This window comes from Podarcis erhardii (genome assembly GCF_964252035.2).
Source record: "Podarcis erhardii genome assembly, chromosome: 3".
NCBI lineage: Eukaryota > Metazoa > Chordata > Lepidosauria > Squamata > Lacertidae > Podarcis > Podarcis erhardii.
In genome coordinates, this window is record NC_138507.1 from 17,022,210 (window position 1) to 17,310,567 (window position 288,358).

The 288,358-nt window shown below is 43.2% G+C and overlaps 3 protein-coding genes across 3 annotated transcripts; 2 read left to right on the top strand and 1 right to left on the bottom strand.

The window, feature by feature from the left end:
* The first annotated feature begins 36,501 nt into the window (after positions 1-36,501).
* Positions 36,502-161,452, top strand: PCSK2 (proprotein convertase subtilisin/kexin type 2). The gene is made up of 12 exons (XM_081857078.1): positions 36,502-36,987; positions 68,508-68,612; positions 108,539-108,652; positions 109,605-109,713; positions 113,182-113,219; positions 132,282-132,358; positions 136,553-136,641; positions 140,218-140,393; positions 151,241-151,456; positions 154,291-154,391; positions 156,261-156,488; positions 160,775-161,452. The coding sequence occupies exons 1-12, from the start codon at positions 36,805-36,807 to the stop codon at positions 161,259-161,261; spliced, it is 1,923 nt and encodes a 640-aa protein (XP_081713204.1). The 5' UTR covers positions 36,502-36,804; the 3' UTR covers positions 161,262-161,452.
* A 12,415-nt stretch (positions 161,453-173,867) lies between these two features.
* On the bottom strand, positions 173,868-199,633 carry BFSP1 (beaded filament structural protein 1). Its single transcript, XM_081857055.1, has 8 exons — positions 199,114-199,633; positions 197,087-197,147; positions 188,657-188,752; positions 187,998-188,090; positions 185,707-185,814; positions 180,535-180,755; positions 179,003-179,088; positions 173,868-175,960 (listed from the first exon to the last, which is right to left on the bottom strand). Exons 1-8 carry the CDS (start codon positions 199,482-199,484, stop codon positions 174,999-175,001), a joined length of 1,998 nt encoding a protein of 665 aa, XP_081713181.1. The 5' UTR covers positions 199,485-199,633; the 3' UTR covers positions 173,868-174,998.
* Positions 199,634-261,298: 61,665 nt separating this feature from the next.
* Positions 261,299-275,029, top strand: LOC309339211 (prokineticin receptor 2-like). Its single transcript, XM_081857299.1, has 3 exons — positions 261,299-261,690; positions 265,327-265,969; positions 272,776-275,029. Exons 2-3 carry the CDS (start codon positions 265,476-265,478, stop codon positions 273,467-273,469), a joined length of 1,188 nt encoding a protein of 395 aa, XP_081713425.1. The 5' UTR covers positions 261,299-261,690; positions 265,327-265,475; the 3' UTR covers positions 273,470-275,029.
* Positions 275,030-288,358: the final 13,329 nt, after the last annotated feature.

Consider the following 288,358-nt stretch of genomic DNA (forward strand, 5'->3'; position numbering starts at 1 on the left):
CATAGAAGTGATGAATGAGGAAGTGGGAGAGACGAAGTGGTGGTGGAGGAGATTCACTCAGGACAACTCCATTATCCAAGAAGCTGGGTTCTCTATAGCCTCCCTCTGTGAGGATTGAAATAAAAAAGGACGGCAAGAAACTTTCCCTTGTCTTCATACTTTCCTGGGCAACCAGCTGGGAGCTGCTGACAGCATCCTGACAATAGCATAAACACTCCCAGGAAAATTGCATATAGTCTTCTTGTGGGGCACACCAGCTATGTCAACATTTCTTGGATACTTTCAATGCACATAGGAAAGCATTTTATATAGATCGAGTTGGGCTATTGGGCCTTCAAGTTCAGTATTGTCTCTACTGAGTTGCAGTGATTGTTCAGGATTTCAGAGTGGGTTCCCTCTCAACCCTATCTTGAGATGCTAGAATTTCTACCTGGGACCTGCACACATTTATCAGTTGTGTGTGTGTGTGTGTGTGTGTGTGTGTGTCTGCAGATAAGTTTAGATGATTTGTCTGCAAAGCTTCCTTGAAAGAATTATCTGTGCTAACCGTTCTTTCATCATTGTGGTGTATAGCTGGAGTTTACAATGCTTTTCAAGCTCCATAGTATTTTGGATTGTTTCCTTGGTTACAGGACCCTAATCACCTTCTTAATTGCTAGAACGAAAGGCCATGGGCCAAAGGAGCAGAGATGCCCCTCAGGCTAAAACCATACAGGCAGCTTAGGTTGTTAAAGTAACAGTGACAAGTAAAAGGTATGTGGGATTACACTGAAAGCTGTAGCACCGCACATTTCCCCATAGTAAACTCCATGAGATAGTCAAAGGGCACATCTAAATCGGCAAAGGATTAATGCCTAGCAGATGTTTACGAGTGCCTCATGGACACAATACAAAAAGAGATTAAGATGAATTGCACCAGAAAAGTAAAGCTTCTTCAGGGTGGATCCGTTTGCATCTTAGAATATGATGCTGGACACCCTGAAAGTTGTGCTGAACCTTTGGAAACAGCACTTTCAGTAAACTAGGTAAAGGTAAAGGGACCCCTGAACATTAGGTCCAGTCGTAGCTGACTCTGGGGTTGCAGCGCTCATCTTGCTTTATTGGCCGAGGGAGCCGGCGTACGGCTTCCAAGTCATGTGGCCAGCATGACTAAGCCACTTCTGGCGAAGCAGAGCAACACACGGAAACGCCGTTTACCTTCCCGCCAGAGTGGTACCTATTTATCTATTTGCACTCTGATGTGCTTTCGAACTGCTAGGTTGGCAGGAGCAGGGACCGAGTAATGGGAGCTCACCCTGTGGCGGGGATTCGAACCGCCGACCTTCTGATCAGCAAGTCCTAGGCTCTGTGGTTTAACCCACAGAGCCACCCGCGTCCTCAGAAAACTAAGGAACATTCAAATTCATTTCAAATTGCAGTGCAAGATGATTAACAGAGAGTGCTCCTGTTCAGGGTTCCAGCTATTCCATTAACTAATCTAATGGATCCATTGATTTCCACATTGTAGTTTCTAATCATTATAGTTGCCCTCTCTGCCTCCAAGGAGCACCACACTTAAAAAGAAAAAAAAAAGGGGGAGAGGAAATCACAGTTTTTGGCTTAACAGCTTCAAGATTCCCTCTCCAGTCTAACATAGCCTGGCGTGTGAATGCATTAACAATAGCAAAGAGCCAACATAGGTAGCAAATTCCATGTTAGCTGTGAAATGTGCCACCCAAAGATGTGCCAATGCAGCACGCAATTAATAAAGTTTTAAAGGGGAACTAGGCAAATTCATGTTCGTCTTGATGACAATATATTGCCTTTAGTATCTTTAGCCTTTAGTCGCTTGGAGATCGTAATGGGAGAGAGTGCTGTTGTGCTCAGTTCCTGCTTGAGGGCTTCTCAAAGGCATCAGACCATTCATTGTGTTGTTGTTGTTTTTTTTTAAAATAATTTTTATTAATTTTACAACATAAACAAAAAACAAACAAACATAACACGACTTCCCCAAACCGCCCCTTCACTGCATCCTTATTTTAAATTTTTTTTAGCAATCCTTCATCCCTTTTTATATTTAATTCTCTTTAAAGCTTTTTTTTTTTTCTAAATTTCAATTTTTACAGCTGTAATTCTTTATATCCAATCCCTTGACATCTTAACATTCCAAAATTTTGCAACAATTTTTAAGATAGATTTTGAATTTTTTCCAGTCTTCTTCCACTGTCTCTCTCTTCTGGTCACGGATTCTGCCGGTCATCTCTGCCAGTCCCATGAATTCAGTCACCTTGGTCTGCCATTCTTCCAGAGTAGGTACTTCTTTAGTCTTCCAATACTTCGCCAAAAGAATTCTTGCTGCTGTTGTTGCGTACATAAAGAATGTTCTATCTTTCTTTGGAACCGTTTGGCCCACCATGCCCAAGAGAAAAGCCTCTGGTTTCTTTATAAATGTCCACTTAAGGATTTTCTTAATTTCATTATAGATCATTTCCCAGTAGGCCTTAATCTTCGGGCAGGTCCACCAAAGATGATAAAAAGTTCCTTCGCATTCATTACACTTCCAGCAATTGTTATTGGGCAGATGATATATCTTTGCAAGCTTGACTGGGGTCATGTACCACCTATAGATCATTTTCATTATATTCTCTTTCAAGGCACTGCATGCCGTAAATTTAATACCTGTGGTCCATAACTGCTCCCAGTCAGCAAACATAATATCATGACCAACATCTTGTGCCCACTTAATCATAGCTGATTTAACCGTTTCATCCTGTGTGTTCCATTTTAGCAGCAAATTATACATTATAGACAAATTCTTAGTATTGGGTTCTAGCAATTCTGTTTCTAACTTTGACCTCTCCTTCTGAAATCCTAGTTTCCTGTCCTGCTTAAAGGTTTCATTAATCTGGTAATAATGTAACCAGTCTCGGACTTTAGGTTTCAATTTCTCAAAACTCTGTAGTTTCAGGTTTTCACCATCATATTCTATAATTTCACAATATTTTGGCCAATCTGAGTCCATGTTCAGTCTTTTTACCGCCTTGGCTTCCATTGGTGACAACCACCTGGGGGTTTTACTCTCTAACAAATCTTTGTATCTATTCCATACATTATACAGTGCTTTCCTGACAATATGGTTTTTAAAGTTTCTATGTACCTTTACCTTGTCATACCATAGATATGCATGCCAACCAAAGTTGTTATCATAACTTTCCAGATCCAGAATATCTGTATTCTCAAGAAGTAGCCATGGTTTCAGCCAGCAGAAAGCTGCTGCTTCATAATAAAGTTTTAAGTCCGGCAGGGCAAAGCCCCCTCTATCCTTTGCATCGGTCAGAATCTTAAATTTTATTCTGGGTTTTTTGCCCTGCCAGACAAATTTAGATATATCTTTCTGCCACTTCTTGAAACAATCCATCTCAGACCATTCATTGTGAAAGGGTGTTGGACCAGGTCTGATGTACAACACCCCCCCCCAAAAAAAACTACATTTTAAAAGGGCATAGGATGTCAATCAAATCAATGTTATTTGAAATTGTCTGTCTGTCTGTATGGAGTTATTTGCAATGACAAACCTAGACAGCATCTTAAAAGCAGAGACATCACCTTGCCAACAAAGGTCCGTATAGTTAAAGCTATGGTTTTCCCAGTAGTGATGTATGGAAGTGAGAGCTGGACGATAAAGAAGGCTGATTGCCGAAGAATTGCTGCTTTTGAATTATGGTGCTGGAGGAGACTCTTGAGAATCCCATGGACTGCAAGAAGATCAAACCTATCCATTCTGAAGGAAATCAGCCCTGAGTGCTCACTGGAAGGACAGATCCTGAAGCTGAGACTCCAATACTTTGGCCACCTCATGAGAAGAGAAGACTCCCTGGAAAAGACCCTGATGTTGGGAAACATGGAGGGCACAAGGAGAAGGGGACGACAGAGGACGAAATGGTTGGATAGTGTTCTCGAAGCTACCAGCATGAGTTTGACCAAACTGCGGGAGGCAGTGGAAGACAGGAGTGCCTGGCGTGCTCTGGCGCATGGGGTCACAAAGAGTCGGACATGACTAAATGACTTAACAACAACAATGGAGTTATTTGTATACAGTATATGGAATGGTTTTGACTAATGTTTTTACTATGGAATCAATTTGAGATATTTATGGGAAGCGCTAAGTAAGTAAGCAAGCAAGCAAGCAAGCAAATACAGTACAGTGGTACCTTGGGTTACAGACACTTCAGGTTACAGACGCTTCAGGTTTCAGACTCCGCTAACCCAGAAATAGTACCTCGGGTTAAGAACTTTGCTTCAGATGAGAAGAACTTTGCTTCAGATGCTTCAGCAGCAGCAGCAGCAGCAGCAAACCCCATTAACTTAAAGTGGTACCTCAGGTTAAGAACAGTTTCAGGTTAAGGACGGACCTCCAGAATGAATAAAGTTCTTAACCCGAGGTACCACAGTAGTACCTTGGTTCCTGAACAGAATGCATTCCAGGAGTCCGTTTGACTCCTGGAACCATTCAAAACCCAATGTGCGGCTTCTGATTGGCTGCAGCAGCTTCCTGCAGCCAATTGGAAGCTGCAGAAGCTGCACCGGACATTTGGCTTCCAAAAATCGTTCAAAAACTGGAAAACTCACTTTTGGTTTCTGATCATTCAGGAACAGAAATGTATGAGTTCCAAGGCGTTTGGCAACCAAGGTATGACTGTAAAAAGTTTGTGGAATGTGAAAGCATTTATAGATTTTGGGACATATTGTCCCCAGTAACTATGATGTAAAAGTTGTCATCTAAGTACAGTGGCGTAGCGTGGGGGGTGCCAGGGGTGCCGGCCGCACCGGGCGCAACTTGGGCGGGGGCGCACTCGCACTAGCAGCTCTCTGCCCCTACTAAAATCCACGGGTTAGGGAGCCCGCGCTCGCTCGGCTTGGCGAGGAGGTCGCAGAAGGGGGAGAGCAAAGCCTTCTGCCGCTGGCAAAAAAAGGAGAGGAAGCCGGGCTGGCTGGCTGGCTGGCTGGCTGGCGGGGGTCTGGCTGCGCCTGCTGCTGCTGTTGCCGCTGCTGCCGGGCTTTGACAGCTTGGCGAAGCGGAGGGAGAGGAGCTTTATGGTAATTGCGGCTCTCTCTCCACTGGCCTGCCTTCTGGGTAGCGAGCCGAGCCAAGCAGGGAGTCTGGCAAGGGGGCGGGAAGAGACTTTCCCCCCTTTTTTCCACCTCGCCTGGTCAAAAAGGAGAGCGGAGTCTCCTCAGGGCGCCCTCAGGCAGGGCAGGGCAGGGCAAGGCAAGCAGAGCGAGGAGGAGAGAGAGGGGAAGGGGGGGGGAAGCAGCCAGGAAACGCTGTGGTGTGGAGGGGGAATCATTTAAGGAGAGAAAGCGAAAAGCCTTGGAGAAAGGGAAAAAAGGAAACAAAAGAGGCAGCTCCGGGAGAGCGCGGGGGAAAGAGAAGCCTCACTGCTGCTGCTTGGGAGAGTAAATTACTGTACTTGCCTTGCCCCGGGTTAGGGGGCGCAAATTACTTGCCTTGCCCCGGGTTAGGGGGCGCAAATTACTAGCCTTGCCCCGGGTGCTGATAACCCACGCTACGCCGCTGTCTAAGTAATGGGAACCAAACAATTTTAACCATCCTTTGGCAACAGAAACTACTTCCAGTGTATCATATTTGGGGTATTCATAGGAGATTATGACTGTGTCGCCTAAATAGCTGATTATTTTTCACATATTTTCTTCCAGCTAAAATGACGACTTCTAATTAGCTGCTTTTTGAATTAGGCTGGGATAATAGTCTTCCTGAAGCTCATGAGGCAGAGATGAATCTATTTTACTTGAACTCTGGTTATTTTTCTTCTTAATGAGATGCTTTTCTATAGCACCAATTTGTAAGTGCTTTAATTCATCCTGATTGGTTTGTCACAGAATCACGCTATGCTTATAAACCTAGACAAAATGGAAAGCAAGTTTTACCCTGTCACATTATCTTGTACTGAATTTCAATGTGCATTTTATTTTTGGATCCCTAGTATCTTTGCGTAGTAAAATAGCCAGCAGTTTTAGGTGGTGGCTGGGGAAAGTGTTTTTCACTGCCCAGAGAGCAAACAAAGCGATATAGACATGTAACTAATAAATGTAAAATAGGCTGCTCTACATTAATTCACTGGTAAATAATGACTGTAGTTGTTTCATAGAATTGAGACCTCATGGGTCATCTAGTCGAGGCATAGGCAAACTCTGGCCCTCCAGATGTTTGGGACTACAATTCCCATTATCCCTAGCTAACAGGACCAGTGGTCAGGGATGATGGGAATTGTAGTCCCAAACATCTGTACAGCCAGAGTTTGCCTATTCCTGGTCCAGTCCAATCCTCTACCAGGGACCCTTCGTATGATAACCACTAAACTACAGAAACCAGCATCTGATGAAAATAGGTACATTTATCACCCCCACAACTGACCCTCCTTGAACCCCCCAATTTTTGTCATCCCCCTGCAGAGCATTTTCCTTCAGAAAAAGGATGAGTGCCGCCACCAGTGCACCAATGGGACACAGCACACATGTCCTCCGCTGTCCCGAGAAAACTCTTAAATCCCGATTTTATTTGATTTTTTTGGTAGATTTACAGAAAGGAAAACACACACCAGTAAATAAATTTTAGAAAGGGGCAAGGTTAGACACAGACACGCAAAGCATTTATTGAAAAAAATCAAGACCCCTTTCACTCCACTCGGCTCCTTCTTTCTTTCTTTTCTTTTTACATTTTATTTATGCCTTTCATGTTTCTACATTTCACTAATTTTACAATCATTTTAACATTTCAAAACTTGACTTCCTTCCCCTTCTTTCTGAGGTTTCTTAAATTTATTTTTAATATTTTCTGCATGTCCAAATTAACTTAATTTACTCATTTATTCATCTACTTTAAATATATACTCTTATGAAACTGCAGGTTATTACAATAATCCTGCCAATGTTCTTATCTGTTTACATTTTATCTGTAAATATTCCATAAATCATTTCTATTATTTTATAAAAAGACTTGCTTTTCTGGTAAGTCTCGCCATTTCTGCATATTCCATAAGTTTTTGTATCCATTCTTCCTTTGCTGGGACTTCTGCTTCTTTCCATTTTGGAAAATAGGGACACTTGGAAGAAATGGAGGTACTAGAAGCATCTCACTTGTTGCAAGTTGCTTATGTCCCGTGGTTCTTAATCATTTCTTAGTAGCCTGATTAGTAGCCTTGATTCTCTTCTCTTCTGGTTGTCTTCTGAAAACAAGTCAGGGAGAAGTCGCTATTTGGTTTGTCAGGGGTCAGCAAACTTTTTCAGCAGGAGGCTGGTCCACTGTCCTTCAGACCTTGTGCGAGGCCAGACTATTTAAAAATAAATAAATGAATGAATTCCTTTCCCCCACAAATAACCCAGAGATGCATTTTTTTAAAAAAGCACAAATTCTACTCATATAAAAACACTAGGCAGGCCCCACAAATAACCTAGAGATGCATTTTAAATAAAAGGATACATTCTACTCATGTAAAAACATGCTGATTCCTGGACCATCCACGGGCCGGAATGAGAAGGCGATTGGGCCGGATCCAGCCCTGGGCCTTAGTTTGCCTACCCATGGGTTAGGGTAATGCTTGGATAGGGGTTAGTTGAATTGGAAAAATAAAAACGCGTCTCCCTTCTATGATTAGACTGAAGACTTATACAAACTTTGCAACCTATGAACAACTTGCATATAAATGCAGACTTCCCATGGGCAAATTCAATGATATGTGGAATCCATTCTTACAAATACTGTAATAGGTTAAGATCTGGTGAAGTACAACAACAACTTTGTAAAGTATAGAGTTTTGTTTTCCCCCTCTCCCCTTTAGTTTCCCTCCTACACAGGTGCTGTTTCTCTTTCTCTTTTTCTCTCTTTTATTTACATCTCACCATGTTTGGTGCACATGTAATTATGTACTTTTTAACTTTCAATAAAGATGTCTGGGAAAAAGAAAAGAAAATGTATGTACACAAATGCCTTTTGGGACATTTTACTATTCTACCCCCAAGACACATTCCAACAGATCTCAGGGATTTAAAATCTCCCCAAACAAACCCAGGAAACTAAAATTGAGAGGGAATGACTTGCCATGACCAGTCACTTAAGGTTACCAGATTTTTTTTCAATGAATCCGGGGACACTTTTCAACTTCAATGGATTTTGTATGGGGACTGATGTGTCAATCTGGGGACGTCTGGTAACCTTACACTTACTAACTGGGGCCACAGCATATATTTAAAGAACTTGGCTTCCCCCAAAGAATTTTGGATACTGTAGTTCATCCCTCACAGCACTCTTAATAAGCTACAGTTCACAGGACTCTTTGCATAGTGTGGATGCAAACGGTGCTAGGATTTCTCAGGTTCAAAATCCTCTATCTACCCACGCACAAAAGCTCTCTTCTTGCGAACTTCTGTGACAAAATTTATTCATGTTGGTAATAATATTTATGCTTCTTTTTAGCTATAGCAAATCCTAAAGTTCTTCGATTTAACTTCTTTCACCCAAGCTTCACTGGCCCAGTAATCTGTTTCATCTTCTGGTCAAACTTAATGCACTATTTCCTGGGTGAGCAATGAGCTATTAAGTCTAATCAAACACCTGTGTAATTAACAGCTATTTTAATTTTCCAGTAGGAACAAAACAAACATCTTGCATAGTGCCAGTGTGGACTCCAGGGAAAGTATGGGGTGATTGGCTCTAAGTCGCAAGGGGTTCATTATCTCAGTCAGCTCAATTTGCTGGGTAGCAATTGACTGTGAAGCTGGATCTCAGAACTGCTGGTCCCTAGAAGATAGTCAGTTTTCGTTTCGGCTGAGAATAAGAAACCAGGTCTATCAATTCCATGCTGTGTTCTTGATTGCTGGGGTCAAGAAGAGGCTTTGCTTTCTACCCAAGACTAAAAAGTGAACTTGTAACTCTTCTCCAACTGTTACAAAAGACTGGTATCATGTTCCTGACAATTTTGCAACTGAATTTTTGCAAGGTTTATTTTTTGTTGTAAAAAAGGCCATTATTGGAGAGAGGGGACAAAAAGGTTCGGGGGTGAAAATCAAGCCTTGTCCATTTGTAGTAATTGTTCCCCTGATTTCATGCATTCATTTTTTAATTTTATTTTTTTGAATGGGCTTCCTGAGGGACTAATCCCATCAATCAGGAACCACACAGAAGTTGTGATGTTTATTATGGCCAATCAGTCAACCAATAACATAAAATATAATGATAGAGCCTCAATGAAACCAATTATAACTGAATGGCAAACAGAGACCTAGCTGTCCTAGCAAACTATTTCTAGAGGACTCAGGCTCTAGGACTATTGAGTCATCAAAGAGGTACACAGGTCCATAACTAAGATTAAGAAACAAAATGCTGTATGTAGCCACCCAACAGCTAAGCAAAACATTTTTATAATAAAGCATGAGGGAAGCACTATTAATTCGAACATTTTCAGCGCTAGTTTCTCTTAAGTTCACAAGGGAAAATTCCTAGGACACAATGGATGCACAATGGATAAGAAATAATTACAGTAAGGTTGCCCAACCTCTCCGACAAATGTGCTAAAAGTGACGGAAGACATGGGTGATATATATTACAAGGGGAGGAATGTAATTCTTGATAAAGAAACACAAAATTCCTCCCTGCATGCCTCCATATATGCATACTACAAATATTGCAGAAATTGAAGCATGCTGCAGAAATAGCTTAAAGCAATATTCCAGATCAAAGGGAATAGCACTCATTTTTCTTTCTTTGACATTTAATCTTGTTGATGTTAAAACAAGACTTGTCTATGTTTCTTTTCTTTTCTTTTTTAATAAAAAATGCTTCTGGTCACATTGACTGCATTTTCATTTCATTGCCCAGAAGGAACTCATGTTTGTAAAATAATGGTCGTATTGGGAAGCCATCATTAACATAAGCTTGAAAGTGCTATCCCATAATTTTGGATACTATTTGTGGAGGAATGGTCTCTTCCCCACCCCATCAGCCAGGGCTTTACCAGCCAGGGGTTCATTTTTAGAGATGCAATACTTAATAGCAATGGTAGGACTTGTATCGAAAATGGCTATACTGTGGCCCTCCAGAAGTTATTAGACTGCGAATCCCATCAGTCCCACACAGCGTGGCCAATGGTCTGGGATGATGGGAGTTGTAGGGTCGTAAGTCCCTCATTCCTAACTTGATCTTCAGTCATTGTGCTTGCACATAAGCCTGCACCTACACAAGCAGTTTTAAACATGCTGGTCTGGGAGAGCAGTTTGTACCCTGTTAATATTATAGCACAGTTTGGCCTCAAGCCTACGGAGAGCAATGTATGTGTTAAAGGCGCTTTGCAGTTAGGAAGAAACATCTTGGGATTCCGAGACTGTCTATTGCATGTCTCCTTCTCCCCTCAAACCATATTTTCCATATTCGACCATATTCTACAAACTATGCCCCTTTCCAACTGTTTATCTTAAAGTCCCTCATACGTGTTAATATTACCCCTCCCCCCATTACAGGATTTTGAGCTTCTGGTGTACTGCCTGTGGCATGAGTTAGTGGGGTAGTTTGCTAGAAGGCTACCACCCATTGCCATGTTGTGGTGATAGAGGAAGAAAGCCCACATCCCCCTGTTGAGGTGCTCGGAGGAGTGTGTGCTGCAGCCAATGCCATGCAAGGGCACAGTGGATGAATCAAGTTGATGGATGAGTTGATTTCAGTAGTCTATGCCTGCACTTGGGCAACTACTCACCCAAGTCCCCACTTCCACCCCCTCCCACTGTGTGGTAACAATAAGAAGGCCCTTCCCTGTCTATTGCCTCACCATCATGACAGTCCATGTTGTCTAGTGAACTGTCTCACGGCCGCCATTGATCTCACCCATTCCACCTAGGTTGGCATTTGACTGATTAGAATATGCTCTTCTCATCTGGTTTTTGAAGTCTTTTACAGTTTTTTTAAATAAATCCTATCACAGTTTGTTTATAGCAGGGGAGGTGAACCTCAGACACGGGGGTCAAAAGTCGCTCTTCAGGCTTCTGTATCTCACCTTCAGGCGTCTTCCCGGGCCGCACACAGCCTGGCCTTCTGTTGCCACCTGAATATTTTTGCCTGGCTGCAATGTGCCTTTAATTCCAATCATACTTCTTGCTTGTCTGGAGAGAGGCTAGGGTGGGATGGGTTTGTCTGTAGAAAGTTGCCTACTGCACAAAGGCAAACCTGGCATTTGCTGCTCTGCACACTTCTTTCTCTGGCACTGCCTACCATTGGCATGTAGCCTTCAGAAAGGAATGTGGCCCTCAGTCTAAAATAGGTCTCTCACCGCTGCTTTTTTAGTGTGGAGATGAGGCTACTCCTGTACACTGCAGTATCACATTTAGTGGATGATTGTAAGGCACGGCTAACCTGGCTCCCAGCCCAAATGGTTTATCCTGTTATTTGATTTTATTAATATATATATATATTTGATAGTGGTGGTGAAATAATAATAACAACAACAACAACAACAACAACAACAATAATAATAATAATAATATTTTTTAAAAGGTGAACGTAAAGGACCCCTGGACAGTTCAGTCAAAGGTGACTATAGGGTGTCACACTCATTTCACTTTTCAGGCTGAGGGAGCCGGCGTTTGTCCACAGACAGCTTTCTGGGTCATGTGGCCAGCATGACTAAACTGCTTCTGGCATAACAGGAATAACAGGACACCGTGATGGAAACCAGAGTGCACAGAAACGCCATTTACCTTCCTAACACAGTGGTACCTATTTATCTACTTGCATTGGTGTGCTTTACTGGGTTGCCCTAGCCACTCTGGGTGGCTACCAACAAATTAAAACACAGTAAGACATCAAACATTAAAACTTTCTGAAATTGAAAATTATGCTGCATTATTATTATATTATACTGCAAACTGGACTGCAGTGAGCAGTGCAGTGAGCAGCATCCCTGTTTCTCTTCCTTAGCATGGTAAAGACTGGTTTTGTTTTTCTCTAGCTGTGCCCTAGCTACTTCAGCACATAGGACTTTCAGTACTTTCAGTAATTGAATTTCTGAACTGTGTTACTTTCAGGGATGCCAATATTATGAAGAATGCCATCTACTCAAACACATTCTTATGGAACATTTGGCTTCTGTGTGAGTTTTGTCAACAATGTGCATATCAGACAATTTTTTTGGGAGGGTCACTGAGGTATTATCAGTTGGAGAACACATTATTACTATGGGAACACTATGAAAGTAATAAACTCAGTGTGCCTATTTTCTGTGGAATGAAAAAAAACTCTGTGGAAGAAAATAGCATTCAGCTGGAGGTGGGGCTATTGCTCTGTCCCTTCACTCAAACATGGAGCTAGGTGCAACCTTCTCATGAGTAAGACTCTAAATGTTCCCACCAGACAAAGCAGGCAATTTCTATCCATTCCTCCCTCCCCCTCTGCCCTGTGAAAAGTTACTCTGGAGGCGAAGAGGTGTGGAGTAAAAGCTAGAGGCCTGGTGTTCCCAGATCTCTCTATGGCTTTTACCACCATTGATGGTGGCGTCTTTTTGGAACAACTCTGGGGGTGCAGATGGGAGTTGGATGCAGTGCATTACAGAGTGACCCCGCTTCTACCTGTAGGGTCGCTATCAGAAAATAGAACTAAGGGACAGTAGCACCACAGCTTTAGGGCTCTGTTTTGTAGAGTTCTATTCTGTCCCCCAAGGGAAGTGGGTGGCGCTGTGGGTTAAACCACAGAGCCTAGGACTTGCCGATCAGAAGGTTGGCGGTTCGAATCCCTGCAACGGGATGAGCTCCCGTTGCTCGGTCCCTGCTCCTGCCAACCTAGCAGTTTGAAAGCACGAAGTGCAAGTAGATAAATAGGTACCACTCCGGCGGGAAGGTAAATAGCGTTTCTGTACGCTGCTCTGGTTCGCTAGAAGTGGCTTAGTCATGCTGGCCACATGACCCGGAAGCTGTACGCCGGCTCCCTCAGCCAATAAAGCGAGATGAGCGCCACAACCCCAGAGTCGGTCATGAATGGACCTAATGGTCAGGGGTCCCTTTACCTTTACTTATTCTGTCTCCCAAGCTACTTAACAATTACATGAAACTATTGTAGGTTTACTTACTTATTTAACAACACTGCTTGATTGGAATAAAACCTGTAAGCGGTTTTTTAAAAAAATGTTGTCATCCAGGCATTTGGAGCACAGTGTAATTTGGCCTGCAACGATGGGACTAACAAGTTTTTACTCAGGACAGAGATCCACAGGCATGGGGCTGCCACAGAAACAAGGGTCTGCCATTGCTCCCTTTAGACCATGTCACTGTTTGACAAGAGGCCTTGTGAAGCTTCTGGTCCCCTCAAGGATTCTGGGCTCTGTGGACTTAACCATTAATAGAGGACCTTTGAGAAAGCAAAGGAAGACATGGCTGATTGAGGGGGATTTAGAAAATAGCAATGGTTACCAGCCTGGATAGCTTTAAGAGAGGATTAGACAAATACAAGGAGGATACTGCTTTCCATGGCTATTTGCCACAATAGTTACATTTTACCTCCACTGTTGAATGCAGTGTGCTTCTGAATCACAGTTGCTGGGAATCACAAATGGGGAGAAGGCTGTTGCTCTCAAGTTCTGCATGTAGGCTTCCCTAAGGTATCTGGTTGGCCAATGTGAGCTCACGATGCTAGACTACATGGGCCTTTGGGCCTGATCCAGCAGGGCTCTTCTTATGTCCTTGGGTTCACTGAGTTTCTGTTTGATACGAAAAGGTTGTCATGTTACTCTGTTACAGCAAAAATAAAATTAATATTTAAAAAAATTGCCGGTCTTGTGGAACCTCAAAGGCTCACAATGTTATTGTACTTACATCATCAGATGCATCGAGTGTCTTTATCATTTGGCGATGCACACACAGTATCCTACAGTAAGCTCTGGGAAGAAAGGTGGGGTTCAATTGTAATAAACAATAACTGGATATATTTACATGCTCGCTGGGGCTGATGGCAGGTGGAGTCCATAACCTCAGGATGTCAGGGACGGGGCAGAGGAGGAATGGTGGAGACCACATCCCCAGCCTGACCCTTCCAGAGAAGAAGAAGACAGTTCAGAATTACAACAGGGGTTTGAGGGAGATCACAGCTCAGAGGCAGATGAGAGGGAAAGCTGGGAAATAATGGGAGAGGAGGAGGAAGAAGCCCCAGAGGGGGAACAGCTGATGTACACAGTGTCTTCAGAAAGCATTCAAGGCCCCTCTCTCCCAGAACCCGACAGGCATTGAAAGTAGGAGAGCAGAGAGCTCAGAGGCAGAGGGCACATCTCAGCACCCATAGTGATGATGTATAATGGGAGAGAGGGAGGGGGTGGAGACTCACTTGGAGCAACAGCATTACTCCAAGAGGCTGCATTTCTAAACCTCTCTCTGTGAATATTGAATAAAAAGCCTTGGCAATAACTTTCCCTGTCTTATCCATTCCTGGCAATCTACCGTGAGGGGTTGGATACTCTGATGCCTGACACAGGAGGGCAGTAGATTGGAGAAGGCTGGTGCACAGCCCTCTGCTACGTTAGAGGATTTCCACATCAGGGCTGTTGTTTTAACCCACAACGGGTAATATCTAACACTGCCATATTCAGAAGAGGCTTGTTGATTTCCATGGGCCTTTCATGAGTAGGTCTAAGGTTGGATATTACTCTCAGTTTTTAAATGCAATAATAGTAAAGGTAAAGGGACCCCTGACCATTAGATCCAGTCGTGACTGACTCTGGGGTTGCGGCGCTCATCTCGCTTTATTGGCCGAGGGAGCCGGCGTACAGCTTCCGGGTCACGCGGCCAGCATGACTAAGCCGCTTCTGGCGAACCAGAGCAGTGCACAGAAACGCCATTTACCTTCCCGCCAGAGTGGTACCTATTTATCTACTTGCAGTTTGACGTACTTTCGAACTGCTAGGTTGGCAGGAGCAGGGACCGAGCAATGGGCGCTCACCCCGTCGTGGGGATTCGAACTGCCGACCTTCCGATTGGCAAGCCCTAGGCGCTGTGGTTTAACCCACAGCACCACCCACGTCCCTAAATGCAATAATACAAACACAATAGATGCATTTCCCCCAACTCCCAACAGCTTTCATATTTTCAGATTTTTCATCTCTGATCCTTGCGCAGTTCACTTCTCACTGTTCAGGTGCTGGTGGTTCTTTTCTGAGATAGCCTTTTTAAAAACAAAAAACTGGCAGCTAGACAAAGCCCACACTCTTTCATGTTTCCCTTCTACCAGCTGCCGAGAGCCAAATTGAATAGTTGATGTCTCACTGAGGTGGGAAATATTTCTAGGCATCTGAAAGAAAATCAGATTGGCCATTAAGTTCACCGGAAAAACAAAGCCAAACAATGCTGCTTTTGCTTCGGCTGACCTTTAGTGAATCACCCAGGTATGAGTTGTAGTTCAGATAGCACAACAAATTAATATTTCATGTACAGCTTTCCTGTCACAGTGGCACATTGTCTCAAAGCTGTTCTGTGCACCCGAGGAGAAGTAGTCGTATTCTTGCTTACAAGATGTGTTGTGCTGAAATTAGCCCTTCGGTTTCTCAAGTTTTCTTTCTCTGCAAAAGAGGCTTCCCTTTTTTTGCCTCCTTCAGGGCACTTCAGAATTTCTCTGCAAGCTCTTTCACACCTCAGCTCCATAAGAGGAGTGACCTCATGATTTCTTCCCATGGCTGCGGAGTGCAGACCACTGGGGATTTGTAGAAGGAAAGACAGGGCACTCGCAAACATCTCCTGGCCACTTTGTTGGGTTTGTCGAATGTGAATTTCGCCGAAATGAGATGTTTGAAAATGCAGGAACATAGCATGTGGTTGTGAATAAGTACATAGGCCCTGCCTCCAATGTCCTTAGGGTAGAGAAGAGCCTCCTCTTTAGACCTTTGAGTGAAGGTTTCCACAGTGGTACCTCGGGTTAAGAACTTAATTCGTTCTGAAGGTCTGTTCTTAACCTGAAACTGTTCTTAACCTGAGGTACCACTTTAGCTAATGGGGCCTTCCGCTGCCGCCATGCGATTTCTGTTCTCATCCTGAAGCAAAGTTCTTAACCCGAGGTAAGATTTCTGGGTTAGCGGAGTCTGTAACTTGAAGCGTCTGTAACCTGAAGTGTCTGTAACCTGAGGTACCGCTGTATTAGTGGAAACTCTGCCTTACCAGGGTTCCCTCGCTGAGAGGTTCTGAGCATGCCCTCTAAATGCACAAAGGTTTAAAAAGGAACTTGAGCACCTAGGGACATTGGGGGGGGGGTAGGGGCTGTGTGTTCACCCCTGCCTCCCACCCACATTGTGTTCTAGTGTATTCAAGTGAATGGTTGAACATGGTTACACCTGGAACCTGTTCAAAGAAATATTATTTACTTGTTTGCTTCATGAAATTCATACACCGCTTGATTGTAAAAAACAAAACAAAACCTCCAAGTGGTTTACAAAAGATAAAACAGTAAAATGAAGAAAAAACTACAACCCAACTTTAAAACATACAAAAGTTAGAATACTAAAACTGATTTAAAAAAATTCCTCAGCTTTCTAAGCACCTGGGTAGGCTTGTCTAAACAGGGTATTATTTTATTTTGTACAATTTATACACGACTGGAGTGTATAAATCCATACTGCTTGACATAAAAAAACATATCCATCATTATCAGTAATCCACCCCCCCACACACATTTGTTAATGTCAGTTTCAGTTTATTTGGTCTATATACAATAAAGGTGAAATACATTACAGGGTTATCAAGAGAACTATAGCAAAGAAAAACAACCACCACAATCTACCTGCACACAAACTGGGTCTTTTAAAATGAGTGTATAACATGCTTTAATGACTACAGTGAGGATTTGTATTACGGATTATGTTTTAAATGAAAAGAAATGAAACTCTTTTCTGTAATCCTAGCGTTGGAGTCTGCCATTAAAATTGAAACATATAATTCCTCTAGCATAGAGAAAGTATTGGGGAGAACATATTGAGATATTGTATATCCCTGTAGAAAGAAATTACGTGTCTTAACTGAGCTACATTTGCAACAACATACTCTTTCAAGTGCCCAGCCAGCCTGGCTAAATCAACCTTCCATAAGTGTTGGCAGTGAAGCGTGGAGCTTAGCCATTGAAAATGCTCTCCTGTTTCAAGTAACATTTACTATTGCTGAATACCAATCACAGATACAGAACCATCAGCTGATTCCTCTTTGAATTTCATATTCATGTAGAATTCTCTTTCTAAAATGAAAACCGTGTCACTTTTCTCGGAACATCTCTGTATTGCTTTTTCTACAATTTCACCACCAACAATCCCTGCCTCCCTTTCCGTGGACCTGGAGAGATAAGTGAAAATATAAAAACACAACTGTGTCTCATGGCAGCAATTTTGACAAAGTACTGTAAGTCAGAAATAACATGTTTCCCATTATTTCTGCAAACATTGTAGATAGTGTCAAGATTTCTAATCCCTTCTGAGAGATACTGCTCTGTGTTTTATTTAAGCTCTTCCATGTCACAAATTGGAAAACAAACCCTATTGTGAGATAATGTTCCCTGGAAAAGGCTAACAGCAACTGTATCACTTCAGGTTAACCTGTGCCGAGAAAGGGCAGTTTCCCTAATATGAACATAATTCCGGCTTCTTCTAATCCATTTCAGACAGATACATGGACCTTTGACACTTTGCATTTGATAAGTGCATGCTCCAACAGAAAGTCAACATACAGCTGCTTTGGTAGTATTTATTATGCTTTACTTTGAAGGTGAGCAGGCAGAAAATGATAGAATTTTCTGTTTGGATTTTTTTTTATTAAAAAACACACACATAAAAAGAGCCCAGCTGGATCAGACCAATTTTTTCTCCATGAGCACATTGACTCTGTTGGATACAACCCCCTTTCTTGCAGGTGATCTCTGTGTGCCTGGCTTCTTATGGAAATCGGCTCCATAATCCTGCTTTGAATTAGTAACAAAAACAAATGAATATGTGAAAGGGAACAAAGGAGAATAGGTTTGTAGCTATGATTGGAGTCAATACCTATGGGCTGGGTGTACATAATCAGTGGGAACTTGTACCCCAGATTTACACACCCTATGCTCAAATTCACTACTGTACTTTTTTGTTGCTTGTTGCACGTCAAGGTCCCCAAGACAAATTCACTACTGTACTTTTTTGTTGCTTGTTGCACGTCGAGGTCCCCAAGACAGCCCCCAAATAAAGCACAATGACGCTTAATTTTTGTTTAAGGTTTTTGGCATAATTTTGGCCACAACTTTATTAAAATTACAGCAATGTGAGTGGTTGCTTAGGCATTGGTTGCGACTAACTGACCCCGCACGGGGACAGTCTGACATTCGCACCCCCCACAAAGTCAGAAAGGGTAAGTCACCTGGGGAGAGAGACGGGACTGGGAACCATGCCTCACCTCTCCCCAAATGCTCCCAGAGGCTCTTGCGTGGCCCTAGCCCCTTACCAGGGGTTCGGACAAAAGCATGGCAAGCCCCTGGGTTGCTTTAACGGAAAACCCTTGCAGCAGCAGCATTTTGGAGGGGCAGGCACAGCCAAATCCATACCCCTCCACCAACCAATTCCCAAACCAATGCCTAACCTTACAAGTTGTGACGATTTGCTACGCAGTAGGCAAAAAGAAAAATGGCACCAGCCAAACAGCCAAATGGACAAAATTCCTACTGGGCCCCTGCCCCAGAAGCAGACGACCCCATGACAGGCATAGCAAGGTCAAGCAAACAGCCTAAAATTAGGGAAGGGAGGGCGGGTGATCCGATGCCAGCAGCGAAAGAGGAAGGTCGTCGCTGCGTGCAGAGTATTTAATAACTAAGGCTGTCAGTCAATAAATGGTAACATATAAATCTACCTAGTAACAGCCAGCCCCTGGTTAACGATGGCCAAACTCTTTTTCACCCAGCAACAGTGAGGTGTCTTACCAGCCCCCACCGCAACACATGCTCTCCATGAGGGAGAACACGCTTTATCCCAGCTTCCACCTCTCCTTCCTGCCTTTTGGCAACTTAAGGTGGGAACTGCAGACAAATGGCTGCAGCCATTACCTTGCAATAGCAAGCCCATGCTTTCTAGAGTCCAAAAGCAATAAAAGGGCTATTTATTTATTTGTTTTTTGTTTATTCCCTGCACTTAATCCCAAGGTCCCAGGGCAGGTCACAGCATTAAAAACAATATTTTAAAAAAATTAAATCAACAGCGACATTCTTCTATAAAATATAAAGCAAAATGTCCATGAAAACATTACAGTCAGTGGCTTGAAATAGCTACTTTCCAAAAGGTTCCCACCTCATGTGTCCTTTTTTCAGTAATCCTTGATAAACTCGGTTCATTACTTGACCACAGTGTGTTTTTAATAACTACTGACGCCCAGGCATCAGATTCAAAATGAGAGCAGCTTGCTGTTGATTATATATGGGATGCTAATCTCTTTTATTGAAATTTTAATAAAAGTGTCGGCCGTGGTCTAAGCCCTGGTTTAAAATCAACACCCACATGTGCTAATCCCTGGAAATGAAAGCTTCCTAAAGCTCCCGTCATGTGCTGGAACTGAACACCACCAAAACCAGAAGCTGTTGTGAAGGCCTTGCTTTCTCCTAGGGGGTGCGCTGAGAATCTCTTTGCATTTTTTCTCAGGGGTTGTTGTTTTTTGTTTGAGTGAGTGGTTTAGCCTTCTCTGCTGCTCATCTGCTTTTAGCTGTCTTTATTTGCGGGTACTATATATAAATTTTTTTGCTTAAATGCTCTTTTTTATTAACTCCTGGTATTGGCACCGGTGAAGTAAATCTTTCAAAATAAATTTACACAACAATGGTAAATCAGAAGGTCTGTTTCATGGGCCTGATAACACCCCCCCCTGCCTTTTAAGAGAAAAACGTTGGTAAGAGTTTTATTCCTCTAAGACTTCTTCACCTTAATTTTATCAGAACAGGCATGTAAATCTTTCAGCAAACACATCTGGCAGTCGGCTGTTTGACAGCTGCAGGCCACAGACAGCTACCAATATAAGGAAGGGATAATGCATGAGATCTCGGCAGAAGCCCTTCCATTTTGAAGGATTGTGTCTTTTAAAATATTGGCTGCCAACTCAGGGATTTACTTAGCCTACGGAACCGATTGCCTTAACAGAAGCTGAGGCATCCTAATTTACACTATTGCTGTCATGTCCTTCCTGTTAAGAAAAATCGTACTTTTATTCCACCGCTTACTTGTGGTGAAACATTTTCACAGCAATAAAACAAAAATGTTGCTGTTAAACAAACTGTTGAAAGATGGATGAGGCTGGGCTGTCCTGAATTTAGTGGGGAAAATAACAGTGGTACCCTGGTTTACAACCATAATCTGTTCCGGAGATCCGTTTGTAAACCAAAACAGGTTGTAACCCAAGGCGCGCTTTCGCCAATGGGGCCTCCAAAAAACATTTGTTCATAATCCAAAAAAATGGGTTGTAATCCAAAAAAAGGTTGCAAACCAGGACACGCAGTTCCAGGTTTGACGTGTTTGTAATCCAAAACGTATGCAAACCAAGGTACCACTGTACATAGATCACAGCAGATGTATAATTAGGCACAATTTTTCAAAGGGAAAATGGCTTAATTTATATTTCCCACGGGAAATTTGCCATGCCACAGATGGAAGTAGTTGTTGTCCTGGAACCAGTGGTTTTTTGTGTGATGGTACTCACCAGTACTGAGTACTCTCGCCTCTTTTTCTTTGGATACCGATGGGAGCAATTTTCTGTTGGTATTTGTGACACTTTTATCAAGATATGAGTACCGGAACCTTGTATTTTACCCCCCCCCTCCAAAAAACACACCAAAAAACAAACAAAAACAAAAACAAAAACAACAAAAACCACTGCCTAGGACCCACATTTCCAAATGAGAGAAGCATCACACTGAGCTGAGTTGTTGGTAGCCACAAACAGCTGGTAGGTTATCCACCATCAGACCCAACATGAGAAAGACATCATGAATTTGGTTGTGATAAGCTCTTATGAGCTAATAATAGGGGACAGCAGGGGGTGGGACCTAGCAAATTCAGCTTCTCCGGAGTAAGTGTAAATTAAGGAAAAATTGGACATGATGCCTCCACTATTTCAGTGTGGAGAGAACTAGGCACATGTGTAACATTTCCTTGGTTGTTAATCCTTATGCACAACAGGAGACATGCATATTTCTAGAGAAACTCATATTTTAAATGTTTACTTAATGTACGTATCTGAAGAAGTGTGCATGCACACGAAAGCTCATACCAAGAACTGACTTAGTTGGTCTTTAAGGTGCTACTGGAAGGAATTTGTTTTGTTTTCACTTGTGTTGTGTTCTCTAGTTGTGCACCCAGTGGGAGAAGGCAGGTGAGTGGGTTGTGGTGACAGTGGTAAGGAGGAAGTGGGTCCCCTAAGAGAGGAGACCCCACTGAGGGCAACTTCCACAAGCCTCGCTCCCAAATCTGGAATCAGAACTGATCACAGAGGGTTGCAATCAATGTTAGTCCTGCTCAGGGTAGACACATTGCAACTGATAGAGATGGCTATCTGGGTCAATTAATTTAAATGGGGTTGCTCTGTGTGTGGTTAGCAAGTCTTGGAGACATCCTTGCATACAGTACAGAGAGTAAAGTACTCACATGGATACGAGGACACAGTGACTATCTTTCCCCTGTCATTTATGGATCAATTTCCAGTCAGATTACTGTCATTCTTTCTAGGCAGGCTTCTCTTAAGAGAAATTCAGTGGCTGTCATGATGCTGTCAGAGTTTCCTGGCTGATTGCCCAGGAAAGCATAAAGTCAAGGAAAAGTTTCCCACAGTCCTTTTTTATTTCAAACTTTACAGAGAGGGGTTATAGAACCCAGCCTCTTGGATAATAGCATTGTCCCGAGTGGATCTCCACTCTCCACCTCTCCCACTTCCTCATTCGTCATCATCATCTCCTCTATGAGTGCTGCTACGTGCCCTCTGTCTTTGAGCTCTTTGCTCTCCTACTTTTAAGGCTTACCGGGTTCTGGAAGATGGAGGGTCTAGAATGCTTTCTAATGATGATGTGTCAGCCAGCTTTCCCATGATTTTCCAACTTTCCCCCTCATCTGCCTCTGAGTTGTGACCTCCCTCAAACCCCTGTTGCAAATCTATACTCAAAACAAAAAATTCCTTCCAGTAGCACCTTAAAGACCAACTAAGTTAGTTCTAGGTATGAGCTTTCGTGTGCATGCACACTTCTTCAGATACACTGAAACTTTCGTGTGCATGCACACGAAAGCTCATACCTAGAACTAACTTAGTTGGTCTTTAAGGTGCTACTGGAAGGAATTTTTTTGTTTTGACTATGGCAGACCAACACGGCTACCTATCTGTAACTAAATCTATACTGTCTTCCTCTTCCTCCCTGGAAGCATCAGGATGGTGAGGCCGTCTCCACCACTTCTCCTCTGCCCAGTCCCTGACAGTGACAAATGACTGAAGACAGAAGTCCATTTACTGTGCAGTAGTTGCTTGCAGTGCGGTCACCTGCCTTCTATCTACCGTAATTCAAATTGTCACCTGCTGGAGCATGTAAAGCCTTAAACAGGATATGGGTCAGTAAACCCCCTGAATAACGCAACTTTTACTCTCTGCCAGCTGAGATAATGACCTCACAATTGAATGCGTTTATCAGCTGGATGAATCTTCCTTCTACAGGCCCTACGGTTGAAATTACCGTATTTTTCGCCCTATAGGACGCACTTTCCCCCCTCCAAAAATGAAGGGGAAATGTGTGTGCGTCCTATGGGGCGAATGCAGGCTTTCACTGAAGCCTGGAGAGTGAGAGGGGTCGGTGCGCACTGACCCCTCTCACTTTCCAGGCTTCAGGAAGCTATCCGCAAGCCTGGGGAGCCCGCGGGAGTTCCCGCAGGGCTCCCTAGGCTTGTGGATAGCAGCCTGCTGCCCAAAGCCTGACGCACGCTGAAGCAAATCCCTGGGTGAACAGGAAGGTTGAAAAGTCCCTCCTGAATGTTAATCATGAGGGAGACATATGCCTCTCATGAGGGAGGGTATTCTATCAATGCAGAACCACCACCAAGAAGGCCCTGCTATGTGGCAGTGCTAAATAAGCAACACTTGGTAGCAAGCTTTAAATACCTGAAGGAGCGTCTCCACCCCTGTTGTTCTGCCCGGACACTGAGGTCCAGCTCTGAAGGACTTCTGGCGGTTCCCTCACTGCGAGAAGTGAAGCTACAGGGAACCAGGCAGAGGGCCTTCTCAGTAGTGGCACCTGCCCTGTGGAATGCAAGATGTCAAGGAAATGAACAACTATCTGACTTTTAGAAGACATCTGAAAGCAGCCCTGTTTAGGGAAGTTTTTAATGTTTGATGTTTTTATTATTTTTATTATTATTATTATTATTATTATTATTATTATTATTATTATTATTATTTCTGTTGGGAGCTGCCCAGAGTGGCTAGGGAAACCTGGCCAGATGGACAGGGTATGTATGTATAAATGAATAAATTATTATTATTATTATTATTATTGATGACATCATATCCCAAATATCTTAATGACTGTTCCCACTGGCTCTGTATAGATGTTAAATAGCTTTGAGGGTAAAACAGTGCCCCACAGCCAGGGCTGTCTTGAGCATATGCAGCACCGGGGTGCAAAGATCCACCTGGCACTCCCCCCCCCCAGGTTGCCCAGTCCCAGGCACGCAGGAGGGCGGAGCCAGCCAGTCACCTCAGTGTCTCGCTGGCTAGGTTGCCCACGAACTGACGGCGCAGAGCCGCCCACAGCAGAAGAGCCCACTGCGGTGCTCTGACTGACAGACGGGTTCTTCCCCAGACTAAAATCTCAGGCCCCGGTCTCTCGGCCTGGCGCACCTGAGAGCCCAGTGCCCAGGTAGCCCACAGCCCTAGCGCTTGTGGGTAAGACGGCCCTGCCCACAGCACAACTGTCCGTGACCAGACACAATCTCCCAATGCTTTTGAGACAACGGCATTTCTATATCCACCCTGACCAATATATGTTGAATTTATATGATGATTTCATAACTAGTAGGACCAAGACTTCAAATCTCGTATGTCTTAGGCTCATGTCTACGTTCTTCCCTGCGAAAACCTTATCCTCACCCTAGCGACTAGCTGTATAGGCAAGAGTGACAGGTACAAATGTGCTCGCAACCAAATTATAGCTGTGGGTAGACTGCAGACTCAAAAATAGAACAGGCAATGCTAACAGAGAAAACACAGTTCCCCTTGCTTTATAATAGAGTGAAATTTATATCTGAATTACTGCTTTTAGTGTACCGCAAGATGGATGGCAGAGCTGCATGAAGAAGGCAAAAATCTTCCCCTTATTTTAAGACACCTTTTGATTCAGAGTGTTTTGGAGCCCACTAAAACCAGCGGGCCAGCACTTTAAGTTACAGTTTAGAAATAATTATGCAAAGGCTCATACCCCGTGTAAGAAAAGTTTGCTTTTTAAAACCATCAGCAATGCACAATATTCTTGCATTGCCTTGTATGCAGTGCTATTTTTCTAGAAAAAGAGGTGCCAGAGGTGAGCGCCAGTGAGCTCTGGCTGAAAAAAGACCTGTTCATATCCACTGGTGAGGCATTGGCGATGCCGTAAGATATAAAGCAATCTTTCCCAACTGGGCTCCCAGATGTTGTTGGACTACAACTCCCATCAGCCCCAGCCAGCATGGCCAATGGGCATGGTTGATGGGAATTGTAGTCTGCTCACAGGTTTCCATCTCTGCTGTCTGTCAGGAGTGCGTGCAGGAGCCAGGCCCTGTGACTGGTAGGGCCTCGCAGGACTGGGGCCTTCCTGAGTTTGGACCGGAAGGACAAGGTGTGGCCGCACAGGTGAGGCTTGACAGAAGACTTGTAGCACCTGGTGGCAAGGGCCAGGAGGGGTATACAGTGGTACCTTGAGTTAAGTACTTAACTTCGTTCCGGAGGTCCATTCTTAACCTGAAACTGTTCTTAACCTGAAGCACCACTTTAGCTAATGGGGCCTCCTGCTGCTGCTGCGCCGACAGAGCACAATTTCTGTTCTCATCCTGAAGCAAAGTTCTTAACCTGAAGCTCTATTTCTGGGTTAGCGGAGTGTGTAGCCTGAAGCGTATGTAACCTGAAGTGTGTGCAACCCGAGGTACCACTGTATAAGACTAGCATTTCCCTCTGGCTCTTTGCCACAGCAACACGCTACCCACCTAGCTGTGCTTTAGCTTCCTGACTCCTGGTTTCTAGACTCTTGGACTCTTGGCTTCCTGACTCCTGGTTTCCTGATTTGTGGACTCTTGGCTTCCTGACCCCTGGACCGCTGATTCCTGCTTCCTGTCCTCTACCCCAGTCGCAATGTACCAAGCTGGGACTCTGACTGCCTATAACCTGGACCGTGACAATGTTGGACAAGGAGGCATGGAATCATAGAGTTGGAAGAGACCCTGAGGATCATCTAGTCCAACCCCCTGCAATGCAGGAATAGGCAGCTGTCCTACAGGGGAACTGAACCTGCAACCTTGGCATCATCCAACTTACCTGAAAGGAAGGGCCAAAATTCAGTGGTAGAGCATCAGTTTTGCAGGCAGGAGCTCCCAGCTCCAATCCCAGATATCTCCAGGTGGGACAGGGAACCTTCACTGCTTGAAACCCTGGAGAACTGCTACCAGAAACTGTAGGCAATTGTTGAGCTAGATGGACCAAATGGTCAGACTTGGTACAAGGCAGCAATCTATGTCCCTATGTCCCTATCCAAGGTTTTAAGGGTAGTCATGATGGCGAAATGGAAGAATTCTATGCATGCCATCCTGAGTTCTTTGGAGAAAGAGTGGAATATTTAATGATAAATAAATAAATCGGAGTACCAGGTAGTTTGTTCTACAACACAGTGGTATATAATATCCTATAGTTTTATCTGTGCTGTTTTATTCATGGCTCTCTCTCTCTGTGTGTATGTAGCACAAAATATGAACAAATATCCAGAAACCTTTGTTTTCTTCCCTCTCACAGGTCATGGCAGCTTTTCTCACTGCCTCTGTGGAAACTACTATCTCACAACATGAAAGGCAATATGCCCCATTATTATTAACGAAGACCCTTGCAAATAACATGGCTCCGATAAATTATTCCAAAGCTGTATGGAGGTTTGAGCAGGAGGGTGGCATCTGTGCTCTGAAGGGGCAAAGATGCGAGTTTCTTAAGCTGCTAATGATCTAGACCTACAAAGGTCTGTGACTTTAGTCTTTGTTAAGGGTTCCTGAGTTTGCTTTGCTTTTTCCTCCCCAGCTTTCTGTGGTTTCATTACACACTCAAACCAATTAATCTGAAATAGGCTTGCTGAATATAGGATATTCTTTGCACTTTGGGAAATCCATCTGTCATTTTCCTGGACAGGATGGATGAATATTAACATAATTATTAATATTGATTGCATAATTGCAATGCTTCTCAGATAGGCTGCATAGTAATGGGGGAATTAGTTGCTATGCAAAGAAAAAAGGACAAACAACCACTGACTCCACAAACAGATGACACATTACTCATATAATTCGCGAACACTAAAGTCAGATGCTTTGCCATAGATGGAAGTGGCTGGTGCCATGCATTATGAGCCTGCAAACGGGCTTGGTGGACTGCTTGAAATTTGAGCAACAGCAAATCTCTGGCCTATAGAACAATGTATAATGTTAGACTTTTCTCAAGTTTGCCAATGCCTCCACTGCCACAAAGCCAGAATCCATGCAGCTTTGTTTCTGATGAGCATCAACATGGCATTGCTAAAGAGAGGGCTGAAATTTAAATCAGTTTTGTATGAGTCACTCGCAGAAGAGTAAAAGTGGGTGGGCACCGTTCCAAGGAAAGCCCAAACTGTCATCAAGAAGCTCTCATGCGTTGCGTTCTTTTCTCTCAGAGCTCTCAGACGAAGAGATTTAAATTGCTTAAGCACTTAATAGCACTGGTAAGCATGGGAGAAGGTGCTTTCTGAAAAGCCGGGGACAGGGATGTTGAAATAATCCAATTTTGTGCCTATGAAAAGTGAATAAAGCCATCCTTTGAAACAAGGATGGCTTCTCCTTGGCCCAGCTACCCTTTCCCCTTCTCTGAATGTCCTACTGAGTTGATTTCACAAGAGATTGACATGGTGTTGAAGGAGGAACCAGAGCATGTCTTGCTGTTGCTTTCCTCCATCTTCGGCCATACCTCACCCCCACCCTTCTTGTATCACCAGTCACAAGCTCATTCCTCACCCCCCCATCCCCACCTTCATCATAGCACTGTGATCAATTCCCACCTGGAAACCTATGTCCCCAATGTGGAAGGACATGCGGATCCAGAATTGGCCTCCACAGTCACTTATGAACTCACTGTTAAGACCCTGTTCATGGAAGACAATCTTACTCAGCTACAAGTGATCACAGAAGAAGAAGAAGAAGAAGAAGAAGAAGAAGAAGAAGAAGAAGAAGAAGATTGCCACAGATCACTACTGAGGCGAATGGGCAGAGCCAGCCCACCCATGAGACACGGTGAGAAGACTGCCTAAGGTGGCAGCATCCAGAGGGGCAGCAGATCTGGCCTCCAAGGAATGCATCACCCTCTGCTGCTGCTGCTGCCACCACCACATGATCCTTTGGAGGCCAGATCTGCTCAGCAGGTCCCCATCGATGGAACCTCTGTAGCTTCATCTCAGCAAATAAAAGTCGTCGCTGGTCTCTTCTCATCCTTAGAGAAGAAAAGGTGGGGGCTGCCCTCTGGAGTATCTTGGGGTCTGACCTGCCTGGTGTAATTCAGTGGACCCCTCCCCCCACACCATGACGGCCTGTGATTCCCCCTTCAACCATCAAATAAGGTCGATTCCTCTCCCTTGTTCCTGATGTAGATCTTCCCTCACCCCCTTGTTCCCAATGTATATCTTTATTCCTCGCTTGTTCCCGCTGTATACCTACACTTCCCTCTTGTTCCTGGGGTAAATATTCAGTCACCCTTTCTTACCTAATGGGATGGGAGAGACACCATTTTTTGTTTTGCCTTAGTGACCAAAATGTCTTAGGCTGGTCCTGGGAATGGGTGTACAGTGGTACCTTGGTTTACAACCATAATCCGTTCTGGAGGTCCGTTTGTAAACCAAAACAGGTTGTAACCCAAGGCACGCTTTCGCCAATGGGGCTTCCAAATTTTTTTTGTTCATAAACCAAACCCCTCCCCCAAAAAAGGTTGTAATCCAAAAAAAGGTTGCAAACCAGGACACACACTTCTGGGTTTGATGTGTTTGTAATCCAAAGCGTATGCAAACCAAGACGTATGCTAACCAAGGTACCGCTGTAATTTCTTTTCCTCAGCCCAGTTCCCGTATTCTAGTCATTGTACCATTAGCAAGGAAAAAGTCAGCGTGTGACTTGAAATACCCAGCTCCAAAGAAACGATAAAAAAAGAAAGTTTCACTGAATCACAACAGAAAAATTAAGCTCTGGGGCATGTATGGGGAACCTGTAGCCGTCCGGGTTTTGCTGTACTACATTGTGACCAAGTACAGTAAGGAGAGCCATTTTAGAGGTTTATAAACTTGGATTACAGTGTGCCAGAGCTGGAAAAGGTTTATAAAAAGGCAGGCAAAATTATCAAGGGGCTGGAGCAACTACCCTATGAGAAAAGGTCACAAAATTTGGGATGTGTTACTTTAGAAAAAAGTTGGCTAAGGCTACATCTACACTAGGCATTTAAAGCACTATGATGCCACTTTAGCAGTCAAAAAGCATTTTGAAAACCAGAGCAACATGGTTGATATAGGGTTGATTCAGGGCTAGACATGTGATGATGTGATTGCATTCTTTCAAACAAGACATTTGATAGCCATGAACTCTTTTCAAGTGGTAAACAAAAATGACCATGAAGTATTGGAATAAATCAGTCAGTGCTTTGCTTCATTCCACAGTTTTTGTTTTCTCTCTGTTGCTTTTGTTTTGTTTCTGTATCAAGCATTGTAGGGGAAATTAAGCAGCTCACTCTTCCTTTAATCCACATTGCTTTTGCTTGGTTTTCTGCAGAGTGGATTAAAACCTCTACCCCATTTTAAAAATGGATTATGGAAAATCTGGCAGGGTTTTTTGTTTTGTTTTTGCTTTGTACTTTGCAGCTGTTTTTCCCCAGATTTTAAAATGTTTGTTGGGAAATAGTACAAAATGTACTCTATAAAACCTAAATAAGTCCATTTCTATCAAAAAGTAAGCAGATATGTTGAGAAAGCCTCTCCTGCCTTAGTAGGAATCATTATTCAGAGAGGTAGGAATCCAGCAAAACAATTATGGGATGACTGGGTAGATTCCTCAGTGCATTTGATTCTGTTTGCGTGATTTGAGAATGTTGAGGGGCTTTATCGGGAAAATATAAGATGCACAAACCAGCAAAAAATTGTCATGACTGATTGCCATGGAATTGGACTTAGGCCTCACTCGGATGCATATTTATTTCTGAGTAACAACCATTGTAATCAGTGGGACTTACTTCTGGTTGGGGTGAGCAAATCTGTCAGTTTTCTTTACTCTCAGTTTTTCATTTTTCCAATCTTAAGTTCATTACCCCATCAGTTTGTGAATTATTTTTTTTAAGTCCCAATGAAAATTCATCCACACAAAATTCTCCAATCTCACCAAATATAATCTATACTATTTTCATGAATATATTTCATGAATATATGCATTTTAATGCAAACTTTGCCCTGTTACATGCATTTTTGGACACATTACTTGGCTGGAGAATGGCACTGCAAAATTTGAAGAAATGTGAATTTCAAGATGGGTTTTGTTTTGGTCCACATATTATTTTAGAAAGTGCAAATTGGGTAGATTCACCTTTAAATGTGAACTGAATCAAATTTCTCCCACATCCCTAGTCTTGGGTAAGCAAATGGAATTGTTTCAATTCCAATTTCCAATTTTCCGTAGGACATGCAACCCAATCTTCTTTTTTTAACGCAGAAAAAAACCAAACAAGTGTTCAGTGTGGCTTCTCCCCAGGTAAATAAGTGTAGGTGGTAAATGTGGCCTTTAACCATAGTTAATTTTTTGCTAGATTATGTTCATGCTTCTTTTTATTAATCTACAATCCTGACAAGCTTTTAACTGCCACTGTATTTAACTGCCCTGGATTTGCTTGACTTAAAAATAATACTATGATCTGCCTTTGTTGTTCTCTGGATTGTTGTAAAATTCTGCTATTCGAAGAGAAGCTGCATAGCAGCCTTTTGAATACCACTTCACAGGAACACTGAGTGCATAGCGGTCTCTGGTTTTTCTATCCTAGAACTGATTTTGCTCCTCGCTGCATTCTTACAAGCTCCTAGCTTTCTCTTTCCAAGTGACAGTCCAATCTACATGTCCCCTACTCCTTTCCTTCTGGGAGATTATTCTAAAAACAACTACTTCCAAGGCCATGCATTGCCTCAGGTTCTAGCCAACATCTGGATATTATGTGTTCCTAATACATGGTCAGAGAGGACTCCTTAAACGCTTTCCCAGTTTCCATTCCTGTACTTCCAAGACTATCTTGTCAACCATTGACCATGCTGGTAGGGATGATGGAAGCTGTAGTCCAGTAATATCTGGATGGCAACCCCTTTGACTATTCCTGCTATAAGATCTATCTTGCCATTTCTTTTACGGCTGGAGATGGTGCTGAGCCAGAGAAACAATAAGAACTGTTCAATAGTAACTAGCTCTTGCTTCTTTGCCTCCTCCAATAGGTTTGGATAATGCCCTTGAGCTTTGTAGGCTAGTAACTTGCACGTGAGGAAAATTTCAAGTCAGTCTTTCCCTTGAGAACCCAGTTATGCTGCAAACATTGGTGCTTTAGAGATAATGTTGAATTAATCCTATTGAAGGTGAATTTGGAGTATTGTTCATGCAAAATATCTGTAGGGGTTTTGAGGAAGCCAATTTTTAAAAAATAGCTGATGTTTTCCCCAGTGGTTTCTGCTCCCATCTTTTGCAACGATCCAATCTGCTCTAAATGTCTGCTAAAGCTAAAGCTCAGTTTTGCTTGAAATGTATTACTCAAATCCCAACTTGGACATAGGGACCCTATGGATTGGATTGATGTTTGGTGTGCTGCACTGGCATATATTCTTAACTTCCTCATTTAACCTCTGTATAATCCCATCTGAATTCAAAATTGTCTTTTCCCTGCGTGCATATTGTGAACAACAACAACAATGACTTGAAGTAAGTATATATTGATTTCCTTGTAGCCAGTATGTTCCTGATTATGTAACTCACTTACAACAGAGTCCTGTCTGTCTACTCCAAAGCGATCTCAGAAGGAAGATATATTTCTCAATTCCTCTTGAGTGTTACATTTCCATTAACAGGACAACAAAGGTTATATAACTTTAAATAGTTATTCTCTGTTATAAAACTTCTTTTGCACTCACCTAAGAGATGTAAACCAAAAGAAATCAATTTGTTTGACGGTTGAGCTAGTTCCCTTAAGACATCTTGCCTCCCCCCCTTCAACTGGGATTGGATACAACCCAGTAACAGTCAGTCGTGAATAATTTCCAGTGAAATAAATAGGAATCAAACATCTAACTATACTAACGAATCCCACTCATTTCAGTAAGGATTAGCCTTGACTATCTTTGCTGGAGTCCATCCTTTCTCTATCAAAGGTGAGCTTGATAAGGCTGTTTTTTTGTCATAAGTCTGGTCAACGGACATAATAACTTTTCAACTGGAGCTGTCCAAACACAAATGGTGCTGGGACTTCCGGGATAGCGCGAACGGGTAATGGCGGATTCCCTCCGAGCTCTGGAGGGAATCGGCTCCGCTAAGGACGGGTCTTGCCGTGCCGGCGACACGGGGACCCTCAGAAACCGCAGGCGCTGAAGCCTGCGGACATGGAGACTCGGCGGGCTCCTTAAGCGCCCTCCCCGACCCGCGAAGAGCCTTTTTAAAGGCTACGGAGGGGACCGGAGAGTGGCGTGGAGCTGAGAGTTGATCGCTGCCTTGGCGGAGCGAAGCCGCGAGCCATGACCGGAGAGCGCTATCTTTCTTCCTGAAATTCGGACTGAAAAAACAACTCGTGAGTAGAAGGAAATTTTGGCACTAAAAGTTTTATCATTGAATTTGAGTACGAGCGGGGGATGTGTTAAAAAGGAAGTCCACACTCCCCCCCCCACCAAAAGACTTAAAGCAAGGAGAGGAGCACTAAGTCGGAAAGACTCTGGTGTTGAAAGGAGAAAGAACACTTTCATAAATTGGTTGAAAAAGTTACTTGTGCTGGAGTGAAGAGAGGGGAATCCCAGAGGTTTTGCTTTTGGCGGACCCCCCCCCCGAACCCGGGTAGTGCCCTGCTTGGGAACCCGAGAGAAAAAACAAGGTGTTTGACAGCTGTCAAAAGAGCTGTCAAACGGACGTCAGCTTGGAAATTGAGTTAAAACTGTGTTATAACTATATTGTTGGGACTAAAAATGTTACATTAAATTGACTGGAAATAAACTAATTCTGAATAACAAAGTAACGAACTGTTGGAAAAGAACTATGATGGAAATCCCCCTGGAGGGAACTAAAGACATTGCAATGGCTGCGGAAGGAAAACTACTGGCAGAGATAAAAAAAATGTTTTCCCTGGTGGGAGCTCTGCAAGAGCAGAGCTTAGCCATGAGAGAACAACTGATGACCTTCAATCTTAAACTAAACATCTCTGTTGGTGGAGCTAACCGGATGGAAAAAGAATCTGCAGCTGCAGAAAAAGAGACAACTTCAGAACTGGGGGAAAAAGAAGAAAAAGAAGAAGGAGTTCAGGAGGAAGAGAGCAATCAAATATTTGTAACTTTTGGGAGGAAAAGAAGTGAAAAAGACAACCAATGGATCACAAATCTGCAAAGAGAGAGAAAGATGGAAGTCCCTGGAACAACTGAAACATTAAGTTACGAAAGAACGAATAAGTATGATGGAGACTTCTTCTTTAAGCTGCAACATGGGAGATTTGTTGATCCTGGACAAAGACTGTTTTTGTTTGAAAAATATGAGGAACTGGTGACAGAATTCCTTCGAGAAGAGAAGATCAATAAAAAGGACTATAAACAAAACTGCTGGAGAGTGATTAACGGGGGCCTAAGGGCCTCTGACGTGAGAAATCCGGGTTAAATCTGTTTTTTTTTTTTTCTTTTGGATATTAATGTGGGAAGGGGCAAACACCGGGACAGAGGGGGAGGGGAGTGTAGAGTGGTAAAAGTCTGGGGTTTAGAATAGAAATATTATTGTTTTTTGATTTAATATAAAGAGCAAGGAATTTATGGGAGAGAAATTAGGCCGACCTTAGAGAAACAACTTAATATGTATAATGGGATTTAAAGTAAAAATGGACAAAGGATAAATTATAAGAAAAGATATGAATAATATTTAAGAGATTTGAACAAATAACTTGCTGAGATATTTAATGAAATGGGAAGGTGGCTGGGGGGGTGGGGGGAAGTCACTGAAAGAGGGTAATGATTGTAAGGGTATGAAACTACAGATATTCTGTTTTGTGTTTTGTGTTTATGATATATGTTTGTGTTTGTTTAAAAAATTTTTGAAAATCCAATAAAAATATTTAAAAAAAAAAAAACAAACACAAATGGTGCTGAAAAGAAGGCAGCCTGGAAGTGAGTTTGCTGCTCACACGTTAAAGTTAACATTACATCTGAACAGTACCATTATGATTTTAAATATTTTTAGGCTGGGGATCTTCTAACAATAATCTACTTGCACCCATGAGTCTTAAGTTTGATTTTTGTACTACTGCACATCATACCTTGTTGGGTGCCTGGGAGAATTAAGGAAAGAAGAGAGTGTCTAATTAATTGAACCAGTTCCCACTGCTGGAAAATGGCCAAATAAATTCATTCAGTTGTTTGCTTGGCTGAAATATTAAAACAAATCAGTCAATGTCAGCAGTGATCTATTGAAGTGTCTTCTCTGTGGCAAGAGAAGATATTTTTTAAAGTCCTGTGTTCCTACTCCTCATTGAGATCCATTTCTACATTGCTGGAAATGGCACACCATCCAGCAAACCCTCTCAGCTTCAGTTATACACATATAAAATCTGAATAACAGTAACTTGCCTAGAGTTATAGGGATGGGAGGGACCATCTTTCAGAAAAGCCAGCCTGATTGATGCTGCAGCTGCCATATCATCAGTTTATTAACTGCTACATGATGGGCTCTGCCACTAGAAGGAACAACTGCACTCATAACGGTCCTTGCAGAGCAAATGAATTGAGATTGCTCAGCCAAGTGAGTCAAGCCACAAATACAAAGGAAGAAATACTGCATCTACAGTGGTACCTCAGGTTAAGTACTTAATTCGTTCCAGAGGTCTGTTCTTAACCTGAACCACTTGACACGCTCATTGAAGACCAGTGGACTAAACCACGGTTCCCAGTCCTTGCACATAGTACAGCTTAGAGAGGAGGAGTGCGAAGTTCTAGCCTCGTTGTAGCTTGTGCCCAAGTCCTAGTACAGGTGTGGGGAATCTTTTGCCCTTTTGCTGAACTACAACTCCCATCAGTCCTTGCAAGAATGGCCATTGGCCAGGGACTATAGGAGTTGTAGTTCAGCAACATCTGGAAGGCCAAAGGTTCCCCACACTTGCTCTCATTCAAACAAACCACAATTAAACCTTGGTTTGATCTCCTTAACTAGAGTTAGACTGGTTCGCATGACACAGTAAGCCAAAAGACAGTGGTACCTCGGGTTAAGTATTTAATTCATTTCGGAGGTCCGTTCTTAACCTGAAACTGTTCTTAACCTGAAGCACCACTTTAGCTAATGGGGCCTCCTGCTGCTGCTGCGCCGCCGGAGCACGATTTCTGTTCTCATCCTGAAGCAAATTTCTTAACCTGAAGCACTATTTCTTTATTAGCGCAGTGTGTAACCTGAAGCATATGTAGCCTGAAGCGTATGTAACCCGAGGTACCACTGTACTCTGACCTCTGATACCATCTCCTGCCCATGTTCACATTTTTGAGATTTGTAAGAGCAGGATGAAACAATGTTAAACGCTTTGAAAATGCTGTAGATATAGCAGTGTTCTCCCTCTAAATATCAGTTTGCTGGGTATGAAGTGGGGAGAGTGCTGTTGCACTAAAGTTCTACTCATGAGCAACTGGTCGACTGTTGTGAGAAGAGGTTGCTGGGCTAGGTTGCCTCTTGGCCAGCCCAGAGATGGAAAGAAGAAAAAGTCCCTACCAGAGAGGAATGGCAAACCAAGCTGTTGGATTACACCGAAATGGCAAAACTGACTGGAAAGCTCAGGAACCAAGAAGACAAAAACTTCAATAAAGTATGGGGAAAAATTATAACGTATTTAGGAGGAGACCACTGTAAGCAGATGAAAACATTAGCAGGATTCTAATAACACTTGTAACAAATATTATGGACAATATGGAGAGATATAAAATATGGATTATGAAATAATATGCAGTTGAAAATGTTGACAATAGGACCCATGGAGGGGAGGGTGGGAAGCCTGGAGATTCAGAGAAAACTCTAAATATGGATATGTATTTGGTACTGTTATAACTTTACACTTGTAGAATCAAATTTTAAAAAATAGTTTTATTATGATTTGAAAGATTGCCTCTTGGCCTGATCCAGCAGGTTCTTGTCATGTTCTTCCATAGTATTCCTCTTGACTAACAGGAAGCCTCTGGCCTCCCACGTGCACTTCATTCAAAATCTGAAAGCGGGGTATTGATTTATAAATGCTTTCCCTTGATCTGCCTATCAGTTTCACCCTTTGGCCAGATAACGGGATCTTCAAATTACATAGGCGACGAATCAATCAACGAGTGTTTTGAGCTGCAACACTTTCATCTCGCTGGTGATGTGGGAAAGCGACCCACACCCCGTGATCCGCCAGTTGTCAGAGAGATCTCCTACCCCAGCCAAGATCAGCTGAGGATTCTGGAAAGGTCCCTGTCCCTCCGAATCAAAGCTCAGCAACCCTGCAATAGAAGAACGGGCAAAGGCCATTTAGTCGGGGGAAGCCCTTTGGAGAGAGAGAGAGAGCTTCCCTTGTTGGAACGGGAAGGGAGGAGTCCCCCATCGCGCAGGAATGTAACGTTAGCCTGGGATCAAGTCGGAGAGGTTCTGGACGGGAAGGGGGCTGTTGTTTCAGCATCGCCTCCCTCAGAGGCAAAACAGTGACAGCACGGATGCTAATTGGAGGGCTTATCTATCTCCCTCTCCTTTGGCTTCTCCTTCCCCTGCTTAGGCTTTTCCTTCCTCGCGCGCAGGGCTTGGAGAAATGGAGGAATTCTCCAAGGTGCTGAATCAGGCAAGTCGCCGCCGCTAGGAAGGTTTGCCTGTCCTGGGTGCCAGCCCTCCAGCCAGCGCGTTCAGCTGGGAGGCAGAGGAGGGAGGAGCGCACACCCTCTTGCCTGGCCGCGATTGGCAGCCCCGCAGCCCCACCTCGCTCGGGTTGGTGCTTTCTTTTAGCCGCCTCGCTGTGTTAGAGATGAGGAGGAGCTGAAAAATGCAGATCTGGCATCGCGAGCACACATACATACACACACACACACACACCACACATCAGCATAATTTCACGAGCTGCCAGCCCATCGGATTTCCCCTCTTCTCCAGGCACAGACATGCTAAGCCACAGCACCGGTTGATCTGCTGCCTTCAGCTCGCCCCTTGATCAGCCTCCCCCACCCCAAAGTCGACATTATATTATTTATATCCTCTTCCTTTTGCTTACCGTTATTTTCAGTTCTCATACTCAGCCACCATTCCCTTGCACTCCCTGTCCGAAAGAGCCATGAAGGCAGACGCTGCTCTACACTGGAAGACAGCCGGGCTCTTTTTCATAGGGCTGCTTCGTTTTGCCTCTGCCTCCGAAAGACCCATCTACACGAATCATTTCTGGGTTGAGTTTCACAAAGGGGGAGAAGCAGAAGCCAAGCAACTTGCTGCAGAATATGGCTTTAATGGGGTCAGAAAGGTAAGGTCCTCTCTCTCGTGCTTATTTGTTTGTTTATTTATTTATTACAAAATACACCCACCCTCTTAAAAAAACACAATTGTGCATGATGCTGATAGAATCACCTTGCAAAGTTGGAGAGATCTGTACATGCATTTTACAGGAGCAAAAGGGGTATTATTTTTTTAGACAGAGTTATTTGAAACTCTTATCAGTGGATGGCTGTTCTGAAACCAAATGCTCTACCTAGATTTTCATTTTTCAGTTTTTGCAGACTTTTGAATGATGGGTGCACATTATGTTCTTGTAGCCACTAGCAGCCAAATGCACGCACTTCTGTGATTATGTTCTCCAAGTTAGAAGGGGAGGCAGAGGAAATCCTCATGGCTAATTTTTCTGCTTCTTCAGTTTCTTAGATGCAGCAGGTTCAGATAGTGACTGCTCAAAGACCCCACTGCCAGCTAAGCATGGCACTGTAGGGTTTAAGACCAGTGCCAATTGGTGCTTGCTTCACCTGGTGAGTTTGGTAACCTGTTATAATTGCTGGCAAAACACAGCCGCCCTCTGGTTTCACTCTCCTGCTGAAATGCCTGCAGGAGGCATTTTTTTCTGGGTAACCAGAATGCTAATCATAACTGAGGAACTCACTTGTGCATGCAAATCCAGAGAAGAAGCTGCCTTTAGCAGTGGGACCTGCTTTAAAAACATTTCTGTCAAGAACAGCTGGACACAAAGAGTTTGCACCTGGGATTAAAATTTAAATTTCATGCAATTGCAGTGTGAATGTGATAAAATGAAATGAAATGCTAGGCTGTAGCAAACAAGCTGAAAGCTAAGGTTAGAAATGTGGTGTCTAAGAAGAGGAGCAAGGGACCGTAAGGCAAGAAAACCTTCTTGATGAATATATGCATGCTACTAATTTATGGCTTCAAAGAGCCTTTCAAACATCTCCTTTCTGCTTCTCCTGAAGTTGAAACCAAGCTCTCACTCTCTTTATGTAAACCAGGAGACTGCTGTGCATTTGATTAATCTAGACTGCTAAACACCCAGCATTTGGTCTTATGAAACATTCCTGGTCAGAGCAGCTCCTGTGAAGTCCCTAGAAAAAAATAGAGCAATAAATATGTGCATAGAAGCAGGCAGCCCATTGCTGCTTTCCCCTCCACCACCCTGCTGGCAGTTATGCAAGAAAGACCTGATCTAACTTCCATTGTGGTTAATGGGTGTTACCCTGTTCCCTGGGAATTGTATCAGGCTCTTGAAAGTGTGTGCATCGAGCGGGGGGAGGTTGAGAGGGAAATCACATCAAAGTAGCATAATAAGTCAGCCTAACTTGTGGCACGCAGACCAGAGGTGCCTCAGCTCAACAGAGGAATCATTAGGAGAAGGAAGGCAAAATGCATGGGGACCTCAACTTAATTCCATTGCTGTCCGATAGATAAGGTGGTATTTAGCATTGCCAAAGTTTCTCTTCTATTAAATAGTGATGTGGTTCAGTTGCTAGAGCTTTGGGGGAAGAGAGCCTCTGCATAAGCCCCTGTTTTTAAAAAGCCAAGTTTCTTTGGGTCAGACTCCGTAGATATGCTTCTCTGCCAAATGCATATTTCGGATTCTTTCCAGATTGCCCTTCCCTTACTTTCATTTCACATCCTGTTTCAGAGATGCAGCTCCTTGCACAGCTAGTTTGTGAGACTCTTTTTCTTCATGGAAGTCCCCGGTAAATGAAATGGACACCAGATGCAGGAGATTTCTAAACTATTAGGCGAAATAAGCGGAGGCAAGCTAGATGTTGAGAATACTCTGGGAAGGGGTATAAAAAAAATAAAAAAATATAATAGGTTATCCTCCAGATGTGTACCTGGATCCACAAAGTTATTCTGCCCATTGGAAGGGTGTAACTCCAAGTGAATGTCAGCATTTTTCTGTTTGCCTTCGCACAAGGAGCTGGGAGTGCAAATTCATTTCCTTCCATTGTGAGCAGCAATATCTTATCAGAGCACCATTTCCTCTTTGCAGAACGAACGGTGGCCATGGAATTAGTTTCTTTTTCTTTAAATGTTGGGCAGAAACTTTGTGCCCACTTCCCTGGGAGTGAGCTCCACTGAAGCCAATGGGGCTTATTTTTGATGTGGATGTGTATAGGGTTTTGCTGGTGACGTTCTTGAGTTAAAAGCTACAGCAACCACCAACAGAGATATGTGTGGCATGCTCTGTAAAGCTTATTGCACTTGGTCCCATCAAGCTTAGTGGCACTTTCTCCCCAGTCGGTGAGTTTAGAATTGAAGATTGCCCCCCCCCCAAATATGAGACCCAACTACAAAGCAATCGCTAGGAAGCAGCACATCTCTTCCTTATGCATCCTTTCTTCCCATCCCCACACACCCTGTTTGAAGGACAAAAAGGAAATCGCCATGCATTATTTACAAGATGTGCACTTGCTTTCTACTGTAGGAGAATAAATTCAGCAGTAAGTCCTTGGTTTCTCCTCTCTGTGGGGGAATAAGGAGCTTAGATGGTTTTGCAGGGTTGGCTTCACTGCCTATGGAAATTCCTACTCCTTTATCTTCTAGTTCTGATTGAGAAACATGTTTCTGCAAGGATCTCCCAGCAGGCTCAGTTGTTTCCCCCACAAGTATGGCTTGGAGATTTGAAAGCTTAAGTTGTCCACTGCCTTCACATTCTCAGAATTGCCAGTGGTGGGCTGGGATGCACTCCAGAAGGGAAAGAGACCATCTAAAAGCCCTTTTCTTTGTGATTCATAAATGCTGTTTTGCCATTGTATGTTGAGCTGATTTTAATAGGAGTAAACTGAGAAAAGATATACTGTATGTGAGATAAAAACAAACAAGCCTTCCACTGGAAAAGGGAATTGTTTTGCCTACATTTAAGTATATATTTAACTTCAGCTGCAGTTGGGCAAGCTCAGTAATTTTCAGATTTTATTTCATTTCTGTGAAATTTATGCTTAATAATAAAGCACCTTTTTAAGGTTAACCTGTGGGCTTATACTGTAAAGCTTTGGGCACTTTGTTTTACACAAATAAAGGACCAAGATCTACATCCATTTATTTTTGACATCCTAAAGTCTAGACTCTGGGACTTTACTACCGCATGAACATTCCCGAAGTTTATAAAACACTTCAGCTAGCATTCCCCCCCCCCCCATCCTACAGTAATATTGGCAGTTTTCTCTTGGGGATTGTTTCAGAGAAATGCTTCCTTAGAAGTGCCACTGTGTGCAAACTTTATCACCTGAGAATAAGTAGGCCCACAGTATACTTCATAATTAATGGTGTGTGGTCTCTCTGTCTGAATTTTGGACCAACTCATCTCAAGGACTTAAGGTGGATGGCAGGAATTATTCACAAACCTTGTCCATATTAAAAGAGGGAAAAATCATTTCCTGATTTATCAAGACACTATCTGGATTCTATATAACAAAATATCTGTAAAATCCCAACTGCTGTATGTTTTGCTTTGAGAGGTACCCAGATAACTCCTGTCATAGTGCAGCTATATAAATGCTGTTTATATTTAAATCAATGCCAAGTACTCCTTCCCAAATAGCTCATCCTATAATTTCTGAACAATCTATCCAACTGTCCTCACCTTTTCCAAGGACATGAGCTTCCTCTTATTGTGTAGACCATGTTAAATATAGCTGTAGCTACCCAATGCACAACTTTTCACAGGCACAAACATTATAGAGGCACACATACAAATGAGTGTATGTGTGGAGATGTTTCCTGGTGCAATATACTTGACTTGCTGATCACATTGCATCTCATTTGTTGATTTGTTGCCCGTTTGGAGAGATCCTTCTTGAGCAACTTCGGCTACCATTCTGTTTGTTCCTGTAACTCCAGATAATGTATGAATAAGGTTGCAATCCTAAGCACACAATGATACTTAACTTCTGAATAAACATGTAGGGGATTGCACCGTACGTTAAATCGCACATCTCCAATACAGATCCTTGGGGGATCTCACTGCTTAATTCCCTCCATTTTGAAAGAGACTCCTTTGAACAGCTAGATAAGGAAGAAGGGCTTGGTGGAAGAAGGAGGACACCTTAAAAAAAAGCACCTCTCAATTATGCCTTTCCAGTGGAAACACAAAAAGTTGCTGTTGCTTCTCAAATATGAAGGGTGTGATTTTGCACAAGTGTCATTGGACATAGATGGTTTCACAGCCATCCAATGGCTTAAGGCAACCTATCAAGCTTGATAACTTGATGCTTCTCAAAGGTAGCCAAAGGCAGCCTTCAGACATTGTGGATTACAGCCGCCATCATTCTTGACCACTGGCCATGTTATGATGGGCCTGTTGTAGTCCAAAACACCTGTAGGGCACCATACTGACTGCTCCTAGAATAGTGGTTTCCTGGGAGGTGGTCTTGTCAAGTCCTTCAACTCAGCATCAGTTCTAGAAGCAAGTTCTCAACCAAGGCTGAGCTGGACCATGAACAAGAACAGCTTTGGTGGGGAAGAGTCTATCACTTTTGATCTGCTGCCATCTTAGCCTCTTTGCTTTCATGATTGCTATTTATGTTTTGTTGTTTTTATTCTCACAAGCCACATTATGAGTCCATGGACAAAAAACCTTGGGTCAAAATAACAAATCATATCATATCAAAATATATCTTAAAGGTAAAGGACCCCTGACAGTTAAGTCCAGCCATGAACGATTCTGGGGTTGCGGCGCTCATCTCGCTTTACTGGCTGAGGGAGCTGACATTTGTCCACAGACAGTTTGTGTGGCCAGCATGACTAAGCCGCTTCTGGCAAAACCAGAGCAGTGCACGGAAACGGCGTTTACCTTCCCACCGGAGTGGTACCTATTTATCTACTTGCACTTTGACATGCTTCCAAACTGCTGGGTTGGGACCCAACAACAGGAGCTCACCCCGACCTGGGGATTCAAACTGCTAACCTCCCGAATGGCAAGTCCAGTGGCTCAGTGGTTTACACCACAGTGCCACCCACATCCTAAATATATCTTAGAGTGCATTAATTTTGTTTTGCTTAAATGGTAGATTACATGCTCTCTTAATTTTTCCAGGGCCTTCATGAATGGCTGGGCTGCATGCAACTAAATCAGTGAATTGGTTACTTTGTATATTGTATACCTAAGTCTTGAGAGACATTGAAGCAGTTTCACAGGGAAGAGCAGCACTTTCTAATGATGCACGTTCAGTCAAAGAAACAATGTTGGCAGCCTCCCACTTGGGTGATGTCTGTTCCTGCATGGTTCTCTTTTTGTGTGTGTGTTCTAGTAAGCCAGTCGTCCATTCTTCTGTTCCGTTTCTGTCCCCTCCTGGTTTTCCATTCCCCCCTCTAACGTTCAGCTAGAATCCCATGGCCATTGAGTCTGCTTCATCCTGTCTTTGGGACATTTCAGAATTATTATTTTTTAAATCTCTGCAGGCCTTAGGTTTCTTCCCCCTAAGTCCCCAACCTACTTTTGCAAACCTTGGCTTTCATGCCAGCATGCTGATATCTCCCTCTTTATTCTCATTAGTCCCATTTCAGCTATAAAGCTACCATAACTAAACACCTGAAGATACTATTAATAGTTATGCCAATCCTTCCTTTTTACTTTTTCTTTTGGGATGGGGTGTGTGTGTGTGTGTGTGTGTGTGTATGGTTTTCAGATTTAAATTTTACAGTCACATATCCAACATAAATCATAGAAACAAGATTCCATAGACTCTCCTGGACTTCCTTCCTCCCCTTTGTGGGTCCTATTGTCAATCATTTCCTCCTGCATCTTTAGTGATAATCCAAATCTTTGACCTCTCCACTGTGTCCCAAAATTCACCATTAAACCACAAGTGTTATTCCAATCCTACTAATCATTTTAACTGTTTACAATGGTTTTTAAGATAGGTTATAGATTTTCGCCATTCCTTATTAACATTTTGGTCTTCCTGATTTCTGATTCTTCTGATCATCTTAGCCATTTTGGCATAATCCATCAACTTGATCTGCCATTCTTCTCTGGTGGGGACTTTATCTTTGGGCCAGTGACATCCGCATAGCCAGTTATGCCAATCCTTCCTAATCTGGAGTCCTTCAAACATTTTGGCTGACCACTCCCATCATCCATTGGCCATGCTGATCAAGGCTGAAGGGACTTGTAGCTTAAAATATCTGTAGTATTCTCAAATTGGGTGGAGGTACTTCAGACTAATGTGATATTCACATGCAATGTCTCCATCTTCCAGAGAGAGAGAGAGAGAAAGAAAGGCTCTTTATTTTTTTCTCTATACAGTGGTACCTCGGGTTACATACGCTTCAGGTTACAGACGCTTCAGGTTACAGACTCTGCTAACCCAGAAATAGGGCTTCAGGTTAAGAACTTTGCTTCAGGATGAGAACAGAAATCATGTTTCAGTGGCGCGGCAGAAGCAGGAGGCCCCATTAGCTAAAGTGGTGCTTCAGATTAAGAACAGTTTCAGGTTAAGAACGGATCTCCAGAACGAATTAAGTACTTAAACTGAGGTACCACTGTACACCTCTCCCAGATGGATGTGAATGCTAAGCTGGCTTTTCAAAGTAGAGCGCTTGTGCCCCAACTTTCCTTCTGCTATCGCAATGTTCAACACAGTTATCACATTGCAAACACAAACAGATGCGGAAAGGGTCCAGCGGTTCCAGCAAGAGCCTCTCTATTCACTTCGCCAATTATTAATGTCCATTCACATCCCTAGGGAGACAGACGTCACGTTTTGAGAACAATAGGCCAAGCAGTAATGTAATTGGCAATGGTGTTTTTAATTTCCGTATCAGTTTCATTTGTCGTTATACTTTATGACCTTTATTCCTATTTCAGCTTCGTGGATGTTGTCTTGGTGAATAGAAACAGCTGCCTTGGGGCTGGTCAGACTGTTTGCTCTGTACTGTGTGCTTTGACTAGCAGAGGCTCTCTCATTCCTCCTCCTCCTTCTAACTGGAGGTGTCAGGGACCAAGACTGAGGCCTCCCAAAGGCAAAGGATGTCCCCTACTGTTCAGCTGTGCCCCCCCCACCTGAATTGTTAAGGAAATAGAGGGAGAAAGTTTGATGCAAAGCTCCCTATCTTTAGTCACTCCAGAATATAAAGCTTTTGTTGTTGTTGTTTAGTCGTTTAGTCGTGTCTGACTCTTCATGACCCCATGGACCAGAGCACGCCAGGCACTTTTGTCTTCCACTGCCTCCCGCAGTTTGGTCAAACTCATGCTGGTAGCTTCGAGAACACTGTCCAACCATCTCGTCCTCTGTCGTCCCCTTCTCCTTGTGCCCTCCATCTTTCCCAACATCAGGGTCTTTTCCAGGGAGTCTTCTCTTCTCATGAGGTGGCCAAAGTATTGGAGCCTCAGCTTCAGGATCTGTCCTTCCAGTGAGCACTCAGGGCTGATTTCCTTCAGAATGGATAGGTGAGCCTATCACTTCCTGTACATCAGGGGTGGGGTGGGGGACCTTTTGCAGCCCAGGGGCCACATTGCCCCAAAGACAACTTTCAGAGAGCCGCATATCAGCGATGGGAGGGGCCCGATGCAAATGTGGACAGAGCCAGGAATGCAACTCTAACCTTTATACAACTCTAACTCTAAAAAATGGAAATCAAGGGCACCAGAGTGGTCCACAGACTTCTCCACCATGGGCAGATGTCTTCGGTTTCTATTTAGATTACAATTACTAGTACTTAATTTGCAGCTATGCACATAAATTTGAATAATCAAGTGTTGAAATTCTACCTGCCTGCAGACAGCCTCCCCAGAGTTGTTCATGCTTTAGTTATCTCTCACTTGGACTACTACAATGTGGTCTACGTGGGGCTACCTTCGAAGGTGACCCAGAAACTACAACTAATCCAGAATGCGGCAGCGAGACTGGTGACTGGGAGCAGCCACCGAGACCATATAACACCAGTCCTGAAAGACCTACATTGGCTCCCAGTATGTTTCTGAGCACAATTCAAAGTGTTGGTGCTGACCATAAAGGCTTAAACAGCCTCAGTTCAGTACACCTGTCTCCACCCCCATAGTTCAACCCTGACACTGAGGTCCAGCTCCGAGGGCCTTCTGGCAGCTCCCTCCTTGTGAGAAGTGAGGTTACAGGGAACCAGGCAGAGGGCCTTCTTGGTAGTGGCACCTGCCCTGTGGAATGCTGTTCCATCAGATGTCAAGGAAATGAACAACTATCTGACTTTTAGAAGACATCTGAAGGCAGTCCTGTTTAGGGAAGTTTTAAATGTTTGATGTTTTATCATATTTTTTATAGTCTGTTGGGAGCCATCCAGAGTGGCTGGGGAAACCCAGCCAGATGGGCAGGGTATAAATAATAAATTATTGTTATTTTATTATTATTTATGCAAATCTGTACCTTCATTCCCCCCTCCCTTTCCTCCCTCCCTTCTTTTGGTGATATTTGTGCAGTCAAACTATTGGTCCATCTAGCTGAAGGCTGTCTGACTGGCACTTGTTTTCCAGTTTTCAGACAGGAGTCCCTCTGAGCCCCACTTGGAGAGGCCCTTGCCCTTAGTCACAGCCACCCCTGTTGGTGACTACTATAAACACAATGGAACTGCTCTACACTGCTTCTCTTTCAGGCCCTTTCCTTTCATATGTACCACCGCGAATATTCCAAGCACATAGCTGGTCTGGGAAATGTGCTAGAACCAATGTGAGATGCGTAAGTCGCTTGCAAGCATCAGAACATCTCCTTCTAACCTACATCCTCAGAGAAAAGAGACATGTTTCTAAAGCCCATTCTTTGGGCTTTTGTCAGTTGGTATACGGAACAAAAGAGGTATTTTTCACAAGACGTCTTTTGTTTGGGGGAATCAAAGGCTGTGATTCTCAGCATATCATTATGTGCAAATCAATTCCACCCAAAGCGATGCAATTTATTTCCAGCTGAGTGTGGTTAGACCTACCCAGGATGTGATTGTGTAGCACTGGGGTGGGGAATCTGTGCCCCTCCAGGTGTTTCTGGACTGCAGGTCACATCAGACCTAGCCAGCATGACCTATGGTCAGGGGTGATGGAACTTGCTGCCTGGCAACCTCTATAACAGAATGCTCCAACATGTAGCCTGGGGGCACATTCAGCTCTTGTGGCCATTTTTGGTGGCCCTCAACAACACTCAGGACTTCTTAAAGCAGCTTGAGTAGCCAGCTTTTTGTTGTTGCTGTGAGGCATACATGAAAACAAACAGCAAAGGCCACTTGTGTCTTCCTCAGACCCTGTGAGGTGAAACGGACCAGCTCTCCTTCTTCTCTTCCTCTAACCTGACTCAGAGCTGCTCTATGTATATATAAGCAACAACAAAATAATGAAAGCAATAATAATGTGTCAATGCAAAAGAGGTATTTTCCCCACAGTGATATTGGACAACTGGATACCTCCCTGAATATATTTAAGACTGTACCCATGTACAGTATGCATTTACCTGGGAGTAAGTCTCAATGAAGTTAACAATGTTTGCTTATGAGTAAGCACAAGAGGGATGCGGGTGGCGCTGTGGTCTAAACCACTGAGCCTGGGGCTTGCCGATCGGAAGGTTGTGGTTCGAATCCCCGTGACGGGGTGAGCTCCCGTTGCTCGGTCCCTGCTCCTGCCAACCTAGCAGTTCAAAAGCACCTCAAAGTGCAAGTAGATAAATAGATCCCGCTCTGGCGGGAAGGTAAACGGCATTTCCGTGCTCTGCTCTGGTTTTGCCAGAAGCGGCTTAGTCATGCTGGCCAAATGATCTGGAAAAACTGTCTGCGGACAAATGTCGGCTCCCTCAGCCAATAAAGCAAGATGAGTGCCACAACCCAGAGTCATTTGTGACTGGACCTAATGGTCAGGGGTCCTTTACCTTTACCTTTAGGCACAAGTAAGGCTTGCCCTGCATTTTGACCTGAGCAGGGCTTCATCTCAGGTCAGTGCACATGGAGTTGCAATCCTGTTGTACGGATCTCAGCCTGGAAACCTGATTCAGTGTATACTTATTCAGGAGTAGGTCCCATTATGTTTAGGAGTGCTTACCCTTAAATATATTAATTGTTTATATTAAACAATATTTTATATATATAATGTTTGATATTTTATTGTGTTTTTAATATTCTGTTGGGAGGCACCCAGAGTGACTGGGGGAACCCAGTCTGATGGGCGGGGTATAAATAAATTGTTGTTGTTGTTGTTGTTGTTGTTGTTGTTGTTGTTGTTGTTGTTATTATTATTATTAAACCTGGAACCTTCTGCTTGCAAGACAAATGCTCTGCCACTGAGCTATGACCCTTCCCAACTGTAATGCTGTACACAGCTTCCTGGGTGTAAGCCCCATTGAACTCAATGGGGTTTACTTTTGAGTAGACAAATATGGGATTTCTCTGTGGGAGCCACCAGATCCCCATTAATCTGGAGGAAAGTGACCTTTAATGTGAATTGTTTCATTCCATTCACAACAAGCCATTAAACTGCGTCTTCTTTTGTTCAGTTCTTAAATCATGTATTTCACAACTACCAATGGTAGAAATTTATCAAGTTTCATTCTCTCTCTCTCTCTCTCTCTCTCTCTCATTCGAACCCATTTTCACACTGGTACAGGCACTGCACAACTAATTTGGTTTTGGGGTAAAATATTTTGGCTTCTTAATGTCAAAAAGAAGAAAAAATAACACATTTGAGATAATTGGAGCTTACTCACAAACACAAAGCCAATAATATAAGAAGCAAATTATTTTGCATGATTCACTCCATTCTAATTAAAAAAGAGAGAGAAAAATATCACTCTTAAGGAGGGAGCGGGGGAAACCACTTGTGTACATCCTAACTGCAAAATAATGCTTTGCTAATTGCTAAAAGAATCTCAGTTGTTAAAACAGATTGCGATGTGTTAATATGCATATGCTTTCCTTCTACCCCTATAGAGCTGCCAATAACTGGCATTTCTTTGTGTGTATCCTTGGTTGTGACAAATAATAGTAATATAAATCTCTTTGGTGTGGAGCTTTCTGAGTGCCAATCAAGCAGCTGTGCCCTCATGGGAAACCTTCTGAGTAGGCGGGGCCAGAGGCAAAAGGGGGCGGAGCAATGGATAGTTCACTTATCTATGTACAAGAGGCATTTCAGCCATGCGAATATCTGAAGTTTCTATACATACACAGTCCACACTGCTTTTCATCCGGGCAAGCAAAAGACACTGCCTCTGTTGTGCACTTAAGGAGGGAGTAGAGCAGGCCTGGTGAAGGTGTGTGGTTTGTGTATGCCATAGCTGTCAACCGTCCCTTATTTGGCGGGAAAGTCCCTTATCCCAGCGCCGTGTCCCGCTACTGTCCCTTACTGATGATGTCCTTTAAATTTCCCAGGTTTCAAAGGAAGCAGCTCCTCTCGCTCCCTGCCGGCCAGGGAGGAGGGAGGCTCCAACAGTGTTGCTTTCTTACCGTTCATTTACTTATTTTCCTGACTTCCTCACACCTCCCTTTTTTGTGTTCCATTTAAAAATTGGTTCAGCAAATTCATACCCTCTTAATTTACCCTTAATTATTTATCCTCACGTATTATAGCTTCAAATTTTCGTCTAATATCAATCCATTCTTGCAAAATCTTATTTTACCTTATTACTAAAACCACTTCATTTCATTTCATTATCATTAACATTCAAAAATTTTACAATTCAATTTACCATTAATTTCTTTAACCTTATCTTACCTTCAAAGCAATAAAATTTCAAAATTTAAACCATATTTAAACTTAACTCATTCAAACCTTTCTGCTAAAGCCAATTAATTCCTTTCCAGCACATTCTAGTATTTCATTAGTATTACACTAATTCCAAAAATAAAAAGATATATAAAAAGAAATTCTCATTCTAGTTTTATCCAACGTCCCTTCTTCCTGGTTTCGGGTAGTGTCAGTCCTTTCACCATTATATCCTGTCCATCAATCTGGTGTTCTAATATCTGAGGCTCTCAGGTCCCTTCTATGCCCCCTCTGCAGGTTTTCTTGTTCCTGTTTGTACTTGCACACATCCTTGTCCCTTGTTGGGTTCTTACGTAGTTTCTTCCCTTTCTCCTTGAGGAGTGAGTCTCCGGGGAATTCCATACAGTAGTATTCTCCATTTTCTTTCATCAGATTGTCTCATTCCCCACTAATCCACTCCCCTATGTTTAATTTATAATCCGAAAAGTAGTTGTTCCAGAAATAATCATCAACTTGTTTCACAGTCCCACCAGAGCTAAGAATTTCCTTAACTCCAGAGTCTTGCAAATATTCTCCAGGTTCAATCTTCCAATGTTGCAGCTTTTGGTCGTGCGGGATTTTGAGTCTCTGTAACTTTTGAGGTGCAATCGCCACCTCTTCCATCTTCGTCTGCCCTTGGACTTGCCTTATTAAACCAGTTTCCTGAATTGGTTGTTGTAAGATTTCTTTAACTTTGTTTCCTGTTAGTTCATATTTGCTAGCTGCAGCAGATATAAAATCCAACTTTTCATTCATCGAAGTCACTTTCTCATCCAACTGCTGCAGCAAAGCATTTATTTTGCCAAGGGCAGAAAGTAAAACTTCCTCCCTGTTCATTTCTGTTCAGGGTCAAATAGCTGGTCCCACTGTCAAGTTTTCACAGCTGTTATATCTTCCCTGTAAATTACAGCAAACACACTGACAAGCTCCCTCTAGGGGACACAGTTTCTATTTAACGTCCATCTTTAAAATGTATCCAACAAAGGGAAATTTACTTTCGATTTTCAGGTACTTTGTTTCCTTACAATACAATACAAACAAGCAGAAAGCAGCATTAGAATTATTTTGTTTCTCTTTTATTTCTATCTGTCAAAAGTGTTCCGTTTTCAATTAATGGACATCTCCAACGATTTCTGTTCTGACATCCCGTCCCCAGGTTTGGGACGATGGAGGCTTATATTCTTTCACTCTCTCTGCAGGATTAAGAGGTCAAAATTTCTTCCCCCCTTTTCTCCTGCTGTCAAGGGGGGTTTTGATGGTTATAAATGCAGGAAATTTCAATCTTGGAATCAATTTTCCAGGCTATTTAGCTTGCAAGATCTGTGCTTCAGTCTATTTACAAAAAGCGGAAGGCGGACTTCCTGTTTACACCTTCCCGCTTCAGTGCCAAATTCAAGTTTGTTCTTTTGATCAAAGGAGCGATTCCTTTGATCTCCCGATCTTTCAATTGTCCTACTCACGGGTTGTTGTTTAAAAGTCGAATTGTCACAGGAAAGAGGACAGCGCTCTCTGGCATCAGCTGTGCAGCTTCGCTCCGCAGAAGTAGCGATTGACTCTTAGCACCGCGCCAAACACCCCGTCCCGCTCCGGAGCCCTTTGCAGGGTTCCTTTGCCGATCGCGGGGGGGGGCGCAAAAGGTGCCCGCCGAGTCCCACGGTCGCAGGCTTCACCCGCCTGTGGTTTTCAAAAGGGTCCCCGCTTCGCTGTAGTGGTAGGACCCGATTTCTGCTGGGCTTTCTCCCTCTAAGTTAGAGGGAATCTGCCATTGTCGGTGGCGCCGCCTCCGGAAGTCCCGCCTTTGCTCAGCGCTTCCCAGCAGAGAGGTGACGTGGTTTTCCTTGCTGCATCCCCTTTGCTGGGTTGCTGCGCTGTGGGAACCACCGCTTGAGGCTTCGTTTGGCTGCTGGCTGGGCTTTCTGCCTTTGGCTCGGAGGGGCTCAGAAGTTGAACATACCTGTGTTTGGAAAATCCCTTATTCTGGCTGCTGATCCCTTATTTTCGAGGCTGCTGGTCCCTTATTTTCAAATCTGTAAGTTGACAGCTATGTATGCATAGAGGCATTTGTCCCACCCAGGCCTGAGTCCCCCCCCTCCTGGATGCTATGGCAGAGGTACATAACCTCTGGCTTGCCAGATGCTGCTAAACATGAACCACAACTCCCTCCATCCCTGGCCAGCATAGCCAAAGGTGGCAAGTGGAACTCAGATTGAGACATAGCCGTGAGACGGAGCCCGACACAGGCAGAAGCTGCAGTTCCACTCCAGCCTTTTGTATGCTTCCCTCTGCCTTTGTCTCTCTCACACTGCTGCTTCTCCAAGAGTCGTGGAAGCTAAGGGAGCTGGGCTGCTGCTCTCTACTCTCTCCTAGGGATGTGGGTGATGCTGTGGTCTAAACCACTGAGCCTCTTGGGCTTGCTGATCAGAAGGTCAGTGGTTCGAATCCGTGCAATGGGGTGAGCTCCCATTGCTCTGTCCTAGCTCCTGCAAACCTAGCAGCTTGAAAGCACGCCAGTGCAAGTAGATAAATAGCAACCACTGCAGCAGGAAGGTAAACAGCATTTCCATGCGCTCTGGTTTCCATCATGGTGTTCTTTTGAGCCTGAAGCAGTTTAGTCATGCTGGCCACATGACCCAGAAAGCTGTCTGTGGACAAACGCTGGTTCCCTTGGCCTGAAAAGCAAGATGAGCGCCGCAACCCAATAGTAACCTTTGACTGGACTTAACCATCCAGGGGTCCTTTACCTTTTTCTTTTTTTTTAACCTCACTCTATCCTCCTTGCCACAATCCCTGGTTTTTTTTTTAAACATTGGGGTGTGCTTGGGCACATATGCATGCCTATGATTCAGGATCAGGTGGAAAATTCTTCTAGTCCAGCTTCCTCTTTCCAGGAATATCCAGTCAGATGCTTCTGGGGAGCCCATGAACAGAGTGAAAGTGTCAAACCTCAGCCATTGTTTGCTACTCAAACTGGTATTCAGAAGTACCAAACCTCTGATCATGGAAGTTCCATTTAGCCAGGAGGCCTAAGAGCTGTCAAAAGCCTTTATGAGCCAAGGCACTGAGCCCTGCAGTTTCCTATTGTTTAATGAACACACAGACATGAGTATTTAGCTTCATGGGCTAAAACAGGCCACAACTTTATTGGTTACAGATGTGAACAGTTTGGCTTAGGCATTGGGTGGAGTCAAGATATAGCTCATCTGCATGGAGTCGAACTAAGGGTAAACCACCAACAGGGGGAGCCCTATATCAAATAGGGGCAGGATCTACACCCCCAGATTCCTTTAACAGGATACCCTTATCGAGGAGGGGCAGGCAGCTAAGAGCTGTCAAAAGCCTTTATCTAACCCCACTTTCATAATAATAATAATTTTATTATTTATACCCCAGCCATTCTGGGCGGCTTCCAACAGAATATTAAAACACGGTAAAACATCAAACATTAAAAACTTCCCTGAACAGGGCTGCCTTCAAGGCATGTAAGCCACCAGCTATCAGCACGCTTTGCAGCAGTTAGTTCCAGAAGTTAACTATTGGTTGTGTGAAGAAATGGTTTCATTTTTTGTGTCCTAAATCTGTAAATAGGCTTTTGTTATGTCTGCATAGATTTTGGCTACATTCAGATGTACTGATAGACCATGGTTTGGTAGTTACATGAAGGTAAAGAGGTTAGAAATGAGTAAAGAATCTTTTCTTTCTTTAACATTACCATTCTTCTGAAGTGAATATTCCAATTTTTGACATGATTGTTCCCAAATGAATTGCACAGCATCTCAGTAGACAAAGCACAATGCAAAAACTAGTGCTTAGGAAACTCATTAAAATGATGTGTTTATTTTACTTGACTGATGTAATAAAGGTACAATGATTTATCAGCACACTAAAGATTAATTCTAATATAGCTAGCCAAGAAGCAGCTGCCATTCATTGATTGGCATTAACTACAAACAAAAGCCTTTATTTGGCAAAGGCATGATTGCTCAATGCAAGTATGAGCTCCATCCATGATGAATTCTGACCTCTCCACAAACCTGTGACCCTCCATTTCCTGTTGGGCTCTGGCTCCCTTCAGCCCTAGCCAATGACCACGGCTACAAATTTCCCATAATAGCTTGAAATGTGTCTCCAAAAATATTTGTTGCAGGAAGTGGAGGCTCCAAATCATTGGTCTGCTCACTCATACTTCGCTGCAGCTCTTTTGCTCTGAAATAGAGGCAAAATATTCTCAAATCTTCTTTAAAAAACCAAAGACACTTTCTGCTACTGCTGAATAAGGAACTGTGTTACAAGGAGAAGCAAAATACATCCCTTGAAGCACTGTGCTTCACAGCAGAATGCTGGTTCGTTTTTTCTTTCAGCCTCTATTCATCTGGCTTTCCTTATGCAGATTAAAAAAACAAACCAAAAGTGTGCCGTTTTAACTGACAATATAAAACTTTTTGGCTTTGTGTTGTTGTGGAATTGCCTATTTCTTTTTGCCTGCTTTTTTTTTGCTTTGCTTTACAGTGGAATTTCTGAATTTCTGAATTTCTGGCGGTTTGAATCCTTTAACGGGGTGAGCTCCCGTTGCTCTGTCATAGCTCCTGCCAACCTAGCAGTTCAAAAGCACACCAGTGCAAATAGATAAATAGGTACCACTGGGGCGGTACCTGAAACACGTTTGGCTCCCAAACGATCGAAAACCAGAAGTGAGTATTCAGGTTTTCGAATGATTTTTGTAAGCCGCACATCCTGTGTGGCTTCCAAGGCTTTTGATTGGCTGCAGGAGCTTCCTGCAGCCAATCAGAAGCCATGCCTTGGTTCTCAAACTGTTCTGGGAGTCGAACGGACTCCTGGAATGGATTAAATTTGAGAACCAAGCTAAGACTGTATTTCCTTCTCCTAGTTGGGCTACCTTCCCAGGTTGACAAGCCCCATCTGCCCCAGAGAAGATTTTACTACAGCAACCTTGCTTGTTTGGAGTCTTGAGACTATTTTCTCAAATAACGGCCCCCTCCGAAAAGTTATAGCATAGAAATATCATGGATAAAAGGTAAAAGGTAAAGGGACCCCTGACCATTAGGTCCAGTCATGGCCGACTCTGGGGTTGCGGCGCTCATCTCGCTTTATCGGCCGAGGGAGCCGGCATACAGCTTCTGGGTCATGTGGCCAGCATGACTAAGCCGCTTCTGGCAAACCACAGCAGCACACGGAAACGCCATTTACCTTCCTGCTGGAGTGGTACCTATTTATCTACTTGCACTTGACATGCTTTTGAACTGCTAGGTTGGCGGGAGCTGGGACTGAGCCACGGGAGCTCACCCCATTGCGGGGATTCAAACCGCCGACCTTCTGATCGGCAAGTCCTAGGCTCTGTGGTTTAACCCACAGCGCCACCCGCGTCATGGATGAAGCAACGCAAATGCTGCTTCCCCCCCCATAACTTTGGTAGATTTAAAGAGAACTGTGCATGGTTGCAGTACCAAGAAGCAAGCACTGTGCTTAACTCCACCCAAGCTCTGTATTGAGCTTCAATCTCTCAAAATGCTTTTTGCTCTTTAGCCAAAACAGCACCCAGTGTGGCTGCTTAATAAAAAGTAGGCTTAGATTTTTAAAGACGGGACACAAAATGAAGGAGGAAGGAAGTGGTGAAAGTGAGCTTGGCCAGCAGTTATTAAACTGCTCTACAGCTCTTATAGCAAACAGCTGGAACTGAGACAATTCAGATAGCTTGCTGGAGTGGCGACTGACTTCTGAGGTGGAGGCAAAGGTCAGTGGTCTGTCAGCAAAGTCAGCGGAGCAATCTGCTTCTCCCCTTTCCCTCTGCTTTGCAGCCAGATGGAATGGCTTCAGCTTGGTAAGAGTTGACAAAGAGCCCAGAGCAGTTGTCTCTCAGTGGATCAGCAGCCGAAGGCACAGGGAGGCATGTTTTTAAATGGCTTGTGCAGATGTGTCGATGTCTGGCCCTTACTTTATTTAAAAAGATGGTTAGCTGAAGACCTGCAAGGCGCAGCAACCTCTGAGCCTAAGTGATATGCTCCAGATTCAGCCCTCTTTTCTGAGCAAATATTTAAGGTCTTTGGCTGTAACTGTAAAAACAGGGAACGGAAACGTCAACGTTTGGCAATTTGCTTTGAGAATGTGCTGTTGTTTTGTTATGTATGCTAGTCATCCACATTAAGATCCATAATGCTAAACTTGCCGAATTTCCATTGAGACTGATGTGACTGAAACAAAGGAGATGGGAAACCTCCAATGTATTATTCAAGCCTGTTTCAATTATTTATTGAGTGCTCACTGGTAGGAAAGCTGCTTGGGTGCTACTCTGTGAAGAATAATGAATAACGATCCATTCGTAGCATTTGGCCTTTGCTCCATTGTATATGCTTTAGTTTCAAAACAAGAGTGTTAATGGATTAACCAACACATGCAAATAGAAATCATTAAGGATGCTGACAAAAAAAAATAAATTAAAAATCCTGACTTGATTTTCTTTCCAGGTATGGGGATTAACTGATCTTGTGGTCAAGTAATCTTTACAAGGCATAGTCACACTGGAGCCCAAAGGAATCATTGTGCGATCACACAAAAGCAGCAAGATTCCCTTTGCATTGTGATCAAATCAGTGACAAGATATGCATGAGCTGTATTGATTGAATCAAAGTCAGAGCAAGTAGGAATTGCCTGATGCAATATGTGTATGCACTTTTGCTCATTGTCTGAAGGGGGGAAGACGCAAATTGGAAATGGCAGCAAGCTGTACATGTAGCCATTCTGAAATTAATTATAGGAAATCTCCAAGATGTACAGGGAGGCAAACAAAGTAGATGGTGAGTCAGAGCCGGCGTATGGAACAATCACAGAATAGGGTGGCATGAGGACATCTAACCAGCCTGAGCAATTGTCTTCTGTGTTGCATTGGAGACTGGGGGCTGGGGTCTTGCTTGAATAAGTTACATAGCATCTCTGGTACCAGAACAATTGTGTGGCCATCAAAGGAGCTGGGATCCTCACCCACCAACATCATTTTATTGTACTGTATTCAGCAGAGAATTGTGTGCCTTTGTTTTGCTCACCCCCACCCTTTGCAAACAGAATTTTATTTCTGTGGAGGAGGAAAGCACGTTTCCTTTGAAGAATAGGTATGATGATAAACACGATAATGAAGTCTATGCAGAGGACTGGATAAACTACTTGGAGGTGTTAAAAATACACTGTAAAGTAGAGCTATCACAGTTCAGTTGAGTGAGGGTCTTTCCTTAATGGAGAAATTGGGGATGTAACAACAACAAGATTCTGATAGTGTAGGATTCAGGCTATTGGACAGGCACCCAATCTTAAGAGAAGGATTGCCACATTTTAAGAAAGACAAGATTTTAGTTCCTTCAATAGTAGCATGGATAATAATCATTATGGCAACCCTTCTATCACAGTGATGGAAGGATGGAAATACTAATAATATATTCTCCTGCTTCAGAACCATTAAATGAACAGAAGTCTTGACCTGCGTGAAATATGTTTTCTCTGAGTCTGGTGCCATCTTTGTGAGGATCAAGAGCAGGCCTTTAGATTCTACAGGAATAAAATATTAACGGTGTACATTTGAAGTATTGCTGTTGTGCAGTGCTTTGCTTTTCCTCTGTCTTGGTTATTCCTTCAGAACTACAAAGAAACCACAACTTACTTGAACTTCCTTTCTTTCTTTCATCTTAAGTTTGGATAATGCATACACATTCATCACACAGTGACTTGTAACTAAATGTCTTATACATAGGGCTGCCTCTGAAGATGGTTCAGAAACTTCAGCTAGTGTAGAATTCAGCCGCCAGGTTGCTCACCAGAGCAAGACGGTTTAAGCATATTGCACCAATTCTGGTCCGACTGCACTGGCTACCAGTTAGTTCCCAGGCCCAATTCAAAGTGCTGGTTTTGTTCAACTTGTTCTTGTTCTTGTTGTTGTTCTCCTGGGCATGGTCGGCCAATTGGTGCCAAAGAAGGACAGAACTTTCTTTATGTACGCAACAACAGCAGCAAGAACACTCATAGCAAAGTACTGGAAGACACAAGATTTACCCACCCGGGAAGAATGGCAGATGAAGTTGATGGACTATATGGAACTGGCGGAAATGACTGGCAGAATCCGAGACCAGGGAGAAGAGTTGGTGGAAGAAGATTGGGAAAAATTTAAAGATTATTTACAGAAATACTGTAAAATTAATGAATGTTAGAAAATGATGGAATGATGTTATATGGCTTTAGCAGAAATGTGATAAGGAACTAGGTCCAGATAGATTGTTAATGTATTAAAGGGAAAAAATAAGGTTAGAACATGCTAATATAAATTACAGGACAGGAAACAGAGGAAGATGGAAAGAAATTGCTGAAACAGTTATTTGAAGTGGAATACAAAAATGGGAGGAGGGAGGAGGTCACTGAAACAAGGGAATGAAAGAATGATTATGAAATTACCGGAGGTTTTTTTTAAAATTGTTGTGTTTGTTTTGTTAATTTAATCTTCTGTGTAGTGTTTTTGTCTTTGTGATGTATTGTATTTTAATGCTCAATTTTTTCTTTCTTTTTTGTACTTTTTTTTATTTCTTTCTTTATGTAATCTTCACATTTTAACAGGCCTTCTCTGCAGTGGCTCCCTGTCTGTGGAATGCTCTCCCCAGGAAAGTTCTCCTGGCGCCTTCATTGTACGGTGGTACCTCGGGTTAAATACTTAATTCGTTCCAGAGGTCCGTTCTTAACCTGAAAGTGTTCTTAACCTGAAGCACCACTTTAGCTAATGGGGCCTCCTGCTGCCGCCGCGCCGCCGGAGCACCATTTCTGTTCTCACCCTGAAGCAAAGTTCTTAACCTGAAGCACTATTTCTGGGTTAGTGGAGTCTGTAACCTGAAGCGTATGTAACCTGAGGTACCACTGTACACCTTTAGGCACCGGGAAAAACGTTCCTTTTTAACCAGACCTTTGGTCAATCTGATTGACATCTAATGTCCATTTAAAATGTGTTGGGGGGGGGTTATTGGGTTGTTTTTGTTTTTATTATGTATTTTGTATTTTTATATTTTGATCCTATCCTGTGAACTGCCCGGAAACCTGTGGGTATAGGGCGGTATACAAATTTAATTAATAACAACAACAATAATAATTTTTGATGGTTGTAACTTGCCCTGGGACCTGCTAGTGAAGGAGGGTAATAAAATTAATAAACACGCAAGGGGTGATTTCTGGTTTTCCACTGTTCAGCAATATAGGATGGCACTGAAAAGAAGGAGAGGGCCCCTGTTGAGCTGCAATGAATCACTTTGTGAATTGTCGAAGACACGGGGCCCTTTCCATAGCCTTTTGGTGTGTGGCAGTTGCACCAGAGAGGAAGAGAGGTAGATTAGATAGCTAATGCTCAGTAGGTGCAGGAACAATGGAAGCTTGAATATAAAGGAATAAATTTCATTTTACATACTTGTAAAAAGCGGAACATGGATTAAAAGCCATATAAGCAAACTTGGTTGTGTCAGTTGAGAGTAGTGTCAGTTGAGTGCTGGTGGTTGCTAGGTTGCGGAGGTCCTTGTGACACGCCCTTCATTGTGACACCTCCCTCTGCTGGCTCCTTGGTCCCTAGGGCTCTAGAGGTATAGCGATCTCCTTTGGTTTGATCATTCAGCGAGTGAGAGAGTAAGAGAGAAAGTGGAAGGAGATGTAAGAAGACTTTCTCATCAGCATCTGCATTCTGTGCTGGTAATGCTCCATGGCATTCTTAGGGAACATTTAAAAGATTAAGACTGGGAATAATTTAAATGCTTCAGCCAGCCCTTCTGGGCATCTTTATGACTCCACCCACTGTTTTGTAGCAGTGAAGGGAAGTGACTGTAGGTTCTCACCATGGGAGCATTAAGCATGTCCTCTGGAGAGGGTAATATATTGCATTGTCTTCTTCCCCTTCCTGCCTCCCAGGGCCCATCTTTCAAAGGACAGTCAAGGTACAAAACCCTTCAGCATGCTGATGTTTCTTCTATAGTAATATTAGTATTTGGTATTTGATGTTTCTCTTTTAAACATCCCTTCTCCGCACTAAGCAAACCCATCTCTTTCAATGAAATGATGAGAATTGTCTTATAATTTCCAGAGGGTGCTATTCTGGCTACAGTATTCAAGCACTCTCTTCACAGGATACCCATTATGATATGCCTAGGAAAGTGAATTCATCTTGAGCTTTGAGTTGTGAATACCCAAATCAGTTTAGAGATGTAGATCAGGAGAGTACTGTGAGTCCCATTTCTCAAATTTTAACAGGCCTTCTCTGCAATGACTCTCCATCTGCGGAATGCTCTCCCCAGGGAAGTTTGCCTGGCACCTTCATTGGACACCTTTAGGTGGCAGGCAAAAACATTCCTTTTTAACCAGGGCTTTGGTTGACCTGATGGATATCCTAAACTCTTTTAAAATGTGACTCTTTTTGGGTGTGTGTGTGTGTGTTATTATTGTTCTGATTTTGATTTTATAGATTGTGATTTTATTCTGTGAAGCGCCCTGAGACCTCTAGGTATAGGATGGTATATAAATTCAATAAATAAATAAATAAATAAATAAAGAACAACTTTAAGGGCTGGTGTCACATGATCATGTGTCTGCTGAGGGCCCACATGTGAGCAGGAGAGCCACTGGCAGCAGCCTCCTGGACCATGCTCCTTCTCTTCCCATTGCCCATGTTTGCTTACTCTCTTGCCTCTTGCTCTGGCTTAGGTAACTGTGGTGGTGGGGAGTACAGATAGTAGGAGTGGATGTTGCTTGCTTGCTGGTGTCAGGCTTTGGGGAATCGGCTTCCTCCCCCATGGCAGTAAATAAGAAGAGACCAAATGAAAGGAACGTCTTACCAGTTAGATTCTTTAATAATCATAGTGAGAGACAAAGAACCCGTCTACCTAGAATGACAGTGCTCCCAATTAAGGCTTACACCCCCCCTGTCCCTATTAATCTACGTCACTCCTATGTCTTGTAATCTGAGTTTGAAGCCTCTGCGCTTTCTGTTCCGAGCTCTTCTCAATCTTGGGGAGGGCGCTGGAAGAATGCTTTCCCAAGACTGTGAATCTGTTAACCCTCTCTCTTCCAGTGTTTCTTCTCCTAACTGTTCCCCATCAAGTATTTCCCAGCTTCTGCCTTCTGAACTATGCCCCTCTGCAAACCACTGTTCCAAATCTATACTGTCCTCCTGCTCTTGGGAAGATTCAGGAACAGGATCAGGATCAGGGGGGGGGGGGCTTCCACCATTCTTCCTCAGTGCAGCTTTCCTCATCATGGTCCCTGACAGCTGGTTGGCTATCTGCCTCACAAGTGGGAGCAGTGACAAGGAAGGCAAGGAGTAGCTGGGGAAAATGGGTGGGTTTCTGTCTTGTCCAAGAGTCCTCCAAAACCTGGAGTTGACACAAGCTACTTCTATTGAGGATCAGGCTGGAAAAGTGTGTATGCCATGTGGCATTTGTGCTGTATGATGTTTTTTTCCTATATGCAGAAGCCATCAGCTCATCACTGAGTGAGAAACATCATGCGTGAAGTCATCCAGAGCCTTTCTTATCTCACTGCTGGGTGCTTTGGAAGGAGGATGCATAAGACCAATAAAAAATATCAGTCTCATTTGGGGGAACAGTGAGGATGTCATCTGCTGCTGGAATTATATTTACTTTAGTTATCTAAATAATTAAGCATGTTCCTTGTGCAGCAGCACTGTTGGTAGGGAGCCACTCGGCAGAGGGAATGTGACGGGTGGCATTTCGTTTTTCTCAGTAACCATATGCTGCTGGTGCTAAAAATGGCTCCTTCATATGCTCACACATCTTTCCTCTTCTTATGGCTGGTTACTTTCGCTCTCAGGCATGCGTCACACAAATCTCTAAAACGGGCTAGGGGATGTTTTGCAGCTCGAGGGTAATAATCCTTTGTGTGCAAATTTCAGGGGGCTGCAGGGTCACGATGTGAATGAGAGGCGAAAACTTGGTTGGACCAGATGACGTTGTGGCTGGAGCAATGGTGGTGGCTGTTATCTTTGTACAGTAGCCAGGGTTGTCATATTTCAAACAGTGAAAATCCAGGCAAAAGTTGGCAAAGTTGCTGAGTTCTTTTTTTGGGGGGGGGGGGGGAGTGAAGTTTCTAGTTTGGCACAAAATTGCCATTTTGGAGCTATTTTTATGGGAAATCGGCAAAAATGACACTACCGACATGGGCATCTGGATTTTCCCAGACATTTTCATTGATTTTCACCCAGACTGCAGTATTCCGTATATCTCTAGAAAATTCAGGACCATTTCTGGGAGGAACTTAGGGTGGCATACAAGATCCTTTTCTTCTCTCCCCCCCCCCAAGCTGTTATGCTTATAAAAATCCTGTGAGTTTAGGCTAAGATGCAGTAAGGTGTCCAAGGTCGAGTGAATGTCAGGTCTGAATGGGAATTTGAACCTGGGTCTCTCTAGTGCTAGTCCAACACTCTAACCAAAGCACTGTCCTGTCTCTCACTGCAACGGTTGCTCTTCTGGAGAAATGTGACTAGGTAAGCACTGTGGTCTAAACTACAGAGCCTAGGGTTTGCCCATCAGAAGGTCGGCGGTTCGAATCCCTGTGATGGGGTGAGCTCCTGTTGTTTGGTTCCAGCTCCTGCCCACCTAGCAGGTCAAAAGCATGTCAAAGTGCAAGTAGATACATAGGTACCACTCCAGCGGGAAGGCAAACAGCGTTTCCGTGCGCTGCTCTGGTTCACCAGAAGCGGCTTAGTCATGCTGGCCACATGACCTGGAAGCTGTCTGCGGACAAACTCTGGCTCCCTCGGCCAGTAAAGCGAGATGAGCACCGCAACCCCAGGGTCGTCCGTGACTAGACCTAATGGTTGGGGTACCTTTACCTTTACCTCACAACAGCCTGGCTTTGTTAAATGTCCCCCAAAACAACATACCTAATAACCCTAAATATGTTATTCTTCCTCTGCCATTACCAATTTTTGCTTGTATAATGGATGATGTTGATAATATCAGAATGTATGACTTTTGCAAAGCACCAGCAGCCATCTGTTCTTGCTGCCACCACTGCCTAACATTTTTCACAGTGCTAGCCGAGTGCCAGGCACAAATCTTTCTTCACAGGGGTGAGCAACTTGTTCTGTCCATGAAAAACATCTGCGGTACACAAGGATGATGAAATGTAAAGCATTTTCAAGTCCACATTGTTCGTGCCTAAAAATATTTCTCTTCTTCTGCAAAATCCTTGACGTGCTTTAGATGCTGTGACCTTTCTTTCGTGGGCGAATAACAGAACCCACAAAGCTTTGTTCAGCGTGAGCTTTAAGTTGCTTCCCGATGTTCTGAGGGATAAATAGCCTGGCAGTTAGGCCTTAAAACCTAACATATGAAGCAAATGCTATTCGTTTGATTGGCAGGATTAATTAAGCCATTAACCACTGATCATAAAAAGTGTGGATTTCAATTAGAGCTTAATTGTTGCCATCCTTAGGAAAGAGTAATCAATGCAGCTGAAACTGGGGGAGTCACTCTCAGACGATGTGTATGAATCTTCAGTCTTCTGGTTTGAGGCACCGAAGGAAGCTTTTCAACCTATAAATTATTTGTGTTTAGTTCAAAGAAGAACAAAATATCCTTACAGCAATCAGGCAAGGAGGTTTAAGCATGCAGAAGCTGAGGGAGGTGTGTGAGAAATGAAGGCTGGGCATGCATCTCTCCAACAGTCTAGCTGCCAGGGCTGCCACCAGTCAAGAAACTGACAATGGTACAAATAAAAGTCTATGAAGATTTGGATCAGACCAAATCTGTTGGATCAGACAAAAGATCCACTGAATCCAGCTTCCCATCACCCAGAGTGGTCAGACAAATACTTTCAGTCAGCTGTGGTGCAGGCAATAGCCTTTCCTGCTGCTGCTACCGAAATGATTGACATTGAGTGACATTTTGTCTCTGAAACTTAGTGATTACGGTTAATAATAATTTTAAAAATCCACACTTTTGTCTGTTGGCAATAGGCCTTTTGAAGCCACGTAAGCTGATCAGCTGTTTAGCAGAGGGTGCTGAGTTTTGTTTTCTCTGCTTCCATCACCCACTGAGAAGCTGATTTGTGACATCACTGATGGTCTGACAGAGGCTATACGAATGCCTTCCTGGCAGCTGCAGAAAAGTCCCATTCACATCATGCATTATACCAATTTAACAGACACGGCTTCCGGCTTCCTCTAAGGAATCCTGGGAGCTATAGTTTGCTGCAAAGTTACAGTTCCCAGCACCCTTGGCAAACTGCAGTTCCCAGGATGCCATGACTGTTGAAGTGGCCAAAGATGTAATGTGTGATAAAGCTGAATCAAGACTTCTGTTTCGTGTTATTTTTAAGGATTTCTCATTGTGTTGGGCCTTAGCTCTTGTGGGACCTTTGGCCTTCCAGATGTTGCTGAACTACAACTCCCATCAGCCCCATCAAGCATGGACAATGGCCAGGGATGATGTGAATTGTAGTTTAGTCACATCTGGAGGCCTAAAGTTCCCCCACACCTGCTGTAAGGCCATTTGTTTTTAAGAAAATATACAAATATGTTGTTGTTGTTTAGTTGTTTAGTCGTGTCCGACTCTTTGTGACCCCATGGACCAGAGCACGCCAGGCACTCCTGTCTTCCACTGCCTCCCACAATTTGGTCTAACTCATGCTGATAGCTTCGAGAACACTGTCCAATCATCTCGTCCTCTGTCGTCCCCTTCTCCTTGTGCCCTCCATCTTTCCCAACATCAGGGTCTTTTCCAGGAAGTCTTCTCTTCTCAAAGTATTGGAGCCTCAGCTTTAGGATCTGTCCTTCCAGTGAGCACTCAGGGCTGATTTCCTTCAGAATGGATAGGATTGATCTTCTTGCAGTCCATGGGACTCTCAAGAGTCTCCTCCAGCACCAGAATTCAAAAGCATCAATTCTTCAGCGATCAGTCTTCTTTATGGTCCCGCTCTCACTTCCATACATCACTACTGGGAAAACCATAGCTTTAACTATACGGGCCTTTGTATAGAGTACTAATATAGAAATGACTAATTAGTACCAATTAACTCATTAGTACCGTTGCCTATCCCTTTCTGAGTATTGCAAGTTGCTACTTTTTGATTATTCAACAGGTTTATTGAAATCAAGCATGTGTGAATTACTAACTGAAACTTGTCTTTAGAAATGTTGTTGTTGTTGTTGTTTAGTCATTTAGTCGTGTCTGACTCTTCGTGACCCCATGGACCAGAGCACGCCAGGCACTCCTGTCTAATATTACATAAGGCCAAAGAGGAATTTGTAAGTTGCAATAGCATTTATTTTAGGATTATACCTAGAAGAACAAGACCTTTAAAGAGGAGGATTTCTGTTTTCAAAAAAAATTAGGTGGTCAGTGAAATAGACAGAAATGCTAACTAAAATGGCTTCTGTGGCTTTTCAGACATGCCAGAAAGGTGTGACAATGCATCGTTCAAGGTTAATCGTTTTGTACAATCACAGGCAATCATGTTACACCCTGTCTTCCACTTTTCTCATTGTGCGGAAAAGATCAGAAGTGTTCTGTTAGGAACTAGCCAAATAGGTCACAGTCCTTTTTTATTGTTGTAATTTGAAAGAGGGTAGCACGATAACACCGATAAAAATGGGGTTGAAAATGCAGATGAGTCGCTAACCAGACGGTTATGAATTATTCTGAGCAAGAAATAGCATGGAGACGTGCAGTGCAATTGAAAATGTTCCATAAGAGCAGTCTCAGTGAGGAGGAATATATGTGCCATTTATCTCAGTCTTAACAGTCTGGCTGAATTGCAGGGTCCCTCGGTAGACAGGGTATTTTTTCAGCAGCCATTTAAATAGCTGAAAAGCCAAGAGAAACTGGCTTAGAGTGGGTTCGTGCAACTGTTTTTCCTAGTACAAGTTGAGAAAGATAGATCCTGTAAATGCAGAGCAGCATTCCTCAACCTGATGCCATCCAGATGTTTTGGGAGCCAGTGGGTTGTAGTGGTTAAGAGTGGTAGTCTCGTAATCTGGGGAACCGGGTTCACGTCTCCGCTCCTCCACATGCAGCTGCTGGGTGACCTTGGGCTAGTCACACTTCTCTGAAGTCTCTCAGCCCCACTCACCTCACAGAGTGTTTGTTGTGGGGGAGGAAGGGAAAGGAGCATGTTAGCCGCTTTGAGACTCCCTAGGGTAGTGATAAAGCGGGATATCAAATTCCAAACTCTTCTTCTTCTTCCCATCATCCCTGAAGATTAGTCAAGCTTTCTGGGACTGATGGGAACCGAAGCCCAAAACATCTGGAGGTCACAAGGTTGGGGAAGGCTGTCATAGAGCAAAAGAACCTCTCTTTTTACAGATAGCTAGTTTCTTTGTTTGTGGGGTGGGGGTGGGGGGTACTAATAGGCTACTATTTCCCCAGTTACATTGTTTAGTGCCAATCTCCACTGCCATGGACCACTTAAAAGTCACTGAGGGTCTTGGCAGACCGCTTAATGATTTTACTGCCTGTTGCAGCAGTTGTGATGTGCTGTTTGGTTTTCGATTGCTTCTTTTGTTTCTTACGCTGTATCTGATTGTATCACAATTTGAATCCCATAGAATTAAAACAAAAATATTATTGTTACTATGGTTTTTGTTGTAGATGTCTTTTGCGGTTGTTGTTTGTATCGAAAAAATGATTAAATAAATTAAAACAAAACAAAACAAAAATACAATATAAGAAGTAAAAGAAGGAATGAAAATATAATTAACGGTCAGTATTAATATTTAGTGTAGACACACTGTGGACCACTTATATGAAGCACATGGATGGCTGGTAGTCTTCAGACCACAGTTGGGGAATCCCCTGGATTCTTGGTAGTGGTGCCTGCCCTGTGGAACGCCCTCCCAAGTTGTAAATTGTGCTTTTAAATCTGTTGGGAGCTGCCCAGAGTGGCTGAGGAAACACAGCCAGATGGGCGGGGTATAAATAAATTATTATTATTATTATTATTATTATTATTATTATTATTATTATTACATAATCATAAAAATCCAAAGGCAGTACCCAGCTGTCAGGTTATCAGCGTTGAAGTAAGTTTCAGCTGCCAGGCTGGCTAATTTCTGTACATACAATGGGGAGAATGGCATCTTGCCCAATGCTTCAGGCTGTAAAATATATTGGGCTGGCCCTGTTCACTAAGAAGAAGATAGTAAAGATTTATTGCATTTCTTATGACATTTGACTGGATGCTTATGACATCTGACTTTGTTTACAAATATGGACACTGAGCATAGGTGGAAGCACACAGCTTAATTGCTTCCTCACCTCGGAGAGACAGAGAGATTGAGAGATTCTGCATTCCTAGATGCCTTTTTTTTTGAGTTCACATAACTCAAAACTCAACTCTGTCTGTGCCTCTTCCCAGCTGAAGGCAACCCTGTATCGGGAAATTTTTTATGTCTAATGTTTTGCCATTTTTTACGTGTTGTAAGTTGCCCAGAGTGGCTGGGGAACCCAGCCAGATGGGGAGGGTACAAATAATAAAAGTATTTTAAAAAATATTATTATTATTATCTCAAACTATTTATTTTTTGTCATTCCTTTCCACAAACACAGACTGTCATTGCATCATATTTAATTGTGGGCAGCGAGTGGGTGGGAGAGATGGTAATCCAACTACTCTGAGTGGATTTCCTGGATCCTCTATAATAATTTCCTGTAATTCCCCTAACAATAGATATAGCTGGCATATTTTGCCATGTGACTATAGAGGAACTCCAAGCTCTGAAGGGGGCACACGGAACAGCAGTTTTAATTCCACATCTTTCGCGCGAAAATTGGACAGCGCATCTAAGCAACAGCCACCTTTTGTGTGGACTTTTTCCTCGGTCAAACGAATGTTCTCATTCCTGCATGCTAGTCTTGCATGGAAGCAGGGAGAATGCATGACCTTATCACCTCCATCAGTCCCAACTTGGGCTTTAAAAATTGCAATGGGGTGGTGAGGCATTTTCCCAGTCTCTCATTATGAAAAGGTAAAAGCCTTGTCAACACTTCTTTCCATCTGAGGAAATTGTTGAGAGCCACACTGAATGTCCAGTTTTCACAGGCATCTAGCTGTGTTTTGTGAGCGGAACGAAAAAGTTTTCAGATTTATGTTCAGTGCTGGGCAGACCTGGCTCCCAATGATCTGTAACATTCAAGGTGTCCTGTGGGATCCATGTACTAATATTTTTTTTATGACAAACAGAGGAGGATTTCATTTCCTTTGGTGGAAAATCAAAACAGCCCATGCCATGCAAGATTTACTCTATTTTTCCGTCTATAAGACACCCCCATGTATAAGACGCCCCCTATTTTTGGAGACTCAGATTTAAGAAAATGGGGGTAGGTGGCCCCCTAATTTTTGACATTATTTTTTAGGAAGAAAACCTAGCCTTACACACGGGAAAATACAGTATATGTCGCCATATTTCTAGCATAGTCAGGAACTAGGCATTCGTATAAAAGCAAAATTCTAACTGATTTAGACTTTTATGAGCTTTCTTTAATTTTTAATTTTAGATTGTAAGCTCCTCAAGGCAGGGGCGTAACATTTTCTTCTGCATTTGTGAAGCAAAATGTACATGGATGGTACTATATCCATAACCATAATTTGCTGTGGAGATGTAGAAGCAGGCTGCTGTTTATGTTGCCACAGCTACACATGCACAAGTGTGATATTCTTGGCCGAAGACTCAATTTGGTCTTAATGATATTAGTTTTATTGCTTCCCCCTCTGGGTTATAATATGCAGGACTCTTTGAGGGATTGAATGCTCTGCTACGGAGGTAGAGAATGCTTCTCAACCACAAAGCTTTATTCCCTTTGGGGCAGCCCCTACACAACCCAGGGGCAGACTTTTGTAATATAGCACCCTGTGCAAGGCAAAAAATTGGTGCCCCCAAATGGATCTTCTCAATTATGGGTCATCTCAATTTTCTACCCCCTTGGCACAGTGCCCTGTGTGTGGAAAGCTCCAATACCATCCTAAATCTGGTGCTGTGCAACCGCATGCCATTTGTGGGTGGGGCCAGAGACAAAAGTGGTAGAACAACAAATTTTAGCTTTGCCTTTGTGCATTAGGCTAGCTTCTGCACATACAGTGGTACCTTGGCTCTCGAATAGCTAAGTTGCCAAGCAAATTGGCTCCTGAATGCTGCAAACCCGGAAGTAAGTGTTCTGGTTCATAGCTGTCAACCTTCCGTTTTTTTGTGGGAAATTCCCTTATTCCAGCGCTGTTTCCCGCTGCTTCCCACTGCTATCCCGGATTGTTAGATATCCCGTAGACTGTCCCTGGGACAGGTGAGGCTGCTGATCCCTTATTTTTGAGGCTGCTGATACCTTATTTTCAAATCTGAAAGTTGACAGCTATGCTCTGGTTTGCAAATGTTTTTCAGAAGCCGAACGTCTGACGCAGCTTCTGCTTGAGTGCAGGAAGCTCCTGCAGCCAATCGGAAGTTGTTCCTTGGTTTTTGAACAGTTTTGGGAGTCGAATGAACTCCCAGAACGGATTACATTCAAGAACCAAGGTACCACTGTAATCATAAATTCCCCTTTATTCTCCTCCACCCAGACAACTGGGCAAGAGGAATGATCAGAATTCAAGGTCAATGTTCCATCCAGGCAAAAACACCCAAGGAGGGTTCAAAGCAGGGTCATGGCCTTTGGGGAAGTGTGAGGAGCATCTCAAGAACTGATCCTACAGGTCTAAGGTTGCCCAGCCCCATTCAACCCATTGTTTATAGAGATTGTATTGTAGATTATCATGATGGTCAGTACGAGCATGTTATCTAATACTTAACTGTTCAAAATCTTCCCCAGCTACCCTTTGTAGAGGATGGGTACCATTTTTTCCACAACGGGATGTCCAAGGGTCGAAGGCGGCGCAGCCTTCAGCACCAGCTTCGCTTAGAAAAAGACCCCAGGGTAAGTTGTCTCTTAATGGTTTTCCATCTTATATCAAATCAAATCCGTTTATTGTGAGGACCATGCCTGTGCACAAAAATCAACACTAAAATCAATAGTTAAAAATATTAAAATTCATTACATACTATGCCAACAAAACCTTCTTCCCACAAAGTAGAAAAGGAGAGAAAACGAGCAGCGAGTTAAACAGACGATGAAGGGGTCTTTACATTGTCGTTCATAAATCTTTCCCTGGCTTTCATGGCCTTCATCACAAAGACCACTACCACATGGGTAATGCGTGGGTTTGCATCAACTAACAAAATTTTTACTCTATCTTCAGGACTGGTTATAGAGATGGGTATAATTTGCAGCAATGCGTCTCTAAAGCCCGAGTAAATGGGGCAATAGAGGAAATAATGTGTAAGATCCTCTTTAATTTTCATAGAGCAAGGACATAAACGATGTTCAACTGGGGTTTTTGTGTATCTACCGGTCAGATAAGCAAAACCGGTCAGTTTTCCATCTTATAGCTACAATTCGAAATCAAATGTTTGACATGTGCTATAAGGCAGTGAAAGACTGTCCAAAGCCTTGACAAGCCACTGCCAATTTGAATGGATGGGTTAGAGTTAGGCAATTGGCCCATCAATATAAGGCAGCTTTACATGAAAAATCTGGCATCACTTCCACGTGGAATATCACCCTACATGTCAAATTCATGAATTATAGGGACAGAACTACCTAAATTGTATAGAAATTTATTTATGTATGCTACTGCAGCAGCAAGAATGTTCCTTGCCCAAAAGTGGAAAGAAGCAGAAGTCCCAGTAAAGGAAGAATGGATACAAAAACTTATGCAATATGCAGAAATGGTGAAACTTACCAGAAGAATAAGAAATCAAGATAACGATCTTTTTATAAAAGAATGGAAATGGTTTAATGAATATTTACAGATAAATTGTAAACAGATAAGAACATTAGCAGGATCAGTGTAATAACCTGCAGTTTATAAGAGTACATATTTAGATTAGATAATTAAACGAGCAAATTAAATGAAGTTGGATATGCAGAAGACATTAAAAAATAAATTTAGAAAACCGCAGAAAGGGGGAAGGAAGTCAAATTTTGGAATGTCAAATTGATTGTAAAACTAATGAAATGTATAAATTTGAAAAGTATAAATAACAAACTAAAAAATAATAAGTCAGGAAATCTGCTCCATGATCCACAACAACTTCATCTATGTAAATATCCTCTTTCGTTTATGACATTGATATCCTTCCTTTCCCTCCAAGGAGCTCAAGGCAACTTTCACGGTTATCTTTTCCTCCATTTTAACCTCACGAGAAGCTTGCGAGGATGGTTCTGTTGAGAGATGGCCAGGCGTCATCCAATGAGCTTCATGGCTGAGTGGGGCATTGAACTTGCATCTCTCCAGCCTAACACTGCAACCACTGCACCACATTGGCTCAGATTGTCTTGGTCTAAGAAAGCTGCTCTTTAATTGTGGTCATCTTGACAGTCTTAAGTAATTATTTCTACAAAGGTTCAAGCTGCCTAATGCTACGCAATAACAAGATGATACTCCCTGGTATGTCCATTGTCAGAATGGGTCACTCATAGACAGAATGGTCATTAATGGGTTTGAAATCATTAATAGGATAGTTCAGAGGGTCATCGGTAAGCCAATTCCTACTCCAATTAAACACTTTCCTGTGTATGAATTGTTCCATGAGTCCACCTCATGGATTCAAAATGTGATTCGTGGCAGAATGCTCATGGGTGTGGAAGATCATTGCGTGGACAGGCGGAGTCCCCCAGATCCCGGGCTGCCCCCCTCGTCATGTGGAATAACGACTCAAGACAATGTGCTATGGGATTAAATTGGCACCAACTTTATTATATTTCAGATGTGGGTAGACCTTGGCTCAGGCATTGGGCGTTATCACTCCCTAGTCCCCAGCCGGGGACCTAGGGAGCATCAGGGTTATCCAGTGTGTGTGGGGGGGGCGGCTCTGGAGAACATATGTTCAAGCAGAGATGATTGCCCCCGTTACGCCGTCGCAGAGGAGAGCAATGACAACCTCTTGGTGTACGGTCAAAGCCTCCCTTCAGAAACCTCTTTAACGGGTTTACCCCTGGTATTGCTGCTGCAAAGAGGAAGATAAACTAAAGGATTCCGCCCAAGGCCTGATACCGCCAAAGTTGTGACATTTTGCTATGGGAAAGGCAAAATCTGCCAATGCAGGGGAATTCCTTTCTGGCCCTTTAACAGCGACCTTGATGTAGTAGTGTCCGCATACCTGTGAAGAAAAGTTAACCTGTAAATAAGACTTAACTGAGGGTGGTTAGGGTGGGAGAAACTCTGGAGCCAAGTGAGGATTCCCAGGTAAGATTGTGTGGGCAGGTAGTCCCTCTCCTACCTGGCCTGGTCTCCTTGGCAACACTTCCCCCAGGCGGGATTGGACAACTGACTGAGGTAGGCGGGGACCTCCAGGTATCCCACCTGAGGGAAGGCAAAGCCAAGCCTGTGTTGACGGAGCCGCTCCAGATCCAGGGGCTGCGTGCGTCCACGCAAAGGCCGCCCCCCGTTTTATGTGGGGAGCGGTCACTATTGTCAAGAGAACTGGGTTTATACTAAAATAGCTTCCATAGAGTACAGTGATACCTCGGGTTACAGACGCTTCAGGTTACAGATGCTTCAGGTTACAGACTCCACTAACCCAGAAATAGTAACTCAGGTTAAGAACTTTGCTTCAGGATGAGAACAGAAATCTTGCGGTGGCAGCGGGAGGCTCCATTAGCTAAAGTGGTACCTCGGGTTAAGAACAGTTTCAGGTTAAGAACAGACCTCCAGAATGAATTAAGTTCTTAACGCGAGGTACCACTGTAGATCTGAAGACTCACTTCTCTCTCTCCCTGGGAATGAACATGTGTAAAAGAATTGAGAGTGAATGGTGAAGGGTAGCTCAGCATAGCATTTGTCCCTTAAAGAATCTCCCAAACAGGAGTCACTGATTCTATTTTCACATACCCGTTTTTCTTTCGTAACAATTTACTATTTCATTATCACTTGGTCATCTGTTTAAAAATTTGATTGGAGAACAATTAATTTAATTAATTCCAGAAAAAGGGGAGCCACTAGAAAAACAAAAATATTCTCACATATGGTTATTTATGTTAGGTCATTCAAGATCTAGAGCTGATCTTTATTAGATAGGTTATGATGTCTGCAGATTGGTCTGCATATATTCGCACAGATTAGTTAGCTCCTTTGAATTGTATAATTTGAACAATCATAAAATTGTAGAGTTCGAAGGGACCACAAGGATAATCTAATCAGCCCCCTGCAATGGCAGAATCTTTTGCCCAACAGGGAGCTTGAATCCACAACCAGGAGATTTTTAATCTCCTCTAACCAACAGCTCTACCAGCCTAAGCCCCTGGCAGTCAATTAAATTCATTAATTCCAGAAAAAGGAAAGCCACAGATAAATTGGCTTAAATGCAGGTATGCTTGATAGCAACAGGGTATGTTTTAATGAAGCCTGCATCCTTTCCCAAGAACATATGCAATTTCAAGATTGAAAAGTAAATATAAAATTGTACCAGGTTGTTTTTTCTACCCCTCTTCAGAAACAGACTGAAATATCTCTGAGGAGGTCAGGGATATAATAGCTGGAATGGTGACTTTGTCAGATCTCTGTGAGTTTGAGACTTAGAAATTTTTCTCTTGCATTTCTTCCAACACAATTACGTGGAGAAGAAGAAAGCATAAAATAAATGATGCGTACAGAGAAAAGGTCCGTAGGGCCATGATGGAACTGGATTAATAATTTACACATGGTACTTCCATGGGAAGAAAAAGAAAAAGAAACGAATAATCAGTGCCGAAGCTGAAACAGGGAATAAATGAAGGCTAGAAAGTTACACTACTGCACTTCTTCAGCAGCGAGGCACAATGCATAGCCTGCATAGCACTGATTTATACAGCTTTAATATTGGACTAGACAGGAGAAGATAATTCTATTCCTTTTACAATAACCAAAAGCCATTATTGGAGGCGAAGAGTTAAATATCACCTGGCGTTTCTATTCCTGTGAGGAGTTAGAGAAAATGAAAATACAACAAAATACACAAAGAACCACCAGCTTCCGTAGAGGATTCTCAACAAGAGTGGTTTTCTCCTGCTCCAGGCCATTTGATCCTGTATGCTACAAGATCAATTGTTCATTTTCTTCCTGGGCTTGTCCATTACTGGTGTGCCTCCTCCTGCGCCTTTTCTCCAAATTTCTTTTCCAGGAAACCCACAAAGACCCGGCTGCTCTGCCTGAAAATGTAACATAACTAAAAAGATACAGTTCCAAAGACCTCCCCTTGCCCAATGGAACTTGATGGACCTGTGGGCCCAGAGTGCATCTAATGTCTCTAGGGCTGGGGTAGAAATAATAATAATAATAAATTTTATTTATACCCCGCCCTCCCCAGCCAAAGCCGGGCTCAGAGAGGCTAACAACAGTAAAATGATAAAACATTCTAAAATCATTTCATTCTAAAATTAATTCAAATCAGATTAATGGCAACCACTGGGCTAGAGTTCTGTGACGATTGCCAAAGGAGGGAGTCAGGCTGTGCCCTGGCCAAAGGCCTGATGGAACAGCTCTGTCTTTCAGGCCCTGCGGAAAGATGTCAAGTCCCGCAGGGCCCTAGTCTCTTGTGACAGAGCGTTCCACCAGATCGGAGCCACAGCTGAAAAAGCCCTGGCTCTGGTTGAGGCCAGCCTAACCTCTCTGTGGCCTGGGACCTCCAAGATGTTTCTGTTTGAAGACCATAAGTTCCTCTGTGGGACATACCAGGAGAGGCAGATTGCATTGGGAGGTGAACCTACCAGGCTCTCACATTCGGAAACAATGCAAAAACTGAAACAAAGTCAATCCTTTGAAATTAGGACTTCGAACGAATTTTGCAATGCAGTTCTCCAGCCAGGTTGTGTGTCCAAAACCACAGAAACTGGGGCGAGGTGCAGCACTGGGTTTAGGGCAGTGTGAGTGCAAAATTTAGAAGACCCACACTTGAGAAGATCCATTTGGGGGTGCCAAATTTGGCCTTGCACAGGGCACCATATGACAAAGGTTTACCAAAGTCTGCTGCTGAAGCTGTGCATTAAAAAAAATGCATACACTCATGAAAATTACAAACAAAGATGAATAGTAGGGGAAGTTGTCAAAATGTGTGTATTAGGCCAAAGTTGCATACAGGTGTTTATATTAGGGGAAATTTGCAGTAAAATGCTGGTGAATATTCACAGGAACTTTTTTTTAAACAAAACAAGACAAAAACAAATTTCCAACTAAGGTGGGAATGCGGAGAACCAAATTTAAGACTCAAAGGACGAGTAACTGAAATAAAGCAAAATTGACAGGTTCACCCATTGCTACTTGCTGTACACTACTGCTAGCACAGAACAGGCAGATCCCTGTATTTGTCTAGATCTTGCGCAGTGATGCTGGCATGTGATGGCCATGGGTCCAGCTCATCCTCAAAGTCCCATGTTTCTGAGCTTTCTGCTGCCATTAAAGATTCCACCTGTGGCACTTTGGCTCACCTGTTCAGCAGGCAGCTGCTGGCAGCTGGTGGAGGGCTGGTGATGGGACACCCCTGCCATAACCACTCGCACCCCAGCAGAAGGAGGATTTGGAGTGGATTCTCTTCCCTAAGGAGAGTTTCCCTCTCATTAGCTGCTTCCACAGAGCCCTCAAGCTGTTTTTAAAACTGGGTTTTAAAACTGGTGTGGGTTAGGGCATCAATCATGTATGCATCCTTACCTGGGGAAAAGTTTCACTGAATTCAGTAGAACTCATTTTGTAGTGGCCCTGTATAGGATTGTGCTATCCCTGAGTCAAGGCAAAAGATAGTCAAATTTAGCAATCTTTTGGGTGCTAGCAATCTGTTGGAGCTAACAGATTGTCACAGTTTAACTAGAGGTCAACAGCTAAACACACAGTAGATTTCATTTTGCTTCTGCCTATTGTGCTCCAAAATTATTCTATATTTATTTGCTTATTTACTGAATTGATATCCTGCTCTGCATCCTGAAGGAGTCCAGGGCAATGGACGTTCATGAAGCATATCCCTGTGAAGAACATGATGCTTACATTAGTAGAATTCTAAAGCAAAATTTATGCAGTTATGTTAGGTCATTCAAGATCCCGAGTTGATTTTTATTGCATAAATTCTGACGCCTGCAGCTTCGTCTGCATACGTCCTCACAGATTAGTTCTCTCCTTCGAATTGCATAATTTGAACAATTGCAGATTTGGAAGGGGCCACAATCTTTTGCCCCACATGGGGCTTGAACTTAGGACCTTAAGATTAAGAGTCCCGTGTTCTACCAACTGAGCTATTCCAGCCTAAGCCCCTGGCGGTCTCTGTGTTAAAAATATAGCAATCATCCACTTAAAGTTGTTTCATGCATGGCACAAGGTCTGCTTGCACAATGGGGCATCTTCCCCCATTCCACACTCCCTAAATCTTCTCAGGATGGTTGAGGGAAACCCCACAACAGAGGAGGGAAAGTTCTGTTATGCAAATAGATCTTATTCTTAGGCACTTACTCCATTTAGGACTACACTGAATTCCATCCTTCGGTTTTCCTTGTGAGTAGCATGTTAGGAGGACCAGTAAGAGTGACATTTGTGTGTGTGTGTGAATTCAGAATCTGTCTTCTGCTAAATGAATTGGAACATAATTCAAATAGTTGTCGAAACAATAGTTAGCAGGCTGATCTTGCATGTGTATGAAACATCCATAGGGGAATAACCAGGATATACAAATAGCCAAGGAAGTTTGGATTATTAAGCTAAAGATTGCCTTCTTGTCATTTTCTTATTTTTCAGTGCTTTGAGATGTTTAAAGTGACTCAGCATAAACTCCCTCCAATAGGAAAGGAGCTACAATTTGATTGCATAGAAATGCTTTTGCCCAAATAACCCTCCACTCGTCCTTAAGTGTAAAATGGAAAAAACCCTGTTTTTTAATACACACTCTTTGAGCTAGGACAGCTCGGATACAGTCTCCTGCTGAGGTACACTCTGTTTTGTATTGTTACATGATTACAGTGCGTACACAAAAGTTAACAATGTGCAAATGTGTTTAAAATTGCTTTTTTATGATGTTGTGGTGTGTGTGGATGGAAAACACAATTTCCCCGGAAATAGCTGAGAAGTGAATATCAATTTGAAAGACCTTCGGAACCTAGGAGTCTGCCTTGTGCCAAGTTCAGACCATTCATTATCGGCACAATGGCTGGCAGTGGTTTTTCAGGGCTTCAGAACCTATCTGGAGATGCTGAGGACTGAACCAGAGATCTTCTGCACGCAAAGGAGACGCTCTGCCACTAAACTATGGTCCTTCTTTGTGCCTCACAGAAGGTCATTCTCTTTTTAGTAAGCTGAAGTCAATTTTTTCATAAACAGCTTTCCCATTCCTCCTAGCCATAGGCAAAGAAAGAGCCTTATGCCAACATTCCGCATGTGTGTGCAGATGAAAGCCTGCATTTGTGCGCATGTGTTGGGATTGTGTCTGTCGACTTCCACATTGGAAATTCACCAGTTCAGGAGATGATCCATGCAAAACATCCCAATACCATAGCTGTCAACTTTTCCATTTTCTTGTGAGGAATCCTATTCAGAATAAGGGAATTTCCCTTAAAAAAGGGGGAAAGTTGACAGCTATGCCCAGTATTGGATGCGGGTGGCGCTGTGGGCTAAACCTAGGACTTGCCAATCAGAAGGTTGGCGGTTCGAATCCCCGCGACGGGCTGAGCTCCCATTGCTCGGTCCCTGCTCCTGCCAACCTACCAGTTCGAAAGCACGTCAAAGTGCAAGTAGATAAATAGGTACCGCTCCGGCGGGAAGGTAAACGGCGTTTTCATGCGCTGCTCTGGTTTGCCAGAAGCAGCTTAGTCATGCTGGCCACATGACCCGGAAGCTGTACGCCGGCTCTCTCGGCCAGTAAAGCGAGATGAGTGCCGCAACTCCAGAGTCGGCCACGACTGGACCTAATGGTCAGGGTCCCCTTTACCTTTACTATGCCTAATATGCATTGGCTCAGTACATGCAATCTGCAACGTTGACTTTTCTGCTTTTCAGTTCACATGAATCTATATGCATTTTGGGAGGTATATGTCTAGTTCCGGCATGGACTGATCAATCTACTGACAACTTATGTGCATCAATCTGCAAAGGTAAAAGGTAAAGGACCCTTAGACATTTAAGTCCAGTCAAAGGCGACTATGGGGTTGCGGTGCTCATCTTGCTTTCAGCCTGAGAGAGCTTGCGTTTGTCCACAGACAGCTTTCTGTGTCACGTAGCCAGCATTATTAAACCGCTTCTGGTGCAATGGGAGACCGTAACGGAAACCAGAGCGCATGGAAACACTGTTTACCTTCCTGTAGCAGTGGTACCTATTTATCTGCTTGTACTGGTGTGCTTTCAGACTGCTAGGTTGGCAGGAGCTGGGACAGAGCAACAGGAGCTCACTCAGTCATGGGGATTTGAATCGCCAACCTTCTGATTGGCAAGCCCAAGAGGCTTAGTGGTTTAGACCACAGCGCCACCCGCATCTCCCCCCCAAAAAACACAGATGAAAATTCACGCTATATTTAATGCTAAAATATGCATTTATGCATGAATTTTACCATGAAAGATTTCTACCCATTTTATCCTAAAATGCACAGGTTTGTACATCCATATTGGTGGCTTCTGATGAAAATACAGTCATACTTAGCAAACAATTGCTGCTTCCCTGGAGCATTAGTTTTATTTATCCCTCCCGCCCCGCCCCATGTCACAGTCTTGTTTCATTTTTGTATTTTAAATGGTACATTTTGGGAATCAGGTCTGAACTATAACCAAAGACAGATCTCGCTAGGATGGCTCAACTCACAGTGATCACAGGCAAGCGTGACTTGGAGCTCATTTCTACCTAGTGCTGAATAGCGGCACAAACTGTACACTGGGGCAATCCTAAAAAGAGAGTATTAAGCTGTAAAGTAATTGAAATCAATATTGAATAAGGGTGTGGGAGCCAAGCTATGTGCAGAACAGTCTTGCTTGCCTATAGATCAGAAAGCCAAGCCTTGTTCTGTGGTATAATGTTTACTGCTAGCCCACTGATCAAATCAAAACTTGTTTCGTTGTCATATTTGTTATGTCGACAGTGCACAATGTGTTCAGTGGGAAAGGTGTGTCACTTTGCTGCCACTGGAGTGCAGTGTATCTGAGCCTCCATTTCTGTGGTGTTTTGCTTATTTCCCCCTTTTATCTTAGGTACCTTTTCTGTTAGCAACATGTTCCATTTGTAGTCTTAAAGAACTGTGGTTCGAGCCCTTATCACCCAATTTCCCTCTGCAATTAGCATTTATTTTTCCCACAGAGCTTATGGAGATGGTGGCCTGCCTGTGATGTTTTTGGAAAGTCGGGTTCTTGACGTGTAGAAAGTGGAGATTCCTCTACAGTTGCAATGCATTGGGTCTGTTATGAAATGTACTTGTCAGAAAGGAAAGGGACATGAGCTCCGGGGGCACACCTTGGTAATATAGTGCCCTGTGCAAAGCCAAAATTTGACCCCCCCCAGCCCGTGAAGTGCCCCCCCAAGCTGGGTAAGAGAGGCATGGGCTTTGGGAAGGAAATGTGAGGTTCTGGCAAGGTCCATCCTCTAGAGCAGCAGTTCTCAAGCTGTGGGTCCCCAGATATTGTTGGACTACAACTCGCATCATCACTGACCACTGGTCATGCTGGCTAGGAATGATGGGAGTTGTAGTCCAACAACATCTGGGGACCCACAGCTTGAGAAACGTTGCTCTATAGCATGGGTGGGCAAACTAAGGCCCGGGGGCCGGATCCGACCCAATTGCCTTCTAAATCTGTCCTGCAGATGGCCCGGAAATCAGCATGTTTTTACATGAGTATAATGTGTCCTTTTATTTAAAATGCATCTCTGGGTTATTTGTGGAGTTTTCCTGGTGCTTTTACAAGAGTAGAATGTGTGCTTTTATTTAAAATGCACCCCTGGGTTATTTGTGGGGCATAGGAATCCATTCTTTTTTCTTTTTTTTTGAAATATAGTCCGGCCCCCCACAAGGTCTGAGGGACAGTGGACTGGCCCCTTGCTGAAAACATTTGCTGACCCCTGCCCTAGAGCTTGCATAAGAGCTGTTGCTTCAGCTGGAGGCTCCACCCCTTCCTGGCTCTCAATTAGACCCTATCTGAGCAGCTGTTACCAGGTGCTTCTCTTTTTTCCTGAATAGTCCCACAAGCAGCTAGCTGGGCATTTTGGCAGTTGTTCTAAAGTTCCTGCCTGGTTCATCATCTCCTCTGCTCCTGCGGCCCTGAAGGAGGCGAGGGGTGTCTGAAAGCTGGCCAAGAACCCAGACAGTTTGTGTGGGGACCCCGCCACCCAGTCCCAGACCAGGAGAGGCCAAGGACTCAGCTTGTTGTTGTTTAGTCATTTAGCCATGTCCGACTCTTCGTGAACCCTTGGACCAGAGCACGCCAGGCACTCCTGTCTTCCACTGCCTCCCGCAGTTTGGTCAAACTCATGCTGGTAGATTCGAGAACACTATCCAACCATCTCGTCATCTGTTGTCCCATTCTCCTTGTGCCCTCAATCTTTCTCTGCTTTTTAAGATGCTGTCTAGGTTTGTCTAGGATTCAGCTATACAGCTGCAAATCAAACATTGTACGTTTTAAGTGCAATGTATGATGTGACACTAAGGGACGCGGGTGGCGCTGTGGGTTAAACCACAGAGCCTAGGACTTGCTGATCAGAAGGTCGGCGGTTCGAATCCCCCCAACGGGGTAAGCTCCCGTTGCTCGGTCCCTGCTCCTGCCAACCTACCAGTTTGAAAGCACGCCAGTGCAAGTAGATAAATGGGTACCACTCTGGGGGGAAGGTAAACGGCGTTTCCGTGTGCTGCTCTGGTTAGCCAGAAGCAGCTTAGTCATGCTGGCCACATGACCCGGAAGTTGTACGCCGGCTCCCTTGGCCAATAAAGCGAGATGAGCGCCGCAACCCCAGAGTTGGTCACGACTGGACCTAATGGTCAAGGGTCCCTTTACCTTACGATGTGACACTAGATGGCGATGGTGAGCCTTATGGAAAATTCAATGAATTTTTAAATACGCTTTTTTTAAAAAAAAAAAAAACACACACACAACATTTTCAGAACATATTTTATATGTGTATATATTCCACCCAAGTCTGGTGGCTTCTCAGGATAATTGGCAGGAGGGAGATCTGCTGGAGGGTCTTGCTTCACCAGCTCCTTGACTGAAGAAACATCAGGTTCAAGGTCTGGGAGGGTGAGCTCTGACACCATCGCTAGTAGTGATCTGGGATTGCTTCAAAGCTTTCACTGGTATAGAAGAGCTAAGTTTGGCTCAACAGACTCTGTGCTGCCCCTGCAGGCCTCAAGCAGCTTTTGACAATATGTGGTGATAAGTATTTCACATTTGATCATATCTGGAGCCGGCATGGTTAAGGGGAAAGAATACATTTAGTATATGGTTACAGTTGCTGTACATATGCCCTGATTTCATTTCAGTCTCAGGCCCTAAAATAGTCAGGAATTCAAACTAAACCACAATTAAGCCCTAGATCGAGTAATTATTGCTAGGGACCCCTGACCATTAGGTCCAGTCGTGGCCGACTCTGGGGTTGTGGCGCTCATCTCGTTTTATTGGCCGAGGCTTCCAGGTCATGTGGCCAGCATGACTAAGCCGCTTCTGGAGAACCAGAGCAGTGCACATAAACACTGTTTACCTTCCCACCAGAGTGGTACCTATTTATCTACTTGTACTTTTGACGTGCTTTCGAACTGCTAGGTTGGCAGGAGCAGGGACCGTGCAACAAGAGCTCACCCCGCTGCAGGGATTCGAACCGCCAACCTTCTGATTGGCAAGTCCAAGGCCCTGTGGTTTAACCCACAGCGCCACCCTTGTCCCTAATTATTGCTAGTAAGCATCATAGAGATTATTTTGTTGTCAGGTGCACTGACTAGTGTGTGAAAGCTTGACAGCACAGTCTTAACTTCACACCATACAATCAGCATGCAAAGTGTTTTTGTTTGTGCTGCTCCGAATCTCAATATTTAACGTTTACCTTCCTTTTGCATGGAACGGGGAGCGCATTAGTCAGCGTGTGACTTATTTCTGATTAGCATTGTCATGAAGCTGATGGGAGAACAAGAGAGAGAAACAAAACCCCTCAAACTGCAGCCACAATCTGAATTTGAAATGTTGCGGACTTGACCTAAATACTCAGTCTCTGTGCATTTTAATCACACTACTTTTCTGCAACGACAAGAAAGGGATGTGCAGACGATATCAAACCTGAAATCGCTTGGGGATTGAGTATCCCCAGGTATAATTATATCTGGATGCTACATGTTTTGTCACAAAATAAGGCAGCTGATGAGTATTTGGCTGGGGTGTTATATAACACTGCAGTGTTCTGCTGAAGAGTCGCTTTTGAGCAGAGGGATAACTCTTTATTTCCTCCCTTGTTCTTCTACAACCAACATGAGTGAACATAGTGACCCGGTGATTTGCCCTACCAGAAAATAAGGGCTCTGGTCTGGATGTAACATACCTAATGCTTTGACAGATGAAACTCACAATGATGATTCTGCTGTGTTTTTGCAGGAATTATTTTAAAAGGAAAAACCCTCATTGCAGGCAGATGTACCAAGACAAGTGTTAATAACTGTGGCATTGGGGACTGTTTTCATAGATTTCCACACGCTTTGATTAAAAATTTACAGGAGATGAAACAGGGACTCTCTGCCTAGGAGATGAAGTATCTGAAGAGGGTAAGCGACAGAGCAGAGCTATGAGCCAGCAAGCCCTCTAGCTTAAAGCCATAACTTCTGCCATGATTCATTAGGGAGCCTTAGGCAAGCCATGATTCTTTGAAGTCTACCCACACCTATATTATGGGAAGGGAGGATATACTGTGGATAGGATTGCTAAGAAAATGTTCTGTGTAGCAGTTATGGGGAAAGGCTGAAGCTCCACGGCTGAGCATCTGGCTTGCAGGCAGAAGGTCCCATAGTCCAGAGAGGGACGTAAGTATGAAAAGAAATATTATTTAAAAAACACTACCTAAACATAAAAATATAAATATTACTATTATGAAATGAATGCCTTAAAAATATGTATTTTACTTTCTGCATATTTTCATTCCCGGTTCCTGCCCCAGTTATCACTCATTCATTTTACTTTGATTTTTTTTTTAAAGAAAAGGGACCGATATACACCAGACATTTCTTACAGAGGAAATTGAAGCAGGTTATTTTTTAAACACCAAAAAGTAACTGTAAGAAATCATAATTTCTGTTGTGCAGGAAGCTGATTCATCACAATTTGATAACATTCCTTTACTTCAGAATGATATTTTAAATTATTTTCTTTCCACTTCTAAAATTGTCTACTTGCATAAAAACAAGAAAGCAAGAAAAAGACAAAGATGGTAGTCTTTTTCTTGCCATGTTAGAGAAATTGTTACAAGACACTGGTGTCAAAAAAATGCAACTCATTTTTTTTAAAAAAAAGGGTTTTCCTCCCCCCCCCCAAAAAAAAGAAGGAAAAAAAGAAGGTCCCATATTCGACCCCCGACATATCCAGGGAGGCCTTCCTAAAACCCTGCCAGCCAGTGTAGACAATACTGGCATAGAAGGACCCAATGGTTGCCTGACTTGGGAGAAGGCAGTTTCCTATCTTCTTCTTCTTTTAATTTGTTTGTTTGGTTTTCAGATCAATCACATATCCAATATACAACAGAAAAACAAGATTCCAAAGAATCTCCTGGACTTCCCTCCTCCCCTTTGTGGGTCCTTTTGTTAATCATTTCCTCCTGCATCTTTTATGATAATCCAAATCTTTTACATCTCCATTATGTCCAAAATTTACCATTAGCCTACAAGTGTTATTCCAGTCCTACTAACAGTTTTAATTGTCTACAGTGTTTTATAAGAAAAATTAAAGAAAATTCCCCATTCCTTATTAAAATTCTGGTCTTCCTGATTTCTGATCCTTTTGGTCATTTTTGCCAATTTGGCATAGTCCATCAACTTAATCTGCCATTCTCCTCTGGTAGGGACTTTATCTTCTTTCCATCTCTGGGCCAATAATGTCAGCGAAGCTGTGGTCACATACATAGATTGTCTTCCCTGCTCCCTTGGGATTTCGGCACCTAGAATTCCTAAAAGAAAAGCTTTGGTGGTTTTAGAAAAAAGTTATTTTAGACATTGTTTTCAACTCATTATAGTGGTACCTCAGGTTAAGTACTTAATTCGTTCTGGAGGTATGTTCTTAACCTGAAACTGTTCTTAATCTGAAGCACCACTTTAGCTAACGGGACCTCCTGCTGCTGCTGCACCGCTGGAGCCCGATTTCTGTTCTCATCCTGAAGCAAAGTTCTTAACCTGAAGCACTATTTCTGGGTTAGCGGAGTCTGTAACCGGAAGTGTATGTAACCTGAAGCGTATGTAACCCGAGGTACCACTGTATAAATCATTTCCCAAAATTCTTTTACTACCTTACATTTCCATCACATGTGATAAAAGGTGCCTTCTTTTTCCTTACATTTCCAACATACATTTGACTCTGTTCTTCCTATCTTTTTAACACTGGGAAGTGCTTCGCAAACGGTTCTTGTTCTTTGCCCAGGTTAGTGCCTGACCTCTGAAATTATATAGAATGCCTCCCACCTCCACATACAAATGATATTCTACTTCTGCTTCACCCAGCACCCCTCCCCTAATCTTCGAATAAACAAAGCACAATGCAACTTCAGCTCAGCTCTTGTCATGTGTGTGTGTGTGTGTGTGTGTGTGTGTGTGTGTGTGTAAGTGTTCTGGAACTAAAGCTAATTTAGTTTTGGCCCTCGCGCATATGCAGAAACGCTACATTGTGCTTTGCTCATGCACAGAAGCACTGAATCGTGACCCGTGCGTGCGCAGATGCGGTGCTGTGGGTTGCGAATGCTGCGCGTTGTGAACGTGCCTCCCGCATGGATCACGTTCGCAACCCAAGTGTCCACTGTATATGTTTAGGGACGCTTTTAATGTTTAACAGACTATTGTATTTTTATATTTTGTTGGAAGCTGCCCAGAGTGGCTGGGGAAACCCAGCCAGATGGGTAGGGTATAAATAATAAATTATTATTATTACTATTATTTTGGAAGGATGAAATAATCCAAGGGGGGGGTTTTCTATGGGCCAAATTGCAGTGAACAATGAGAATGATGGGGATCTTCCCTAATCTGATCAAAAGTGGGCAGTAGAGGTGCAGCCAGTGCTTCTGAATTGTTTTTCCACCTGCTGCCTTGTCATGCAAGTTCAAAGCCGGGGATTTCTCTGCTAGCTGGGCTCACTTTTGGGAAAAGAGAGTTTGTGGGTTAAGAACCATGAATGAGCATAGCTGTCAGTATCTCCATTTTTGTGTCCCGTTGGGGCTTTAATTTGTACACATAGCCACACCCCCCCCCACACTATTAAAAGCTATTGGAGCAAAGCAATGTTCCCTATGGGAGTCTGCTGATTCTCAGTTGTAACAGAATGTGTGATTTGCTCTGAGGGAGAATCTGCAAGTATTTCCTTAACTAAAGTTTGGGTTTCTTTGAAGCATTTGAAGCAGTTAAAACAAAATAAAACACAACCACTACTGGTCAATATTGTTTTTTCTTTGTAGCCATATATATATATGTAGCCATATATATATTTGTAGCCATATATATATATGAAGATGACGAGTGAGACCTCGTCGAAACGTCGCCTAGACACCCCAACTTTTACACGGGAAGACACCCGAGGACACCAAAACCTGCATTCCTGTACCCGTGAAAATCTACGAAAGCAAATATATATATATATATATATATATGTGTGTGTGTGTGTGTGTGTGTGTGTGTGTAATGAAAAACTCAGGAGTAAAAAGGTAAAGGTAAAGGGACCCCTGACCATTAGGTCCAGTTGTGACCGACTCTGGGGTTGCGGCGCTCATCTCGCTTTATTGGCTGAGGGAGCCGGTGTACAGCTTCCGGGGTCATGTGGCCAGCATGACTAAGCCGCTTCTGGCGAACCAGAGCAGCGCACAGAAACGCCGTTTACCTTCCTGCCAGAGCAGTACCTACTTGACTTTGACGTGCTTTCGAACTGCTAGGTTGGCAGGAGCTGGGACCGAGCAACGGCAGCTCACCCCGTCGCAGGGATTTGAACCACCGACCTTCTGATCAGCAAGCCCTAGTCTTAGCACATAGCCACATATGTATATAATGAAAAACTCAGGAGTAAACCCTATACAAATCCATAGTGGAGTCCCTTAAATGATTGGATAGCGCCTTGAATGCCTCATTTTGGCAGCTCCTGCAGTCAAGCTGGTGCCAGACATATTGCTCTGCTTTCCTGGGGACCACATCAGTGAGGCTGAAGGGGGGTCCTGTCATCTGGGCAACCCTGCACCTCCACAGATGCTGCCCAGGCTTGTGTCCCAGGGAGGTCACTTCGGTGCTGCTAACACAGTGGTTTGGCTTCACCCCCAGAGGCACACTCCTTTGTCTCTTGAGACAGATGCAAACAACAGATAGATATGTACTGTAGATATGTAGAAAGGGAGGGAGGGAGGGAGGGAGGAAGAAAAGAAGAAAGGAAGGAAGGAAGGAAGGAAGAAATGGACCACTGCAATCTCTGCCAAGCAGTTAACAAGAGATACCAGAGGTCTTGGCACTTAACCAGGGTTTGTGTTTCTTTTGGGAAGATGAGGCATATTCCATAATATAACTTATGGAATATGTAGAAATGGCAAAACATACTGGAAGAATAAGAAATCAAGATAACAATTTTTTTTTAATAAAAGAATGGAAATGGTTTATTGAATATTTACATATAAGTTATAAAAAGATAAAAACATTGGAAGGATTATTGTAATCACTTGCAGTTTCATAAGAGTATATATTTAAAGTTGATGAATAAATGAGCAAATTAAGATAATTTGGATATGCAAAAGATATTAAAAACAAATTTAAGGAACCGCAGAAAGAGGGGGAAGGAAGTAAAGTTTTGAAATGTCAGAATGGTTGGAAAATTAGTGAAATGTATAAAAGTAGTGAAATGTATAAACTCGAAAAGTTTTTTTTTAATTATTATAATAATGAGGCACAGTGGAGACTTCAGTGTCTTAGAAATATGTTTTATCCACACACATTTGCAGCTGAGTTGATAGAGAGAGAGAGAGAGTTCACAGCATTTACAGCCCAAGAGGGGCTTGTCGTTCTTAGCAGTGATTTAAGAGGCAACCTAAGTTCCACCCTCTTGTCTGCTGCCCCCTTCAGTCTCTTCATGGAGTTCTGCCCACTTTCTGCCCCTTCTCCCCAGAAACCCCTGCTCCTAAAACACCTGTTGTAAAAAGGACATCTCCTTTTTCCTGCAGTGACAACACGTCCCCCCTGTTACCCTGGCGACCTCCCTCTGTGCCTGACAGAGCCTTCTGCCTGGTAGATGACTTCCATGGAGGGGTTCATGGATGGCCGTGGGCACCATTGTTTCTTCAACAACCCGCCATTCACCAGGCTGGCCTCATGAGGAAGTTGTTGTTGTTGTTTAGTCGTGTCCGACTCTTCGTGAACCCTTGGACCAGAGCACGCCAGGCACTCCTGTCTTCCACTGCCTCCCGCAGTTTGGTCAAACTCATGCTGGTAGCTTTGAGAACACTGTCCAACCATCTCATCCTCTGTCGTCCCCTTCTCCTTGTGCCTTCCATCTTTCCCAACATCAGGGTCTTTTCCAGGGAGTCTTCTCTTCTCATGAGGTGGCCAAAGTATTGGAGCCTCAGCTTCACGTTCTGTCCTTCCAATGAGCACTCAGGGCTGATTTTCTTCAGAATGGATAGATTTGATCTTCTTGCAGTCCATGGGACTCTCAAGAGTTTCCTCCAGCACCATAATTCAAAAGCATCAATTCTTTGGCGATCAGCCTTCTTTATGGTCCCGCTCTCACTTCCATACATCACTTCTGGGAAAACCATAGCTTTAACTATATGGACCTTTGTTGGCAAGGTGATGTCTCTGCTTTTTAAGATACGTCTAGGTTTGTCATTGCTTTCCTCCCAAGAAGCAGGCGTCTCTTAATTTCGTAGCTGCTGTCACCATCTGGAGTGATCATGGAGCCCAAGAAAGTAAAATCTCTCACTGCCTCCATTTCTTCCCTTTCTATTTGCCAGGAGGTGATGGGACCAGTGGCCATGATCTTTGTTTTTTTGATGTTGAGCTTCAGACCATATTTTGCACTCTCCTCTTTCACCCTCATTAAAAGGTTCTTTAATTCCTCCTCACTTTCTGCCATCAAGGTTGTGTCATCTGCATATCTGAGGAAGTTAGCCCTTGCCAAGTTCAGGAATCCCTGAGTTTGCTCAGACTCTGACTCTTCGCTGAATGTAAAGATTACGGGGAACCTGCCCCCACAATTCATAACAATATATATTACAGGCAACGAACACTTGCAATCTGAGTGGGTTTGGAGAAATTGAACTTGTAAGCAGTGACATGATTGAACACAACTGTTTAATCTCAGACCACTAACCTGCTCTGTGGGATCTGCCTTCTGGCAGCAACCACTATTTCTATCTGCTTGGACTTGAATTTTTCATAACATGAATTCTCCTGAAGTACTCTCTCTCTCTCGCTCTCTCTTTGTCCATGACTCACAAAACTACTGAAGCGAAATAAAAAAGAAGGCAAGGCAAGGTTTGATGATACACTTGGACAAAGTTCTGTATTCCTTACAGAATCTTTTTTTTAAAAAAAATAATCTTTATTAATTTAAATTACACACATATGCAAAAAATTTACAATCTCATCCTACAAAAAGAAAATTAAAGAAAAAACAATTAAGAAAAAAGAAATGAAGAAAATACAGAAGAAAGAAGAAAAAGCAGATTTACGTGCATTAAAAAAAACTTAATCACACAACAAATACCGTTCGTGGAATAGACGGGAACAATATTAAAGAATATAAAACTGTGCGGAAAAAATGACAGTATAAACAGTACAATGAGAATGATTGGAAGACTCATTTTGTCAGAAATCTTTTTTATTTAAGTGTTTATTTAAGTATTAATTAATTAATTAATTAATTAAATATTAAGTTTTTTTTATTCCTTACAGAATCTATAGTATCATCCAATAAAGAAGTATGAGGAGGAATCAGATATGGGATGTAGTCTTCATTCTTTGGAACACTACCTTAGATTTTGTTCTGGACTCACATTCAGTCTTTCAGTAGGAACAGAAAAGAAATTTGGTTTAGTTCACATTCTAACACGTACTTACCTAATTCAGATTTCCCAATACAATGCACAAGACAAAAGGCAACTATCTTTTGAATTTTGCACTTCACCAATTTTTGCAGTGCTGTTCTCTAAATATGTGAGCAAAATGTATATATTAGGGGAAAGCTTGCATAAAATTGCCTATATTGGTGAAAATACAGACTTGCATTATACTGGAGGTAATTTCTGTAGGCAAAATTGCATACGAAACTGTGTGTATATTTGAAAGAAATGCAGACCACCATGATGAGAATTTTTCGTGGTGACTCTTTTTCCAAAAGACAATTCACAAACTGATACTGAAATGTGCTGAACTGAATTTAAAATTAGAAAAGTGAGACAGAACCTGACATTGACAGGTTCTGTAATCCCTACCTGTTACCCAGTCACATTGCTCAAGAGGAGGAGGCGATGTAATGAGAGCTAAGGCTTAGAATCTTAGCTGATGGATGGGAGACTCAGGTTCAAATCTCCACTCAGCCATGAAACTCACTAGGTGACCTTGGGCCTGACACTATCTCGTAACCTAACCTACCTCAGTGTTTTGTGAAAAAAAAAGTGAGGGCAGGGAACCACAATGCTATGTAAACTGTCTTTAGCTCCTTGGAGAACAGTTGGGATACAATTAATAAAATATAAATAAATTAGTTAAAGTGTTGATTCTCTCTGGTAGGAGTTGTGTAAGGAAACAGCTTATCTGCAAGACTTCTCTTATTTTGCCTTTGTGCCACTGTGAAGCTCTAATTAAGACAGCAATCTTTCGACATACTCAAAATAAAATAAAAGAGTCAGATCGGATAGTTTAACCATTATTACTAATTACTGCCATTCATTTGTCACCTGTTACACACATATTTACTTCTTCTTTTTACCAAAATTATCAGGGGAAGTAGAAATATGATTTGTTTGCACACATTATCCTCATTGCTGCAAATAATTCAGCTTTCTGCGTGGAGGGGCCTTTATGCTAGTTTGACTGAAAGTTTTCCCCTCGGCTTTTGTTAAGGGCAGGTATCGAAACATCCCTAGAAATGATAGACATTGAGGATGTTATTTGAACATGCTGGACACTGTAGAGCATATTTTCTACTGTCCACTGTACAACCAGCTACATAAATGTGGGTTATCTCCCTTTTGTGTAGTTTAAGATCATGGCACAATGAAAATATCAGATTCTACCTGTCTGATATTAACCTGGGGATAACTGCATGGGTGTCTGAGTTTCTGTCAATAGTATCTCTTAGAGTGGTGAATGGCACTATTTAGTGGGAAGACACTCAAATGAAAATTTCTGTTACTATATATCGTATATGACTTTCTTTGAATATATTTGAAAAATTTCGTATATGGATGTTTTAAGATGGCCTAATAAAGGATTTTAGGGATGCAGGTGGCGCTGTGGGTTAAACCACAGAACCTAGGACTTGCCGATCAGAAGGTCGGCATCCCCGTGATGGGGTGAGCTCCCGTTGCTCGGTCCTTGCTCCTGCCAACCTAGCAGTTCGAAAGCACGTCAAAGTGCAAGTAGATAAATAGGTACCGCTCCGGCGGGAAGGTAAATGGTGTTTCCGTGCGCTGCTCTGGTTCGCCAGAAGCGGCTTAGTCATGCTGGCCACATGACCCGGAAGCTGTACGCCGGCTCCCTCGGCCAATAAAGCGAAATGAGTGCCGCAACCCCAGAGTCGGCCACGACTGGACCTAATGGTCAGGGGTCCCTTTACCTTAATAAAGGTTTGGAGAAGGAAGGAAGGAAGGAAGGAAGGAAGGAAGGAAGGAAGGAAGGAAAGAGAATAATCTTTCTCCTGGACAGACTTCTGAAAATCAAGACTGTCCCAGCTAAATGAAGGCAATTGGAAGACAAGGAATTTTGAGTCTACTAAAATCCAAGGGCAAATGGAGCCCAACTCTATTTATGGGTAGATTCCTTTCAGTAGTACAGAAGCCAACCAGGCTGCTGGGAAATGAAGTGTGGGCTTTTAAGCCTAAAACAATCAGGATGAATTGGAAATGAGCTCCACCACAACAATTTACTTCTATTGTGATGTTTTATGTTAGCTGCATGGAAGCATTTGTTGCTTTTTATGAGGAGCTGTTTCCAAAAGGTATGCACATTTTAAAACACCCATTATGTTTCAGTCAATTATAGCAGAACCAGAAAAACCTCAGGAAAGGGCTATTATCTGTAGATTCCTAATGAAAGAGATAGTGCTGCAGGGTCCAGCAGCGTTTCATACTGATGTTCAGTGGGCACCATGCTATTATTCATAGTATGTTTCAAGAGGAATTATGGTCTATTAAAGCGAAGTGGAGAAGAATTATGTACAGAGTGAAATGGGAAGAATGAGAGCACCACAAGGGACTGGAAGCCAAGGATAGGGTGCTTGAGATATTTGTTTTGCTTCATGGTCCATTTTTAGGACTGCCATGCCTCAGTTACCCTTCCCTGCTCAATGCAGTAGCAGAGATGCAGAAAGAGAAATCCAAGGCATGAGTAAAACAGGGATGCTCTTTGAGTTATTGCCTGCCTGAGTAGCACACCAAGGTTTGCCCTCTTTGAGTGACAGATGGCTCTTGGATGGTGCGGGATGGACTACAAACAAAGAAGGGGGCGGTTATGAGTCAGACAGGAAAACAAACAAGAGTCATTCCGATGAGACTGAGAGAGGATTGAATGATGTTTGGCGGTGCTTGGTGTGCTTTTGAAGTGTTGTGCATCTGTGTGTGAGAGAGTAGCTTTTGGCAAACGGCCTTTACCAGTAGCAGCAGGAGGGTCTTCTGAAGAGCATCAGCAAAGGCTTATTTGGCCTCTACCTTTGGTCTTCTGAAACAGAGAATTAACTCTGACCAAAGCCACAAACGCAACAAAAACCTTTGTTTTGAACTACGGGAGCCTCGCTGAGGTTGACACGGCCAACTGATTGATATCCTTTGTGCACGCAAAAATCTGTCAGGAAAATGAGTCACACCTACATCCTGAATTTTTTCTGTGTATGTGAGGAATACCTGTTTCTGGTTGGAGTTGGCAGACAGAGCTAAAATTCATGACATAAATGTTTTGCCTAATATTTTATCCTGCAGTGTTGCTTCTTTGGCACTCTGTCATCTCTGGTCAAGCTGATTTGACAGGCTTTCCAAAACAAACACCATAAACTAAAGGAAACCAAAACTGCAACAGCTTCCTTGGCAGTGGTGATTGTGTCCCAATAGGTAAATAAAGAGGCAAACACATAATCTGGGCCACTTTTATTTAAACCTCAAATTAAAATCAGCAGAGGGTGATGACTATGGGGTGGGAACTAACTTCACTGTATAACTATAACCATTGGGTGACCCACCGTTGCCTAAGGAATTAGGGCATGGCTTCCTAGCCTGCCCCAATTCCCAGGTAACATGCTGAAGGTGAGAAGGGAGGACTTACCTTGTCACCCCCCCCCCCAGGACCACAGAACCCCAGGTGGATGAAGGAGTTTGGCCTCAGAGAAGGCCCCTATCTCATCCTCTGAATCACGGAATCCGAAAAGTGAGCCTTGGGGCTGACCCCGAGCTGCCTAAAGGTCGTCACCAGGCGAAGCCAAACTATTTCTTTTCCCGCCCAAAGTGACCAAATCCAGAAGATTAACCTATTTAAACAACACTGCAGTCCATCTAGCGCTCTGTCCTGCTATTCAGTGTGAAGTAGGCAAAACAACAACAACCAATTTGCAATCCAAAATGCGGATTGGAAAAAAATCCTCCATGGCCCCCTAGTGGTGACCCCGACTGGGAAGACAGAGAGGGACAGCGGGTGCTGCTGCAAACAGAGAGGCTGGAGCAGTGGTTCTCAACCCGTGGGTCCCCAGATGTTGTTGGACAACAACTCCCATCACCCCTGAGCTCTGGCCTTACTAGCTAGGGGTGATGGGAGTTGTAGTTCAACAACATCTGGGGTCCCACAGGTTGAGAAAGGCTGGGCTGGAGGGAAGTCAGCTTGTTCCTTAAATAGGGATCAAGCTCTGCCCCTTTCCTAAAACTGCCTTAGGAATGCACCAATCGTTTATTGAAAATACGGGGGGAAATTGTGTACACCTGAAAATGTTGGCAGCATTAAGATAAATTCAACAGTGTACAGTGGTACCTCGGGTTAAGTACTTAATTCGTTCCGGAGGTCCGTACTTAACCTGAAACTGTTCTTAACCTGAAGCACCACTTTAGCTAATGGGGCCTCCTGCTGTTGCTGCCGCGCCACTGGAGCACAATTTCTGTTCTCATCCTGAAGCAAAGTTCTTAACCTGAAGCACTATTTCTGGGTTAGCGGAGTCTGTAACTTGAAGCGTATGTAACCCGAGGTACCACTGTAAATAATTTTTGATGGATGCAGTAATGGAATACTGAATGGTTTAGTTTCTGTAAAATATACAGGGATTTATGATATGCAAAATGAATAATGGAAAGAGATGAAGGGTAGTCATTGATATTTTAAGGATGTTTAAATGAGTATTTTAAATTTTAAAGCAGAAAATTTAATTAATTATAAATATAGGAATACACCAATCGGTGCCAAGGATTTTCCCGCTCTGCCTCTCTTGCCCAACACACAAGCACCATTTAGGCCTTTTGGCTGAATGTTCCTGTGGGATGCTTTTCTCATTCCACCTTCAACACTCCTCCCCAAAACACATCAACTGTTGCCAGCCCCTGTTGCAGTTTCTACAGATGAGCCATTGTTTTCCCATTATAATAGATTTGCATGGTTAAATGGGGGCTGAGGGCGGGGGGATATTTTAAAAATTAGGATCAGAAAATAATAGTGATGGTTGAGTTGGAGAAATTTCTTAAGAGATATGGAACCCGAACATATAGAACATGGAAAAATATAGAACATGGAAAAAGGTTTCAACAAAAGAGATCAATTTTTATCATTTGATATACTGTACTCCAATATTTTTTGTCACTTACTCTTAATAACAATTCCACCAGTTTTAAGATCTGCAGGTTCATCATTTTGCATGCTGCTCTCTCTATTTTTTAAAAATGTATACACTCACCACAAAACGCAGGAAGAAAACTTGCACATACTGTAATAAAGACTGCGCCAGAACCTTTCTCCCTGACTGGTTTGCTTTCTCCTTGTAGGGTTGTTGTTGTTGTTGGGTTTTTTACTTACTATTTCTACTATATTTTGTTTTTAATTGATAGATTCACAAAATCAACCATAACAACAAAGAGACAAACTAAAACAAAAACACAAAGGCTAACAGAAGTTTGGGAGGAAGGGTCTGTGTCAAATACAAAATACCTTTGCATTCATCTTTCCATAGGGTTTGTTTATTATTTATGTGTACTTATCGGTAGTCCTTCACCAAGTAATCCCAGGGCAGATTACAATATATCACAATAAAAAATAATCGATGTTCACATAAAAGAAGAATCAATGGTACAATAACAAAACAATACAGTGTAGAGTTCTGGGTAGGCCTGACGTCTAGCTATGCAAAAATCTGATTCTTGTAATCTTCACTAAGTACCTAGTACCTAGTCTGGGATCATGCAATACTGTGGTCTGGACAGTCCAATTCATTGCTGCATTCTGCTAAATTTGGGTTTCCTAATGGCCTGATGAGAATGCAGTTACACTTTAGAATAAAATTGATCAAAAGCCATACTTTGAGCTTGAAAGGAAAGGAGCGTCTCCCTCTTCATATATATATATATATAACTGGATCATTTCTGCAGATCTAATGTAGAAATTCAGGCTAATCAACCAAATGCCATGCCTTTCCCTTGTTTCTTTCTGTTTTTTGGCACTCTTGCAGCCTCCTGCTGCTTTCAGATTGATTTTGAGAGCAGCATGGGGTAGGAATGTGATGGGAGAATTGATAGGCTTATGAATTCTATCAATTTCTGAGGTACTTAGAAATTGGGTTTTACCCAGGATTTTGCAGATATAAAAAAAGGCACACCAATCACCCAGTCTCTGAGCAATTTCAAATGTGGATTTGTGCTGCTGCTCAGATTCTACCACAGAAATCAACCAAAATGCCAATTCTGTGACAATTTATTTGGAAATATCAGTGCTGGAAACAAAGTTCAGAACTCGAGAATGCTTGACATTTTCACATTAATTCCCAAAAATATTGAAAGTCACAACTCAATAACAAACTCTGACCTTTCCACTATTCAAGATTGCCTTTCACTTTTGGAAGAGGTTCCCCCTATCTCTGACTTCCAGCTGTTATGACCCCAGAGTCCAGCAGAGACCAGGACACAAAGTCTGAGACATTATAGTGGTACCTCGGGTTACAGATGCTTCAGGTTACAGACTCTTCAGGTTACAGACTCCTCTAACCCAGAAATAGTACCTCGGGCTAAGAACTTTGCTTCAGGATGAGAACAGGAATCGTGTGGCGGCAGTGGAAGCTAAAGTGGTACCTCAGGTTAAGAACAGTTCCAGGTTAAGAACGGACCTCCAGAATGTTATTAACCCGAGGTGCCACTGTACGATCATTGACTAAAGAAGCAGGCCACGATCCTGGCTCCTGAGCCTGATGCTGGTAAACAGGGGTCCACTGAACCAAATGCAACAGCACAAAGGCCCCTAGAACTGGGCCTGAGCAACTGAGTGCCTCCCAAGCATCTCTCATGTTCAACGTCCCCAAGAATCACATCTGGTGAGAGACCATGAAATGCTGGAAAGTTGGTGTCTTCAGGCAAAGGGATGGTCCCTTAAAAGACTCCAGAACTCCAAAAGGGGCTGAGCTTAGCAGAGGTGTGCTGGAGACAGATGCTCAAAAAGGCTATGTTCATTTCCATCCCTTGGTCCTAGCAAGTTTCTTCTTTGGAGCTCTCCATGGTGCTGCTGACAACTGACCTGCCTTGCAGCTGTCTTGCTCTGTGGGCTCCTCCATAGAACCAAGAAAGGAATCCTTACTTTTGGCTTTCAGATTCTCTTGGAGACTTTTTTTTATGCCCTAGGCCTTTGAAGCTGATTCCTTGTATTGTTTTTAATGGTGTTTTATGTTTTATTGGTTTTTCCCCCTTCCCTGTCTGGTGTTGTGTGATATGGTGACATGGAAGTACTTTTATAAATAAAGTAGAATAAATCTTTGGGAGGAGTTATTGGACAATGCAGTTATTGGACAAGCCACTTGTTTTCTGGGCCCTCATTTTAATGAAATTGTCTACTTTCTTTATCATATGAAAGAGAAAACATATTTTTGTGTGCATCAGGAATGTGAGGGCCTAGTGGGGAAAACCACTCTTTTTCAGGCACTCTGAAGGTTCCAGCATAACCAGTTCTTTTGAATTTGAAAGATATGATTAGGTTCATGCTACTGATGTTTAGTTGAACAGAATGAAAACTCCTCTCAGCAGCATAGTTCACATTGATTCCTTGTATCTATGCTCAACACAGTGAGAGGCTAACTAAATGGAGAAAAATATCGATTTCTTCCCCTAGCTTTTGTTTTCTTTTTCTAAGAAAGCTCCTCTAATTTACCAGGCAGCAATAAAGTCTCGGGGAAGTCACAAGGAGAGGTTACAGAAAGGGTTAGGAGGCAACACTGTTTAAATATGAACTGGTTACATGTTAAACTACCTCAGTTTATATGATTGACATTGCTGAGAAAGGCATGAGGAAAAATCCTTTAGAAACCGATAAAGTGCACTTCTCTTGAATGAACAGTATAATCATAAAATTATACTGCATGTAGGTTCACATCCAGAGGCATGTTGTAAAAGTGAGGTTCAGATGTTATAGCACTGACCTGCAGACAGAAGAAACGGAAGGGAGGCCCTGAAGCGCAATAGGCAAAATTGCCACCATTTTCCCAGTTTGGTTCTTCAGCGGATGGAGGTAGAGGATGGCCAGTATATCTGAAGGAGCGTCTCCACCTCCATCATTCAGCCCAGACACTGAGGTCCAGCTCCGAGGGCTTTCTGGCGGTTCCCTTACTGCGAGAAGTGAGGTTACAGGGAACCAGGCAGAGGGCCTTCTCGGTAGTGGTGTCCACCCTGTGGAACGCCCTCCCATCAGATGCCAAGGAAATAAGCAACTATCTGATTTTTAGAAGACATTTGAAGGCAACTCTGTTTAGGGAAGTTTTTAATGTTTGATGTTTTATCGTGGAGTCACCCAGAGTGACTGGGGAAACCCAGCCAGATGGGTGGGGTATTATTATTATTATTATTATTATTATTAATAATAATAATAATAATATTAATATTATTAATATCCCAAAGAGCTCCAGGATTTGTAGCCCATAGGCCTTTTTTTCTGGGACACAACAGTCAATTGTATCCAACACTGCCATTCCACTTGTGCAACAGACTTCCTCTTGTGCAACTTTTCTCCCCTAGAACAGCCTTAGACTGTCAGAACAGCCTCTAAGAAGAAAAAAGCAGAGAGGGAGCGAGAGAAACAACCTTTTCATAACAAGGAACTGCATGTAAAATAATGGGGAAAGTGTCATTCCTTCACATAAAAATCATTCAGGTCTTCTCTCTAGTTTGTTTCCATTAGCTGATTAAAATAATAATAATTGCATTTCTATTATGGAACGTTTTTCCCCCTACTGTCTAATTGATGAGCACTATCTACAGTGTTTTTAATGATGTCATGGAATTTTGTAACATCTTGGCTCAGATAACATTTTGGCTCTGATTCCAAACTTCAGCAACTCCTGATGCACTCCTTCAATATGAAAGTGAGAACTGTGGCACCTACCTTGGCCTCTATTATTCTCTGGCTGAGTTTTTAATTTGAGTCACAAAAGAACTCACAATTCCCAGCAGTAGCTATGTCAAGGAGACAGATAGGTAGGTCTCTGCCTGACTGGCCGGCCTCTTTTCTTCTTATGATATGCCAAAGCAGAAACCCTGTTTATGGGTTATATTTTTATTGCATGTCTCATTGGTGTATTTTAGGTCAGAATGAATAGGGTTTCCAATCCTGCAAACATGTTATGTCCCCCTCTCCCACTTTATTCCTCTAAACCAGAAAGATGCCCACAATTGGAGATGGGATTTTGTGTGGCGCTGTGGGTTAAACAACAGAGCCTAGGACTTGCTGATCAGAAGGTTGGTGGTTCGAATCCCCGCGACGGGGTGAGCTCCCATTGCTCGGTCCCTGCTCCTGCCAACCTAGCAGTTTGAAAGCACCTCAAAGTGCAAGTAGATAAATAGGTACCACAGCTGCGGGAAGGTAAACGGTGTTTCCATGCGCTGCTCTGGTTTGCCAGAAGCGGCTTAGTCATGCTGGCCACATGATCCAGAAGCTGTACGCCAGCTCCCTCGGCCAATAAAGCGAGATGAGCGCCGCAACCCCAGAGTCGGCCACGACTGGACCTAATGGTCAGGGGTCCCTTTACCTTTTTATTTTTGCCAGGCTTTCAAATGTTGTGCCCTAACAGGTCACAGGTGATCACGAGCCATGTGGTTATATTTTCATGTTCTTCTAGCATTCCCAGTTCTTGATAGCCAGCCTCTGCGGTTGGGATGTTAATTATGTTGTGTGTGGTTATGTGTGTGTGTGGATGAGCACTTTTTGTACATTTATTTTGTTGTACATTGCATATTCTCGCTGTAAATTGCCTTGGGAGTCATTTTTCGTGGAAGGATACATAAATTGAATAAATCTATTTCTGACCCCCAAGCAAGTGGTCAAAAGAGGAAGTCTATTGAGCTTTCTGGAGGGCTGCCTTATATTGCTGAAGGTGAGCTGTGTTTCCCTTGGTGGGACATGGGTGGCACTGTGGTCTAAACCACTGAACCTCTTGGGCTTGCCGATCAGAAGGTTGGCGGTTCGAATCCTCGCGACGGGGTGAGCTCCTATCGCTCTGTCCCAGCTCCTGCCAACCTAGTAGTTCGAAAGCACTCCAGTGCAAGTAGATAAATAGGTATCACTGCGGCGGGAAGTTAAATGGTGTTTCCATGTGCTCTGGTTTCTGTCACTGTGTTCCGTTGTGCTAGAAGCGGTTTAGTCATGCTGGCCACATGACCCGGAAAGCTGTCTATGGAGAAATGCTGGCTCCCTTGGCCTGAAAGCGAGATGAGCGCCACAACCCCATAGTCTCCTTTGACTGGACTTAATCATCCAGGGGTCCTTTACCTTTCTTTCTTTCTTTTTTTTAAGCCTTTGGTGGGTCACGCTTCCTGCAGGTCTGCTTTAGAAGAATAGAAGCAAATCAACAGCTTTTTGGGTCAGACTTTTGAACGCTGATATTGTGCTTGCAAAGCAATATGGCATCCTTTTTTTGTCACATCACTAAACTCCCCCAGCCCCCTGGACACTAAATTGTCTATATTTATGGTTCACCATAGTCTGGTTCAGGTTGCATGCAGTGTGGTTGTGTGTGGGGGGGGGATGTTTGCGAACACATCCTTTTTCTGGGTGTCAAATACAGCAGCTTAACAGTGACTGCCTGCTACCTTACTTTTTGCTCCTCCAATGTATTCCCGTCTGTGATATGTATTGATTTTCGCAGACTCGCTGGCTGCACAGCCTTTCAAAGAGCACCGCAACCGATTGAACCAATAAACTGCAGAAAATTAAGATTGAGGGTCTAACAAGGCTTTTAACAAAGTAAAAATTGATCAGGGAGGAGGATGGGTTTATAAAAGCGATTAGTTCTTTAATACTCCTTTAAAGTCTCTGTATATGCTTGTGGTATTGCGGAGCTTTTTACCCTTCTCAGAAATGGATTGGTGGTGATGTTGAGCCCAGAGAATCACGCGGTCTTCCCATGCAGCAGAAATGAGGGATAAGAATCTTGCAGTGGGAGGATAGAATGCATGGGCGATTTTATTTTTGTCTTTTTGAGTGCAGAGACAGCAGGGAAAGGGCTGGAAAAACACTGCTCTCTCTTTTATGTTTTAGTTTTCTGTTTCCATGAGGAGCACTGAAAAGTGGCCTCTTCCACCCATAGTCACATTCCATTCTGCTACGCCATCTGCTGCATGTTTAGGCCAGGCTATTTCAGCACAGAGAGACTTCAAAGATGGAGGGGAGCAGCATTCCCCTGGACATTGTTTGGAGGGAATGGGGAACAGTGGAAGAAGCAAATGGAAATGGAGGGACAGGAATATTAGCCAAGTTTTAAGCCAGTGAGATTTCATTATTGAGCCAACCCTATCTTTTTTCTTAGATAGCTTGGTGTCTGCTTCTTCCATTCCAGACTTTCTGCTTTGCTTACCTAGTCTCCTGAGGTGTTGCGAAACAGCTATTCCCCGGAGCCATTTCCCCCCTGTTATATAAAAAAAATCCACTTATGTTTATGCATTAAATGTAAGTTGCTCAGAGACATTTTGGGTAGCAATCAACTAATAAGTTTAATGAATAGCTTGGGGATATTTCTGGATCCTTTGCTGTCTCTCAAGGCTCAGGTGGCCTCAGTGGCCCGGAGTGCCTTCCATCAGCTTGGGCTGGTGGCCCAGCTACAAGCCTATCTGGACGGGGACAGCCTAACTACTGTTGCTCTGGTAACTTCAAGGTTAGATTACTGCAATGTGTTATATGTAGGGCTGCCTCTGAAGATGGCTCAGAAACTTCAGCTGGTGTAGAATTAAATGGCCAGGCTGCTCACTGGAGCAGGAGGGTTTGAGCACATCACACCAATCCTGGTCTGACCGCACTGGCTACCAATTAGTTTCCGGGCCCAATGCAAAGTGCAGGTTTTGACCTATAAAGCCTTAAATGGCTCAGGACTGCAATACCTCAAGGACCGCCTCTTTCCATATGAACCTACCCACACCCTGAGCTCATCTTCTGAGGCCCTTCTTTGTGTGCCTCCTCCTTGAGAAGTCAGTAGGGTGGCAGCACGAGAGCAGGCCTTTTCTGCAGTGGCTCCCCCTCTGTGGAAGGCTATGCCCAGGGAAGTTTGCCTGGCGCCTTCATTACCGTATTTTTCGCTCTATAACACGCACCTGACCATAACACGCACATAGTTTTTAGAGGAGGAAAACAAGAAAAAAAAATCTGAATGAAACAGTGGATGTATCATTTTTGTGCTTCATGCTGTGGCCACAGCCATGTGATTTGACAGTGAGTTTGGGGTAGCCCAATGCAAAAATCCTGAGAATCCATGTGGATCTGTGCTTTGTAACCACGTTTTTGCACCATTGTGGCCCCAGGCAACAGTGGGTGCGTGATTTTTTTGGTGCAGGGTGTAGCCATGGACATGCTATGTGATCTGATGGTGAATTTGGGGTGACCCAATGCAAAGATCCTGAGGATCCATGTGGATCTGTGCTTTGTAACCACGTTTTAAGTGGGGAGGGAAGGAAAAACGCAGAAGGGACAAGGAGCATGAGAGGCGTGTGCGGAGAAGCAGCTGGCTAACAATGCAGGAGAGGGGTTTAACGGGAGGGAGGAAAGGAAGGCAAAAGTTTCCCCCCACCCACCCACGCCAGCCCTCCCTCTCTCTCTCTCTCTCTCTCTCTCTCTCTCTCTCTCTCTCTCCCACCCACCTGCATGTTTTCCGGCTGCCTGCGAGTCCCTAGAATGCTGGACGCAGCAGCAGCAGCACCAGCACCGGAGTACGGAGAGGAGGAGGTGGTGGCTTGTCGGCTGTGCTCCTAGCCGACGGAACCTGAGCCGGGTGGGCTGGAGCCTGCGTGCAGTGTGACTAGGAAGGAATTAGAAGGAAGGACGTGATCCTTTCCTTTCCCCTCTGCTTGCCAGGAGGGCAGGTGATTTCCCTGCTCTTTGTTGCGTTAGAGCAAGCACAGCAACCGAAAACAGAAGAGGGTGGCCAGTAAGACCCTGAGGCAGAATGCAGGAAAGCAGCAGCCTCCTCTATGCAGCCTTCCCTCCTCCGTGACGCGCCATCTGATTTTTGCCCCTGCACTTGGGCCAGTCGGCTCCAGGGACCACACATTCGCTCAATAACATGCACAGACATTTCCCCTTACTTTTTAGGAGAAAAAATGTGCGTGTTATAGCGTGAAAATTACGGTATATACCTTTAGGATCCAGGCAAAAAGGCTCCTTTTTAACCAGGCCTTTGGTTGATCTGGTTGACATCCAATGCCCTTTTAAAATGTGTTGGGGCTGAACATGGATTAAAAGCCATATAAGCAAACTTAGTAGTGTCAGTTAGTGTCAGTTGAGTGCTGGTGGTTGGTAGGTTGCGGAGGTCCTTGTGACACGCCCTTCATTGTGACACCTCCCTCCGCTGGCTCCTTGGTCACTAGGGCTCTAGAGGCAGAGCGATCTCCTTTGGTTTGATCATTCAGGGAGTGACAGAGAAAGTGGATGGAGACGTAAGTAGACTCTCTCATCAGCATCTGCATTCTGTGCTGGCATTGCTGCTTGACAGTCTTAGGGAACGTTTAAAAGATTAAGATTGGGAATAATTTAAAGGCTTCAGCCAGCCCTTTGGGGCATCTTTATGACTCCACCCACTGTTTTGTAACAGTGAAGGGAAGTGACTATGGATTCTGCTTACACTTTAGGAAAAGGAAAACTAATAAGATGTCACAACTTGGAAAAGTGTGTTCTTTTTAGGCTAGTGACACAAGAGTCACTTGATAACTCGCCATGGGAGCATTAAGCATGCCCTCTGGAAAGGGTAATATATCTTCCTTCCCTTCCTGCCTCCCAGGGCCCATCTTTCAAAGGACAGCCAAGGTACAAAACCCTTCAGCATGCTGATGTTTCTTCTATAGTAATATTAGTATTTGGTATTTGATGTTTCTCTTTTAAACATCCCTTCTCCACACTAAACAAACCCACCTCTTTCAATGAAATGATAATTGTCTTATAATATCCAGAGGGTGCTATTCTGGCTACAGTATTCAAGCACTCTCTTCACAGGATACCCATTATGATATGCCTAGGAAAGTGAATTCATCTTGAGCTTTGAGTCGTGAATGCCCAAACCAGTTTAGGGATGTAGATCAGGAGAGTACTTTGAGTCCCATTTTTCACATTTGAACAGCCCTTCTCTGCAGTGGCTCCCTGTCTGTGGAATACTCTCCCCAGGGAAGTTCGCCTGGTGCCTTCATTGTACACCTTTAGGCACCAGGCAAAAACATTCCTTTTTAATCAGGTCTTTTACGCCCTTTTAAAACGTGTCTCTTTTTTTTAGGGGGGGTGTTATTGGGTTGTATTTATTTTTATTATGTATTTTGTGGTTTTATATCTTGATTTTATTCTGTGAACCACCCTGAGACCTCTGGGTATAAGGCAGTAAAACAAACAAACAAACAAACAAACAAACAAACAAACAAACAAATAAATAAATTTGTCTCTGTTATGGCCAAAAAAAGAAAGAAAGAGAAAAAAAGTCTGCAAATGCAAATATGTTGTACAAGCAAGCTCACACACACACCCCAGGCAACAGTTCCAATGGGGATCTCTCTCTATTTTTTCGTCATGTGCTATAAAAGAGTGGGATTTGGATTTGGAGCTTAGGTGAAGATAGCCAGGGGAATAATGTTGGGGTGGGGACAGAGGGGTGGGGAAGGAATCACCCTTCCTAGTGCAGCACATTGAAGGCAGCAAGGATGATGCTCTTAGCCAATCCTGCTCACGTTGCTGCATTAAGATGCAGAGGCTATTTTCTTGCCATTCCTTGGCGCGCACAGCATGCTTTCAGTTTACAATGTTATGATGCTTGCACTCCCCCCGGAGTAGTCATGAAGTCGATAGATGAATTTGTTAATTTGTTCTGCCTCACTGTCCTGCTGGTTTATTAGCATCCCGGTTATTTTATGCACCATGCCTAAGTGGAAGTATATTAAAACTCAATACTTAGGTGTCATTTTTTTCCTTGTTGGTATTTTATAATCACGAGGCTATCTTCCGAAGTATGTGGAGCCTTTTCTCTAATGGAGTCACAGCAAGGCGTTTGTTAATGATCTAGGCATGGGTGAGAGGGAGAGCTCTAAATAGGGGGACTGCAATTGGGAATTAGATTACATTATTAAACAGAAATGGCATAGGAATAGGCATACATCTATGATATTTTAAGTGTAGACCTGAAACACAAGTATGCAATGTCCATTGTTAAACATCTTGAATTTTACGACTGTGTTAAAAAAGTAGTATTGTTTGCTGTTGCCTTAAGGATCCCCCCCCCCCATTCTTGCAAATCACTTTGCTATTTCTCATTGTCTGTGTACCATACAAGTGTACTCTTCTTAATGAAGCTGTGTCAATTAGCTAGGAAGTGTACTGGCTTTGATCAGACCTCACATTCAAACTCTGCTAATCTGAAGTCAGCTGCTATGTTGTAAAACAACTTACCTGACAGGGTTGATGTGAGAATAAAGAGTTAATAAGCACACTAGAGTCCATTCTCCTGCTTAACAAACATTCCTCTACTCCAACCCCCTGTTTGATGCTGGAAATCCATCCCTTGTGCATTCTTTCCTTGGAGATCTCCCATAAGTGAGAGCCCATCACCTCTCTAAGAATCAGGTTCTATTGTGGAACTGCTCTTAACCATCAAGGTGTTCGCTAAGGCTATTAGTTTTTCTATTAGTTTGCTTGTTTTGTTTTGTTTTGTATTTTGTATTGTTTTCATTTTGCATTTTAATGCCATAAACCTTTCCCTTTGATCTTTGGATGAAGGGAGAGAGGGAGATAATTATTTTTTATTTGCTTTTACATATACAAAATTATACAGGACGTGGGTGGCGCTGTGGGTTAAACCACAGAGCCTAGGATTTGCCAATCAGAAGGTTGGTGGTTCGAATCCCCGTGATGGGGTGAGCTCCTGTTGCTCGGTCCCTGCTCCTGCCAACCTAGCAGTTCAAAAGCACATCAAAAGTACAAGTAGATAAATAGGTACCACTCTGGTGGGAAGGTAAACAGCGTTTCCATGTGCTGCTCTGGTTCGCCAGAAGCGGCTTAGTCATGCTGGCCACATGACCCGGAAGCTGTATGCCGGCTTCCTCAGCCAATAAAGTGAGTTGAGCTCTGCAACCCCAGAGTTGGTTACGACTGGACCTAATGGTCAGAGGTCCCTTTACCTTTACCTATACAAAATTATAACAATACAACCATACAAATCAAAAGTTAAGAGATTCCTCTGAATCTCTGGACTTTCCCCCTTCCCACCCCCCATGGGTACCATTATCAAACCTTTCCTGCTTCATCTTTTTCAATAGTCCATGTTTTATATAACTCCATTGTCTCCATAGTTCCTGCTATGCTATAAGTGTTATCACAATCCTGCTAGCGTTTTCATCTTGCTTAAAATGGTCTCCAACATAATTTATAAATTTCCCCCATTTTTTGTTGAAGTTTTGGTCTTCTTGGTTCCTTGGGAAGTATATAAATTTAAATAAAACAAACAAACAAACAATCCTGAATTGTGTCCCAAAGAGAGCAAGTAAATCTGGAGATGCTTTAACCAACCCACAACTCTTGCTTTCCCCTGTTTGGTTCTCTTTAAATTCATATTGTAAACTAAACCCGTGCTGTTTCTCAGCCCACTCCTACCAATTGTCACTTTCTCCAGGATCATAGCGGGTTTCACAGCCCAAAAGCTAGAGGAGATTCCCAGCTATCAAGAAAACATCTCCTGTCTTTTGATGAAATATCCATTTATCACCCTGGACTATCAGAAAATACTGAGTCTAATGAAAGATATTCTCCCAGGAGCTATGTTGTTGTTGTTTAGTTATTTAGTTGTGTCCGACTCTTCATGACCCCATGGACCAGAGTATGCCAGGCACTCCTGTCTTCCACTGCCTCCTGCAGTTTGGTCAAACTTATGCTGGTAGCTTCGAGTACACTGTCCAACCATCTCGTCCTCTGTCATCCCCTTCTCCTTGTGTCCTCAATCTTTCCCAACATCAGGGTCTTTTCCAGGGAGTCTTCTCTTCTCACGAGGTGGCCAAAATATTGGAGCCTCAGCTTCAGGATCTGTCCTTCCAGTGAGCTGATTTCCTTCAGAATGGAGAGGTTTGATCTTCTTGCAGTCCATGGGACTCTCAAGAGTCTCCTCCAGCACCATAGGAGACTCTTGAGAGTCCAATGGACTGCAACAAGTCCATGGAGTCCCAGGAGCTATAGCAGTACTTAATGATTAATGTAACCAATGCTTTGTTGAGAATTCTCCAAGGGCAGAGGCATGTGTTTTGGGTGATAGACGGCTCTCACTTACTTAGTAATGCATTCCCAGTTTCATTTTTCTGATCTGCAAACCATAAACATCAAATGAAGTATAGGGTTAGCAAGACAACCAAAGCAGAAAAAAGACAATTTACAACCATGCAAATCTTGCCCTAAGCTCTGCATTGTTAGTGGGATTTTGCAAGTGTACAACCACTTGAAGGTCAACACAACCCCATAATTCCTTTGAAGTATGCTTTTGAGTTCTGTTCTGTTGATTTATTTGTTCACAGTAATTCATGCCTTGTAAATATGAAACAATACATACAGGTGGAATCTACACACATATAAAAATGCTATGAAAATGCTTTTTCAAAAAACGTTTTGAAAAAATATATTGAATTTCCCATAGCTCACCATTGCCATCTAGTGTCACATTTGTATATTACACTTTACAACACATTTAAAATGTTTTATTTGCAGCTGTTTAGCTGAGTCCACAGAGACAGAGCTAGTTCCTAGTGGAGCCAATACCTTAAGAGATCCTTCCACTGGCTGCATCCCTAAGGCATTTTTCTCCTCACTAGCCCAGCAGCCATGTGTACAGTATATGACTTCCCCAGCCCCCGACACTGTAAGGATTCAACTCAAATTACAGAGCCAATCTCATTGCATAATTTTTATTTATTTATTTATTTATTTATTTATTTATTTATTTATGGATGCATCCTGCCATCTGGCTAACAATATTTAAAGCAGCAGCAGCAGCAACAATAATAAAACATAATTGGAAAAGAAGAACAAAAATGCAAGCGGTAAGGCAAGTGTCTGAAAAACAATAAAACCAATTCCCAGATATTAAACCAGCTCTGCTGCTATCCTTGAAAGCCTGCCAGGGAATTGGATGGCCTCGTTGTTTCAAAGATTTCCCACTTAATAGGATGGTAGCCTTCCCCAAGTACTACAACTCTCATCAACCACACCCAACGTGGCTAGTCAGGGCTGATGGGAGTTGTACTGCTCAAAAATCTGGAGGGCATCAGATAAATGGATGGATCTCAGCAGACACAAATCTTATTGGGAATTTGTGGCCCACCGGACATTCCATTGTGTGTGGGGTGGGGGGAACAATTCTGAACTATCAGAGATAAAGCTCAACTCGAGTTTTGTCAACTGTACATTGCCATGAGAGCCAGTGTGGTTTAGTGGTGGTTAAGAGCGATAGACTCATAATCTGGGGAACCGGGTTCGCGTCTCCGCTCCTCCACATGCAGCTGCTGGGTGACCTTGGGCTAGTCACACTTCTCTGAAGTCTCTCAGCCCCACTCACCTCACAGAGTGTTTGTTGTCGGGGAGGAAGGGAAAGGAGATTGTTAGCCACTTTGAGACTCCTTAGGGTAGTGATAAAGCGGGATATCAAATCCAAACTCTTCTTCTAAACAAAACAAAACAAAACAAAACAAAACAAAACAAAACAAAACAAAACAAAACAAAACAAAACAAAACAAAACAAAACAAAACAAGACAAAACAACAAAACTGTACATTGCCATGGCTTATGCACTGTTAAAGACGTTCCCTTTTTTGTGCATTAACTCCTTGGGGGCAGGATGAGAAAGAAATCAGAATAAATACACTATGGACACAAAAGTCATGAGCATTAACTTCATCGCTTACCTTAGGAAGCTGATACAGTTTTAAAACTATCCACAGTTGGCTTCTGCCCAACCTGGCAGCTGCACTTTCATTCTCTCTATACCTTGTTCACCATAGTCATAAAAGCCTCATTCACATTAAGCTTTAATCCTTTTTCCGAATCCTTCTTAGCGCTCCACCTCAATAAAGCCTTGTGACATAGTAATGTTCCGCTGGTTAATTAGGTGCTCTGAAAATACCGTGTTCTCTTTTGCCAGCTGTAGGTTTTCCAGTTTTAATTCAATTGGGTACCCCTTTTTCAAAGAGCGCAAACAGGGGCTTGTAGATGAATCACCTCTTAATGATTCGGTGCTCCATTTATGTATGCCACCCCACTTCTGCTGCCTATTAACGCTCGAAGCTTGAGAGCACTTAATATGGAAATCCCAAAGCACAACAAGGATGGCCGTTGCTGTTCTATGGAACTGCTTCCTTTCTACCCAGAATTGCTCCCACTTGCTCCCTGTGTTTGAACACAAGGATTGATGAGCTGATGGTGGCCCACCTGTGCTTCAAACACAGAGGAAGGGCAAAAGCGTGTGCGTGCAGAAGCTAAGTATTTAACGGTGTAACTGGTATAATATGTGTGAATCTGACTTCCTGAAGGGGGTATTGGGAATGGATGGATGTAGATCAGTAGCAGAATGGAACTGGATACCAATACTCATTGAGATAACTCCAGAATAGAAAATGGGAAGACCTGACTGCCCTGATTTTACTGGGACATTTTGGATTCAGAGAAGCATTCCTGGCTTCTTTTTGGATCTGAGATTGTCCTGCTTCCCCTCTCCAGAACCGCTGCTGAGCTCTGGGAGGACAATGAGCTGGCCGAGCCTCTTCATGGTTGCCACTGCTGGCTCCACTCTTTTGCAGCTTGTAGCGGCTGCTGGACAGTGGGCAGGAGAGGAGAGGCTGCCACTGCTGCAGTGTGGCGATCACACAGGGTCCCCGGATGTTTGATGGTCTATTGATCCCTGTGCCACCACTGTGATTGCCTCTTCGCTGCCACCAACCCGTTTCCCTCGGGTACACACGGAGTCCAGACAGTTGTTAACATTAACAAATAATCAAGTTTATTTTTATAAGCATGAACAAGTTTAAGGTTTCAGTTAATTTTTCTTGTCAGTTTCTTAATCTTAGTTTCTTTACTGACCTATTTGTTCCTAACAACTTCATCGTTGATTATCCCAACTATCTATCTGACTCCACCTAACAGTTCCTCTCACTCTCTCACAACACAACTCGGCCAACCCACAGACTTATCCTCCCTCTTTCTTCTCCAACTCCCAACTCTCAACTGACTTCCAAACAACACCAACTCTAACTCTAACTCCTCCCCTGGGGTTCCCACTGGCCAATCACTTCACACTCATTTAACCCTTTCCTTATGACCCACCTAGGAGGCAAACGCCACATGCAGCGCAGCCCCAGTGATGTGCCCAAGCCAGCAACACTGGTCCACCATCTGCAGGAGCCACTGGCATAGCCAGCAGTGTGAGGAGGAAATCCCCGCAGGAGCTGTCATTGCCTATCTTGCATGCTGGAGCCCAGCAGAGGAGAGGCACGGCAATGCTGCTGCCACAGTTCCTCCACTCTGCTGCTTCTGCCCCCAGGTTAGGCCTGATCCATGAATGTAGCTGCGCCCTGGTGGAATTGGGTCAGTGCTGAGGAACATCTCCTGGGTGCCTTCTCCATCTCTGCTCATTTGTTTAGGTCCCTCCTTGAATTAAAAAAACGTACAATATGGTAAGCAACAAGGCAATACTCTTCTTGTTTCACAAATACCAATGATATGGTAATAACCTTTTAATACAATTACTGTTGCAGGTGAAGAAGGCTGTGCAGCAAGAAGGCTTTGGGAGGAGGAAGAGAGGATACAGAGATATCAATGAAATAGACATCAACATGAATGATCCTTTATTTACAAAGCAGTGGTACTTGGTAAGCTACCGTGAACTTCCATCCCTCTCCATCAGGAAAGCAATTTCAGATTTCTGCAGTCCTCAAGCATGTCTTGGTATGGAAGAATATAGCAAACACACCCTATTATTTCCAATTATTTTTTGACACGATGAGGCTAAAGTTAAGTTCTTTTGAATGGATGATTTGCCAACGACAGACCTGCCTGGACAGAGATAGCCCTGCAGAGCTGCTGTCAGTTAATGTAGACATTACTGAGATGCGGGTGGTGCTGTGGTCTAAACCACTGAGCTTCTTGGGCTTGCTGATCGGAAGGTCAGTGGTTCAAATCTCCACAACAGGGTGAGCCCCCGTTGCTCTGTCTCAGCTCCTGCCAACCTAGCAGTTCGAAAGCACACCAGTGCAAGTAGATAAATAGGTACTGCTCCGGCGGGAAGGTAAACAGTGTTTCTGTGAACTCTGGCCTCCATCACGGTGCTTTGTTGTGCTAGAAGCAGTTTAGTCATGCTGGCCACATGACCTGGAAAGCTGTCTGTAGACAAACGCCGGCTCCCTTGTCCTGAAAGCAAAGATGAGTGCCACAACCCCATAGTCACCTTTGACTGGACTTAACCATCCAGGGGTCCCTTACTGAGTTAAATAGGTCAATGGTTAACCTTCAACATGTTCAGAGGCATAATCATTTTCATTATTGCACAGGCTGTGATCTGTCACTCAAGCCAGATTTTAGAGCAAACCTCTGGTTCTGACTGAGCAATGAAATGCATCAGTCCCATTGCATCCAAATCTTTTTAAAAACCTTCTCTTATTTTATTGCCAGCATTCCTGGATTTAGTGCCTCCTTCCCAAGCAAACGAAGGCTAGCCTGTGGCAGATGGATCAAGTAGACTCTCAGTGGATGTAAACAGTCTGTTTTGTGCCAAGCAAATAATTCTCTTGTGCTTTCTTTTTTGATTTTTTTTTTATGCATTAGATCAACACTGGGCAAGCAGATGGGACTCCTGGACTTGATCTGAATGTAGCTGAAGCGTGGGAGCTGGGTTACACAGGGAAAGGTGTAACTATAGGAATTATGGATGATGGTAAGTGAACTAAAATATCATGACTCTCAGTGTGTATCACACAAGAAATCTGATTTTAAAATAAAGCATAACTTCTAAACATGGATATTTTAATGAGAACTTTGTAAGAGATTCACTTCAGCCAAGGGAACATCTACAGAAAGCCCTCCTGGGTTACAATTCATGGATAATTATGATTCTCAAAAATGTGCCATGGGTAGCGCTATTTTAGTTCAGGTACAACAGCTGTCAGCTTATTTTGTTTTGCCCAGCAGAACTGAAATGGAAGTTGAGTTTCAAAGAGGAAATTGTGTCATTAAATCTGCTCTGCAGTTTTAGGGCAACTTAGAAAAGAATTACACATGCTACCATTTATATTGCAACATGTGAGATATATCAATGCCTGCCTTACTGTACATTACAGGGCATTTCAAATTTGTGCTGTAAGTGTTCTATCATTCTGCTAAAAATAAGTAACCATGTAACTGTGCTGGAACAGATCCACAGGGACCTATAATTGTTAATAGAGATACACCACAGGGGAAATGATGCTCCTTTTGTCTGCCCATCAAGTAGACAAAAGTAGACATCCATTTGCCTTGTACCTCCCTGGCTTATTTTACTTGGGCCCACAGAGTGACTTGTCCCGTTTCACAGTGACTGAGCACAGAAGTGGTACGTATGTGACCTGGCTAACTGGAGGGAGCAAGCAGAATCTGAAATAGGAGTAGTATTTCATGCAATCTAATAATCAAACCATAGATTTAAAGCAATTTCACTGATGCAAGAAAATCCTGGGCATGGCTCTAGCAAGCTTTTAAATTCTGTTTGCTTCAGATATGAAACATGATTTCTGTAGTACATTGCTGATAGAAACTCCCCCTCCCCCAAAACAACAACAACAACAACAACAAAAACAACTTCTTCTTCTTCTTCTTCTTCTTCTTCTTCTTCTTCTTCTTCTTCTTCTTCTTCTTCTTCTTCTCTTCTTCTTCTTCTTCTTCTTCTTCTTCTTCTTCTTCTTCTTCTTCTTCCTCATGCCCCACTCATCTGGCTGGGTTTTCCCACCCACCCTGGGCAGCTCCCAACAGAATATTAAAAACACGATAAAAACATCAAACATTAAAAACTTCCCTAAACAGGGTTGCCTTCAAATGTCTTCTAAAAGTCATATAGTTGTTTATTTCCTTGACATCTGATAGGAGGGCGTTCCACAGGGTGGACACCACTACCAAGAAGGCCCTCTGCCTGGTTCCCTATAACCTCACTTCTCACAGTGAGGGAACCGCCAGAAGGCCATCAGAGCCGGACCTCAGTATCCGGGCTGAATGATGGGGGTGGAGGCTCTCCTTCAGGTATATTGGGCCGAGGTCATTTAGGGCTTTAAAAGTAGGAACACTTGAGGAATTCAATTTTGGTAATTCCTATATGGTGTGGCGGCAGTGCACAGCTTAACACCTGATCACTGGATTACTGCTGTGTACCAGGAAGGATAGGGGAAGGGGTGAGGTGGTAGGGAGGTCTGTGCAGTGCAAACACACTGGCAAGAACACGGGATTGGGTCTGCTGGTGCATTTACACTATGTCACCTAGTCCCTCTCCCTTCTGGTAGGAAGCAATTCAACTGTTGGGAGGTAAGGTGAGTTTTTCCACCCTACCATGCCATCTGTTACGGCTGAGAGGTGCATGGCATAATTTTTTTTAGTTTGGTTTGCATTGTAATGAAAAACTATCTAATTCATGCTTACCAAAGCAATATAGGAAGCAAAACATAGCTATCCTTCAAAATGCACACTTCTCTGATTTTTTTTTTTTTTTGATGCTCTTCTGCAGCCAAATAATGTGCACAAAAATGAGATTATTAAATGAAAGCTTGCATAAAAATACATATATTAGCAGCAAAAGAACCTAAAAATGCTTTATCTTAGGGGAACAGCTTGCAAATATAAGCTTCTTGGGAGAAATATGCGTGAAAATTCTGACCAATTATTTTTTATAAATTCATCAATTGATGCAGAAATGTGGGGAATTATGATTATTATTCATTGTAATAAGCACTCGCTTATACAATAGAGTCTCAAAGCGACTTGAGAATGTAAAATGCAACGCATGTAAGAAATATAAAACCAGAAAAAAATAAAACCGTGAACAATGCAACCTAAAATGCTCACCCAGAAACATTAATAAAGGCAACCTCCACCCACCCCACTAAATGATGGGCATCATCAAACGAGACATCATTAATGAACCAAAGGCTTCCAACACATATAAAATAAAACATCAAACATTCCACATGTAAGTTCAATGGAGCACGAGTTGTAGATAAATCTCATTGTGCATGCATGAGGAATGTTGGAAGATATGAGATGAAGGAATAAGAAAGGGTGAAATGGATGTGGGTACCGGAGAGACAATGGTTCTGGAAAAGCAACAGGGGCAATTAATGGCAATAGTGTGGCTGCTGTAATCAAGTTGTGGCCATGGGAGTATCTTTTGTGGCTCTCAGATACGTGATGACTTTAGTGTGAAGCTTTCAAATCTAGGCTTTTTGCAAACTCATCTACTATATATTCTATAACCCATGGTGGCTTCTTCTTCTTCTTCTTCTTCTTCTTGATTTTCAGTTTTATACATTTCAATAATTTTACAATCATTTTAACATTTCAAAACTCGACTTCCTTCCCCCTCTTTCTGCTGTTCCTTATATATATATAATATATGGAATATTCTGCATATTCCAAATTAACTTAATCTACTCACTTATTCATCTACTTTAAATATATACTCTTATAAAACTCCAGGCTACTTCAATAATCCTGCCAATGTTCTTATCTGTTTACAGTTTATTTGTAAATATTTAATAAACCATTTCCATTCTTTCATAAAAAGTTTGTTATCTTGATTTCTTATTTTTCCAGTAAGTTTTGCCATTTCTGCATATTCCATAAGTTTTTGTATCCATCCTTCTTTTGCTGGGACTTCTGCTTCTTTCCATTTTGGGGCAAGTAACATTCTTGCCGCTGTAGTAGCATAAATGAATAAATTTCTATACAGTTTGGGTAGTTCTGTCCCTAAAATTCCCAAAAGGAAAGCTTCTGGGTTTTGTTTTGTTTTTCAAACGTTATTTTAAACATCTTTTTCAATTCATTATATTACCCACAGCTTTGGTGGAATTGTTTGTGGCTTGTCAACATGTCCCTTTGAGAGGTTGTTACGGCCATTGGTAAATCTAATCTGTAGCTCTTACAGCCCTAACCTCTGTCTCAGATCCCAAAGGTATTTCTGAATTCGTGCAACCACACGTGTAACATTTAATAGTAGTCTAAATAACAAAGAATTAAAAGTATGCACTTATCTTATTCCTTGCAGCATGCTTATATGCAGAGCAATTTAATTCTGTGGCTATCCAAAACTCTCTTTTTTTGCTATTTTCATTTGTAATGTGCTGATTGTGTTTTATCTGCCATCTTTTATTTATCTATTTGGCAGGCATTGATTACCTTCATCCAGATCTGGCTTCAAACTACGTGAGTACACAATGTTCTATGTTGTTCTGGGCATTCTTTTTAGAGGAGATATTTACCCACTGGCCGCGTTTGCCACATAAATATGCTGTTGATGTAGGGGATGAATAAGACTGGGACATAAAGCAAGTAAAAGTCCATGGTGGGTATGGAAAAATTCACCTCTGTGACCTTCTGATGCATGGAACAAAACAGTGACATATGTAGGCAGGGGAAATTACATTGTTGCCAAGCTCTAAACAAGCTTTCATTCTCGATATTAGAAATTGTGTCATCCACAACTATTTCCTAATTCAGCTTTCATGATGTGGTTGCAAGGTGATAGTCCCCCACAATGTGTGATATGAATGGGAAGAAATAAGGCAAGTGGAAGAAGACTGGAAAGCTTTGGTAGAAGAATAATTTGAAAATGTGAGGAATCTGAAAGAAACTTGGAAAATTGATGAGGGTCTCCCTCCTGGGGAGCCAAAGACATGTGTCCTCAATGGACCTGCAGTGATGGTAAAAGCTCATGAAAATAAAGAACATGGAAATAATTGATCATGTCCCAATTTGGAAAATAATATATAATAGTCTTCCTGTTACATGGGTTTATTATTATTTATTTATTCCTCAAGATTTATATACCACTTGGCTGTAACCAAACCTCAAAGCAGTTTTAGGAATCACTTTGGGTGAATGAATCTATTAACATAAAGACTTACAGCAGGCTTCCTCAACCTCGGCCCTGCAGATGTTTTAGGACTACAACTCCCATGATCCCTAGCTAGCAGGCCCAGTGGTCAGGGATGATGGGAACTGTAGTCTCAAAACATCTGGAGGGGCAAGGTTGAGGAAGCCTGACTTACAGCATAAGATCACAACCATTTCTGGATAAGAGGACAAGCAAGTTCTCAGTGGTACACTGAGATTACAACTCTCCATGCAAGAGCAAGATACATTTACGTCTCTAGATAACACTGCCATTGTTACAAGAGAAGGAAGGAGGATTCAGAGCCTTCTTTGCCTAGGAGGCTTCCTCCTGTCGTGGGTGACGCTGTGGTCTAAACCACTGAGCCTCTTGGGCTTGCTGATCAGAAGGTTGGCGGTTTGAATCCCCATGACGGGGTGAGCTCCTGTTGCTCTGTCCCAGCTCCTGCCAACCCAGCAGTTCAAAAGCATACCAGTGCAAGTAGATAAATAGGTACATCTGCGGCAGGAAGGTAAATGGCGTTTCCATGAGCTCTTGTTTCCGTCACAGTGTCCCATTGTGCCAGAAGCGGTTTAGTCATGCTGGCCACATGAACCGGAAAGCTGTCTGTGGACAAACACTGGCTCCCTCGGCCTGAAAGTGAGATGAGCACCGCAACCCCATAGTCACCTTTGACTGGACTTAACCGTCCAGAGGTTCTTTACCTATTTTACTCTATTCCCATAATTGGTGGGTCTTTTCCTGTCCTCTTAACTGGGGCTCAAATTTGTCACCATACTGAATACACTTTTTAATAGCTTTTGTTATAAATGGAGCCTCAAGCTGCTGAACTGTAAGGAATTCAGCATCTCGTTGGTTTTGCCAGTTTATGAGAAGCAGCTCCCCCCTCAAAAGAAACAAAAGAAACCACAAGTAGTACAGCTAAAAAAAAAAAATGCATTCTGAAAATTATTGTCCTTCATTTTCAAGGCGACATAAGGCACTCATTTCCATAAAAAGAGCTGAGAAAAAGAGGGGTGGAATTAGGTAAACAGATTATTTTGGATGTGGTTATTTCTGGATTGCAGGGGGTTATACTAGGTAACCAGCAGTGCCCCTTCTAGCTCTGAAATTCTATGCTCTGTGCTTTAAAACTCTATGATTACTACATGGAATTACATCTATATAATTTTCTGAGCTATCACTATCAGTTTCTGCTTCTTCATATTTGCCATCATTAGGCCTATGTGAGACGCAGCAGAGATACCCTTTCTGTTGAAACAAGTTTACAGTATGCAACAATTCCACCATCATTTTTTTTTTAGTGTCGGGGGAGGTCGTGTCTTTTAGATTGCAAGCCTGCCTGTGCACACAGATTGGTTATTGATCTAATATGGGGGTGGGGAGCTTGTGATCCTCCAGATATTTTTAGGACTCCAGTTCCCACCAGTCTCAGCCAGCGTGGACTATGGTGAGGGATGATGGGAGCTGTAGTCCAACAACATTTGGGTGGCCACAAGCCTTTCCCCATCTGCTCTGGAAGCCTTTTTGGTGGAAGAAGGTATTAATGAATCCATGGCATGATTTGGCACAAAATAGCTGCAGATATAATCTCAGAAAGTGAATGAAATTGTGCAGCAAAAAAAGGAATATGGGTAGGGTTGCCAACAGATGCTAAGTCTACAGATGTTACAAGTAATCATGCTCTCATACACGAAAAGTTGATTTCCTCAAATTAAGCTTCTGTTAAAAACATAAGAGCACCCCAGACCAACACCTTCTTGTCAGTTGGCAATCTTCTGGCAATAAATAAATAAATAAATATTAAAATGGCATATAGATATTTATTGCGGGGGGGGGGGAGGGATTCAAATGTACTTACGATACAGGACAGTCCATTTTTCATTCTCCTAAATCATTAGCTGAGATGCAACAGGACCATTTCTTCTTGCATAAAATATCAAGCAAGACCTTCTTGGCTCGATAGGTTTTACAGTGTGAATGCCCTGATAACATTGGTAACAAGACTGAGGCACATAACAACCCGTTCCAAAGCCTTTTGAGCTAAAAGGGAGGGGGGAGCAAAGCAAAAAGGAGTCATTCTGTGTCATTCTGCTTGCATTGCTAGGCTTCAGACCAAGCACACAATGAACGAGGAGTCTAGAGAGGGATTCATCCCAGAGGGATGCAGGGCTTTTGTTTACTTCGGGAAATTAAGGCATACGGACATCACAAAAGAGTCCTTCAAAACAGTGTTGGAGTCTGAGTAATTGCAGGCAAGAGCAGAGGTATACTGAGCGAAGTCTGATTGCTTTAGATTGATGCCAGGGAAGAGATTGGAGGACCAGAGTAGTATATAGGCTTTGAAGAGGGTGATTGTTTTGATTTTAGATGTGGAGTCATATGTGGACTGGAATACAGCAGAGAACTATGCCAACTTGCAACAGTTCATTGCATACATACTTGCAGAATAATCACCTGTTGCACAGGAGCAATTTCAAGATGTTTTCACGTTAGGGAAGGAAATATTATACCGTGGGCTGGGCTTGAGGAGATTGGAGGTTGTGTTTAACTTTATCTGAAGAAGTAAAATGTAAGCCAAGGGTAAATGGGATAGGTAAAAAGGTAAAGGACCCCTGGGTGGTTAAGTCCAGTCAAAGGCGACTATGGGGTTATGCCACTCATTTCGCTTTCAGGCTGAGGGAGCCAGCGTTTGTCCACAGACAGTTTCCGGGTCATGTGGCCAGCATGACTAAAACTGCTTCTGGCGCAATGGAAGCCGTGATGGAAGCCAGAGCGCACGGAAACGCTGTTTACCTTCCCACCACAGTGGTACCTATTTCTCTACTTGCACTGGTGTGCTTTTGAACTGTTAGGTTGGCAGGAGCTGGGACAGAGCAACAGGAGCTTGCTCCATTGCAGGAATTCAAACCGCCAACCTTCTGATCGGCAAGCGATCAAAATATATAGAATAGATAAGAAACGTACCTAGAAAAGGGAGATGGTCTGTCATGATTAGGTTACAATAGATGGTCCAGCAGTTTGCAAAGTTTATTAATTCCCATATATAAGCCTCCCAAACTTGATGTCAGCTGCACAGTAGGGCTCTCTGCTGCAATGAGTCAGGCTGAGGATAGATGGAGTCATGCTTGCCATGATTTAACACAGCTCCGAAGTCGCCCCATGAGAAACCTTCTGTTGAGTGGGAAGAAAAGGCACACACAGCCAAGAGAAGAAAATTGGAAATAGAGCTGGTGAAATATTGTGCAGGATGGGTGACATTTAGAATTGCCCTTTTGAATTCCCTCTAGCAACACCGGAGGTGTGACGAGATGTATAATAGGTTGTTCTAAATAAAGATGACAGGAGAATGTAGTAACATAAAGATGGCTTTTAATTATACTTGGGAGATGCATAGAATGGAGTTCTTACAACAGGTACCAGTGGCTGAGAGCATTCAGTAGCCACTGGGGTATATTCTATGTCTAGAAAAGCATAGCTCAGTGGTCGAAGGCATATTTTCCATGCTGAAAGTTCTGGCTCAAGTCCCTGAGATGTCTGGTCAAAATATCTCAGACAGTTGGGAAGGACCCCTATATGAGGCAATGTTACTGTCATGAAACTAGACATTATGGAGCTAGATGGACCTAAAGCCTGGCTTGGTGAAGGCAAGTGTTGTCAGTGTGGTGATCTACAATGTGGTGTAAGGCAGGGATTGCTCTATGGAGTGGTGTCCTCCCGCCAGCCCCAGTCAGCATGGCAAATGGCCAGGAATGGATTTGACAACACATGGAGAGCATATGTTGGTATCAGGAGCAGATCAGAATGAACTCGCAAGGTGTCAGTGAAACTGACTCTATTCAAAGAAACAAAACAGCTTAGGCCTAGTGAGCACAGCAACTCTTCCCAGTAGATCTTGCCCCAGTGAGACAGTTGTGAGGACTGAAGTCCTCCACCTTCCCACAGCTCTGTAAGTCTTCTCCTTCCCCAGTTCCTTTCCAAGCAATATGAGGCTCCTTCATCTTGCCTGCGTTTGCTCTGCCCTCTCCATACCTCTGCAGTTTCTGGGAGACTGGGGGGTGGGGGAGCTGGTCACAGCAGAACAGGGAAACCCCCTGGCTTCTTCAGCAGCCTGCCTCATCTCTGCCTCTTTACCCCACCCCAAACCTCCATTTCTGCCTCTAATTCTGGACTTCCTCTGCCTCAGACTAAACCCTGTTAGCTCTTCAGCTTCTGACACCTGCTCCTCCCAGTTGGCTTCTTCTTCTCCTCCCTCTGACCACACATAGTTATCCCACCACCAATCCCCTAACTCTTAGCTTTCTTCCATGACAGTTGGCTACCCTTCATATAAGGCAACAACAACCACACATGGATGCAGCTGCTGTTGCGCAACCACCATTCCAGAGCTGAAGGAGAGCAGAAGTTCTTTTGTTCTCTTTCTTTGGCATTTTTCGTCCAGCAAGGACGAAGCTGTTGGGAAAGACTTTTGGCTTTCCATTTATTGGGTGGCAATAGATGCATCTCAACTCGGATGTCAAAGGGCTTATCACTGTTGCTTGTATAAAGTGGAGATAGTCCAGGGAGGATGGACGGATTGGGAGGAAAGGAGAGGAAGAGGTGTCTGAAGTCCAGGGATATGAAATCACAGAAAGTGTGACAAAGTCTAGAATCATAGAATCATAGAGTTGGAAGAGACCACAAGGGCCATCGAGTCCAACCCCCTGCCAAGCAGGTGCTCGGTCCCTGCTCCTGCCAACCTAGCAGTTCGAAAGCACGTCAAAGTGCAAGTAGATAAATAGGTACCACTCTGGCGGGAAGGTAAACGGCGTTTTTGTGTGCTGCTCTGGTTCGCCAGAAGTGGCTTAGTCATGCTGGCCACATGACCTGGAAGCTGTACGCCGGCTCCCTCAGCCAGTAAAGCGAGATGAGCGCTGCAATCCCAGAGTCGTCCAAAACTGGACCTAAAGGTCAGAGGTCCCTTTACCTTTACCTTTACACATTTTAACAGGCTGTTTAGTCTGTTGTAGACAAGCTGCAAGCTGGGCTGTTATTTACACGATACTATTTTATTCAAACAAGGAAGCTTTCTCCCAAGGTTCTCAGCATACAGCTCCTAGATAGCAAAGGAAACTAAGAAATCAGAAGTGGTTGAAGATCTCAGGAACTTCTCCACCGACTCTCAGTGCCTGATGACCACAGGGTGAATGTGTAATAACCATTCAAACTTCTGAAGTGCTCAAAGTTTCTTGCTCAGCTCAGAGACAGGAACCTCTGAAACCTGAAGGTCTTTGATGCCACCTCCATATTCCATGAGAACCATTTCACAGTGCCTGAGAATGAACTAAGAGGCAATTCAGGACCAGAATAGCAGCTGGCTGAATTTGGGTTACCCTAAATAGCAAGTCTCCATGCATCCTACCCAGTGAATAAGGACTCTAAGAGATGAATCTGTTGGTTCCCTGATGCTGAGGATACTCTGGCTATCACAGAGGTTTCATTTCTGAAGCAGATATTGTACCCCCCATTAGTGCAATTATACCAAGCCAACCATCTGTTCATGTCTATCCAACTTACATACTTTTCCCCAAGTATGTATGGGTGGGGGTGGAAATGTATAAAACCGGAATCCAAACCTGTATAATAACTTCATTGAAACCTCGTTGTGACTTATAGAGTTGTAACCTGCTGCCTTAGACAGATGGCTTCTGTTCTGTCCTCTTACGTTTTTGAAGAACGTAACAAAATGACCAGCACAATGCCTCAGAGGTTGGTAAAGAAATTGATCTTTTGCAGTGGCATCTGGATCATTAATATTTAAATCAAGCCATTAACTTGTCACTTGGCTGTTAAGTTTAAATGCCAGTGTCCATTTTCTGCTGGAAAGGAATACTGCTGCCCCTGTATGGGTGGTTTTTAAGGTCTGGTATGCTTACGTTAGCATCATCATAATAGTTACTCTCCTTGTAGTACAGTGGTACCTCGGGTTACATATGCTTCAGGTTACATATGTTTCAGGTTACATACGCTTCAGGTTACAGACATCGCTAACCCAGAAATAGTACCTCAGGTTAAGAATTTTGCTTCAGGATGAGAACAGAAATCGTGCTCCAGTGGCACGGCGGCAGTTAGAGGCCCCATTAGCTAAAGTGGTGCTTCAGGTTAAGAACAGTTTCAGGTTAAGAACAGACCTCCGGAACAAATTAAGTGCTTAACCTGAGGTACCACTGTATTACATTTTTCATGTTCATAAAGAAAGCCTCATGGTTTTGAGTTATAACTCTTGTTTTCTAATAGGATTCCCAGGACCATGGTTAGAGGGTAAGTCCCCAAGATGTTTGTACTGGGCCCCAGAACTTCTGCCCCTTCTCCTCCTTACTATGTTTTTTAAAACTTCACTTGCAAGGTTGCTGGGCATGCTGAAAAGTACGCACCACCTTAATTTGCTCAAAGATCTAAAGTTCTCCTTTCTACAAAGTAAGAGATCTATTGATTGATTGGATAGATTTATATCCTACATTTCCTCCAAGATGGAGCAGAGGGATGGCTTTGTTTGACATAAGAAGTAATGTTCTTCTTCGAGACTAAAACTCTACGGAGCTTTGACTTTCAAAGAATTATTATTATTTTTCCCCATCAAGAGGATCGTTCATTCTGAGCTGATAATTAAAATACGAAGCATAATGTATTCCACAGTTTGCTACACAGCTCAGACTACACACACAAAGCCGGTAATTTTGCCAGGCAAAACTTCTCCAGGATAAAAGACCTTCTGGAAGGAATAATAAAGCTATACCACAATGTGAGAGAAAAGTGTCTATTGAAAAGATGAATATGAGGAGAACAGCTGTGGATTTCGTGTTTACAAATTGTGGAAGGGGAAAAAAACATGTAAGAGAGAGGGAGAAGTATTTGGGAGAGGACAATGATTGGAATCATGCTGATTAGTCTTTATCCCCATAGTTCTGCTTCACATAGTGACTGGACCAGGAGCCTTCAACCAGTAAATTAAACTAGTAACTGAGTAACTAAGTCCAGAGTTTAGCTGGAGTATACTCTACTCTGAGTGGGGGTTTTGTTTTGTTTTGCATGTTTTAGCATAAGTCATACCTCGGGTTGAAGACGCTTCGAGTTGTGCTTTGCGGCAATCCGGAAGTAACATTACTTCCGGGTTTTGCCGCTTGCGCATGCGCAGACGCTCAAAATGACATCACGTGCATGCGCAGAAGTGATGAAAAGCGACTCACGCATGCACAGACGTTCCGTCGCTAGTTACGTTTATCTCTAGATGCGAAGGGGCTCCAGAATGGATCCAGAAGTACCACTGTATTCCAAGGAGATATTTCTGGCTGCCATTTTACTGTCATTGAGATTCTACTCAATATTGATCCAGAGCAGATTCCAACGTATAGTTAGCAGAGTAAAAACTTAAGCACATTGCAGGATTCCCAAAAAATAGACCAGAGGCAATTAATATTTCATCCAGCAGAACTTTACTGCTACTGAAGGCAAATGAGCTTAATGGTGACAAATCCAATATGTTCAGGATTGGCACTGTCCATAAGAAATCTAGTTGTAGCAGACTTAACTTAAACTTACAATAAGTTATAACACTATAGCATACTATGTACAGAACACCACACCAGAAGGAAAAGAGATAGAAAGTGGAAGTGAAACCCAGACTCCTTCTGGCCTATTTTTATAGTCAGCATGACCTTGACAGAAGAGATAAGAGAACCAGTTTAAGTCAGCTGTACTCAGCTTCTCTGAAGGAATAACCCAAATATCATGAACCTTCTGCTTGTTTCTTCCACACAGAGAAGCTTCCAGAAGCTTCCAGAACCCTCTTGAATTAAGTAGAATAGGAGAGATCTCTACACATCAGATCAATACTTTCTGCACTAAGAAATGTGAACTGACATTTGCATGGCACACAATAAACTTTCTTATTTTATGTTCATGAGTACTTATACCAGTAGTGGAGAACCTATGATCCTCTAGATCAGTGTTTCCCAACCTTGTGCCTCCAGCTGTTTTTGAACTACAACTCCCATCATCCCTGACTAGCAAGACCAGTGGCAAGGGATGATGGGAATTGTAGTCCAAAAACAGCTGGAGGCACAAGGTTGGGAAACACTGCTCTAGATGTTTTTAGGACTTCAGCTCTTGACAGCCTCAACCAGCATGACCAATAGTCAGGAATAATGGGAGTTTTAGTCCAGCAACTTCTGGAGGGTCACAGACACAGGTTCCCCATCCATGACACATACCATTAAACAGAGAGATTGGACTTCCCACTGGATGGTGGGTTTTATCTTGGAAGAGCACTAGTAGGCTCTTATAATAGAATTTACCATGAACTGACAGTTTGACTTGTACATTTGCAAGGGGGACGTGGACAAGAACAAACTTCTAGCAATGCTTCAGGTTTACAAAAAATTACAATATATTTTTAAAAAACCAATAGCTTGTAAAGTAGGATATAGGCAATATTTTACCCCTTCTCGAGAGGAATGCCTGACACTTACTCATGGTTGTTGTGATGTTAACATATGAAAGTGCTGGAGGTGAAATAGTTAAACAAGTTACCCAATCAGAACCCAGGGGGTGGAGTCAGAGGGACTATAAAACCAGCTCTGGGAGGGGTGAAGGAGGAGTTTGTTGGGAGTTGGGTGGTTGGTTGGAGTGGGAGTGAATTGGGATGGAGTCTGTGGGTAGGTTGAGTTAGTGTAGCGAAATAAGCTGAGTCAGGAACAGTTAGGGGCTAGGAAGACAAGTAAATATCTGAGAGTTGGTTTAGTGAGTGAGAGCAGGTAGCGGAAGTTATAGATCTGGATAGGCACCCCATGATTGTAATTGACCGATACAGTTTATGAAACCACAAGCTTGTTAAACTGCAATAAAAAAACAGAAGTTTATGTTCCAATTTAACCCTGACTGGACTCAGTATAGTACCAGGTAGGGCCTGGGTGGTGGCAGTGAGAACTAAAGTGGTGGCACAGGGATCAATAGACGGTGAAACGTCCGGGGACCCTGTGTGATCGCCACAGTTGTGTACACCAGTGATGAGGAAACTCCCACAGCTTCATATGAAAAGCATCTGACACAAATGCAGGCAAAATAGCACATGCATTCAAGCACTTTAAAATCAGGGGAGGGGGGCACAGAAAGGGTCAGTGGTGGACCTGCACTTTTGGGGGCCTGAAGCTTGAACTGTAATGGTAACCACTGTTATCTTTTTCAGTGGGGTTGTTCCATGACAGATCAACACTTTAAAACAAAACAACAACTACTGCCCCTCAGTTTTTGGTTAAAATTGCTGCACTGGATTATCTCACATGTCAAAGTGTGCATAAAAATTTCCTATGCTTTATAGTTTTCGAGTTGTGCAACTCAAATTGAGTCTACTAGACCCATTTTTTAAAAAAAGAAATGTGGATATAGTCACTTCTGGGGCTCCTCTGGGATCGGGGGCCCTGAAATTTAAGCTTCATTCGTTTCTCTGTAGATCCTGGAAGGGGAAAAGCGAAAAGTATATTTCTAGGTGGGCATTCTGTGCCCTGCATGTTAAGATTTGTGAAAGAAAAATAATGGTATATTTTATGCTAAAACTGCCATCATAAACATTTTTTTTCTGAAAAAAGTCATATATTTATTTTTTTTCTGAAAAAAGTCATATATTTATTTATGGGGTGTGTGTGTGTGTGTGCGTGGGTGGGTGGGTGTACACTAACCAAATTCAAATGACAGTAAGGAAAAAGGCTTTCAAACTAGGTACAGTGGTACATTGGTTTTCAAACTTAATCCATTCCGGAAGACCGTTCCAAAACCAAGGGGTTCCAAAACCAAGGCACACCTTCCCATAGAAAGTAATGCAAAACGGATTAATCCGTTCTAGACTTTTAAAAATAACCCCTAAAACAGCAATTTAACATGAATTTTACTATCTAACGAGACCATTGAGCCATAAAATGAAAGCAATAAACAATGTACTGTACTATAAAATAAATAAGACAATTTTGTAGATGATAAAAATAAAATTATTATTTTTTCTTACCTGCACTGATGATAGTCATTGTTTGGATGAGGGGCTTTTAACCATTTCTGCAGTCACACAATCAATCAGTAGCTGAACTGGATTTCACCCAGTCTCAAAAACAAATTAACCGAAAAAGCCTCAAAAACAAAAATGCAAAATAAAAAGCAAAAACAAAAGCGCCAAACTTAATCCATTCCAGAAGTCTGTTTGACTTCCGAAATGTTCAAAAACCAAGGTGCAGCTTCTGATAGGTGCAGGCACCCCAGAAATAATAGCCGACAACCACATCAGACATTTGGCTTCTGAAAAACATTAGAAAACACTTACTTATGAGTTTTTGGTGTTTGGGAACCAAGGTGTTGGAGAACCAAGGTACCACTGTAGAGTTACAAACATTTCCTTGACATACAAATCAGACTATCAAAACAAGTGATTCAGGAAGCAGCACAGGCAGGACCAGGAATGTAGACTCTCAGCACAAGGAAAGTATCGTATTTTTCCATGTATAAGACTAGGGTTTTTTTTTACCAAAAAAATTGGTTTAGAATCGGGGCACATCTTATACATGGGTAGTCCTAAGGGGTGTTTTCTTAATTTGGAGTCCCCCAAAATAGGAGGCGTCTTATACATGGGGGTGTCTTATATACAGAAAAATACGGTAAGAGCAACCTGAGATACTTGGGGCCTGTGCATGTTTTGTATCTGAATAGCCATCTCTGGCAGAACAGATTGTCACTCGCTGAGAGGGAATGGAGACATTTGTAGATCTAAAGAAGCTGAATGCACCACTCTTTATGCACTTTTGCAAAATGATTGACAAAGGTCTCAAGGTCGAGGGCTTTTAATAGTTCCTTTTCAATTACCAGTACTGTATAGAAATGTTACTTAGGGCTTCATCACTCCTCCTCAAGCAGGTCTTAATTTGCCAGCTGCAGACATGAAAATGCTCATTCCTTCCCAGCATTTGACGGAGGTGTTGGGATAGCCAAATTTATATTTGAGGAACTCTAAATACACCACAACATATAGGTGTGAAGCAAATAACCAGCCTTTGGCAATCTTTATAAAATAATAATAATAATAATAATAATAATAATAATAATAATAATTTATTAATACCCCACCCACTCTGGGCGGCTCCCAACAGAATATTAAAAACACAATAAAACATCAAACATTAAAAACTTCCCTAAACAGATGTCTTCTAAAAATCAGATAGTTGTTTATTGCCTTGACATCTGATGGGAGGGCGTTCCACAGGGCTGGCGCCACTACCGAGAAGGCCCTCTGCCTGGTTCCCTGTAACTTCACTTCTGGCAGTGAGGGAGCTGGACCTCAGTGTCTGGGCTCAATGATGGGGGTTTTCTGTTGGCAGACAGAAAAACACACACATCTGTGCACATCAATACAAAATAGACGCAGCATATGCTAAAATAAAAGGGACAATCATCAGTGGGTACCATACAGTCTGGCCTCAGCCTACATGTGCCACTTTGATAGGGTTTTTGCTGCTGCTGCAGTATCTGCACATTTCTTATCCATATTGTCAGGGAACTGCCATCGGAGAGACAGGTGGTGGACAGGCTCCAGGAGAATAGGAGAGAATCTGCAGCAGAAGAGGGAACCAGCAGGGGGAGTGCAGGAGTCACAGCGGAGGGGAGGCTCTGGGATGCTTCCAGTGAGAGTAGTGGAGAGGTAACGGGACCCCCGTTGGGAACTCCCACCCTTCGCCGGAAACTGTCACGCAGAGAGTCACGAAGGCGCATGTCCGTCAAACAGCTTTTATGTTGGCGTAAATTCCGTAGACGCCCACTGTCAGATTCTACCAGCGACTGACGGAGTCATGCTTTGGGGGCTCCGTTAGTGCATCGGTTTGGATGACCAGCCAAACCCCAGAGGGATCAAGTTTTTACGCACAAGCAGCTCATTATCCCATCACACATATGATGGATGAGTTTTCTTAACTTTTCCCCAGAAGAGGAGCTGAACGATGCTCGATTCAGTTGCAGAAACCACTGTATCTGATTAACGTAATTCTGGAGCTCTTATTGAGTCAGCTAATGATAGCAGGGATTCCATCAATTTACACATTCAGTAAATTGCTGGTAAAATGTTGGCCGCAGTCTTGCCGACAGCATCTCGTCGAAGAAATAGAAATGATAATGTAGCAAGGAAACAATGCTAAATGAATGTCCGTTCTGGACCATGCTGCTGCTCGCCTTTGAATTTCTTACTTTGTTCTTACATCTGTATCAGATGTGGGGAACATTTGGTCTGGATGTTGCTGAAATCAGCGGCGTAGCGTGGGTTGTCAACACCCGGGGCAAGGCAAGTAATTTGCGCCCCTAACCCCTAACCTGCCGCCGCTGCCAGCTTCTTCTTGCTGCTGCCTGGGCTGGGGTATTTATGGTAAGGTAGCCACGGCGGCGGCGGCGGGTCCGTGTCAGGTGATCTGAGGCGAGTTGCCGCTGGCGCTGCCGCCCAAACGACGCCACTTGCCCGGAGGAGGAGGGCAGAGAGGCGAAGAAAATGCAACATGGCCCAGCAGCTGCAGCAGCAGCGGCGGTGGCGGGGCTGTGAGGAGCGGCTGCCTGGCACGCCCTCCATGGCCCTGACGAGCGGGGACCGCGGCGAGCGCTGAGAGCCACTGCCTGCTGGACGTCTTCAGCCCGGACGCATGCACAGCTTGTTGGTTCCGCGAGACATGGGGCTCTGCTACAGCCTGCGCCCGAGGCTCTTCGGCGACTCCGGAGGCGGCGAGCGCCCCCCCCAGATGTTGCGCCCGGTGCGGCCGGCCCCCCTTGCACCCCCCACGCTACACCACTGGCTGAAATACAAGTCCCATTTGCCCTACCAAGGATGGCCAGTGGTCAGGAATGATGGGAGTCAGAGTTCACCAACCTCTGTAAGGGCCCAATGTTTCCCACGCCTGATTTATATCCTGCCTTTCTTCCATCACTGAATCTATCTTAGGCAGTGAGCATGTGATTTTCAGACAGTCACTCATCCAAGGAACTGACCAGACCTCCAGCTAGCAAAGCAGTGGACTCATGTACCTTCAGGTCATACCTTTTGTGGGGAGGTGGTTTTGGTGGTGGTGAGGCAGTTCCAGGGATGGATAAGGACCCAGGGTTTTGTTTTTTTGTAAGGGCAGTTGAAAAACTGGAGGGATCTGCTCTGAGCTTTCAGGAAACAGCAGGTATGCACTGCAGCAGCCTAAGTAAATGCATTTTGTATTTGATTGGCAGCCCTGAACCAGCTGCATAACTGAACCAGCTTGCAAAGAAATTGGCATGGAGAACATTCTGCAATTAGAATGAATAAGTGGAGATCTCACAGAGAGTACTTAACAACAGACCCCTTCATTTTTACCCTCAGTCCTCCTTTCTGTTCTGAAAAGTCATGTTTCCAGATTAGTCAGGGTCACATTAAAAATCAGAGCTTGGCAGTCGGCTTTTGTCTTTTAGTTTATTTTGAGTTTTGTGAAAAACAAGCAACGAGGGTTGCAAATCTTGTTAACTTCAGGAAGATTCTGAAAATGTTGGTGATGAATGAGTATGCCGTTAAGTTCTCAAGCAGTTGTTGTTGATGATGCCTTTCCAACTCCACAATTTCCCCCTCACCTCCCACAGTTACCGCTCCAATATTTTTATACTGTTGGTGTTTAATGCAAAATGCCAATTGGAATCAATTAACTTTTGAGGCTGGTGGGCACATGTGGAATTCTAAAAAAGTGGTGTAGGAGCCAGTCACAAAGTGGCTGCCACAGGACATGGAAAAGGAAGAATGCAGAAATCAGAGGAGAAGTCACTATGATGCCACACAGTGGTTGTTGTTGTTTAGTCGTTTAGTCGTGTCCGACTCTTTGTGACCCCATGGACCAGAGCACGGCAGGCACTCCTGTCTTCCATTGCCTCCCACAGTTTGGTCAGACTCATGTTTGTAGCTTCGAGAACACTGTCTAACCATCTCGTCCTCTGTCGTCCCCTTCTCCTTGTGCCCTCCATCTTTCCCAACATCAGGGTCTTTTCCAGGGAGTCTTCTCTTCTCATGAGGTGGCCAAAGTATTGGAGCCTCAGCTTCACGATCTGTCCTTCCAGTGAGCACTCAGGGCTAATTTCCTTAAGAATGGATGTGTTTGATCTTCTTGCAGTCCATGGGACTCTCAAGAGTCTCCTCCAGCACCATAATTCAAAAGCATCAATTCTTCGACGATCAGCCTTCTTTATGGTCCAACCACACAGTGGTACTTCATATCATATACATGGAAACAAGACTATTTGAACCACAAAAGGAAATTTCAAAATCATGATTTGTAACCATACTTATATTTACATCCCCTAAAATAATCCATGCAACCCACTCAGCACCTCAGTTGTTTTGGAATTGTTATTGTTAACTGTTTCGTTCGAGGTGTGCAATGTAAACTAAGTACAGTGGTACCTTGGTTCTCAAACTTAATTCATTCTGGAAGTCCTTTCCAAAACCAAAGCGTTCAAAACCATGACACACTTTCCCATAGAAAGTAATGCAAAATGGATTAATCCATTCCAGACTTTTACAAACAACCCCTAAAACAGCAATTTAACATTTTTACTATCTAACGAGACCATTGCTCCATAAAATGAAAGCAATCAACAATGTACTGCAGTCACTCAATCAATCAATCAATCAATCAATCAATCAATCAATCAGTAGCTGAACTGGGTTCCACACAGTCACACACAAAAAAGAGCAGCAGAAACAAAAATGCAAAATAAATGGCAAAAACTGACAGACCTCAGTGAAGGACTCAAAACGGAAGTGTAACACTCAAAATGGAACACATTCAACTTCTTAAAAATGTTCGCAAACTGGAACACTTACCTCCAGGTTTGCAGTGTTTGGGTTCCAAATTGTTTGAGTACCAAGGCATTTGAGAACCAAGGTGCCACTGTAAATATGTTAAAACTAAAACTAAAATAGAATATGTATCTTCTTGTACCATTTGCATGATTTTTACATGACATTCTCCCAAGCCACCATCAAATTGCAGATCACATCTGTCTCCGTGGAGTGGCCTATAAAAATTACAGATCCATTATTGCCAGTGACACAAAATATGAACTTGGAATGAATCCAAGTGCCATGGTGACCATGGCAAGCGAGTAATAGGCAGTCTCTACTTTGCAATCCATGAAAGCTAATCTCAGCTTTTATTTAATCGTGGCTTGGGAGTCATGCCTTGTCAAACATGATGAGGATCCAAGCCTTGGACCCATGTTTTTGTGTTATGGTGGCACTGCCGTCCTTTGTGCCCCCAAAAGGCACTGCCACTTTCACACATCTCCTTTTCCCACCTTTCTAGTCCTAATCAGCACATCCATTCCAGCTCATTGTCTCCTTTTCTCCACCTAGAATTAAGCAGTGAAGGTACAGCAGCCTATCAGAAGTGTAGGGGTTGTGTCTAAATTTTGTGAGGAGGTCAGAGAGTGAGGAGAAACTGCTCTGGGCATGGAGAATATGTTTGTTTGTTTGTTTGTTTGTTTGTTTGTGTGGCCTGCATATATCCATTTGTTGTTGTTGTTTCATTGGGTTCACAATCTCTTGTGGGGCCCATGGAAGGCCTTGGTGGGCTGTTGGTACCATGTTGCAGTACCCCAGGAATCTTCTTCTTTGGCGATCACTCGTAGCCATGAACATGGTTATAACAGTGAGAAGCTCTGGAGCCAACTGAGATTCCCAGGTGAGATCCTCCCCCTATTGTGTGGGCAGGTGGTCCCTCCCCCTACCTGGCCTGCTCACCTTGGCAACGCTTCCCCAGGAGGGATTAGGCAACTGGCTGAGGTAGGCAGAGACCTCCAGGTATCCCACCTGGGGAAGGCGAAGCCAAACCTGTGCTAATGGTGCTGCATAGGGTCCAGGGGCTGTGCGCGACCACGCAAAGGATGCCCCCCATTTAATGTGGGGAGTGGTCATTATGCAATAATGCAGCAAATGCAGAGGAATCCTTGGAAGGCTTATTTACACTCAGAAGTCCCAAGTTGAGCATGCAGTTTTAAGCAAATCTCAAAGGCTTAACATAGAGTATGGGTAGGGAACCTGTGGCCCTCCATAACAGTGACTGATGTGGTGGGAAATGCCAAAACATTGTCCTCTTGACATTGGGGTCACTGGGGCTTACCTATACAGTGGAAGGGGGGGGCGGTCACTCGTGAAGACACACACATGAAGCCAGTCTGATATTCCTGCCAGTGTAGTCACATAACCCTGCCCTTGCTCCTGCTCTGCCCTACGCGTGCCCCATTCCAGATCCTCCAGATGTTGGCTCATCACCTCAGACCATTGGACATGATGTCTGGGAGTGATGGGAGTTGAGGTCCAACAACATCTGGGGTAGCCACAGGTTTTCCACCACTGCAATAGGTCTCATCAAATGTGGATGGTGATGCAAAGGGACCTCAACAGAAAGAATGGGTGCAATACATCTTGGAAGAGGTACAGCTGAAGGTGATGTGTTAGGCAAGGAGTCTGGCATTTTGTGAAAATCTGTTATTTATTAAGAGAATGAGATTTCGGTAAATTAGAGGCTGGATTTAATTTCCTCTCAAATCTGCTCAAATCCTTCCTATGAATAATACATGGGGTTCTTTTAATTCTTCATTCAGAAACACTTCTCCCGCTGGAGAAAGCAAATGTATAAATTTAATTATCCACATTTGGTCATTTGTTTTGTCCATGTCATTACTGCCACAGTGGAGAAGCATCTGGGCTTACTGGTCACACCATGGCACAATATTTTCATAAAAGGGTAGGGGAAGCTCTGATCTTCTTTTGGCAAGGTTGCTTCTCAAGAGCAGTGCAAAAGGAGGAGGCAAAGATTGGCATCCTTCCCTGCCCCAGGCAAAAGAAGGCAGCAGGTCTAAAAGACAGCTACTTCAGACATATTTAAACAGCAGAAGGATATTCTTTCTGTCTAATCTTTTCGGTCTAATTGGAAGCTGCCTTAAAGCAGATCAGACTGCTTGTCCATTGAGATTAGTATTGTCTGCTCTGACTAGCAGTAACCGTCCAGGATCTCAGATAGAGATGGCGGAGATTGATCCCTGGACCTACTACTACTACTGCTGCTACTACTACTACTAATTTATTTATACCCTGCCCATCTGGCTGGGTTTCCCCAGCCACTCTGGGTGGCTCCCAACAAATATTAAAAACACAATAAAACATCAAACTTTAAAAACTTCCCTAAACAGGGCTGCCTTCAGATGTCTTCTAAAAGTCAGTTGTTTATTTCCTTGACATCCGATGGGAGGGTGTTCCACAGGGCGGGTGCCACCACCGAGAAGGCCCTCTGCCTGGTTCCCTTCTCGCAGTGAGGGAACCACCAGAAGGCCCTCGGAGCTGGACCTCAGCGTCTGGGCTGAACAATGGGGGTGGAGATGCTCCTTCAGGTATACTGGACCAAGGCCGTTTAGGGCTTTAAAGGTCAGCACCAACACTTTGAATTGTGCTTGGAAACATACCAGAAGCCAATGTAGGTCTTTCAGGACTGGTGTTATATGGTCTCGGCAGTCGCTCCCAGTCACCAGTCTAGCTGCCGCAGTCTGGATTAGTTGTAGTTTTCGGGTCACCTTCTAAGGTACATCCAGTCATAATGTTGTTCTTGTTTAGTCATTTAGTCGTGTCCGACTCTTCGTGACCCCATGGACCAGAGCACGCCAGGCACTTCTGTCTTCCACTGCCTCCCTCAATTTGGTCAAACTCATGCTGGTAGCTTCGAGAACACTATCCAACCATCTCGTCCTCTGTCATCCCCTTCTCCTTGTGCCCTCCATCTTTCCCAACATCAGGGTCTTTAATAATAATCCTTCCAGTCATAATAATCCTTCCAGCCATAATAATCCATCCAGTCATAATAATAATCCTTTATACAAAAACTGCAATATCAGTAACTTCTATTCATGTCGACACATTAAAGCTATAAGTGAGGAACTCAAACTATATCTTTGTTCTTCCTGTGTGTGGCAATTATTCTGTCTTATTCTGTCTGTGGTGTTTTTTCCTGTCCTTGTAAGATGTTATGTCTTTCTTTCCCCCAGTTGTTGCTGTTATCCATCATGCCTTGTACAGAGCTGATATCCCATTGTTGTTCCAGAAATTTCTGTTTCAAATATGTTTTTAATTTTTTATTTTAAAAACACATTAATTGTATCTTCCCCTGACATATGTATTTGGCACTCTGGCCTTTTTTGTGTGAAGGAAGTGTGGGATATAAATTTAAAGTAAGGGATAATAAATGAATAAACATGGCTGATGTGCATTAATTTTTCTATATGTCTATTAACGCTTATTTGTCCAACTTTTTGTTTTCCAGAATGCTCAAGCCAGCTATGATTTCAGCAGCAATGACCCCTATCCGTACCCCCGCTATACAGATGATTGGTTTAACAGGTGAGAAGCTCATCTCACCCTTTTCCTTGTTGGGAATTTACAAACTTTCCTCGTAGCATCTCTGATCCAATTCAATCTTCTGCCAGTTTGCTTGGTCCACATCTTCAAATGAAACAACCTGATTTTCACTCCCTGTTGTAATAAGCTGATCAGAATGTAATTATTATTTGGTTTGTGCAAGTCACCAAATTTTGCTGTATCGTTCTTGGTTTTTTATTTTTTAAAAAATGTATCTAAAAGTACATATTTTGGATAGCATGCGTATTTTATGGAAAATACATTTTAAAATAATGCACTTTTTGGAGCATTTTCTTTCTTTCAAGATTGCAGTTGCTGTGGCAACTGGACTTAAACGAATGCAGATTCAAAATGGTGATGAAGGTGTTCCAAGCAAATTCCCAGTTCTCACGAGTCTTCCCTTCCAAAAAGAAAAGGAGGATGCGGAAGATCAAGAGCATGAAATGGTTGCACAATTGGGCACCCATGTGGAGAGCGGATGTCTAATGTGACATTATTGGCATGATGAAAGTTCTTCTGCACAATGACCTTTGCTGTCTTAGAGAACGAGTGAAGAACCAGGCTTCTCTCAGCCAAAGTTAAGCACTGTTCAGGCACATAGGCACATTAATTTCTGGCCAAAAGATTTGTGCAAATGATCAACTCTCTCAGTGGAATTATTTTTAATGCTTTGCTTTGGCTGGATTGTGTCCAAAGTAAGGAAAGGGAAATTGTGGTTCTGCTCACATTTTGATGCAAACGGACCTCCTTCATAAACCGAAATGCAACTATCCTTCAGAATTGCCATTTCCCCAAATTTCATGATCTTAGGGAGATGTTTGTGACACAGTTCATTCCCAGGGTGACACATTGCAATTCCATGTACATAGGTACATTCACAGCTTCCTGCAGTTGCTCTTGAGAATGACTGATGTGTCGGCACATTCTCGTTAGTACTTGTGCCATTTCTGCCAGAAGCATAGGATAACATGGAAGTTTTCATATATTTGCAGATGAGATGACACCTGACATTTAGCTAATGTGCTGTAATTAATTAGTGAAGAGTTGCACAACTCTGGGACTTCAAAGATCCTTGGGCTTTTGCATTTCTATTATATGCCCTAATTCAGCAAATTAGATGTCTAGGAGAGACGTCTGCAACAGCACATGTAAGAAAAACACTTATGCTTAGTTACTGATTACTGTTTTAGTTCAGAAGCTCATATTCATCTAGCAATGAGACAGATTTCGGCTTGGACTAGATTTCTGCATGCCACTGCTGAGTAGAGGCTCATCAAGGCTTGCATTTGTCCTTTGCATAGAAAGCATGGGTCCAAGTAGTTTTTCCCCTTGTTCCACACTTTCTAGGCACGGGTGTGAGTGGTTTCCCCCAGGAAAACCTGCTCTTTAGTGATGAATCAGAGCACACGTCAATCTGCAAAAAAACCCTGATTGTCATTTGCTCCAATTCAGCAGTAAAAATCAGGTTTTCACAAGGAAAACAGAGGGCAAAGACAAACCTGGATGAGCCCTGGATTGATCCAGCACATGATTTATATATAAATATATATATATAAATTTTTATTAATGCTTTGTTTAAACAAAACAAGAAATGAAAGCATACAGAAGAATTATCCATAAAGACAAAAAGTGAAAAAATAAATAGGTAAGACTTATTACATTACATTATGATACATTCTTCTTGGATATCTATTGACTTCCTGTCACCCCACCATGTGTCCAGCCCATGATTATAACAGCAGATTCCTCACGTCACATGACAATCTGTTTTGATCATTTCAAAATACAGCAGACATGTGGCATGTTTGCAGGAGCAGCTCACCTGCTGGGGCATCACTGCCACTTACAGGGGGGATGGCAAGGTGGCAGCAAGGCTGGGCATGGTGCAGGTGCGCCAGTGGGAGATTGGCTCTGCTGGTGTGCTGGCACAGTCCCAAATTTGTCACCATCTCGCTCCTCCTGTTAAAGTCAGTGATGCCACTGCTGGCTGGCTGTTGTTGTGGTTCCATGCCGCCAGGCAAGCTACCTCAGGCTGTTTGAGAAACACAGGTTAAAGGGCCCTTTGGGCATACGGAATGATTTGCATGGTCCTTTAGCTCTTAGCCTTTGTTTACAGCCTGCCTTATCTGTACAAAGCACAGAATTGCTCATATGGAGCTCCTAACAAATTTCTGTTCAGGTACTGAGCCAGTCCTTGCCCACTTGGGTAGGTGGAATCAGAAAGGTGTGGGAAAGGATGGGCAAGCATCTCACCAGTCTAACTTGTTCTGCACCTGACCCCCTTGTGGGACACAGGTGGCACTGTGGTCTAAACCACTGAGCCTCTTGGGCTTGCTGATCGGAAGGTCAGTGGTTTGAATCTGTGCGACGGGGTGAGATCCCATTGCTCTGTCCCAGTTCCTGCCAACCTAGCAGTTCGAAAGCACACCAGTGCATGTAAATAAATAGGTACTGCTTTGGTGGGAAGGAAAACAGTGTTTCCGTGCACTCTGGCACTCGTTGTGCCAGAAGTGCCAGAAGCAGTTTAGTAATGCTGGCCATATTATTATTATTATTATTATTATTATTATTATTATTATTATTTCAACTTCTACACAGCCTTATACCTGGAGGTCTCAGGGTGGTTCACAACAAGGCCACAACATATAAAATCAAACCAAAAGCAGTAACCCAATAACCCCCTCCCCAACAAACCCCCACCACATTCTAAAAGGGTGTTGGATATCCATAAGATCAGCCAAAGGCCTGGTTAAAAATGAAAGTTTTTGCCTGGAGCCTTAGGGTGTATAATGAAGGCACCAGGCAAACTTCCCAGAGGAGAGCATTCCACAGATGGGGAGCCACTGCAGAGAAGGCCTAGTCTCATGTTGCCACCTTCGGGATCTCTCAAGGAGGAGGCACACAAGGAGGGCCTCAGAAGATGATCTCAGGGTCCAGGGAGGTTCATATGGAAAGAGGTGGTCCTTGAGGTCCTTGACCCGGAAAGCTGTCTGTGGACAAACACCAGCTCCCTCGGCCTGAAAGTGAGATGAGCGCCACAACCCCATAGTCGCCTTTGACTAGACTTAACTGCCCAGTTGTCCTTTACCTTTTTACCTATCCCATTTACCCTTGGCTTACATTTAATTTCTTCAGATAAAGTTAGACACAACCTCCAGTCTCCTCAAGCCCAGCCCATGTCAAGGAAATAAACAACTATCTGACTTTTAGAAGACATCTGAAGGCAACCCTGTAGTGAAGAATTTTTAATGTCCATCGTTTTACCATTTTTATGTGCTGTAAGCCACCCAGAGTGGCTGGGGAAACCCAGCCAGATGGGTGAGATATAAATAATAATAATAATAATAATAATAATAATAATAATAATAATAATGATAATAATAGTTTATTTAGGAAAGTAATGGGGAAGTGTACTGAAAAATGTGGGATGAAGGAATGATTAACAAGAAGACATGCAAACACCCCACAAGAAAATCAGCATGAACTCTCATTGTCATACAACTGCCCTGTAAACCTATCAGAATTAATGTTTGATTAAGACTGGATGTAGCCTAACCTTGCCGTAAATTTTGTGCATACTGAATAGATGGCTCGTCTGGGGGAGACGAAGATCATCTGAGACGTCAGCAGTCTTCCTGCCCTAGGATCTATAGAAGATGACAGGCAATAGTATAACCTGTGTTATGCATAACAGGCAGTGCACAGATGCTAGACTGCAGATGCCTAGCAACATAGAAGCCTCTCCAACAGTTCTTTAATAGAGTTACCATAAAGCCCGGAGCTGTCAGGCGAAATTTCTCCTGCAAAACAAAATAGGAAAAAGCTGGTTTGGCCTTTGCCCTGTTGCTTCGTTGGAAGGTGAAAAAAGCACATACATTTTCTAGAAGCCAAAGCAGAGTAAAACAAAGCAAGCAGCCAGAATCAGACAAGTGTACTTTGCCGTAGCAAAGTTTTCATTATATAATGGATGAAATGCAGTGGGGTCATTTTGCAAGTGCCCTCACTGTTCTCAGTCCAAATGTGCATCATGATCTCTGGGCTCCAGGAAACACAACCAAAAAGTCATTTTCTTGATTGTTGTTTGATTTAAAAATCTTTACCCAGTGCCTTTGCAAGCTTTTGTGGATTCTGATGCTAATATGAAGCCTTGACTGGAATCTCTGTCTTTCTCCACAGTCATGGAACCAGATGTGCTGGGGAAGTATCTGCTGCAGCAAACAACAACATCTGTGGTGTTGGAGTGGCATATAATTCAAAAGTGGCAGGTATGGGATAAATCAGGGAACACACAATTGAGGTTGCTCTCAGAGGCAAAACTGCCATTTTATCTAAAAACGGGGCAAGGAGCAGATATGTGACTCTTCTGAGGTGTGGAGATCAAACCAAGGGCATGAAAGGAACTACAGGATGGGAGGTGATGGTGTCTTCAGAATTGGGTGGAAAGTGAGAAAAGTGCTTAGCACTCACAATATGTGAGAGGAGGAGGAAGGTGCAAGAGGGTACCATTGGGGGCGGCTTGTGTGTACAAAAAGGAGCGGGAGGGGGGCATGGATGTGAAAGTGAAAACAGGGCTGCAAAGCAGAACTAAACAATAGAAAAGAGAACTGTTTTCAGAAACATAGTTGGGAAGGTGAAAAACGAGGTGTGGTTTGGGAAAGGGAAACTAGGGTGTTCATGCCAGGGGGAATCGCGGAGGGTTGGTGAATGGAGCAGGGGTGTGTGTGTGTGTACACAACATAGCTAGTTGTTTCAGTCTTCATGTCAGTTTTTCCATCCTGCACTTCCTTCCTCCCAAGATACATGCAGGGCCGTCTTATCCATAGGTGATAGGGGTGCTGGGCACCTGGGCGCTGGGCTCTCAGGGGCGCCAGGCTGAGAGTCCAGGGCCCGAGAGTTGAGTCCGGGGAAGAGCCCATCTGTCGGTCTGAGTGCCATGGCAGGCTGGCCAGGCCTGCCCTCCTGCGCGCCTGGGACTGGGCAACCTGGGGGGGGGGCACATGCTGGGCGGATCTTTGCACCCAAGCGCCGCATATGCTTAAAACAGGCCTGAATACGTGAAAACCATATGTCTTGCTCTCTTATTGCACATAATTGCTCAAAGTGACCGACGTCTTTCATTGTTACTTGAAAGATGCAGCCTGATTAATACCTTGCAAAGTTTCTCTAGAAGCCTCACCTTGCCTGCCCCAGCCAGCTAGGACCATAGTAAGGGATGATGGGAGTTATTGTCCAACAATTTCTGGGAGGTTGCAAGTTTCTCTGCTGTAAACCAGGTTTCTCCATCTCGCCAGTAGCAGTTTGTGGAACCGAGTGGTGGCATTGTCTCTCACTGTGGAGTCGAGTTGTGTGGCACACCTACCTCAAACGTAGGCCCTCACTGCTTTAAAATGTATCCAAAACAAATAGCTTTGGGATTCAATTATTGGCAGGCATCTTTCACCAAGAATGGTAGAGAATTTGCTTTGAACCCTGGCATCTCCAGGTAGGGCCCTTGGCTGTAACCCTGGAAAACTGCTGCCAGTAAATGCAGGCAGCTGTTTCCTATTTTATTTATAAAGTACAGCTCCATTTGCCCCTTTGATGGAGCGATAATGTGTCAGGCGGAAATGACTGCAGCCACATACAAGCTCACCATTTAGCAAGCCAGGTTATTGTTGAGGACTACAGCACCATCAAGTGGCCAGCTAAAATCGGAAAAAGAAAGATTTTTCCAAGTCAGTTTTGGGATGGTAGCAAATGATTCGCCCTCTTTCCAGTCAGACCTGTACCAGTAATGGTAAAAGCTTCCAGTGAGCTATTGAAGGAAGCTGGAAAGGCTCATTTCAAAGGGAAGAGGGCGGCAAAAGAGCTGGAACCCCTTTAGGAAGTGAGCACATCAGAGGGACAGTTTGAGTGGAACCTTCTTTCTCATGTGCTGCTACATGCGAGTAGGTTTCTAGGTAAGAGAACCTCCACTTATTGAGTCTGAAATGGTATACATAGCTGTTATGTACTGAGTTGAATAGGATCCAAAATGCAGCAGTCTGATTAGTCCTAGAACAATAGGATTCAGAATGCAGCAGTTTGATTGGTCCTAGAACAATGCAGCAGTCTGATTTGTTCGCAGGAGCCACCCAATCCAGCTCCAGGTGGAAGTGAATCCACAACCTGATTGGCCTACAGGAGAATCCTGGAATTAGCCAATCAGGTGCAGCTCATTGTGTAAATAATGTATATAAAGCAGATATTTTGGGGGAACTTTCATTCCTCCTCACCACTATGAGCTGAATAAAGAGCATGAAATCCACTCTCGACTCCGAGTATATTTCAATAGCCCAGAATCCTGTCACCATGGTGCATTGACTGCTTCTACATCCATCAGTTCAATGAGTTAAAAGCATGGCAGTAGACAGCTAGGAAGCTGGGCTCTTTCCAATTCCATCCTCAAGTTGAATGGGCTTCCCTGCATTTCAGATCATATACTCAGTCTAAGAATTCCATCAGAGACCATCTCCTTTCCAACTTTACACATTTCTACATGATGCTGATCTACTGTTACTGCTGTAATTGATCTGAAGTAAAATACGTGCATCAAAATAGTTATTTTTTTAAAAAATACAGAACATTCTAGGCAGAGCAATCCAAACATCCCATCTGCCATGCTAGGGGGTGGATGAGGTGCCTGGATCTGCCAGCCTCTGCCAGCAGGGGACCAGCAAGGGAGCCCTCCCTGTGAGGAACTCCCCAATTTGTCCACCCAAGGGCAGGCAGAAGCTGCCTCCAGCAATATCTGTACCAGCAGCCAGAGTAGCCAGTGGGAAACAAATGGGTGTGTGTGGTTTCTCCCTCCCTCCCTCTCTCTCTCTCTCTCTCTCTCTCTCTCTCTCTGTGTGTGTGTGTGTAACTAGCACAAAGATCCAATGGATCTTGAGCTAACTCTGCTTCAGACATTTGACAGCAATAAGTCCAATCTGATCCTTTTTATTTCTCCTATTATGTTTTATTGTAATTTTACTGGTGTCAGCTGCCCTGAGCCCAGCTCTGGCCGGGGAAGGCGGGGTATAAATGAAATTATTATTATTATTATTATTATTATTATTATTATTATTATTATCCTCTTTCCTACACCAGCCTAGGATCTTCCATAGCAAAGAAGCATTTTCCCCTCCCCACATTGCACCCCACACCAACTGCCTAAATAGTGCAGTGATGGGCCTGTGAATGGAGCCATGGCTATACTGCTCCATTAAGGACACGGGTGGCGCTGTGGTCTAAACCACTGAGCCTAGGGCTTGCCGATCGGAAGGCTGGCGGTTTGAATCCCTGTGACGGAGTGAGCTCCCGTTGCTCTGTCCCAGCTCCTGCCAACCTAGCAGTTCAAAAGCACACCAGTGCAAGTAGATAAATAGGTACCACTGTGGCAGGAAGGTAAACGGTGTTTCCGTGCGCTCTGGTTTCCGTCACGGTGTTCTATTGCACCAGAAGCAGTTTAGTCATGCTGGCGACATGACCCGGAAAGCTGTCTGTGGACAAACACCAGCTCCCTTAGCCTGAAGTGAGATGAGCACTGCACCCCATAGTTGCCTTTGACTGGACTTAACTGTCCAGGGATCCTTTACATTTACCTTACCTTCCATTAAGGCACAGCCAGGCTTTTGGATTACCTTTTTTTAATTGCCAAGCTTTGCATTCAGAAAATTGAGAACTAAATCCTGCCAATGTTGTGTATGAGATCATGTTTTGTGAATGACAACGCAGATCCAAGTTTGGTGTTCAGGGTTTACACGTGTCAAAAGACCTTAGTGACCTTGAGACCTGTTTCCTCCACTCATTGTCCACATTTACGTTGCTTAAATCCACAGGCATCCGAATGCTGGATCAGCCGTTCATGACCGACATCATAGAAGCTTCCTCGATCAGCCACATGCCTCAAATAATAGATATTTACAGTGCCAGCTGGGGCCCCACTGATAATGGTAAGACTGTGGATGGACCAAGAGAGCTCACCTTACAAGCCATGGCAGATGGTGTGAATAAGGTAATGTGTCTCGTTTAAAACAGTTTTATCATGTCCCTGTGATGTCTGCCCTTTTGTGATCAAAAGAGCTCAAACGGGACAAAGCATCAGCAGGGAAGGTCCTTATAATCAATTCACTAACAGAGAAGATCAAACCTGGAACTGTGTTTGATCTTATATAATCACTAAATTGGCTGAAGGATCTTCCCTACTTAATTCTTTATTCCATTTAAGTCTATGCCACTGAGAGAGAGGGAGAGGGAGAGAGATTGCCGTTGCTGCTCCAAATAAACCCAACCCTCAGAATTACTGAGAATTTTTGCTCCACTGATTTGGTTAGTGATTTTTCTATTTTCCCTTTCACCCATCCCTCTTCACTGCAATTGCCATCACAAGGGTAACCAAAATGACGTTAGATTGATTAACTTGCTTGCTTAGTGTTAAAACAAGTGCTACGTTAATAGCACAGTTAGCAATTACATCTGTTTTACATCAAAATATTAAAATACCAGGAACAGGAGGACCCCTAATTTGTATTAAGATTGCAACACACAGGGAGGGGAAGTTTAACCCTTCACACCACCACCATGAATGACAGCACTGGGAGAAAAGCTCCCGTGGGCACATATGAGGGGGAAAGCTCCCATAGGTGCAAATGGGAACTTTTTTGTAATTCTAATTTCCACACAAGAGGATCTTTGCCTGCTTTATGTGCTCCTAATGAAAACTGGGTGGGGCAGGGACTGTGCCTGGCATGATGATGATGATGATGATGATGAGGAGATATGGTTGCTAATCATGGTATTCTGGTTTGGTCCTTAGGATGCTGTTAAGAGTAGCTTCTCTCCCTACAATCGTCACAGTGATAGTATATCAACTTATTTAGGCTGCACAGTAAATCTAGGAAGATCTAGCAGAACTGTTGTACAATTGCTAATTTTCCACCCAAATAATTTCTTTCTATTGTCTGTGATGATTTCTTACTAAAAACCTTTTCACATCTATTCCAGTGAACTTAACCTGCTAATAATATCCAAGCATGGCAGAAATATATTTAATAGCTCGGCCCTAATGAGTCGTAAATCTTAGCCCATTCCATGCTCCTTGCTGATCTCATAGAATCATAGAATCATAGAGTTGGAAGAGACCACAAGGGCCATCGAGTCCAACCCCCTGCCAAGCAGGAAACACCATCAGAGCACTCCTGACATATGGTTGTCAAGCCTCTGCTTAAAGACCTCCAAAGAAGGAGACTCCACCACACTCCTTGGCAGCAAATTCCACTGTTGAACAGCTCTTACTGTCAGGAAGTTCTTCCTAATGTTTAGGTGGAATCTTCTTTCTTGTAGTTTGGATCCATTGCTCCATGTCCGCTTCTCTGGAGCAGCAGAAAACAACCTTTCTCCCTCCTCTATATGACATCCTTTTATATATTTGAACATGACTATCATATCACCCCTTAACCTCCTCTTCTCCAGGCTAAACATGCCCAGCTCCCTTAGCCGTTCCTCATAAGGCATCGTTTCCAGGCCTTTGACCATTTTGGTTGCCCTCCTCTGGACACGTTCCAGTTTGTCAGTGTCCTTCTTGAACTGTGGTGCCCAGAACTGGACACAGTACTCCAGGTGAGGTCTGACCAGAGCAGAATACAGTGGCACTATTACTTCCCTTGATCTAGATGCTATACTCCTATTGATGCAGCCCAGAATTGCATTGGCTTTTTTAGCTGCCGCGTCACACTGTTGGCTCATGTCAAGTTTGTGGTCAAGCAAGACTCCTAGATCCTTTTCACATGTACTGCTCTCAAGCCAGTGTTTTGTACTGGCACAGCCTACAATGGCATGAGGAGGACAAAGGAGGTGTCAGGGATGAAACATGGGGAACTTCCACAGTGTGAACTTCCCCAATTTGTTGCAAATTGTATTAAAAGGCAAGCTAATCTAAACCTTTCTGGATTCCAGTCCATTCTGAAAGAGCTTTACTCAGCAACTTTTGGATTACAAAGATTGTGTGCAGGATTCCATAGAAATGACTATTTCAATCCTCTCGTCTTGTCCTCCCATTTTGTGGAGCATACAGGCAACTGTTTGAGTAGGGCTCGACATTGTCTGGAATACAAACTAGTCAACTGAAATCCGTTATGATTTTTGTGACCTGCTCTGGCATCCAAATCAAACACGAGAAGGTGTTTATAAAGTATTTATATATAGTATATAAAGAGCAGCACCTAGCTCTCCCTTTACCCTGGGGGATGGGTTGGTGGTTGGGTCATGGGTCATGTTTGTTGTTGTTATCTTTAGTGTAAAAGGAGTTTTTGTTTTGTTATTAAAACCTTGTTAAAGTTATTTTTGAGTTCCTTGTTATGCATGGTCTCCCCAGCAAGCTCTCTGCAGCGCTACTAAACTGCAAATAGCCAACACATCCAGCTGTCTTAAGGACTCCACTCTGGATTTGTGTAGGATTTACTCCTAAGCATTTTCTTCTTAAAAAAGGGAACTATGACTATATATATTTTCCCCTGGATGCTCTTCGCTTCTGTTTTGTTGTATTTTCTGCCTTTCGCTTATGCACAGAAACATCCAAGCCTTTCTTTTCTTTGGAAAGCTCTCAGTGGTTGCTGCTAAAGTCAGATAATTAGCACCCCTGCTACGATGTTCCATTTCAAAGCTTCAGCAGTACTAACCTGGCAAAAAAAGGGGGGGTATTAAAGACAGAAAGCACAACCTGCAAAATATTCTCAGTTTTATAGCAGTCTCATAGATGGAGATCATAATCCTTTATCTCAAAATAATCATGTATCTGGAAAAGTCAGCTATCAAGTTAATGACATCTCAATAATACCTGCAGTTGCCTGTCAGGTTTTAAATGTTGGCTGAGATGTGGTGGTCTTGTAGTAAGGTTAAAGTTTACTGGGAAATGATATACAATGAATTGAAAAGGATGTTCAAAATAACTTCTATTTAAAAAACAACAGAAGCTTTTCTTTGGGGAATTATAGGGACAGAACTACCTAAATTGTATAGAAATTTATTTACATAAGCTAGCTACTACAGAACCAAGAATGCTATTTGCCCCAAAGTGGAAAGAAGCAGAAGTCTCAGTAAAGGAAGAATGGATAAAAAAACTTATGGAATATGCAGAAATGGCAAAACTTACCGGAAGAATAAGAAATCTAGATAACAAACTTTTTATAAAAGAATGGAAATGGCTTATTGAATATTTACAGATAAATTGTAAACATATAAGAACATTGGCAGGATTATTGTAATAACCTGCAGTTTCATACGAGTATATATTTAAAGATGGATAAATGAGCAAATTAAGTTAATTTGAATATGCAGAAGATATTGAAAATAAATTTAAGAAACCGCAGAAAGAGGGGGAAGGAGGTCAAGTTTTGAAATGTGAAAATGATTGTAAAATCAATGAAATGTATAAATATGAAAAGTATAAATGAAAAGTTTACAAAAAGAAAAGAAAGAAATGTTGGCTGAGGAAGGGGTGTTCAGATATTAGTTTTGAAGTTTTCTACCCCTTCAGAATAGTTTTTGGACTAGATAACAACCATCCAGCCCCAGTCCAAAATGGATCAAAAAAGTATGATTTTTAAATTTTATTTTCTTCTTACATTCATCTCTCACCTTTCCTCCAAGGAGCTCAAGCTGTCATGCATGTTTCTCAACCTCCCCATATCCTCACAATATCCTTTGTAAGCTATGTTAGGCTGGGAGGCTCTGACTGTCTTAGTGAGCTTCATGGCTCAAACTCCCAGGTCCAAGTCAGTTTACTGCCCATTCACTCACTTTTTAGAGGCCCCATTGGAACTCTTCACAATCTCTCATTGTGATTTCTTTGTGACTCTGAACAATTTAGTATTCTCAGCAAACCTGCCCACCTCACTGGGCAAATTCCAGTCCTTGAGGGGCTTCACTTTCTTCATCTCTCCATTTGGATAACTCTCCATTTATTCCTCCCCTCTGCTCCCTGCTGCTTAACTAATTCCTCTCCTCTTCCTCCATTCCTGTTAAGCTTACTCAGGAGTCGTTGGTGAGGTACCTTGTTGAAAGTCTGAGTACACTATGTCAACTGCATCACTTCCCTCTGCATGCTTGTTTATGCTCTCAGAGAACAGGAGGGAACGGGAAACCTAGAGAACTCTATATGTAAATGTCAGATGGCTGTTGTGGTTGCTCGAGAGTAACTAGGCAGGTCTCCGACCTGTCTTTTACTTTGGTGCAAACTATTTACAGTGAGGGATGTGGGTGGCGCTGTGGGTTAAACCACAGAGCCTAGGACTTGCCGATCAGAAGGTCGGCAGTTCGAATCTCTGCGACGGGTGAGCTCCCGTTGCTCGGTCCCTGCTCCTGCCAACCTAGCAGTACGAAAGCACGTCAAAGTGCAAGTAGATAAATAGGTACCACTCTGGTGGGAAGGTAAACGGTGTTTCTGTGCGCTGCTCTGGTTCGCCAGGAGTGGCTTAGTCATGCTGGCCACATGACCCGGAAGCTGTATGCCGGCTCCCTCGGCCAATAAAGTGAGATGAGCACCGCAACCCCAGAGTCGGTCACGACTGGACCTAATGGTCAGGGGTCCCTTTACCTTTATTTACAGTGAAGAGCATCATAAGTTTATGCCTGGCTCAATCGCTAGCAGAATCCGGGAGTGGTCTGTTTTTGTACCTCCCCCAGCATAAAAGTTTCGTCACCCCCAGCCTTTTCCGCTCCTCCCTGTGCCTCAAACTACTGCGCATGATGGGCGAGGGCAGGGGTGTGCTTCCCTCCTCTCCGGCTTGCTCAGGTGCGATGTTAAGGCTCTTACTAGCATCCTCTGGTCCTTGCACCTCTTCTCCACTGGAGGTGGGGCTTACCTCCTCACCGGAAGAGGAACTGCTTCACAAGATTTTTGGAGGCTCCCTGTAACACAACTCCCCCTCTATCTCTCTCCTTTGAGCTGATGGTAGTTCCCTGACAGTAAAGGATACAGTAGGCTGATAAATAACAGCTGCTGGGGGGGGGGAGGCAGGACGGAGGACAAATGCCATCCGTTTGGGATTCCCTAAATCATCTGGTTGGCCTCATTTGGGAGTAGATTGCTGGACTAGGTAGACCTTTGGATAATCCCACAACTTCTTAGATCTATACCTTACCATCTATGTATGATGTTGAATATGTTTGTCTGCATAGGATAAAAAAACAGTCCATTCTTTTTTTGGAATCTAGCTTTGGTGAGTTCACTTAGCATCCTTGGAGAAGAAAAATAATTGAAAACAAGTCTTTTTTGCACACTTTAGAAGTAGCGTATTTTTATGAAGTTTGTTTATTATTATTTTAAGAACCGTATCCCTTCACATTCTAATTTTATGGATCCCCCCCCTTTCTTTCTCCCTCTCTGCATAGTTGAGATCTCTGTTACATGCGTAATATAAATCCAATTAGGACTATTTTCAGAATAGGAAAGTAATTATTCTACAGAAATGCCATGGATCTTTAATATAACTCCTAGGTGAATAAACATTGAGGACTCTTCCTTTGCCAACCAGAGCTGGAATTTAATATACAAATTTGATTACTCGTGAATAAATAATGAGAACTGAAATGTTGGCTGAGCAAGAGAGGCACATCGGGAATGTTAATGCACTGCTAAACTGAAAATGATACATCTCAGTATTCGAGAAGGGGCTCAGAAGAAGCCAAGGTTCAGCCAAGTTGTGCTCCTGATATTTTGGACAGCTCCCATCATTCCTGGGTGTTGTGATCTAAAACAGGCATAGGCAAACTCGGCCCTCCAGATGTCTGAGACTACAATTCCCACCATCCCTGACCACTGGTCCTGTTAGCTAGGGATGATGGGAGTTGTAGTCCCAAAACATCTGGAGGGCCGAGTTTGCCTATGCCTGATCTAAAACATCTATAGGACACCAAGTTAGAGGAGGATGCTCTGCAAGAATGTAGATAATCATGCCTTGTAAGCATGATGATTCTTCAACTTTGTTTCCATTTTTACGTTACACCCAAGATCTTTGAACTTACTTATATTGTCTTGGTTTATATATTTATATATTTATATATTTGTGGCTTCATAAACAGTGTTTATCCATTTTCAACTTATCCTTGTTTAAAGGAGAAAAGTTCTCAACCAGCCAATTGCTGTGTGTGTGTGTGGTTGGCTTTTTATATCAGCAGGAAAAAGATCAAACTTTTTTTTACTAAGGCTGTGGTCTGAACTTCATCACAATTTGCATTATGTCATCTGTACCTTCCTTCCTGCATTGCCAGTGAATGTTATATTGCCTCAGTAAGATGGCTGTGCCTAAGGCACAAAAAATTCTGCAAAGGTGGAAATTGCCTGGAGGGAAGTATTAAGAATTTATGTTCTAATCAAGGCATTGTAATTGGGTTCTCCAGTGGAAGGAAAAACCCAGGTGTTAAAAAATAAATGGCTGTTCTCATTTTCCTTTAGCCACAGTTATGAGCAATTGGATTTGTCATTGTTAAAGGTGAACAAAAATGCAGTTGGGAAATACAAGTAGCAATGTCATAGAACTATGCAAGTCACTGAATAAGTCACTGAGAAGCTAAGATTAAAATGAATTCAGACAGCAATTCTAAACCCACTCACCTGGGAGTAAGTGTCGTTGAACTCAGTGCAGCTTCTCTGCATGTCAACCCAAGATTATTCATATATGTTTCAAGTCCAGCGGCAGCCTAATGCAAGGTGTGACCAGAAAGTCTGGTGAATGGTCACAGAAATCGGACAGCGAGAAATATTTGAACATACATGCTTTACAGCAGGGGTCAGGAAACTTTTTCAGCAGGGGGCCGGCCCACTGTCCCTCAGACCTTGTGGGGGGCCGGACTATATTTTGAAGGGAAAAAAATGAACGAATTCTTATGGCCCACAAATAACCCAGAGATGCATTTTAAATAAAAGCACACATTCTACTCATGTAAAAACATGTAGATTCCTAGACCGTCCGCAGGCTGGATTTAGAAGGCGACTGGGACAGATCCAGCCCCTGGGCCTTAGTTTGCATACCCATGCTTTACAGGCCTCCTCTGATACAATGCACGGTTGACAACGTTTGTAGAACTGTTGGAAACTTCTGGAGAAGTCCTCTTTTTGTACTGCTTTTGGTTCCCTCATCACAGCAGCTTGGACGTGTGAAATGTTGGAAAAGTCATGCCCTTTCAGTGCAGATTTCAGTTTTGGAAAAAGAAAGAAAACCAGTGGGGCCAAATTGGGAGAATATGGAGGGTGGGACAACTTAGTAACCTCAGTGACGATTTCACGCAGAATATGCAATTCTTCCGCATCAATAACTCATGAACTTTGTCGACATTTGCCGCCGTTCTGCTCGTTGATGGTCTGCTCTGCCAGACCCAGAGTCATCTTCGATGGTTTGCCATCCCTCACAGAAATGCTTAAACCACTCATACACTGTCTTTCGAATTACAGCTTCATCTCCTTCCCCAATTGTGAGCATTTTGTTGGTTTCCGATGCTGATGGTATGTTCAAATAATTCTTGCTGTCCGATTTCTGTGACCATTCACCGAGCTTTCCAGTCACACCTTGTATTTCTCTCCCATTTTAGGATCCTTCATTTACCTTATTGGTGATTGTTGACATCCCAGGTGTGCTGTTACAGCTGGAATTGTGATTGCATTGCCATTTATATCTCATATATCTATATCTTTACTCTTTGATCAGACCTTCTTATAAGTGTTACCTCAGTGTCTTCAGTGAGTGAAGGGCAGCTTCTTTGTGAATGCTGGCCATTATTGATTGGATGGCAACAGGTCTTAGAACCCCTGCCTTTGCAAAGTTTATGCTCTTATGGACTAGCACAGGCACGTCCAACAGGTAGATCGTGATCTACCTGTAGATCACTGGACGTCTGTGATAGATCACCGGTAGATCACTGACTCCCCCTAAAGAAGCTACAACTTTGACCTGAACCCTCCAGTTTTTAACTCTATGAGTAGATCACAGTCTCTTGGGAGTTGGCCACTCCTGGACTAGCACATCTCTCAATTTGGAAGTTTTCACCTTGCATCTTTACATACAGTTCCTGTTCCAGAAGATCTGTTAAATTAGGTTGTTTTGCATTTCTCCTCTCCATTTTCACCTTACTTGTGCTATTGGCAAGTGTTAATACAGATCAAATGCTGGCAAGTCTGGGCCACCAATTGCTCTTGTTTCTGCCATCCAGCTCTTAAATCTGACCCAATGAATCTGTATCAGTTGGTTTTGATACACAATACATAAGATGGAATGTTCCTGGGTCCAACAAGAGGCACCAAGAATGAGGAGTACGTAGTTTCATATATATATATATATATATATATATATATAGGCTTTATTCATACATATATAGGCTTTATTCAGAGGAGCCTCAACAAATTAGAAGCTCTTATCATTGTATAAGCAGTGTGCTCTATTTCTTCATACACTCGGATCACATCCCTACAATTGTATAAAAATGATCCAGATGCTTTATGTTGCCATTATAAAGAAAAAACAGCAGGAGCTTTTTATCTTCCATTTGCAATTTCAAATCAGAATTAGGTTTTGATTCCCTTTTGCACAGCTTCTTAGTTAAAATCCAGAGGAGCTCTTGCAAGGGGCCTATTATAATATTGGCTTATTGCCCACCCACCAAAAACCTATGAAGTTGAGAAACACACACACACACACACACACACACACACACGTATACATTCCAGGCATGATTGTATGTCGATGAACTTTTCTTATTTTTCCAGAGTTTTTGACCATACCTGATCTAAGATTTTTAAAAAATGAGTATGTGCTTTTTCATTCGATATATGTTCAGACATACATTAAGTTAGGCCACTTCGGGAGCAGTTGGTGGTACATGGGAATGTATATTTGATCAATTTGAATGCTTCCATCATCCTCCAGGCTGTGGTATTGAACCGGAATCTATTATTTTATTATTATTATTATTATTAAATTTAAATAGTCTGAAATATTTGATGGTTTATTTGGGTCGTAACAATTGCTGATTGTGTGAATGGGCATCTTGTCTCATTAGACCCTCAGTCTATGATGGTGACCTGCTCAAAGCAGCCTTTGATAGGACACAGAAATTATTTCTGGCTAGGTGATCCTACTGCTCTTCTTAGCTCTCTCTGTCCTACCCATCCCTGTTTAAAGAGCCCCATCATTTTTGTCTATTGCAACACTGGGGAACTTCTGGCTGCAGGCTTAGTTACAGCTGATCATCAGTGCTTGCAGAGAGCTGTCAGTTGGGCTGTGAAGCCTTGATGATCAGCTGATTGTCACGGCTTCAAAGCGTCACTCACCCAACATAGTTGAATTTCAAGGTACAGATGAAAATGGGCCATCAAACATCAGCGTGATGTCAGATTGCTGATAGGTGGGCAGCCAGATCCAGTTCCCCACTCCTGGTCTATTGTAGAGTTGCATTATCATATCTCTTTTCTTTGTCAAAACAGACACATGTGTGTCAAAGCTACTCAGCCTTCTTAACAAACCAGGGAAGCTTTCGAGCATAAACTCTCCAATTGCGCCTGACTGCCAGATAACCAAAGGGCAGAGCAGGTTAAGTGGACTTGTGTCCGTCACAACAAAACACTGGCTCTGTTCCCATTATCCCTGGAATTGATTCTCTCTCATGTCTTACTAACTGCTGGGAAATTCTTTTATGTACTGAGAAAATAGAGATTTAAAGGGGAACATCCTGAGCACAAAATAATTGCCCCAAAGAAAGGTGTGTAGGACTCAATACATTTGTCACTTTGGGTAGCTGTGAATTTATCTGCATTTCCCCATGTTAATAATGAGAAAGCCACTTCCGACATAAGGAGGAGGTGGGGTTGCGGGCTTCACGCCCCCAATCTCGCACGCGGAGGCTGTTTCCAGCCCCTGCGTGATCAGGGGAATCCTCGGGCCGCGTCATCCCCTGAGTCAGCCAATCGGCTGGCTCGGGGTGTGTGGCTTGCCTCACTTAAGGCAAGCGCAGCCCCGGGATCTCCCTCTTTTGCCTGCGCAGCTGCTGTTGTTTCCCACCCACCCACCCACCCTTTAAGGTTTCTCTTTGACCTTGCTATGGACCTCGGTTAGTCGCCGTTAAGGGGCCTGGTAGGAATTTTTTCCACTTGGCAAATTGGCACCAGCCATTTGGTTTTTCGCCTACCTCATAGCAAATCGTCACAACTCCTTTGGTTTTGGTGGTTAGGCATTGGTAGGGGTATTGTTATGCAGATGTGGTGGTGGTGGGGAGCGCTATCACCTCCCCATTTACTGAAGGGTAGTCCGGTAAAGGATTCCGGGAGGGGGGGTGTTGCCTCATCCGAAGCCTATGGAGGTCAGGGCCTAAAGCACGCCCCTGAGTGGTGACCCTGGGGGAGTATCTAGTTGATGTGCATCAACAGGGCTCCCCCTGCTGGTGTTAACCCTTCCCGGTCTTCATGCAAACAGGCTGAAGCTGGATAGTTGGATAGGACCAATGCCTAAGCCAATACCGCTCTTACCTGTAACCAATAAAGTTATGGCCAATTTTAGCCCATTAACCTAATCCAATGTTGTCACATGTCTTTATTTCCATTGGGGGGAGGTGGGAACTTGCCACGCAACTGAAATGGGCTGAGCAAGAGACACATCAGGAATGTTAATGCACTGCTGAACTGAAAGTGATAGGAGCTGGGGCAGAGCAATGGAAGCTCATTGTGGGGATTCAAACTGCCAACCTTCTGATCGGCAAGCCCAAGAGGGTCAGTAGTTTAGACCACAGCGCCACCTGTGTCCACAATATTGCTCCACAATAACATGAGCCTATGTATATAGCCTGAACCTGACAAGTCTGAGTTCCCCTTTCCCACAGGGCCGAGGCGGCAAGGGAAGCATCTATGTGTGGGCCTCTGGAGATGGAGGAAGCTACGATGACTGCAACTGTGACGGCTATGCATCAAGCATGTGGACCATCTCCATCAATTCAGCTATTAACGACGGCCGGACGGCTTTGTATGATGAAAGCTGCTCCTCAACCTTGGCTTCTACTTTTAGCAATGGGAGGAAGAGAAATCCCGAAGCTGGCGTGGTGAGTAGAGAAATCACAAATTGTAGTGTTGTCTTTTCACAACATTAAGCGGTCTTCCTTTCTAAGAAGAAACACCCCTCTACATCTTTTGACCGGCTGAGCCTTGCTAAATCTTCCCAGCAAGCATCTAATGACTAGAGCAGATATTTAACGCTTGGAGGAACTGGAGAGAAAAGTGGTTTTGAAACAGCTGTGTAGGTCTGCCCTAAGATAGACAAACTTCTTGGTATATTTTGTCTCAAGTTATACCCTGGTCTTGTTCAGTTTACCATTATTCAGACTTCACCATGTAGCAGCAAACCATATTTTCAAAAGGACCCAGTGAATTCTGATTTGGAAGCACCTTAAAAGCAAAACAGAAAACACAATGAGTTCGAGTTCATTATCCGGTGAAACCAACTTTCAATCTTTTTGCCCAGCCACCAAAAAAATCTTCATTGGGATCAGTCTTCAGTGATAATCCCATGGTAACTGGTGTACCTAAAAATGTTTTCATTGACATGGTCCTAAGAAGACTGGGCCTATGTTGCTTTTATGATCATTGCAAAACTGACTCATTATAGGAAAACTGGCCAGGAAAGGTATGCATGTTTAGCCTTTTAAACTGTGGGAGCAGGGAGTTATTGTTTTTTGTTTGTTACTATGGTATGTATTTTTGTGTTTTATATTGAAAACCACCCTGTAATCCTTGGATGAAGGGTGGTATAGAAATCCAATCAATCAATCAATCAATCAATCAATCAATCAATCAATCAATAATTAAAATCATAGAAACCATAGCTTAGCATGACATGAAGAAGCTGCAGCAAGCCTCCTGCCTTCCTGTGCAGCTGCAAGGAGTTTGAAATGTTTCGCTTCCATTATTCCTGAAATACAGCTTGAGGTGGCATCCAGACCATCAAATTGGCGGTTGGAGGATGGATGGTGGCTAACAGGTTGAGGTTGAATCCTGACAAGACAGAAATACTGTTTTGGGGGGACAAGTGGTGGGCTGGTGTGGAGGACTCCCTGGTCCTAAATGGGGTAACTGTGCCCCTGAAGGACCAGGTGTGCAGCCTGGGAGTCATTTTGGACTCACAGCTATACATGGAGGTGCAGGTACGTTCTGTGTCCAGGGCAGCTGTCTACCAGCTCCATCTGGTACGCAGGCTGAGACCCTACCTGCCCGCAGACTGTCTTGCTAGAGTGGTGCATGCTGTAGTTATCTCTTGCTGGGACTACTGCAATGCGCTCTATGTGGGGCTACCTTTGAAGGTGACCTGGAAACTGCAACTAATTCAGAATGCAGCAGCTAACTTGCCAAAATATACCATTCGTCTGATAATAAATGTTGGAAATGTAAAGAAAATGAAGGAACATTCTTTCACCTCTGGTGGACATGCCCTAAGGTGAAGGCCTTCTGGGAAATGATATATAATGAGCTGAAAAAGGTATTTAAGTATACCTTCACCAAGAAACCAGAGGCCTTCCTTCTGGGTATTGTCGGCCAGAAGGTGCTAAAGAAGGACCGAACATTCTTTATGTATGCAACAACGGCAGCAAGGATACTCATCGCAAAAAACTGGAAAACTCAAGATCTACCCACACTGGAAGAGTGGCAGATGCAGCTGATGGACTATATGCAACTGGCCGAGATGACTGGCAGAATCCGAGACCTGGGAGAAGAGAAGATTGAGGAAGACTGGAAGAAATTTAAGATGTATCTACAAAAACATTGTAATTTGGTTGAATGTTAAGAAGGATGCTAGATTATAAAAAATTGGCCACCACTAAATTAGATTTATTTGAGGATAAGTGAGACTAAAGAAAATATAAATTTTTTGGGAAGAATTGCTAGATTATATTTGAATGAGTGGACACGAGATTGTAAACAAGTTGATAATTTGTTTGGAAAAACCTTTTAACGATGTAAATGGGAGCGGGAGATGCGAGGGAGTCCAAAGAAGTGATGAAACTATGTTTGTGACAGAAGTAAGATTGTTTATTATTTGTGCATTCATATTCAAAAACTTTAATAAATATTTATTAAAAAAAAAAACAAAACAGAATGCAGCAGCTAGACTGGTGACTGGGAGTGGCTGCTGGGACCACATAACACCAGTCCTGAAAGACCTACATTGGCTCCCAGTATGCCCTCCCATCAGATGTCAAGGAAATAAACAATTATCTGACTTTTAGAAGTGATCTGAAGGCAGCCCTGTTTAGGGAAGTTTTTAATGTTTGAAGTTTTATTCTGTGTCATATTTTGTTGGGATCTGCCCAGAGTGGCTAGGGAAACCCAGCCAGATGGGCAGGGTATACGTAATAAATTGTTGTTGTTGTTGTTGTTGATTGTGGCTTACAGTCAACCTTTAGTGACTGTGTTACACAAAGCTTCTCAGCCTTCTACGACGGTGAGCCAATAGAAATTGATAGCCCTAGGTTGGCTCCTGATGGGTTGGATCCAGAGATCATATTGCGTTGGGGGACCCTCTGGAACTGTCTTCATGGGAAAAGGGAAATGAGCAAACATGGCCTCCCCTCCCTCTAGTCTCCTAGTGGGAGCCTCTGTGTCTCTGTTATTAAACAAATAATCTAACTGAATTTTGAATAACTGGTGAATGAATCTGAAACGAAGTTAGTATTTACTGGTTAATTACATTTTCCTATTATTATTATTTTTAAATACTTTAACTGTCTGCTGCTGTTCAGTAAATGAAAAGAACTGAAGTATATTAAAATAACCCCCCTTTTAAGCAAAAATATTTCATACCATTTTCAGCTGCCTATCCAGCTTGTAGGAGAATGGAATGTTCTCCCTCCCCCAGGTTAATTTTTCTATATTCTTGTTTCAGGCTACGACAGATTTATATGGCAACTGTACACTGCGCCACTCTGGAACATCTGCAGCTGCACCAGAGGCTGCGGGAGTGTTTGCACTGGCACTGGAGGCAAAGTGAGTGAAAACAGCCATCAATTATACTGTTACAAATTTAAATTACTCCTATTTATGGCTATAAACAAACCTCTTAAGCTTGCATGAGCCAAAACGCAAAATTCCATGTTACATTAAATGATTTATTCTTGAATAGGTAATTTTACTAATGTAAATGCGCTCAGCATCTCCTTAACCATCTTCTGTTGCTCTTTTTTCCCTGGCCATTTATGCATCATCAAAACAGACAACACAGATTTGCATGAAATTTGCATATGTTGATGATGCATATAAATAAATGCAAATTTCCATTAGGAAAGCTGAAATGCTTGTCCTGATGGAATGTGTATCATAGCATGATGTGCAGGGATGCGGATGGTACTGCGGTCTAAACCGTTGAGCCTCTTGGGCTTTCCGATCGGAAGGTCAGCAGTTCAAATTTGCACGGCTCCTGTTGCTCTGTCCCAGCTCCTGCCAACCTAGCAATTCGAAAGCACACCAGTGCAAGTAGATAAATAGGTACTGCTGCGGCAGGAAGGGAAACAGGATTTCCGTGCATTCTGGTTTCCGTCATGGTGTCCCGTTGCGCCAGAAGCAGTTTAGTCATGCTGGCCACATGACCTGTCTATAGACAAACGCCAGCTCCCTCAGCCTGAAAGCAAGATGAGCGCCGCAACCCCATAGTCACCTTTGACTGGACTTAACCATCCAGGGGTCCTTTACCATTTTTTTAAAACAATAAATCATAGCATGATGTTGAATTCAATGTCGCAGAATGTTGATTGTTCCGTCAAGGCATGAAATTCAGCTTACCAGATGGAATGATCATCCCTTTCTCATCACCAACTCATTGCTTTTGGTACAACCTCAGGGGCCTGACCTAGCCCCTGCTTGAACCTAATCACATCCAAGTAAAGCTCAGCCATGTCCATGTTGGGAGGGTGACTCATCAGCTGGTAATAATGGAACAGTGCTATGCTTGGTGCAAAAAGGACCTTAGGTTGCAGCAAGGTATTCTGGGATGCAAAAGCAAATGGCTGCTGTCCTTCTGGAAATATGAGAGCCAGCAGATATTCAGAGGCAGATCTGATGATATCCAAAGCTTGCTCACCTCTCTGTGATGCTCATAAACATATAACATATTACCCCTCTGATTCTCATAGACATAACATATTACTTTTGGGTTTCTCCAGACAGCTCTCTGGAAGTTTTTCAGTGGTTAAGAGAGCTAAAAAGCCCTTCCTAGAGACAGAGGCGTAGGAAGGTCAGGTGTGGAAAATTTCTTGCCCCCCCCCCATTGATTATAGTTTTTTGCCTGCAAAAATTGTTTTATGTTATTTCATATTTTCTTACACAGGAATAATTATTAATAATAATAATAATAAACTTTTATTTATATCCCCCCCCCCCGGTTGAAGTCAGGCTCAGGGTGGCTAACATCAGATACATAACATTGGCATAAAATCAAACAATAATTAAATTACCTCCTAAAAACATGTCAAAATAAAATTAAAGTCTAATTAGATGGCTTTCCGCAGGCTTAGGGTTGGGAACAGTAAGTGCTCCACTGAATTGAAATTTCAGCCTTCACGACATAGGAAAACGGCCAAGTAAACAGCTATTTTCATGGAGGAGGGTCAAGATATTAACTGATATGCATGAAATTTCATATATAACTATATAATCCCTAGTGTAGTAAGATATAATCCCTAGTGTAGTAAGATAAGACCTTTGGAGCAGGCATTTTTTATGAACCGCCCTAGTAGGGCAGTAATTGTTCCTTGATAATTTGTCACCCCCCTCCATGATGGTACCTGGGGCGGACCTCCCCCCCCCCTTCCTAAGCTGCTGCCTAGAGATATCATCTCTTACCATATTGCTCTCTTGCAGCCTGGATCTGACATGGAGAGACATGCAGCATTTGACAGTGCTCACCTCTAAAAGGAATCAACTTCATGATGAGGTTCACCAGTGGCGAAGAAACGGTGTCGGCCTAGAATTCAACCACCTGTTTGGCTATGGCGTCCTTGATGCTGGGGCAATGGTTAAGATGGCTAAAGACTGGAAGACGGTTCCAGAAAGATTTCACTGTGTCGGTGGGTCGATACAAGAGCCTCAGTAAGTGATAACAAACATAAGGGGTTCAGTTCAGGGGTAGTCTCATTATAATCAGCGGGATTGTGTCACTTACAGGTATAAGATTACCTGCCATATTGTCTCAGAGAAAGAAAATATTGTCCAAAGTGGTTCAGAAGACACCTTTAGCTGTTCTGAAGGGAGTGGATATTGCAGCGAGGTTTTGAGTTACATAACAGTTTTCTTCAGGTATGAAACCAGGGTTGTCAGGTGGTACACAAAACTTAAGACAGTTTCCTTCTTGAAGAAGAGTTGTGTGTTGCATTTTAGTGAAGGAACTTGCCTTTGCAATAGCAGCAACAAATCTGGGCAACACTAGAATTAATTAGTTTCTCCTGTTGTTGGCTCTGACTCCACCTACCGCTGGCTTCCTTGCCGTCTGTTGGAGTTGCTGCATTGGAAGTCCTTATTTGGACCTTATGCGAGTAGAAATGAATGCTCTCCACCACAAGAATGAGTTCCAAGGCTTTACTGGAAACAGTTTTAAAATAGTTACATATAAACATTTGAAATATACAAAGCAACACATTGTTCTTAAACAAAGTAGTAGTGTAGTCTTCTTTTTAGTCCTTAATGCAGTTCAAAAACTTTCCTCTCTCTGATACCTAAGTAACTTGCTTGTTCTGCAGATTTGCAGTTCGGGCTTCTGGGTTGAAACAGAACCATCCAACCTTTTCTTCCGCATTCACCAGAGTGAAACCTCCCATGCCTAACGCAAACCTCTCTTTGCAATGTGTTTTCAAACACGATGCATACAAATATTACATTTTATGCACATCATACTTTTATGTCTTTAATACTTTCGGCCATATCAGTTTCAAAGGGCAGCTTTTAAATTGATGGTGACAGTGGCTGTAGCAGCAGAAGCAGAAGCAACAACTGGGAAGCCTTTCTGTGGAGCCTTCCTCTCCTCTGAAATTGCAGTGCCCCAAGGACATGTTTTCCAGGACACTTTAGCACTCAGTAAAAGCAACAGGTGCCTTGGAAACGACATGCCCATTTGTTATGCCCATCTTATGCCTGAAGATTTTGTCAAGAACCTGATCTCCCTATGGAGTGCTGAGGCAACATGGAAAACTACATGACTCAGAGCTCATTGCTCACAGCACATGCCCAGAAGCTCAGTTTGCTTTCTGAGCTGGACAAGAACATACTGAGCTAACCCAATCCATAAAACAGTTGAACATTTCAAGCTGGAACAGTATGTGTTTCCAGCCCAGTAAATCGAAATGTTGGCGACATCATTTATATAAAGATCTCCGTCCTGACCTGGTGTGCATGTACCACTCAGGGTGGCTAAGCAGTGGTGATAAACTAATAGTTGCCTGGGACTAGTGCTGGTTTGGGGCCCATGACAGGCTCAAATGCCACGGCTGCAGATGTTTCTGCAGTTGTGGGGGGAGGACCTGTTAATCTCCCACTCTGAGGGGTCTCTCTTTTACATCAGAGGGGGAGATCTGATGCATCCTAGGGCTCCTGAAACTCCTTTACAGGGGCCAAGGGATCACAGGGCCTACCTTATTAGATCCTTCATTGATTTATTATGCCATTTGGTGATAACACCAAAACACTTCAAAGAACGCCATACAAGGTGTTTGAATGCTGTACCATCGCAGCACTAAATATTTTGTTCCCTCAGTGTTCGCTAAATCTCCAATTAAGGGCCAGGCAGTCCAATTATTTTCTGATTATCCTCATGCAGTAAACAGAATGAGTCAACAAGCAAATCAATTAATGCTAATTGACTGCAACAGCTAAAGTTCAATTGAGTTATTTGAAATACTAACCTAATGATGGACAATTTATGCCTCTAACAGCTGCAATTCACCTTTTCAGTGTTATTTCCCAAAGTGGTTGTGCTATATAGTAAATAAAAGAGAGCTAGCTCTAGAATGAAGAGGTTAATGGTTTGCAAAAGTTTGATTAGCAGGCTACTTTATTTTATGAATATAGAATTCATTAGGGGTTTCCATGTATATCGTGAAAGTAAGAACTGTTAAAGATGTGCCCTTAAGTTTACAATAGTAAGAATTAGAGTTGTGCTGAGTTTTCATGAGGTTCTGTTTCTGATGTGAAGAGTGCCATTTTGTGAGATGGGAGAGAGGATGAAAATATCCCCCATGGGGGAGGGAAAGCTTATATTCCCCTTTTACATTCATTTTCCCACATCTGTTCTCAGCTATTTTTTGTGATCTGATGCTGCTCTGTATCTCCCCTCCCTCCCACTTCATTACTGCATCATCATCATCATCATTTATTATTTATACCCCACGCATCTGGCTGGGTTTCCCCAATCACTCTGGGCAGCTCCCAACAGAATAATATTATTATTATTATTATTATTATTATTATTATTATTATTATTAAAAAGCAATAAAACATCAAACATTTAAAACTTTGCTAAACAGGGCGGCCTTCTGATGTCTTCTAAAAGTCAGATAGTTGTTTATTTCCTTGACATCTGATGGGAGAGTGTTCCACAGGGTGGGCGCCACTACTGAGAAAGCCCTCTGCCTGGTTCCCTGTAACCTCACTTCTCACAGGGAGGGAACCGCCAGAAGACCCTCAGCACTGGACCTCAGTGTCCAGGCTGAACGAAGGGGGTGGAGATGCTTCTTCAGGTATACTGAGCTGATGCTGTTTAGGACTTTAAAGGTCAGCACTAACACTTTGAATTGTGCTTGGAATCGTACTGGGAGCCAATGTAGGACCAGTGTTATATTGTCTTGGTGGCTACTTCCAGTCAGCTGCCCTGGACACAGAATTAGCCTGCACCTCCATGGACAGCTGTGAGTCCAAAATGATTCCCAGGCTGTGCACCTGGTCCTTCAGGGGCACAGTTACCCCCTTCAGGACCAGGGAATCCTGATCTCAACCAATCAGGGATCATATATTAAGCATGGTTACATGATGGATCCAGGTCTCAAACCAAATTTGATTGTGTGATTACATCATTGTCAACAAAACATACAAGCAATGTTTTTCCCTAAGTGGGAAAAAGGAAAGCTATTGCACAGGCAACTAGGCTTGTCTTAATAAGCTACCGTGGTGGTTTCAGTGCCCACCAGGCACTAAGGGTGAATTAAATAGCCTCTCATATTTTGCCATCATGCCTCAGTCTTGTCAAGCTGACTTGATATATTTATGGCTCATCTTCAAATATTTTGATGTGCGCTCTCTCTCTCTCTCTCTCTCTCTCTCTCTCTCTCTCTCTCTCTGGTATTTTATTGCTGCTTGATTTGAATAAGTTTTTTTATCTTATTGGCCCACATCCATCAGTCATCTATATCTGTTTTCTTGCTTTTTTGGATTAGCCACCTTGGGTGCTATGTCTAGAAAAAAGAAAACCAATTAAGTAAGTGTTGAGAAAGCAAATGGCAAAATTAATTATCCTACAAAACACCCCCCCCAAGCATTTTGACAACCAGTCAGGCCACTGACACAATCCCACAACTGTACCCAGACTTGGTCCATGGTGCTAGGCTAGGCTATGGGGTTAAAACTTGTTCCAGAGATGACACCCACTCACATCCACAGTATGTGTGTGTGTAGGGTGGGTGGTTGAATCAAAGTCAAGGATAGGAATCATGGATGACTTTAGGGGTTGTCTGGGTAGAATGATGGGGGTGGAGACGCTCCTCCAGGTATACTGGACCAAGGCCGTTTAGGGCTTTAAAGGTCAGCACCAACACTTTGAATTCTGCTTGGAAATGTACTGGGAGCCAGTGTAGGTCTCGGCGGCTGCTCCCAATCACCAGTCTAGCTGCTGCATTCTGGATTAGTTGTAGTTTCTGGGTCACCTTCAAAGGTAGCCCCACATAGAGCACATTGCAGTAGTCCAAGCGAGAGATAACTAGGCCCTGCACCATTCTGGTGAGACAGTCAACGGGCAGGTAGTATGGGAGGAGGAATTATATTCCCTTTCATTACATAACCTCATCTGTTTTGAAGTCTTCAAAAACCAACATTTAACCCAGGCATAGGCAAACTCGGCCCTCCAGATGTTTTGAGACTACAATTCCCATCATCCCTGACCACTGGTCCTATTAGCTAAGGATGATGGGAGTTGTAGTCCCCAAACATCTGGAAGGCCAAGTTTGCCTATGCCTGATTAGCTATATGGAAATGTGGTACTCTCTGGTTAATAATGATCCTGTTGCAATACTTTCTGTATTCATGCACAAAGCCGTAGTGAATATGCTCTGGTAAACAGACGTGCTATGAAAAACGTGGCATTCCAAACCATTTCATTTATTTGTTCATCCCAGGAAAATACCATCCAGTGGCAAGTTGGTTCTGACTCTTACGACTGATGCTTGCGAGGGGAAGGAGAACTTTGTCCGTTACCTTGAACACGTCCAGGCCGTCATAACAGTGAACTCTACCAGAAGAGGAGACTTGAATGTCAACATGACATCCCCAATGGGGACGAAATCCATTTTGCTGAGTCGGCGTCCCAGAGATGATGATTCCAAGGTGGGCTTTGACAAATGGCCTTTCATGACAACACATTCTTGGGGAGAAGACCCCAGGGGTACTTGGGTTCTGGAAGTTGGGTTTGTTGGTCTCCTGCCTCAGAAGGGAGTCCTCAAGGAGTGGACATTAATGCTACATGGAACTCAAAGTGCACCCTACATAGACCAAATAGTAAAAGATTACCAGTCTAAATTGGCCATGTCCAAGAAGGAAGAGTTGGAAGAAGAATTAGATGAAGCTGTAGAGAGGAGCTTGAAGAGTATATTGAACAAGAACTAGCTCTGCTTTGCATGTCAGACAGCATCCTTTCCCCATTTCCTTTCCTAAACATTAGGCATATTCCAGTTATTGTCTTTAGAACATGATCCTAACTCCCTGGTTTCCCCCCAATTATCTGCATTGTCTAACTTAATTACAGTGAAAACTTTTGAATTCTGAGCCACAAATATATTATTATTATTATCTACCAACTACTTTGTAAGTGTGAATGACTGTAACTAAACTATCTTTGATTTGGGGTTGGGGTGTTCTTTTTTTTTTAATGTCATGTGAAAAGTATCCAACCAACCAGCTGCGATCCTTTTCCTCTTACTGTTTTTGCAGAAAACACATCTCTTGGCATTTTATCTATCTGCTTAGATAGCTGAATGTTTAAAACTGGCAGTTCTGACTTGCTGAAATACTGCCATGGCAGCTGTAATCGTGGCAAAACAAAACCAGTTGTCACAGGACCAAATCATCTGCAATATCATTCGTGCTTTTTAAAAAAGAAAAGCATGCTTTAATTCACCACTTTTGACTGGAAGGAATAGCAACGGCGGGGTTCTGATCCAGAATGGAGACCCATAGCAATTTTCTGCTGAGGAACATTGGCCCTCAAAGGCTTTGTTTCCTTCCCCCCAAAAGTGGGTAAATTAAGCATGCTTTTTTAAAAAAGTGTGAATTGTGTAGTTGGGCCCAATATATGTTCAAATACATGTTCAAAAACAAAAAACCAGATTCATAAGCTGAAGGTTACAGAGTCCAGGCCCTGCCTTATGCTATTTTGCACTTAAGACTCTAGTACAGTGGTACCTCGGGATGTGAACGGGATCCGTTCCGGAGCCACGTTCACATCCTGAACATAACGCAAGACATGACAGCGCGTCTGCGCATGCGTGGGTTGCGTTTCGCCGCTTTCACGCATGCGCGTGATGTCATTTTGACCGCCTGCGCATGCGCGAACGACGAAACACAGAAGTAACATGGTCCATTACTTCCGGGTCACCGCAGAGCGCAACCTGAATGCGCTCAACCTGAAGCATACTTATCCCGAGGTATGACTGTACAGTCGTACCTTGGAAGTCGAACGGAATCCGTTCTGGAAGTCCGTTTGATTTCCAAAATGTTGGAAACCAAGGCACAGCTTCTGATTGGCTGCAGGAAGCTCCATCGGAAGCAGCGGAACCCCCGTTGAAGGTTGGGTTCCAAAGAACGTTCACAAACCAGAACATTCACTTTCGAGTTTGTGGCGTTCGGGAGCCAAAACGCCTGAGTACCAAGGTGTTAGGGATCCAAGGTAGGATTACTTGATTTTCCAAGACTAAGTCTCATTGCTCTCCATGGGACTTACTTTTGAGTAGACATGTATTCACTGGGGGGAAAAGTTTGGAACCTGAGGACAAAGCGTCCTCAAGAGTTCTAACGTTTCCCAATCCTGGTTCTCCTCCCAGATCCTTGTATGTATTTTAGTGGAACTGTCAGCTGGAGAAATCCATCCATCCATCTGCATTTGAGGGGCAGGGCTGGTAAAGAATAAATGTCTTCTCTTGCTTCATCATAGTTCTCTTGGGTAGATCAGGTTGTGCAAAAGATCGCCAGTATCAATACAATTCAATGCCTTTAAGACTAGCATTTTGAATAGTTTCCTAGGAAGATGGGAGGAAGGCATGTGCAATAAAGAGAAGCCGCAATCCTTAAGCAACTGTCTCCAGAATAATCACATTGATTGGAGCAAAGTGGGGTGTTTTGAAGCAAAATTGTTGTCAGATTGAAACTGCTGAGTAACTATGAAGGCATCCCAATCCCAGGAGCAGATCTACTATGAAACTGATGAAGCTTAAGCTTCAAGGCCCTTAATCCTGGAGGGGCCTCAGAAGCAAGTTTAGTCCACATTGCTTAAAAACTTTGGGTCTAGTAGACCCAATTTAAGGCACACAACTTAATCCTCCCCCCTTGGTATATATTTCAACAATCCCAAAGTTTGAGACTCAGTAGCACAGATGTTAAGGTTTGGTGACCTGCCAAGGAACAACCCCACTGAAGAAGATAACCATGGTTACCCAGACCTCATTGCTGGTTGCAAGAAGGGCCTCATAACAGTTCAAGCTTCCAAAAATGTAGGTCCACCATTGCCCACTCCACAAAAGCTCCAGAATGGTGCAGAGAGGGTGGTGTTAAGCTACTCCTGTTCTACATCTGTATGGGGCTATGGAACTACAGTGGCACTGTGGACTAAACCACTGAGCCTCTTGGGCTTGCCAGTAAGGTCAGCAGGAGCTCTGCCCCAGCTCCTGCCAACCAGCAGTTCGAAAGCACACCAGTGCAAGTAGATAAATAGGTACTGCTGTGGCAGGAAGGGAAACAGTGGTTCCGTGCACTCTGATTTCCGTCATGGTGTCCCGTTGCACCAGAAACGGTTTAGTCATGCTGGTCACATGACCCAGAAAGCTATCTGTGGACAAATGCCAGCTCCTTTGGCCTGAGCACCGCAACCCCATAGTGGCCTTTGACTGGACTTAACCGTCCAGGGGTCCTTTACCTTTTTCTTCTTCTTATCCCAGCCCCTGGGCCTTGCTAGGTATTGCAGGGCAGCTTCAGCATGGGAACAGGTAAAGCACAGTCCCTCACTGCCAGACCGTGCCAGACCGTACCATCGTAGGTGGGGGGGGGAGAGATCCTAGCAAAGCTTGGTGGTCTGTGCCACACCCTTCCCCCCATCCCATTGGCTCTTGGGATACCAGTGCAGAGAGGCCTTTAAAACACTCCCTCCTGGTTTTGTATTGGACTGTGGGTCCTTAGCAGCCTCACAATCCCTTGTGTGCTGCATTCTAGAAATTATCATGAAGTCACAACTTCATCTGAATTTTTTGGAACTGAAGAATGAATTGGAGCCACCCAATTCCAAAAGCATTGTCAAAGATGCTTCAGTACGACAAAGCAATGTTAAAATTATAACATATTTGGTTATCCGTACAGTCAATAAATGTCTTTGCTGCTGAAGGAATAATCCAATAAAGCAGCAAAACAGTACAAAACGTTGAAATCAAATATCCTCAGAGCTGAAAATGCCAGGGTTGCCACTGAAACTGTATATTTCAGCCATCAAGGGACAGGAAAGTGGACAGGAAGGTGTTTAAATCCCACCTGAATGTTAATAATGAGAAAGACAGACACACTTCACCGATGAAAAGATGGCTGGTTGTCATTATTTCATGATCATGGTGCATCTCATAACGCTACTTTTTGATTGGGATATATATTAGGAAACTCATTTATAACCTGAGGGGATAATTGTGGCACCCTTCAACCCAATTTAAGCTCTTTTGGGTCTTATTAATTTAAATGGGACAAGTGACACGTGTGTTTAAATGTCTCCCGTGGAGACAAAGCAGACTTAAAAGTTCATATAGTTTTGGCTGTGACATGACCTTGGAATTAAAATCATGCAGCCACTGACATTAGTGTTTGTGGTTTATAAGAGCCTGACTTGAATCATCTAAAATCTCTGGCCTTTCTAGAAAAGCAAGTTAAACACAGATGTTGCCACGGTGGTGGGTGACTCCAGCCAGAACCGTCTTAAGCATATCCGGCCCTGTGGTGCAAAGCTCCCTCTGCCCCCCCCCCATTTCCCAGAGTGTCTACCTTCTTTTAGGGAGGACGGCACTGCCGGCGGGGCTGGAGGTGGCGGGCAGTGGCTGGAGGGCAGCTCATCCGGTGGGGAAGAGGCGGAGGCTGGACGCGGTGCCTCCCGGCTCAGCTGGCTGCTTTGTGCCACGGTGACCACGGTAGATGGAGGCTCCAGGCGCTGCTTTGGCGCTGCATGGCGGAGGCAGGCGAGGGTGGCAAGCTGATGCCAGGAGGCGCTGCGTCCAGCCTCTGGCTCTTCTCTGGTGCCCTCCAGAACTTGGCGCCCCGGCGCCCCACACTTATCTATGGGTAAGATGGCCCGGACTCCAGCAAAGAGCAACTTGTAAGAGCTGCTCTGAATCAGCTGAAATTTCAAATCTGTACATTACCAGGTGGCAAATCGCTGCCTTTTTCATCCTGAGCCTATGCTCATTTGGTTGCATCCAACAAAATCATCCAATTCATGCAAAGACTTCCGCTTGGAGAATGGAATTTCCCCTCCTTCTCTAAATGCTCCAGAAAGCCAGAACTTCACCAGCTCCCCACTGCAGCTTTTCTCCTTCAGTCTTTGGAGGGTGACAGAGACATGTTGGTAGAAGTGGGGCCTGTAAGCACATCCCTGCTCTCCTCTCACAAGATTCGAGTTTAGCTCTTTAACAGACTCCTGCAAAGAGATGTGATTCAGCAGAAAGTATTTTACCGAAAATGTGGTAGTAACTGGAGCCTTCCTTTTGGGTGGGTGTGGGGAGCAATCTTTCTATAATTTTTATTAAATTTTCTAAATTTCATTTCAAAATTTTCATTTAGACAATCTTAAATCAATGGCTTCTCTTCTCCTCTTTCTGTGGTTCATTTTGCATACCATATATCCCTGCATATTTTACATAAACTAAACCATTCAGTAATCCATTGTTACATCCATCAAAACTTATTTACACTGTTGAATTTATCTTAACGCTACCAGCATTTTTAAATGAACACAATTTTCCTCCATATAGTCAGTAAACATTTCCCAGTCTTCTTTAAATGTATGTTCTTCTTGTTCTATTATTCCATATGTTAAATCTGCAAGCTGCGCATATTCCATCAGTTTAAGTTGCCATTCTTCTTTGGTTGGGACCTCACTCATTTTCAATTTAGGGGCTAACAAAAAACAGGCCGCTGTAGTAGCATACTTAAATAGTCTTTTTTGACACTTGGGAATTTCCCACTGAATTATCCTCAACAAAAAGGACTCTGGTTTTTTTGGAAAGGTACTTTAAAACATTTTTCTCAGTTCATTATATATCATTTGCCAATACTCTTTTACCCTTTTACAACTCCATCACATATGATAAAACGTACCCTCAACCTCATTACATCTCCAGTGCTTATCTGATTCGGACTTATACATTTTAGCAAGTCTGCTTGGACTTAAATATCACCTGTAAATAATTTTCAGGTAGTTCTCCTTTGAAGAATAAGATGCTGTGAACTTCAGATCACCATTCCAAAGTTTTCCACAGAGATTCAAATCTATATTATGTCCTTTATCTATTGCCCAGTGTGTCATAAAGGGGGGGGGGAGCAATCTTGACAACAAACCAGTTGTCTCGTTGCTTAATTGAGATTTGCCTTGACTCCAGCGAAACCTACAGCTGTTTCTTGCTGCTCTAGGTGTGATGCCGAGGCATATCCCAGAGTCAAAAGGATTTGTGTGCATATTTCTCATCACATGAGTTTAAGCATGTTTTGCTTCTTAGTTTGCAAATGAATTGTTTTCTCCCAACTGTTAACCAGGGCTTTTTTTTTAACTAGAACTCACCGGAACTCAAAGGGAGGTGTTTGTGGTGAGTTCTGGCACCGATTTTTCCAGAAAAATAGCATTGCTGTTAATCCTGGCTCCTTTTTTTTCTCTTTCAAGTCTCTGGAATGTGTTCTAGTACAGTCTAATTTATCAAAGCACAATATTGGATATCTTAAAAGGTGTCTCTAAATATACGTCTGAATAAATTAGGAAGGCTGTGGATCCTAGGTTAGGATAAGTGGAGACATGTAAGCAGGGAATACGTACACCAGAAAATTTGGAATTACTCGGATCTGGGCAGTGGCAGTTCTGCTGTTTCTTTATGGGATATGTAAAAATGTGCAGCTTAAACCAAGTCAGGAAGATAATATAAGAAACATATGAGTTATTTGTGCTGAAGAAATAATCTGTGCACAGAAGCTTCTCATTCTTTTTTGTATGATGTGTAACAATGCCCATTGTGTGCATTGAACATTCTACACTGAAAATTCTCCCATGCTTCAGAAATAAAAGGAGCTCTGTGCAAGTCTTGGAGCCACTGGAGATACATGGAATGCAATAAAGAGTTTCACAAGCGAGGAACACATTAAGTTTCAGGAATGTATAATGACCGACAGGAGCTGTGTTTGCTTGAGTGCTTCTGGGTTTTTTGCTTGTTCGTTTACAGAGGGGAAAGCATAGATATATATATATAGATATGTATAAACCTTTTAAGCTAGTAAGCTTAAAACAAACCAAAGGATAATACGGGGCTAATTCTAACCTCAGATATATGCATGGACATTCGAGTTTTAATAACTGCAGTCTATATCCCATGACAGACCGTAGGAAAACTCTTCTTATCAACAACCCAGAACACCTTGAATAAAAAGGCTGCTGATCCCTTCTATGAGCCGATTTGCATTTCATATAAATGATTATTTCTTTTTTAAAAAAAATTTAAAAAAAAATATTGAGTTTTACATTGCAAATTTAAATTCAAACAACAAACATCTTCACCCTCATTCAGGATTCCCTGAATCCTTTGACGCCCCTCCACCCTTCCATGGTTACCATTTTCAATCTTTTCCCACAGCTTCAGTTATTTTCTCTATTTTTCTTATATAATCCAATTTTACCTTAGTTTTTTTAGTACATTACAAACATTACTCGAATCCTGCCAAAGTTTTTAGTTGTTTACAGTGTTCTCTTAGGTACATTATAATTCCCCCCCCCCCATTCCTTTTTAAAGTTCTTCTCTTCCTGGTTTCTGATTTTTCCGGTCAATTTAGCCATTTTGGCATAGTCCATCATCTTCACCAGCCATTCATATATGACTATTTCTAATCCCATGCTCAAAGCCCTGATGGAAAACAAGACAAAGCCTTTGTGTTCATTGAGTTAAATGGTTATAGGCTGAATCTAGAGCCAAAAAATGAAAGAGTTCAGCCTATTTTGATCTGAATCTGGGGTGAAAAACAAGGCAAACCTAAATGAGCATATGGACATGCATATCTGAGAGCAGAATTTGCCTCTGTTTCTGCTCTTATGGCCTTTGACCAGCTTCTAGTGCCACTTTCCCGCACGAAAGCAGAGACCCCACACAGATCCCCATCAGATTCATGCATCTCCATCAAGTTTAGTGGGGCGGACCTCCAGATCGGCATTGTGATACATCAGTTGTTCTGATCTCCCTTGCTGGTCGAGGCCATATATATTTAAATATATAAACTAAAGTAACCAACAATAGCTATAGTATATATGGAATGTGTAATATCACATCAACCCATCGTATGTTATATATTTATATATACACACCCAATTGTATATAAGAGTAAGAATATATTGCATATATATATATATATGTATTTCTAAAATACATGTACTTATGATAAAGGCAAAGATCACATTCACCTCTTAGATGGTCTTCAAAATGTTAAATGAAGCGGATCTTCATTTAAGAAAATGTATAGATGCCATTGCTTTGATGTAACTTTCCCCTTTTCTGTTTGAACATTAAATATCCTATATAACAGCAAAATTACTAAATGGGTGTACATATTTTCATAACCTGAACTGAACGATAACTCTGAGGAGTGACAGCACATTTTGATATTATTACTAGCAATGGTATATATGACAGACTTAATTTGACGGTTTTTGTTTTATTATTTGCATCAGAGTAGAAACCGAGAATAAATTGCGTACCTTTTGTTGTATTGCTGATGCAAAAGAATAATGATTTATTCTAATTTATTTATTTTAAAGTGGGTGTCCTAGGCTTGTTTACAGGCAGTGAACATTGTTAACTTCTCAAGCCTCGTGCAAACGTTTTATAATATGAGGAAAATAATAAAAAAGATGTTGTACAGCAGCATATCCCATCATCATTGCTCATTACCAATTATGTGGTATCGTACTTGTCAACTTTGTAGAATGAAAATTGCTGCGTGGAAGCCCAGATGCACGAGTACTGGTTTTGGTTGTTTGGAAGTCAAACTTTATCAAACTTTCCCTGTGCTCAGAGACAATCTCTTCAAGTCTATCAAGCTTTTTTTGCACAGAGCAAACATTGTCCTTTAACAAACAATATCTAAAACAGACATTCCGGAGCCTAATTGTGTGGTCTGGGATCAGATGCGGTTGATCTGGCTTGGGGATCTGATATAAAAGGTGGTCTGGTCAGCCGCCTGGATTCTCAGTCCTTGCCCAGCAAGCCAGGGGGTCTTAGCCAATGATTAATGACTCCTTGAAACAGGGAGTGATCCTCACTCCTTAAGAAACACTTATTTGCACCCAGAGTATTATAATAACATTCAAGTACAACTATTCCCTTTTTCCCCTCCTCCTCCTCCTCCTCCTCCTCCTCCTCCTCCTCCTCCTCCTCCTCTTCTTTTACAACTGTTAAGTTGTGGGTGAACATATCAGACGACACAGTGATTCTTCAAACAGCTCTTGTTTATTCAGAGGCCAGAATAGAACTGAACTGAAGAGCTCCGTCAGCCTGCTTATATAGAGCTGCAGAACAACGTAACTGTAGCAACTTTCTAAAACTATCCAATCACTGAACGTCACTTTCGATCCTTCATTTGCATACAAACTATCCAATCACTGAACGTCACTTTCGATCCTTCATTTGCATAACTATCTACAGTATCCCCCTGCTGGCCCAGGGTGAGAACTTCAGTGCATAACAACAACTATTCCCTTTTGTGGCAAGGTATGAGAGAGAGCAGGGTGCTGAGCTGAGGGGGTGCAAAATTGAGAAGATCCATAATGGAGAAGATCCATTTTGGGGAGCCAAATTTTGGGCTCACACATTGCCTTATTACAAAAGTTCACCAAATACTGCCCCTGGAGAGACAATATGGTGGGTCCCACTCCAGGCACTTAAACAGAAATTTTTATGTGGATCCATTTCGGTTGGAGTCCAAACTGAATCAACCTTGATCACCCTAACACAGACGTACGTAGGCAATGTGGTGCCCACCACAATGTTATTGGGCTACAGTTCCCATGATTCCCAGCTAGCATGGCCAATGATCAAGGGTGATGGGAGTTGTAGTCCAATAATATCTGGAGATCACTAAGTTGACGATCCCTGCAGTAGGGTGGCCTCTGCTGGGAGAGAGCTGGGAGGCATGTGGCTCTATTGATTCTTCTTGATCTCTCAGCAGCATTTACAACCATCAGCCATGATCACCTGCTGGACAAACTCGGTGGGAAAGATTCAGGAGGCACAGTGATACATTGATGTCACTCCTATCTCCAGGGTTGGTTCCAGAGGGTGGCAATGAAGTTTCTGCTCATAGCTCTCAACCATCCCTTATTTGGCAGGAAACTCCCTTACCCCAGCGCCGTGTCCCACTTCTGTCCCTTATTGATGATGTTCCTTAAATTTCCCGGGATTCAAAGGAAGCAGCTCCTCTCCCTCCCTCCCTGCCGGCCAGGGAGGCTCCAACTGTGTTGCTTGGCTGCATTGCTCACCCAATAAGGAGTCTAAGAATGACTGGGGGGTGGAGCTTGCATGCCTTGTGCTGTTCAAATCGGCCGCGTTGCCTGGGGACTCACCTTTGCTCAGCGCTTCCCAGCGGAGAGGTGACGGTGGTTTTCCTTGCTGCATCCCCTTTGTCGGGTTGCTGCACTGTGGGAACCACCCCTTGAGGCTTTGTTTGGCTGCTGGCTGGGCTTTCTGCCTTTGGCTCGGAGGGGCTCAGAAGTTGAACATACCTGTGCCCAGAAAATCCCTTATTTTGTCTGCTGATCCCTTATTTTCAAGGCTGCTGGTCCCTTATTTTCAAACCTGTAAGTTGACAGCTATGTTTCTGCTTTTGCTCATGGCACTTGCCTATGCATTTCTAGAGGGCTCAATTTCATCCTTTATGGTTTTTTTAAAAATATCCATATGAAGCCTCTGTGGATCATCAAAATCCATCATTGGTCACTGCTGTCTAGGTATATAGAGCAGCATCTGTCTTGGTATCTCTGTGGTGGAACCGTTATATATTTTGCATTAGAAGTTTTAGTGCAAAAGCAATTTATTTTTAGACCAGCTATACCACTAAGGGCTATGTTGGGATTGCCTTGTGTAATGTGTAGTTCACCTGAGGTGTGACTGCCCCAAACACATGTGGACTTGCCAGGGAGTCAGGAGAGTCTGCACATGGTTAGTCTATGGAGTCTCCTTCTATAAAATGTGGCGATAGCCAGCAACTTGAAAGGCATACAAATTCAAGGCTACCAATGGCTACTAGTCATGATGACTGTATGATACTGTTAGGATCCGAAAAAGCATGCTTCTGAATTCCGACAGTGGAAGAAGGCTATTGTCCTCATCTGGTGGACCATTTTGTGAAACAGGATGCTGGTCTAGGTCAGATCCAGAAGATTTCTCTCCTATGTTCTTTTGACTGGCTATAACCCCTGGTCAAGACTATATGGTCACAAACCCAAGTTTACTACTGTGTGGTGTTTGAACCAGCTTTGAACTGGCTCTATTGCGGAGCAAAGTTTCATGTATGTAGGAAAAGAATCTGAAAAATGTAAATGAAAACTGGCAGGTTCTTTATGCAGTCTTTTAATTTCCACTGAAGACACTGTTGACATATATTTCAATGTAAATCAGACAGACAACTCTGTCTAAGCAGTAGTAGAAGAAAACACAATAGGCAGCTTCATTGAGGTCCCTATTAGTACAGTGGTGCCTCGCAAGACGAAATTAATCCGTTCCACGAGTCTCTTCGTCTTGCGGTTTTTTCGTCTTGCGAAGCACGGCTATTAGCGGCTTAGCGACTATTAGCGGCTTAGCGGCTATTAGCGGCTTAGCGGCTTAGCGGCTATTAATGTCTTAGCGGCTTAGCAGCTTTAAGAAAAAGGAAACAAACTCGCAAGAACTCACAAGACGTTTCGTCTTGCGAAGCGAGCCCATAGGGAAATTTGTCTTGTGGAACAACTCAAAAAACGGAAAACTCTTTCATCTTGCGCGTTTTTCATCTTGCAAGGCATTCGTCTTGCGAGGTACCACTGTACATCATTGCCTAATGGAGGGCACCTATAGATCAGGAAATAACACAGGGAGCAATCCTAGCAATCCTCAGCTGCAAAGTTCTTGTAAGATTTTGGAAGGATTAGAAAACTGGTTAATGAGTGATTGAGAACAACATCCAGTGGGCAAACCAAGCACTGTTACTAGGTAACCCAAAATACGGATGGGGTGATCTTGCAAATGCTATGACCAGGTTTTCAGAATTTCTCAATAATTCATTCGTATATGAGCACCTGGAAGGGCAAGACATGGGCAAAATCTCCATGCATTCATATTGAGTCGAGTTTTCCCACTGACTTCCTTGGGCTGTGTGCGTAGGCTGTATTTGATCAGATACATGCACAGTGTTCTTGCATGTGTGGACTGCCCTTTTCATAAACATGTTCAAATGAACTGCTTCCTTGGAAATGGAGAAGGTTTTCGCCGGCAGGAAATGCCACCAGAGCTTCCCTGTCTACTAATAAGACTTGGATTAGACCATTGGGTAAGATGGGAGCAGTCTTCCAGCTATTGTACTCTGTGGGGTGCAACTTTGGGGCAAGTCCAATCCTGTGGAATGCAACCTGACAATTGTAAGAATTCTGCAATCTTTTCTAGGGAAATCATCACAACCGTTTTGTCTGCTCAGGAGCCAGGGCCCATCTGTCGATTTTACTCGCTGACAGAAGGCTCCTTAGCTCCATGGGAAGGGTGATTGCTCAGTGATAGAGAACTTGTTTTGCATACGGATGGTCCCAATCCCTGACATCTCCAGAAAGGGCTGGGAAAGATTCCCTATTTGAAACCATGGAGAGCCATGGCCAGTCATTGTGTAGACAAGGCTGATCTAGATGGATTATATGTGGCAGTTTCCTATATTTATTGCCAGCAACTTGCTTACATATTCCCTGGTGAAATTGGATCCACCGTTTGAGAACTGCCATGTGAAGCTATTGCCCCATTTTGCCCCTTGTGCCCCATAATTCACCCCAAATGGTGTGCACAGCATTTTGCCTCCAGTGAGAACTTATCTCAAGGCACAGGGCTCTTCAGCTTTCACCTCACACAACTGGAGGACACACAAGCTGTTTTGAACTACTCAACTCAACTCAAACTCAAAAGCAGTCACTGCTGTAAGTGGCAGCATGGCACGGTGTCCACACCAGAGTGGATCCCCAAGGTTTGCTTGTGCTGCCAGGAGGACCCAATCCTTTCACCATTACACAGAGAAATAGGAACCTAATCCTTGCACTGCTACATGTCGCAATCCAGTTGTTACAGATGTGTTATGTTCGATCAGGAGTGGCCCCACTTGGTGACCCGGGACCTCAGCAGCTTCCGAAAAGCACTGACTCATGATGCTTGCACTGGTAAGAATCCTACATTTAGTACCCACCTGTAGGCAAGAGATGTTCCTGCATCATTGCTGCTGAACAGTCCATTGATTCTGTCTAAGTGTTTGGCAGGTAAGAGGTAGGAGGAAGAACTGAATCCAAGTTCCCTTCTCCCTTTACACCTCATAGCATCAATTCTTTGCTCAGTGAGGGAGCATCATCGTCAATATTGTGTGAGAACATCTCTGGGCCAGGGCTGTGAATCTATCTGAGTCTAGTTTGATGTACATACAAGTTAATCTTGTTTGTATGACACCCCCCCCCCAAAAAAAAATCTAAAGATGAAAATATTGAGTGCCCCTCTCCTAGAAAAAAGAGGAACCTGGTCCCCTTCCTCTGAATGTATTATATCTCTATTCACATCCTGTGATTACATTTTAGGTGTCTCTTAACAACATTTACAAAGTCCGTTTGAAGCCTAGTTGTGGCTTTAATAAGTTTCAATGAACCCCCCCCCCAAAAAAAATCTGCCTTTTGTGGTTAAATGTCAACACCCATCCTCTGAAAAACACTGTCTATGAAAGGCTAAATATTTATTAAATGAAACTCAGCTACATGTCCCCATCTACCGTCCGTAGCTGCAGTACCATATAATTAGAAAGACAGATATCAGTATGGCGCAAGAAACACTTCAGTAGGGAAGTTAATTGATTCCAATAATGACATTTGACACAATCACACAGATGCCATGACGCCGAGGACACTGGCCCCAGGGCAGATCAGTTGCAGAAGTCTGGTGGCATCCATAGAAGAGGCTCTGCTTGCCTCACTGCATCCCTTGCATTTATCCGCTTCACTGGAGTCTAGGTGGGCACCTTGATTATACATTTTGATTATAACCATCTTGATACAGTTAGTTCTCCCTTACTGAATTGGGGGCAACTTGGCTTGAAATTAAAAGTACTAGACCTAAATTCAAAATGACTGTTTAGGAGCAGGGTGGCAGTGGTAGTTAAATAGATCCAGTTGTTTGGGGTTCACACCTTGCATTCTGTGGTGTGGCTGTCTTCTCCTGTGGTTAGAGCCATTCTAGTTGTTGAGGGTTAGCATGAGAAGTCATTGTGCAACTGGCAGTGTACATGTTTCACCACCATGGCTAATAATTGGGTCTGTTCTAAGCAGATGGCACCAGAGCAGGTAATTCATGAATCAGGTTTAAGATCTCAGAAGTGTAGCAATGTAATTCAATATTTTGCTGTTAACGGACAAGCCAGCTTCATTCCAAGCAACAAAACCCACTATTTTTATCGTTCCATCCAAAGATGGAAAGAGGTTGGGAAGAACTCAAGCAAAATGTAGCCTTTAGGCTACAGTCCTCAAACCCACTCACTCTGGAATAGTTCCATTGACCTTATTAGTGATAACTTTATGAAGCAAGAAGCCTTGAGGAGCACACCACATTAATGACTGACAGCTGGATAATCTAGCTGCTTCGGAGATGCTCATTAAGAGCTTTTGTCTCCCTGCTTCTTCTTGTTGGTCTTCTCAATCATGGTCTCCACAATCATGGCGGTTTCTTCATACGTCTGAATTTTGTCGTCTGAGAATTTCTCGATGGATTCCACCACTTCCACTTTCTCATAACTCACGGTGCTTGGTGGGCTCAGCTCCTTGAAAGAGAGGCTACCTGCCCTGCCATACTCCTTGCCTATGTATACGCCTGCTTCAGTTCGGTCACTTGGACCCATTGGGGTCATTGGCCCATGTTCCTCGATCCCCGGCTGTTTTGCTGGCTCTTCGTGTTTCCCTTCAGGCTTCCCCCACTGTTCAAAGACATCTTCCTTTGCTTTGTCTTCTTCTGGTTTATACTCATATTTCGGGTCTTCCGGCATCTTGGGCCCCTCTTGTGTTTCTTGGGCTTCGAGTTCACCTTTATCGCTCTCAAGAGGTTCTGGTAGCTCTGATATTGGTTCTGCAACACCTCCACTGGGCATCGTACCTTCGCTGTCAGAGACAGTGATTCCACCTCCAGAAGGGGTGGGTGAAGAGTAGAAGCAGGGGTCATCATAACTCCCCTCTCCGGTGACAAGTACATACCGCCCTTTAGTATAGAAGTCGCTTTTGGGTTCTGGTCTCTGGTAGCATCTGATCCTCTCTCTCACTATGTTGCACAGTTTATCAAAAGCTTTGCTTATCTGTGCTCCATCAGGCACATCCTCTGCAGCCCTCTCTTGCTCCACGTCTTCAACTTCACCCTGCCTGTGTTCACTTGTGATCATTAATCCCTCATGCTTGAAATCCAGCTGATCATGATCAAGGCCTTCCAAAGGCCGGTCATACATTTTTTCTGATGGAGCACCATTGGCAAGGTCTTTAGCAGTGATCTCCTTCCTCCTTGAGATCTTCTTCGGCAGACTTCTTTGTCTGGTCTTTGCACTGGTGATGTCTTGAGCAACCAACGTAATGTCTGTGGAGAAGGGGAAAGGAGGGGAAACGGACATAGCCATTGTGTGAGATCCAACAGAAGATAATGATAATAATTTATTATTTATACCCTGCCCATCTGGCTGGGTTTCCCTAGCCACTCTGGACGGCTCCCAACAAAATATTAAAAACACGATAAAACATCAGACATTAAAAACTTCCCTAAACAGGGCAGCCTTCAGATGTCTTCTAAAAGTCAGATAGTTGTTTATTTCCTTGACATCTGATGGGAGGGCGTTCCACAAGGCAGGCTACTACTACTGAAAAGGTCCTCTGCTTGGTTCCCTGTAACCTCATTACTCGCATTGAGGGAACCGCCAGAAGGCCCTCGGAGCTGGACTTCAGTGTCTGGGCTGAACAATGGGGGTGGAGACGCTCCTTCAGATATACTGGGCTGAGGCCGTAATAATTTTCAGTCGTCATTTCAAATAGCAAAAGCATTCATTGCACTATACATAAATATGCATCTTCCTACATACATAAAAATCCAAGGCAATTGTCATGCTCAGCAGTTTGTTTAATGCATGTGCAGTGAGGGGGTAGAGATTTGGGGAACTGTGAGAGGGTAACTCCATTAAATAGGTTTGCCCTGACTTTGGAAATTATAATAATAATAATAATAATAAATTTTATTTATATCCCGCCCTCCCCAGCCGAAGCCGGGCTCAGGGCGGCTAACAACACTAAAACAGTACAACATTATAAAACATTATAAAAATGGATTAAAATGAATTAAAATCAAAATTGATGGCAACCATAAACTAAAGTTTTGTAAAGATTGCCAGAGGAGGGAGTCAGGCTGCGCCCTGACCAAAGGCCAGGTGGAACAGCTCTGTCTTGCAGGCCCTGCGGGAAGATGTCAAGTCCTGCAGGGCCCTTGTCTCTTGTGAGAGAGCGTTCCACCAGGTTGGAGCCGCAGCCGAAAAAGCCCTGGCTCTAGTTGAGGCCAGCCTAACCTCTCTGTGGCTTGGGACCTTCAAGATGTTTTTATTTGAAGATCGTAAGTTCCTCTGTGGGGCATACCAGGAGAGGCGGTCCCGTAGGTACGAGGGCCCTAGGCCGTATAGGGCTTTGAAGGTTAAAACCAGCACCTTAAACCTGATCCTGTACTCCACCGGGAGCCAGTGCAGCTGGTATAGCACCGGATGAATGTGATCTCTAAGCGAAGACCCCGTAAGGAGTCTCGCTGCAGCATTTTGCACCCGCTGGAGTTTCTGGGTCAGTCTCAAGGGCAGCCCCACGTAGAGCGAGTTACAATAATCCAGTCTGGAGGTGACCGTCGCGTGGATCACAGTGGCTAGGTCAGGGCGTGAGAGGTAAGGAGCCAACTGCTTAGCTTGGCGGAGATGAAAGAATGCCGCCTTTGTTATAGCTGCAATCTGCGCCTCCATGGAGAGGGAGGTATCGAAGATTACACCCAAACTCTTAACGGACGGTGCTGGCACTAATTGCACCCCCGCAAGAGATGGGAGTTGCCCCCTCAGCCCCCTGTCGTCCCGTCCCAGCCAGAGGACCTCTGTCTTCGAAGGATTTAACTTCAGCCGGCTCCCACGTAACCATCCAGCCACAGCCTCCAAGCATCTGATCAGTGTGTCTGGGGCAGAGTCCGGGTGGCCGTCCATCAACAGATAGAGTTGGGTGTCATCAGCATACTGATGGCAGCCCAGCCCAAAACTCCGGACAAGCTGGGCGAGGGGGCGCATAAAGATGTTAAAAAGCATTGGGGAGAGTATTGCACCCTGGGGCACACCACACACCAAGGAGTGGCGGGATGACAATTCCCCCCCAAGCGCCACCCTCTGTCCCCGACCGGAGAGAAACGAGCGCAGCCATTGAAGGACTGTGCCCTGGATCCCCACGTCGGCAAGGCGGTGGTCCAGGAGTTCGTGATCGACCATGTCGAAGGCTGCTGACAGGTCTAGAAGAATCAGCAGCCCCGACCCGCCTCGATCCAGCTGCCTGCGGAGATCATCTGTTAGGGCGACCAGAGCCGTCTCAGTCCCATGACCAGCGCGGAAGCCGGACTGGAATGGATCCAGAGCCGATGTTTCATCCAGAAACCTACCAAGCTGTTCAGCAACCGCTCTCTCAATCACCTTACCCAGGAATGGAAGATTCGAAACCGGGCGGTAATTGGATAGATCTAAGGGATCTAATGATGTTTTCTTTAAGAGCGGGCGCACCACTGCCTCCTTCAGTTCCCCTGGGAATGTCCCGGTGCCAAGGGACAGATTGATGATATCCCCCAGGGGGGCCCGCACCTCGTCTGGACACGCTCTAATCAGCCAGGACGGGCACGGGTCGAGAGGACATGTGGTGGGCTTTCCAGCTCGGAGGAGTCTGTCCACATCGGCTGGGGATATCCGGTCAAAGTGGTCCAATACTGAACCCGAGGGCAGTCGAGGGGCCTCCAGTTCCTTTATTGTATCCAATAAAGGGACAGAACCACCCAAACTGTATAGAAATTTAGTCATGTATGTGACTACAGCGGCAGGAATGTTACTTGCCCAAAAATGGAAAGAAGAAGAAGTCCCAGAAAAAGAAGAATGGACACAAAATATGCAGAAATGATGAAACTTACCAGAAAAATAAGAAATCAAGATAACAAACTTTTTTTATATAAAAAAATGGAAGTGTTTTATGGAATATTTACAAATAAACTGTGAACAGATAGGAACATTGGCAGGATTATTGTGATAGCCTGCAGTTATATAAGAGTATATATTTAAAGTAGATGAATAAATGAGTAAATTAAGTTAATCTGGATATATTGAAGATATTAAAAACAAATTTTAAAAACCGCAGAAAGAGGGGGAAGGAAGTTGAGTTTTGAAATGTTAAAATGATTTTAAAATTATTGAAATGTATAAAACTGAAAATCTTAAAAAAATTGTTGTTGTTGTTGTTGTTGTTGTTGTTGTTAATAATAATAATAATAATAATAATAATAATAATAATAATAATAGGCTTGCCCTGAAAGGCACCTGAATCTAATTCCTTCCCCATCCTAGCCTTAGGTCGTTACCTTTCCTTCCAAGAGCTGTGGTCTGTGTGGTTTTGTAGGTTTGTGTAAATAGCGTCACGGGGGTTCCAACAATGGCAGAATTCAACCTGGAACAGAGGGAAACGAGTTATAATAAATGCCTTGTGAAATAATGCATTGAAAAAGAATGAAGGCTATGCAAATCAAACAAAACAAGTACAGCATCTGCATAATTATGGATCTTTATTTCTCTGCATAATGTATGGGCATCTTCCAAATAAGATATTTTTATCCTTTTGTGTTGCCTCAAGCTGAATACATGGAGAGTTTTATGACATCACATTCTCCAATGCCCACTTCCCTGAGCACCTTGCTGGCTAGAATTATTAGAAACAGAGGAGGATGCTTTCATCACAGCAATATTTCACGGGTTACAGAAGCAGTCCTACTTATTTTAGGGTTGCCACCATGTCCTCTTTTCCCCAGACACATCCTCTTTTTCATGGGTATGTAAAATTAGAGTCTCGGCATAGCAATCCAAAGTTGAAAGTAGAAATCCGCAAATGTGTCCTCTTTTTTGCTCTTCAAAATATGGAAACCCTCACTTATTTTGAATAGATCTCATGGAATACCATTCTGCACACAGAAGTTGACTGCACACCGGAGGGAAGCAGACTCACTTGAGTCTGTGGATGTGTTAATGGTAAAGCACATGGGATGCGGGTGACGCTGTGGTCTAAACCACTGAGCCTCTTGGGCTTGCCAATCAGAAGGTTGGCGGTTCGAATCCCTGCGACGGGGTGAGCTCCCGTTGCTCGGTCCCAGCTCCTGCCAACCTAGCAGTTCAAAAGCACGCCAGTGCAAGTAGAAAATTGGTAAGGTAAACGGCGTTTCTGTGCGCTCTGGTCTCTGTCACTGTGTTCCATTGCGCCAGAAGCGGTTTAGTCATGCTGGCCACATGACCCAGAAAGCTGTCTGTGGACAAACGCCAGATCCCTCGGCCTGAAAGGGAGATGAGCACCACAACCTCATAGTTGTCTTTGACTGGACTTAACCGTCCAGGGGTCCTTTACCTTTTACCCAGCGCCTGCCAACCTAGTAGTTTGAAAGCATGTCAAAGTGCAAGTAGATAAATAGGTACCACTCCAGCGGGAAGGTAAATGGTGTTTCTGTGTGCTACTCTAGTTCGCCAGAAGCAGCTTAGTCATGCTGGCCACATGACCCGGAAGCTGTATGCCGGCTCCCTCAGCCAGTAAAGTGAGATGAGCGCTGCAACTCCAGAGTCATCCACAACTGGACCTAACAGTCAGGAGTCCCTCTACCTTTCAAGCACATGCTACATGTAGCTATGCCCATTGCTCTTTGCATCATCTCTATGAGGCAACCGCCTAACACTGCCTAATAGCAGGACCGGTTCTGCTTTGGTGTTAATATTAACCCAGGTACCACCAATTTCATAGGAAACTTCGAATGTTGTTTTTGGTTTGTTGGTTGGTTTGAAAGAGGCTTCTTAAAGACACAGCAATACACTGAACCCATGAACATCTCCAGCGCCCCCCCCCCCAATCTCTCACCTGCTTTCTTCATTTTCAATAATACGTTTGTAGCGCTCAAGTTCACTCTCCAGAGACTGCTTATAAATGGAGAGCTGGCGGCAGTCGCTGGTGTATTTTTCCAAGGTCCTCTCAGCATCTTCAATGCCCTTTCTCAGAGTGTCGATCTGCTCATTGTACAACTGAATCTCATCGTCATAGCTTTCCTGGGTGTTTTTAATAGCCTGTTCCAGCATTGTTGTCTGTTTTAAAAAAAATATCGAAATGAAAGAGAGGACTTTGAGCATTTATCCCCTGGAAAACTATCCCCTGGAAAACTTTGCTGGTCACTGTCAGCCTGTTTCAGTCATAAGTTCACTGACTTTAAGCCAGGGGCTGTGCTTTGCCTATTTACACTAGACAGGTTATGTTTGAGTTTCGTTGCAAAACTTTGCCACTTGTCGTTCTGATGAAAACACGGGTAACAAAGCAAACTCTAGAATGCAGTGATTTGACCTGACTGCAAAAACTAAAGTTAATTTCAGAGACACGGACAGGTGAGGAAGCAAGCATTTTGCAGATTAGGTTACGTGACGATCTGGTGAAGCAAAAATCCTTCGCCAAAAAGCGTTTTTGTGGAATATACATTTGCCACCAGGTGGCGATCAATCACTTGAAAAGCAAAGACTTTGCCTGATGTGAACACATTTTAGTCCTTTCTTATTGCTCCAAGAACACTTATTATTATTATTATTATTATTATTATTATTATTATTATTATTATTTAAAAAGGTTCTATGGGTACCACTCAGGTAGCCTTGAAGAGTACATTATAGATGAAATCACCTTTAATTTCACTTTAAGGTGTACCTCCTTAAAACCTTGGAATATGTTTTCAAACACCAGACTTGGAGAGCGGGATGAGGCTGGGTACCCCCCCCCCAAAAAACCCCCACAAACGAAAAACAAAGGACCCTCATAGCTCATAAGAACATAAGAACAGTCTTGCCAAATTAGGCCAGTGGCCCACCTAGCCTGACATTTGGTTTTCATAGTTGTCAGCCGGATGCCAACGAGGAGACCACAAGCGGGAGCACAATCACTTGTGATTGCCCCCAAACTGGTGTATGAAAAGCATGGTGGAGGCAGAGCACAGCCATCTTAGCAAAAAGCCACTAATAGCCCTATCAATTTGTTTAACCTCTTTTCAAGCCATTCAAGTTGGTGGCCATCATTCCCTCTGGTCAGAGCAAATTCCGTAGTTTAATTGCGCACTAGATGAATAAGTACTTTATTTGGTCTGTCTTGAACATTCAGCACAATTGGATGTCCCAGAGTTCTAGTATGATGGGGGGAGGGACTTTTCTCCATCCCCTTTTTCTACACCACACATGATTTTATACACTTTTATAACGTTTCCTTTTATTCACATTTTCTCTAAATTAAAAAGCCCCCAATGCCTGTAAACTTTTCTCATAGGGGATAGTTGCTCCATCTCCTCAATCTTTTTGGGCAGCCCTTTTCTGAACTCCCCCCCCCACCAGCTCCACAATATCATTTTCAAGTGAGGCAACCAGAAAAGTACACACTATCCAAAGTGTGGCCACACCATACACATTATTTTTATTTTCGATCTACCGTATTTTTCGCTCCATAAGTCGCACCTGACCATAAGACGCACCTAGTTTTTAGAGGGGGAATGCCAGAAAAAAAAAAATTCTTTAAAGGGAGTGCTGAGCAGAGCCTGTACACATCCCAGGCTCTGCTCAGCTCTCCCTTTCACAAGCTGCGTGGAGCATGTGTGCAGCGCTTGCAGGCTTTTCCTCCTCGGGGAAAAGCCCCCAAGAGCCACACACATGCTCTGTGCAGCTCTTTAAAGGGCTGCCCTTCTTCCTCCTCGGGGAAAAGCCCCCAAGAGCCGCACACATGCTCTGTGCAGCTCTTTAAAGGGCTGCCCTTCTTCCTCCTCGGGGAAAAGCCCCCAAGAGCCACACACATGCTCTGTGCAGCTCTTTAAAGGGCTGCCCTTCTTCCTCCTCGGGGAAAAGCCCCCAAGAGCCACACACATGCTCTGTGCAGCTCTTTAAAGGGCTGCCCTTCTTCCTCCTCGGGGAAAAGCCCCCAAGAGCCACACACATGCTCCGTGCAGCTCTTTAAAGGGCTGCCCTTCTTCCTCCTCGGGGAAAAGCCCCCAAGAGCCACACACATGCTCTGTGCAGCTCTTTAAAGGGCTGCCCTTCTTCCTCCTCGGGGAAAAGCCCCCAAGAGCCACACACATGCTCTGTGCAGCTCTTTAAAGGGCTGCCCTTCTTCCTCCTCGGGGAAAAGCCCCCAAGAGCCGCACACACGCTCCACGCAGCTCTTTAAAGGGAGTGCGGCTTGTTGTGACGTGGGGTTTGTGATTTCAGCTCTCTTGACATAATATGCTGGAGACAGTTCTCTAGTAACACTTCTTTATTAAAGCAACAAGACTGAGACCTGAGGAGGGGAGAGCTACATTTATAGGGACAGGGAACTAGCTAGAAAGGATACATTTTGGAGGGAACAATATCAGGCAATCACAGTCCTGCCTTTTGGAGGAAACCAATAAGACAGAGGATCCAAATACAGCAGCTTAAATGAACCAATAGTAGCTGTACCCTCTGGAACCAAAAGGCAGTTACTTTACCCTAATGCAAATACAGACAATAATAATACAGATATAAAATCCTTTGACTCAATACACAACACGGCTCTTGGGGGCTTTTTCGGGAGGTGGGGGAAGGGACTGACATGGCCCGTCAGTCCCTTCTCCCTCCTCGGGGAAAAGCCCACAAGCGCCACACACACGCTCCACGCGGCTTGTGAAAGGGAGGACTGAGAAGAGCTTCCTGCCTGCATTTGCTCCATAACACACACACACACATTTCCCCTCGCTTTTTAGGAGGGGGAAGTGCATCTTATAGAGTGAAAAATATGGTATTTCCCAACAATCCCTAGCATGGCATTTGCCTTTTTCGCAGCTGCTGCACCCTGAGTAAGTATATTCATTGGACTATGCAATATGACCCTTGAGTCTCACTGCTGGTCAGCATAGCTGTCAACTTTTCCCTTTTCTTGTGAGGAATCCTATTCGGAATAAGGGAATGCCCCTTTAAAAAAGGGAAACGTTGACAGCTATGCTGGTCAGTCCCCACCAATTCAGACTCTGTGACTGTATGTATGTGTGAAATGAGGGGGGGTGGGGTGTGAAATGAGGGGGTGTGGGGTTTTTTGCATCACTTTACACTTGCTTACATTGAATTGTCTTTTGCATTTTATTACCTGCTCACCAAGTTTTGAGAGAACCATTTGGAGCTCCTTGCAATTCAGTACCTCTTTGTTTTCAATGTCACGAACAATTTGGTATCATCAGCAAACCTGGCTGCCTCACTGCTCATTGCTAACCCTAGATCATTTATGAGCAAGTTAAGAAGCAAGGGTCCCAGGACCGATACTTGGGGGACTCCAGTTTTTACATCCTTCCATTGGGAGAACTGGGTTAAATCCAGTTGCCCTGATAGTGAACCACTTGTAGGTTTTCCTTCCTTGCACATATATATATGTGTGTGGCAACAAATGCATATGTTTGACTGGATATGAATGCATGAGCTAACTAAATGAGTTAACTTTTTAATATACAGTGGTACCTCGGGTTAAGTACTTAATTCGTTCCAGAGGTTCGTACTTAACCTGAAACTGTTCTTAACCTGAAGCACCACTTTAGCTAATGGGGCCTCCTGCTGCCGCCGTGCCGCCAGAGCACAATTTCTGTTCTCATCCTGAAGCAAAGTTCTTAACCTGAAGCAATATTTCTGGGCTAACGGAGTCTGTAACCTGAAGCGTCTGTAACCTGAAGCGTATGCAACCCGAGGTCCCACTGTACTCTCTAAACACTCACACTCACTGGCTACATTCGAATGAAGGAAAGCTACTGCATATTAACCCAAGCAAGTTGTGTTTCCTTTTTATAGAATACAGGTAACTGAACAAACTTAGTTGCATTACATTCTTCATTAAATTATCTTTCCATTGATATATAATTTTATGGTATTACTCCAAAAAGAAGTGGTGTTGTGAGCCATCAAACCTCAGAAATACACTTTTCCCAGAAGGTTTCCACAATTTTGGCCACTAGTGTAGTGCTTCAAAGTGTTGAAAGCATTTCACATTAAAGCTGGGCTGAATACGCCCCCCCCCCCCCATTTTGCAGGATCATTTATCTGCTGAGAAAGTGGGGAGGAGGATGAAAGGAATAATGTATCACTTGACATGATAATTTCCCCCTGACCCCGTATTAGCTATTGACTTTGGTAGATTGTTCCACTGGGGCCTTGACTAAAGATACTGAACTCATTCATCCACACTGTGGACCAAGTACAGTTCTGAACAAGAGCACTCCTGACAGGCTGGAGAAGTTAAAATTTTATTATACTGTACCTCCCATCTCTCTTTGATCAGAATGTCACCGGGCTTTGGGTCAAAAAATCTACCTGGAGAAATCCTGTGAATTTAGCTCTTTAACTCTTTCCTGTGAAGGCAGCTGTGTTTAAATGTCAAACACAACCGAACTGTCAGCTTGCAAACTGATGCAGAATTATCCTAGATGGTGTGCAAATTATTGGCTTGAATCACAGCTAGCTTGGAGGCGGGGGAATGCATGAAAACACAGTATTTCATAAGAAACCACAGGACAGACATGGTTTGTTGTGGCTAACAGCGTGTATACACAGGTTCCCAAAACAGTTTTGGGGCATATTGGATGCAGAGTAAACAGAAGTGTATAGGTAAAAAGGTAAAGGACTCCTGGACAGTTAAGTCCAGTAGAAAGCGACTATGGGGTGCAGCGCTCATCTTGCTTTCAGGCCGAGGGATCCGGCGTTTGTCCACAAACAGCTTTCCGGGTCATGTGGCCAGCATGACTAAACTGCTTCTGGCACAACAGAACACCGTAATGGAAGTCAGAGTGCACTAAAATGGCGTTTTCCTTCCTGCCATGGTGGTACCTATTTATCTACTTGCACTGGTGTGCTTTTGAACTGCTAGGTTGGCAGAAGCTGGGACAGAGCAAAGGGAGCTCACCCCATTGCGGGGATTTGAACCACCGACCTTCTGATCTGCAAGCCCAAGAGGCTCAGTGGTTTAAACAGGAGTATGTACACAGGCCTAACACAACTGTATTTCTGGGGGAAGTACCTCAGTCTGCAGTTTCATTTTCTGAGCCTGGAGCTGGCATAGGATGCTCTTGTATTCTTCTAACTGGCTTTGAAGAATCGGTATCCTCCTCTCAGTTATCAGCTTCTCCTAAGATGAAAGCAGAAAGAGGGAGGGTTGCACGGGGGGGGGGGGGGAATCAGATTGTGTGCAAGTAGCACCGAAAATCTGATTATGCATGGAAAGGGACATGAAAAAAGCACGACTAGGCCAAGTGCTTCCAGCAGGAATGCTATCAAAGTCATGCGGTTTTCAGAAATTGCACTTGATTTGAAGGGATACACATTGTGGTGAAATGATGAATAGCAAAAGACCATTAATGTACAAGCAAGAAATATTGACAGGTTTTCAAAGGGCAGCTCTTGGAAAGTGAAACAGAACTAGGTTGTTTTCACGGAAAGACATATTTAGATGCACGGAACTGCCTTATTTCCAGTCATTTGTATCCATCCCTTGGGAAACCTAGGAGGGATATTTGACTGATTGACAATGTCTTGGAAAAAAAGAAAGAAAAAGAAAAAAGAAAATGCCACAACTCCTCCTTCGCTGCTATTCACTTCCTGTGTATGGTGCAGTGATTTGAGTGCTGGACAGACTGACCTGGGAGACAGGGGTTCTGGTCCCCACACAGCCATGAAACTCACAGGGTGGCCTGGACCAGTCACTGTCTCTCAGCCTAACCTACCTCACAAGGTTGCTGTGAGGATGGAGCAGAAAGAGGGAGAACCACATGCACCATCTTGAACTCCTTGGAGAAAAGGGGGGATACAAATAAATAAGCCAAAAATTCCTTCCCTGTGGCAGATGGGTCACTCAGCATAAGAGAGGCCCCATAATTTGAGCAAGGGCGCTCACATATCTGAGAACCCTTGCTTCAGATAATTGATCCATCCCTACAAGAAGTTGTTTGGCTATGATCTCCATCATTCTGTCATGAACAGGGGTGGCGAACGCCCCTTCAGACTCATAAGGTGGAAGGCAGAGAGGCCAACAGTAGGTGAAGCCAAGTAATGCAAGCTTTGGGCCTTTCCAAGCTTGCCATTTGCCATTTCCATCTTGTCGTTCTTTTGAATTTACATTTGATTTTTTTGCATGCCGCCACACAACGTTGCCATTATGCAGCTCATGTTTCAGAATAGTGTACACACGCACCACTTCTTCTTCTACCACAAAAAATCCAACTTTTGTAAAAGATCCAGATGGATCCCCAATATGTTCATAGGTGTGGCATGTGGATTGCATCAACCTGATTTTTGTATGGAAAAGATGGGAGCTGGTGGGTGTGGTTTGGGAGACATTGGTTGTGTGTCACTTCTGGTGGAAGCAGAAGTGGAGCTAGCTGCTCCGGCACCTGGGGGCGTGGCTAGCCACCCTGTGGGGTGGGGCTAGTGTCCCAGGGGGCGCCGCCCATGACAAGTGTCCCAGGAGGTGGGGCAGCAATGTCACCCCCCCAGGGATGACACCTGTGGTGGACCGCCCCCACCACACCCCCTTCCTCCACCACTGGGTGGAAGCTGTCCGTTTGCAAGCTCAACTCAGAGGGGAGGTGAGGGCAGGGAGAGATGATAACGCTGAGATCAAAGCACAGCAATATACATATACAATATTTTAACAAACCAGAAGCTTTTCTTTTAGGTATTGTAGGACCAGAGATCCTGAAGGAGCAGACAAAACTATTTATGTACGCGACCACGGCTACATGGACTCTCTTAGCGCAGAAATGGAAAGATGGTACAACTCCGACTAAAGAAGAATGGCAGACAGAATTGATGAATTATGCCGAGATGGCAAAATGTACAGGATGAGAAACCAGGAAGAGGAGGTCGTTAATAAAGAATGGGGAAAGTCTATAATTTGTTTGAAAATGCTATTGTAAACAATTGCGTACATTGTTAGGGTTGACGGAAAACTTGTAGTGAAAATTTGAGCTCTGGATTGACAAAGGATTTATAAAAACAGAGTTATGAAAGAGATGCAGAAGGGAAAATCATTACATTAAGATCCACAACTGGGGGTGGGGGAGTCAAAAGGGATTATATGTTGATGTATTTAATTCATTATTTTATGTAAAACAGAAAATGCAAAAATAAAATTTATTTTAAAAAGAACAGCAATATACTGCTGTGCAATGGTTGCCCGCCAAGAATACCCATGTAATCCTCCAAACGTTGCTTCACCAATCCTCAATCACTCCATTTTGCTTTTACCCTTTTACTACTATTTGAAAATTGGATCCTTCGCCACAAACATTGTCGGTGAAATAAAACACTTACCTCGCTGGCTCCAGCTGTGATGGTGGATACGCGAGGAGTTGTTTGCATGATTTGCTGTAAAATACTGACGTAGGTCTGTATTTCCATGAGGTTCTGTGGCAGAGCAAAATGATTTACGTTTGAAAGAATCAAAGGCAGGATCTCCATTCAAGGGACTCCCCTCTCAACTCAATTCCCCCCCCCCCCATGTGTAGATCCATCCTAGGTAAATAAGGAATTGTTCTAGACAAGTGAGACCTGCAACAAAACATTGCACTGTGGAATACCTCCTGTTCAGAGATCCATCCTTCTGGTTTTCTACTCCCCTCCTTCAACAGTCATCTTGCATTCTTTGGCCACTGACCATTCATAGTCCCCATTGGCTTGTTTTGGGGTCCCCTACTAGGGTTTCTCCCCCAAGATTTTCCTGTTCATAGCCACAGCTCTGTAGCACCAGAAGGTAGATCAACTTCCACTATATCACCCCACTATGGCTTTTAATCTGCTATGAAGGTGCCATAAATAGAGGGGGAAGAAAATGGGAGATAGAACTTTGTTCATTGGCTGAAGGTCCCTTGTCAGCCAGAGGTCTAGAGCCTACTCTCTGTTGTCTACACTTCTTGGCAAGCAAAGAAAACTAAGAAGAAATCAAAGCTCCCCTGTTAGTTCACAGAAATTACCTTTTTGTATCTGTCCTTTGCAGCATTAACATCATCCTGCAAGAACTGTGATTCAATCTGTAGTTCCAGATTACACAGCAAAGCTTCATCGGCTTCCTGTAATAAAAGCATTTCTTTTTGTTATTTTGACTTTACCGACACGTTCTGTATTTTGTATATTTATATTTCCAGTGTTCCCTGTTTTAGTGTTTTGAATGTTTGCTGTGAACCGCTTTGGGCACAGTTGTGTGTAAGTAAAATCAACCCATCAATGAGTGTTCCAGTTTTACATATGCACAGCCAATCACATGCAGCAAACATTAGCCCAAGATGTGCTATCTGCCTCAAAGGCTCAGCTGCCAGTGCTCAGACAGAACCACCATATTTAGGGGTTGCAAAACAGTGACATTCCTGGCGAGGACATGTGATGGAGAGCCATTCAAAGAGAACTGCTTTTGTGACATGGCCCAATAAACTAATCCAAAGCGTCTGCTGTGCTGTTCAAAAATGTGTAGATGCTTGCTCTTTCCATTATATCATGGAATGCAGAACTGGCCAGGTCTGCTGATGTGCCAGGAATGATAAAGATAAAAACTTAGCATGGGCTTTTGCTCTGGGCCTTGTTATCTGCACTGTGAGCAAATGAGATTAATACAGACCACAACCAGAACATTCTAAGCCAGCAACCAGCCATTTGCTCAACACTTCTGCATTCTTTTCTATGACTTTTTGAGATATGAATCAGCAGGAAAACAGTGAGCTCATCAGCCCACTGGCACTATATGAACATCTATATGAAGCCGCTGGGAGAGATCATCAGGGGGTTTGGGCTGGGTGTTCATCAGTATGCAGATGATACCCAGCTCTACCTTTCTTTTAAATCAGAACCAGTGAAGGTGGTGAAGGTCCTGTCTGGAGGCGGTTGGAGGATGGATGGCGGCTAACACATTAAGGTTGAATCCTGACAAGACAGAAGTACTGTTTTTGAAAACAGGGAGCAGACAGGTGTAGAGGACTCCCTGGTCCTGAATGGGGTAACTGTGCCCCAGGTGCACAACCTAGGAGTCATTTTGGAATCACAGCTGTCCATGGAGGCACAGGTCAATTCTGTGTCCAGGGCAGCTGTCTACCAGCTCCATCTGGTATGCAGGCTGAGACCCTACTTGCCCGCAGACTGTCTCGTCAGAGTGGTGCATGCTTTGCTTATCTCCCGCTTGGACTACCGCAATGTGCTCTATGTGGGGCTACCTTTGAAGGTGACCCAGAAACTGCCATTAATCCAGAATGCGGCAGCTAGACTGGTGGTTGGGAGTGTCCGCCGAGACCATATAACACTGGTCCTGAAAGACCTACATTGGCTCCCGGTACATTTCCAAGCACAATTCAAAGTTTTGGTGCTGACCTTTAAAGCCCTAAATGGCCTTGGTCCTGTATACCTGAAGGAGCGTCTCCACCCCCATCATTCAGCTTTGAGGTCCAGCTTTGAGGGCCTTTGGGCAGTTCCTTTCCTGTTTCTTCTCATGAACCAACACCCCTTTCAGCAAAAGAAAGCCACATACAGAGCAACAGTATCTCTGACAGTTGCTTCTTCTGTAGCCACATAGCGAAACTCATTCTAGAGCCATCGAACTAGCTACATCCATCTTGTGATGTGGACCAGAATGCCAGCACTCACATATATCTGGATTCAGTGCTTGTGATTTGTGGTGCAGGCGCATCAAGGTGATCCCAAAACAAAAGGCTAAGTAACCATCAGACCAAAACAGATGCTTGAGTTAAAAGAGGCCATAGTTTCATTGGTTGCAGCAATGTAAGTAGGCTTGGAATTGCATCATAGCATAGGTCTGTTTTCTGTTTCGAACCTAGGTGTTCTGTTTGGGGGGGGGGGACGCATCCCAGCACACCTACAGAGGAATGACTTTGAGAGTTGACCAGCAGAGAGGACCCAGTGTGGTGAGGGCCATGCGCTGGCAACCTGAGATATACGACAGCAGGCTCAGCCCCACCTGCCCAAGCTGTGGCCAAGTGCTGGTGCATTAGCTCAGAACCCCATAAGGGTATCCTACTTGTGAGGAGAACCAGAGCTTACAGTGTTAATAGCTCAGAGTGCGTCCTGCCCACTGGGGGGTAGTCTCACATACGAGGATTGTTCTTTGTTATGTGAGACAGAAAGATGATTTATTTCTCTGCTGTAAATAAACCGCTTCTTAGATTAGAAAGAAGCTGTGTATGGACTGTTATTTCTACACCCACACAAGGCACACACCGCTGTTTGCGATACTCTGCTCGAAGCTGGGAAAAGTCCAGAGGCACAGGGAAGCCTGCCGGACATTTGAATCTCACACTACTCAACCTCACCTCACAACCAAGAGGCAATCAAGAAGAGTCAAACTGTACTCCAGCCATGAGAAACCAGAGACCACGTAAAGCTTCAGGGAAAGACTTTAAAGCAAGTGAGGGTTGCTGGGGAAGTCTGCTCACCCCTCTTAGTGTGGCAGCATTGCAGGGCATCAGAGGCTTTACTGGGGCCCTGGCGAGAGAACTGGAACAGCAGTGCCCTCCCTGATAGGCGGTGAGGGCTTAAGCCCCCTCCACCTTATCAAAGCCTGCACCCTGCTTTGGCAAATGGGGATGCAGTCTGGGGATGCGGGCTGTGCCCAGGGGGCTTCCCTCAGATCCACCACTTGCCCCATTTAAGCTGCCCACACCTGGGGAACTACCTGTTCGTTCCTTTGCCGGGTTTCCCCACACACCAACCTTCAGTTTAAGCTGATAGTCAATGACTTTGCTGTGGCTACGGTGGTCACCACTCTCTATGGGGCTGGATAGGAATTTGCCCACCAGGCTAACTGGCACCGACCCGGTGGTTTTGCCTACCTCATAGCAATCGTCACTGGTTGGGCATTGGGGCAATGCTTTGTTTTGGATGGAGAGTAGGTTGTAGTCTCTGCCTGCCCCTCCTAACCCTGGGGTATCCCCTTAAAGGGATTCAGGGGGAGTGGCCAAGTCCACATGCCCTGGCGGGGCCAGGACCAAAGGCACTCCCCTAGACAGCAGTCCCTGCGGGGGTCACCCTATTTGATGTAAGACTTCAGAACTGGATTGACCACGCGTCACTTCTGGCTGGGAGGCCAGAAGTGTTTAGATTGCCCCATGCCCAAGCCAAACCTCTTTCATCTGTATTCAATAAAGCTGTGGCCTGTTTTGATCCCAAAACCAGTCTTATTGGTCTGTTATTTGCATGAGTTGAGATATGGGGAGCCAAACGCCTGGTCCTGCAAGCTCATCGAGGGAAACAAAGGCCTAGTTTGGTGAACATCAAGACCCTTTTATGGCTGATGCTCCATCTTCTCCCCAAGATCCTACAAGGCGAAACAAGAGCAGGTAAGGTCTTGCAAGATTCAGGGGGAGTCTGGGTCTCCCTTGTCACTGTAGCCAGCTGTGCCACCCCATACATTGATCCTTACTGTGCAGGAGCACACAGACCTGTGAGAAGTTGAGCATGACTAGAGTAGATTGGCCCATGAGTCTATCCCCCTCCCCCGACCCTTTGCATTATTGTTTCTGTGCAATACTTTCCCCAGACTCCTAGTCCTAAAAGGTGATTTCAGCAAGTGATTAATCAACATTCTTTCCCACAAGCGGTAGATACAAGACAGGAACCTGACAGGTTTGCAGAGCTGTTGATTAATGCTTCCTTTCATTGGCAAGTCCTGATTTCTGAATCTACTCAGGTACATCCCTCGGGATACTGTTTCCAGTCCACATTCTCAGAAAAAAACTAGCCAAGCAAAACACTTTCAGCTCTTCTGCGGACAATCCGCTGCAACCTCTGGTCTTCAAAGTCTTAATACACCAGTCTAAAGGTGATGGATGTGACTAAATGGTGTCTCATTGCATGCAGTGTAGCCAATTGAAATGCAACAAATGTCTGAATTTCGACCTTCAGCAAAATTAAGTTCATTGTATTTAAAAACCGTTGAGTACAAAACACCAAGTGAAGCTGGTAGAAGATGCTCCAAGCCACTGAGGCCTCTTGGGTCTCTAGTGATAACGCCAAGTCTTAAAGCATCCCCAATCTGGGCACCTCCCCCTTCAGAGGGGGCAATGGAAACCACAAACTGACAGTGCTTCCATCTTGTCAGGACAGTTTGAGTCTTTGTCCATCCCATTGCCCAGATACTGAGACCTCCAGGTAGAGGGCGGTATATAAATTCAATCAATCAATCAATAATATTTCAATAGTATATTGGCTAACAGAAGGCCATTAATTTGATGTTGTACTTCAGACTACTTCAAATACAGCAAAAGGATAAATTGCACAACAAAACCAAGCAAAACTCACACACCCAGTCAGCTAGCCTTTACAATTATTTTGCAATGCAGTTATCCAGCCAAGTGGAAAAATGCACACATATTGAGGAATCTACATATGAGTGATAATAACATACTGTTTTGGGGAAAACTGTGTTGCTTTAGGGCAAATTGCTTTGTAAAAATGTATATATTAGGCAGCATTCCTCCCCTCTCAAAAGAAAAAGAAAAAAAACAGCTTAAGAAGAGCTGAACATTTGCAAGCAAAAACATAAACAGCTTATTTCAGCTAGAGAGAGATTTATATCCTGTCCTTCTAGTGCCTATTCTGCACCTGTTTCGTATGATGCGCAGGGAGGGGGAAAAGCTGGAAGGCTTGCTTCCATCCTATTTGTGTGCACGAATGAAGCCATGTGTTTGTGTTCTTCCTCTCAAAAAGGTGACAGTATATGCTCATTGCTTTGCCCTTTCTAAGAGCTGGTACCACTGATTTTTAATTTAAACCGTGCAACTCCTTTTTGTGTTTGCAGATGCCCCAGGAACAAATGCATTTGGGCAATTTTGATATTTATTCAGGCTGATCTACAAATGTTCTCTAGCAGCAAATTTCATCTAATGGCTTGCTTGCGAGCTGCCATCGTGGGAATTGCATTAACCATTTGATATTTACAATTTGTGACAGGTCAGCCTATGTCAGAGGAAAGTGTTTACTTCCTCGATTGAATTACATCTGCAAGCAAATGAGCCCTTGGTCACCACAGCCACATGTCCAATACACAATTTAATTGTTATGTTTCTTTTACCCTCTGTTGGCACCTGTGCAGCGCAACAACCCCGTCGCACCTCTACGTCTGACACCAGCACTGCTCATAGCAGCTATTTGGGTGACGGGGTTCAGAGGGGAGCTGATGAGTCAAGAGAGTTTTATGTGCACATAAATGCCAAAGGGGAGGAGGGATTGGACTGTGGAAAACTTTCTTTAAGATGGTGACAGCTGTTTCCTAGTTCTGCTGGATCTCTCAGCGGCCTTTGACACCATCAACCATAACATCCTTCTGGACCATCTAGAGGGGCTGGGAGCTGGGGGCACTGTTATACGGTGGTTCCGCTGCTTTATCCTGGGCCGTGTCCAGAAAGTGGTGTTGGGGGATGAGTGTTCAGACCCCTGGGCTCTCACTTGTGGGGTTCCTCAGGGTTCCATCCTCTCCCCCATGCTTTTTAATATCTATATGAAGCCACTGGGAGAGATCATCAGGGGGTTTGGGCTGGGTGTTCATCAGTATAACACCAGTTCTGAGAGATCTGCATTGGCTCCCAGTACGTTTCCAAGCACAATTCAAAGTGTTGGTGCTGACCTTTAAAGCCCTAAACGGCCACGGTCCTGTATACCTGAAGGAGCGTCTCCACCCCCATCGTTCAGCCCAGACACTGAGATCGATCCAGCACCGAGGGCCTTCTGGCGGTTCCCTCATTGTGAGAAGTGAGGTTACAGGGAACCAGACAGAGGGCCTTTTCGGTAGTGGCACCCACCCTGTGGAACACCCTCCCTTCAGATGTGAAGGAAATAAGCAGCTATCCTATCTTTAAAAGACATCTGAAGGCAGCCCTGTTCAGGGAAGTTTTTAATATTTAACGCTGTACTGTTTTTAACACTTTATTATCAAGAGAGGAAGGTGGTTGGCAATAATGCTGTGGGTCACCTCTTTTAAAGAGGCACTTGTATCACAAAAGCTAAAAATATAATAATATATACAGTGGACCCTCTAGTTACGTACCGCTCTGGATATGTAACTTTCCGGTTACGAACGCGGCAACACATCAGGGGAGTGACACATCAGAATATAATTGACAGAATGCTGGTAATTATTTCAATTAAACTGAAGGAGCATCTATCTGCCAAAGTGGTAGAAAAGGCACTCTAAAGCATCAATAGGAAGATAAGCATGTTAGCCATCCAAAGTAGGAAAGAGGGTCCATTTTTTTCAGCCCATAAGTAAGAAAATAGCCCAGTAGGATAAAGCAGCTGTTTTAATATTAGAATTTCTTCTCAAAGGAGAACAATGTTTTACAGCTATGTCCATTGCTGTATCAAGACCTTATCGCCCCATCCCAAAAAGCATATTTCATATTTCATTTGAAAAGAATCTGTTCTCAGGAGGTTTTATGTGTTTGCCATGGAAACTAGGTTTGTGCAAGAGCCTAGTGTTATACAGATATAGACTGGGTCCTTTCCTTAAACAGACAGTCCTGATAAAGTATTTTATAGGCCCTGGCTGATGTACAAACTTGCCTGTGATGTAATCTGCTACAGAGTTTTTCCTTTCTTCTGAACCTTCAGATACCCAGAAGGCGCTCATTCAATGCTTTTCTAAAGGAGGCGTGTGTGTTTGCTTCTCTGTGTGCATGCACATGCCCTCCTAATACCTGCACAGTTCTTACATGGTTGTTTTTGCGGGATCCACAAGTCCTTCTTCGATTGGCCTTAGTTTAGTATCTGGGCAATGGGAGGGATGAAGACTCATAAACTGTCCCAACAAGATGGAACCACTGCGAGTTTGTGGTTTCCGATGGTCCCTCTGAAGGAGGAGGTGCCCGGCTTGCGGGTAATTCTTTTAAGACTCAACATTATCACTAGAGACCCAAGATGCCTCAGTGGCTTGCAGCATCTTCTGCCAGCTTTACTTGGTTTATCAGCTACATCCTTTCCTGCGTAGAAATAGCCCACCTGGCTACAGTAATCCAGGTTGGATTCCTATATTGTGTTATATGTGAGGCCAAAACGCATCTAGAAACTCCAATCAGTGCAGAATTTGGCTGCCAAAGTTCTGGCTTCTTTAGCTAGATGGAGCCATGTCAACCAACAACAACAACAACTTATTTATATCCTGTCTATCTGGCTGGGTTTCCCCAGCCACTCTGGATGGCTCCCAACAGAATATTAAAAACACGATAAAACATTAAAAAGCTTCCCAGTACAGGGTTGCCTTCAGATGTTTTCTAAGAGTCATGTTGTTGTTTATTTCCTTGACATCTGATGGGAGGGCATTCCACAGGGCGAGCGCCACAACCGAGAAGGCCCTCTGCCTGGTTCACTGTAACCTCCCTTCTCACAGTGAGGGAACTGCCAAAAGGCCCTTGAAGCTGGACCTCAGTGTCCAGGCGGAACGATAGGCTGAAACATGAGTTCCAGATGAACTACATTAGCTTTCTGTTCATGACCCAGCCAATTCAAGGTGTGGTGCTTACCTTTAAAGCTTAAAATGGCTTGAGGCCCCAATAACTGAAGGAACGCCTCCTTCTGAACAAGCGTATGGTGCACTATGACCATAAGGTCATTCTGCTTCATATTCAGAACAGAAGTACATAATGTATGTACAAAAGTTAGGTGGGTCTTTGTGGTGGCTCCAAATATGGAATAGCCTCTTGAGAGAGGTGCACCTAGGGTCAGATTTGTATTCTTTTCAGCACCAGGTTAGAAGTTTTTGATTTGATGAAGCATTTTAAAGGATGATAGTTTCAGATTACGTTACTGAATGAGTTTATTCCTCTTATTTTTGTTGTACTGTATTGTTGGTTTGTAGTTTGTTTCTGTATTATTATTATTATTATTATTATTATTATTATTATGCATATTGCCCTAGAATCCTTTTTTGGAAAAAGGACAGTTTATGCATTTTTCAAATAAATAAACTAAATACAGTGGTACCTTGGGTTAAGAACTTATTTCGTTCTGGAGGTCTGTTCTTAACCTGAAACTGTTCTTAACCTGAAGCACCACTTTAGCTAATGGGGCCTCCTGCTGCCACTGCGCCACCGCTGCACGATTTCTGTTCTCATCCTGAAGCAAAGTTCTTAACCTGAGGTAATATTTCTGGGTTAGCGGAGTCTGTAAAATGCAGCGTATGTAACCTGAAGCATATGCAACCCGAGGTACCACTGTATTGTTAGAAAAATGCAGTTTGTTACACCTCAAGTAAGCATGTCAACTTCAGAATGGTGATACCTGTGCCATGTGACTGCCTGGTTTTTGCTGGCAGCTATTGAACAGTGCCCATGACATGGTTGCTAACAAGGAACACCAGATGAAAGAAACATTGGCTGAGGGGAAGCAGATAGCCTTTGATATTGTGAACTTACCTTATTAAGTCGTTCAAGAGTAGTTTTCAACATCTGCTGATACTCACATTCATTTTTATATCTACGGAAAAAGAGAAGCAAAAAGGAAAATGTAAATAATAAAGGTAATAAAAGAAATGGGTAAGTGGCTCAATGTGCTGTTTTTTGTTTCCAGGTAAAAGTGAATAATGGCAGAAACAAACAATTTGTCATAATTCGTCATTTATAACAATGAAAAAAAATTGATAATATTATAACAGAAATTACAAGATAGAACAAAAACGTTTTGAAAACCAGGTATAATATCATCGTGGGGGGCAGTGTTTCTAATAATTGTTATACCCCTGCTATTAGTTTGTTATCTTTTTATCAGTTATTTAGTCAGTTGTCATGGACTTCTGTGGATCAATTGAAAATCCAGTCTTTGTTTTCAGTGAGGTACATAAGGGGGGGGGGGACAGGATGAAAGAACATAAAAGAAAGAAGGGCAATTTTATGTGTGTCAGGAGGCAAGATTGAGATTATCAACTGGCAACTGTTGCTGTAGACCAGCGGTTCCCAAACTGCTTTTGGCCATGCCCCACCTAAGCATCTCTAAAATCCTGATCACCCCCTCCCCCGGTGACATATAATTCTTATTATTCAAAAAATGAACTCCTATTCACGTGGGGGGGAGCCTAAAAGGCCATTAACTGTCAATAACTCATTCTCAAATTGCCGCCCACCCCCATGTTGGAAACCATGGCTGTAAACAAAATACTTCATAAAATAGGGATGGGGAACCTCAGGATCAAGGATTGAATGTGGCCCTCCGACTTCTCAATCTGGTCCTCTGAACTGTTATAAGGTCTCTCCCTTACCGAGGATAGAGAAATGGGGGTGGGGGTTAGAAAACTTTGGCTTTTGCCTGGCTGGAATGTAACACCATGGGCAGTTGGGGGGGGGCACATCTGTTGCACTGCTGAAAAAGTGTCGCCAGTCCTGCCATAAAGGCATCCTAAACATCGCTAAGTTGTGCAAGTATTTATTTCTCGAAAATAATTATACACTGTCGTACGGCATGCACTCTCAATGCGACAGTCCTTGGAGTTCTGCTACCCACCAATCAATGTCAAGTGCAGAGTGGGGCTTCTAAATCTGCAAAGCCAGGTCCCCAACAATTCATGTAGTGGGTTTATTATTCATTTGTTTGTTCATTGCATTTCTAACCCACCTTTGCTCCAACGAGCTCAAGGTGGTGAACATGGTCCACCTCATCTCCATTTCTATCCTCGTAATCTAAGCCACATGCTAACTGAGGCTCTATTGGTTCAGAATGTAGCCAAGCACCAAATGAATACATGCACAGGCACCACCTAGTGATTACTGTGTGTGTGTGTGTGTGTGTGTGTGTGTTTACTTCTCTTCAAAAACTACAGGCAGCCTTATCTATGCCTCCAATACAGAGGGTAGCATTTGAATCAATGTATTCAAAAAGCAAGCAAGGAAATTCCAACTAAACGTTAAGGATAACCCTCATTAAAGTTTTTAAAGCAAAGGTTGGATGGCCATCTGTCAGGGATTCTTTAGCTGTGATGCCTGCATTGCAGCCGGTTCCAACCACATTATTCTATAAAGGTAAAGGTAGAGGACCCCTGGACAGTTAAGTCCAGTCAAAGGCGACTATGGGGTTGCGCCGCTTATCTCGCTTTCAGGCCGAGGGAGCCAGCGTTTGTCCACAGACAGAGTTCCAGGTCATGTAGCTAGCATGACTAAACCGCTTCTGGCACAACGGAACACCAGAGCATACGGAAATGCTGTTTACCTCCCCCCCCCCAGTGGTAACTATTTATCTACTTGCACTGGTGTGCTTTTGAACTGCTAGGTTGGCAGAAGCTAGGACAAAGCAACGGGAGCTCATCCTGTGGTGGGGATTCAAACCGCCAACCTTCTGATCGGCAAGCCCAAGAGGCTTAGTGGTTTAGACCACAGCGCCACTCGCGTCCGTTTCCATAAACTCTGGTTTCCGTCATGGTGTTCCCCTCTCCTCTCGCCCACAGCCAACTTACTTGTTACGGAACTCATCCAGCATACGCTGAGCATCTTTCTCTTCCCGCTCCAACTTAGCTCTGTCGGAGGCCAGTTCGCGAACCCGCTGGCGGTTGAGGTCGATCTGAGCTGCGAAAGCCTCTTCCAGCCCGGCCAGCTCATCCATGCGCTGAAAGGTCTCAAGCTGCTTGCGGAAGATGGCGTTGCGCTGCTCGAGGACCCGGGCCCGGTTGATGTAGTTGGCAAAGCGCTCGTTGAGCTCTTGCAGGTTCTCCAGGCCCTGAGCTTGGGCGAAGCTGCCAAACTCAGGTGACTGGGGCAGCTCTTCGAAAGCATCCGACCTCTCATACTTCTCCTTGCGAACTTCGCGCAGGTAGCTGCTCCTGTACATGGCAGCCTGGGGGGATGTGTGCGGGCCCAGAGATACCCTTTGCCAGTCCCTTTCTCTCTCCAGTTTGACGGCACGATGTTTCTTGGACTGGGAATGGAAAGGAAGGGGATGAGCTCAGCTCTCCCGCCACAACATTCGAGGACTGACCTGCCTCTCTGTCATTTAGGATTCTAAAACCCTAGCTAGATGCAGTAGACTAAATAAAATCCAACGGCCCCACCTTCTCAACCTCGGTGTTTCCATCCTGTCAGCATTTTGGGGCTTTCTTTCTCTCCGTCTGTTTCAATTGTGCGAGACCCAATTCAAAGCAAAGGGAGGGAGATGTCCTATTTTTGCTGGAGAGGCAGAAAACAAAAGCTGTGTGGCTTTACAGGATGCATCCAAACATTCCACTGCTTTTTTCTTCCTTTTTTGTCCACCTCAGTCAGGGATTTTTGCATGAGGATGTCACATTTCATCGATGCCTAGTGGGATGCTGGCTTCGTTTATGGTTTTTTGTTAAAGGGGCAGGGATGAGGAATGTTTTCATCCTAAGGTAAAGGTAAAGGTAAAGGACCCCTGGACAGTTAAGTCCAGTCAAAGGTAACCATGGGGTTGAGGGAGCCAGTGTTTGACCACAGACATCTTTCTGGGTCATGTGGCCAGCATGACTAAACCACTTCTGGTGCAATGGGACACCAAGACATAAACCAGAGCACACAGAAATGCCGTTTACCTTCCCACTGCAGTGGTACCTGTTTATCTACTTGCACTGGCATGCTTTTGAACTGCTAGGTTGGCAGGAGCTGGGACAAAGCAATGGGAGCTCATCCCATCGCACAGATTTGAACCGCTGACCTTCTGATTGGCAATCCCAAGTGCCTCAGTGGTTTAGACCACAGCATCACCCGCGTCCCTTATAACATGCCAACACCCACTCCAGACATTTAAAGCACTAGGATGCCACTTCAAACAGTTGTGGCTTCCTCCAAAGAATCCTGGGAACTGTCATTTGTTAAGGGTGCTGAGAGTCATTGGGGGGCCCCTATTCTCCCCGCCACCACCACCAACTAACATTGGCAGGATAGACGTTTTTGCACAAAAATAAAATAAAATACAGGGCATTCGGCTAAAATTTCCTCTGTCCTCCTTTGTTCAGCAGGAGCCACCTCTGGAACTAGTCCTTCCCATGTGTAGAAGACCTTCTGTTCACTGAAGGTCCGGTCTGGATCCAATTCAGTATATTTACCAGGGACTAGGAAGGTAACAAGAGAGGAAGAGATGAACTGGTGTCAATGAAGGGTGTGTGTGTGCAGTGATGGCATCTTTCATCTTTTCCCATCCAGATTCAATCGCAATATGTGCTTGTGTTGTACAATTTCCATTTCAGATGTCCTTTGGACTTGTCCTCAAGATGGGGCAGACTGCACTGACTAAAGAGTTGATTGGTCGGATTGAGATATATATCTAGTATCTAAATGAAAAATCATGCCTGTTGAGCACCACCAGAGGGCTGTAAGGCTACAGCAATAATTTCTACACTAACATTGTAGTTGAAAGTGAGGGAGAGGCAAAGTAAGAGAAACACCAGAGAGAGCTTAATTTTCCACAAACTTTACACCGGCCAAGGATCACAGATGCCTACACACTGTGTGAAAATAGGTCCCCAGACATCATTGGGAGATCAAACTTGTGGCATGGGGGAAGCTAAGGAAACAGCCCCCTCCCCAACCCCAAACCAGAGTCTTTTCTGTTGGGGATAAATCAGAATGAAATTCCCAGGTGTCAGAAAAGGTTATTTATGTATACAACAACTGTGGCCTGTGTTTTGTTAGCCCCCAAATGGAAACTGACCGAGGTCCCAACAAAAGACGATTGGCAACTTAAGTTGACGGAATATGTACAACTTGTAGACTTGACATATAGAACAAGAAGAACATACGTCTAAAGAAGATTGGAAAACATTTGTTGAGTATATGGAAAATAATTGTGCACAGCTGAAAACCCTGGCAGCATTAAGATAAATTCAACAGTGTAAATAATTTTGACGGATGTAATAATGGAAAACCGATTGGTATAGTTTGTGTAAAATATGCAGGGATATAAGATATGCAAAATGAACCATGGAAAGAGAAGAAGGGAAGTCAGTGATATTTTAAGTATGTAAAATGTTTATTTGAAATTGTAAAACAGAAAATTTAATAAAATTTATATATAAAGGAACCAATCCCCAGACTGGATCCCATTCCTCATCCCCAACCCAAATGATGCCTCGCAGGAAAGACCGCCTTCCCTGCCTTCTTCTAAAAACTACCTTTGGTTGTAGTAACTATGGTTGTAGCCCGAGAGCTCTCAGAAAAGAACTGTGGTCTAATTGAGATATGTTCATCTTACCCCTGAGGGTCTGAGAGAAAAATATAAATAATGAAAATGCAGGAAAAGTACAACCCAGCACTCATTAACTCTGCAATATTACTTCCACGAAGACCCCCTAAAGCACAGCACAATTAAGGCACACAACCCTCCAAGAAAGAAACTTGGGAATGGTAGTTTGACCCTCACAGAGGTACAACTCCAATTATCCTTAAGAAACTACAATTCTCAATATTATTTTCTTTTTATTATTTTCTTTATGATTTTCAGTTTCATTCATTTCAATAATTTTACAGTAATTTGAACATTTCAAAACTTGACTTCCTTCCCTCTTTGTGCAGTTCCTTAAATTTGTTTTTAATATTTTATTCATATCCAAATTAATCTACTTTAAATATATACTCATAAAACTGCAGGTTATTACAATAATCCTGCCGATGGTCTTAACTGTTTACAATTCATTTGTAAACAATTCAGTAAACCATTTCCATTCTTTTATAAAAAGTTTGTTATCTTGCTTTTTTATTTTTCTGGCAAGTTCCACCATTTTTGCATATTCCATAACTTTTTGTATCCATTCTTCTATCTCCAGGAATTCTTCTTCTTTCCATTTTTGTACACGTAACATTCTTGCCACTGTAGTCACATACATGATTAATTTTTTATACAGTTTGGGTAGTTCTGTCCCTATAATTTCCAAAAGGAAGGCTTCTGGTTTGTTTGTTTTTTACAAAGGTTATTTTAAACATCTTTTTTCAATTCATTATATATCATTTCCCAGTAAGCTTTAACCTTACTACAAGACCACCACATATGAGCAAAAGAACCTTCTTTCTCTTTACATTTCCAACACTTATTTGACTTGGATTTATACATTTTTGCCAATTTACTCGGTGTTAGGTACCATTGAGATAACATTTTCATATAATTTTCTTAGACCATAACATGCTGTAAATTTTAGATCCATATCCCACAATCATTCCCATGCTTCCATATCTATATTATGACCAATATCTATTGCCCAATGTATAACTGAGGATTTTACTTGCTCATCCTTTGTCTCCCATTCCAACAATATCTTAGGCGACACTTTTACATTCCATTCCATCAGATCTCTTTCCAGTTGTGTTGTTCTTTTTGGGGGGGGGGGTGTTTAAATGTATGGTGCATATTTATTCAGCCACATTCCACTGGGGGCTGGAACACCATTTTGTACAACCCAACCAAGCAAATGTTTGGTAATATTGAATTGTTTGGTAATCAAATGGTAGAGCGCCCTCCCTCTTTCAGCATACCTCCATTAAAAAAAAAAGGAAGGCATGGAGAGCTTGTCAGGCCCGGGAGATAAAATTGGACAGAGAGGATATTTGTAGGAAACTCCATCTGGAATCAATTAAATATCTGAAAATGAAGAAAAATGACTGAAACGTGTCAAAGGAATGAAAATGCATGAGTTGTGGCAATTTCTTGAGGCCAAGCAAGGGAAATGTGCCTTTCTCATGGTTCCCCGGCAAGCAACATCCCAAAGGAAACCACTCTGTGTCACATGAAACGATTGCTTGCATTTTAAGATAACTGGTTTTTTGTTTGTTGCTTTTGCTGTGAAGAAAAGCAGTCGTTTTGCTAAAATGGGTCGGTTTTGTTGAGATTTTGTTGCCTTTTAAGCCACTGTTTTCGTGAGAAACCAATTTGCATCCTTGCGAGTGGTCCAGGTACAATCATCTAAATAAGTAAATAACTGCTAGGTTGGCAGGAGCAGGGACAGAGCAATGGGAGCTCACCCATCGCAGGGATTCGAACTGCTGACCTTCTGATCGGCAAGTCCTAGGCTCTGTGGTTTAACCCACAGCGCCACCCGCGTCCCTGATAAAGTAATAATAATAAATAAATAAGACTAAAATGTGCATTCCACCCCGAGACCATTTTTATTCTATTTTTTCTTTCTTTTTTAAAATTGAATTTATATACCGCCCTATACCTGGGGGTCTCAGGGCGGGTCACAGAATAAAATCAAGATATAAAACCACAAAGTACATAATAAAAATAAAAACAACAACCCAATAGCAACCCCCCCCCAAAAAAACCACTATTTTTTATTCCATTCTAACTATCCAAGCTCCCAAAATTTCAACACCTCTCGCAATGGTTTGACCTCTTTTTGTCATAACAGTACAAATTCTACAAACACCCTCCATATCTCCTCAAAATCATTTCTCCTGAATGCCATTCACTTCTACAGAGCATCACCAATATGCATCTGCTGAGTGAAATGGGCCTTGATAGGCCAGCTTTTGAAGCAGCGGCACGAAGTCATAGTTATTGAGAGAGTGGCTTATCTCCTGTGGCCCAGCTTTTATCAGAAATTGGGCTGAAGCTCGATTTCAGGAAGAGTGGAGCTGTGTTGTTTTGTCTAGCAAATGCAGACAATCAACCAAGAATAGGAGAAAGAAAGATAAGTACGCCTTCACCCCCAAGGCAATATGTTTTGGAACCTTTCCTGGGAGTTTAAGATTTCAAAATACAAAGGGACTAAGCTACAAAGTTCTTTCCCCCTATGTGAGAGTAGCTGCCAAATGCAATAAATTAAATGCCCTACCCTTAATATCCTTCCAGGAATTAAGAGTCTTCATTCTCCTCTAGGGCACTATTGATGGAAACGTTTGAGCCTGTTGAAAAGCATAGTAATAATAATAAAAGGAGCTGAGGTCTGTGCCACTGGTGTACAAATAAAATGACTCATCTCCATGATTTCAAAGTTCAGCAAACCACATCACCGTTGTGCCTTCTGCTGATTATTCTCAGAAATTAGTTTGTACAATTCTCTTTTTTATTCCAGGTATGTGTTCCATTCCCCACGGAGCCAACCTTTGTGTACCATTTCCTTAGTAAAAGTCCCAATTTCTGGAGAATGTTATCAGCTTGAGGATACTGCTTTAATCACCGCTTGGTTATCTTGAGATGAATTGCTTTAGAGCCTCTGTATTTTATCCAAAATGGACCTTCTTCCATGTTGACTTGTGAGGCTAATTTGAAGAAAAATGTTTTCTTAAAATTTCACTCTCCCTCAACTGATTTGTTTTCGAAAAATCACGCTTATCTTACAGCAGCCATATCAGAAGTATGCATGTGCAGCACCCTTTGCCCTATAAAAAGTGACATGGTGATATTCCCTTTCCTGGGACATCAGGAGACTTCAAGTTCTTCTCAAAGATAAAAGCCATTTGTTCTGAAATGCCTTTAGCTAGGCTCCCATGGGTGGGTGTGTTGTTTTTTAAAATGCTCCTGGGGCAGATTAAACACAGCCAGATGTGATTAAATGTCTAAGTTTTGACTTTCATTAGCATTAATTTTCTTACGTTCCTTGTCAAAGTTTAATCTTTTTTTAAAAAAAGTAGACACTGAGAATATAGTTTCTGCTGTGGGAAGAAGGGTGCAATATAAACTGAACAAACAAACCAGCAATGCCTTCTTCTTATTATTTTAAAACAATATTTATACTTTTCAGATATATACATTTCATTGATTTTACAATCATTTTGACATTTTAAAACTTGACTTCCTTCCCCCTCTTTCTGCGGTTACTTAAATTTATTTTTAATATCTTCTCATATTCAAATTCACTTAACATTTATTTATCTACTTTAAATATTTCTACTCTTCTATAAAAAGTTTGCTATAATAATAATAATAATAATAATTTATTATTTATACCCCGCCCATCTGGCTGGGCCTCCCCAGCCACTCTGGGCGGCTTCCAAAAGAATATTAAAATACTATGATACATCAAACATTAAAAGCATCCCTAAACAGGGCTGCCTTCAGATGTCTTCTAAAAGTCTGGTAGTTGTTGTTCTCTTTGACATCTGGTGGGAGGGCATTCCACAGGGAGGGCGCCACTACCGAGAAGGCCCTCTGCCTGGTTCCCTGTAACTTGACTTCTCGCAGTGAGGGAACCGCCAGAAGGCCCTCGGTGCTGGACCTCAGTGTCCGGGTAGAATGATGGGGGTGGAGACGCTCCTTCAGGTATACTGGACCGAGGCCGTTTAGGGCTTTAAAGGTCAGCACCAACACTTTGAATTGTGCTCGGAAACGTACTGGGAGCCAATGTAGGTCTTTCAAGACCGGTGTTATATGGTCTCGGCATATCTTGATTTCTTATTCTTCTGGTAAGTTTCACCATTTCTGCATATTCCATAAGTTTTTGTATCCATTCTTCCTTTGCTGGGACTTCTACTTCTTTCCATTTTGGGGCGAGTAACATTATTGCCGCTGTAGTAGCATACATGAATAAGTTTTTATACAATTTAGCTAGTTCTGTCCCTATAATTCCCAAGTGAAACCAGTAAATATCTTCTTGATCTGCAGTGGAAATACTTGCGTCCTTGCATGTATTACCTATGCCAAGGTGTGGTCATTCCATGAAGCAAGCTCACCATTTTGTAGCTTCTTCCAGCTTTGCCATGCAACCAGTGTGGAAGAGTGTGGATCCCACCACAATCCCCATAACTCTTGCCATTACTGCTGGTGGCACCATTTTAGATTGCCTGAACATGAAGACTGAGGAGGCTGCCAATTGGGTTGGTGGGCTGTACAGACCAAGAAAGCCTGCTCTCCCCTTTCTCCATGGTTCCTTTCCCCACTCCAAATAATCCACACTGTTTTAACCTGCAGGAGAAAAGATAAGGTTTTCTCATCTTCCCAACATCTTTTTCTCTGTGGGTGGGGAGAAGGTGATTTTTCATACACTCATACAGTCAGCCAAAGGGGAGTGGGTGGTGCTGTGGTCTAAATCACTGAGGGCCTTCTGGTGGTTCCCTCACTGTGAGAAGTGAGGTTACAGGGAACCAAGCAAAGGGCCTTCTTGGTAGTGGCACCTGCCCTGTGGAATGCCCTCCCATCAGACATCAAGGAAATAAATCATCATCTAACTTTTAGAAGACATCTGAAGGCAGCCCTGTTTAGGGAAGTTTGTAATGTTTGATGTTTTATCGTGTTTCTAATATTCTGTTGGGAGCTGCCAAGAGTGGCTGGGGAAACCCAGCCAGATGGGTGGGGTATAAATTTATTATTATAGATGGGCCTTTGGTCTGATCCAGCAGGGCTTTTCTGTTCTAAACGTCGAAAGAGTCATCGCCGATCATGGTATGTACTTTCATCACTGTTGATTTTTGGAGTGCCTTGAAAACCTTTAAAGAAACTAAAAAAATCTCTTTGGTCAGATATGACAGTGGAACAAAGGGAAAGTGTGTGTGGCTGCCATAGGTCATGATACTTTAGTTATAGGACTTTCCATTTTCTCTTTTAAAAACTTAATATTGCCTTGGTCAATAACTTGCAACTAATGTTTTTACGCCATCCAGAAATCTCGCATAGGGCTCTTTGCTTATTGGGTGTAATTTCTCGCCTCTTGTATTGAAACTGCTCTTCTGAGGCCAAGATCAACCATCTAAAGCTGAGAGGACTAAATTATGGCAACGATATCATCAAAAAGAAATTAAGCTGGAGAGGAGGAACACAGATACTATCCTTCAAATGCAAATTCTAATTCCAGTATATGACACTAGTTATTCTGGGCCAAATTAGGCACGAGGTTTGTAAAGTTTAAAAAAAGAAAAGAAATATCAATCACTGGTGGGTCTGAATCATAGCAGGAATTCAAGGGAATTCAAGGTGGAAGGGAAAGTTCACCTATTCTCCTGCTATGGTCCTGGTGAAAACAGTCCCATCTGAAGCCAATATTTGCAACAGGAGGTAAGTGTTCCTTTGGGCTGTGGAGGCTTCTCTTCCAATGCAAAAAAGATGCTTCTGAATGTTCAACTACAGCTGTGTATAAAATGCATTTAGCAAAAAAGAAGATCCCAATACTGAACAAACAAACAAAAATTTCATGCAAATACTGGATTCTTTGAGCCAGATTTGCATGTGAAGAGAAGATGCATTGATTTGCCAGGTGCAGCGTCATTCATTTTCCCCCTACAACAAACAGTCCTCGTTCTGATCTTGTTCTTGTGTACTTCAGTGCCAAAATTGCAGTGATGGTACATTATGCATCAAAGGCTGAAAGCAAATTTCAGAAGGCTCCAAAAATCATTTCCTGGGATTTTGAAGCATGTTTTGGGCAGCTGGAGGGTAACAACCAAGTGCATTTTTTGGGGGGGGGTGTTTAGGAAGAGAAGATATGTCCCACATTTGTAGCTCAAGATGATTTTTCAACAATAAAGAAATGTTCCAGACTGGGTTCAGAAAACTAACTGATGTGGCCAGGATGACTCGGAAACAGACGTCAACTCTCCGCCCCCTCTGTCAGATCGCACTTGGTTCCCAGCTGCCCGGCCGCAATGCCGCCCACCAAGAAAGTTGACCGGACTTACCAAGCCCTGTTGACCCAGACAACCATCTCTGCATGACCCCCGTTAGGCTCTAAATTGATGACTGGAGAGGGCAAGTAATACTTATATGTGGGCTAGACTGGTGCCCAGTTGCTGACCCTAACCCGCAACCAATTACCGTATTGGCCTGAATATAAGCCTCCCCCCCCCCATTCCAACCTTGAAAAGTTAAAGTACGGCTTAAATTTGCGACCTTACAAAAATTGGCTTTTGTGAAATCACTGCTGAAACAGACATGCGGTAAAACGGAACAAGTGTGTGTGCCTGCAGAATTTTAAGGGAGCGGCTTACATTTGGTTATTGTCTCTCCCCGCCTTGAATTTTAAAGGTGGGTTATATTCAGGTGTGGCTTATATTCAGGCCAGTATGGTAAGTTTACACACAAACACCATGCCTGCTCCCTTTTAAAATTTCCATTTAGTCATGTAAGTGCCCTAACAGTGCCATTGGACTCCTGGCCTTTCTGGGAATGAGTTTTATATGAGCAGCATCACAGACGCTAATCAAACCATATCACATATCAATACCTTTCTGCAGGAGACTGCAATGGAAAAGCAGGTAATTGTTTTCTGCATAGGACCATCAACATTACGGTCAGTCTGCTATGATCAGCTTTCTTTGCGTCACATTCCAAAGTGATGGTATTGCTTTTGAAAGGTTCATAATTTGAGGCCCTGAGGAAAAGAAGGTAATGTTGTTGATCAAAAGAACAGCTATGCATGGATGACAGCATTGTGGCAGAAACGGGCTGGCTTTCAAATAAAATAAGCAGGTGCATTTATCTGGTTATTCTTTCATTAAAGTGGCACCCTGCTGGTCAATTTGGATTTTGCCTTGCTGTGTTTCTTGTCCTGGAAAGGCTCATTTGTGCTGCTTCCTTTTGATAACGTAAAAACAGCCGCATCTGTCCTGCAGAAAGAATGGAACCAAACAGGCTCGTGACAAGTGCCTTCATGTTGTGAATCAGCAATACCACAATGGCTAAGAGAGTTCTAGGTTCAAATGATTGCACGGTCCTGGTGAGTCGTATTTTGGGTAGCCTGAAGCGAGTGATTATCAATCAACGTATAAAAATGGAAAGTCATCTGGGAAAAGTGAAAGGCAAAACAATTAAGCATGGCAGTAACCTCTGATTCAAAACCTTCTTGTCTAATTGGCCCATCTGTGTCCATCTTTCAAAGAGGTCGCTGCTCTTGATGGGGTTACGCTTCCTCTGAAGGAGCAGGTTCATAGCTTGGAGGTCCTTGTGGATCCTTTGCTGTCGCTCAGGTGGCCTTAGTGGCCTGGAGTGCCTTCCATCAGCTTCGGCTGGTGGCCCAGCTCCCCCCTATTTGGACAGGGATAGCCTAACTATTGTTGTCTATGCTCTGGTAACCTCAAGGTTAGATTACTGCAATGCGTTATATGTAGGGCGATTTCTGAAGACGGTTCAGAAACTTCAGCTGGTGCAGAATTCAGCGGTCAGGTTGCTCACCGGAGCAAGATGGTTTGAGCACATTACACTGATTCTGGTCTGACTGCACTGGCTACCAATTAGTTTCCGGGTCCTATTCAAAATGCTGGTTTTGACCTATAAAGCCTTAAATGGCTCAGGACCGTAATACCTCAAAGACTGCCTCTTTCCATATGAACCTGCCCAGACCCTGAGATCATCTTCTGAGGCCCTTCTTCATGTGCCTCCTCCTCGAGAGGTCCAGAGGGTGGCAGCACGAGAACAGGCCTACTCTGCAGTGGCCCCCATCTGTGGGAAGTTCGCCTGGTGCCTTCATTATACACATTTAGGCACCAGGCAAATGTGTTCCTTTTTAAATAGGCCTTTGGTTTATCTGATTTACATCCTATGCCCTTTTAAGATGTGTTTTTTGTGGGGTGCGGGCTATTGGGGTTTTTTATTTTTCATAGGTATTTTGTGTTTTTTTATCTTGATTTTATTCTGTGAACTGCCCTGCGACCCCAAGGTATAGGGCGGTATATATATTCAATCAACAACAACAACAACTCATACTTCTCTCCCTACCATATCAATATACAATCTTTGGCTTTTTTGCATAGTGCTGTAAGCATCTTGGCTGCAATTCGAAGCACACTTACCTAGTAGTAAGTTTCTGGGAGCAGACATGCACAGATTGGATGTGTACATGTGTTTGGCTAGCATGTGTTCAGTGACTCCTGTTTACATGGCGGGCTCATGTCATCTATGGGCAGAGAGTCCATGCTGCTTGCTGTCCGACTTCAAGTGGATTTCCATTTCTCTCATTTGGAGCAGCCTTCACACTGTGTTAAATGGCAATCTGCAATGAACCAATAAGAAAGCATTTGGCTGCTGTGATGGAATAGCCAGCTGGTCCCGTCAACATGATAATGTTTTTGATAATAACCACACCATATGTTGTATTTTATCTCTGCTGATGCAGATATGCATGGCAAAGGGCTATGAATCACTCCACTATGCCATGTAAGATGAGCACCACGCAGCAGTTTTTCAGATAACAATATATACTTTCAGCAGCTGAAGCAGCAAGTGTCATGTGATAAAACACCCTGCAGGACACTTTGTGCAGGCATAACTTTAGAAGAAGAAGAAGAAGAAGAAGAAGAAGAAGAAGAAGAAGAAGAAGAAGAGGAGGAGGAGGAGGAGGAGGAGTTTGGATTTGATATCCCGCCTTTCACTCCCTTTAAGGAGTCTCAAAGCGGCTAACATTCTCCTTTCCCTTCCTCCCCCACAACAAACACTCTGTGAGGTGAGTGAGGCTGAGAGACTTCAAAGAAGTGTGACTGGCCCAAGGTTACCCAGCAGCTGCATGTGGAGGAGCGGAGACGCGAACCCGGTTCACCAGATTACGAGACTACCGCTCTTAACCACTACACCACGCTGGCTCTGACCTGAAACTAAATTGACCTGAAGTCTGACCTGAAACTAAATTGGTCCAAAGAGCTTCCTTTCTAACCTTAAATGCCAAGTATTCTCTTGATATACCATCAGAGCTCATATATTCATTGAATATTGAACATCTATATTTGACACTCAACAATAATTAATGCCAGTGTCTGAGATTTGACAGTTAATCCCTTTGCGATTCTTGATGCACTCTTATTTGGTTTTTGGTAGTGTTGAAAGCTGACTTGAAATGGCTTATTGCCCCAGCTTTTCACATTTTCTATCTACCCCAGAACATAACTTCTGTACTGACATCTGACTCTATGTTTGCCATAAAATTGCTGCATTCAGATAGGATGGGGGAAAACCTAGGTGAGTCTTAGGCTCAGATGCTCCCCTTTCTCCTCTCTGCTTCTGGCAGGCCACGAGGAGATTAAAAGGCTAGCTTTGAGCCTCGTCACAATCCATTGTGAACAGAGAATATGTTGACAAATACACCCAACATTTCAAGGAAAATTATTATATATTTTATTTAACGAAAATTATATACTGCTTGTTTGTAGAAAAAGACCTCAAAGTGGTCAGGACTAATATTATTGGTCCCCAAGCTACCTCACCTACTTCCTTTCATTGATGAACCCTCAACTGATGAGCCAAGGGTTCCCTAGAAAATGATTTCACTTCATTGAGTCTCCTGAGAAAGCAAATTTTTCAGCATGGGACTTGTGTTCATGGTATACTGAGAAATAGGAAATGCTAGGTTCTGGAGAGAAACTGGAATTGATGACTGTATTAATTTCTCAACCAGGGTTGAAAGCCAGAGGCTGGTGGGGAGATCTTGTTCCTCATAATAGTAGCCCTACTATTAATTTCAGTTGAATTTAAACAAGACCAAAGCATTTAACATCCAGCTGAAATAGAAATATCCCAAGTCTGGCATTCTTTCATCATCATCATCATCATCATCATCATCATCATCATCAGAGTTTGGATTTGATATCCCGCTTTATCACTACCCGAAGGAGTCTCAAAGCGGCTAACATTCTCCTTTCCCCTCCTCCCCCACAACAAACACTCTGTGAGGTGAGTGGGGCTGAGAGACTTCAAAGAAGTGTGACTAGCCCAAGGTCACCAAGCAGCTGCATGTGGAGGAGCGGAGACATGAACCCGGTTCCCCAGATTATGAGTCTACCGTTCCTAACTACTACACCACACTGGCTCTCCTATGCAACTTTAATTATGAGTAGTCTCCATGGACTTTAGTGGGACTTCATTGGTGTGTTTGGAACCATGTCTTTCAGAAGCATACAATTTCTAGCTCCAAAATGAGGTGGTAGGTGGAAATTTCATATTTTGCACTAAGCTCTCCAAAATGCCAGGGCTGCATTTGAAACAGAGCACTGCTCTCAGTACGATTCAATGGACCGTCTAAACAATTCCTCTGAAAATGTGCTTTTCTGCTTCCAGCTTTTCTGCTTCCACCAAAGCCTCATTGCAAACATGTTGAAACAGGCAAAAAGCCTCACAGAAAATATGGTCACGACTTTCCAATGAGCTGGAACCAGGCACTTCTCTGGAGATTATGCACCGAAGCTTTACATACATAAATATTTCCTGACCCGAAAGCTCGGTAAACAAGTTTTTAGCAATGCTAGTTGTTCATATCATAGTTCTAAAAGATACGAACCATGAAGGCTGACAGACTGACTGCAGTCCAGTGCACATTGAAGCACATTTGAATACCACCCAATGTGAAAGTGCCATGATTCAACATTTACAATTATAAAGCATCTCAGAGATTAACAATTAAAAGTATTGTGACATGGGCTAGGGAAGAGAAGGAGAAATGGAGCATATTTAATCCAAAGAAGCACTGGTAACATAATATACTGTCATGTTCTCAGGCTGCTAGGTCTACCCAAAGGCAGGCCTACTAATATTGTAATATAGCTCTATGTGCATGCTATGGCTGTCATGATTTCCTGGTTCACCCTCATCACAACAGGGGAGGGTGGGAACCTGTGAAAGTCTTCTTCGTCTTTGGCTGTTCGTCTTTAGCCAAGTAAGATTGTCTTCCGTAAACACAGTTTTAGAAGTGAGTCCGTAAGTGACTGTGGAGGCCAATTCTGGATCCACACGCCCTTCCACAGTGGGGGCATAAGTTTTTGGGTGGGAGTTGATCATGGTGAGGGTTTGCCAAGCGTGCCTTCCTCTTAGCACATCTCTCTCTTCTGTCCTGAATTTGAGTGTCTTCAAAACCCATGACACCTTTGGTAAAGGCTGTTCTCCCATTGGAGCGCTTGCAGGCCGGTGTTTCCCAGTTGTTGGTGTTTATACTACATTTTAAAAGATTTGCCTTGAGAGAGTCTTTGAACCTCTTTTGTTGACCACCAACATTACACTTTCTATTTTTAAGTTCGGAATAGAGCAGTTACTTTGGAAGATGATCATCAGGCATCCACACAACATGACCAATCCAATGAAGTTGATGTTGTGAAAGTACTAGTGAAATGCTAAATTTTTGCATGAGTTTTCTCTCTGGCCATAGCAATAGTTTTGGATTAGGATTGGCTAAGCAGTGCAAACAGCTGATTGGCCAAATAATGAGAAATTGAATGATCTGTCCTCTGGGATCTCTCTAAGTTGAAATGGAAGAAAAGCAGAAAGAGTGTGGTTTTGAGAGAGGAAGTTTAAAAGTTTACTGTGGTTATGAGACTTCAAGATTTGAAAAAGATTTGTTAGAAAAGAATACAAAATTACTGTCTAAAATGTATAGACTCCTACTGGAATGGTATACAAAAGATGAAAAGGTTAAATCTGTAATGATACACTGGGTGAGGGATTTGGGGCATAATATTCAACTTTCAGATTGGGAAATTCTTGGCATGCTGTATGCTGAAAGAAAATTATATGGTTTTTTTATAATGATATTTATTAAAATTTTGTTTAAGCAATAAAAGACATACATAATAACATAGCATTTTCCAATATCCACATTTCATTCTCATCTTTGAACTTCCTCACATCTCTTGTTCCTGCATTCTAAACTCATAGATTTTGCTAGCAAATTATTAACTTGTTTCAATCCCTATAATGTAGTTTTCCAGTGTTAAATCTCAAATTTTAGAATTTAAATCACTCTTTTAAAAACTTAATTTTAACATACTATTTATCCAAAATTTGTCTTTTCTTTCAATTGCATTTATATTTATATTCCTTATAACTAATTTATTGGAGCCATGTTATTACTAATCTTACATCTTTCTTAACATTCATACAATTTACAATGTTTTTGTAAATAGTCCTTAAATTTCTTCCAGTCCTCCTCCACCAGTTCTTCTCCCAGGTCTCGGATTCTGCCAGTCATCTCCGCCAGTTCCATATAGTCCATCAGCTGCATCTGCCATTCTTCCAGTGTGGGCAAATCTTGAGTTTTCCAGCATTTGGCGATGAGTATCCTTGCTGCTGTTGTAGCATACATAAAAAAAGTTCGATCCTTCTTTTGCACACTCTGGCCGACAATGCCTAAAAGAAAGGCCTCTGGTTTCTTAGGGAAGGTATACTTAAATACCTTTTTCAGCTCATTATATATCATTTCCCAGAAAGCCTTCACTCTAGGGCAAGTCCACCAGAGGTGGAAGAATGTTCCTTCAGCTTCTTTACACTTCCAACATTTATTATCAGACAAATGGTATATCTTTGCAAGCTTGACTGGAGTCATGTACCACCTGTATATCATTTTCATAATGTTTTCTTTCAAGGCATTACATGCCGTAAATCTCAAACCTGTGGTCCATAACTTTTCCCAGTCAGCAAACATGATGTTGTACCCTATGTCCTGTGCCCATTTTATCATAGCTGATTTGACCGTTTCATCCTGTGTATTCCATTTTAACAGCAAGTTATACATTCTTGAAAGTATCTTAGAGCTGGGTTCTAACAGTTCTGTTTCTAACTTTGATTTTTCCACCTGGAATCCTATCTTTTTGTCCAACTTAAAGACTTCTTTAATCTGAGCATAATGTAACCAATCTCGCACTTTATCTTTTATTTTCTCCATACTCTGCAACCTCCAGTTATCTCCATCTTTTTCTATTATTTCCCAATATTTCGGCCACTTGGCCTCCATATTGAGTCTTTTCGGGGCCTTAGCCTCCATTGGTGATAGCCACCTTGGGGTCTTATTTTCCAATAAGTCTTTATATTTTGTCCAGACATTGAACACTGCTTTTCTGACAACATGGTTCTTAAAAGCCTTATGTATTTTAGCCTTGACATACCACAAGTATGCATGCCATCCAAAAGCATTGTCAAATCCTTCCAAATCTAAAACATCTGTGTTTTCGAGGAGCAGCCAGTCCTTCAACCAGCAGAAAGCTGCTGATTCATAGTACAGCTTTAAGTCTGGCAGGGCAAAGCCCCCTCTTTCTTTAGCATCAGTTAATACCTTAAACTTAATTCTGGGCTTTTTGCCCTGCCAGACAAATTTAGAGATATCTCTCTGCCACTTCTCAAAACACCCCATTTTGTCCACAATCTGCAAAGTTTGAAACAAAAACAACATTTTTGGCAATACATTCATCTTAATAGCAGCAATACGTCCTGACAAGGAGAGTTTCAATCTTGACCAAACTTCTAGATCCCTTTTAATTTCAGACCAACATTTTTCATAGTTATCTTTAAATAAATTCATGTTCTTCGCTGTTATGTTTACCCCTAGGTATTTTACTTTTTTAACCGCATTTAATTCTGTCTCTTTCTGAAACCTTTCTGATTCTAAAGAGGTCAGATTTTTTTTCCAAAACCTTGGTTTTTTGCTTATTAAGTTTAAATCCCGCCACCCGACCAAACTCATAAATCAGTTGCAATACCCTTTTGGTACTAGGCTCTGGCTCCTGTAAGGTCAATACTAGGTCATCTGCAAATGCTTTAAGTTTATACTGTTTCGCTCCGACCTGAATACCTTCCACCAACCGGTCTCCTCTGATCATATTTAAGAGCACTTCCAGGACCGATATAAATAACAAAGGGGAAATAGGGCAACCTTGTCGTGTTCCTTTTTCAATTTTAAACTCATCCGTCACCACATTGTTCACTATCAATTTTGCCTTTTGCTCTGAATAGATTGCCTCTATCCCATTCTCAAACCCCCACCCCACTCCCATTCCTTCCAAGTTTTTCTTCATAAACTTCCAAGAAATATTGTCAAAGGCCTTCTCCGAAAGAAAATTATATGAAAATGATGTACTGGTGATATTTGACTCCTAGTAAGTTAGCAAAAATGTATAAGACAAGCACAAATACCTGTTGGAAATGTAAAGAAAAAGAAGGTACCTTTCATCATATGTGGTGGACGTGTAAGATTATGAAAGCATTTTGGGAAATGATATATAATGAATTGAAAAAACTTCAATAAAAATGGGGGAAATTTATAATTTATCTAGCAGACCATTGTATACAGATGAAAAGATTAGCAGGATTTTAATAACACTTGTTACATAGCGAATATCATGGACAATATGGAAAGATACAAAATATGGTTTGTGAAATAATATGCAGTTAAGAGTGTGTACAATAGGACCCACGGAGGGAAAGGTGGGAAGTCTAGAGATTTGGAGAAATCTAGAAATAAGGATATGTGGTTTGGATTGTTACAATTTTATATTTGTAAAACCAAATAAAAAATATTATATAAAAAAATAGAAGTTTATTGTGGCTTTGGCCCAGTAGATCTAATGCCCAAGACTCCATTGGATGTGTGCTAAAGAATCTTCACCACTGCAGAAATCCTGGCCATCCCAAAAACAGCACTCCTGGCTTACATAATCAGCTCCTCCATAACACCTATTCTCCTGTGTTCTAGCTCTGCTTCCTTGCATCACTTCTTCTCTGCAGATACATTTCTCAAATGACACTAATAGGTGGCTTCTAATTACATACAAAGAAAAACAAACCACCTCATTAATCTCCTTCTAAAGGTCTGTTCCTGGAGCCATGCACCACTTCTCCACAGAAAGCAAGCAACAGTCTAGATTTGAGGTCTTGAAAATAAGGTGGCTCCGGGTCAAAACTGATGTGACACAGAAAATGTGTTATCTGATGAGTGATCAGCTGTAATAGGTTCCAATTTTGACCTGGGTTGCAACTCTGTCTCTGCTTAACTCTCCCCTCTCCACTGTTTCCTGTGGCTAAGACTCATGTTTAGTAGGGAATAAGCCCCACTGAACATAGTTGGAGTTACAGTACTTCTGAATGACTGTAATTGCCTCATTCCCAGAGCTGTTGTTAGTTGTACTGGGGTGTGGATGTGTCAGGGACTGGGCAGAGGAGGAGTGGTGGAGACTGCCTCTCCGTCCTCACCCTTCCAGGGAGGAGGAAGAGGAAGAATTTTGCAGCCATTTTCTCAGTCTCCACTTTGTCTGTTTTGTCTTTCTATTGTCTTGCTGTTCTTTTGCTGCCATGCTGCTCTCCTGCAGCCAATTTGTTGTGTTAATGTGATTTTGCTCTCAGCCAGCAGCACATGAGTTCCGTCTCCATATGAGATCAACTCACAGTTTCTTTGTGTAACTACCAAATAAAGCCTGCCTTTCAGGGATCATATCGTGAACTGAGATGTGGGTAAACTTTTTGTTACTTTACTTTACTTTTTGTTACTTTACTTTACTCAGAAAGACTCTTGTGTCTTTATTCTTTTAAGAGGGATTAAAGGGGACACCAGGAAATAATCTTAATTTAGAGATTCAAACGAATCTGCAAACTAGCTTCCAGCTATATTAAGGGTAATCTGCTCTGCTACATCATTTACTAGCATAAGTGAAGGAAGGATAATATTTATTCAATATATCCTTTCCTACTATCCTTAACATTCCCACAGTATTTCTCTTTAGAGGACCTCATAACCAGTTTTGAGGGGAGGTGGCAATTTGAATGGGAAAACAGCACTGGGGGAAGTCTAAAAGTGTCTCTCCTGGGGTTGCAGCTCTGATCAAAGCCAGAGCCTCCTGCAGGCACTTTAATGTTATTTAATGTGTTTATTTTGGGGAAGTGGGTGGCACTGTGGGTTAAACCACAGAGCCTAGGGCTTGCTGATCAGAAGGTCAGCAGTTCGAATCCCCGCGATGGGGTGAGCTCCTGTTGCTCGGTCCTTGCTCCTGCCAACCTAGCAGTTCAAAAGCACGCCCAAAAGTGCAAGTAGGTACCGCTCCGGCGGGATGGTAAACAGCGTTTCCGTGTGCTGCTCTGGTTCGCCAGAAGCGGCTTAGTCATTCTGGCCACAAGACCCGGAAGCTCTACGCCGGCTCCCTCGGCCAATAAAGCGAGATGAGCGTCGCAACCCCAGAATCGGCCACGACTGGACCTAATGGTCAGGGGTCCCTTTACCTTTACCTAATGCGTTTATTTATCTGCAAACATTTTATTCTACATAGCTCGTCCCCTCCACTGGCTAGAGCATGGGAGATATTCAGCTGGGTCATCACTTCTGACCAACAGCTTGCCTCCTTAGCTCCCATGATGATACACCACTGGAACATCATGGCTCATCTTGTCAAGTCTAAGATGCATGAAAGCCACACACAGGGCAACCCACACAGATAGCTCAACAAACAGAGCTCTGCCTCTAATTTTAAGCAGACCATAGTTCCTTGTGGCAGCTAAACTGGGATAAATGTGGTTAGTTCAGATTTATGAAGTGAAAACAAACCTGGGTCAAAGCATTGTTTCATACTTCAGTAAGTTCGGATGCCACAGGGATCTGTGGTTCATCTGAAAGCAAAATAAGACACATTTGATCTCTGGCGGCACATGGAAGATAAGAGAAGGAAGAGGTTTGCACACAAGCCCAATGCAAGTTGTGGCTCATTAACATAGCAGCAAACCATGGTTTTCCATTCTATCTGAACCAAGTACGGTATATGAGAGCTCTTGGTACTTGGAAGCTCTTTGGAATGCAAGGGGACTTTCTTGGTTGACTTCAAGCAGTTTACTTCATTTTTCAGAGATGGATTGTGGCATACCAACCTTATACCCCTCAGTTTACCATTTCCACAGACAGCTTGAGAGCTGGGCTCACAGAAAAGTACCTATCTCTGTATTCAGAAAGTGGTCCTGGGAGGAGACAACAATCTATACAAATGCATGCCAGTGGGCTGCAGATGTCCAGACAAGTACAGGTATTTAATGCACGGTTCTCAATGCTAAACACATTGTTGACTTCAAGTACTAAGTGTTTAGCAAGAGAAAGGAAGAAAAAAAACTGTGAGAGAAGGACATGTGAGCAAATCAAGAAACTGTTTATCAAACTAAGCCTTGGAGAACATATCTCATTAATCCCTTTCCAGCCCAGTGAATTTCAAAATAAAACAAGAGACTTGGAAGTTAATAATTCTGAGCTGAAATATATATCTATAGTATATTGCAGCCTCTCCACTTGGCCCCAGGTAAATGACTTGAAGCAATATTGTATGTACCAAAGAGGAACAGAGGGAAATTGTATTTCCTGTCATTTTAAACAAACGCAGTGTAATTTGTTAAAAGCAATTCTTCTCTGCTTCACATTTTCATTTTATATTAGGATCCTGTTAAGTTTGTGCTTGACTGCTTATCCATCACAGTGTGAAATTGGGGAGAAGCACATTTCCCCCCCTCCCAGATTAAATTGCATTGTTTTTCCTCTCCTGTGTGGCTCCTTAATTATGATCAATTAGGCTCTTTAGATAAATTACGACGAGTCTAGTATGCATGGCAACCACGAAAGGGCGTACAAGAGCCTTTCCAGAAGTCAATTTCATTAGCAACCTGTTATGGGGAAATATAAAATGTTGCAATTAGTGGTGTGCCAAATTGTCAACAAGCTCACAATGTCCAGTGCAAAAGTTGCCACTCCAGGGAGGTGCTTGGAGGGGGCGAGTGGGGACCTCATTAACTTTCACTCTTTTGTGCATTTCTGTTCCCAGTTGTTTTCGACCATTGCTGCCTAGATTTGCTTTGGGGGCAATTTATTTTACATGAAATGGTTTCTTCACTGTGTGATCCCAGGCCATGGTGAGCCGAAGGCACTGAGTAGCCAGTTGGATTTCACTACATGATTATAAAACAGGGGGGTGGAGGGAGAAGCTCTGGGTTAGAATATGGGAAGGAACAGGGAATGTGGTCGATTGCCAAGGCAATGAGGCTGAACCTATCTGTCTTGCCATGCTGCAGACTACTGATTTCTAATGTGTGTCAGGCTTCAGGGAATCAACTTCCTCCCCTGTGGCAGTAGATAAGCAGAACAAAGGAAATGGAGTCTTCTTACCAGTTAGAAACTTTAATAATCACAGTGAGAGAACAAAGAACACATCTACTAGAAATGGCGGTGCTCCCAATTAAGGATCCCACTCTCTTTTGTCCCTATTAAGCGACGTCACTCCTATGTCTTGTAATCTGAGCCTCTCCCCTCTGTGCTTTCTGTTCTTTCTGTTCTGCCACTTTCTGAGCTCTCCATGACTTGCTGTCCAGAGACTGTCAGTGTACTGGAAGAAGCAAAGATCACCAGTGTTGAAGCAATGATTCTTCAACATCAACTTCGTTGGACTGGTCATGTTGTGCGGATCGTCTTCCAAAGTAACTGCTCTATTCCGAACTTAAAAATGGAAAGCGTAATGCTGGTGGTCAACAAAAGAGGTTTAAAGACTCTCTCAAGGCAAATCTAAAAAAATGTAATATAAACACCGACAACTGGGAAACACTGGCCTGCGAGTGCTCCAGCCTTTACCAAAGGTGTCATGGACTTTGAAGACACTCAAACTCAGAACACAAGGGAGAAATGTGCTAAGAGGAAGGCACGCTTGGCAAACCCTCACCGTGATCAACTCCCACCCAGGAACCAATGTCCACACTGTGGAAGGACGTGTGGGTCCAGAATTGGCCTCCACGGTCACTTACAGACTCATTGTTAAAACGGTGTTTATGGAAGACAATCTTACTCAGCTGCGAGTGATCATCAAAGAAGAAGAAGGAATCTGTTAACCCTCTCTCTTCCAGAGTTTCTTCTCCTAGCTCTTCCCCATCCAGTATTTCCCAGCTTCTGCCTTCTGAACTATGCCCTTCTGCAAACCACTGTTTTGAATCTATACTGTCCTCCTGCTCCTGGGAAGATTCAGGATCCGCATCAAGAGTAGGGGTGGTGGAGGCTCCTACTATTCCTCCTCAGTGTAGCCCTTCCCAGCACAGTTCCTGACATCTGTGAACTTGAGAATTGGGGAAGGGGATGCACGCCCAAATGTGGATGTTGATACATTTCCTTATAAAAAGGGGGATGTTCATACAAAAGAGCATCTGAAGTTCATATATCCATCCATATTTTCCCCAAACCAAATACTGGACTGAGAAAAGAAAACTTGCTTGATTTGCCAACAGGGATGTACTCTTAACTTTCCCTGGCATGGCTTTTCATTTCATACAATTACAGATTCCTACAAAACAGGATGTAGATAATTGCAGTCAAACATCTATGACTTAAGTAGCCAGCTGAGCAGAACACAAGCCTGAAGCTGTTTCATTCATTTTAACCCCCTATCATCTTCCTCCTCTCTTTTCAATTTTTGCAGGTTTATTTCTTGTTGTTGCTTATTCTTATTGTTAACAGCATCCTTAGCTGAACCAGGAAACCAACATTTACTTTGTGCATCTAGTTTAAATATGCTTTAATGAAGTGGCGTTATCAGAGTAATGGCGAAAATTTCCCTTGAAGCCATGAACACCATCCTATTTGAGAAAAGGTGTCCCTTTTATTCTTTGCCGATTGTTGCTTGGTTACAGGAAGAGCTCTGAAAAACTGGTAACTTTTGCTCAAAGAATGTGCTTGATTACTACAGACTGAATGGTACAGAAAATTGAAAATTGTAAGAAAGCTTTGGGGAAAGATGTGCAATTGACATGGAGGTGTTAAGCATTTAGGCACTTCAAAGGGGAAAACTTGTTCCTATGGTTCATGAGAAAAACATCCTGAATGCTTTATCTCTAAAATGTAAATGAGAAATCACCAGAAAAACTACTGTTATGGGTGATTCAAATATTAATTGAAAAGAACACAAAACATTGCAGGAGCATTTTAGGTAGGAAAAAACCCCTATTACTACAAGCTTCAGCTAACAAATATTGTGGAAGAATACTGAGCCAATCTGGGTTTTCCCCCCACTCACCCCACTGAGTGAAGTCACGTTCCTTGAAATATGAAGAAATGTCAAGATGTTTTGCTGGCAACAGCAATCAGCTGAGGGTCAAAACAGAGCAGCCAGAGAAATTAGCGAGATAAGGAATATACTTGATTGTATGCCGTTCTTGCCAGGAGTTGACGCTGTGTGAACACATTGCCATGGGTTAAAGACTTGGTAAGCTGCCCTAACAAAGAACCGACTGAAGCGAATGATGAGAAAATCCCATGTGGAAACACTAAATCAAGTGAGAAAAGGATTTTATTTTGCTAGACAGCATTTTTACATACATACTACCATTGTGTTAACCAAACAACCTTCACATTTAGCTTCCTATAGCTTCCTGATGGGGTTACACTTCCTCTGAAGGAGCAGGTTCGTAACTTGGGGGTCCTCCTGGATCCTTTGCTGTTGCTCGAGTTTCAGGTGGCCTCAGTAGCCTGGAGTGCCTTCCATCAGCTTTGGCTGGTTGCCCAGCTATACCCCTATCTGGACAAGGATAGCCTAACTACTGTTGTCTATGCTCTGGTAAGCTCCAGGATAGATTACTGCAATCCATTATACATAGGGCTGCCTCTGAAGAGGGTTCGGAAACTTCAGCTGGTGCAGAATTCAGCGGCCAGGTTGCTTGCTGGAGCAAGACGGTTTGAGCATATTACCCCGATCCTGGTCTGACTGCACTAGCTACCAATTAGTCTCCAGGCCCAAGTCAAAGTGCTGGTTTTGACCTATAAAGACTTAAACAGCTCAGGACCACAATACAGTGGTACCTCAGGTTAAGTACTTAATTTGTTCTGGAGGTCCGTACTTAACCTGAAACTGTTCTTAACCTGAAGCACCATTTTAGCTAATGGGGCCTCCTGCTGCCGCCACGCTGCCGGAGCACAATTTCTGTTCTCATCCTGAAGCAAAGTTCTTAACCTGAAGCACTATTTCTGGGTTAGTGGAGTCTGTAACCTGAAGCGTATGTAACCTGAGGTACCTCTGTACCTCAAGGACCACCTCTTTCCTTATGAACCTACCCAGACCCTGAAATCATCTTCTGAGGCCCTTCTTTGTGTGCCTCATCATTGAGCGGTTTGGAGGGTGGCAACAGGACAATGGGCCTTCTCTGCGGTGGCTCCCCGTCTGTGGAATGCTCTCCCTAGGGAAGTTCACCTTGTGCCTTCATTGTACACCTTAAGGCGCCAGGCAAAAATATTCCTTTGGTTAATCCGATTTACATCCTATACCCCTTTAAAATGTGGGGTTTTTTGGGGGGGGGTTATTGGGGTGCTCTTTTTATTTTGATTAGGTATTTTGTGGTTTTATATCTTGATTTTATTCTGTGAACCTCCCTGAGACCCCCGGGTATAGGGCAGTATATACAATGGTGGAACTTCATGCTCCAGCACCGGGGGGTGGAGAGCAGGTGGGGGCGGGGCTGGCATGTGTCCTGAGGGTGTGGCATGCCGCTTGCGGGGGCGTGGCACCCAGCATGGGTGGGGGGCAACCGCAATGGCACCCCACTGGGATCGTGCTGCCGGGGGCGGTGCACCCCCCCCCCGCACTCCTCTTCCTCCACCAGTGAGTTTATAAATAAAAAAGATGTAAATTTGTTTATGTATGCCACAACGGCAGCAAGGATACTTCTGGCCCAGAAATGGAAGCAGCAGGAACCTCCAACATTGGAAGAATGGCGGATTAAGATGGTGGAATACGCAGAGTTAGCAAAGTTGACAGGGAAGATCAGGAATCAGCGCAACGAACTGTTTCAAAAGGACTGGAGCAAATTTATATTATATATGAAAGAACATTGTAAACATGTGAAAAGGTTTGCAGGCTTGAGTTGAAATGTTTGGTAATGTGAACGTAAGGAACTGAATTACATTTAATGAGGAGAAGTACAAAAAAGAAGATAGAAGGTAAAAAAGTGGTTATAGAAATGCTAAGAATTAAGTAATTATGTTTGAAAGTCAGAAAGAGGGACGGGGGAAGGTTGATGCTCAGTTGGAGCAATGTTTGGGGTTATGGAATTATGTAAAGGAATGTGATTATGATAAAAGTGAAAATACAGTAAAAAATATTATTAAAAAGAGTATATAAAAAATAAAATAAAATAAAAACCATAGGTGGGGAACCTTTTTTGGCTCCGTAGGGGAATCTGCCTCACAGACCAAATGTGATTGGTGGGCAGGGTCTCCCACCCACCCCTGTCAACCACCTGACATAGCAATGATGTCAGCGGCAAGGTGCTTTGAAGTGCCAATGGTGCTGTCCGAACCGATCCTCAGAGAAGTAGTGCCCTGGGTGAGGAGTACTTTTGCTTTGCAGGGTCAACCGGAGGATTCATGGGGCCTGGTGCAGGTATGGTATTGGGGGCTCTGCTCCTGCCCCCCCCCCCAGGACTCATCCCAGGAACAGGTGCATGGAACCAAACCGAGCAGGATTAAACCCTCCTTCGCTTCTCATCTGAGGACAGCAGGGTTACATGACCAGAAGCTGCCTAATACTGAGTCAGACCATTGCTCTATCCAGTTCAATATTGTCGGTGGCTCTCCAGGGCTTCAGGCAAAGGAACCCTCCCAGCCGGCCCAGACCCCCTTGGACCCCCCCAAAAAATATTTGAGGGGGCTGGGGGAGCCCCAAGTTGACCATGCTGAGCACCTGTGTCCCCCACCATCTTGCAGTGGTTGGCTCTTACCTTCCCTCTTTAACACCCTGCAGTGGCAGCAAGCGGCAGACCAGCCTTCGGCCAAGCAACTCAAGACAAAAAACCTGATTTCTGAACTACAAACCAAGTGAATCTTTTTTTCTTTTCTTTTGCAGCAATCCCCTAGAATGTTATCATACCGATCAGTTCCAGTCCTGAATATTCCGATTATACACTAGCTGCCTTTGCTGATGCAAAGCCACTAGAAGCTGAGGGAGGCTTCATTCCATAACAGAAATTTGTATTTGTGGTTGGGGGAAAAACACCTGTGGATTAAATATATTGCTCCTCTAGTTAAATTCCAGTTACAAGGAGGCAGCATTCTTTTTCTCTCCCCCCCCCCCCCCGCCATGGAGTGGCTGATAATATAGCATCTGGTTTTTAATGCCAGGCATTTTATGTAGAAAATATATTTATCCAGAAAATATATTACTCAAATGTGATACTGAGCACAGCTGATTGCAAACATCTTCCCCTGAAGCCTCGGTGAAATTAATGGGAGATGCTGAAGAGCAAATATGTGTTTCTGATCCTCACAGGGCAAATATTTTGAAGGGGGATGAAAGGGGTGTGTTTTTGTGTATACATATATTTTCTACATGTTTAGGGCCTAATACTGTCTAACTAATGCCCTTGCAGAAATGTTAAGGAAGGTAGGAGAAGATATATTATTTTGATATTATCCCTCCTCACTCATGCTAGTGAGTAAACAGCAGATCACATTCTCTTTGCAACCTGTTGGAAGCAAGTTGAGGATTCGTGAGAATCCTTTCATTAAGCAATCCAGTCTGGTTTGTTCTTGGTTAAGTTAAGGCTATGTTAGGATGTCCTTATTTTCAATGGAGAAATGCTGGAGGGTTTGGATTTAAGTGACCCCCAAGCCAAGGAGATAAGTAACTATATAACCTTTAGAAGACATTTGAAGACAGCCCTGGGGAGGGTTTTTTTTTATATATATATAAAAAGTTTAATGTGTTATTATGTTTTTATATGTGTGAAGCCACCCAGAGTGGCTGGGGAAACGCAATCAGATTGGCAGGGTATTACAACTACTACTACTACTAACATCCCTATTTCCATCAGAGAAATATTGGAGGGTTTTAGAGATGGGAATCTGAGACCCAAATATAAGCTGCTATGAAAATCTTTTTTTAAAAAATAATATTTATTAAAATTTTAAAGGTTACAGAAAGAAAAAGTGAAAATACCACATTAAACAAAAACAAAACAACACATCACAATATGAAAAAAACAGAAAAATAAAATCCATCAAACAGAAACAAAAACGCAAAGAAAAATACAGCAAATCTTCTCATTACTTATCTTTCATTAGCTTATTTCCTTGACCTCCTCACACCTCCCTTTTTTGTATTCTAGATCAATTATCCATTTCAGCCAATCCTTTCCCTCTTTTCAAATTTTAGTCCTGTAAATTATCTTAATATAATGTAACTTTACTTTTCCTCCTTTCACCAATTAACAGTGAGTTATTCCCAAATCCTTTATATCATTCCTGCTAAAATCATATAATATTATTCCAACATCCTTCTAACAGTTATTAATTTTACAATGTTTCTGTAAATAGTCTTTAAATTTCTTCCAATCTTCCTCCACCGACTCTTCTCCCTGGTCTGAAAATCTTCGGGTGTGGGAGTGGAGAAACAAGTATATATTTACAAAATAAAAGCATAGAATAAAAATGCATAGAAATGCATAGAAAAATGCACAGAAATAGCATAGAAATAAAAGCATGCAAAGGCCGTCCTGTTTAGGGAAGTTTTAAATGTTTGATGTCTTATCGTGCTTTTAATATTCTGTTGGGAGCCACCCAGAGTGGCTGGGAAAACCCAGTCAGGTGCGTGGGGTATAAATAACAAATAATAATAATAATCATTATCATCATTATTATCATTGAAGTAAAATGTCACTTGCTCAAGCATTTGTGAGTGAAAATAATAGTTTGACTTCAAGTGACAGAAGGAGAAAAAGCTGAGGATATTAAACTCTTTAAAAATCATTTATATAGACTGTTGCGCAGGGTTTTCCATGATGCATGCAGCACATAACGGCTCCTTAAGCAGCTTACCAAACTGGAAATTGTTGGTTTTGCACTAGGTAGCAGGATTAAATAAAACAGTCAGAAACTTGGTGATACAAAGCAGTTTCATATGTCATCCTGGATCCTGGATTTGAAGCTTAATTGACTTCTTTGGGATATTTTTAGAACATTGCGAGTCTTCATTCTCTCTGCACTACGATGAGGCCACTGGGTGAAGCTAGCACATAAGAAATGGGGAGCATAACATTAGGGGTGGGTGTCATCGAAATGCGGTAGAGCAAAGGTGTCCCATTAATGGGTGTTTGCCGGAGCACCTAATGTTTACATAGCCCCTTGCAGAAGCCAGAAATGCATGCTGCTGTTTCATAACAAGTGCAGAATAATAAGGGTGATAAACAAGAGAGATAAAGCATTAGGTGCACTCTTATTGTGTTTCTCTCATTTCCTGCATTCCTAATTGCTCTGAGCGTTTGGCTGAAAAAGTATAAACACAACCCACAGACTTTGCTTGAAAGAAGCACGGTGGTGGACCATTTAATTTGAGAGAGGAGCTATCTGCAGGGACATTATATTTGTTTTGTTCACGTGTCACCAATGCGTGAAGCAATTCTCTCATAGGCCAAAAGTAACATAGTGGGCTTTGCCTCAGTTAAATGTACATAGGAGCATTATTATAGTAGCCATTGTTGCATAGGTAATAGAGTAACAAAAATGACAAAGACTGAAACCCTACGCTTATGTACACTGTAATCATAAACCACTTGTTTGTTGTTTCCGTTTAATACAATAGTTGTATTATACCACATGCCTATTATTTAGCAATGCTAGGGGTGAGGTATTCAGACAAATATTATCTGTGGTGGCAGCAGGGATAAAGGGGTATCGTTGAAGTACCCATCAAAACACCAGCTCAGAAATGTACATCTTGTTTAGAGTGAGGACGTGGTTCAGGGGAGTGTGTGTGTGTGTGTGTGTGTGGCACAAAACCTGCATATTTAGGTACAGTGGTACCTTGGTTTAAGAACAGCTTAGTTTATGAACAACTTGGATTAAGAACGCTGCAAACCCGGAAGTAGGTGTTTTGGGTTGTGAACTTTGCCTTGGAAGCAGAACATGTTTTGCTTCCTGTTGAGTGTGTTCCATTTGTAAATTCAGTCCTCTGCAGCTATGGGAAAGCACGCTTTGGTTTAAGAACTCTTTGGTTTAAGAATGGACTTCTGGAATGGATTAAGTTCGTAAACCAAGGTACCACTGTACTCTGCGTTAATAGGACAATTTATCTTTCTTTGTATACCCATAAGTAGTGTCAGTAATGAGTTCCAAGGAGACAGTGCCTGAAAACCACCCATCACCCCAAGCAAAATTAGCACAAGTCAATAATAATAATAATAATAATAATAATAATAATAATAATAATAAATATATTATTTATACCCTGCTCATCTGGCTGGGTTTCCACATCCACTCTGGGCTGCCCTGGACACAGAATTGACCAAGAACTCTGCGGTCATAACATGAGCATTTATTGACTGCCAGTTATCTTCATTAGAAAGTCAAAAGCCACCATATTGGTAAAACCTATCTAGGTCAGTGTCTGGAAAGGTAACTAACTGCCTGAAAACCACATGTTTCCATGATAAAAGGTGAGTTATAAATAAAAGAGAATAAAAACAAAACAACAAGCTCATTTTCAACAACAACCCAATTGAATTAGCCCCATTTTGCCCTTTCCAGTGTTGTAGAGATATGCAGATAGGTTTTCATCTGACAGATTTAGAAAACTGTAGTCAGTTCTATCCTGAAGCTAATGAGAAAGGCCAGAATAGGAAACCGACATTGAAATGCTGTGTATCATTTAAACCTAATTACAGAATGAAGCAAGCTGAGCATTAGAGTGTAGATTAAAATGCCAGGAAACTCATTATTGTAACATCCATCAATGATTCAAGAATAGCAATGAAAAGTTAATAATAATAATAAGTCTTATTCTGAAACTGATACTTTTTCATTCTGAATTCCAGTGAATCATGGAAAGACAACAGAGTCTGGTAGCAAGACTAAGAAATGTATTATGTCATAAATTTTGCAGATTCGGGTCCACTTTATCATATGCATATTTGTGGATATATATACACATAACTGTAAGGGTGGAGGAGTCGTAAAGCAATGAGATTGGACACAAAAAGAATGCTTATAGTTCAGATTTTTAATGTTCAAACTTTTCCCACTCAAATGATTTTCTCCCCTAAATGATTTTCTCCCTGTAGAGAAGAAGATACAGATGCTCACAATAATAGGGAACTAAAAAAAGAAATGCATAAGGAGAATGTAAGGTGTATAAAACATTGCTTTCAATACACTTCCCAGAAAATGTTTTAATGGCATGTAATGGATTGGTGGGTGAAAAAGAATACAGTGGTGCCTTGGTTCTCAAATGCTGAAAACCCTGAAGTAAGTGCTCCAGTTTTCAAACGTTTTTTGAAAGCTAAACGTCCAATGTGGGTGTTGGCTACTGTTTCCAGTGCACCTTGCACCAATCAGAAGCTGCGCCTTGGTTTTTGAAAATTTCGGAAGTCAAATGGACTTCCGAAACAGATTAAGTTTGGCGCTTTTGTTTTTGCTAATTATTTTGCGTTTTTGTTTTTGAGGCTTTTTCGGTTAATTTGTTTTTGTGACTGTTTGGAACCCAGTTCAACTACTGATTGATTGATTGATTGATTGATTGATTGTGTGACTGCAGATATGGATAAAAGCCCCCCATCAAAACAGTGACTATCATCAGAGCAGGTACATTGATTATTGCTTTCATTTTATGGATCAATGGTCTTGTTAGATAGCAAAATTCATATTAAATTGGTGTTTTAGGGGTTGTTTTTAAAAGTCTGTTTTGCATTACTTTCTATGGGAAAGTGTGTCTTGGTTTTGGAACTCTTTGGTTTTGGAATGGACTTCCGGAATGGATTAAGTTTGAGAACCAAGATACCACTGTACTGGTGATAAAACATGTCATTTGAGTCTCTTTCCCTTTCTCGTCTCCTTCCTGTCATATGGATTCTCTGACCATTCCCAGTATAAACCACTAGCACGTTCTCGGCCTGGCTGTCCTCCGGAGTTACAAGCTTCTCTAGTTATAAGATTCATATTGACTTGTAGGGGGTTTTTTTGGCTCTTCTCTCTCTTGCCACTCTGAGCATCTGAGACAGCTTTATTTATTTGCATCATTATGTTTTGTTCCACAGGGTCCATGCTCTGCACGAAAAATTGCTTCCAAACATTAAGAATTTCTACAGATGGAAATGAGCAGCTGAAATCATAAGAAATCTATCCCCATTTAAATTATGATTGCCACAAACCAGAGATATGCTTGAATCCCTTCAGTGTAACTTGAAGTTTGTATCTGTGCGTCCTTGTATATCTGAAGGCTTTAGCAGCAGGTCATGCTTTCTGCCACCACAATCAATAACCAAACCTATGCTCAATGCATGGGATGTTTATTTATTTTTAAATCTTTTTTATTAAGTTTTACGTTACAAATTTAAATTCAAACATTAAACACTAACATCCTCATTTAGGATTCCTCAAATTCCCTCTGCCCTTCCATGGTTACGATTGTCCATCTTCTTTCTTTCTTTCTTTCTTTCTTTCTTTCTTTCTTTCTTTCTTTCTTTCTTTTTATTGGAATTTTATTTACAACATATCACAACCCCCCAAAAAACACAAATCCACCCTCCTTAAACTTGAACATAACATACAGTGAGCATAACATACAACAATACAAACAACCAAATAAAAGACTTCCTTTATCCTGTATCTGGCCTCCTTATTTACTTCTTATAAACTTTATTATTAAGATTTTTCTAATTATAACTTAAATATCCACAATGTCTCCTGCAGACATTAATTGAAACAAGTCCAGGTATGTATTTTAGGGCACTGTTTTGTAAAGTATTCTCTGCATTTCCCCCATGCTTTTTGAAACTCTTGTCTAGTGTGATCTCATTGTCCATCTTATTTTAACCGCTTCACCTATTTTCTCTATTTTTCTTAAATTTTTACCTTAATTTTTAGTACATTATAAGGGTTACTCAGATCCTGCCAAAGTTTTTAGTTGTTTACAGTGTTCTTTCAGATACATTGTAACATTTTCCCATTCCTTCTTAAAATTCTTCTCTTCCTGGTTTCTGATTTTCCTGGTCAATTTTGCCATTTTGGCATAGCCCAACATCTTCACCATCCATTCGTCTCTGGTTGGGACTTTATCTCCTTTCCATCTCTGGGCCAGTAGTATCCGCGCTGCTGTTGTTGCATACATAAATAATCATCTTTGCTCCTTTGGTATATCTGTATCTCAACGCATGGGATGTTTAAAGCATGGTTTGTCCAGCAAAGCATGAAAACACTGCCATAGTCAGAATGAGCAAAGATCAGGGATGATGAGAGATGTAGTCCAGCAATAAATTGAGGACTACAGGTTAGTTACAGCTCCCTATGCATTTCTTTTCAGAGGTAAGTCCCACCAAGTTCAATGGACCTGACTCCCAAGGAAGTGTTACAGGATTTCAGTCCAAAGTATGTTTTTTTCATGGCCGAAAAAGCAGTGTAACGGTGAATGAACTCTCTCAACTTTTCTGCTTTGTGAACTGAAACATTTTCTCTGCCTTCCTAAGAGCTGGTTTCTTTTGTTTCCATTACGTCCCCTTCAAGTTTCCCTATTGAATTAATTGCACGTCTTCCTCTGCCCTTCATCCCTGCAGAAGTGGTTTTATTACAATGTCACGTTGTGTTGATCTGTGTGCCTTGCAGATTCGTTGTGAACATTCATCTGAACAATTGCTTTCGAAGGGTTAGAGATTCAATAGCTATGGTTAAATCCATGGAGATAAACATAATGTCAAATGTAGAAATACTTCAAGGGGACATGTCGTGCTCCTTCTGCGGTCGTTTATTCACCCTTTGTTTCCACCCTGCCCTAAGCTCTCACCCAAGCCTGTGCATAGCTTGTCTGAGACCCAGTGTGGCTGGGAGGCAGAGGGCATTCTTGACATGACAAGCGTAAGTCTGGCAGGTCCTCCAAGGCTTGGAGCAAGTGAACTTGGCTGCCCACCCCTGCATGAGTCCGCTCTCCTCTGTGGCTCCTAGAAGTTGTGTGTCGAGGTCCCCAAGCCACCCCAATAAAACACAATTCACACAGAATTTTTGTTTAAGGATTTTGGCATAATTTTGGCCACAACTTTATTAAAATACAAAAATGTGAGTGGTTGCTTAGGTATTGGTTGCGACTATCTGCCCCCGCCCAGGGACAGACTGACATTCGCATGTCCACGAAAGTCAAAAAGGGAAAACATTTTGGGGAGAAAGATGGAGCTGGGTACCATGCCTCACCTCTCCCCAAATGCTCCCAGGGGCTCTTGCATGGCCCTAACCCCTTGCCAGGGGGTTCAGACAAAAGAATGGCGAGCCCCTGGATTCCTTTAACAGAATACCCTTGCAGCAGCAGCATTGGAGGGGCAGGCACAGCCAATCCATGCCCCTCCACCAACCAATTCATAAAACCAATGCCTAACCGCAACCTTAGAAGTTGTGACGATTTGCTGCGCAGTAGGCAAAAACCAAACGGCACCAGCCAATCAGCCAGATGGACAAAATTCCTACCAGGCCCCTCCCCCAAAAGCAGACGACCCCATGACAGGCATAGCAAGGTCAATGTGAACAACCCTAAATATAGGGAGGGTGGGCGGGTGATCCAATGCACGCAGCGAAAAGAGGAAGCTCAACGTTGCGCGTAGGGAATATAAGAATTCTTGGCTGTCAATCACAAAATGGCAAAGCGTGTTCTCCATAATAGAGGGCACATGTTGCGGTGGGGGCCAAAAAGGCCACCCCACTGTTGTTGGGCAAATTGGCCACATGCTGTGATTGGGCAAGGAGTGTTGCTGGGGAGAATGTTATGTTGCCAAAGTGTGGGGGGGTCAGAGGTCTTAAATACAGGGCTCACAGCCTGGGGCCTTCTCTTGGGCTGCATGCACCGGATCACCCACCCACCCACCCTCCCTGAAAAGGGGGGGTTCGTTGTCCTCTGACCTTGTTATGCCTGTCATGGGGTCGTCTGCCTTGGGGCAGGGGTGTGGTAGGAATTTTGTCCATTTGGCTGATTGGCTATTGCCATTTGGTTTTTGCCTACTGCGTAGCAAATTGTCACAACTTGTAAGGTTGGCAGTTAGGCATTGGTTAAAATTGGCTGGTGGAGGGGTAAGTGCCTACCCCTCCAATGGTGGTGCTGAAAGGGAAATTCCGTTAAAGGAATCCAGGGGCTTGCCATCCCTTTTGTCCTAGTCCCTGGCATCGGACTTGGGCCATGCAAGCCCATGAGGGTGAGAGATGGGGTCCAGCTTCATTTCTCCCCAATATGGTTCTCCCTGACTGGCTTCCGCTGGAATCCGGAAGTCAGTTCTGTCCCTGGGGCAAGGACAGATAGTCGTAACCAATGCCTAAGCAACCACTCACGTGTGTGTATTTAAATAAAGTTGTGGCCAAAATCATGCCAAAAACCTTAAACAAAAATTGATGTGTGAAGTGTGAGTTATTGGGGTGGCCCGGGGGACATCAAATTCTCCCCAAAGACAAAGGGAGCCCAATCGCAATGGTGACCAACTACCTGCCCAGCAACAGTGGATGTCTTGTTGGACCCCACCGCAACACGTGCTCTCCATGAAGGAGAACACGCTCTGTCAGCATGCAACAGTGGCCACAGTGGGAACAATTTCGACTGGCCAGCTAAACCAGGTGACAGGCCAGTGGGTCTCAAGGTAAAAAAGGTAAAGGACCCCTGGATGATTAAGTCCAGTCAAAGACGACTATGGGGTTGTGACACTCATCTTGCTTTTCATGCCAAGTAAGCCAAGGTTCGTCTTTTGTTCAGTCACATCATCAGGTTCCCTACTGCTGTGATGGCACTGTGTATTGTTTGGAAAGGACTGCATTAGATACTGTCAAATGATAGAGATTGGTCTGGGGCATTTAGATAGTTGGCAAGATGACATGTGTTGGGATCCTCAAGTCCTCTGCGTACTCTCTGCGGATCCTGTACCTCCATGCTTCAAAAGGCTGCGGGGGGGGGGGGGTATTCTGGAAGGAGGGGTGCAGAAGTCTCTGGACTCCACCGTTCCCTAGTGAGGTTCTTGGGTCTGCAAAGGGCCACGTGGCCAGCATCTGGAATGTTTACAGTGTGAATAAGTTGCTGATTGCAGAATGGCTGCCGCGGATGTGTGACAAAAACCAAAATGCCAAAACTAATATAACCAAAAAAAAAGCAAAAGGGGACGACAGAATTGTGTGGGCATGCCCCTCCCTCAGCAGCCCCCTCACCAATACTAAAATTGTAGCTACAATGGCAACTGGTATGTTTGCTCACAGAGAAAAGCTCTTTCAAGCTTGGTTTGCAACCAGTCCAGTGATTACTTTTCAGATGCATTAATTCCAATGGATGTTGTGGTTCGAGGACCCGACCCCCGCGAAGTCAAATGAAGACACAGGGACACGTGATATAAGGTTAATGGGCTAGGAAAGGCCACAACTTTATTGATTACAGCAATGCAAAGGTATTGGCTTAGGCATTGGATCGCGAAACAAGTGGGTTTATTCACCAGGGGTTCATCACCTGTTGATGCTAATCCAACTATAGGCTCACCCCTGATGTCACCGAGGGTCGTGCCATGGCCTCCCGCCAAGCAGGCTTCGGACGGAATACACCACCGCCAGATTCCTTTAACAGAATACCCCTAGAGATTGAAGGCATAGGCGATGGCCACACCTAGCCCTTCGACACACCACAACACATTATTCCAATGCCTAACCTACCCACCAATACCACAAAAGTTGTGACGATTGCTACGAGGTAGGCGGAAAAACCAAAAAGCCTAATGCCAAATGGAAAAACTCCTACCAGGCCCCCTGGGCAACCAGGGCGACCAACCTAAGGTCCATAGCAAGGCCAATGACCTAAGCCCTAACTCAAAGGGAGTGGAGGGTGGGTGACTCGCGATGAGACGACGACGAAGAATGAGGCCAGGGAGAGGCTGGCACTGCAGCAAAAGGCTGCTGAACACGCCCCCTCTGTGGCACCTGGTTGGATGCCTACCGGGGGGTGTGGGTGCCAGCCAGGTGAGATGGAGGCAGGGGCCTAACGCCCCCTGCTAGAGGCGGTGCTCGGGCTCCCGTCCACAACCACTCCCCTCTCTTGCAGGGAGGAGAGTCTTTCTCTTCACAGGGGATAAGGCTATCCATGGCTGCCAGCCATGAGGCTATGCTCTGTCTCCACAGTCAGAAGCAGCAATGCTTCTGAATACTAGTTGCTAAAACCATAGGAGACGAGAGGGCTCTGTTGTTGGGATACTGCCAGGGAGACATAGGCAGTATGGGTCCCGCTTGCAAGTTTGCCACGAGCCTCTGCTTGGTCAGAAGAGGATGCTGAACTAGATGCCTACATCGGCTCTTGGTACGTTTCCAAGCACAATTCAAAGTGTTGGTGCTGACCTTTAAAGCCCTGAACGGCCTCGGCCCAGTATACCTGAAGGAGCATCTCCACCCTCATTGTTCAGCTGGGACACTGAGGTCCAGCTCCGAGGGTCTTCTGCTGGTTCCCTCACTGCGAGAACCAGGCAGAGGGCCTTCTCGGTAGTGGCGCCTGCCCTGTGGAATGCCTCCCGCCCCACATCAGATGTCAAGGAAATAAACAACTAACTGACGTTTAGAAGAAATTTGAAGGCAGCCCTGTTCAGGGAAGTTTTTAATGTTTGATGTTTTATTGTGTTTTTAATATTCTGTTGGGAGCTGCCAACTCAGCCAGATAGGTGGGGTATAAATAAATTGTTGTCGTTGTTGTTGTTAGTCTGATCCAGCAGGCTTATTTAATTTTTTTCCTGTGTTTAATGGGCAACCTGTGGTCCTCTGATGTTGTTGGACCACAACTCCCATCATACTCATTCATTGGCCAAGCCATCTGAGGCTGATGGGAGTCGGAGTCCAATAACATTTGGAGCATCGCTGGGGCCACATCTCGGCTGTAGGAGCATCCAATGGCCAGAACTCCCATTTTGTCAGGAGAGGAGGGGGAATTATTACATTACCAAGTTCTGAATCATTGGAATATGTGCAGCTTGTGGACCTAACAAAGAATAAGAGAACAGGAAGAACATAGGTCTAAAGAAGATTGGAAAGTATTAATTGAATATATGGTGGAAATTGGTTACACTTGAAAACAATGGCAGCATTAAGATAAATTCAACACTGTAAATAAGTTTTGATGGATGTCATAATGGAATACTGAATGGTTTCGTTTATGTAAAATATGCAGGGATTTATGTTACGCAAAATGAACCAGGGAAGGAGAAGAAGGGAAGTCATTGACATTTTAAGGTTGTTTAAATGAAAATTCTAAAATGTAAAACAGAAAATTTAATAAAAAATATGGGGGGGGTGAATAAAAAAAATGTGGCTGAAATCTTAGTTATGTATGCCCTAAACATGATACACTCCCTCATCATTGTTTAGTGGCAACCACTAGCTATGTGCACACACAGGAAAACATACCTAAGAAGACATCATCTACGGTTCTATGGAGCGTTTGGCTAGAAATAAATGAAAGGTTGTAATTAATCGGTTGGCTGATTGCTTGAAGATGGCTGCAAATTGCCCTGCTCTTTTCTGGCATTCCTTGTCTGCTGGTATTTTTTAAAGGCGGGTTGTTACTTCTTGTACAAAGAAGTATTTCAGAGAACTGATTGGGAAATGAAAGGTTGTATAATGTAAGTTGATTTCATGAGAAGCTTCGATAGGGCTGTCTAAGGAAGTGCACACTCCTTGCCTGACAGGCATACAAAATTGCTAGGTTGCAATGACATGCAAAGAGCTGAGGAGACTGCTGTGGAACATGAAACTTGCCATTAATCTATAAATAGAAACGTCACAGGCCTCTTCAGAAGAACAACGAAGCAGCACACCACGTCAAATGACAGTCTCGTGTAGTGTATATCATGTGGCAAAAATGGTTCATTCAGGAGACGTTACAAATGGTGAAACGTTTGATGCCTCATAATTCCAGTACAAGTCAGTAATTATCTGGCAGAATTATCTGAGGTCACATCCACATCATGCATGAAAACCACAACTATACCACTTAAACCCCAATGCTGGGAGTTGCAGTTTGTCAAGAGTGCAAACAACAGTTTCCAACATCCTTAATAAACTACTGCTCCCAGAATTCTCTGTTGCTGCTAAAGTGGCTTAATAGTGCTTTAAACATATAAAGGTAAAAAAAGGTAAAGGACCCCCCCCCCGGACGATTAAGTCCAGTCAAAGGGGTTGCAGCGCTCATCTCGCCTTTCAGGCCGATGGAGCCAGCATTTGTCTATAGACAGCTTTCCGGGTCATGTGGCCAGCATGACAAAGCTGCTTCTGGAGCAACGACACACAGAAACACCCCACCAACATAGAAAGCAATGAAAAAAATTACTTTCATACATGAACGGTTTTAAAGTTTGCAGAATTTCTGGCAAGTGTAGCATCATCATCATCATCATTTATTTATTATTTATACCTCACCCATCTGGCTGGGTTTCCCCAGCCACTCTGGGTGGCTTCCAACAAAATATTAAAATACAGCAATGCATCAAACATTAAAAGCTTCCCTAAACAGGGCTGCCTTCAGATGTCTTCCAAAAGTCAGATAGTTGTTCATTTCCTTGACATTTGATGGGAGGGTGTTCCACAGGGTGGGTGCCACTACCGAGAAGGCCCTCTGCCTGGTTCCCTGTAACTTGGCTTCTCACAGCAAGAGAACCGACAGAAGGCCCTCGGAGCTGGACCTCAGTGTCTGGGTAGAACGATGGGGGTGGAGATGCTCTTTCAGATATACTGGACCGTGGCCGTTTAGGGCTTTAAAGGTCAGCACCAACACTTTGAATTGTGCTCGGAAATGTACTAGGAGCCAATGTAGGTCTTTCAAGACCGGTGTTATGTGGTCTTGGCGGCTGCTCCCAGTCACCAGTCTAGCTGCCGCATTCTGGATTAGTTGTAGTTTCCAGGTCACCTTCAAAGGTAGCCCCACGTAGAGCACATTGCAAAAGTTTAAAAGGAAAAAATAGCCAGTGCAGAATAGCACCTTAAAAGGAAGCAGCAGAAGCAATAAAAAGATTAGCATCAGGTCACCCAGATACATGGCTTGTGGGAAAGCAGAAACAAATATCTACCCTGAAATCTGCAGCGGATCAGGGCAAAAAATAAAAATGAGATTTATCACCAGTTAAGAATTGGCTGCCTTATCTTTCACATTTGAAAAAGTTTCATTTAAAATAAAAATAAAAATGCGGAGACATGCTGCCAGATCTCTCCCCCTGTCCCCAAGTACATCCAATTCCTCTCTGTCTCCTCTATTTAAAACTCTGGTTTAGACTCTGATCATCTTGAACCTAGAGAAGCCAGAGGAGCTTAGTCTTCGCAAAGACTTATATGAACTGTCCTGTACCTCAGACTAATATGTAGGCTTAAGAACTTAAGTACAGTATCTACAGGATTAGCCCTTCCCCAAATGTTCTGATGCCATTCTCAGCACATATTAGAAAGCATGTTTAAATACGAGAGAAAGCACACATTTAAATACAGTTCCTGAGAAAACATGCACGTTTAAATTCGTGCATTCATGCACAAATTAAATATGTATCTTGAGAGCTGACATACATTTGAATAATGTTTTGTGAGAAAACACAAATTAAAGATCAGATCAGAAGAATCTTTAAATGGCAAAAATGACCAGAAGAATTGGAGATCAGGAAGACCAAAATTTTAATAAGGAACAGAGGAAATCTAGAATCTATCTTAAAAACCATTGCAAGCAGCTAAAATCATTAGTGGGATTGGAATATCACTTGTGGTGTTAATGGTGAATTTTGGATATAATGAAGATGCAAAATATTTGGATTATTATAATAGATGCAAGAGGATAGGACTAATAATAGGACCCACAAAATGGAGGAGGGAAGTCCAGGAGATTCTGTGGAATCTTGTTTTTATATTGTATGATGAGACGCGATTGTAAAAATTTTATCTGAAAAACCAAATAAATAAATTTACAAACAAACAAAATCAGAAGAATCTTTATTTGCATCAGCCACTCGCCATGGCAATAAAATGAAATGTACTGAAGATAGAAACTATACAAAATACTTTTTGGAGGTTTACATAAAGAAATAATAGATCTTATTCTAATTGCCCCCGCTAAAAAACCTTGCAGTTTTAGCTTTTGGAAAGTCACAGATTCTACCTATACAGTGGTACCTCAGGTTAAGTACTTAATTCGTTCCGGAGGTCCGTTCTTAACCTGAAACTGTTCTTAACCTGAAGCACCACTTTAGCTGCCGCCACGCCGCCGGAGCACGATTTCTGTTCTCATGCTGAAGCAAAGTTCTTAACCTGAGGTAATATTTCCAGGTTAGTGGAGTCTGTAACCTGAAGCGTATGTAACCCAAGGTACCATTGTATATTGTAAGGAGGAGTATTCCGATTCCAAGCATCGTCTCCAAGCATTACTGCCCCAGTTTGGAGAACCGGGACCCAGATAATGGCAGTAGCACGAGGCCAAATTGTGCCTTTTCACACTGGCGCTAATGCATGTAGCAACGAGGCGGCCAATATTTCACAGCACCTGACCTTAGAGCTGGCCTTGAGCTAAAATTAGCAGTCAAAGGGCAGGCAGTTTTATTTGCCTGAACATTACATTTGAAATGCAATTAGCCCGTAAGCAGCGTGCATGGCATTCACCCAAGGTTTCAGGGCTGTGTCACTGTAAGTCGCTTTAAGTCCATTGAAAACCTAAAAGAAAAACCTGATTTGCACTACCTAAAACCTCTATCCCATGGTTCTTCAGCCATAGAGGAACACACAGTTTCTGGGGCCGTTTTCTGGAAGTCAGCGCCCTGTTCTGGTTCCCGAAGGCTCTAACAAATGCAAAATAAATGCTGGCACATGAGAGCTGTTTGCTCATCAGTGGGGGGGGAATCACTTAGAGGCAAGCTTATTCAAGCTGAGCACATTCAGTGACCCTCTGGGATCTCCCCCCCCCTTGCTGCAAACATCTGGAACAGAAATGCTAAATCTCTGCTCTGAGTAACCCATTCAGTAATCTTGCAGAATGTCTTTGAGATACAGCAGAGCTTTTCATAGCCAAGAAAAAGCAGCAAAAGGCAACTCAAAGGAGATATTTTCTGTTTCCTCAGCATATGTCAAAGCTTGGCACAAACTTTTTATAAATAATGCCACCCTGCAGTCCCTTTTATTGTGATTTTTTAAAATATTTTCCTCTGTTGCAATTGTATACATACTTATGGTACCACAATGCAATACAACAGACTATCCCTTCTTTACATAACTTTAAAGATCAATATGTAGTCTATAATATTAAAAATGTGATGCACATTTTTCATTCGGACAGTTTTATTCTTTTTTATTATTATATTTATGATTTTCATTTTTCTACATTTCAGTATTTTTACAATCCTTTTAACATTTCAAAAGTTGACTTCCTTTCCCATCTTTCTGCGGCGCCTTAAATTTATTTTTAATATTTTTTGCATATCCAAATTAACTTAATTTGCTCATTTATTCATCTACTTTTAAGACATACTCTTAAAAACTGCAGGTAATTACAATAACCCTGCCAATGTTCTTATCTGTTTACAGCTTATTTGTAAATATTCAATAAACCATTTCCATTCTTTTATAAAAAGTTTGTTATATAGCCAGACTATATTTTGAAAAAAATACCGTATTTTTCGCTCTATAGGACACACTTTTCCCCCTCCAAAAATGAAGGGGAAATGTGTGTGCATCCTATGGAGCGAATGCAGACTTTCACTGAAGCCTGGAGAGCGAGAGGGGTCGGTGCGCATCGACCCTCGCGCTCTCCAGGCTTCAGGCAGCTATCCGCAAGCCTTTGGAGCACGACGGGAGTTCCCACTGGGCTCCGAAGGCTTGAGGATAGCAGCCTGAAGCCTGAAGCCCGGGGAGCACAGTGCCAACTCCCGCAGCGCTCCCCGGGCTTCAGGCAGCTATCCACAAGCCTCCGGAGCCCGCGGGAGTTCCCACCTGGCTCTGAAGGCTTGCGGATAGCACCAAGGTCCGGGAGCTAAGGCGAGATTGTGCGCAACCTCGCTCCCGCTCCTGGACCCATTGTGGGGGCTGGGGTCGGGGGAAGCTTGGGTAATTTTTTTCCCTTTATTCCCACCCCTAAAAACTAGGTGCACCCTATGGTCCGGTGCGCCCTATGGAGTGAAAAATACGGTAATGAACAAATTCCTATGCCCCACAAATAACCCAAAGATGCATTTTAAATAAAAGCACACATTCTACTCATGTAAAAACACCAGGCAGGCCCCACAAATAACCCAGGGATGCATTTTAAATAAAAGGGCACATTCTACTCATGTAAAAACACACTGATTCCCAGACCATCTGCGGGAAGGTAATTGGGCCACATCCAACCCATGGGCCTTAGTTTGCGTACCCATGTGTTAGGATGTATAAGATTGAATCAGATAAGTGCTGGAGATGCACAGAGGTTGAGGAAACATTCTTTCATATGTGGTGGACCTGTAAAAGGGTAAAAGAGTACTGGGAAATGATCCATAATGAATTGGGGAAAATGTTTAAAAGTAATTTTTCCCCAAACCCAGAGTCCTTTCTGTTGGGGATAATTCAGACTGAAATTCCCAGGTGTAAAAAAAAAAGAAGGGTTATTTATGTATGCTATGTTTAGTTATGGGACGTGGGTAAAATCTCAGCACCTAGGACTTGCCAATCATCAGGTCGGCAGTTCGAATCCCCGCGGCGGGGTGCGCTCCTGTTGCTCGGTCCCAGCGCCTGCCAACCTAGCAGTTCGAAAGCACCCCCGGGTGCAAGTAGATAAATAGGGACCTCTTACTAGCAGGAAGGTAAACGGCGTTTCCGTGTGCTGCGCTGGCTCGCCAGATGCAGCTTGTCACGCTGGCCACATGACCCGGAAGTGTCTGCGGACAGCGCTGGCCCCCGGCCTCTTAAGTGAGATGGGCGCACAACCCTAGAGTCTGGCAAGACTGGCCCGTATGGGCAGGGGTACCTTTACCTTTTTATGTTTAGTTAGCCCCAAAATGGAAAACGGGCAAAAGAAGAGTGGCAACTTAAGTTGACAGAATATGCACAACTTGCAGACTTAGCATGTTTTATCCTGAAAAGCATTTGAGAACTGACTTTTTTTTTTTTTTTTTTTAAGGAAAGGGCTCTTAACTGTGCTGCACTGTTTTTATTCTCTGTAGTTTAATCCATTTGTTTTTCCATTGTTTTCACTCTGTTAGAGTTTAATTACCTTTTTAACTGTTGTCTTTTATGTGTTTAATTACCTTTTTAACTGTTGTCTATTATGTGTCTTTAGCTCTTTGTATGTTATCTTTGTTATTTTAATTTGTGTGGGTGAGAAAGGCAGGGTATAAATAAATATAAAAACAACAACAATAATAATACTAATAACAACAATTCAATAAGCCCATTCAAAAATAGCCCATCTGTGCTATTTCAGTGAATTAGACATTCCTGAATTAAGCCACACATTACATCTATCAAAACACAGCATTTTTAAGGATTTATGATTTTTTTGTAAAGCTCAATATGTTAAATGCCATCCCAGAAAGGTTTTTAGAGCTCAGCAGTAATTCTTGTATATACAGATATGCAGGAGGGTGTCAGTTATGCCAACAGAAATGACAGATTAAACTTTTAACAGGGTCACCAGTTACTAGCCTTGTGGAAATGGATTAGCGAATAAACAAGGTCATGACCCAAAAAAGCAAGTATGAAGTGCCAGTAGGTCTTGCAACAAAATGTTTCAGTACAGAGTGGTTTAATTCAGGATTGCAGCCATGACATTTCACTTTCCCACTGGTTTTCTGTCCTCTACTACTCTGTTCTCCACAGCCAGAAAATATTCCACACCCAATGAGAATGCTTAGTCCATAGGTGTTAACTCCTAGGGGTTGTGGGGGCTTTGCCCCCCCCCCAATAAAGTATTTCCTATGTAGTGGACTTGTAAAAGGGTAAAAGAGTATTGGGAAAGTATCCATAATGAATTGGGGGGGGGGAATGTTTAAAAGTACCTTTCCAAAAAAACCCAGTGTCTTTTCTGTTGCGGATAATTCAGACTGAGATTCCCAGGTGTCAAAAAGGGTTATTTATGCATACAACAACTGCGGACCATGTTTAGGTAAAGGTAAAGGGACCGGGACCCCTGACCATTAGGTCCAGTTGTGACTGACTCTGGGGTTGCAGCGCTCATCTCGCTTTATTGGCCAAGGGAGCCGGCGTACAGCTTCCGAGTCATGTGGCCAGCATGACTAAGCCACTTCTGGCAAACCAGAGCAGTGCACAGAAACACCGTTTACCTTACCGCCGCAGCGGTAGCTATTTATCTACTTGCACTTTGACGTGCTTTTGAACTGCTAGGTGGGCAGGAGCAGGGACCGAGCAATGGAAGCTCACCCCATCGCGGGGATTCTAATCGCCGACCTCCTGATTGGCAAGTCCTAGGCTCTGTGGTTTAACCCACAACGCCACCCATGTCCCTTTGGCCCATGTTTAGTTAGCCCCAAAATGGAAAACGAGTGAGGTCCCAACCAAAGAAGAATGGCAACTTAAGTTGACGGAATAGGCACAACTCTCAGATTTAACATATAGAATAAGAGAACAAGAAGAGCATATGTATAAAGAAGATGGGAAAGCGTTTATTGACTATATGGGAAATAACTGTGTACAGCTGAAAACGCTGGCAGCATTCAGATAAACTCAAAAGTGTAAATAAATTATGATGGATGTAATAATGGAATACTGACTGGTATAGTTTCTGTAAAATATGCAGGGATTTATGATATGTAAATTGAATCATGGAAAGAGAAGAAGGGAGGTCATTGATATCTCCAGGATGTATAAATGAGTACTTTAAATTGTAAAACATAAAAATTAATTAAAATTATATATTTACAAAATATATATTTGAGGGGGCTTTTGCCCCCACAAAGCTGATAGGCGTTCTCCTTCAAATGGTGCATGTGCACAGTTAATTTGGAATAGGTAGAAAATATAAAAATAAATAAATTTAAGGAAATGCGGGGGGGGGGAGAGAAGTTGAGTTTCGAAATGTTAAAATGGTTGCAAAATTATGTATAAAATTGGAAAATGTAAATAATTTTTTTTTAAAAAAAAAATGGTGTGTGTGTACTGTGAAATGTGATCAATTTTGCAGGGCAGGGCTTATTTAGTCCCCCCCCCCCAATATTTTATTCAAGTTGGCACTGCTGTGTATTAGCTTCAGGTGGCAGAACTGAGGGGGCAGGCAGGAACCGAATGGTTTGGTGGGACTTTTGAGAAGTTTCCCTAGCAAGAGGACTCTGCTTCAGGCCACCAAATATCTGGGGTTCCTACTTATAAAGGCAAGGAAGCAAGAGGCGGCGGGGGGGACGGGACAAATCTATCTGCAGTCAGATATATATTCTCCCGTAATGTCTGTATAAGAGATGTGTCTTTGACAAATCAAATGACAGGGTCTTCTGTTAAAAAAGCAAAACAAAAAACCTAGCAAGTTTCAACTTATTTAAAAGAGGGCAGATTTCTTTTAAATAAGGCCAAGTTCCTTTTCCCCTATCCCCACAAAAACGGCTACTGCAAACTTGCTTTCTGCATAAAAGTTCATTACACGTTTCTTGACGCTGCCTCAGGGCCATATTGAAACTGTCGGGACATGATACCCAGGGACATTTGCTGCCCTCAGTCAATGCACAATTGGAGTCCAAAGAAGAGGTTGTAGCTCACCAGAACTGACAGAGAGCGCTGGAAGCGGAAAACAAACCTCTCCGCTGCAATGTGTCTATCTGGCGCAGGGGAGTCTATGGAAAAACAATTAAAAATAAACTGATAACCATCTGCAATCAACTGAAATATTCCAATAAAATTTAAATTGAGCTGAGTAAATTCATTTGTTCTGCACACCAGCAAGACAGATGTATTAAAACCCTGTTTCTCACTGGGCAAAGGATCTGGGGCACAACATTGCAGATTGGGAAAAGTTATGGAAAATGGATTTGAAATTTACAGCATGTTGTACGCTGAATGAAAATTATATGAAAATGATATACAGGTGGTATCTGACTCCTAGTAAGTTAGCAAAAATGTATAGAACAAGTGCAAATACCTGCTGGAAATGTAAAGAGAAAGAATGATTTATAAAAGTGCAACCAGGTAGTTGTGTCATTTGTCATCTTTTAAAATCTGATTAATTTCAGTTACACTCCAGTCAAAATAACAATCCCTTATACAACAACTGTAATATTAATGACTTCCATTCATAATGACACCATTTAATGTGTCATTATGACACCTTTTAATTTGTAAAACTACAAGTGAGGAACTCAAACTATATCCTTGTTCTTTCTGTGTGTGGCTGGCAATTATTCTGCCCGTGATGTTTCTTCCTGTCCTTGTATCTTTTCCCACTTGTTGCTGTTCTCCATCATACCTTAAAGGTAAAGGGACCCCTGACCATTAGGTCCAGTCGTGGCCGACTCTGGGGTTGCGGCGCTCATCTCGCTTTATTGGCCGAGGGAGCCGGCGTACAGCTTCCGGGTCATGTGGCCAGAATGACTAAGCCGCTTCTGGCAAACCAGCGCAGCACACGGAAAAGCCGTTTACCTTTCCGCCGGAGCAGTACCTATTTATCTACTTGCACTTTGATGTGCTTTTGAACTGCTAGGTTGGCAGGAGCAGGGAGCGAGCAATGGGAGCTCACCCCATTGCGGGGATTTGAACTGCCGACCTTCTGATTGGCAAGTTCTAGCCTCTGTGGTTTAACCCATCATACCTTGGGTGGAGCTAATTTCCCATTGTTCTGGTCAACAGTTTTCTGTGGAATGGGAGAGGGCATCTTGCTGTGGGAGAAAAAAATATGGCAGCCACTAGGTACAGGTTGAAGCCAAGTGACAACTTGATTCACAGCTCCTTACAGCACCGCTTCTGCCAGGAAAGCATTTCTGCTTGCTTTCAGAAGATGCAAAGGCTGGCAAGTGTGGCAGCAAAAATTCTGGGTGTCCCAAGCTTTTAAAGTTTATTTTATAGTTTTCTGGCTTCCTTTCAGAAGGAGATTCAGGGTACAAATATTTTAAAAGATGACAAATGATACAGTGGGTGGTAAAAAGGTAAAGGACCCCTGGATGGTTAAGTCCAGTCCAAGGTGACTATGGGGTTGCGGCTCTCATCTCGCTTTCAGGCTGAAGGAGCCAGCGTTGGTCCACAGACAGCTTTCTGGGTCATGTAGCCAGCATGACTAAACCACTTCTGGTGAAACGGAACACCATGACAGAAACCAGAGCTCACAGAAATGCCATTTACCTTCCTGCCGCAGTGGTACCTATTTATCTACTTGCACTGGTGTGCTTTCAAACTGCTAGGTTGGCAGGAGCAGGGACCTCCATCAGTTGAAGCTGTGCAAAAGAGAACTTTTCTCTTGCCTTGTCCCTTTCCTGAAATTGGCGGTGACGAGGGATCCCCCAGAAGAGTGCACAGAGGGAGCGGGGATCAAGTTGATATATACAGATATTACATTTGTAATAGTGTGGCTTTGAATTCCACTTGGAGCAATTGTGTGAGTCCTTGTTTGTTGTAAATGGATTCTTTGTCAACCACCTGGTCCAGAGTCGTGCACTGGAATAGAGCTAAACAAAAACAAGTGTCAACAGCTTTGACTTTGTTAAAAGGGAACTTGGGCTCACAATGAGCAGTGCGGTACTTTTCCACTAATAAAATCTATGGCTCTGTTTGGGGAAAGCACATTTGCTTCCAGATACTTTTCTTCTGAACATTTATCCAGAGGCCAAAATGAAGGCTACACTTTGATTCATTCATGCATAAACAGCAAATGCTTACCATCTCTGAAAACTAGGGCAAACAGTAGATATGTTTGTGACATGAAATGCAAGAATGTCCCATTTGCTTCCTATTCTTCAGTCCATGGAGCTTCTCTTCAAAGTTTTTGCTTATTGCAAGATAAAATATGCACAAAATGGGTGGAATGAGGACAAATCCATAAATGGACACTTCTCTATTCGATTTTGCTGCCCTTTACAAGAGTTTTCTGATCATTAATAGAGATAAAATTAGAAAATGATAAAATTTTAAAAGTAACAAATAACAATATTTTTTTACACACATCATTTGTGTGGCATGTTTCTTCCAGTCGATTTGCATAATGATTCCAAGCATACTATATAAGACTAAGCTGCATTTTACCGCATAACACCGTTTGACAACAGAGCAGCTACATGTACAGGAATTACAATACATTGTAGCCCAATATTCAGCAAAAATGACTCTTGAACCACCGGGGCCTATTTAAAACCCCTGAAAATTACAGGTGCCCACAGGTTGTAAAATGGTGGCAGAGGCTGGAATAATTGGCTGGTAGTTACTGGCATTCTTTTCCACGGATACTAATCCACTTTGGGTCATAGCTAAATTTTTCGCCACAGAATTTTCTTTAAAATAAGCATGTCCATAGTTCAGCTTTACTCTACCTAAGGAGAAACATTTGCAAAAGCCCTTTAGGGAATTTGTTGATCCAATGGTTCTAAGCAAAGAGGGTTTTTTCTGTTATGTTTTTCTCTTCCATGCCCACATGCTTCTCAAAGTATTTTTCACCTATCCTATTTTTCTTACACACGCAGCTTGTTTGTTGAAAAAGGTAAAAGACCCCTGGACAGTTAAGTCCAGTCCAAGGTGACTATTTGGTTGTTGTGCTCATCTCGCTTCAGGCCAAGGGAGCCGGCGTTTGTCCACAGACAGCTTTCCGGGGCATGTGGTCAGCATGACTAAACCATTTCTGGTGCAACGGGACACTGTGACGGAAGGCAGAGTGCCCGGAAACACTGTTTACCTTCCCACTGCAGCAATACCTATTTATGTACTTGAACTGGCATGCTTTCAAACTGCTAGATTGGTGAGAGCTGGGACAGAGCAATGGGAGCTCACTCCATTGCAGGGATTCAAACCACTGACCTTCTGATCTGCAAGCCCAAGAGGCTCAGTGGTTTAGACCACAGTGCCAACCACGTCCCTTGTTTGTTATCCTACCCCAAAAGGCCAATTTCTTTCATCCTCCCTCCCTAGTCCTTTTACAGCCACTTTTTGTTCCTCTGACAGCTTTCCACACTTTATCCCTTTTTTCCTATTCCCACTTTGTTTACTATTAATAATAATAATAATAAATACTAACATTGGATCTCTTTTTCTCATCTCCTCTGGCCCTTCCCCCTCAGAGAAGGGAGACCTTCTTCCCCTCCCTCCCCCCAACTCCACCTGTGAACCTCTCTATTTCCAGGCCAACTTTACTTGTGTCTAATAATAATAATAATAATAATAATAATAATAATAATAATAATTGTTTACTTATACCCCACGCATCTGGCCAGGCTTCCCAGCCACTCTGGGTGGCTCCCAACAGAATATTAAAAACACAATCAAACATCAAACATTAAAAACTTCCCTAAACAGGGCTGCCTTCAGATGTCTTCTAAAAGTCAGATAGTTGCTTATTTCCTTGACATCTGATTTGAGGGCGTTCCGCAGGGCAGGCACCACTACCAAGAAGGCCCTCTGCCTGGTTCTCTGTAACCTCACTTTTCGCAGGGAGGAAACCGCCAGAAGGCCCTCAGAGCTGGACCTCAGTGTCCAGGCTGAATGATGGGGGTGGCGACACTCTTTCAGGGACTCTGGGCCAAGGATGTTTAGGGCTTTAAAGGTCAGCACCAACACTTTGAATTGTGATCAGAAACGTACTGGGAGACAATGAAGATCTTTCAGGACCAGTGTTATATGGTCTTGGCAGCCGCTCCCAGTCACCAGTCTAGCTGCCGCATTCTGGATAAGTTGTAGTTTCCAAGTCACCTTCAAAGGTAGCCCCACGTAGAGTGCATTGCAGTAGTCCAAGCGGGAGATAACCAGAGCATGCACCACTCTGGCGAGACCATCTGTGGGCAGGTAGGGTCTCAGCCTGTGTACTAGATGGAGCTGGTAGACAGCTGCCCTGGACACAGAATTAACCTGTGCCTCCATGGACAGCTGTGAGTCCAAAATGACTTCCAAGCTGCACACCTGGTCCTTCAGGGGCACAGTTACCCCATTCAGGAACAGGGTGTCCTCTACAGCTGCCCGCTCCTTGTCTCCCCAAAACAGCACTTCTGTCTTGTCAGGATTCAGCCTCAATCTGTTAGCCACCATCCATCCTCCAGACACTCACACAGGATCTTCACCGCTTTCATTGGTTCTGATTTAAAAGAGAGGTAGAGCTGGGTATCATCCGCATACTGATGGTCCAACAAAAAGTCTACCACATGGCTAGGGAGTGAGTGAGCAAGCAAGCGAGTGAGGAGCTCCTGGGCAGGCTGTACTGCTGAGGCCCACCAAAAGTAGACCTGGCTCGCTGTTTGAGAAGCTCTTCTCTACTATGACTGGCAGTAGCTGTCCAAGGTTCTGAAGCAAAAACCATCTTTCTCTCTGTGCTCAAAGATCGCTTTTAACATGAGATGCTAGGGATTGCACCTAGAGTCACCATGTAAGTCATGGGTTTTCCAACTGGGCTATCACCTCTCCTCTCAAAAGGCAGTAAGTCCATTTGGGGCTGGGGTGGGGTGTGTGTGTGGCAGAAAGCCATGCATGTTGAACTCATAACCCCAGTGAGGCATTTAAGGCAAAGCATCAGGTAGGTGGAAGGGTTGGTGAATGGGAGGGAGGTACAGTATTTCTTCTTAAAAAACAAACAAACTATTCAGCAGGAAACAGTGGCAAATGGGAAAGTCATAGTACGTGTTGCCTTGAGATATTTAGTGTACACCAGGCATAGGCAAACTCGGCCCTCCAGATGTTTTTGGGACTACAACTCTCATCATCCCTAACCACTGGTCCTGTTAGCTAGGGATGATGAGAGTTGTAGTCCCAAAACATTTGGAGGGCCAAGTTTGCCTATGCTTGGTGTACAATATAGTCTCATTTCGTTTACAGAGTTGTGCTTGATGGAATTCTTTAAAGTCACCAGCACTTCGCTCTTGCATAACAAAGGAGGATTAAAAACAAAGAAGAAAGCATTGTGGATGAACAATAAACCAGGAGGAAAGACAACTTGATATTTATGGTTGATGGGATAAGCACAAAATAATGCAGCTGCACATTAATTTCCCTCACTGCCTCACATTTGCTGAACAATCAATATATTTTATTCACTCCTGTATTGAGCATTCAGCATATTGTACCAGCATTCTTCCCTGTGCTTTGAAATGTTAAGAATTCAGAACAATGCTACTGAAATGATGGCAATTGTATTTTATATCAATTACTAGCGTGCACTGGGATTTGTCGTTTCTTCGTGATAATAAGATGGTCAACCACTTCCAGTTCTTTGAGAAATTTAAAGGATCAACAGTTTCCCTAGAATGCCTGGTGTTATTTAGTTAGAAAATTTGCTATCCCTAAACATGCAGCAATTCACAGAACATTCAATAAGCATAATCCATTCTGCTTCCTGAAAACAGTTAGCTAAGAATTTTTGTTTGCGTTTGCCATTTCTTTGTATGCCTGCCATTTTAAATAAACCTCAGTTTCTTTAAAATACACTGATAGATGCAGTCATATCAATAACCCTACTCAGTGGCTGCATAAACACCATTCGTTTAAAGTAATTTAGAGCACATGACTTCTGCCAAAGAGTCCTGGGATTCTTTGTTAAGTGTGCTTGAAATTGTAGCTCTGTCAGGAATAAGATACAGTTCCTAAGATTACTGGGTGGGTGTGTTTGAAATGGGCCTTACGTTTATGGTGCAGATGCAGCCTTTATCTTTGGAGGAGCAGCAAACATCATGCACATTGGAAGCACATTCATCTGAAGAAGGTCCTCCCCGGGATCAGGAACCCCAATTTTGCATGATTCTCTATTATTATTAGTTACAGATAGGTAGCCGTGTTGGTCTGCCATAGTCAAAATAAAAAAATTCCTTCCAGTAGCACCTTAAAGACCAACTAAGTTAGTTCTAGGTATGAGCTTTCGTGTGCATGCACACTTCTTCAGATACACAGTGTGCATGCACACGAAAGCTCATACCTAGAACTAACTTAGTTGGTCTTTAAGGTGCTACTTTATTATTATTATTATTATTATTATTATTATTATTATTATTATTATATTTTTTGCATATCATTCCCAACAATCATATAACATAATTTCTTATCTTATACAATGTTTTGGACGTCCATCAACCACATCTGAAGTTTTTTCAGTCTTTATCACTTAATCTACATTTCTTAATTTCCTTATTGCTTTTACTTATCCATAACTAACAATTCTCTTCATAATCTTCTCTGAAATATTTCACATAGTCCTCCTTACAAATCTTCTTGCAATCCTACTAGCATAATCTGTTTATTACAATTGCTTTTCAAATAATTCACATATTTATTCCAGTCCTCTGAGAATCTCTGGTCCCGCAGGTTTTGAATCCTTCCTGTCATCTTATCTAATTCTGCATAGTCCATTAATTTCGTTAGCCATTCTTCTTTCGTCGGTAATTTTTCTTGTTTCCATTTCTGTGCCAATAGTACTCTTGCTGCTGTTATTGCATATAAAAACAATTTACTATCCTGTCTGCTAATGATCTTGCATGATTCTCAGTCACATTGAAGACCCCAACTGAGGACACACACACACACACACACAGCCTTGAGATCACTGAGTAGTGGAGTGGTGGATGTTTGTTCGCCTTACTTTGCAGCTATCAGGGCTCATGTGACCCACTTTTGTCATCCATCGAAGATTTTTCCAAAGCAGCAGTTCCTGAACAAAAGGGAGACACCACAGGACATACAGTTAGGTGTCATCAGCATGACATTGCCAGCATCTATCTGTACTGACCAATTCCTTCCTATTGGACACGGTGGAGCCCAATGCACTCAAAACATCAATTTTCATTGATGTTCAGCTGCAGTTTAAACTCTAAAGAAACATCACATATAGATTCTAAAGCAACTTTCTTTTGACAGGACTGTGTGGAGCACTCTTGCCTGCTCCCTATTCACATCATCTCAAAGAACCTGAACATCTGCTTTACAACATCCCAATCAACATTGGTACCTTGGTTCTCAAATGCCTTGGTACTCAAACAACTTGGAACCCAAACACTGCAAACCCGGAAGTAAGTGTCTCGGTTTGCGAACTTTTTTCAGAAGCCGAACATGCTCCATTTTGAGTGCCACACTTCCGTTTTGAGTGCCACACTTTCATTTTGAGTGTTACACTGAGGTCTGTCTGTTTTTGCCATTTATTTTGCATTTTTGTTTTTACAGCTCTTTTTTGATTTGTTTTTGTGACTGTGTGGAACCCAGTTTAGCTACTGATTGATTGATTGTGGGGACTGCAGTACATTGTATATTGCTGTCATTTTATGGATCAATGGTCTCATAAGATAGTAAAATTCATGTTAAATTGCTGTTTTAGGGGTTGTCTAGAATGGATTAATCCATTTTGCATTACTTTCTATGGGAAAGCACGCCTTGGTTTTGGAACACTTTGGTTTTGGAACGGACTTCCAGAATGGACTAAGTCTGAGAACCAAGGTACTCCTGTATAAACATTTAGGGGTTTGCTTTTCCATAAAGATACTGAAGCACTCAAATCTAATGATCCATAAACAGACACCCAAAGGTGCTGTAATTGTCAAACAGTACTGACAGTTAGGTGGAATCTAACCCACAACATAGAAAATGACACAAATTCTCTATCTGATCCTGTCAATTGATTTAATATACATTTAAACCCCATTACCAACCCATTTCTTCCACAAGAATGGAATGCCCCTCTTTCTTTTAATCTGGGTTACGCCATAGAGTTAATTTAGCATGAACAAATGGGTCAGAAACTGTGGGGTAATTCTAAAGAAAGAGGTGCCTCGGTTTAGCTCCATTGGTTAGAGCATGGTGCTGATAACACCAAGATCACAGGTTCAATCTCCTTATGGGCCACCTGCATATTCCTGCATTATGGGATGTTGGATTAGATGAGCCTTAGAATCCTTTCCAACTCTACCATTCGATAATTCTAGGTCTGCCTAGAAGCCATACCCTCTAATCAGGTCCCTAATCACAGATATACATGATGGATTTCATTAAAAAGCATTGGATTTTGAGATGGTATGAATTTAAAAAAATCTTTGTTATTGGCATTATTTTCTTGGTTGTTATTCATATATTTTTATTTTTTAAAAGTTCATTCTTTTATTTATATTTTATACATTTATTTACATTCTATACATTCTTTTTTTAAAAAAATGACAAAGTAATAATCATAAATAAATAAGAATAAAAATGTGCAGCCTACCACCAAGACCATTCCATTGTAACTATCCAACCTCCCAAAATTTCAACACCTCTTGCGATGGGTTGACACCTTTCCATTTTAACAGTACAAATTCTACAAGCACTCTCTACCTCTCCTCAAAATCATTTCTCCTGCATATTCCCTGTCTTAACAATATACGATATTGTCATTGTCCCATACAGAACAATGAAATTGAAAAACTACATAAAACATTCAAAAACCCCTAAAAACTCTGAAACCCCATTTTAAAATACAATATACTATAGAGACTTCTTATGCTGCATTTAGAACCACAATTGCATTTGCATAGAAACTGTTTCTCAGGCGGCTAGTCCTCGCCTTTATAACCCTATACCTTCTTCCAGATGGCAGAAGCTGAAATAGATCATTTCCAGGGTGTGTACTATCCTGCGCTATCTCTGCAGCTTTCTTATGGCACCTGGCAGCATAGATTTGATCTAAGGTGGGAAGAGTGCACCCAATTATTCTCTCTGCAGTCTTTACAACCCTGGACAGCATTGTTTTTCCCCTGGCCGTGCAGCTCCCAAACCACACACACAGACCATAAGTTGGTACACTCTCCACAGTGCAATGGTAAAATGCCATCAGCAGGTCCTTTGAGAGATTGTTTTTCTGGAGGATTCTCAGAAAATATAACCTCTGCTGTGCTCTCTTCATCAGGTCTTTGCTGTTTTCTCCCCAGGTTAGGTCATCTCTCAACTCCATTCCCAGAAATCGAAACACCAAGACCTATTCCACGCACTTCCCCTCAATAATAAGTACCTTAATGGCACATGTTAATTTATCATTAATAGCTACAGTATATCCCACACCTCTTTATACCATTCTTTCATTTTATATTCTGCTTGCCCCTTCCACTTCCTAGCTATCATAACACTAGCCGTAGCATTACTTGTACCTTCAGGGCCAACCGGCTCCTGTTGCTGGACTGCAACTCCCACCATCCCTTCTCAATGGGCAGGCTGGCTGGAGCTGATGGAGGTTGTAGTTCAACAACAGCTTGGAGGGCACCAAGTGGTAGAAGGTTGATCTAAGCCAGGGATGCACAACTTTTGTCCCTTCTCCATGTTATTGGAACACAACTCCCATTATCCCTGGCTCAGGCTGCCAGGAATAGGAGTTCAGTGATATCTGGGGGACCATCAGTGTTCTAAGCCATCTGAGGGAAGTCTCTGTGTTTTTTAGTTGGCACAGTGCCTTGCACACCTATGGCCCAAATATGCAAGAGTTCACTTGGAGAACACTAAGTTATCTTGGTACCTGCCCAAAATTGCCTGGAGGGCTGCCTTTACAAACCTTTGCAAAACATCTCCAGCTAAGCCTTCAGAAAACAGATATCCAATCTCACTGGTCACCAGGAATTATTGAACATGGCAAACTCAGAGCTGGTCTAAAGGCAAAAGAGGGCAGGGAGAGCAGGAACGAAGCCTTTGTCACTGACGTCAGTGTGCTAAAGAATTCATCTTAAGGTAACATAATATTAGAATCCCCAGTGGCAGAAGAAATAAACAGTTCTTTTTAGATTCTGACAGCTCCTCAATCCCAGTCCCATCAACCATTTTCTTGTTTATTCATATGAGCTGTCAAGAATTGTTGCACCATGAAAAATAATTAAAAGATTGACCTTTCAAGTGAGTACACAGAGATCTATTCAGCCTACTATTTTTAATATCAAAAGGCATCCAGCTGTAATGGACTGATGTTTACAGTATGAATGCTCTTTCTGATGGAGAGAAGGTTCAACAAATGCTTGATAATATGAGGCTAAACTCATAGAGAGAGTAAACTCAGAGAGCCAGTGTGGTGTAGTGTTTAAGAGTGGTGGACTCATAATCTGGTGAACTGGGTTTGATTCCCTGCTTCTCCACGTACAGCTGCTGGGTGACCTTGGGCTAGTCACACTTCTCTGAAGTCTCTCAGCCTCACTCACCTCACAGAGTGTTTGTTGTGGGAGAGGAAGGGAAAAAGGAGATTGTTAGCTGCTTTGAGACTCCTTAGGGTAGTGATAAAGCGGGATATCAAATCCAAACTCTTCTTTATTCCTCATGTGTATACTTAGCAGGATGGGGGACAGTCTGGGCAATGGCTCCCTTGCACCCTTGGTAAGGAGATGTAGCAGTGCCTCTGAAACCAGGAGAGACCATGGACCAGAAATTCAAAAAGTTTGCTTTTCATTGCCTTTTGTGCTCCACCAGGTTCTTCCTCCACAGCCATTGGAGTCAAGTTTGTTCTGCTCTGCCTTCTCTCCTCCTCCATCAATCCATCTGTCTTCCTGTCTCCTTCTCTCCCTCTGCTCAGCTCCCTTCTCCAGTCACACAACTGGGGTTGCACATATTGAACATTTTAAAAAATCCAACAGTCTGCTTCCCCAAGGGAAGCAGGAGGCAGGTTCATTCAATTGCCTCCCTTTCCCCTTTGTCATGGTAAAAGGTTAAGGTAAAGGACCCCTGGACAGTTAAATCCAAGGCGACTTTGGCGCTCATCTCACTTTCAGGCCAAGGGAGCCGGCATTTGTCCACAGACAGCTTTCCAGGTCATGTGGCCAGCATGACTAAACCCACTTCTGGTGACACTGAACACTGTGACAGAAGCCAGAGCGCACAGATACACTGTCTACCTTCTCGCCACAGCGGTATCTATTTATCTACTTGCACTGGCGTGCTTTTGAGCTGCTAGGTTGGCAGGAGCTGAGACAGAGCAATGGGAGCTCACTCCATCACATGGATTCGAACTGCCGACCTTCCAATTGGCAAGCCCAAGAGGCTCAGTGGTTTAGAGCACAGTGCCACCCATGTCCCTTTGTCATGACAGCTTTCCTAGCTGATAGCTACGTTCTACCTCCACTAGAGATGGTGACAATTTTTGCAGTCATTGTGCGGAGCCCCACTCATGGTTGTTCAGGAGCTCTGCGAGCCAATCAGCTTTCATGCACGTGTTAAGCAATGTTTACTGGTACAAATTTATTTCATTATGAAAAAACAATGAAGCAAGTGGCAACCTATCAAAGCCGACCAATTATAACTGTGCAGTTGTGTTGCTGAAAGTGCATTCCCTTGAACTCCATTTAATTGAGGTGAGGACAGCAGCCATTGCCATTCAATGTTTTGTATCTAATCCTGTCCCCTGCTGTGATCGTGGAAGGGAAGGAGGGAGATCTTAATGCTTAATGATTCTAATTGTGTAGCTCAATTAGTACCGTTAAGTGAGGGGGGAAATGAACAGATGCATGACTGCAATACCCACCCCTAACCTTCGCTGATGAAAACAATGTGCTTTTGATACCAGTTGTCAGAAACCACAGGAAGGGAGAAGGCTGTTGTGCACAGTTCTGGCCTGCAGGCCTCCCACGGTCATCACACTGGCCACTATGAGAACAGTGTGTTGGACTAGATGGGCCACCAGGGCTCTTATTTGTGCTGGCCCAAAACATTGGCAAACGAGAAAAAGAACACAGTATTGCCCCTTCCTGTTCTGTGCACACAAGCTGGAGGGTCTGCAAGTTGATTATTGTTTAAACAGTGGTGGTGTCAGGGGCTGGACTGAGGAGGAATGGTGGGGGCCACCGCCCCCTCCTGAACCTTCCTGAGAACAGGAATACAGTATAGATTTAGAACAGTGGTTTGCAGAAGGTCATAGTTCAGAGGCTGCAGAAGGGAGAAGCTGGGAAATATTGGGAGAGGAATGTGGGATGTAATCCATTGGTGCAGTCAAATGCAACATTCCTTGTTTCCCTAGAGTGGGCACAGGCAGGGGGACATACAGTCAGTGTAACTTCCTGTTCCATTGGTCTGGAGCTTCCTCCCCCTGCATGTGATCTGGGAGATGGGTGTGGCCCTGGCTGACTCCATAAAAGAGCCAAGTCATTCAAGAACAGGAATGAACAGCATCGTCCCAATGGCTGAATGGGATTATGCTATAAAACACCCGAGCCATTTTCTCAGTCTGTTTTGACTTTCTTGTTGCTCTTTTGCTGCCATGCTGCTCTTTTGCAGCCGTTTTGTTGTCTTAATGTAATTTTGCCATCTGCTGGCTCTCAGCCAGCAGCACATGAGTTCAGTCTCCATATGAGATGAACTCACAGTTTATTGTGTAATTGCCAAGTAAAAGTCTGCCTTTCAGGGATCAAATCGTGAACTGAAATGTGAGTAAACTTTTTGATACTTTACTCAGAAAGACTCTTGTGTCTTTATTTTTTTAAGAGGGATTAAAGGGGACACCAGGAAATAATATTTAGTAAGAGATTCAAACGAATCCACAAACTAGCTTCCAGTTATATTGAAGGGGAATCTGTTCTGCTACATCATTTACTAGCGTGAGCGAAGGAAGGATAATACTTATCCAATATATCCTTTCCTACTATCCTTAACATTCCCACAAAGAACAGCAGGAAGAAGAAACACCAGAGGAGAGACAGCTGACAGACTCAGTGTCCTTGGACCAGGCAGGCATTGAGGTTAGTAGAGCAGAAAGCTCAGAGGCAGAAGGCTCACATTAGCCGATGCAAGAGTGACATAGAATAGGAGAGATGGAGGGGGCTGGACTTTCCTCGGAGCAACGCCATTATCTTAGGGAGGCAGCATTCCTTCAAAGTGTTGGTGTTGACCTTTAAAGCCCTAAACGCCCTCAGCCCAGTATACCTGAAGGAGCATCTCCACCCCAATCATTCTGCCCGGACGCTGAGGTCCAGCGCCAAGGGCCTTCTGGCAGTTCCCTTGCTGCGAGAAGCAAAGCTACAGGGAACCAGGCAGAGGGCCTTCTCGGTAGTGGTGCCCGCCCTGTGGAACACCCTCCCATCAGATGTCAAAGAGATAAACAACTACCTGACATTTAGAAGACATCTTAAGGCAGTCCTGTTCAGGGAAGTTTTTAATGTGTGACATTTTAATGTATTTTTGGTCTTTGTTGGAAGCTGCCCAGAGTGGCTGGGGAAACCCAGCCAGATGGGCGGGGTACAAATAATATATTGTTGTTATTGTTGTTGTTGTTGTTGTTGTTGTTTTCTCTCTATGTAAATTGTGAAATAAATTACTTGGTAAGAACTCCTCTTGTTTATCTGTTTATTGCCACCATGGGAGGAATCAGATTCACTGAAGCCTGTCAGGTGGCAGGACAGAGCACAGAAAAGACCAACGGCTCTGTAGCTCATCAACACTGTCCAGTATCTGTCATCAGAGGCACCTTCCTCCCTTTTCCATACGAACTGAGCTAGCCATGGGTATGAAATAGCAGGTCGATGGAATTTCAAATACAGTGGTACCTCTGGATGCGAATGGGATCCGTTCCCGAGCCCCGTTCGCATCCTGAATATAACGTAGATGCGTCTGTCTGTCTGTGCGTGCTGCATTTTGCCGCTTCTGCGCATGCGTGTGACATCATTTTGAGTGTCTGCGCATGTGCAAGTGGCGGAACCCGGAAGTAATGCCATCTGTTACTTCTGGGTTGCTGTGGAGCGCAACTTGAAAACGCTCAACCTGAAGCACATTCAACCTGAGGTATGACTGTATTTTTGAAAAGCACCCCCCCACACACACATACACACACACAACCAGGGGAAATGTACTGTTTTCCTAATAGTCACAGCAGGTGTTTTATAGCATAATCCCATTCAGCCATTGGGACGATGCTGTTCATTCCTGTTCTTGAATGGAGCTCGCAATAACAGCTTTGCCGAAGATTAGCTTTCCCCAGTCTGGGAGTCCAAAACATCTGGAGGACAGCAATTTGGCACAGGCTGTTATAGATAAAGTCACTGAGACTGGCTTCCTAGCAACTAATGGCAATTGCACGCTCCCCATTTCCCCACCCCCATGGACACTGCTCCAAACTGCTTGATGCATCCAAACAGGGATGGCCCTTTCAAGTGACTGACGCTTCTCTCTTTCCTCTGTGTTATTTGCAAAGTCTTCTTCTACTTTGGCAATACAGTGGTACCTCGGGTTAAGTACTTAAATTCATTCTGGAGGTCCATTCTTAACCTGAAACTGTTCTTAACCTGAAGCACCACTTTAGCTAATGAGGCCTCCCGCTGCCGCCGCGCCGCTGCTACACGATTTCTGTTCTCATCCTGAAACAAAGTTCTTAACCCGAGGTACTATTTCTGTGTTAGTTGAGTCTGTAACCTGAAGCGTATGTAAGATGAAGGTTACCACTGTAACTCGTAGCCGAGTAAGATTGTGGAAAGGAGATAAAATTCCATCAAAAAAAGAGTGGCAGTTAGACCTTCGTGAGACAGGTTAGTTTTACCCTACTGGTGATGTGTTGTTGCAATCAAAATCCTGCTCAGTATGAGAGCAACTGCAGGTTCAGACCTGTGGTGTATGTGCTTGGCTGAGGAGCCAATGGGGTGAAGCTACCATCTGTGGGATTATGACTGGATTATGACTAAATCAGAATCCCCTCTAAACGTAAATAAAAATAAAAATAAAAAAGAGGAGTGGCAAGCAAAACTGACTGAATATATGGAACTAGCATATATGACGGAAAAGATCAGAGATCGATCAACCCAAAAGTTTAAAAGGGAATGGGAAATCTATAGACAGTATTTAAAAGAACACTGTCCCCATATTAAAACTTTAGAATGCTTTGAATAACTCTTGGAATTGAATAAGGTATAAAGAACACAAATAAGATTTAATAAAGACTAAGTTTATTTAAAAAATAAAGGTAAAGGTAAAGGTACCCCTGCCCGTACTGGCCAGTCGTGTCCGACTCTGGGGTTGCGCGCCCATCTCGCTTAAGAGGCCGGGGGCCAGCGCTGTCCGGAGACACTTCCAGGTCACGTGGCCAGCGTGACGAAGCTGCTCCGGCGAACTGGCACCAGAGCAGCACACGGAAACGCCGTTTACCTTCCCGCTATAAAGCGGTACCTATTTATCTACTTGCACTTAAGAGTGCTTTCGAACTGCTAGGTGGGCAGGAGCTGGGACCGAACGACGGGAGCTCACCCCGCCACGGAGATTCAAACCGCCGACCATACGATCGGCAAGTCCTAGGCGCTGAGGTTTTACCCACAGCGCCACCCGTATCACTTATTTAAAAAATAGAGGCAAGTAATTAAGGAAACAAAGAACCCATATCAAGGAAGTCAGAAGTTGATGGCTGAAATACTTTTGTGTATTCACGATGTACTAGTCTATTTTCTTCTTTATTTTTATTTGTAAGAGATGTGCTGTGTGTTTTTTGTTCTGTTTTCTTTATTCTTTTTCTAAGTTTTTTGTGTGTGTCTATGTTGATTTTAAATCAATAAAGATTGAATTAAAAAAGAGAGAAAGATTGTCTTCCATGAACATAGTCTTAACAGTAGGTCCGTAAATGACTGTGGAGGCCAATATGCATAACTCTCAAGGTTTGTTTGTTTTTCTAAAATGCTTGTTTTCAGCTGGATTGTGCCCATAGTTCACATACATATTCTGTGCCCTAATATTTATTTATTTAGGTGCTTCAGGTCAAGAATACAGTTTATGCTGGATGTCCAGTCACCTCATATTCCAAGTGACTACCAACATACAGAAACCCTAGAAATCTCAGTGCTTCTCTAAAATGGTTTCAATCGCTGAGAATTGTGGTTGAGGAAATCATATCACAGTCAAAGCTGCTGTGAGAAGGGTAATTTTTTGGGGGGAAGGGAGAAGGGTGTCACAGCTGACAACATTGAGCCTAGTGATCCAGTCCATTTGTATTTGTCCGATGAAATGATCTATGCAGCCCACTAGTGATCAGGTTTTGCAATATGCTTTAGTATAACGAATTCAGAGATAAAGAGCTCTGCTTGTGTTCTGGAAGATCATTCTGAATATAGAAACAGAATCTTATGCATGTCTACGCACATACCCAGACACACATAGGGAAGGGGTGTGTGACTTATTGCGGACTGGCTCTTTAAAATTAGATCTGCACAGGAAGCGTAGAGATGCCTCCCACAGAGAAAAGGATTTAGATGCAGCCACAGAGGGAGGCAGGCTTCCGATTTCTCTCAGCTACAAGGCAGATGTGCGATTCCGTCTTTAGTCCTGCACAGCATCACTAGATAACCTTCAGTGCTGTGCTTCCAACAGGACTGCAAGCATTCTGTGGAGTGTAGCATACTAAGAACTCAGCATCTCTGCACGGCATCAAAGAGATGAAGCATAGCCTTGGAACAGGTAAAGTCTGATTTGTACTTTTTAAAAAATGCTGCGTTAATTATTTTGCAAGGTACAGGAAGCTGATTTGGAAAATGTACAAACTCCTAATTTGCTTTTTTAAAATAAATAAATAGCTGTACCTATCAACTGATTTTGAGCTTGGACGTTTTCTGCTGTTCTTCTGCAGCAATTTGGCACACACACCTCCCTAAACATTGTCCTGGATTGATTTCTAGAAATGATTTACACCCTGATCCTAACACATTTCCTTGGCAGGGATGGCGAAGGTTTCATTGTTTTTCGTGAAACTTACTTCCAGATAAAGCTGCTTCAGCTAGCATTCTGAAGACTTTTCAATTACAAGATTTATGCTAGTCTCCAGCAACAAAAAGGCAATAAGCATTGTGGGACCTCAGAGACATCAGTTTATTGGGCTGCCCACAAAAACCGATGTCTCCATGAACCACCGAAAATCCTCAAAGATTCTATGCTATGTTATCATCAATCATCACTGTTGTTAGCATCTTCAGGCTGATTTTGGTGAGGTTTGCTAACATAAATGGTAAGCGTGCATTTGTTCCTCTGAAACATGATAAAGAATTGAACTTTGCCCGAAGAAGTTTCCTCTGGAAGGGGAAAAAAAATCCATCAGCACAGCTGCCTTGTGAACACTGATGTGCTTCTTCAAAAACACTATTTGATGGTTGCAAGCGGGAGCTGATGTCCCCTGTTGTGCAGGCTTTCCTTTGCTGTCTAAAAAAAAAGTCATGCTGTTTAGTGGACATTGTTAAGCAGCTACTGCCAACAGCTGCTTTTCTCAGTTGCTCTTTGGCATTTTTGTGTGCACAGCTTGGCATCCTAATATTATGAACCAAGAAGCAAGTCCTTTTCCAGAGATGGGTTCAGAGTCTTTGAAAGTATGATGGTGTGCTTCGAGGCAAAGCGGGTACGGAGACCAAAAGAAATTGTGTTGCTTGCTACATGTAAATAAATAAACCTTGCAACCAGAGGAAAGGGATCTCTTGATGATGATTATTTCTAATTATACTTTACCCTCCAATCATTAAGCAGATAAAGCTCATTTAAATGCCCCTCTGTCCTTTTCCCCTTTTCCTGGTGAAGCTGGCATGGTCTCCAACCAGGAGAAGCTGACAAAAGGCAGCACTTTGCCAGTCTGCATCGTCAATAAAGTGGCCCTTTATTGTGTTGCTTTCAGTGTGACCAAACCAGACTCAGAAGTTTGCATCTCATACGTTTGCGAATGCAAGAAAAATTTCTGACCTATCCGCAGAAGTAAATGATACATACCATGTGAATTAGCAATGCACAGGTTATAAACAAAGCCTGAATTGCACAAGTCAGTCAGTTCTGTGCATTGCGCATCCACACAACTGCCGCCAAATAACTGCTCCAGGATTTATGAGCCCATCCAGTGCTGCAGATGTCCATCATCACTGTTGGGAATGGGGAAACCTTCCCCTAGGCAGGGCTCGGTGAATGAATCAGAGCCATACACAAAACTTTGGAGCATTTATATTTTATTGAGGAATGTAGGAAGCTTCTTTACACTGTCAGGCCATGGGTTCATCTAACTCAATATTGTCTGCACCAACCGGCAACAGCTCTCCAGGGTTTCAGAGACGGGCCTCTCACAGCCCCACCTGGAGAGGCTGGGAACCTGGAACCTTCTGCATGCAAACCAGATGCTCTATCGCTGAGCCACAGCCCATCGACATATGCAGACATGGATACAACTCCTTTACCTCCCAAAGTGGGTTCTCCTTCATGGAGAGCACATGTTGCGGTGGGAGCAACCATGACATCCCCTGTTGCTGGGCGGGTTAGTTTGGATGGCCATGAATTTGATTGGACACCTTCAGTTGTTGCTGGGGGAAATTTATTGTTGCAATTTTATTTGATTGATGGGGGTGCTATATATGTTCCCTGTGTGCAGCGTTGAGCTTCCTCTTTGTGCTGCGCACATCGGATTACCCCCCTCCCTTTATTTAGGGTTTGTTCGCGCTGACCTCGCGATGCTTGTCATGGGGTTGTCTGCTTTGGGGCAGGGGCCTGGTAGGAATTTTTACCATTTGACTAATTGACTGGTGCCATTTGGGTTTTGTCGTAGCAAATCGACACAACATGTAAGGTTGCGGTTAGGTAAAGGTAAAGGGACCCCGGACCATTAGGTCCAGTCGTGGCCAACTCTGGGGTTGCAATGCTCATCTCGCTTTATTGGCCAAGGGAGCCGGCGTTCAGCTTCCGGGTCATGTGGTCAGCATGACTAAGCCGCTTCTGGCAAACCAGAGCAGCGCACGGAAACGCCATTTACCATCCCACCGAAGAGGTACCTATTTATCTACTTCTGATCGGCAAGTTCTAGGCTCTGTGGTTTAACCCACAGCGCCACCCACGTCCCAAGGTTGCAGTTAGGCATTGGTTAATTTTTGGTTGGTGGAGGGGGCATGGATTGGCTGTGCTTGCCCCTCCAATGCTGCTGCTGGAAGGGTATTCCAGTAAAGGAAACCAGGGGCTCGCCATGCCTTTGTCCGAATCCCTGGCAAAGGGCTAGGGCCACGAAAGAGCCCCAGGGAGTATTTGGGGAGAGGTCAGAGCCTGGCGCCCAGCTTTATTCTCTCCCCAAAATGGTTTACCCTTACTGACTTCTGCACGGGTGTGGTTGTTTGTTCTGTTCCTATCTCCAAGTGGGAAAAGGTAGTCACTAACCAATGCCTAAGCAACCACTCACATACAGTAATTCAATAAAGTTGTGGCCAAAATTATGCCAAAAACCAAAACCAAAATTATGTGCGAATTGTGTTTTTATTCAGGGGTGTCTTGGGGGTCCTCAACACACAAATGTGAACCTGCAAAAAAACAAACAATCCCCTGCGGTTTGTGGTTTCAGATTTGTTGTTCCGCTCCCTTGCAAGCTAGACTTCCTAGCATCCCTGAGCCTATCCTCAGATGCATGCTGAAAATCAGTTCTGCTGATTGACCCAAACCAAAACTTATGGCATTGCACAGTTTAGAAATCTGGCACTGTGTATCTGTTTAACCATTTCCAAAATAATAATAAAAAGCCTTGTTGGCGTGAGATTGCTTCCACTCAGTTTAATTACTTATAACATTCCAAAGTGCACAAGATGCATTTTCTCTCTGAGCCCTTAGCAGACTGTAAAAGAATTGAAGGAAAAGTCCTTGACATGTGCTCTGAAGTGAGATGACACAGTCTAGTGGCAATTTCCAGAGAGGCAACTGAGTACATTTGTTACTGTGTTGGCAGCCATTAACAAGGCAGTATTGGTGACAACACAAAGATCTGGTAGCTTCACCCAGCTCTATATAATTGCTACACAAATAGATAGAATAGAAGGAGCATAACCTAACCTGGAAAATATTTGTTTTTACCTCTCTCACCTACCCCGATACGTTATTTCAAAATGGTACTGCTCAGTAAAGCACTGCGTCTCAAATATTCAATATGAGTGATACAAATGCAGAGCAGTTGGAAATATTTACACATGACTGCCAAAGCTTTATTCATTTCCTGATCTATGGCTCTCAAGCAGAAGTCTTTAGCACAGGAATGCCTCTGCTTTCCCATACATTTGCTTCTCCCTCTGATTCTCTTTTCTATTCTGATTTTAAAAGGTGAGGAATGGCTGGGTCGCTGTCAAAGATCCCAATTTGCAGAAGTGTAAGCTCTCTTCCCTGGCTGGACCTTCCTGGGAGGTACTGAGAAGGCAAAAGCTCACAACAGCTTCATCGTGAGATAAGAAGAGACTGACCAGAGCAACATCATGAGGCATGAATGGCAGCCTACCAACGACACACTCGCGAGCATCAACTTTGCTGCAATATACAGCCACTTCAGCAGAGACTTTTCCTTCCACCCAAACTACACTTTCCCCTTCAACGTCAGCTACAACGACTATGATCTACCCCTGGACGACGGCGATGACGTGACCAAGACCCGCACTTTCTTCGCCGCCAAGATCGTCATCGGTGTGGCGCTGGTTGGTATCATGCTGGTCTGTGGCATCGGCAACTTTGTCTTCATCGCCGCTCTGGCCCGATATAAGAAGCTGCGCAATCTCACCAACCTTCTCATTGCAAACTTGGCTATCTCTGACTTCATTGTGGCCATTGTCTGCTGCCCTTTTGAGATGGACTACTATGTGGTCCGGCAGCTGTCGTGGGAGCATGGCCATGTGCTCTGCGCCTCGGTCAACTACTTGCGCACTGTCTCACTCTACGTCTCCACCAATGCGCTCTTGGCGATTGCTGTGGACAGGTAAGGAGGGCAATTGGAATTGGGTTTGCCTGTAGCTAGAGAGGGTGGGATCTGCCAGTTTCTCATTTCCCACGTCTTAAATTCAGTTATCCACCCAATTTTTGTTTTGCTCTTCTTCTTCAAAAGGCTCAGCATTTTGGTGCAAATTCCTCCCAATAAACTCATTTTTATATGCAATTTTGACGGATGTATACATTTGTGCAAGCAAATTTCCCTAAGAGAATGCAATCTTGGATGTTATTTTCACTAATGTGTTGATTTTTATGTGCACCATTCCCTAATATATGCATTTTTATCAACAATAATTCCTTGGAGAACCATATCACAAAATTGCGTGAACTTCTAAGGGATGTGTATTTTGGTTCTATATTGTAGAATATATTTTAGAATATATTTCATGCACTCTGTTCCCTAATGGAGAACTGCATCGCAAAATTGTGTGAGCTTCTACGGCATGCTCATTATGGTTCTAGGTTGTTTCAGAAAGTGAAGATAGATTCACTGTTAAATGTGAATGGAATCCAGTCTCTCCCTCATCCCTACCAGTCACCAAGAATTCTATATTCCTGCTTAAGATCATCATTATCCAAACAGATTTTCCCTTTAAATACACATTAGCAATTTAAATACTGAACAGTTAATTAGGTACTCAAGTCTTCTCTCCGCTTCAGAATCTGTGTACGTCGTGCTCCAAAATGCAACACACTTCACAGTGTACACACTTCACAGCATTTCAGAGGCTTGAGGTGAAAGGACTTTGTGACATTTTGGCTTAGCAGAGTGGATGGTGCAGACTGTTTTCCCAGCAAAGGGCAATCTGATTCTTCTTTTTCATTTTATTTGCAGTTTAATCTTTATTGATTTTACATATTAAGTCCATTCACCACAAAAAGAACAAAAGAAAAAACAAAGTCCATCAAATACAAAGAAAACGTTACATATAAAATAAAATCATTCCATATGTTAAGACTTCTGTCTTCCTCAGTATGGGTGCTTTGTTTCCTTGTTGTCTGCATATTGTGACCTTTATTACCTATAAATTACCATATAACATTGCAGAAGTTAATCAAAGCATGTCAAAGATTTCATATATGGACAATGTTCTTTTAAATATACGGTAATTGGTATATATCCCATTCTTTATTAAACCTTTTTTTCTGGGGGGACACATACCTCTTAACATTTTGTGAATCTAAAATTGGCCTCATTGAGGGGCAATATTTCAATATGAGTAGGAAAATGAGAGTATAAACATTTTTTTAAAGAAAAAAAGTGCTGAACTTTTGGTTTGTCTGGTTCCTAATTTTTCCTGTCATCTTTGCCAATTCTGCATGATCAAATAATTTCGCTTGCCACTCCATTTTAGTTGGTATTGTATCTCCCTTCCACCATTTGGCTATCAGCATTCTTGTGGCAGAAGAGCAACCTGTTTCAGCCCTGGGGCTTGCAATACTGTAGCAATAGAAGGATTTCCTTTTCCTTGCACACCTTCTCAGACAGCCCATTGTTTTGCACCTCTGATCTGGACATGAATTAACCTTCCAGGTCCCTGTGCTCTATCTTTCCAGGCTGTTTTAGCCATCAGTTGTGGGGAAAGAGAGAGAAGGGGTACCAAAAGCAGGTTTAAAAGCCATGAAAGAAATACCTCATCTCTTAATCTTTTATTTAAACAAAAATCCAGATAAATAAATGCCTAGGATTGATTTCATTTCATTTCTATTTAATATTAAAAATCGCTCTGCAGGTTAACTTGTGAGCAGGCAAGGATGCATTACAGTGGATTATCTTTTGTTTCCAATTCAAAGCATGAATTCTTTTTCAATTTATGAGAAAATTTATATTGAAGCACTGCTTCATAATCACTGCAAAGGATTTCAGTCCTGGGATCAAATGTCTGCAATCAAAGCTAGCTTTTGCTGCATGTGGCTTATCCAGCCATCCTCTTATTTCATAAACGAGTTTCTAGTCATCTTGAAGTTTTAAAACAATATCCTCTCCAAGGGCAAAACCTGAGCATGATTTGAAAGAGACACCTTGGGAACTAGCAATAATTATTATTAAGTAGCTGGTGGGGATAGTGTATGCCATTAGTATACAAAATTGCCAAGCAGAACCAGAAGCACGCAACAATTGGCAGAGTCTATGCTCCTTTATAAAAAGAATAACAATAATCATTTTATTATTTATACGTCGCCCATCTGGCTGGGTTTCCCCAGCCACTCTGGACAGCTTCCAGCACATATAAAAACAGATAAAAAATGGCAAACATTAAAAACATCCTGAGCTTGAGGGTCACATAACTAGTATTTGTACTGAAGGGCACTTTCAAGCAACTTGCTTATTGAACATTTATCCTGATTTTGGGGGGGGGGGGGCATAGGCTAGACCATGTTGCCTCAAAGCACTTTTTCCAGTGCAAAGCAGTGAAAGCAGATTTGTTGTACAAAACCTCCTAATCAACTGTGGTTGTGCAATCTGAATTTCCTGGCATGTGGTCGAATCCCACTCAGTAGTCTGAAAATGCCCCCAAACCAAATAAACTTTGCCTCCTCTTTGCATAACAACCTAATTTTGACAGGTCAGAATGGTGTCTTTGGGGTTTTCGGCATCTTTTGAAATTACCAATAATACGGCAGACTTGTTGGTGCATAAACCTAAATGGCCTTTGACGAATCCATTTCTACAGACTATTATTGTTTAGTGATCATATAATGGCCGTATCTTTGCAATATGGGATCATAATCTGGAAGAGCAGCAATCTTCTCTCTCTCTTAGTCTGACTCAGCTCTGGAGAGACCAGTATTATTTTTGCAATTATGCTTTGTGCCAAGGAAATTTATTTTCTGAATGTTTTATATAAAAACGTAGGCTTGTAACAGCAATGGAAAATCTACAGCTAATACTCCTCCATTGTAATAGGACACAATAATATATAAGAAATGTTTTTAGTATACAGCCACATATCAGAAAAAAAGAACTACACTGAGAAATGTCCAAGATTTAAATTCTGATGCAGAAATAAAAAGTAGCAACATGCTTCTCAAGTAATGAGACTAGTAGAATGCAAAGTATTAGGCTTCGGGAAGAGAATTCAGTAGAGGTGAAAGTTGAAGAGGGGAAACCTAGTAGCTTAATGGGCAGTCTGGCTACCAATGTAGCTTTGAAAATGGCTTTATGTAGCATTCTCTTCTCTGATAAGAGGCCCGTGGTAACCTAGAAAGGGAATTAAAAATCACAGTGCATTCTGATACTCCTTCAAGAGCTAGTAGAAGTCGATTGCAAGCATTGATGGAACAACTATCACCATCCTCATTGTCACTTCCATGCAGCACTTGTTGTCTATTACCAGTTCACCTGCAGAGCAATTTTTAAGAAACTAAAGTCACAGAAGTGGAAATATTTCATCTTAAGCATTTTTCCATCTGGATTTTTCTTAAATTTAAAAATATGCTATTTTCTTACACCAGTGGATTTTATTCCCGCCCCCCACTTCCTCCCTCTTCCCCTGTTCTCCAGTTACCCAAACTCAGCTTCTATCCTCACCGACACCTGTGGATACTCAAGTCCTTGTGGAAGAGAAATTCAATTTGGTACTCCTTTAAAGCCAAATTTGCGCTATCGAATTTGCACTTTCTGAAACAATATGAGAACCAAGCACAGCTAACCTTCAAAATTTGGACTCATTAGAATTTTGCAATGCAATTTTTCAGCCCAACGATGTTTGCAAAACGTTAGAGGAAAGTGTGTATAATAGAAAATAGCATACAAAAATGCATTATGTTAGGGAAAATTTTGCTTGCAAAAATGTGTGCATTAGTGAAAAGCGCATGTGAAAAGCTTAATCATAGCATCATGGAGTTGGAAGAGACCATGAGGGTCATCTAGTCCAACCCCCTGCAATGTAGGAATCTTTTGCCCAACATGGGGCTCAAACTTATGACCCTGAGATTAAGAGTCTCATGCTTTTCTGACTGAGCTATAAACAAATACATGAAGCTCTGTGCAGTCCCATATGGTCCAACACCTGTGATGCAATCCCTTGTGTACAGAGAGGAATCATTTTAGTCTGTTAGAGGTGACAAGCATGAGTGGGGGCTGTAGAAGGAGACACAGAGCATGGCTGATTTCTCATGCAGTGCCTATGGGAGAAGCAAGAGATCACCTTAGAGTGTAATGCTGGGAGCTCCTCTATCTAGACTCAGGTTGTATATATGTGTAAATAAGGTAAAGGGAATGGGACACGCTCTCTTGTGCTTGCTGATTGGAAGGTCGGCAGTTCGAATCCTCACGATGGGGTGAGCTCCCATTGCTCTGTCCCAGCAGTTTGAAAGCATACCAGTGCAAGTAGATAAATAGGTAGTGCTGTGGCGGGAAGGTAAACGGTGTTTCTGTGCAATCTGGCTTCCATCATGGTTTCCCATTGTGCCAGAAGCAGTTTAGTCATGCTGGTCACATGACCCGGAAAGCTGTCTGTGGACAAACACCAGCTCCCTCGGCCTGAAAAAATGAGATGAGCACCTCACCACATAGTCGCCTTTGACTGGACTTAACCATCCAGGGGTTCTTTACCTTTTTACCTTTTAATAAACCATATATCACAAAGACACCATAGTCTCTGCAGATCCTCATTTCCAGAAGGAAACACAAACCCTAGGTAGGTCCTGGAACCCCCAGAATTTCTCACTGCATGGAGATTGGGATGGCATTTAATACAATATATAGATATAGATATGGAAGGAAATGAATAATATTAGTAATGATACTACTAATGATACAGTGAAACATACATATACTTCACAGCCCCAATCCCTGCTCTTCTACCAATCAGCTGAGGAGCAGGGAGAGATTCTGCTGCACTTGAATGAGGTAGGAAACAAGGGGGAGCAAAGCCCTCTTTTTACCTTAACAAATGACCTCTGGAAGAGCCATTGCAAGATGGTCTTGAATGATCTCTCCTTCTTGGTTCTTCAGCTATAACACCTTCTTACAATGGTGCTGCCCCAAAGATGGAAAAAGGTAAAGGTAAAGTGACCCCTGACTGTTAGGTCCAGTTGCGGATGACTCTGGGGTTGCGGCGCTCATCTCGCTTTATTAGCCGAGGGAGCCGGCGTACAGCTTCCAGGTCATGTGGCCAGCATGACTAAGCTGCTTTTGGCGAACCAGAGCAGCGCACGGAAACGCCATTTACCTTCCCGCTGGAGTGGTACCTATTTATCTACTTGCACTTTGACGTGCTTTCGAACTGCTAGGTGGGCAGGAGCAGGGACCGAGCAATGGGAGCTCACCCCGTTGCGGGGATTTGAACTGCCGACCTTCTGATAGGCAAGCCCTAGGCTCTGTGGTTTAACCCACAGCGCCACCCAAGTCCTCTTGTCAACCAAAGCACTGATGCTTATGGAAAGCTGGGCATGCAATCTTAATTCCCAGTGTCTTTCTTTCAGAGGAATTCTTGCATTCCTATCAGGCCCTTAATTTACAGATGCTGTTAGGAATCAATGCAAACCTCTTGCATTTGCCTTCATGTGGAAATATGAACACACTGCATTCTCGGTTGATTAAAAACATTAATCTCGAATAAGAACAAACTGTCAATACGTGCAGACAGAATGTGTTTCAACTTCCCATCTGAGTAGCTGGGCAGCTACAGATAAGAAGTGCTGAAAACTATTCATGTTGCAGGAAAGCATCAGGTATAATTAGGAGTTTGCCTACAACCTTTTTCAGTGCAGGAAAGTATTTTGCAGCCAATTGTTGCTGAAAGAAATGGTATGGAAAACATGGTCCTGCGTTATGATGAGCCACGACTGTAACACTACTCTGAAATCTAAAGAGACGGCCCCAGGTGACCTTGGGATCCACTGATTAATACAAGAGAAAATCAGGGCATTGGCTGAGTAAGCCCTATAACCTTGTCACTTTCCTGATGTCACAGGGCTTGTATTTTTAAAAAACATAGTTTGTATTTATAATATATATATTATTTTACCTTTTAGGGTGCTTACCCTCTCAAGTAATCAGTAAAACAACAATACGATAAGATTACAGACAACATTAAGTAACATTAAAATAACAGCAGTAAATAAAATCATTGCTAAAAAAACACCCAGAAGCAATCTAGATTTTTAATAATAATAATAATAATAATTCTAAAACCTCATGTCATTATACTTTAAGACTTACAGTCTGATATGCTGCTTTGCACCATCAGCAGAGACACTCTCAGGATCAGGGGTTTGCATCAATATTATGCCAGCCCAATAAAGGCATGTGGGTAATGCTGTGGTCCAAACCACTGAGCCACTTGAGCTGTGCCGATTGGAAGGTCAGCAATTCAAATCCCTGTGACAGGGTGAGCTCCCGTTGCTTGGTCCCAGCTCCTGTCAACCTAGCAGTTCGAAAGCACACCAATGCATGTAGATAAATAGGTACCACTGCAGAGGGAAGGTAAACAGCATTTCCATGCGCTCTGGTTTCTGTCACAGTGTCCTGTTGCGCCAGAAGCGATGTAGTCATGCTGGCCACATGACTCGGAAAACTGTCTGTGGGCAAATGTCGGCTCCCTCGGCCTGAAAGCGAGATGAGTGCCACAACCCCATAGTTGCCTTTGACTGGACTTAACCATCCAGGGGTCCTTTATCTTTACCTTTGCCTGTCAGCCCAAGGTATTTCCTCAATATTGATTATAGTGGTGGTGGGAGTTAAGAAAAAGACTTGCTATTTCTACCCAGTCACAAGTAAATATAATTTAATATAATTTAATTGCAAGCCTTTCCTAACAAGAATTTGGAAACATCTGTCTTTTGCAGGTACCTCGCCATCGTTCACCCACTGAAACCCAGGATGAACTACCAAACAGCAACCTTTCTGATTGCCATTGTCTGGATCGTCTCTCTAATCATTGCCATCCCATCCGCATATTTTGCGACGGAAACCGTATTATTCATGATCAAAAACCAAAAGAAAATTTTCTGTGGCCAGATTTGGCCTGTTGACCAGCAGATGTATTACAAATCCTATTTCCTCTTCATCTTTGGCATCGAGTTTGTCGGACCCGTTCTCACTATGACCCTCTGCTATGCCAGGATCTCGCGGGAACTTTGGTTCAAAACGGTCCCGGGCTTTCAGACGGAACAGATCCGGAAGAGGCTCCGTTGCCGGAGGAAAACGGTTCTGGTGCTGATGTGTATCCTGACAGCCTATGTCCTCTGCTGGGCACCTTTCTACGGATTCACAATCGTCCGTGATTTTTTCCCCACCGTGTTTGTGAAAGAGAAGCATTACCTTACCGCCTTTTACATAGTGGAATGCATAGCCATGAGCAACAGCATGATAAACACCATGTGCTTCGTAACAGTAAAGAACAACACCATGAAGTACTTCAAGAAGATCATGTTGCTCAGATGGAGGTCCACCTACCATGGAGCCAAGTCTAGCATAGATACCGACATCAGAACTAGCGCCATGCCTGTGACAGAGGTGGACTGCATTAGGCTAAAGTGAAATTTGGGCAGAAATCTCCTCACAGCAAAGATTCCTTTTTGGTGTGTGGCCTCATGATTTCATCTGACTTTCTTTTCTTTCTTCACATGGGCAGAAGAACTTTCCATGTTCTCTTAGGCTCGTGGTGTTCAAGCTTTTTTCAAAGGGGGCCAGATTTGATGAAGTGAAGGGCCATGGAGGCCAACCAAAGGGCCAACCAAAGTTATTGTTGAGCTTTTTTTAGGGTTGGAGTTGTTGAGCTTCTTTTAGGATTGATGTTGTTGAGGTATTTTTAGGATTTTACCCCAGGAAATGAACTGCCACAGGGGCTGGATTAAACCAACCGGCAGACCAGATTAGGCCCCCAAAACAGACTTTGGACAGACCACTGGGAAATGAAATTGTGTAGCCACCCAAGCCACCCGATTTTGCAACATCCCAGTTTCCCTTTTATGAGACTATACTATTTACACTTGGCACTCTAAAAGCTCCCCCTCCCCAAGTCCTTAATAAAATAAAATGTTATTCTTACAAACACAGGATTCCATCTTGACTTTTGCCAGAATTTCCTGATTTTGTTTTGGTTTTTTCTTAGGATAACTGCAAGAAAACTCATGGTTTATCTAAGGCAAACAGAAGGCAGGCGAATGTCTAAGATCAGCAAGATGCTTTATGGATCAAATATTTATGCTTCACATATGCTTCCTGTATTTTCTGAACATGCCCGAGCAACTCCATATGTTTCTTCCTGATGGACACTAGCATTTCTGGAACCAAGCTTGCTTTCTGTCAAAAAATAATCTTTTCCGCAATAGTGTTCCCCACTTGAGTAATGCTCTTTTATTACAAAAAATAATACTATTTTATTTTTATTTTTTTGCAGTACTTTGGCCCAGTTCGGACTCATGGGTGGAATGCTATTTTTTCTTGTATCTTCATGTTCTTGATAAATGGAGCAGTGACATGTTGCTTGAGTTCTTCGGATTTTTAGTGATGGATATAATGCTAACTTACCTGTGCAAATGAGGGGGAAGTTGGATCCCTACATCTGTAAATCACATGTTCAAAAGTTTTCAGTACCGTGGTATTATTTAATGCTTGTGGTCATTACTTAATCGGTGGGGTCTGTCTGCTGCTTTAAGCTGCTTGGCTTATGTTATTACAGGATATCTAAGCAGAGACAGGTTCACATGAACTTATGTCCTTTCGATGGATATGGCACCTGGGACCTTATGCTTGTGCTCTGAGCCCCCAAACCCGTCCCCCATGGAAATAAAGACACAGTGGAGACAGAATTTAGTTTAAAGGTTAAAGGGCAAATTTTGGCCACAGCTTTATTGAATACACAAGTGTGACTGGTATTGGCTTAGGCATTGGTATCAAAACTATAACTGGCTCCTGCCCACCCTGCAGGAAGCCTGGAAGGGTAAACAACCAGCAGGGGAAGCGCCATCAATATATATTGACTGGTGTTCACCCCTGGGGTTCCCGAGGGTTCTGGCATTGCCCTAGCCCCTCCCTGGGCTTTGGACGAGATCCAGACTCCCGGATTCCTTTAACAGAATACCCTATTAATTGGAGGTGCAGGTGATGGCCACACCTCCCCTCCCCTAAACCAATGCCTAACCTCCAAACCGTACAAAGTTGTGACGATTGCTGAGAGGTAGGCAAAAACCAAGTGGCCACAGCCAATCTGCCACAGTGTACAAAAATCCTACTCGGCCCCTGTTCCAAAACAGGTGACCAACCGAAGTCCAAAGCAAGGCCAGACACAACCTAACTAACGGGTGATGGGTGGGTGTTCGGCAGCACGAAGCAAGAGAGGGTCCCCACGTCGCGCCGCTGAATAAATACGCCCAACCCCCAACCTTGCCACATTGATGATTGGCTAAAGGCCAGTAGCATAATTGGGGCGCCACTTGCTGGAGCAGGGCAAGCCCCGCCCACAAGCTGATTGGGGAAGAGTTCCAGGGCCATGCACAACATGGACCCTCTGTTAGGAGGATCCAACTTGCAGTGCATCTGCTCTTACTAGGAAGTTATGGACTTTGGGGGTACGCAGGGGTACGCTTACCCCTAAACATTTTGTGAATCTAGGTTTGACCTCCTTGAAAGGCAGTTATTTCAATATGAGTAGGAAAATGAGAGTATCCCTATTATTATTTTTTAAGCACTAGGTAAGATGTTTTAGAGTTAGCTGAGGTGGTGCTCAAATTGGGGATGGGGAAGTAAGCCCCCAAATTTTAAACAAATCAGGCCCCCACTTGGAGTCTTCAAAACTGGGTACTGGCACAACAGGTCGGGAGGGCAGAGCCCCTCCAAGAGATGGGGGAGTAATTTAGTTCCATTGGCTTTTGCATGCAAACCTCCCAGATAAAACAGTTTCTAAAACTGTGTGAACCAAAACACAACCCTCCTTCACAATTCACATTCCTCCGAATTTTGAGTTTTGGTTGGTTCTACCAAAAAGTGCATTTATTAGTGAAAGCAACGTGTTGAAATGCATATTAGGGGAAATTGCTTGCAAAAATATATGTTGTAGGCAACATTGCATATGAAAACATTCAATTTAGGAGAAAACGAGCACTAAACCATCACACACCGACACAGAACTGTGGAGAACGGGACTCAAGATGGGGAAAATGAGAAACCCAAATGGACAGGTTTGTCCATCTCTACCTCTGACTAACACACAAACACACCGTGCCAATATTTCAAGCCCTGGGTGATTCTTGTGGGTACACAGACCTGGGCATGGGGAGAATAGGCATACACACACACATATTGTTCTGGGTGTAAAAAATTATTCCTGAACAGGGGAGGGCCAGAGTTCAGTGGTGTAAAAAGGTCATGCTTGCATTCAGAAGATTCAACCCTTAACACCTTCAGCTAATAGCTTGGGGAGCTAATAGCTTGGGGAGACACTGCGAGTCAAAATGGACTACAGTGAAAAAGATGTATCACTCATCTGACTCAGTACAGTGGTACCTTGGTTCTTAAACTTAATCCATTCCGGGACTCTGTTCGACTCCTGAAACTGTTCGAAAACCTTCTGGTTGGCTTCCTGCCCTCAAGCGGAAGCCATGTTTGACATTTGGCTTCTGAAAAATGTTCACAAACCGGAACACTTAGTTGTTCGACAACTAAGCCGTTTGAGAACCAAGGTATATGGCAGCTTCAAATATTCAGCAATGGACCAGATGTTGGGGGGGGGGGTTACACAATGCCACACATACATGGGGAGTGAAGGATTGATGGAGTGACTAGGACTGTTGGCTACATATTCCCTATGTAGGCAGTGGATAAACACCTTGCCGTTCACTTATTTGGCTGGTGTGTGAAGGGGCTTCATTTGATCTATTTGTGGAGAGCTTCTTTATGGGGGGGGGGGGAGACACACACCCCATAAAGGAGTGTTAGGAAATAGTTCCGTTCCACCGTTTTATTCAACGTAGTTCAGAACAAAGGAAAAACATGACTGATTGCTTCCACCATTTAAGGTGGAACAGAACTATATTCTAATATCCTCTCCCATTCCGTGTAACCTGTAGTAGCTGTGGTTCAACACAATTGCAACCTCTGTACATAAACCTTAAGTTGTTCTCTAAGGTTGTTAACAGAGAACAACTTAAGGTTTATGTACAGAAGTTGCAATTGGGTTGAACCACAGCTACTACAGGTTACATGGAAAGGGGGAGGATGTAAATGGTGGAACAGAACTATATACTAACAAGGAGCTCCCAAATGCCAGTCTAATAATAATAATAATAATAATAATAATAATAATAATAATAATAATAATAATTTATTGTTTGTACCCCGCCCACCTGGCTGGGTTTCCCCAGCCACTCTGGGCGGCTTCCAACAAAGATTAAGAATACATTAAAGTGCCACACATTAAAAACTTCCCTGAATAGGGCTGCCTTCAGATGTCTTCTTAATGTCAGGCAGTTGTTTATCTCTTTGACACTACCAAGAAGGCACGGACAATGTGGTTGCTGTGTATGGTGGGGCTGTGTGGCTCCTGCTTACACCCCCTCTCATGTGGTCTTTTAACGTATGGTGGGGAGGTTGTCTGAAACCCCCTATCGTTAACTTTTTCAATCTGGACCAAGGGTGCCAGCCAGAAGCTTGTCCTAGGAACTTAAGATCCAACAGGATTGCAAGGACCAATGGCTACTGTAGTAAGAAAGACAGAGATCCAGAACAAAACCTTCTTGTATAAAATACCGTAGCTATGATAGTGGTACTTTGTATTGGCCAGTACCCAATCCTTAAAAGAAAAAATACCTAATCTTCAGAGGACCTCTAGAGAGATAATTATTTTTGGTTTTTGTTCAAAGGATCAAGACTATGCAAATGTACAACCACAAAGAGTGCTTTCAGAGGCAGTCAAAATAATTCCCCCCAACATGGTCCATGTGATTTGAGGGCAGTTTGCTAGCCAATTGGCAAATGCTTCATTGCATCTTCTTGAAAAAGTGGTCCTAACAAATCAGGGACTATGCAGTGAATGTGATTTCACAAAGTTGTGGTAAATCCATCATATTTTTATTATGTCAAGATGTCTTGACATAGCAAAGTGAGGACAATGACCTTGCTCTGAATGAGCTTTTGCCTTTTGCTCAGTTTTGCAGCATCTCTCTGAACTAAAATTGCTGAAAACATAGTGCTTTCTTGCAGTTGAAAAGTGCTTTCCTTTTAGTAAGAATAATCCTTGGTCTGGTGAAATTGATTTATCCACAGGTCTGAATTTATATGAGAATGTGGCTGCACTGAGCCTTCACATTTTAGACTCAAATCCATACATCTAAAGTAACTCTTTTAATAGGAAATTCATGATATGGCAGATCGAAATGTTTCCCTGGCTACGTAGGCATTACTTTACTGTGTTCTTCAAACTTCCTTTAAAGCTGTGCTTTATAAGATGCATGTTTTAATGTGCATTATGCACAAGCAACCCAAAGAGGGGTTTCCGCACTGGGGCAGAAGAGATCTGGGTTTGATCCCTGTTTAGCCTGACTTTCCAAGGTGGCTTAAAGATAGGGCCATATTTGGACCTTGAGCTCCTAAAACAAGGATGGGGAAGATGCTGTTGGATTTCCATCATCTCTGAACATTCGCTGTGGCGTCTGTGCAAGTTTACCCAGAACGATGCCACAGAATCTATTAGGACTTGGATTCAGACTGTGTAGTTTCAGACTATTCACACTTGGAAGAAAGTCCTATCACACTCATTAGGGCTTACTTCCTAGCAGACATGCATATTATTGCATTGTTAATTGTCTGTTTTAGTTTAGGTTCAGACCATAACAGGTTTGCGTAATCTGAGTCTGATTAACTCTGCACAACCTTCTGGAAGTCTGTTGTCATTACAATTATTATATTCCTCTGTGACCAGCTTTTAAATGAATTAACACAGCTATATCGGATCGACAAAGTGCATTAACCTAAACAGGATTGTTTTGCTCTGTTTGTTACAAGGTAAGACTTTTGTACTGTACTGCTACATTTGTCCTTTTGTAAAATGTGTGACAGTATCTACTTTTGAAGTCAGTGGAACTTTTGTACATGGTTTTGTCTATTCCTGAATCTGTGCGGGAGAGAAAGCTCTTATTGCTCAATAAAATGATGTGACATAACAAGCTGGCAGAAGCAGCAGGCAATTTTAAAGGAATTATTTGTGAGTGGGAGCATTTGTAGGGGGTCATTTGAGGGTAATTTGACGCAATGGGACATACTTGCCACACTCTCCCCATCTCAGAACTGGTGATCAGGAAACCTGGAGGAAGCATTTGCCTACCTCTGAATTTATTCTAGATTTTGCAGTCAAAACAAAAAAAAATTCCTTCCAGTAGCACCTTAAAGACCAACTAAGTCAGTTCTTGGTATGAGCTTTCGTGTGCATGCACACTTCTTCAGATACAGATGTGTATCTTCAGATGTGTATCTGAAGAAGTGTGCATGCACACGAAAGCTCATACCAAGAACTGACTTAGTTGGTCTTTAAGGTGCTACTGGAAGGAATTTTTTTTGTTTTGACTATGGCAGACCAACACGGCTACCTATCTGTAACTAGATTTTGCAGTGTCGGTCTCAACAGGCACTTCTACAGGTAAGGATTCAGAGATTGCTGCTCATTGTCAATAATAATAATAATAATATTAATAATAATAATAATACAGTGGTACCTCAGGTTAAGAATTTAATTTGTTCTGCAGGTCCGTTCTTAACCTGAAACTGTTCTTAACCTGAGGTACCACTTTAGCTAATGGGGTCTCCCGCTGCTGCCGCACTGCCACCGCGTGATTTCTGTTCTCATCCTGAGGTAAAGTTCTTAACCCAAGGTACTATTTCTGGGTTGGTGGAGTCTGTAACCTGAAGCGTCTATAACCCGAGGTACCACTATAATAGTAGTAATAATAATAATAATAATAATAATAATAATGTCTAAACCGCACTTCACTGGGTGGTTCACAATATAAAAACACAAAAATACATACCGTATTGGCCCGGATATAAGCCACACTTTCCCCCCAAATTCTGATCATGAAAAGTTAAAATGCGGCTTATATTCGCGACCTTACGGGCTGCAGCCAGGAGCGTGGGGCAAACTGTGCCTGCTGCACGCGTAGTTCCCTGTTCTCTTCCCCAAGGATGGGAAGGGACAGAGGGCGAGGAAGGGAAAAGGCTGCCGGTAAGGCAGCGTGGCTCCTCCCCCCCCCCCCAGTATGCAGCCAGGAGCAACAAGGAAGGAAGCAGCTGGTATGAGGGTATTTATTTCTTTTTTTCTCTCCCCCCCCCCCCTCCAATTTTAAAACTGCAGCTTATATTTGGGTACGGCTTATATTCGGGTCAATACGGTAACATAGTATCAAACAAAAGCAACCCAATAAGGATTGTAACACTCAGTCCGTGTGACTGGCCCACAAAAGGCTTTTCAGAGGAGTCACCCACACTCCTTCGGCACCTGATTGTGGGCATCTCGCCTAGTTGCTGCCCGCACATCAGACACAGCCTGAAATGCACACGGGCAGCATGGAATTGGGCAGTTCATGGTCAATTTCAGCTGAATGAAATCAGGACACTGTAGCAGTCATTCATCATGAAATACTTTTGACTTGCTTCTTCGCAAAGCCATATCATGAATATTCAATCACACTACAGAAGAGGATGAAGCACCTCCTTCAGATGTTAGGTGTATCAATGAAATTCGGAGAGGGATTTGACAGGTTTAAACAAAATTCATTGCAGGTGTGTATTTAGCTCCAATAACATCCCTTTTGAACACTCAGAACTATGTAATTTAACTTCGTTATTTGGATGGTCCATCTGTCTGAGGAAAATATATTAGGGGTTGGTTTAGAAGTGTGGGGGAAAACAGCTACTTCCTTTTATTTCTAGCACCAGTGAAAAGAATTGTTCCCATTGGCCATGCTTCCTGGGGATAATAGGAATAGTAGCAGCAACAACATCTGGAGAGCCCATGTTTTCCCACACTTGTCTTAGAATTAAGTGGAAGCCATATAGGTAAAGGACCCTGGACGGTTAAGTCCAGTCAAAGGTGACTATGGGGTTGCAGCGCTCATCTTGCTTTCAGGCCGAGGGAGTCGGCGTTTATCCACAGACAGATTTCCGGGTCATGTGGCCAGCATGACTTAACCACTTGTGGTGCAACGGAACACCATGATGGAAACCAGAGCGCATGGAAACATCATTTACCTTCCCACCACAGCAGTACCTATTTATCTACTTGCACTGGCATGCTTTCGAACTGCTAGGTTGGCAGGAGCTGGGACAGAAGAACAGGAGCGAACCCCGTTGCATGGATTCAAACCGCCAACCTTCTGATTGACAAGCCCAAGAGGCTCAGTGGTTTAGACAACAGCGCCACCCTACACTCTACCCAGTATTCCCAATGTGGCAGCATCAATCAATCAATCAATCAATCAATCATATTGTTCTGTAAAGGCATGGCGACATTTCCCAGAGAATTATGTGAAAATGATGTACCATTGGTATTTAATTCCTAGTAAGCTAGTAAAAATGTAGAAGACAGGTACAAATAAAAGAAGGCACCTTTTATCATATGTGGTGGATGTGTAAAGTAACAAAAGCGTTCTGGGAAATGATATATAACAGGCTTCCTCAACCTTGGCCCTCCAGATGTTTTGAGACTACAGTTCCCATCATGCCTGACCACTGGTCCTCCTAGCTAGGGATCATGGGAGTTGTAGGCCAAAAACATCTGGAGGGCTGAGGTTGAGGAAGCCTGATATATAATGAAACCTCCATGTCTCCATTAGGCTGCTATGGAAGCAGCAGATCTGGCCTCTAAGGAGCGGGCCATGCATTCCGTGGAGGCTGGATCCACTCCCCCAAAATAATTTGTGTCGCTTTCATGATACTGTTAGCGCAGATAGTATGCTAGTTGTGTCTCTTGACATAATCATATCTGCAGGGACAGGGCAGTATACAAATTTAATAAAGAAGAATAAAAATTCCATGGTCTTTTCGTTTTGTCTCTTGACCATACTTAGGATTATCGTGAGTCACAAATGCATCATACCTGCCTGTCCAAGTCACTACGTGCACAATTATCTCTGCATAGGTTTCCGTCTCTGCTGGAGAATTATACTGTAGTTCTGTTAGAGACAGCATGATTTTCGGAATCCCATCTAGGACTGTGTCATGCGGGGGCAGAAAGACAAGTTTCTTCTTTCAGTTGCATAGGTTCAATCCGAAGTTTGTGGGAGGTTTCGTGATAAACCACTGTGCTATCATTGGGAGTAGCATCTTCTATCACTGGTGTTTAGTGAATGAAAAGCCATTTATCATCATTTATCATCTCTATACTAAGGGCTTAAGAGGTAAGGCTGAGCAAGCCTGGAACTTTTGAGCACCCCAATGTGTAGGGAAAGGAAATTGCTCAGAAATTGGATTTCAGAGTTAAAAGCTTGGGACTCTCTTTCCCTCTCCCCTTTATTTTTCTGTAATACATAATGTTTCTCTCTTTGCTTTTCCACCTGCTGGAAAGTAACCGGAGATGACCTTGGGGCAGTTTACATATGATGCCAGTTACATATTGCACTGTTGAGAAAGAAAAAAAAAACTCCAGCCCTGGTTAAGAAGCCTGATTCAGTTGAAGTCATCTTAATGCTGCCCATGTTTTCAAGTGTACACAATTTCCCCCCATATATTCAACAAACATTTTCCAATCTTCTTTAAACATACGTTCTTCTTGTTCTCTTATTCTATATGTTAGGTCCGCAAGTTGCGCATATTCCATCAATTTAAGTTGCCATTCTTCTTTAGTTGGGACCTCAGTCGTTTTCCATTTGGGGGCTAACAAAACACGGGCTGCAGTAGTGGCATACATAAATAACCTTTTCTGATACCTGGGAATTTCCTTCTGAATTATCCCCATCAAAAAAAAACCTGGGTTGTTGTTTTTTGAAAAGTAATGAAATCCTCCCCCCCCCCCTCATTCATTATGAATTCAACAGTGTAAATAAGTTTTGACAGATGTAATAATGGAATACTGAATGGTTTAGTTTATGTAAAATATGCTGGGATTTATGTTATGCAAAATGAACCATGGAAAGAGAAGAAGGGAAGTCATTGATATTTTAAGGCTGTTTAAATGAATATTTTTAAATGTAAAACAGAAAATTTAGTAAATTTCTCTCTCTCTCTCTCTCTCTCTCTCTCTCTCTCTCTCTCTCTCTCTCTCTCTGTCTCTCTCTCTCACCCTGATTAAGCACTTCAGAAAACAGCCCACCTCAGCCCAAGGTGCTTTGTGGGCTACCCAATTTGACTCAGCGTCAATCTGAGTTTGTCTCATTTCATTCCCCTGCATTCGGACAGTTAAAAATGACTATAGCTTTCCCACCATTTTGACAGATGTAGACAATACCTTCAGGCTTTCTAGCGTCTCTAAAGAATGCCAGCCCAAAGAGTACAGGCAAATGGGTTTAAAAGCTTTTTTTTGTTGGGCACCTTTAAAGCTGGGTGGTTGGTAGTTTTTGTTTGTTTTAAGGAATCTATAACTTTCATTTTGGGAGAGAAAGCTGCCTTGCACTGATTCTGATTTGCCTCTGGCAAGCCCCTATCCCTCTGAGGCTCCCTGCCTTGACTTGGGATTTGAAATTCACCTGAGTCTGAAGCGCATCCCTATTATACAGCATTATGTGAGTGTTTTGTTTCATAAAGAACAGGAATTGTGTTAAATGGGATCTGATAAGTACCCAATTGGTTAGATATCATGATGGCATTTGTGGATCCTTAATTAGAGCTCTTCACTAAGAAATGGTTCACAAGAGGCAGCTGCAGAGGAGAGAACTGCCAGTGCTGTTTTTGCCTGCAGCTAAATTCCTCAGAATATAGACAGGAGTCCTAAATATGACCTTGGTTCTTCCAGGTGTCTAGGTATCTGCAAAGCATACAGCAGGAATCAGCAAACTTTTTCAGGAGGAGGCCAGTCCAATGTCCCTCAGACTTTGTGGGGGGCCAGACTATATTTTTTTAGGGGGTGTGTGAAGAAATTTCTATGCCCCACAAATAACCCAGAGATGTGTTTTAAATAAAAGGACACATTCTACTCATGTAAAAACACACTGATTCCTGGACCCTCCATGGGCCAGATTGAGAAGGCGATTGGGCCGCATCCAGCCCCTGGGCCTTAGGTTGCCTACCCATGGCATACAGTATGCACAAAACATTGTCTTCTCCCAGGAACACTGGGCAAAGTGACTTGCCTCTCTCACTTGCTTCTCTGTTCACATGTTAAGCCAAAATCCCATGTTGTACATCAACGCTTTTGCCATGATCTCAGTGGCCAATTTAGATCAGGAAGAACTCTTCAATGTGCTCCAGGGAATGTAGAGGGGGCAGGTGAAGTAAGAGCACAACCCTCCCCTTGCCTAATAATAATTTTTTTAAAAAAATTTATACCCCACCCATGTGGCTGGGTCTCCCCAGCCACTCTGGGCAGTGGCGTAGCGTGGGTTGTCAGCACCCGGGGCAAGGCAAGTAATTTGCGCCCCCTAACCCGTGGATTTGCGCCCCCTAACCCTAACCCCCAGATGTTGCGGCTGGTGCGGCTGGCCCCCCCTGCACCCCCCACGCTACACCACTGACTCTGGGTGGCTCCCAACAGAATGTTAAAAGCATGATCAAACATCACACATTAAAAACTTCCCTAAACAGAGCCGCCTTCAGATGTCTTCTAAAAGTCAGATAGCTGCTTATTTCCTTGACATCTGATGGGAGGGCGTTCTACAGGGAGGATGTCACTACCAAGAAGGTCCTCTTCCTGGTTTCCTGTAGCTTCATTTCTCACAGTGAGGGAACTGCCAGAAGGTCCTCAGAGCTGGACCTCAGTGTCTGGGCTGAATAATAGGGGTGTAGATGCTCCTTCAGGTATACAGGACCAAGGCCGTTTAGGGCTTTAAAGGTCAGCACCAACACTTTGAATTGTGCTTGGAAAAGTACCGGGAGTCAATGTAGGTCTTTCAGGACTGGTGTTATGTGGTCTCAGCGGCTACTCCCAGTCACCAGTCTAGCTGCTGCATTCTGGATTAGTTGTAGTTTCCGGGTCGCCTTCAAAGGTAGCGCCACGTAGAACGCATTGCAGTAGTCCAAGCAGGAGATAACCAGAGCATGCACCACTCTGGTGAAACAGTGCACAGGCAGGTAGGGTCTCAGCCTGTGTACCAGATGAAGCTGGTCGACAGCTGCCCTGGACATAGAATTGACCTGCACCTCCTTGGGCAGCTGTGAGTCCAAAATGACTCCCAGGCTGCGCACCTGGTCCTTCAGGTGCACAGTTACCCCATTCAGGACCAGGGAGTCCTCCACACCTGCCTGTCCCCTGCCCCCCAAAAACAGTACTTCTGATTTAGACCAGGAGAGACTCTCCAGTGATCTCCAGGGAATGTAGAGGGGGCAGGAGGAAGTAAAAACACAACCCTGCCCTTGCCTACTATTGCTCCCTCCAAATAGTTATTCTCACGGTGCGTGCAAAATCATTTAATACACATGAAGTGTGTGTGTGTGTGTGTCTTTGTGCACGCACACACGCACACACGCACACACGCATGAGTGTGTGTACAAGACAGGATGCAATAAATATTAGCATTAAAGCATTTTGAGCTCGGGAATTTGTGTATGAAAACCAGAACTATGTACAAAAGTGCACTCCTGGTGACCTCCAGCTTTATCTTTTTCAGTAGTATTTTGTTGGTGGTGTCATCTCTTTTGTTGTTGTTGCTACCATTGCTAAACAACAGCAAGCCAGAAACCCCAGCTGATCCTCTTCAAATCAAATCTTCCAGCAGATCCCAGTCTACGTTCTGCCGACCAGGTTGTTTGAGGTTCACTGTGCTCACTTTTCTTCAGGTTGCTTGCTGCTGTGTGTGTTGAGAGGTGTGAGTTCTAATACCAGGTACCGAATGTGGCATTCTACAACGTGTCATCATAGACAGACCATCTACCAGTGCCAACCCTGGCTCTACGGCTTCCACTTAATTCTAAGACAAGTGTGGGAAAATCTGGGCTCTCCAGATGTTGCTACTGCTGCTAGCATAGGACGTGGAAGAAGAAGAGGAGTATGGACCTGATATCCCGCCTTTCACTCCCTTTAAGGAGTCTCCGAGCAGCTAACATTCTCCTTTCCCTTCCTCCCCCACAACAAACACTCTGTGAGGTGAGTGAGGCTGAGAGACTTCAAAGAAGTGTGACTAGCCCCAGGTCACCCAGCAGCTGCATGTGGAGGAGAGGGAAATCGAACCCAGTTCACCAGATTAGGAGTCTACTGCTCTTAACCACTACACCACATTGGCTCTGCACTGAGCCTCTTGGGCTTGCCGATTGGAAGGTCATGTCAGGAATCTTCCTTCCCAGAGTGAAAGCAGAGAGGACGAGGAGATATGGGGAGGGGAGGGGAGGCAGAAAGGGACGAAGGCTTGCTTTCAGTGCAGGCAGAGAGGGAATCGGGGCCCCTCCTCTCCTAGAATGCTTGTCGTTAATTCACAGGGGGACAGAAGGCAGAAGGACAGGTACAGCTCTCAGACACAATCTCAGAGGGAGAGGGAGTGGCTGGACAATCTGTGTTGGTGTCGCCTCGCTTGTGCAGATTGGGCAGATTGCAGGAGTGGTCTGATGCCCACCATAAGAGGAGGAGTCTATGGCGTGTTTCCTGCCTACATAAGGCCTGTGCTTTAGTCGGCTCAACTGCAAGTTTGAACGATGACGATTGGATTGTGTGCTCCGACTGAGCTTCTGTGTAAACGCAATAAATCTGAAAAGCCATAAAGCTGTCAGCCTGCCGTTTCTTCGTGTGAGAGGGAGACTGTAAATCCTGACAGGTCAGCGGTTCGAATCCCTGCGACGGGGTGAGCTCCCATTGCTCTGTCCCAGCTCCTGCCAACCTAGCAGTTCGAAAACATGCCAGTGCAAGTAGATAAATAGGTACTGCTGTGGCAGGAAGGTAATGACCGCTCCCCGCTTAAAACGGGGGGCGCCCTTTGCATGGACGCGCGCAGCCCCTAGATCCGGAGCGGCTCCAACAGCATAGGCTTGGCTTTACCTTCCCTCAGGTGGGATACCTGGAGGTCTCCGCCTACCCCAGTCAGTTGTCCAATCCCACCTGGGGGAAGTGTTGCCAAGGAGACCAGGCCAGGTAGGGGAGGGATTACCTGCCCACACAATAGAGGGAGGATCTTACCTGGGAATCCTCACTTGGCTCCAGAGCTTCTCCCACCCTACCCACCCTCAGTCAATGTCTTATTTTGCAGGTTAACTTTTATTCACAGGTTTTGCAGGTTTACTTTTCTTCACAGGTTTGCGGGCGCTGCTACGTTAAGGTCGCTCTTAAAGGGCCGGAAAGGAATTTCCCTGCATTGGCAGGTTTCGCCTTTCCCGTAGCAAAACGTCACAACTTTGGCGGTATCAGGCCTTGGGCGGAATCCTTTAGTCCATCTTCCTCTTTGCGGCCGCGATACCAGGGTTCCCCGTTAAAGGGGTTTCTGAAGGGAGGCTTTGACTGTACGCCGAAAGGTCGTCATTGCTCTCCCCTGCGGCGGCGGAGTAACGGGGGCGGCTATCTCTGCTTGAACATATGTTCTCCAGAACCGGCCCATCCCCCCCCCACACACACACTGGATAACCCTGATGCTCCCTAGGTCCCCGGCTGGGGGCTGGGGAGGGAGAATGCCCAATGCCTGAGCCAAGGTCTACCCACATTTGAAATTTAATAAAGTTGGTGCCAATTTAATCCCATAGCACGTTGTCTTGAGTCGTTATTCCACATGACGGGGGGACCGCGCGGGATCTGGGGACTCCGCCTGTCCACGCAAACGGCGTTTCTGTGCGCTCTGGTTTTTGTCATGGTGTTCAGTTGCACCAGAAGTACCTCAACACACATTCACAATTAAAATATTCCTCCGAATCTCCGGACTTCCCACCTTCCCCTCCATGGGTTCCGTTATTAAATCTTTTCTACTGCATCTTTTTCAGTAATCCATATTTTTTATAACTCTATTGTCTCCATAGTTCTCATTGCATTACAAGTGTTATTGCAATCCTGCTAATGTTTTCATCTGTTTACAGTGGTCTCCAAGATATATTGTAAAAATTTTCCCATTCCTTATCTTTTTGGTTCTTGAGCTTTCTGGTCAATTTTGCCATTTCAGCATCGTCCATCAGTTTAATTTGCCATTCTTCTCTGATAGGGACTTTATCTTCTTTCCATCTCTGGGCCAACAGCATCCAAGCAGCTATTGTTGCATACATAAAAAGTCTTTCCTGCATCCATGGAATATCAGCATCAACAATTCCTAATAAAAAAGCCTCTGAGGTTTTTTTAAAATAAAAGTTATTTTAAACATCTTTTTTAATTCATTATATATA

Coding starts and splice junctions, on each gene's coding strand:
- PCSK2 (XM_081857078.1), top strand. CDS start 36,805: ATGAAGGCAGACGCTGCTCTACACTGGAAGACAGCCGGGCTCTTTTTC. Junction 36,988..68,507: donor GCTTTAATGGGGTCAGAAAG/GTAAGGTCCTCT, acceptor AATCTTCCCCAG/CTACCCTTTGTAGAGGATGG. Junction 108,653..109,604: donor TTACAAAGCAGTGGTACTTG/GTAAGCTACCGT, acceptor TTTATGCATTAG/ATCAACACTGGGCAAGCAGA.
- BFSP1 (XM_081857055.1), bottom strand. CDS start 199,484: ATGTACAGGAGCAGCTACCTGCGCGAAGTTCGCAAGGAGAAGTATGAG. Junction 188,753..197,086: donor CTCTTGAACGACTTAATAAG/GTAAGTTCACAA, acceptor CTTTTATTACAG/GAAGCCGATGAAGCTTTGCT. Junction 180,756..185,706: donor AAATGAAACTGCAGACTGAG/GTACTTCCCCCA, acceptor TTTTTAAAACAG/ACAACAATGCTGGAACAGGC.
- LOC309339211 (XM_081857299.1), top strand. CDS start 265,476: ATGAGGCATGAATGGCAGCCTACCAACGACACACTCGCGAGCATCAAC. Junction 265,970..272,775: donor TTGGCGATTGCTGTGGACAG/GTAAGGAGGGCA, acceptor TGTCTTTTGCAG/GTACCTCGCCATCGTTCACC.